The sequence below is a fragment of the Xenopus laevis genome, chromosome 1L (assembly GCF_017654675.1).
Source record: "Xenopus laevis strain J_2021 chromosome 1L, Xenopus_laevis_v10.1, whole genome shotgun sequence".
Lineage (NCBI taxonomy): Eukaryota > Metazoa > Chordata > Amphibia > Anura > Pipidae > Xenopus > Xenopus laevis.
Window position 1 is genome coordinate 166,630,494 of NC_054371.1, and position 288,358 is coordinate 166,918,851.

The following is a 288,358-nucleotide window of genomic DNA, read 5'->3' on the forward strand; positions in this document are numbered from 1 at the left end:
GTACACAGTGTTTTGAATCAAGTGCTATCAGTAAGAATTAGGGCAGTCAAAAAGCCCTTGACCTACTGTCATCATGTTGAACGGTGTTGCAATTTTGTTCCAATGCTAAGGCTCTTATGCCATTATAGATGCAATATAGTAACAAATACTTTCTATACTTTATGACTGCACATGCCTTCCCTTGGATGTGAGCTGCTGAAAAATGTGTTCTGCTCTTTGGACATGTATATACAACAAGCCCCATGTCAACTATGCCACTTTTGTCTGATTAGAGAAATGTACCAGACATTTAGGAAACCTCTGTGAGTGCTCCTTATATTGGACTTGTGTGTCATTCAAGGAACAGTTCAGTGTAAAAATAAAAACTGGGTAACTAGATAGGCTGTACAAAAAAAAAATGTTTCTAATATGGTTAGTTAGCCAAAAATGTAATGTATAAAGGCTGGAGTGAGCAGATGTGTCATGGGACACAACTGTTCAGTGAGTTTTCAATTGATCCTCAACATGCAGCTCAGATTCAAAAGCAACAGTTATGACCCATGTGGTCCCCCTCAAGTCACTGATTGGTTTCTGCCTGGTAACCAATCCGTTGAAACCAAGAGAGCTACAAAGCAGGAAGTAATGTTCTTGCTATTATGTTAAACATCCAGTCACTCCAGTCTTACATTACATAATGGCTATCTATATTGAAAACATTTTTCATTTTGCACAGCCTATTTACCCAGTTTTTTTTTACACTGAACAATTCCTTTCAGGCTGATATTACTTTTTGTGGGGGCAAATGTGCTGCCTTTAAGATTCTCTCTCCAAATTCTTGAATGGCTTTCAGAATGGCAGTTTAATCAGTAGCATTCCATGCACAGAACACAGGGGAGAGCTCATGGCTCAGCTAACAAGCTATGAAAGGCTTTCCGTTACATAATATTCTCAATCTGCACAATATTTAAAGTCATACATTATACAATAAAACTCCTGTACATAAAATGTTAAGGAAATCTGTAGCCTGGATAGGATATGGCACCACAAAAATATATTAAAAAAATAATAATAATTGGGTGGTTATTTTATAGTTTCTTAAACACCAAATGGTGAATGAAGCTGAACTGAAAGGGACCTGTTCAGTACAAATCAGCTGGATATCTGGGACATAGGAGGGTGTAACTTAGATGTAGGCCTTTTGCACACTGTAGACAAACACATGTACACATGTAAGACTGGGTTTGTTAAATGTTAGACTTATCAATGGTTCTTCAATACAAATGCATACATCTACATCTTCAAGGTACAGTGTAAATGATGTGCATGCTCCATTAGGGCAGAGACACCGGCAGATTCGGGGAGATTAGTCACCTGGTGACAAATCTCCTCTTCTTTGGGAAGACTAATCTCCCCGAATTGCCTTCCCTGCGGCTTATCAGATCATTTAGTTTTCCTGAAGTTTCACTTCGGGCGACTTCGGAAAACGAAGCACTCTGAATGCCATCACCCACCGATTTTCATTCTATCTGGCGGGAAGGCAGTTCGGGGAAATTAGTCACCACGAAGAAGAGGAGATTTGTCGCCAGGCAACTAATCTCCCCGAATCTGTATATGTGTCTTTGCCCTTACTGTGTAAAACTGACAGAAAAAAGAATTAGTATTCACATTTTCACATTTGCTATTTTTTCTGATGATACGGAATAGAGTTGGTCAGAGGAAATATCCTTGGAAGATTTGTTGGTCAGAGGAATTATCCAAGGCAGATTTGTACATTAAATGTTGTCCCTGCTGCCTACTATTACTTTTCTTTAGCTGGAAAAAGTTTTTCACTGGATAAACGATTGCACGGATTAGCATGCTGTTCAACTTGTACGTTATCATGGCATTGACATGTTTCCACAGAATGGACCTAATGACTCTGCAACTAGAACTTTAAAAAAATATATATAAAAAGTATGCTTTAAAAAAAAAAAAAAAAAAAAAAGATAGTTGTATATAATATATATGTATTTTTTAATGCACAAAACACATAGTATAACATCTACAGAAAAAAACATTTGGCACATGCTGGCTTGATGTAGAAAAAAAATAAGTTATTTTTAAAGGAAAACTATCGCTAAAATACAGATTGCTTTGAATGCTTTTCATATTACCAACAAATGTAGAGCACTAGTAATATCTGCATTATCATGCATTGTTTTTTCCCCAGCAAATAGGGAGAAGTGTTCCATTGCAATAGCCACCTCCTGAGCAGCTGCATATTGCTGGGGTACTTGTGTTTAAGAAGCAGAAAGCTTCACCCAGCAGATGAAAAGCAGCACATGAAATGTGCAAGCGGTTAGAAAGCACACATTTTTTTCTTTGTACAGATCAATGAGATAACAGTACTGTTAAATTGTAACAATTTCTGTCTTTACCAAGTAGTCACAGATTCCAGCTCAGTCTGCAAAAAAAAGTCAACAATCCCTCATAGCTATAGAGGAGTATGTTGTACTACAACCCTCCACAATTGTCTTCTCAGTATTCGGCTGAAAACGCAATTCTGTATCTGATTGGTTTATTATATATTAAGATATTTGAAATATATTGACATTGATGACAGATTTCTCTGTGACATATTTGTGCTATTTTTTTTTTTTCATTTTAGTAACTAACAGATTATTTATAGATGCATAGCTTTCCAATTGAATGTTAGCTTTAGTTTACCTTTAAACAGCAGAACAACAAATAAACCAGAAAAGACGGAGTAGAATTGTATGAATGATTCCACTGTATAGGTTATGGGGACAACAAAAGACCTGATCCAGGAAAATGTTGACCAAAAAAAAGTTTCCCCACTCATAGAGAGCAGAAATAGAAGAGCATGGGGATTCGGCATTCAATCTGGCAAAAGTTGAGTAACACTAACTGTAACTTAATTCAGTGTTTCTCTAGATAGGGCCTGGAATGCTCAATCAAGAGACTTGAAAAACTGCAGTCTGAGAAAATACATGAAATGTAGTGTACAATACTGCAGTGCAGTAAGGAGCTTGGATACAGCAACAGAGGCTACAGAAGACTAGGTTCATAGCTAAAGCTGAATGTCAAAATAGCACCCAGCTCTTTATATAGACATGAAACTCGAAAGAAACCATGGCAGATAACCCAGGTCTTGCCTGTCCATATGCACAGATACAAATGCCAAATAGTAGGAGACAAAATACATTTTTTTTCTCCAGTAAATCAGCTTGACTAATAAATCTGACATGATTACAGGAAACCCAACATGATTATTAATGTAAAATGTATCAGGACAAAAGATAAAAGGCATAAAAGGCACAAACCTTTTAAAAACATTCCGTACCATATTTTGTTGTACATAGTAGGGTATGATAACAAGAGTATAGATCTCTGCACTCATGTCAATGCTACTCTTTACAATAAATGTTATCTACACTCTTTTCTTGTCTCCATGCCTCAAACCCTTGCTTCTCTGGTTCTTAATATGGCCTTCCTTCTCAATGATATGGACACAATCAGGGATGCTTTTCTACTGGTGTCATAGGAATAAACAGAATTGGGTTTAAATTGACTGACTCAGGATGTAGCAGCAGTTTCAGTTTGCCATGACTGTTTTAAACTTTGGAATTTGGATACGTGAATAAAAGCAGTGGTCGAGAAGGGCATTAGTGTAGATACAGTGCTGCAACGCTTCATGAGCAGTAGTTTACAGTACAGAATGGTTGCTCCATTAACATATGGAATAATCTTGAAATTAGTGCTGCTAAATCAAGGCCATTCCCTTTTATACAAAAAAAACCCCCAAGGAAATAAAAACACTTTTCAAGATATTATGGTTGTGACTTGCTAAAAAGCTGCCGTTTTTGGATAATAGTCTGTAAGAGCAAATGTAATAAATAAAGGTGTCCAAGATGAACTGCAGTCAACTCAGGTTTAAGAGGGCTTCAAGGTTTAAACTAGGTGAAAGATCAGGGGATCCTTGGAGGCTACATGTTAAAGCCATAGCCAGGAGAGACAGAGGGTGGAGGAGGCTGGGTGAAGTTGGTGGGTGCAGCATATCCATAGGGGAAGTTAGGTTGAGGTGGCACCACACCATTAGGGCCTGCTGTAAGCATCAACTGCTGACCTGTGGAGAGGAACAGGGTAAAATTATACAGTGCTGTATGCATGTCTGCAAAATGAAGGTGAATGCATTACTTTTTTCTAATCTACTAGAAATTGCATTATAAACATAATATTACCCAGCCATGTCGTAATGATTCATTATTTAGGATGTTTGCCTGCTGCATGTTTTCTGTGAAGAAGTGTGTTACTAAATGTCATTAACCTGCATAAACAGTTCTACTGAAACTAAGGTATAGAAAGTGCAAACTTATTAGCTGCTGATTTATTACAGCTAAGTTATACAAGATAAATATTATATATCAGATATACAGTTGGGGGACAGACAGGGCCCCTCTGCCCCTGTGCTGCTCCGACTTGACGTATGTGTGCATGCGCCGGCACACCGCGTTTGTGTGTATGCCCAGCGCACCGTGTTTGTGTGCCTGCACCGGTGCGCTGTATGTGCACGCACATGCAATGGTGCGTGCGTTCCCGACTGTTTTTGCACAAATAAGAAGCCAATATGGGTGCGGATCTGGCTCAGCGGGGCCCACCGGGTTTTTTCCCGGTGTCTCGCCAGCCCAGTCCGACCCTATATACAATAGGACCAGAAAAAAATGTGTTAAATCCAGGAAAATGTAAAATCAGGGAAATGTATTATGCATAATATATAGGTGGGACCACAAAACAACAATGTAAAATGAGGGAAAACATAAAATCAGGGGATGTAAAATTGAGGTTTCACTGTATATTATATATTACAGGATGCCTGATAGGAAAAAAAACTCTTGGTGATAGCTGCATCTGAAAATTGGTCAGGTAAATTATGTCAGATTTTGCTACAGTATAATAGCTACATTGTAAAAACGGATTCCATTCTGTTTATTCAAAAACAGAAGAGTGATAAATCACTCCGTTTACATACCATTATTCCCAAAAGTGTAACATTACAAAGAATTTCCTCCTGCTGGGATTTTGTGTAATTTACTTGCAGCTTCACTTACTGTTGATCCCCATGGAAATAATAAGTAGTTATACTTGGGGTAATTTTAAGTGGACGTTTTAAGTGAAGTTTTAGTTCTTTAGTGTAAACCGACAATCACAGCTATATTTACAATTTCCTTATTTGATTTTGTTGAACTACAAATAGCTACATGTTTAGTCAAATGTAATTGATTAGCCATATAAATCATGCATCACGGCAGGATAATTCTGTTTTAGATGTTAATCTAAATCTTAATAGTTAAAGCCTAAACTAGCTAGTTATCTATACTTTATGGAAAATGCTGCTTGTATGGAAATTTAAAAAAAATTTAATTTTTGTTGTAAAGTATTCCATCAAGTAAACATGTTTTCTCAGTTTTCTATACTCACCAAAAACAATTGGGGTAGGTTCTGTAACCTGTTCTGCTTCCTGCCTCAGACTTTCTGCAGCATGCAGCTTGTCCACCTTGAATTAAAAAAAAAAAAGATCAAACAACCATTCTGTATCAGTTATACTGGTAACTGGTAAGTGTGTATATCATGGCTAAATGCCCTTACTTTAGTGAGATATTCTCTCATGACTTGGATGAAGTAAGGCATTGCAAAATCCATAATATGGTGTCTCCAGGCAAGCTCCAGCACAATATCTGCATGCAGCAAGTCATAACAAGTGAACAGAGTGGCAGCAAAACACTCGTGCTTCCCTTCTTCCAAAAACCACTGTAACAGCTTTTCAGCCAGTTCAGTATCCTTAGATTCCGCAGCATACTGCATGGCATCCTGTAAAAGTACACATCAGTGACAGGTAATTAAACAATCTCATAACAATAGTAGTTTATGCAACAATGACCACCAGTTCAGATAAACCTAGTGCAAAATCAGAATAATAATGATCATGGGTTTATTCCTACCCAAACAACATCATTTATGTGTATGAATTACACTCCCTCTGCTGGTTAGAGAGAGGTGGTGGCTGTAATATAAACAGACCTACCGTAACACAAATCTGTACCAGACCCTAATTTGGCACTAAGAAGGCTTCTACATCTAAACAATATTTTTTTTTTCAAAAAAATTCGATATTTGTGAATTGACCTTAGAGTGAATGACACTAAACTATGCAAATTCCCTTTCTACGGACTTCATTTAAAGGGGTAGTTCACTGTAAGTTAACTTTTAGTATGTTATAGTATGGCTTAATCTAAGCAACTGTTCAGTTGGTCTTGATTTTCTATAGTTTAATTATTTGTCTTCTTCTGATTATTTCCAGCTTTCAGGATGGGGTCACTGACCCCATCTAAAAACAAATGCTCTTTAAGGCTACAAATGTATTGTTATTGCTACTTGTTATCACGAAACTGTCTATTCGGGTCCTCGCATATTCCAGTCTCTTATTCAAATCAACGCATGGTTGCTAGCAACCAGGTTGGCAAAATTGCAATCTGGAGAGCTGCTGATTAAAAAAGTTAAATAACTCAAAAACCACAAATAATGAAAACCAATTTCAAATTGGAATATCCCTCTATACATCACACAAACAGTTAATTTAATGCTTAACAACCCCTTTAAATCTCCAGCATTTACCACAGTGTTTCTCAGAGGCTAAGGCATGCTTCCAAATCTGGTGGGGGAAGCAAAAACCTTGTAGCAACATAAATACAACATATAACTCTACATGTTAATTTAGGCAAGGCTCAAGGATCATTAGGGTATAGGTGTGACATCATGCACACTTTCATACCACACCATCATATAATACTGGCCATGTCTAGATGTGGTTTAATAGTTTTCTCAATTTCAGTCATACAACCAGACCATCTGGGTATGCATGCCAGTTTGGGCTATTTTGACAGACAGTCAAACATTTAGGGCATTCAAAACAATTCTTTATCTGTGTTCCGCAGTACTAAAGTTGGCCATACTCTAGAAGATCTACTGGTTTGCCAAACAAGTGAATCTGGGCCTGATTTGGCCACCCACCTGCCTATAGGGCTGATTCGATCATTGTTCGGTCATATGGAAAGGCTTATATTGGATAAGGACTGCATAAATGTTCTGATGCAGTCCTCGTTGGATAGCAAAATCAAACTTGCCAGATACCAATCTTGCAGACCAGTCAGTGGGCCCCATAAACAGACCTGGTAGGACTGAGTCAGCAGCTTATATTGGTCTGTGTATGGCCACCTTGAAAACATTTACAATATTTTTTATGGCTAAAATCTACCATGGCAAATAGGTGTTTTAATGTACTTTTGATATTACCTTATACAGCTGATCCTTTTTGCACAGTTCTACACTCTGCTTCCAACGGTTGTTCCCCTTGTACAGATAAGCGGCAATTCTGCGAAATTCAATCAGCTCATGTTTTTCCAGTCGTTGGGCCAGGCTGATATTATCGAAGTTATCATAGGCATCAATGGATGCTCTCAAACCCTAAAAGTAAGGAAAATACAAGCTACCTTTGTAAGTCAACAAACTGAAACGTGAATGCAATACGAACAGTTCATTTATTAATTAACTCCCAGTAAAGGTTTTGCTGTGTGGGAAAAAAGTTAAGGGTCCCAATACCAACACAGCCTAAATACACTTTGGGCCGATTCATCAAGCGTCGAATATCGAGGGTTAATTAACCCTCGATATTCGACTGGGAATTAAAATCCTTCGACTTCGAATATCGAAGTCGAAGGATTTTAGCGCAAATAGTTCGATTGTTTGATCAAAGGAATAATCCTTCGATCGAACGATTAAATCCTTCTAATCGAACGATTCGAAGGATTTTAATCCAACGATCGAAGGATTATCCTTCGACCAAAAAAAACTTAGGCAAGCCTATGGGGACCTTCCCCATAGGCTAACATTGAGTTTGGTAGCTTTTAGGTGGCGAACTAGGGGGTCGAAGTTTTTTCTTAAAGAGACAGTACTTCGACTATCGAATGGTCGAATAGTCGATGATTTTTAGTTCGAATCCTTCGATTCGAAGTCGTAGTCGAAGTAGCCCATTCGATGGTCGAAGTAGCCCAAAAAACACTTTGAAATTCGAAGTTTTTTTACTTCGAATCCTTCACTCGAAGTTAGTGAATTGGCCCCTTGTGTCTGCAGATAGTGACCGCAATGGCATCCAGTAACGTAACTATCCACATTCGAGCCAAGTTGCAGGATGTTCACACTCACATTTTTTCTCTGACAGGCCCCGAGGGGGAGTGGGTTCATGTGTGATCGCATCCCCTGCTCCCCCCTGTAATTACTCCACTGATGGCATCGGTCTGTCACTGCACATACGAAGAAGAGTGAGAGGCGGATGCCATTGTTGTCACTGTCTACAGACATGATTTGCCTGCATTGGGGTTTTCATTTTCTGCTTTTTTCTACCAGCCGAGAAAATGGTAAATGCAACTTTAGCCTTAAAGGAGTCTTAATCACTGGGGCGGGGGTCAAAAGTTAGGCACCTCCAGTGACTGTATTCTCTTAAGGATACCCTCATTGAGCACCAAGAGTGATGCTCTTCTTCTGCTGCTTTTTTCTTCGCTACTCTGAGGCCAATGCATTTGTGGTAGAGTAAAAAGGCGGCCTTTTTGTTCCGCTTTTCACTCCACTGTGCACGTGCACCAGCAAGAAGAAAGATGAATCAGGAAGAGGATTGCTCCGTGGTGCTGGGCCGGCGCAGTTTTCTGGCAATAGAAATACCGACCCAGGGTAAAAGGTAAGCAAATACAATAACTGGAGGGGTGCCTAACTCTAGGCACCCCCCGATGATTGTTGATGATTGATCTCCTTTACTGATGACTTATTCAGAAGCATCACACACAGCATATTCTCAAATATTACACTTGGTATAAGAAGACAGGAGTAGCCAACTCCCAATACATTACCAAGTGTAGGAAAATCAAGTAGGGATGCAATGAATCCACTATTTTGGATTCGGCCGAACCGAATCCTAATTTGCATATGCAAATTAGGGGTGGGAAGGGGAAAACATTTTTCATTTCATTGTTTTGTGACAAAAAGTCACGTGATTTCCCTCCCGCCCCTAATTTGCATATGCAAATTAGGATTTGGTTCGACTGGGCAGATGGATTCGGCCGAATCCTGCTGAAAAAGGCTGAATCCTGGCTGAATCCCAAACCGAATCCTGGATTCGGTGCATCCATAAAATCAAGGGCAGTAAGGCTTTTCTCAAAATTAAAAAAAAGACTATTTAAAGGAATTGTTCAGTATAAAAATAAAAACTAGGCTGTTCCAAATAAAACATTTTCTAATCTAGTTAGTTAGCCAAAAATTTAATCTATAAAGGTTGGAGAGCTGCAAAGCAACAAGTGTTCTGGCTATAATGTTATGCATTCAGTCACTCCAGCCTTTATACATTACATGTTTGGCTAACTAACTATATTAGAAATGTATTTTATTTTGCACATAAAATCTATTTACCCAGTTTTTATTTTTACACTGAACTCTTCCTTAAACACTATCACACAGTGCTTCTTCCTCACTGGCTTTAATGTGCCATAATCCTTGATGGAGTAGATCAAATAAACCATGACAATTTACCTGATAATCCTCCTCTTCAGTTAGGAGATTATTGAGAGCCTCATTTACAGACTTGTTGTTGTGGGTTTGCACTGAACGCAGGTATGGCTTAATCAGGGGCAGCTGATTGACCTGAGGAGAATTAGAAAAATTGTGCAAAGCGTTTAGATCAGGGTCATGTTATTTACAGCACTTAAACGCTATACATTTGCATGTAACAAAACCACTTAATATGACTGTGTAAATGTAAAAATGAACAGAACAAATGTGCAGTATGTTTCAAAAAGAACAGTGGAAGTTCAAATCTGAGGCATAAGGTCATTCTGCCAGGGCTCCCTGCATCTCCTTACCAAAGACCTCCCTAGTCATGTAAAATGGCTTCTTTACTAAATCTATTTTGACAGAGAAAGTGTACAATTCTTTTAATTTCTTTTAATTTCAGATGGAACATGCTTTCTATATACCCGTACCTCTAATTAATAACTTCAGTGCCACAATCACTCTCTCTGCACTGAGAAGTATGCACATCTAACCCCCATCAACCAATTCAGTATTTTTTCCAACCAGATGGACTACTGGTCAGTGTGTGGGCCATGGGAATTAATAGATTATCATTTAAAACTACTCATATGTGACTGTTAGAGTTTATTGCTCAAAACCAAATCGTATTAATTGTGGGCTTATGTTTCCCATTCATGTCAAGAAAAGGAATCTGCAAAGGGCAGCAGGTGTTTTGCCTCTATCAAAAAGCCCTGATTTCGATTGCTTTTAAAAGGAAATGGGTCCTTAAAGGAGAATTCAACCCTTTAAGAAATAATTGTACAATGATATTTTACAGCAGCTTAGGCTGCATTTTTTAAACCCCTGTCACATATAAGAAAGCTGCTTAGGAACTTTATAGGCATATTTACTATCCATAAACTTACTCTGCTATTAGCAAAAATAATTTAAAAAAAGGGGTGAATAAGCCCGTTGCTTCTTGTAGTTTATCTGGATATATAGAACCTTTGCAACATGGCAAGTAGTTTTTTTTGTTTCCTCTTGTTTTCACTTTTGCAATTTTCAATTATTTTCTATTTTATATATCTGCAGTTCAAGCAGCCCTTATGAACCAAGCATATTAAAATATGTGCTCAGAGAACAATGGAACTAAATATAACCTTGGATGGTTAACTTTCCCTTTAATGTACCGTGATTTAACTGAATGTGAAAATAAACAAAATTGAATAGGAGTCTATTAAGTTATCCACCTACAGAATAGGGCTCATTTACTTTGATCCAAAGTGCAAGTGTAAGCAGTGGTGTAACACTATCCTGCGCCCGGGCCCGGAATCATCTAGTTACATTACCGAGTGTAAGAGAAGTAAGGGACACAAAAGCATGACTCTTAGTGCTCATTCTGGCTGCAATTTGTACTTAGGTCTGAATTGGTATGTACAGGGTTCTGCTGCATATTAGCTAACAAGGTATTTATGCATTTCCTTATAATAGTTCACATGTGTGACATGTGACACGTTTAGTTAGAAGCTGTAGTAACTTTCAACTAAACCAATATAATATTAAAAGTGGTAAGAATAGTTTGTAAGTTGTATTTAACCTCAAAATTTGAGTTTTTGAAGGTATTTTTCAGTCAAATGTTAAAGTTAAAAAAAATATAAAAAAAATAATCTTGAATCCGAAAATACTCCAGCTAAATTCTGTAAAGGTCATGTAAAAGTCAATGGCCATTTGAAGATGTTTGTAGCATGATGTTCGGGTTTTTTTATGTGGGTTTTGCTTGAAAACTTGATTGATTCAAGTTTTTTTTTTCTGAAAAATCTCAGTTTTCAGGATGTTCACCCAAAATTCACTGATTCTAGTTTTTTCCATTTGAGTTTTTCTAAAATCGGAAAACATTGGAGTTGTGAGTTCATTCGAGTTATAAAAAAAATCAACTCACAAACCTCTAAAGATCAATCTTTAAATAAACCCCTAAATGTGGATAGGAATATTTTTGCTTCTACTGTATATGCTATGTATTGTTCAGTATATACCATTTATTAGTGGTACAACAGACACTGCCACATATTATTCTAATATGAAGACCAAATATTAAAGAACCACTATGCTTTCTTTTAGATTTATTTGATTTCTAAGCTATCAGGTATGATTTTACAATTATTTTCTTCACTGTTAGTGGCTTGTTAATGGCTTAGCTTGCAGCTTTAATCTAATAGACCACCACTGTTTTGTGGCTGGCCACAAGCAACAGGCATTTTGGGGTTATATTTATACATTGAAATAGATATCAACATTAGTTATATAGGTAACATACGTAGTTATAAATATACCTTGAAAAAAAAATTGACCGTCCGAGTATGGTCTAGACGTGGAGATAATACTATGAGGAGGTCATTGATTAAAAGAGGTTTGTATTCCATGTAAAACTGCAGGGCTTTGTAATACAGCTCAACATTGGCAACCTATAATGAGAATAACAGTTAGAAAGGGTGCAATGAAAGCAGTATAATGAAGGTATGCAGCATTTAACACAGCAAGTAAACAAATATAATTAAAATACCAGATATTATAACACGTTGCTTGTTTTCAAGAGGCCTGGGTTACAGATGGGTTTGAAAGGGCACCAATTGAGCCGGGCCTACATTTCACCTATTGTTTGGCCAAAGCACAGAAACTAACTGCTTCCCAGTATTCATTAAAGGCATTCTAAGATTCACAATCATTGCTGAGGGTGTAACAGAAAATTGCCCAAAGCAGATATTACCCATAGAAATAACAATTCCCATATAAGAGATTACTTGATTCCTTTAGTGACAATTTGCCTCACATTCTGTGTATTGTTACACCAGCATCCCCTACCTTGGTAACAATATCCTTAAATTGTCCCTCCTTCCATGCGCTGGTTGGATGGTTCATCATAGTGATAATGGCATTATCATATTCCTCATATTTATCATATAGGAAGACCAGTTCACCCCAAAGATCGGCCTGCTCAGCTGCTCGCAGTACCTATGAATAGAAGTAAGTGCATGTTAACCTTACACAGATGGAGTACAATGATATTATAATTTTATAAGCAAAGAAACCTGTAAATAATAGAGGTATGGAATTCCTTTTCCAAAAATTGGTTATCTAAAAAGCTCCACATTACAGGAAGGCCATCTTCTATATAGTCCATTTTAACCAAAAAAAATATGTTTTAAATATAAATTCCCTTTTCTCTCATAATAAAACAGTACTGTACTTTGAATGTGATCCTAACCTAGCTGTATAAATCCATATTGGTTGCAAAATGATCTTGTTGGGTTTATTAAATGTTTAAATGATTTTTAGCAGACTTGGTATGGTGATCCAATTTACAGAAAGATCCCTTATCTGGAAAAAATAACAGATCCCATACCTGTAATATGCATTTATTTTGTCTACATTGCAATATTTACAAACCTCCATAGCATTAACAAAGTAAATCACATTTTTTTTTACAAATTCTTCTATTTTTAGCTCAAGCAAGCATGACTCTCTTTCCTTCTACTATAAGTTAGCAGTTGTACCCAGTCTCTATGTTAGATATATACAGTACAATTTATTGTAACGCACTTCTATGTTTGTGTGTTTTAAATACTTATTATAAAAAAAAAACAAAAAAAAACAGTAATTTTAGCAATATAGTTTAACAATTTCATGTGATTTTCTGTGCACTCACCTTGGGAATGTTGACACGTGACCAGAAAAGTTCTAAATGCTCCCGCATCTTCTGAGGTTTAAACTTAGAGTACAGAATGGCCAGTTCAGTGAACATTCCCATGTGAGCTCGTTCCAAACCCAATGCTGCTTCTAATAGAGCAATGAGCTCTTCAAAATATCCACGGTCCTGTGGAAAAAAAAATAATTTACAGAAAAGGTGTGAATAAAATTGGTACCCAATACATATTTAGGGGTAATTACTGAATAAAAGCCTGATAAGTTACCTGGTAATAACTGATCAGCTCTTCTAGTTCATCTGCATGAATCACAATGTGCAGGCCACACATTTGAGCCAGGCGGAACTCTGTTCCATCCACACAAGCAAAACACACCTGAAAGAGAAATGGGAGAAAACATGTGAAACAGTCATGAAACTGGGAACATATCATGAACTCACAGAAAGAAAGACTTAGAAAGATCATGAGATGGGAATCCAAAGTTTTGTGCATTCCTCACTATATACATTACATGGCCAAAAATATCTGGACACCTTCCTGTCGAAAAATCTCATTCCCAAACAGGCCCGGACTGGCAATCTGTGGGTTCTGGCAAATGCCAGAGTGGCTGCTATAAGGTCCCATAGAAAGTCACTATTTAGTGGGCTGGTGGGGCTGTTTGGGCCTCTTTGTGGGTTGATTGGGCCTCTGTGTACCTGAAATGTGAGGGCCTATTTTAATTCTCAGTCCAGACCTGTTCCCAAAGGAAAGACTTTCCACTAGATGTTGGAATATTTATGTGGGATTTACTTCCATTCATTATGTAGGATTTGCTTCCATTCTGTCACAAGAGTATTAGTAAGGTTAGATAATGTTAGTAATCAGGCCCTTGCTTGTAGCAGTCTTTTAATTTCATCAAACAAGCATTGAGTTGGCTCTACATTGGTGAGTCAAGTTCTTACACAACCACCTTAACCAACCAATTCTGTAAAGACCATGATTTGTGCAGGAGGACATTATTGTGCTAAAAACTAGTAAGGTACTTCCCCAACTGTTGCCTCAATGTATAAAGAAATTGACAAGATTAACATTGTGCACTGTAGCTTTAAGGTTTGCTTTCATTAGAACCAGGGGCTCTAGCTAACATTATGCTTTAAGGCAGGCATTACCAGAAATGCCATTTATCACAACAGAAGATGTGTGTGCTTCAATTGAGGACATGCAATACTTTGGCCATACATAGTAGGAATCAGACACTAAATAGGTTGCCTTACCTCCTTCCAAGTGCGGGTGCTATTGGCTTTTCTTGCACTGTCCACAGCAGCCTGATATTCCCCAAGATGTACCAACGTAGATGCCAAACGAGCAAAATTAGATACATTATTATAGAGCAGCTTGGCCGCATCATACATGCCTTCTTCATAACAGCGGTCTCCCACCTACCATCACAAAAAGAATAGCGCATTAATGATATATCAGAGGTAAGGGGGAAATGGATTTGCATACAGTTAATACATTTTGCAGGGATACCAACATCAGAAAATAACCCTTTTTTCTATCATAACATTGTTTTAAAATGCTATTTTTCCATAAAAGTATTTGCCTGATGATTTTACATTACCTTTCTTAGTACCCTGTTCCTCTATGAGGGGGCTGCCATATTTGTGCAGCAGTAGTACGTTAGCATTGTAACCAACAGGTTAAGAATGGAAAGTCAGGTTGGCAAGCAGTCAGGTTTAGAAACTTCAAGTGATAATTACTAACAAAAGCAGAACTATCAACGAAAAACGATCAACATGACCTATACGTAACTTTTGAAGTAGATTAATATTTTGAAAAGAAATTTTTTAGTGTCAGTATCACTTTAAACACTGACTTGTAACTAGGTGTGTCCAGATGATAGACCTGTATTATTATTGCCCCCCTGGCTGATAACTAGATCATTATTAGCAGATTATGCACAGCAGAAGAATCTTTAGTAAGCTTTACTGGGCACGGTCCATTTTATATCCTGTATGTGTCTGTCTTTGTATGTTTGATATTTACACCCATATATTGTACAGCACTATGGAATAGGTTTGTGATATATAAACACAGATAATACAATTTACCTGCTGAATGTGGGCATTGTTAGGGCCACTGACAAACTCCTCAAGCTCAGACAGACGATTTGTTTTTGCCAATGCAAAAATAAGTTCAGTCTCTACGTAAGATTCTCTGGCCTTCTTTCTTGCCATCTGCAAAAATTTTACCAAGTCTTCCCAGTTACCTGTAGAACAAGCCAAAGAGAGAGAAAACAAAAATCAGAAAGAATTTCTTAAAGTACAGCATTGCATATTTAAGGAGAAAAACTATAATCACCAGGGGTGGTTCCAAAAAATTAGACACCCCCAGTGATTATAATGGCTTACCTGATAGCCCAGACTACTAGTCTAGTAGCACCATATTGCCATTTTCTATTTCAACACATACATATAACAGAAATGGTGATGTTTCTTCTTGCTATAAACTTTGCTTCATTCTCTCTAACACCAATCTGATTTTTGTTTTGCAAATCATAACTAAGATGTTACATTATTACCTATACGATTTTTGGAACATGTATGCTAGCAAACAAAACTTTGGTGGTTTGTCGATTGGACAGAACTTGAAGAAGAGCCTATTATAAGCTTTAATGGAAACCACTGGTCACCACCTGTGATAGGCCACTCAAGAGGATTTGATGCTTCTCCGCCAGCTGAAAACCTTGGAGGACAATATGAAGTCTGCCATGAGTCTTAGATCTTATTAGCCGTTCCTTGAAGCACCACATAAAATAGGTTTCCCTATACTCAAGCCTTATCAAATCAATACACTACTTTTGTTTTAACAGAGGTGTCATCTATAAATAAAGTAGTAAGAGAGGTAGCAGTAACATAATTCTAGAGCAAGCATGAAGATAAACGGCTATTCTACTTCCTAGCGTTAAATTCTGTTTAGAATAATGATAGAGCCACTTACTGTTCCTACTTGCAGCCTGTACAACTTCCATATAAGATGAAGGATCATTGGCTTTGATGTAAGAGTCTATAGCTTCCTTAACAAGGTCCTTCTGGAGCTGAGCTCGGCCTAACTGACTCCATACAGCCGACTCATTACACTTCTCAGCAAACTCATACGCTCGGTCCAGATTCCCTATGTGCTCAATCAAAACCTGAAGAAAATGGGAATGTACTTGTGATATTCTCAGTCTGAAAACATATGCTTTTCAATAACATAAGGAGGACTTATGTCTAATGCAATATAGAGCACTTAAAAGGCAATCGTTTTGAGTTTTATTTTTCTTATTTGAATGTTGTTCATGTGTTCCATATTATTTAATGATAGTCTATCTGATTTTCTGCAATCGCAAAGAAATTACAAAGAAGCACTAAGACACTATATATATAATACTGCAAACAAGTCACTTGTCAACCAGCATCCTTGTTTTGTCTTTTAAAGTATTTAATTGTTGCAAAGGAATCCAACTGCAACTTCAATAATATGTTAATATGTCTTAAGTTTGTAATACGCCAACTATGCTGAGTAGCAGTGTTTTTTTGAAGATAACTATACATGTGACTTTGAAGGGAGGAAAGTAAAAGGTGAGCACATTAAATATACAATAGAAAAAATTGCATAGGCACTATAAGATAAAGAGGTACATGTCTGTGTCTGTCGTGTAAGGGGTGTGTATGTGTACATCCCAGGACCACCCACTTTCTCAGTGTCTGCCAGCATAAAATTTACAAACATTAAAACAGCTCTCAACTGACGGCATTGGGTGTGGACTGGGGAAGGGGGTTATGGAGCCAGGTGCATTGTGGGTAAAATAAAACCATGAAGATTTGAACCAGTCTTTTGCACTTTGACCCACTTTTCTAAATGAGCCCTTACACAGTACTTTTAACAGCAATGGAAGAATCATGGAACATTTTTAAAAATAATAGTCACAGCATTAAAAAAGAAAAGATCTCTGTTCATAAGAACATAAGAATGTTTTAAGTGTTGTTTAAAGGATTTGCAGCAAAACGTATACACAGAATGTTCAAATGCAACACTCACTTGGATTGCAGATGTGTTCACATCGAATTTCCTGAATATGGCAAAAGCTTCCTCAAAAAGCTGGTTGCTGATGGCTATATTGGCAATGTCAGGGGCATCATAGTTATCTAAACGGTTGATGTATTCCATCACTCGAGTTCGGTCAGCTTTAACTGCTGTCAGAATTAGCAGATTTTGCAAGTTTCTACAGAGAAAAATCATACACGAGTCACAATCTGTTAAAAATCTGTTTTATTGGTACACTAATAAAACAGTTTTAATCCCCCCCCCCAATAGTGCCTTAAGACATATATCTGACCTGTGCTCACTAAAAACTGAATTATCCAGCACTATTTTCTCCAGAAGCTCAATAAGCTCATTGGGGAGATCAGCAGTCATGAATGCCTTCACAGTCACCGACACCTCTTCAGGGTCTTGTGTCTCAGACAGAGCAGTTTGCACCACCTGAGGACAGAAAAAGTATATCTATAAACTTCCCCCATTAACTGCACAGTCAACTCCAAAATATAATTTTTTAGTTGCTTCAGTGCCAGACCAAGCTGGCCAGGTATCCTAGGCAACCCAGCTGCCCACCTCATCCCACCCTGTGGTGCTGCGCTTGTTTGCTTGCATGTTCTAGTAATGTGTGCAAAAAAATTAGTTTGCAAGCAAACAAGCACACAAATGAACAAGTGCTTTTATAAGGGCTTGGACTAGGAGTAGGTAACAAAAGAGGTATATGCCAGCCACCCACCCACCGTGCTTGCTCTAGGCACATGCCTCTCCTGCGTACCACTAGTTGTGGCCCAAAGTCAATTTATGTTGGACTGTAAATCAACTCACCATAATTTATGTTGGACTGTAAATCAACTCACCATAACAAGATCACTGTAACAACTAACCTGATCAATCAATTGCCTCCTAAATGGATTGTTTTCTTCTAGGACACTTGCCCACAGTTCAGCATCTTTTCTACGTACAAGGTAACGGGCCTCACTTTTGAACAATGAGTTTTCATTGCAAACCTGGTAACCAGACAGAAGTTGTAAGAAATTATATTCTACAAACATAGAACCAATGCAATTCCAATCTTCTAAGGTATGTATTTCTTACCTTAATGAGCTCAAGGTCACACTGTCCTCTCTCATATGCCACACAGGCAAGGTGGGGGTCTCTTTTTTCACAGTACTTGCCCACAACGCAGCTGTCATAGTAGGGGTTCTCCCGAAGGAAGCGTTCTGGGTTGTTATTGCTATCAATATAGATTTTTGCTAGAGCATTATGTGTAGCTGGCTCCTCACATCCCTCATGGATTCGGGATTCTAGCCACGGAAGAAGTAATTTCAGCCTAATGAGAGAAGAGATTTTAGCTAAGCAATAATTTAAATAAATACCATATAACGCACTGCATCCTAAAAGCAGTATTTTAAAATAATAGTTTCACAAAATGAAAATTCAACATATGAATTTATATATAAAATTTACTATTTATTTATATCTACAAAGTTTACATGTTTTTGTGCAAAGGCTAACTTTGTGGGGCAGATGGGAAAAAAAGAATCAGAAGTATGCATTTACTATAGCATCTGTTGAAACTACCTTATGACACACCCTCCTCCATGAGACATTTGTTCACAACCCCTTATCTATATTTAAATGAATAACTAGCAATTCTTCATGCAGTATGAATAATGCTTTACTGCATTAAGTTAAAAAAAAACGTTTTTTCTTTTCAAATACAAATACCATAAATGATATCGCAGAAGTTTAATGAAGGCTGATTGTATAAAGATGAATCTACTGGTCTAATCACCAATAGCAATCAGTGAACAGTACCTATCACGTGTTTAATAGCAAGCACCTTAATGGTTGCTATTTATTTATAGCACTAGGAGAAACTCAGTGCCTTATTACATACAGTGGTATTGGGCTTAGAGTTTCATATTTAAGATCTTGCAAGTGCTGTAGTTCAGAGCTAGCACCAGATGAAACGGAGTATATCTACCTCAAAGTTAAAGGGGTGGTTCACCTTTAAGTTAACTTTTAGTATGTTACAGAATAGCCAATTCTTAGCAAATTTTTTAATTGGTCTTCATTATTTATTGTTTATAGTTATATAATTATTTGCCTTTTTCATCTGACTCTTTGCAGCCTTCAAATGGGTGTCGCTGACCCCTTCTAAAAACAATTACTCTGCAATACTACACATGTATTGTTATTGCTACACTTTATTCCCTATCTTTCTATTCAGGGCCTCTCCTATTCATTTTCCAGTCTCTTATTCAAATCAATGCATGGTTGCTAGGGTAATTTTGACCTTAGCAACCAGACTGCTGAAACGGCAAACTGGGGAGCTGCTGATTATAAAGCTAAATAACTCAAAACCACAAATAATAAAAAATGAATTGTCTCAGAACATCACACTCTACATCATACTAAAAGTTATCTAAGAGGTGAAAACTCTGTGTAAAGAAGGTGCAAATAGTCCATATATGCCAGTCTGGCCTCCCTTTCCTAGTGTCATTATATATATATATATATATATATATATATATATATATATATATATATATATATATATATATATATCTATATATCTATATATCTATATATCTATATATCTATATATCTATATATCTATATATCTATATATCTATATATCTATATATCTATATATCTATATATATATCTATATATATCTATATATATATATATATATATATATATATATATATATATATATATATATATATATATATATATATATATATCTATATATATATCTATATATATATATATCTATATATATATATATAAAAAATGAAGCATTCTGAAAGTCAACGTGTATCACCAGTTTGAATACAAAAATAATGATCTAGAACACAGAGTTCCATAATAGTTATTTCAGAGGACAGAACATTCAGTTTATGCAGTACTGCTCAATGTGGTAAAATATGAGTAGCCGTTTTAAACGACATCATGTCTGAATTACTTTACATTCAGACATTATTTTTAATGTCTGCATCACCTTTTGTCAGTCTGCTGTTATTACACAGACTTATACAATGTGTTCCAAGTCTTATGCAATGTGTTCCCACCTGTTTCTTTTCTCCACTTCTGCCACTAACTCATCAGTGGAGAACTGCCCATGTACCACCATTATCAGATTTTTTATGACATCTTCAGAACAGTCCACATCCAGCAGCCCTCCTACAACAGCGGGGATACGGCTAGGGTTTACCTGCAAGAACAAATAATTCTAACCACAGCAAATACATCGCAACAGTCGTAAGATCACATTTGCTGAATATATGTTCCATTTAACCAAAGCAATTAAATGAATAATGAACATTTTTGTTCAATTTAAAAATGTGTAGTTCCAAGTTGTACTAAGTACTCCTTTTCGATAAACAGTCTAACATTTTCCTATTTAGATTACAAAACAAAAAAAAAAAAACAATCACTACGAATAAACAAAAAAAAGCCCCAACAATAAAATGTCACGAATTAAAATAAAGGCCCTGCTTATGCCCAGCCCCACTCAAGGAAGCGTTTTAACTGTTTTGTGGATTAGGTATGATATACTTAGGCAAAGCAATTTAATTTTTTTTTAAATAGCAGCTGAATATTAGTTTGAGGTTTACATACCTCCCAACATTTTGGAAATAGGAAGAGGGAGAAAAAGATTTATTGCGAGTTAAAATTTTTTGACCATGCCCATTTTGTAAAATTGACATGGTAATTAGGGAATTACCATGTCAATTTTACAAAATTTGGCAGGTTATGCAAGTTTGAACACATTTCTTTGTTTTTTATGTATTATTACCGTTTTGCTAATGAAGGTGAATTGCCTTTAAAATGTGAGTCTCAGTTCTCCCAAGAGGCCTGCTTATCTTACATTGTTAAAAAAAGTATCTAAGTATCTATTCTGGGCTCTGCCAAAAGCCAATTAAATTAGAAACTTTGTATCTTTTTATGGCTGTTCAGTGCAGGAGATCACAGAGAAAGTCGGGACACTTCAGTAATAAACCCGGGACTGCAGGTTGAGCTGTCAAAATCTGGAAGGTCCCTCAAAAACCAGGACAGTTGGGAGGGATGCATTTAGCATTGCATGATGCCTTAATATAAACACTATAAAGAAATACTATATTCTTAAAGGAGAAGGAAAGGTTAAAACTAAGTAAGTCTTATCAGAAAGGTCCATCTAAATATACCAGTAAACCCCCAAAGTAATGTTGCTCTGAGTCCCCTGTCAAAATAAACACAGCATTTCTTTCCTTCTATTGTGTACACATGGGCTTCTGTATCAGACTTCCTGCCTTCAGCTTAAACCTCATTGCCCTGGGCAAGAGCATGCTCAGTTTGCTCCTCTTCCCCCCCCCCCCCCTTCTCTACTGTAATCTGAGCCCAGAGCAGGGAGAGACTCAGGCAGGAAGTGATGTCACACCACATTAATACTGCAGCTCCTATTCTAAACAAACAGAAAGTTTCTAGAGCTTTTTACTCAGGTATGGTAAAACATTCTACAGAATAAATATATCATTCTAGCTTGCACTATTGCAGCTAATCTATTGGCAATAAAATGCCTCCGTAGCTTTCCTTCTCCTTTAAGCATCACTGTGCTTAAAAACATTATGCAGGGGTGCTTAAGGCTAGCTCTGACAACTTGGTCATCCAGTCTTCTTGTGTGATATAAGTAGCTGCAACTACAATGTAGCCACTTTAGTGCAAAACCCCCACAAACCATGAATACCGCAGGCTCAGTTTCCACGTCACAACGGAGTGGGTGATTTACTAAAATCTGATTTTATCTAATTTTCATAATAAAAAAGGCTCAACCAAACTCCCATCCTCGGACTTGACATTAAATGCACTACAAACTTAAAAGGCTAATAGATAGTGTAGGAAGGCAATTATTCACAGGTATATGTTTGTTGGCTGAGGCTTAAAAGGTCCTTGCTATCCCACTTGAGCTAAGGGTGAGTGCACAATGGTCTTACTATTTATTCACATTGGTTGCTGGGGGACTTGATTTTAAATGCACTACAAACTTATAATGCTCACAAATAGTGTAGAACTCATGTAAAATGAGGGGCCTTGACGTGGCACGGTTACATATTTTGGACAAAGTATGGTACTAACACCTAATTTTTTGTAATAATTTTTTTTTTTTTTCCTCTCTTTTTTTTTCTCTCTTTGTGTACAAACATTGGCTTTTCATCGTTTACTGCAGCTGGTCAATGACACAGTGTGAGTTAGACCGAGCACTGACGTTTTCTTTCTGTATTTCTTCAAAGGGGAACTTGCACGAGAGTTTTCTCTTCCCAACACAGAGTGCTATATGAGGAACCTGAACATACTACACCATATTTTTTGTTTTCTCCATTGCCCTAGGCGTTGATCTGCTTTTTTTATTTGTGTGATTTTCGTATACAGCTGAGGGACTGGAAAAGGATCGGCAAGAGATAAACCTAAAGGACCAACTATTCTTATTATTTCTATATTTATTGGAATTTTAGCAGCTATCTAATTGCTAGGATCAAAGTTAGATAGTGGTTTGAATAAGACACTGGAAGATGAAGAACAATAACCACTTTTGAAAGCTGGAGAGAATGATAATTGAAAAACTAGAACAAAAAAAAATAAAAATAATAAAGAACTAGAAGAGTGGCTAAGAATAGGACATTCTTTAACATTCTAAAATGTAACTGAAAGGGATCCTGTCATCGGAAAACATGTTTTTTTCAAAACGCATCAGTTAATATTGCTACTCCAGCAGAATTCTGCATTGAAATCCATTTCTCAAAAGAGCAAACAGATTTTTTTTATATTCAATTTTGAAATCTGACATGGGGCTAGACATTTTGTCAATTTCCCAGCTGCCCCATATCATGTGACTTGTGACTGCACTTTAGGAGAGAAATGCTTTCTGGCAGGCTGCTGTTTTTCCTTCTCAATGTAACTGAATGTGTCTCAGTGGGACATGGGTTTTTACTATTGAGTGCTGTTCTTAGATCTACCAGGCAGCTGTTATCTTGTGTTAGGGAGCTATTATCTGGTTACCTTCCCATTGTTCTTTTGTTTAGCTGCTGGGGGGGAAAAGGGAGGGGGTGATATCAGTCCAACTTGCAGTACAGCAGTAAAGAGTGATTGAAGTTTATCAGAGCACAAGTCACATGACTGGGGGCAGCTGGGAAATTGACAATATGTCTAGCCCCATGTCAGAATTCAAAATTGAATACAGAAAAATCTGTTTGCTCTTTTGAGAAATGGATTTCAGTGCAGAATTCTGCTGGAGCAGCACTATTAACTGATTCATTTTGAATTTTTTTTTTTCCCATGACAGTATCCCTTTAAAGGTGAACTACACCTTTTAGGCACACAAGGCATTTCCTCATCAGTGGAAAAATGAGAGTGCTGTGTGTATAGTGACAGGAATGAATGAGATCTGCCTGTCACTTCAAACATGGGGCAGATTTTGGGCAGAAAATATTTGTGTGCGCATTTTATTCCCAAAATCTGCCCCATGTGTTTGTCACTATGTTTCTATTTGTTTGTTTGGAGAAAACATTGATTGTCTCATTTGAAATTCCTTTTGGGCATTTGAATAACTTCATTGATCCTGCCTAAGACGTCCTTTCACTTCTGCACTGGGATTGTGCATCTCTGAAAGGTCTGTCCCAGTAACGTACCCAAAGAGGGAGTGTTTGGCCAGCTGAAGAGGAACCCAAAGTTCATGTACAGAGGAGTATACAAGGGAGAGAGGAGGGGAACAGACTGGATTGCAACTATGTGCCTGAAGTTCACGGATCTCTTGTGAGTAGTTGAAGCAGGGGTATAAAGCCTGTGTGTATTATTTACTGCACTGTAATTAGTTTATTTTTTCCCAGGTAGACTGCATTGAGACGATATGTGGGCATTTCCAGACACAAATCATTGTTTGCTATAAGTACGTGAACTCTGAATTGCATTTTTTTGTGGACTTTTACTACATCATTTGCTAGGGGAGTTACTAACTGGCTGTGTATTATCACTCGATTTACGACTTGTTTTGTCTGTAGTGAGCTGCATTCATCGGGGAGGTGTAGTAGTACTTACACTGAAAAAAGCACCACTATTTTTTTATCTATCTATTGTGTTGGCTTTCTTTTCAATAAGAGAAGCTCACGGTTGTACAGTGTATTACTAAATTTTAAAAGTTCTCTTTACCTACCATTTAAACTTGAACAGATAGTGTCATCGCGTGTCATCGCGTTTTACCCTACTTTTTAACCACACTGTAAAGTGTGTTTCTTTTTAAAACATTTTTGAAAAGTCTTGACTTAGGTAAGTCACTGGAATAAACCCCATACAAATTCACTTTACATTTCAGGCGGTCAATTCGTTATATTCTTTAAGTACCAATGTCATATCCTTTAAGGGCTAATGTCAATTAATTGTTTATGGGATAACAATTAAATGAATAGTTCAGTGTGAAAATAAAAATTGTGAAAATGTTTCTAATATAGTTAGTTAGCCAAAAATCGAATATATAAAGGCGTCTAGTAAAACAGCCAGAATCCAACTTCCTGCTTTTCAGCCCTATAACTCTGAGTTAGTCAGCGACTTGAAGGGGGGCCACATGGTACATTTCTGTTCAGTGAGTTTGCAATTGATCCTCAGCATTCAGCTCAGATTCAAAAGCAACAGATATGACCCATGTGGCCCCCCTCAAGTCTCTGATTGGTTACTGCCTGGTAGCCAGGGTAACCAGTCAGTGTAAACCAAGAGAGCTGAAAAGCAGGAAGTAGTGTTCAGACTGACATGTTATACATCAAATCACTCCAGCCTTTATTCATTACATTTTTGGCTAACTAACTATATTAGAAACATTTTTTATTTTGCACAGCCCATCTATTTACCCAGTTTTTATTTTTACACTGAACAATTCCTTTAAATGGCAAGTCAACCCTAAAATAAAAATTTGCCTAATAAAAGAAAACATAATTCTAAGGAAATTTACAATATGCATTCATTAAAAATTCAGTACTTTAAAGTTACAGCATTTGTAAAAACATTTGCTGTCGAAAGCAGCATTTGTCTAACTCATATTTGTTACTTTGTTGCAAAAGTCTTCGTTTCCCAGCAAAGACAGGTCTGTTAATCAGCTGGTTTGTCTTACATTGTTTTAACAGTCTGAGCCACCAGGGCACAGTATAAAAGGGACAAACACTGCTTTCAGTAGCAATGCATATACAAATAACTTCAAAACATTCGCTCTTACCTTTTGAACATAAATTTCAATGTATTTCTGGAGGCTGTTACGGTAGAGATACAGGACCAAGTCATGGACAAAATCAAACCGGTCACAGACAATAATTAGTGGAAGCTGATCTGTGAGTTTAGCCTCCTAGAATTACCAAAGGGGAAAAAAAACAGTAAACCAATAATGTACAGATATATGGCAGACATATAGGAGATGAAAAAAAGATGTATGGATTGACTGTGTGTGATGGAATTGATAGCAGAACACACAACTGGAGTGAAAAATTGTGGCAGACCAGGTAGGCAACTGTAAAGTGCTTTAAAATGGGTGCTTAAAAAAGACCCAGGTTCAATGTAGATATATGAAGTTATGCCTTAAGAGTGGGAAAGGGGGAGATTTATCAAACATTCTCAATATTTCCTTTGGATTTTTGAGTGTTTCTCTATATTTTTTTATTTATTTTTTGGAATGTATTATTTGTCGCTTGAATGTTCTCAATATGTTTTTCCATTTTTAAATTATTTCGAATATCACTTCAATATTATTTGAAATGCTCCCAAACTGCCATTGTGTATTCCATGGCACTAAGCCAACCTCCTTAAAGGACAAAGAAAGGTTATCAACAAGTTAACTTCTGTTAAAAGACCTACCTATAGTGATGCCATCAGTCCTTGTCATTCCCTTTTGTAATAAGCAATAAGAAATGCGCATGCGTGCCTATAATTTTCCGGAATTGCGCATGAGCAAGAGTCTTGGTCTTGCCGAGATCAAGATGAATTATGAAACTTTTTCTAAATGTGGATAGTTTTAGTAACACTACCAAAACTTTGATAAAATGTTTGGACAACCATAGGACAGTTATAAAGAAGGCTATTGGCAAGTTATGGTTCATATGAATGCAATTCTACTCTGTGTTCTTCTGCTCCTTCATTCTTGCCTCTAATACAGGAACTTAAGTAGAAATCTAGCACAGAGGTATGGATTTTTAAAGGGTAAGGCTCTTAAAAATCAATGGTTCGGTTGCAATGTGGAGTGAGAACCCCCTGTCTGAAGCACCCATGAGAAGAGTCTGATATGCTGCACTTGCATAGCTTAGAACATTGGAGAAGCATGTGAATAATAAAACAATATTATAAGGGAAAAATGAAGCTTTATGGTTAAGGAATGAAAATGAATAAAAAAAATTTTATCTGTTGCCCAAAAAAATAACTGACCTTTAGAAAATTTTTGACAAGCTCTGGGTTGTAGCAGTTACTCTCCCTGCATATCCGTTCTACTTCTTTTATTTGCCCTGTTTTGCAGGCTGCCTGGATGTACTTAAAGTGGACATCAGGATCTTGGCTGAAATTGACAATCGATCCCAGAAAGTAGAAGAGACCTGAAAGAAGCACAAAAACCACAAGTAATCAGGAAGCAAGCTGCAATAATTTACTTTACAACAAAATCAAATAATAATGAACTGAATGGATACTTAACCCAGGGGATTAAATATGCAGAATAAAATGGAAAACCACAAAATTTAGATTCTATTAGTATTGTATCTCTGTAGATTGCAATTTTTCAAACTGCTTTGCTTATAAAATATTTGTATATCCATTCATTTGTTCAGTTCTTGAAAAAAATGACACAATCAGAGTGTAAGCTCTATGGGAAAGGGACCTCCATCCTTTTTTAAAACATATTACTTAATCTTTAATGTAACTTTACTTTGCATTTATTATTTTGTTCTATAAATTTATGGTTCTGCTGTACAAATACATTGATATTCTGATACTAGCTAGTATGAGTATTTTCTGTCTCCTAAAAATATATCTAGCTATAGTAATGGAATTCAGAAAAAGTATTTTCTGATAATCTGCAAAAAATGTAGGAAGCATTTGGCATTATTTATAATATTGTAACTACTGTACTCTGATTTTGAATTTATCCTTCATCTAGTAAGGAGTAAAGCAGAATAATTACTAGAATGCAGATAAATTAAGCTCTATACAATAACAATCCATATATAATGTTGCCAAGTAAAACAGTGGGACTGTTTCTAACAGAAGCTAAATTCAAAAGTAAAAATTTGATAAACCAAAGTGTTTTTACCACCTTTAAGGGTCTGGCCACACGGGCAGATTCGGGAAGATTAGTCGTCAGGTGACAAATCTCCTCTTCTTCACAGCGACTAATCTCCCCGATCTGCCTTCCGCCGGCTAAAGCGAAAATTGCCGAGGGGCAGGCACTCATTTTCCGAAGTCGACTGAAGTTTCCTCGTGAGGCAATTACTGGCGACTTGAAAAAAATTAAGCGCTCCGAGTGCCTGTCCCAGGTGATTTTCATTTTAGCCGGCGGAAGGCAGATCGGGAGATAGTCGCCATGAAGAAGAGGAAATTTGTCGCCTGGCAACTAATCTCCCCGTATGGGATTTTTAAAGGCATATTTATCAAAGGGTGAAAATTCCCCATTTGATAAATACACCTTTAAAAATCCCATAGAAATGACTGGAGAGAGGAGTTATTTCATTCTAGCGCACTGTTTGATCTCCAACTTTTAGTTCCAAAGCATTGCAAAACTTTTTAATCAAGTTTTATGTGTTTTTTTAATCTTATATTTTCTAGTGCCTTCAGATAACAAAAGGGGTCTGCTACTTTTGAGAGATGCCGTCAACATGCTTCCAACTAAGTTTCTCTGTCCCCGAAGTAGTGATGTGCGGGTTTCAGGAAAATATGACCCGCACCCACCTCCTCCCCTCAATTTATAGACTCACCCTACCTGTGATGTCACAAATGGGGTGGGGCAAGCACACACCTATAAAACAGGAAGCCGGCAGTGTAAGTTCGCCACCAGTCATCCAGTATTAAACTTCTGTCCCTGTCGCTCTCCCAGCCAAAGCCTAGCACACATTCCAATTCCATGCCATCATAAATAGAATATAAAAGAAGAACTACAGTTGTCTATTCAATAAGCAACAAGTGATATATAGATAAAGCAATGAAATAACGTAAAGAGGTACCTTCATAACTCTTGAATGACTCGAAAAGCTCAACCAATGACTCGGTCCCAAGTTGCTCATGGTACTTAGATGCCACTTGAACACAAAGTTGTAGATTCTGCCGAATGTTGGCAGACAGCATGGCTCGAATGCACTCAACAGAATCTTCCACCGACAAGGAGCCAAAAAAATTTACCAGCCACTAACAAAAGTATAATAAACATAAATCAAAGTTTTGGAGTACAAATCACATATCAAAAATAAGACTTTAAATCCACAGATATTTAGAAATACATCAACAAGAGTAATAGTTAAACAGATGTAGCTAAAGGCAAAGATAGCATACTAGTTAAGGACTGTAGTGATCCACTAATATACTTACTTCTGCATTTAGAAGGTGTGTGTGCACCACTGCCCGTTTGATGTCGTAAAGGTCTGTATAATGCTCTAGAGCTCTTTGAAGTAGTCCAGCTTTTTCACACAGCTGGGCAATGTGGGCCCGATCATAATGAGTAAACATCTGGTTCCCCAGGATTGCATCTGCTACCTAAAAGAACATTTAAAGCCTTTGTTTGGAACTGATAAACAACCCAACTACTTATTTATGTGTTGGCCTATTAACAGCCAAAAGATCAACTTTAATACTGAAGGTTAATTATGCAAAATAAATGTAGCTGCAGTACCTGTGGAGCATGGATCAAATTCATCTCTAGAAGCCGAGTCTGGAGGTGGCCTTCAGATGGCCTATTGTTTTTGAGAGCATCAAGCAGGAATGAAGTACACTGTTGGATCAGACTGTTCTCCATGAAAACATCCACAATCTAAGGACCAAGGATAGATGGTAAGAAAAGGGTGAAAACAAAACAAGATGCAACTGCATCTGTAATAATAGTCTTCCACTGTCATTACTTAATACAAACCATCCACTACAGTACAATTCAAAAAGGAATAAAGAAGAGGGCGTGGTCTGGCTGCTGATGTGAGCACACACTAGTACAGGAGCTCCGCCAGGACCCCCACTAATATCCTGATATTGAAGCGCCAAAATATACAGCACTGAGGCGGCTAACCTCACAAGCCATCCCTTACCCCAGAGGTAAATAATGGGGTACAGCAGGGCGCAAAAGAGAGCGTCGGAGGCCGCCTCTCGGCTAGAGAAGTATGCCGGGAAGATCCACAAGATGGCGGCAAGGCAGAAAAAGCCGTGAGCAGGCCCGACTCCCCCTGCGACCCGCCATGCGAACCCCAGCTACCCACTGTAGCCCAAGACTCCAAAGCTCCTCAAGAACAGGAGGAACCTACACTGCGAGATGTTATGGCTGAAATAAAATGTAATTCTCCTACCGCACACCTGTAGTTCACCAATCCTGCAGTTGGTGGTGCGTTCCTTCCGTTGACCCGGCCGGGTCCCTTAGCAACCAATGTGTATAAGAAACGGATCTGATGAAGGGTGGGTGTTCCCCCCCAAAACATTGATGTTTGGTGGCTGAATAAAAGGGGATATTCCCCGACTGCATTAATCAGTGTGTGTGCGGATCCGTTTCTTATACACAATGGCTGAAATAAAAGCTGCCAACTCCGCATGCACTGCATTACAATCCAAGACGGAGGAAATTAAGATAGACCTCTCGATTATCAAAGGGGACCTGCAAAGGTTGCGGGAGAGGACAACAGAAGTGGAGGCCCGGATAGCACCCTGGAAAACAACTGCCAAGACCTCTCAGAACAATACCGCACAATGCGCAAATTATTCACAGACTGCCAGCGCAAATCAAGAACCGGCTAATGAGAAACAACCTTCGATTCGTGGGGTTCCCTGAGCTCGCAGAGGGCAACGCTCCAGAATCGTTCCTAGAAGCCTGGCTAAGAGAGACTTTTGGCGCAGCCCATCTGTCAGACACCTTCGCCATAAAAGGAGCGCACAGGGTCCCCACGAGGCAGTCCCCTCCAGGAGCCCCACCTAGGCCGCTGATCGCCCGATTGCTGAACACCAAAGACCGGGACAAAGTGCTCACGCTGACGAGAACAAAAGGCTCACTACACCACCAAGCTCCCACATCTCAATATTCGCAGATTTCTCGATGGAAGTGCAACGGCAAAGAGCTGTTTTTCAAAGTGGCAAGAACAGACTACGGAAGGCTGGAATTACCTATGCAATGCTCTACCCTGCACACCTTCGGGTCCAAACGGGAGGATCATCGCATTTTTTCACATCCCTACAGGAGCGGAACGCCTGGCTGGATGACCTGATCAATAGCCTTCGCATCTATGGTTTCGTGAGTATTGGTTCGTGACTGCACCAACCACATCTTACACCCCTCAATAATCCCCTGTTCAGTTAAAGGGGCCACTGGAGGCCCTAAAGTTTAAGGCACAGTTCTAGCCAATAAGGAGCCACCAGTAGCCTTTAATCACAACGGCTTACTACAGTGGAATGACCCACCCCACATGTTGATTAACTCTCTTTTTGTTATGGGACAAATTCTGCCCCCTGTTGGGAAAATGGAGGAAGGGGAGGGGGGAAGGTTCAGGGACAGGGTTTACTTGTTTATGTTAATATATTATGCTTAAGAATGTATAATTGTACTGATAATCAAGACAATGGCAAATATATGGCACACTAACAACTTACTGGGAAAATGGCAGTATATCTAACTTGCTGGAATGTGAGGGGTCTCAACTGCCCAATTAAGCGCAGACTAGTCTTTGATTACTTAAAGAAACACTCCACAACCATAGGAGACTCACCTCACAGGTTCAAAAACCCTGTCGCTGAGGAGGCCGTGGGTCGGCTGGGCTTCCCATGCCACCTACTCCGTGCACTCCTGAGGTGTTTCCATTCTAATAGGAAAATCTGTGCCATTTCAGTTTAAAAACCTCAAAACTGACCCCAAGGGTAGATATATATTTCTGCACTGCTATTTTTTATGCATGTGAGGTATTGCTAGTCAATATATACATCCCACCACCATTTGAGCCAAAAGTGTTGCATATACTAGCGGACCAACTAACAAAATACCCGCACGCTCTTGTAGACATTGCTGGTGACTTCAACAAAGTACTATCCCCACAAATTGATAAAGCCTTGAGGCGCCAGGACAAGCCCCTGCCCAGCACCACTCAGCTGAATAGGCTCATGTCATCCCTGGCTCTCACAGACCCATGAAGCAAGCCAACCCTGACAACCGGCAGTATTCCTGCTTCACAACGTCCCACCTTGGTCTATATAGGATTGATATGGCTTTCATTAACCCCCCCCCCATGTTATCAGTGAAAAGAAGTGCCACCTACCTCCTAAGAGGTATATCAGATCATGCCACCTTGTAACTGCAGCTGAAATTCCCCTAAAAAACAACACGGCCCAGACCCTCCATAAACCCAGTCTGTCTTAATATACTTGACCGTATGTGGAGAGTCCAGACATTTTTCGTCCGACGGAGATCGGTGTGTGTATTGCCTATCATACGATTTTCAGAGCGAGACTGTCACTAGCTTTGTCGGACATAACTATCGTACGATTGCTGTCAGTGGCAGAACATTGGCTGATCTGTTCTTCAACTACTTTATTTGATCTGAATGGTAAGACTTTGATCTTAATGGTTAGTGGCAGGTCGGGAGATGGGAAAGTCCGATCGTACGTTGATTCGTACGATCGGATCTTTGCATCTGTGGCCAGCTTTACAAGCAGCATTTAACTCAAAAAGCACTGCGTAAGCAATATTTCTCCAAGATTAACAAATACGAGCACAGCGAAAACAGATGACTAGTGGGAGAGAGTGCAGGCCACACCACTGGTAGTTTCCATGTCCTTGAAACACAGCCTGCTTCAGCTATATCTAATACACAGGGCATACTACATGGTCCAGAGATTATATGGGATGAAAGTGCTCCAGTCCCCAATATACCCAAGATGTAACACAGTGGTAGCCACCCTAAAACACATGCTGTGGAGCTGTGTAAAACTTAAAGTGTACTGGAAGGGTATATGTGATCTAAAGCTGTCCCTGGGTGGAGTGACTGTAATGCCAGGTCATGCATCTGAATGTTAATCTGGACTACCATACGAAAGTCTTCATCACTAAGGCCCTGTTCCAAGCAGGAAGGGTGCTTACCCTGCACTGGAAGTATACTATCCCTCCTACTTTCCAGGAGTGGTACAGTGCAATGAAACATCTAGCATCTATAGAAAAAGCAATAATGGACAAAAAAAAGGGTGTCTGGACAAACACGCCCAAACCTGGCATTGTTGGACTGAACTCCACATGGATGAGGAGGAGGTGGATAACCACTAAATGTGAAGGGGAAAGGGTGGATTAAGGGATGCTAATTAGAAATGGTAACCAATTGATACCTGCTGCCTATCTGCTTTAACTTTTCAATACTGAATGTATATGTATTTGTGATATACCATACCATGCACGTTTATGTCATGTGTGTTAACCTTCAATAAAGAACACTCTTGAGAAAAAAAAAAAGGAATAAAGAAAGTTGAAGCACAGAACAAGTATGAGCTATGTAGATACAGGCAAACATATTTTGGTAGACTAAACAAACATCCATGCACTAAATGAACTTTTAAATACATTGTGTACCACAGATGACACATAATTGCTTTAAACACGATCCTGTAAACAAGAGAATTAATTACACCAAACTTTTCTAAATTAAGAACAGAATGAATAATCTTTAGAGGATACAGCTGCATACCAGGACTTCTCACATCTCTTACTACTGTTTTGAAATAGTTGAACACATTTGTTCTATTTATTTAATCATTAAGAATTAATAAAATGTACTGAGTAAATACAAATCTAGTTTTGCCACACACCCAATGGCTGTGGTAGCTTCCTAAATAATGGCAGACTTGGAAACTCACCTGTCATGAAGCAGGACAAGACACGACCGCGCAATTGTTTGTTTACTTTAAATTGGAAAGAGGTTTGCAGGGGTTCCTTCCTTTAGAGCGGTAAATAATTGGTGGAGAAGGAAGAGACAAACACAGGAACTCAACCCACCTATCACTGCAGACATGGGGAGAATTTTGGCCAGAAAACAATAAAGCTTTTTTTCTGGTCATAATCAGCACTTTCTTAGGCTTTTAGATAAGGAGTTGATTTTCAGGTCATTTTAATTGTTACTGTTGATCAACTAGCTTTTTTTCTTCCTAAAATTGCTATAAAAAACCAAGATGGCAAAGACTTTCAATTTCACCAATCAATGCAAGGAATAACAAAATTAATCAATATTAACACAACAGAAGGAATTACTGAATTTGTCAATAAAAGTTGCAGAGCAGCTAAAATATTAAACATCCCCTCCGCTCCAAATTCACCCTCCCCACTGATTTGCCCTACCTTGATAGTTAGTTGTGAGTGCAGATCAACTAACATAGGAAGGGAAAGAAGAGAGACATGAAGCTAGTCTAATAATGACCCCTTCAGAAAGTGGGCTAGTGTGCCAACACCACAGCAACACCATATGAAAGTCCATGGATACTGTAATGCCCTTTTTATTAAATGGGTTGTTCACCTTCAAATAACTAGTTGTTTACAGATAGATCACCAGAAATAATATGTTACCGTTTTTCTAATATTGAAGAGTAAAGTGTCATTTTTCACCTTCTGAAGCAGCTCTGGGGGGGGGGGGGGGGGGGGGGGTTGCAGACCCTGTAAACTGTTCTAAATCGATACATTTAGTTGATACATTTCTTATCTTTGTCCCTGCTGAGCAGAATCTCTGGGTTTCATTACAGGCAGCTGTTAGACTTGATACAATAGTTGCTAATACTCCAGAGAAGCTGCTGAGAAATGCATCAACTATGTTGAAAAAAAAATGTTGTAAAATTGTAACCGTTTAGAGTCTGCACCTGAATTACTGAGCTGTCACAGTGAAACACCAAAGACAGGGACATTAAACTTTAAACTTATATTTTGGAAAAACAGTAAAAAAAATTAATAATGAAAAGTAATTGAAAAAAGTCTTTATTTCTGGGGAACAATCTGAAAACAAAAAAAAGTGTTTGGAAGGTGAACAACCCCTTTAAGTTGTTGTTGCTAATAGTTAATAGTTAATTGGATTAGGCCACTGTAACAGTAATAAACCAAATCAACGTTTTCTGACATTGCATCCTTGTTTTTTCCTCAAAATGTCCTTGGTAGGGGCTTCTGCTTCCTAACCCTAGATCTTGCCTACATACAGATAGTAACTGAAGAAAACCAGCAGTACCAGTAACACATACAGTAGCTCACAATCTTGTTGATCCACAAACCTCATAATTAATTGTGTCACAAAACCAGTAAAAACTATGCAGACTGATTACTGCTGCAGTTCCCATAGGCCAGTTAGAACACAGCCAGAAGGATCTGCCTCGCTTCCAAATAAGTAGACCAGATGTCCTGAGTTCAGCACTATAGAAGTGCCTCAATAATGCTTTGTTTGCATAAAATCAATCATACTGTACAAAGAACAAAGAGTTTTAAATAGTTACATAATAGACAGACAATGTTCCCTCTTATTTTTTTGGGATGTGAACAGAAAATAAACCTTTGTGAGCAGTTTTAAAAACTATGTGGGCAGAGAAGCAGGTGAATCAAGTACAAAAATTATTTTCTTACAAAAAATTCTTTGTGCACACAGAGTGTTCCCTCTAAGCTGTCCAGTACAAATTACAGATAGTCATGGATAAGTAAAATATAAAGTGTTAACTTCTCACTTGGTTGATATTTGCCAGCGGCTCTTCATCCTGAACAAGCATCTGTGCAAATTGTAGTCCCTGGTCTGGACTTATTCGCATTACACTACGCAGAAGGAAAATCCAGTCTGGGGTGTACCCAACCTAGAATTAAAAAAAAAAAAAAAAATTGCAGAATTCTTAATAGCACTGCAGTGGATTCTAGAAAGATAGGTAAGTGTCCCCCAAGCCCAGAGTGGATGTTTTGATTCACACCACTAACCTAATAGTAATCCCGCCAGTAATCAGACAGGGATATATTTATATAAACAATTATAGCATTTCTGAAGCAAACACTAGTTTTACCAGCACACTGGTACATTATATAACAGTACATAATATTCATTACTGTAAAAGACTTTAATTGTTTGGTGTTACCTAGCCTTTAGTTGTCTTTAAATGTTCTCTGTGCAGTTCTCATTAATATGCCATGTCTGATATGTAACAGCAATAATAAACTCAGAGGAGACTGAGTAGGACAGGTTAGAAAATCCAAGGTACTAAAGGAATTATAACATTGTTCAAGCAGTGAATGAAAAGGCGAATTTCAAAAGGAGAAGGAAATGCATTTTTACTTGGGATGCCAAAAGTTAGGCACCCCCAAGTGATTGTATTTACTTACCTGACAACCTGGGCCAGTGCTCCTATCAGGAGAAAACTGCACCGGTCCGGAGATCTTTCCAGCGAGCACCACAGAGCGATTGGTTTCCTTCTTCTTCTGTCTTCATTTTCCCAGGGCAGACGCATGCGCAGTAGAACTAATTCGCTTGTTTTTCCGTTAAAGTTCGGCTTTTTGCTCTACTGCGTATGCGCACCCACGTGAAGAAAGAAGCAGGAAGAGGATCTCTCCTCAGGTAAGTAAAAGTAGTCACTTGGGGGTGCCTAACTTTTGGCACCAGCAAGTAAACATGCCTTTCCATCTCCTTTAACCAAAACCTATTAATTTCATCACACTGATAATACTTACAAAGTGAGAGCAGAGCATTGGTATATTTTTTTGTGAAAACATAATTCAATTAGTGATGGGCAAATGTAACCTGTTATGCTTCGTCAAAAATTCAATAAATGTCAAAATTTGCCGAAATGCGTCATTTATTTTCGTGGCGAAACTTGACGAAAAACTTCGCTCATCGCTAAATTTAATTACCTTTTTAGCATAAAGCACAATCTTCTGGAACTGCCCTGTTTCTGCAAAGCACTGTATCACTTTGCTTGGCACATTGGCACGCAGGTAAACACTTAGAGCAAGAGTTGGGTCTACTGCCTTCACCAAGTCTCCAAGCTCTTCAGAACACTCAAGCTGTACAAAAAAAAAACAAAAAAAAAAAACAGTAGGAAGCAGTGCATGAGAGTAACTTAAAGAAACCCAACTGGATTCAAAATACAACTTCATAAATGTATTAATGCATTAAAGGAGAAGGAAAACTACGGAGGCAATTTATTGCCAATAGATTAGCTGCAATAGTGCAAGCTAGAATGCTATATTTATTCTGTAGAATGTTTTACCATACCTGAGTAAAAAGCTCTAGAAACTCTGTTTGTTAGGATAGGAGCTGCAGTATTAACATGGTGTGACATCACTTCCTGCCTGAGTCTCTCCCTGCTCTGGACTCGGATTACAGCAGAGAAGGGTGGGGGGCGGGGAGAGGAGCAAACTGAGCATGCTCTTGCCCAGCGCAATGAGGTTTAAGCTGAAGGCAGGAAGTCTGATACAGAAGCCCACGTGTACACAATAGATGGAAAGAAATACAGTGTTTCTTTTGACAGGGGACTCAGAGCAGCACTAGTTTGGGGGTTTACTGGTATATTTAGATGGACCTTTTTGATAAGGCTTACTTAGTTTTAACCTTTCCTTCTCCTTTAAGATACCAAAAGTGACCATACAATGGCCAATGCTAACCAGTATTCAAACAATATTCAACAGTATTTAATGCCCTTGTGCATCGAAAGATGAAATTCTCCAACGTGTTCAACCATACACAACTAAATAGGATCACAGGATAATTATTGGAAACTGCCTTCCCATTCTGCCTACATATACAGATGATTTGGGAATGTTTTTGAAATTGACCAAACCTAGTTATGTATGGCCAGCTTACAGAAGAAAGATTTTTATTGCTTTATCAGTTGGCAAGAATTACAGTGCCGGCTTCTTCTTTTTTTTACTGGAAGCAGATGTTTTCAATTGGCTACTAAACTACACTATCAGACTGCTATTTGTGCTGCAAATATAAAAACTGATTAACTTTTTCCATGGAAGATCTCTGTTTACAATCAGCTCCACAACATAATTTTTTCTTTAAAAAATATCATCCCATCATTAAAAGTAAACTAGCGTTAAATGTGGAATTGATAAATCTAAACCAGAGTATAATAGTATAAAGCTGAAATTACGGTACAGAAACTTGATGACTTGCACACTGCATTTGTTCAGGTAGGAAGTGAAGTATTGTTTGGGCAGGAAGTAAGGAAAGAGGAAAAGGGATGCCGCTCCTCTTCAATTTAGAAAACGGTATTTATTCAAATTTTTTGAAGAAACAGGTAACTGTGATGGGTATATTAGGGGTTTCTGTGTTATGTGGGCCTCTTTATCAAATTTTGTTTGGAAGCTGGAGTTCCCCTTAAGATTTGATTGTTAAAATAGGACGCTGTAGGAAATGGAAATGCATTATTAGAGTGTTCTGGGTACTGGGTTTAATAAATCCAAAACATGTACTATTGTTGCCACCTATCAGTCAATCAATATTTCCATTTTTGGGATATTGTTTTTGTGTGACCTCTCTGATCTTACAATTTGGGGATACAGTCACAAAACAGACTTTTAGTGGCAAAATACACTTTTGGGGAAAGAGATATTAGGACATTAAAGGAACAGTTCAGTGTACGAACTAAAACTAGGTAAATAGATTGTATGTGCAAAATAATAAATGCTTCAAGTTAGTTAGCCAAAAATGTAATCTATAAAGGCTGAAGTTAATGGATGTCTAACTCAATAGCCAAAACCCAACTTCCTGCTTTTCAGATCTCCAACTCTGAGTTAGTCAGTGACTTGAAGGGGGCCACATAGGACATAACTGCTCAGTGAGTTTGCAATTGATCCTTAGCATGCAAGTCAGATTCAAAAGCAACAGTTATGACCCACGTGGTCCCCCTCAAGTCACTGATTGGTTACTGCCTGGTTACCAATCAGTGAAAACCAAGTGAGCTGCAAACCAGGAAGTAGTGTTCTGGCTATCCAGTCACTCCAGCCTTTATACATTACATTTTTGCCTAACTATATCAGAAACATTTATTTTGCACATACTATATATTTACCCAGTTTTTATTTTTACTCTGAACAATTCCTTTAAAAGGCACCAGAAGTAAGGAATCTCGTTTTCAGCAGCTTATTGGCATAAGTTAATTCATAGGTCGCTGAAATCACAGTTGATCTAAAAACTACAGTACTACTAATAACCTCTGGATAAACTAGAAGATAGGCAGGCTTACTTAGAAATCAAAGGTTGAACTTCATGGACGTGGGACTTTTTTTTTTAAACCTCATCTACCAAGTGTATAGAGATTGTCATTCATCCAGGTCATGATATACAGTATCTAAAGCAACGGGACTTTAACGTGTTCCTGAAAACATTTCTTCATTTCATCAGTGTGGTAGGGAATTCCATGGCATTTACTACTCTTAAAGGAGAATTCAACCCTTTAGGGTAAGGATACACGAGGAGATTCAGGGAGATTTTGTCGCCTGCCTACTAATCGCCTTGTCTTTTGAGCAACTATCTCCCTGAACTGCCTCAGCGTTTTTCCCCATAGGCTACTATGAAAAGTCGCCTGCGCTAATGCACACACGGTGATGCGTTTTCAATAGTTGCCCAAAGTTGCCTTAGGGCTGGGACACACTGGGCGATTTGGGGAGATTTAGTCGCCTGGCGACTAATCGCCGCGACTTTCCACGACCAATCTTCCCCGAAAGCTTCCCCTCTCTCTGCGCCTGGCTAAAATGAAAAATCGCCTGCGCTAATCACACACGGCGATTCGTTTTCCGAAGTCGCCCGAAGTTTCCTCGTGAGGCAACTTCGGGCGACTTCGGAAAACGAATCGCTGCGTGTGATTAGCGCAGGCGATTTTTCATTTTAGCCAGGCGCAGAGAGAGGGGAAGCATTCGGGGAGAAAAGTCGCTGCGATTAGTCGCCAGGCGACTAAATCTCCCCAAATCGCCCAGTGTGTCCCTACCCTCAGTGAGGCAATTTCAGGCAACTATTGAAAACGCATCGTCGTGTGTGCATTAGCGCAGGCGACTTTTCATTGTAGCCTATGGGGAAAAACGCTGAGGCAGTTCAGGGAGATAGTTGCTCAAAAGACAAGGCGATTAGTAGCCAGGCGACAAAATCTCCCTGAATCTCCTCGTGTGTCCTTACCCTTAACAAAAAACCCTTTTTAAGTGGGGTGGGGGGGTACTGGGTTTTTTGTTAAAGGGTTGAAATCTCCTTTAAGGGTAGTAAAGTCACAGGCAACCAATCACAATGGTTCCATTGAATTTATTCAATTGGTGTTGGCTGAAACTCACAGATGTGTGAAAGTGTAATCCAGTCACAATGGTACCATGATCCTCGTAGAGTCAGGTGTTAATTTTTCAATGTACATGACTGCACGTGTGAATTGTTGTGAGCAGCTCTATGACAACAATGATCCATTTCTAGAAAATTGCCCACAAGAGCTCTTCATCTTGAAGCTTTTTAGGCTGTCTTTGGACTGCAGTTGACAAGCTAAGCTTAGAGGTCATTGAAAATGATCAAGGTTACAGCTGTCATAGTGAATGATTCTACAGGGCAGACTATTAATCAGTTTGGATGCACATTGTCTTCTATGCTTCCATATCATGTAAATTATCAGTCAGTCATGTACTGCGAATTTTATATTGTGTATATACTGTATATTGTGCATCGCCCCCAGGCTCTGGTAACTGATAGTATCCATGAGTATCTGTTGGAAAAAAGCAGGAAAAAAAAATGGGGGCGCTACTGGGAGAGTTTTTAGAGGTGCAGATCTTCACTGCTAATGTTATGTAGTGACCTTGGGGAGATACAAAAGCCCAAAACGTAAGGTTAAGCATGTCTATGCTAATTTTCGAGCTTCAAAATGTGTTTTATGTCTCCTTAAAATTATACAATGTATGAATATGTTGACGCTTGCTTCTAACTAATAAATTCCCTTGAAGACAAGTATTGGATCAATGAACACTACCAAAATACTGACTATATGGTTTTTTAATCTAATGAATGAATAAATTAAGTAACAATGAGGAAAGCATGGCTTTCTACAGAACACATAGCTACAATTATGTTCTAGCATTCATTATGACTGTTTAACTATGTATAAATACATGTCCAGTGCAGCTATGCAGAACAAAATTTTAAATTGTCTGAAACTTCAGGCAACTTAGGAAAAACAAAGCAACAAATATGTTTTACCACTGTAGATTCATTATCTCCAGGGAAAGCATTTAGCCCATATAAATATGGGCCATGGCAGTTGGTATAGTGATGTTCGATCTTACCTTATCTTCTTTTAACCACTTTTCCAAGAGTTGCTTACGGCCCTGTTGCAAGACTGGCCTGCAGAGCTCTAATGATTCCAGTTTGTTCAGCTGCCCCTGATCAAGGAGAATCCCAAAATACTGTAGCAATGGAGAAGCCTGCCCAGGTTGAGCTGGCACTGCCTGGATCTTTCTGATAGTTTCAGCTGTACGCAGAATTCCCTAACAAAGAGAGATAATAAAAAACATAAGAAGTGATAAATAAAAATAAGGAAGAAAGGGAGGGTGATTCCTTGTAAACTACTACCTTTGGGGCAGAAGCTGCTACTTTAGCAGCCTCTGAGTAATTCCCTTGAGCAAACATGGTATTAAATTTTCTTGCGAATAATTCCTCAGCCCCTGGAAGGTTACTACGAACAGCCATGCGCAAACCCAGGTCTGGGTTTTGCAGGACACTGGTTGCATAATTCACAATATTTTCTTCTTCCACACAGACAGATAGGACCTAATAAAGGAAAACAAAACAAGATATCTGATGCTGAAATGGCATACAGTACATAAAAAAATATATAGAAAATGTACATAACCAATAAAATTGTAAGCTTTTATTGCCTTACAGTTTAAAATCTTAGTTATAGGAGCCTTCCACATTTTTTCCAACGCCTTAAGAGTGACATCAGTGGAGTTCACCTGGCTCTTTTCAGGTTGAAAACACTCTAGGCACCTTGAAACGTGCCAGAGATCCCATTTTATAGTTTATGTTAGACTTTATGGTTAAGGGAAAGGTGTTTTCAGGTGCTTTGCCCAATGTTTTAAAGCTCTAGGTAACCCTGGTAGTTCAATCCCTGGCAGTAAATAAATAGACCTTGCAAGGTATTTGCCAAGTTTTGTAGAGCCAATTGGTGCCCACCTGTCCTTTTTTATTGACTCCAAGGATTCCTGAGGTTGGTTCATAAGGAGATGTGACAAAGATGGTGTCAGCACTAATACGATTCATGTAGATACAGACTCCAGATTCCAGGTCATACATGTGGATGTAGCCATACTTTGTGATTAAATATATCACTCCATGCTTAGTACCAATCTGCGAAAAGCGAAGAACACAAAGAATTACACATAAAAATTAAACACAAACACAGTAGCAATTTTTCTAAAGAAGGGTAACGAAAAGTGATGTGTCAAAGCTTCTTATGCGACACTAGCTTTCTCTTATTACATATATATCTTTACTAGTCTGCTCAAAAATGACCAAAGAAGGTTTTTAAAAACAGTGGTTACTAAGGCAAGGTCAGTTTTTGGTAGTAAATGTTAGGATTCACAATAAGTTATTAGAATTTAGGTTTAAGAGAATGACTTATAAAGGATGAAAGGGAACTTACAAGGTCCTTTAAGAAAGTTCTAAACAAAATTACCTGCATTGCCACAGGAAAGTCAGTCTGGGCCTCAGGAGGAAAGAATACATCTACAGCTTTCTTAGTAAAAGGCTGGTTCCCATTGGCAGGTTGCCCAACTTCTATAATGTGCAACTGCAAAAAGATAATTCATCGATTAACTCAACCAACATGCATGTAGCCCACTTTTAGGTTTAAGCTTCACTTTAACTTAAGTAGCCATCTGTGGAGCATAGAAAAAATAAACAAAATACTGTATATAACTTTATAATTGACATTCTTATCTGAGAATAGAAATCATTTTGAAACTGGTGCTGGAAGGTTTTAATCATCGCTAACTGGTTCTGGGAACTGCAGCAAATTTCTCTGCACAATCCATAAAAAAAATATATGTGTATATACATATAAATAGAAATAACAATATGTCCTTTGGTTTAGAAGCACTTACGCACCAAGTTACTATTATGGTAGGGACCCTGGCATTAACTAGGTATCAGCTTCCATTTAATTCTAAAGAGCTCGAAACCAAATTAAATAACTGCTATAACATGCCACAATCTACATCACTCTGAACTCTGAATGTTCTAATGCTCTACTGGTGTAGGGTTGGCTATAGTCCCTGCCAATTTTGAAGTTACACAATGGCTACACAGTGCCTACCATATCATAACAATGGAATGCCCCAGAAAAAAAAAGGTACCTTGCCTCCTGCTTGCCCACGAACAGCAAAGCAGAAAAGTGTAGAAGGTTTGGAGTTTCTTTCAATCTTAAATTCAGCAAATGCAGCAGCATGGCCTTCTATCGGCTGCGAGACTTTCCTGTCTACAGAATAAAGCTGCATTGCACCCACCACTCTGTTTTGCTAAACAGAAAAAAAAGCAAAATAGACATATAAAACGTACTCATAACTTCCATTTCTTCTGTTAATGGGATTACATAGAGCTGAATATTTAAAGTGCAAAACATTTTTGCCTTGTCTATGAATATATGTTAGTAGAAACAAAAAAATTCCCTAACTCTACAAAGTTCTAAGGATACTGACAAACCAGGTACAGTCTCTACAAGTGAAATCTGTAACTACCTAGTGACTTAAATAGCAATAGACTGTTATCGCAGTTTATTATTGTTATTATTATTATTAATAACAAGTATTTTTAGAACACCAACATACTGGGTAGATTTTGACCCAAAACCACTGGTGTGTGCATTAAAATAAGCGGATCTTAACCCGATATGCCCACTAACAGCTGGGCGATTTTGGGTGAATCCGAACGTTCGGCCCTTGGGCACCGACAGGTCGCAGGACTACATCAACTAGCCGATGCGGTCCTGAATTGTGGAAAAAATCAGATAAGCTGCCTTTAGACTGTTTCGGCAGCTTATCTGCCCGTGTGTGGGGGTTCCTGACGAGTCCTCCCAATCGATATCAGGCCAAAAATCGGGCAGATATGAAACGGTCAAGTTTGATTTTTAATTTGCCCGTGTATAGCCACCTTTACAGACAGTCACCATTCAGGTACATGGCAGATTGCACAGTGACCAAGTGTAAGCCAATGCTTCAAATGCAATATGTCTATTGACAACATAGATTATAAAATTTCCTTCAAAAGGTTAGTTTACTGTTACATAACATTATATTCTAACAGCATAACATAAATAATAAATTAAGTTATATTAGATTTTGTTTTTGAAATTAGTTTTATTTTCCTTCCTCTCTGTAAACTAGGTAGCCAATCCTCTAAAACTGTTGAAATTTGATAAATTAGCCAATATTTTTTTTTCAGCTGCATCAGAGTACTTTGAGAAAGGGAAACAAACAAAAATCTAGCCATTGAAAAAAAAAAAAATCACTATTCGTTAAGTAGTGTTTGAAAATGATACGATTTATAATGATGAACTGCCTTTGTAAGTTCCTAGCATATGAAACTGCCTTTGGTCACAAAAAAAAAAAAAATCAATTGATAAAATAGCCTATATTAAAAAAATACATGTCCTAGCCTAAATTCTCTTTAAGACAGTAACCTATTATCATTCATATGTCATTACCTGAGCAGAGATTCCAATCAGGAGAAGCCATTTTTGTTGTTCATCAGTCCTATAGTTGATGATCTGGCAACCAGCAAGACTGGCATGGCGATCAAACATTTTCTGAGGCTGGGAGTCACCCTCCATGCTCCAGTGGTAAACTGCTGTCTCTGTCACCAGGGCAACAGTGTTGACCGATATCCACTTCCAAAAGATGACCTCTTCTGACATAGTATGAGCTTTCATTTTGCTCTTCATTTCTATGTTGAAAATCTGAAGAGTTTTCCCAGCTAAGATTTAAGAAAAATTTAAAATTTTCAGAATGTTTATGATTTAAAACTGAAAGTATAAGCGGTCAGTTTTATTTTTTCACCAATTATCCCTCAGAGAATTTTTGACAGATGCCCATGGTGAAAATGTTTCTATGTACACACAACACTTACCTCCAGCATAGGCTCCTCATCTGGGCCGCACACTAGACCAACTGGCTTGAACAAACTGCAAGCCAGTGTGCAAGCACATACTGGTCAGTGCCCATAGGCTGCACGTGAAGGTTGAAGGCTATTAAACCATAGTTAAAGGGGAACTATTGTGAAAAATGAAAATGTTATAAAATCTTCATCATACTGAAATAATAAACTAGTTCTAAATATAATCATTAAAATATTCCGTACAATTTTTTAAATAATCAAGTTACTTTCCCCTATCCATCTCTTAGTGAAGCTTCACACTAGACAAGAAACTAGCTAAATGAGCTGAAGTTGACCTACTTATAACTTGGAAACCAAATAAGACTCAATGGATGGAGAAAGGTATGTTACTCTGGGGGATGATTTGAGTAATTTTAGAGGATTTAAGAGTAAAAGGTTTACTTATCCTTTAAATTACCGATTCCAGAACAGACCAGATATAACTAAATAACTGACTTTGGCACAAATTCCGCATGTAAAGAGACAGGATTTCTAGTGATTTTAAAAGAGTTAGCTCTAACACACCTTCCAGGCAAATAGAGCTCCCCAAAGGCAGTACTAGACGGTAAATAAAAATCTGACATTTGTCTCCTGCATGAAGGCACGTTGGAATGAAGAGAATAGGTTGCTGAGAGGAGGATAGTGAAGAGTAGCGGGATTATTTCAGTAATGGTACAACATTTTTAAAATTACTGTATTTAGCAAATTTCAAAATTCAGTGAATTCCATGAAGATTGCATTAAAATTTTATTTTGACAATGGTTCCCCTTTAAATTGCTGCTTCATTGAAATGCAGCTTTATCTCCCCATGGCCAGTTGAGACTTTTGCCTTTCTATAGCCCTAGCGCTGTTAGAACATGTTACCCATTGCTAAGTCATACATTCAGGATGGACCCATGCAAAGGTTACCAGGCATAACAGGAGGATTATGGCACAAAGACAACCAAAGATTTTTTTAAAAAAAAGGGGGGGGAGGGTTGCAAAACTGGTGGTAGTTTTAATTACATGATTATAAAGATTAGGAAAATCTTGTGCAAAAGCAATATTACAATGTTATTTATCGTAATGAACATAATATTATTTCCCACATATTGTGCACGTCGTCCATGTTCAATTAGGTCACTATATCTAGTTTACAAACACTGTATTAGACACATACAAAACAATGTTAAAAGACAAAAGTCTACCAATGTGCGATGAGATGTGGGCACATTTATAACACTGAATGTGCCATGTTCAGCAACAAATACATTAGAATAACAACAACTGCTAGCTTTTATACAAATTTTATAGCTTTTATAGAAACCTAGCTTTCATCTCATTGCTTACTTTTCCTTAGTGGTTAGCAATTTGCCTGTTCTCCAAAGTTTGGTCTCTGGTAAACAAGTATCATTTATTTTAAAGGGGTTGGTCACCTTCAAATTAACTTTTAGTATAATGTAGAAAGTGATAGTCTGAGACAATTTGTAGTCTAACAGAGAATGTTTGTTAGATGGGGTAAGTGATCCCCATTTGAAAGATGGAAGAGTCAGAAGAAAATGGTAAATAATTAAAAACTATACAAAAAGGTTACATAGTTGAATTAGACATTCTATAACATACTTAAAGTTAACCACCCCATTAATTTACTTTTTAAGAAGTAGAATAGAATGCATAGAACACACTTGTATCGGTTACAAAACTATTGCCTATGGTAGGTCCACTGGAGGGTTATGTTACCCTTTAAAAAAACAGTTACAGTGTTGTATTTTAGAATTAAATTAACTCCTAGACAGTCAAAGCAAATAACGCATAGAATGGCATATAACAGATAAGGTATTAAATTGGATTAGCACAATGCTGATTTTTACATTCTTTACAGACTTTACTGTAAAGGGTTGCCACCAGTAACACAAAGTACAACAATATATATTAAATTCAACATGGTATTTGGCACCATGATGTGAAATCCAGGACGCAGAAAAATTTTATTCCACTGGCACTTCCCAACGGGAGTTCTTAACTTAAAAGCAATCTACCCTAAGGGGTTTTAGTGGAATTTGGCTTGATCCCAGCTAACAGTAGGTACAAAATCCTGAGATAGGAGAAATGTAATCAGAGCACCTCACCTGCTGAGTTAGACCCACAGAAAATGTCAGAACACAAAATAATTCAGCCCCATGCCTCAAGACTGCAGTCTACAAGCTGAAAAACAGCTCTTTATTATGCTGTAAAGCAAAAAAAACCAGTAGACTGAGTATAACATTATGGGATAAGTAAAAACATGGAGTCATGCATTGTGGTAATTAAAGAGTTAAATATTAGTCTATGGTTATACTGAATGAATGTTGATATCCACCCATACCCAGTGGAGCAGTTTCTTCTACAGAAATAATCATATGAGATTATTAGGACACTGTCCAACATTATTCACCATCAGCCGACACCCTAGTGCCTCTTCATCTCACTGGGCGAGTACCGGTACTAGATTATGAAGCAAATCATAAATTCAATATAGGAAGGGGCTAAATATATAAAATGGTAAAGTTTTGGTCTTTAGGTGTGCCACAAACCCATGTGATTGCAAGAGCGCTCTAGTAAAGCCACACTGAGGATTGAGAAGAATTGCTGAGGAAATGCTACTTTGAACATGTTTCTGTTCCACTATGGGCACATTGGCAAATTTTGGAAAAGAACATGGAGTCTCAAAACCATCTGTAGGATCGCACATGCTCTTGGTTTAATGATTGAGAAACAATCAGTGCAGATTTTATTTCAGCACTGCAGAATATATTAGAGCTGTATACAAAGACTTCTTAATAAAATTCCCCACAAATCAGATGTGAAATTAAAAGTAAAAAATACTTACCATGCCTAGACTGCTAGGTGGAGCAAGAAGCCTTTCTATAAACCACTATTTAGCAATCAACAAGACTATGAGCCAATGATAAGCATGCATACAGCGTGTACTGGAAAATATGAGATGCCAACAATTCATGTTCTTTAAAAAATGTAGCTAGCATGACTCAAACAGCACTCGGGAAAACACAAATTGGTAATGTTACAGAGCAGAATATCTGTTTACCAAGCCCCCTTCCAGAATAAGAAATAAAAGAATGTAAACTATTAAAACATAACAGTACAAAAAAAAAAAATCATACAAAAATGTATTACAGCAGATAGATGAAAAAACACATATGCTAGGGACAGAACAGATACGGTATTAATGAGTAATTGCAGTTTTGAGTAAATGAAGCATTCAAGGTACCAGCAGTCATTGCTTTTAGAAATTACTGTGGTGTACAGACACATTCAAATGTTTAATATTTAGTGCTCTGCAATTTATTACACAAGTTCTGGGAAGTGATCTGTTGGTGGGATATCAAAATACTGTATGTTAGCAGCACTGGAACAGACCCTTCCATTTAATTAAATCACTGTTTTTCCCCAGACCAGTGATCCAATTGCAAAAAAATATAATGCACTGCCCTGGGGACACCTCCAACACTATCACCTAACCTGGCTTTTCATCCCCAGCATCTTACCTGGCCTTATCAGTCATCCCTAGCAACTTACCAGGCCTTTCCAGTCATCCCTAGCATCTTACCTGGCCTTACCAATCATCCCTAGCATCTTACCTGGCCTTACCAATCATCCCTAGCATCATACCTGACCTTTCCAGTCATCCCTAGCAACTTACCTGGCCTTTCCAGTCATCCCTAGCAACTTACCTGGCGTCATCCCAGCATCTTTCCTGGCCTTACCAGTCATCCCTAGCATCTTACCTGGCCTTACCAGTCATCACAGCATAAACATATGTGGCACCTGTGCAGTAGAGTAAAATCTTCTGATTTTGTGCCAGTATATTCTACTAAAATATATGTTCTATACTCCATTAAGCCCCTAGTGGGAACACTTTTAAATAATACAGCTTTGCACTTTATTTGGGGAAAGCTATATTAAAACAGAAAAAGTTTTCAACTCAAAGATTTTGCAAAAATGTTTTCCAGTCAAAATAAATCCTGAAAATTCTTCAAAATAAAAATTATGCAAAGAAAGCAGCTTTATAGGAATTGAAAATGTAAGATGAAGACAATAAAATATACTAAAACAATTCCCAGTGTTACTAATCATGTTCCACACATGCACTGATGATGAATGACAGATAAGCAAAATACTTTTTCATTTACGCACCGACACATGAACAAACCTTCACATACCAGAGGCAAATTCTGTCAAGAATTAGCATTTTACTTGCTTTAAGCTAAAAATGCATTCAATTTCCATCCTATTTGCCACAGGAAAGCTCACAGCTATATATGTCATATTTTTCATAATTAAACAATGTAGCATGAAAAATCTAAATACAGTAATCTTCTAAAGTAACTGAAAACATTATATATTTATATATATATATATATATATATATATATATATATAAAAAAAAGTCCAAAAGTTTACACGCACACCGATGTTGATATAAATGTTACTTTATTAGGAAATCATTAATTATATTGCATCAACGTTTCGGTTCGGAATCTAGAACCTTTCTCAAGATGCATCTTGAGAAAGGTTCTAGATTCCGCACTGAAACGTTGATGCAATATAATTAATGATTTCCTAATAAAGTAACATTTATATCAACATCGGTCTGCGTGTAAACTTTTGGATTTTACGATCTACACACAGCACCCGAGTTCAGCTTTTAACGACGAGTGCGGACCTTAATGGTGGATATATATATATATATATATATATATATATATATATATATATATATATATATATATATTTTCAGTTGCCCTCACCCTTCCGAGTTATAGTCAGGTGATCCCACTGGTGGCTAATAAAAGGGCAACCAAGTTTGGGAGTTTTATTTTGAAAGCAGCAAGTAAGTTGCAGGTAAAACTTAGGGGCAAATTTACTAAAGGGTGAAGTGACTAATGCTGGCGAAAATTCACCAGCGTAACGTCATTTCGGTACTTTGCCGATTTACTAACGGTCGCTGGCGTAACTTTGCTAGCGAAGGCGATAGACTCTAGTGGTACTTCGCTCCCTAACGCCTGGCGAATTTGCACTCTGGCGAATGGACGTAACTACGCAAATTCACGAAGATGCGGATTTTACTGAACATTACCTCTTGCGCCAGACTTGCCTTCGCTACCTCAGACCAGGCAAAGAGCATTAGAGTAGATAGGACTTCCTCAAAATTTCGTAGAAACATTTTAAAAAAATTTGCTAAGTCCCTAAAAACGCTGGCATCTTTTCCTTTTTTCATGATAGGCTGCAAAAGAGCGTAAATTTTTTTTTTGGGTAACCCGCTTCCCCCCTACATTTCCTAACATATGGCACATAAACTATATACTGGGCTTGTATAACAACTCTATTTTTTTTTTATTAAGGTTTCCCAGGCTTGTGTAGTGTAATTTATTTCCTGCAACATATACGTCCATTGAACTTTAACTTCCCGCCATAGGCAAATTAGGCAACGCAAGCGCAACTTCGCGCCGAACGCTAGCGCAACTTCGCCAGCGTTTGGCACCCTGGACGCAACTTCAGATTTTAATGAATTAACGTTGTCCTGGCGAATCTACGCCTGCCGAAGTTTGTGCTGTGAGCGAAGCCGTCGCTGGCGAATTTTCTGAGGTTAGTAAATTTGCCCCTTAGTCCCTGTGTAAAATGTATAATGTGGGTTCCACAGTAGTGTTACTCTACTAGTTGTTTAATAGTACTAAGTATTACAAATCCATATATTGATTCGACAAGTTTCTATATAACATAACACCAATTTTTAAAAAAAAGAGGGGAATTTTTCCATTCTGTTCTATGAATTATTGGGTGCTCTCTTGGTCCATTTAATATGCTGCTAATTTCATTCCTTCAAAGCAAGTGTCCAGAGCAAAGGGCATTTAGAAATGTGAACAACAGAATACATTAGGTTTGGTTTACCAAATGAAAAAAGATGACAGTTGAAAAGGATGAAAAGGACAGGACTGTGTGAACTCACCGTCTGATTGAGAAGAAGAAAGCAGGAAGAAAAAAAAAACAGAAAGCATAAGTAAAAAAGGGAACACAAGCAAGAGAGGAACAGCACTACTGAAATAAGGTGGGTAAATTCAGCTACAAAAGAATATGCACACTAAAGTCATTTACATGGTTAAAGAATTAGCAATTTTTTTTAATTGAAGATGGTCAAAGAGATTTCTGCTGCGCGTGCCAAAATGATTTGCACTGGAGCAGAAGACACCTCTTTGACCAACTTCCCAGTCAGAGAGAAGGAGAGCTCAGAAAGCTCAAAGAAAGGGTGCTAGCTGAAATGAGCTGCAGTTAAGCTGTTTGTGATTTAGAAACCACATGAGACTGAATGCAGTGACAAAGGTGTGTTATGCTGAAGGATTTCTAGAGATTTTATAATAAAACAGTTTACATATCCTTTAAACTTTTCATTGCCAGAGAATGCTCAAAGTATTTCCTTCCATCAGTAAAACAACATATGCTGTCCATCTCATTCTACCACTAGTAAAAAAATTGAGAATAAACTTGCTTATAGGAACTCTTCATCAACAGGTTACATTTACTTAGAATACCAGTGAATAGCAGGGTGTATCCACAGCAAAATTACACAAGGGGGTCCTATATGAACAGCCACTTGTGTTATCATTTCTGCAACACGCATAACATTCCAAATGAAAGGTACACAGTAGTACCTCAGCGATGGGGGTGTGAAGAACTAAGGGCCTTTTCAGTTACTGTAAAACAGCAGTGCCTACGCCCATCCCACCCCTTAAATAATTAACCTTTAACAGATCCAAGCTGCATCTGCAAACCTTAAACAGGGCTGCAAAAGAATAAGATTCTAAGTAGAACAGATGGATAGAGCAAAACAGCCGCCACAGCTGTTGTGTGGGTCTCATAACAGTTTTAACATTTGGTAAGTTGGTAACATTTTTATGGACACCATCCTGGGTCAGAAGATTACAGATTTATGTAAAAGAAACATTCTGGGCGGTTATAATAGTATATTATAATATATTACAGGTATGAGACCCATTATCCAGAATGCTCGGGAACTGGAGTTTTCCTGATAAGGGGTCTCAAAATTTGGCACTCCATACTTTAAGTCTACTAAAAAGTCATGCAAACATTAAATAAACCCAAATAAGATTTTTTTGCTCCTATATGGAATAATTATATCTTAGGTGGGATCAATATTTTGTAATTATTGGAGTCTATGGGAGATAACCTTCCCATAATTCAGAGCTTTATGGATAACATGTATATATAACTGTATATATTGGCTGTTAAATATATTATAATATTAGGAGTTACATTCTGAGCCTTCCTCTAAAATCACTGCTACACTCCTCTCCCTCAGTTCTGCCCAGTGAAGTCAGATTTTTAGAAGTCAAATTTTCAACACTAGAATCTTTCGCAGCTCTGTTTAATAAACTATACTGCGCGTCATTGTGAATGGATTTACTACACATTCTATTTCCTGTTCTTCTGATTACAACAAAAACAGAACATATTACCAGTTAACTGAGAAGCATAATGAGCTGCTCTTTATCTAAAAGGGCTTTTATGTGCAGTGCTGATAATTTTTGACTATAAAGAAAGTGATTTTACTTTCAAATTCAGAATTTGTCCTATTTAGTGTAAGAAATAACAAAAGCAAACATGTTTCATAGTTTTAAAAACTGGCATAAATAATGTTCAGCATAATCCTTATTCATTGGACTAATGTTGAAAATAAGGGTATACTGCCCCTTCAGATACTTTACTCTTTTTTCAGTTTATTATTTATCAAAAATTACATTCAGGCCTGAAGATTACAGGGGTTGTTTATATCAAAGGTCAAGTTGTGTTTTTCCAGAAAAAATTAAGTTTTCAAGGTAGGGATGCACCGAATCCAGGATTCGGTTCAGTATGCGGGCATTTTCAGCAGGATTCGGCCGAATCCTTGTGCCTGGCGGAACCGAATCTGAATCCTTAAAATCATTTAACTTTTCGTCACAAAACAAGGAAGGTAATAAATTTTACGGCTCTCTTTTTCCCACCCCTCACTGATTTGCATATGTAAATTAGGGTTCGGATTCGATTTGGTATTTGGACGAATCTTTCACAAAGAATTCGGCGGGTCGGCTGATTTCAAAAAAGTGGATTCGGTGAATCCCTATTTCAAGGGTCGTTTCAGTAAAAACTACATTTTTCAAAATAAAAACAAAAACTCACATTTTTAAAAATTATGCCCCGAAGCTGCAAAAAGCTAGACTCCAAAAAGGTTACAGTTAAAACCTGCCACCGTCATCTAGAAGTCAATGGCGGGGTCCCTTGAACCATTTGAAGATGTTTAGCATTCATGAGTTTCGGGTGTTTTTATGTGGTTTCCCTCATTTGAGCAATTCAAGGGTTTTTTTTCACGATAACTCGATCAATTCACGTATTCTAATTTTTCCTAATGATTGCATTCATTCGTGAATTTTACATAAATAAACAAACATTCGAGTTGAAATTATTCGAGGTAGAAAAAACCTCACAAACTCGACCTTTAAAAAAGAACCCCCTACATTTTCAGCAATGTATAGATAAAACTTTTTACATAAACAATTTTATACTGCATTTATGATGTTGGATATATAAATTCCACCTTTGTGCCTACTATATCATCATCTTAAGACACATTTAGTGAGGTTCCACAGAGGCTGGAAAGTAAAGGAGGAGCAAGGAGAAATGCTAGATATAAGACCAATTCCTTACTGAAAGGCAGCTTTTAAATCTTATTATCTTGCATTGGCAATGCTTTAATATTTTTAAATTCAAACATCACATAGCATTCATTGGATACTTACCTTTCAGTGCAATGACTTTGGAGGCAGGGTTCATTATAGCACTTTCAGCTGAGATAGGGCGTCTCAGTGGGGTGTTGGGCTCAGCCATATCTATGATAACCACCTGTGCCTGTTCTCCAACCTTCTCCCGGATGCATATAAATTTATCCGATTCCATTGTAAGTGTGCTAAAACCAATGTTGGCTGGGTTGATCCCCAGATTCTGGAGCTAAACATAAAATAAATATATGTCAGGATAACCGTCACATGCTTCCTTTTAATCAGTTAAAAGGTTACCAAGAATACAGGAGTATTTAAATAACAGTATTAAAGACTTTAGTGCATGAGAAGAGTTACGCCTCATGCAATCCTGGGACAGTCTCAATGGTTCATGCCCACTGTGCAAATCCAGAAGACTGTTAGAAGAACAGCAGTAGCAAAACACAAGAATCAATTATCAACTCTACTGACATTCAAAGAAATGCAATGTTCCTAGGTCCTAATCTATTCCAATTTTATACTAGAAAGTGTGTTTTAAAACTCAATACAATAGGATTTGAAGAAAATGACATAATGCAACTGTTATTATTGTATTTGAATTGCATTTATTTATGCATGTAGCACCACAAATGTATGCAGTGCTTTATAAGGCGTAATCACAGGGGTACTGCAGTTAAAAAAATATACCATATGCTTAAGTGCATAGGTGTATCAATACACAATTGGGATGAGGTCCACGCCCTAAAGATCCTGCAATCTATTAGGAAAAGAAAACAAAAGTACGCTTAGATATATGTGCCTACAACACAAATTTTCTCCTGGCTTTATTCTCTGGGAAAATGTGTCAATGATTTTCCCCATACAACTGTAGTAGGCAAAGTATGCAAAGAAAGTGATGCAAAACTGGCTGCAGTAGTATTATGGAGGCAGGGGTCAGTGAGACCTATTTGAAAGCTTTAAAATGTCAGAAGATGACAAATTAATCAAAAATTATAAAAAAAAATAAAAATAAAGACCAATTAAAAAGAATTTCTCATTCTAGAACATATTAAAACTTCTGAACTACCCCTTTAAGTGCATAGTGAAATTATGCTTCTTATACTGAGAAATAGCAATATGCAACTACTGGCTAAAGAGTGTTAAACTCTTGTGCCAGAGCATATCCATTCTGACAGCAACCTCTGTGCAGCTTTTAAACCACACATCTTCCCAAAAGGCTGCACAAAGCAAATGATTTACAATCAGCAACATGGTTTCTCTTTCTGTAAGGTGATATTGCAGTTTGGGGATGTAAATGTCAATCATCAGACTAAGCCTGTACAGTCCAACACAAATCTGAATGGGGTTCTAACGTCACAATTGGGTTCTAACGAATGCAGAACATTTTTATACAAAAAAAAGATCACTTTTCATAAATACCAAATGAGCGTGGCTTTGATAAATGGCATGCGCTCATGCTATATGAAATAAACATGTCTAAAACCAACTAAAAACAATCTATTCATCACGAACAAGTTCTCATCATTATTATTTTTTTTAGAAAATACAAAGACAGCACAGATGCAGATTTTTTTCTTTGATCTTTGCATATTGGAAAACTTAAAGGGGAACTATTGCAAAAATGAAAGTTAATATAAGTTTCCTCATACAGAAGTAAGAAACTTTCTAAATACAATCAATTAAAAATTCTGCATAGTTTCTGAAATAATCAGGTGTATTATATTCACTGTTCACCTCTTCCTCTTGTGGGTCCAATATATCTTATGGGGGGGGGGGGGCTTCCTTTCCGAGCAGATGTATTAGAGCTCACTCAAATAACGGATTTCAGTACAAACAAAATCTAACAAAATAACTGCCTTTTGCACAAATCCTGCATGTAGAGAGACATGGGGGCAAATTCACTATGCGAAGAGAGAATGAGGATGCTAAGAGAGGGATAGTGAAGATAAACTTGATTATTTCAGAAACGGTACAGAATTTTTAATTGGTTGTATTTAGAAAGTTTCTTATTTCAGTATGCTGCAGCTAACATTAAATTTTCATTTTCGTGATTGTTCCCCCTTTAAGAGCTGAATGCATTATAATTGCTCCACAATCTTATCAAAAACAACAATGTGCCAGTGCTTAAAAGTATTTTAGATATAGAAGAAATGTGCCTTTAAAATTAGTGTTTCTGGTTACTATATTGAAAATGTCTGCAGAACCCCTACTAGTCCTGCCCATCTATTCCACTTTCTACAGTCTCCTTTCCCAGGCTGTGCAGGGGAGCTGGCAGCACTCAGCACTGTAGGATACAAACCAATCGGCAGCTAGGCTGACCTGATAGGGAACTGAAGCCCGTCTTTGCTTGTGTGACTGCAGGGCTGTGATTGGCTATCCCCCCTCCTACTGTGCTTCTGGCAGGGACAGTTAGGACATGCCCACTCCTCATTTGAAACAGGGAAAGGGACCAGAGAACATCTATGGGGAGCTTCAAAAGGAGCTAATTTTAATTTACACCCTAAAGTAAAACCAGCACCACATAGTATACATCATTGCCTACAAAATGAGGGGGTTTAATTTATCTTATGTCTCTTTAAAAATGCTGTCAAAGCCTGCAAAGAGAAAATTGAATGCACAAAGTGAGCTCTGGGATAAATTCCAAGATGAGTCAGATTAAGAATAAACTGCTACCCTGACGTTACTTTTACAGAGACAAACTTCTAGAGAAATACACAGACAGGTGATTCCCTTAAGAGAAAGTATGCAGCACTACCCTCAAGGCAAGTTCCCAACCCCTGTCTTCATACATACAGTGAGAGCAGATAAAGAATGAAAATGAGAAAAAAAAACAGCTGTTTTGATGATCTTTCTGTAATTTGGATAACCATAACTTAAGTATGCTTAAAAAATCATTTATTAAAATAAACCCACTAGGATTGTTTTGTCACCAATATGGATGTATGCAGCTTAGTTAGAATTAAGTACAAGGTACTGTTTTATTATTACAGAGAAAAAGGACATTTTTAAATCTGAGAATGATTTGGAGTCTATGGGAGATGGCCTTCCCTGTAATTCAAAGCTTTCTGGATAATGGGTTTTTGGAAAATACCGTTAGTAGTAAGAAATAAAAGAAAATAATGGTTGCAGTGAAGAGTGCTCAAAAATTAGAGAATCAAAACTTCCCGGCACTTATTTACTACATGAACAGAATGTGTGTTAATAAAAGTGCTTTTATCCGAAAAATGAGAAGCAACACTCTTATTTTGAGCTTTTGTTTCACTTAAGCTTTCCAGATATGAAAAATAAAAAAAAAAATAAAGAAATCATTTGCAATACTAAGCGCAATAGCAACATCTATCCAGGGAAGCCCAATAGAAATCCATAAAACAGCAGAGGGAGTAATGACTCACCTAATTACTGTGGGGAAAGAACAGAAGGCTTCAGCTAAATGATTTCACTGCCTTCTCAGCACTGATGCACGAAAACAGGTAACAAAAGAGCCGATGAAGCACATGATGCTCAAAGCTTCTTTAGCAAACATTTTTACTAAATATGTATAAACAAGCATATTGCCATGTCCTCACCAAACTGCTTGTTATGCTCTTCTAACAATCTGCTCCACAATAACTCACTCAGTATGCCTTATTTACAATTGCAACGTAATGTTCAATTTTTGGATTCAAATCACCATGTTTTTTCCCCAGAATTCCAGCACCATCGCAGGTGTCCCACAATTGCATGCAATGCAACAAAATTTACACTACTGTGTTAGGAACCCTGTGCAAACTGAGGGTAGAGTTAATGTATGTATGTATATTTTTATTTGTAAAGCGCTCCTTCTGGGCAAAGCACTGTACAACAAAACAATAAATTAGTAGTAACAAACAAGGGGTCATTGGAATAAAAAGTAACAATAAGTACATTATTAGAAATACAATTCACATAAATATAAAAAATATAATTACAATACAGATTAAGTGCTCATTGTCAAGGAAACAAAAGGCTAGAGGACCCTACCCTGTAGGGCTTACAGTCTAAATGGGAGAGTAACATACAGACACAATTCAGAGGGGTATTAAGGTGCTGTGGGTTACAGTTTGTTACACTGTTATATAAGTGCCAGTTCAGGCGTTATCCAGGTGCTCCCAGAGGTAGTTTTTGAGTTTTGTTTTAAAAACACTGAAGGAGGATTCTCTACTGAGAGATTCAGGAATGGCATTCCAAATATTAGGAGTCGCAAGAGAGAAGGGTTTGATACGCGAAACAGCAGTAGTAGTGGGGGGTACAACCAAGCGGTTGCTCTGAGAGGAGCAACCGCTTGGGGTAATTAACCTTTTAACTGTTTGATGTTACTAAATGATCAGTTCTTTGCAACATTTCAGTTGGTTTTTATATCAAGGTACTGTTTTATTATTACAGAGAAAAAGGACATTTTTAAATCTGAGAATGATTTGGAGTCTATGGGAGATGGCCTTCCCTGTAATTCAAAGCTTTCTGGATAATGGGTTTTTGGAAAATACCGTTAGTAGTAAGAAATAAAAGAAAATAATGGTTGCAGTGAAGAGTGCTCAAAAATTAGAGAATCAAAACTTCCCGGCACTTATTTACTACATGAACAGAATGTGTGTTAATAAAAGTGCTTTTATCCGAAAAATGAGAAGCAACACTCTTATTTTGAGCTTTTGTTTCACTTAAGCTTTCCAGATATGAAAAATAAAAAAAAAAATAAAGAAATCATTTGCAATACTAAGCGCAATAGCAACATCTATCCAGGGAAGCCCAATAGAAATCCATAAAACAGCAGAGGGAGTAATGACTCACCTAATTACTGTGGGGAAAGAACAGAAGGCTTCAGCTAAATGATTTCACTGCCTTCTCAGCACTGATGCACGAAAACAGGTAACAAAAGAGCCGATGAAGCACATGATGCTCAAAGCTTCTTTAGCAAACATTTTTACTAAATATGTATAAACAAGCATATTGCCATGTCCTCACCAAACTGCTTGTTATGCTCTTCTAACAATCTGCTCCACAATAACTCACTCAGTATGCCTTATTTACAATTGCAACGTAATGTTCAATTTTTGGATTCAAATCACCATGTTTTTTCCCCAGAATTCCAGCACCATCGCAGGTGTCCCACAATTGCATGCAATGCAACAAAATTTACACTACTGTGTTAGGAACCCTGTGCAAACTGAGGGTAGAGTTAATGTATGTATGTATATTTTTATTTGTAAAGCGCTCCTTCTGGGCAAAGCACTGTACAACAAAACAATAAATTAGTAGTAACAAACAAGGGGTCATTGGAATAAAAAGTAACAATAAGTACATTATTAGAAATACAATTCACATAAATATAAAAAATATAATTACAATACAGATTAAGTGCTCATTGTCAAGGAAACAAAAGGCTAGAGGACCCTACCCTGTAGGGCTTACAGTCTAAATGGGAGAGTAACATACAGACACAATTCAGAGGGGTATTAAGGTGCTGTGGGTTACAGTTTGTTACACTGTTATATAAGTGCCAGTTCAGGCGTTATCCAGGTGCTCCCAGAGGTAGTTTTTGAGTTTTGTTTTAAAAACACTGAAGGAGGATTCTCTACTGAGAGATTCAGGAATGGCATTCCAAATATTAGGAGTCGCAAGAGAGAAGGGTTTGATACGCGAAACAGCAGTAGTAGTGGGGGGTACAACCAAGCGGTTGCTCTGAGAGGAGCAACCGCTTGGGGTAATTAACCTTTTAACTGTTTGATGTTACTAAATGATCAGTTCTTTGCAACATTTCAGTTGGTTTTTATTTTTCAGTTTTTGAATTATGTCTTTTTCTGCTTCTTTCCAGTTTTCAAATGGGAATCACTGACCCTGGCACCCAAAAAAACATTGATCCATGAAGCTAAAATTGTATTATATACACTCTTTATTACTTGCCTTTCTATTCAGTCCCTCTCCTTTTTATATTCCATTCATTTGAATAACCCTGATGATGTCACTTCCAAAGTGCCAACACTACTCAGTGGCAATCAAGTCAATAGCAAACGGGTGGTGGCCCTCAAGCGCCTAAAAGGTAGTCCATGTTCTATTCTCCCTCAATCTCTTTGTTTCTAAACAATCTTTTAAAATACAGTTCTTTTGAAAAGCTCATCCTGATGTAGACTAGCATTCCTTCAGCATATACTGGGTTTGTTCACCTTCCAACACATTTTTTTCTGTTTGTGACTGTTTTTCTAATATTGAAGTTAAAAGTTGTATTTTTCACCTTCATATCTCTTTCTGAAGCAGCTGGGGGGGGTCACCAACTCGGTAAACTGTTCTAAATTGATACATTAGTTGATACATTTCTTATCTTTGGTCCTGCTAAGCAAATCCCTGAGTGTCAGCTGTTAGAATTGATACAATAGTTGTTAATAGTCCACAACTGCTTCTGAGAAATGTAGCAATAAATGTAGCAAATTGTAACAGTTCAGAATGTGCACCTGGATTAACAAATTGCCACACTGAAATGCCAGAATACAGAAATATTAATATTTAAAGGGCACCTGTTGGGTGAAAATATTTTCTCCAACCAAAGGCGAGGGGCTAATGGAGCCCACATTCCGGATGGGAGTAATAGTAGTTTTTTTTTTAATTGTCCCCCAGCCATCACTAAGGCATTCGTACCGAGGGGGAGCACCCAGTGCAAGCGGCCATGTTGTGTAGAGTGCATGTGCATAATGAGCTTCTGACGTCACACGCATGAGCATAATGAGCAAGTTGCAGCATTCGCTCATTATGTGCATGCGTGAACCCAAAAATGCCCGCTCGAACAGGGAGCTCCTTCCAGACACAAGAACTGCTGGTAAATGCACTAAATTTTAAGGTATACACAATATCAACATACCAATCCCATATGTAATTTACATTGTTTATAATGCGAACTGATCCATGATGTTTCTCAGAGTTTTTTTGCAAAGACTTTCACAGGTAAAGAGGAAAAATAAACAACTCACCACTCCTGAAATGAAAGTAAAGAAAAGCAATAATATATATGTAGCTCTTCTGTTAACTCCATTGTGACAGCACTCATTTTTCCAGTATTCATAAACAGTTTAAAATATCAGTGAAAACAGCTGAATGCTGCCACTGTGCCTATGACTATGCCCAGTCTGTGCAAATAAAACACATACACAGGGCAAAAAAAAAACCATAAGGGTGCTATACATTATCTAGCAAGAAAACAGTTATATATGCTATCTAATGGAAAAGATATGCCCAGAACCATGAAACTGAAGCAGTATCTGTCTGTGGAACGTATAAACGCCTACTGTAAAAAAATTAAAGGGCAAGTGAACCCCAAAATAAAAGCTTGCCTTATACACCTGAAAACAACTCAAAAGCAGAAAATATTTTAGGCACCTACCACCCCACTTGAGGTTGAGCCCTTCTAAAGTCACTTACTAATACTATAGCAAATTAACAATATGAGATACATATGGTTATGGCTGATTATGACAAAAACACAATTTACCTCCAGTAGAAAAGCTCTAACATGTCTATAGTATCATCCATCGCAGTAAATCTGTAATCAACCTGCAATCTTCTTACTTGCACTCTTAACACTCTTTTAGCTTGAAGATCAGAATTACTGTGCTCCATCTGATATTTCCCCCTACTACTAATGGTGTAAAGCAAAATCACTTTAAGATCGCCTTTGATTTTATTTTAATAACTACCATTACTTGTCCTATCATGTACATAGGCACTAGCCAATTAATCTTTGAGTGAATATGGGGGAAACCCACACAGAGAAGGGGGAAAAGATACAAACTCCATCTAAAAGAATTTAGATGCAAAGCATGATTTTAGTCTAGGAAATTTCTAATACACTAAGCTACAGTGCTTTAACCCTATAGTACTTTCGTGTGTAGAAGCATCCACTATGTGTTGAGCAGAGCCTGAGGATGGATGGCCTTGGGACAAGGACAACATAAGATACATGTGCTGCCCAAGGATTTAGGGCCTGCCCATGCATCATTAGGGCCCAGGTAAATAGTACACACCCACAAACTCAAACGTTTTACACACAAATACATCCACATACTTTTTTTTTTTTTTTTACAAATATACACAGATAGATACACTTAACACAACGGTTTTCATTTTCTTAAAGGGGTTGTTCACCTTCCAACACTTTTCAGTTCAGTTGTTTTCAGAAAGTTCACCAGAACCAGAATTTTTCACCTTCTTATGTCTTTCTGAAGCAGCTCTGGGAGGGTGGGTCACCGACTATTCTAAATTTATACATTAGTTGATACATTTCTTATCTTTGGTCCTGCTGAACCGAATCCCTGAGCAGAAACCCACGCTGCAATTCGGAAAGATTAGTCACCCAGCAACAAATCTCCTCTTCTTCGGGACGACTTATCTCCCCAAACTGCCTCCCCTGCCTTCCTGCCGGCTAGAATGAAAATCGCCAGCGGGATGGCACTCGGAGCTCTTCGTTCTCCAAAGTTGCCTCACAAGGAAACTTCGTGCGACTTTGGAAAACAAAGCGATCCCAATGCCATCCCGCCGGTGAATTTCATTCTAGCCAGCGGGAAGGCGGTTTGGGGAGATAAGTCGTCCCGAAGAACAGGAGACAAAATCGGATTCAGTTCGGTATTCAGCTGAATCTTTCATAAAGGATGCTGCTGAATCCCAAAAGAGTGGATTTGGGGCATGCCTTATAATTACTCTATTTTACCTTGTTTCTTTGCATTTTTAGTTCACTACTCACGACCACCACATTGCAATTCAAAAATTTTTTATATTGCTTTGTTTTATTGGATTTTTTTTTAAATGATTTTAATGCATACTGCATGGTTCTTTTTACTTGCACGCTGTGATTGATATTTTTTATCTTGGGGTCTCTCTATATGCCACATACATTGGTAATCCTATGCGTATTGGACAACAAACCATTAAGAAGATCACATTGTAGATAAGATGCTGTGAAAACATTGTAGTAGTTTTCAAAAATGTCATAAAACACTAAATTTAGAAAACCTTAATAGTTTGATAGTCTGGAGTTGAAACATATATTTCAGATTTTAACTTGAGCAAGGAAAAACAAATATAGGAAGAATTATTTTTATCTATATGAAAGTTGACACTAGTAACCTACACTCCATATGTTACTAAATATGTCACTAAATATTTCACTCTCCAGGATTATTAGCATCATAATCTTTGTTTTCACATTGATACCAATTATAAAAAAATAAAAAAAATAAAAAAAACCAACAACATAATAATGTAAGTAGGTGTGGGCATTTTGTCAAATGAAAGAAAATATAGGTGTAAGCAACATCCCAAAATATATTCATTCATTTATATAACAGTTATTTGTATAAAGAAGGAAAGGCTATAAACAGGTAATGAATGACCGCCTTCCCCTCTTCCCAAACGCTATGTGCATTCCTAAAATAAAACCGTTCCCTAATCAAATAATCAATCAACAAATTCAGAGCGCTGGTATGTGAAATGCGGCTGCCATCTTGGATGAGCTTGGTGACTACATCGCTCCCATGATCCTCGGCGACCATGCACAGTTAAGACTACATGCTGCCCCTGCTAAAAGCATGAATATATTTTAGGAATGCGCAAGCCTGACGGTATGTTATGTACATATGTTTGTGAGTGGCAGAGCGGACTTTCAATAGTGCAACTAACAACAATGGGAACAATTACAGTGGAGCTGAAGGAAAAGCTTTCGCACAGACAGACACTAAGTAGAAGGTACTGGAGTATTATTTTATGCCCTTTCTGCTGGCCAATGTTCATACTGGGGCTTTCCTTGTCCTTTAAAGCAATATTTGTCTATCCCTTTTTATACTCCTGGTTTTTAGACTTGAAACAAAGTCATCTCTTCCAGCAAAGACTCCATTTCCCACAATGTCATGCATGCCTTATCATGTCTATTAATTATTACACCACCAGTGCAGAGAATACCACACGACAAATAAACCAGCACCAAGGGTCTTTGCAAAAAAACTTGTATTATATCATAGTATGCACAACAGGTCCGCATTGGGACCTTGTTAAAGGTACACATACACACCAAATCTCCCACCGGTAGAATTTGTCACATCCCTTCTGGAATTCATTTTATATAGAAATTATTTTAAATTTGAAGATCAATTTTACTTGCAAACATTGGGAACCGAAATGGGCTCCAATGTAGCACCCACCTATACCAACATTAATGTGTACCAATATGAAATGGAATATATATTGAGTCATCTCAAATTTGTAAATTAGGGGGCTATAATAGACATCTGTTTTTTGTGTGGTTTGGTACATCAGGAGGACCTGACAGAGTTTATTAGTGAGTTAAATAAGCTGCCCACTCCGGTTAGGCTGACATTACATTATGACAAAGATGTAATTAATTATTTGGATGTCATAGAATAAGGACAAAACAAAAACATAAATTGCAAACCAAAATTTACCAAAAAGAACTGGACAGGAATACATTGCTTCATTATAGATGTAGTCACCCCAACACATGTATAAAAGATTTTATCACTATATTTATACACTCCAATAATTTGATGCATTTTATATGTATGTGAACACTAAAGGGTTAATTTTATTGGTGATGTCAATGGTACTTTTCAAACAATGTGGGTGGAGGCTATTTAAGTGGAGATTTGGTGTATGTGAATGTGCATACTATGATAAAATACAAGTTTTTTGCAAAGACCCTTGGTTCTGTTTTTTTTGTTTCATATACAGTTAGGTCCATAAATCTTTGGACAGAGACAACTTTTTTCTAATTTTGGTTCTGTACATTACCACAATGAATTTTAAATAAACCAACTCATATGCAGTTGAACTGCAGACTTTCAGCTTTAATTCTGTGGGTTGAACAAAATGATTGCATAAAAATGTGAGGAACTTAATTGACAGGCAGTAATCATACGAAAGTTATGTCCGACAAATAGTAGTGACAGTCCGCCAATGATATTGTCAGATAGGCAATACATGCAGAGATCTTATTGGTAGCTGATATAAATCTGTTAACCTGTCTGATCGACTGTACTACCAATTGCCATGGTACGCAAAATGTCAGGACACTCTACACAATCCGAAAATCAGACGACTGTTTCGTCCAGCTGTACCTTTGGGTCAATGGACCGTTTTAGTCATATTTTCAGTTTCCATTTCAAAAAGGCAATCTTAAAGGGATACTGTCATGGGAAAAAAAAATTTCCAAAACATCAGTTAGTAGAGCTGCTCCACATGACCAGAGGCAGCTGGGAAATTGACAAAATGTCTAGCCCCATGTCAGATTTCAAAATTGAATACAAAAAAAACTGTTTGCTCTTTTGAGAAATGGATTTCAGTGCAGAATTCTGCTGGAGCAGCACTATTAACTGATGTGTTTTGAAAAAAACATGTTTTCCGATGACAGGATCCCTTTAAGGTAATCTAATTTATTTAAGCATTTTACTTTACTAAAAACTCAGTATTTACCTGTGTCAACAGAACCTGTGGTCACAAGGCTATGAAACAGTATTAGGCACAAAATATTTAAGAAGTTTTAATTTTAAGCAAATTCTTTGACATAAGAATATCTGCTAAATAAAAATAAGGAGAAAATAAAGAATTTCAAAAAAGTTAAAAAAAACATTGCAGCTCAGAATGGTTTTTGTCTTGTATTTTAAATTACATTCCTCACAGAATAAGGTGTGATAAACTACAGTTACAGTACAGCAAGTCAAGAAATAACTTATGAACCCCCAAATGCAAAATCTGGTCTAGGAGTCTCTACTATATTAGCCCCAAATATTCTGATATTTACTCAAACTACTGGTATGGTCATGCTGCAGGGACGGTCCTGGGTAATACTAGTAATTTGCTCTGTACATGAAAAATTGAGCTGACAGCATTGATACAAAGGGTAGTGAAGCCTGTACCCAAATGCAAGGCAGTTTTGATAGATGTGACTGGGAGTTCATTCATATTCTTCAAATACAAAGAGAGGAGGTTAGGGGTCCATCAGGCTGTACAGACACTCCCAGCCCCTCTGATAGAGGGAAGGTGGGAGAGAGAGAGAGAGCTCAGTCAGCACTTCCTCCTCTCTATTCATTTTAAAACATTCCGTTAATTCCTGGGGTTAACGTCTTCAATGCTGGCATTGTAAGCAAATAGGACCACTGGGTTTGGAGCCTTGTGTTAACTCTATTCTATGTTATCCATGAATGTACTCCCCAGAACAGGTAAGCATAAAACCTCAAGTAGAAACATTTAGAATAAAACCATTGGGGATGATCGGCCTTTTTCCTCCATCTCACATTCCAACTGTTTGGCTTGGATACAGCTGGATTTATATCCCGATTGTCTGTACCAACATGAAGCAGAGCTACATAATCAAAAATGATCTGTCTCTTGCTAACAGTCAGGAAAAAAGGTAAGGGTATTGCCAACAACAGAACCCACCCACCCAGAAAATGAATGTTTAATAATCACTAATCTAGGGAAAGAGGAGGGGGGGGGGCAGGGATAACATCAGCATTTGAATCCAGCTGCACAGCCGACATACACAGAAATAAGGAGCATTGCAGCAAAAACAGGACACTGCAACACAGCAGCAGCATAACATATATGGAGAGAATCCCATCAGATGAGCTGCACCAATGCACAGAATGGGGGGGGGGGGGTTCTTATACAACTGCATTCTTCCCTACAACCCCCCTAAAGATAATATGAAGGGTGAGCTGGGCAGGGGCTGTCAGGGGAAAGAGTTAGTGAGAATGAATAAAGGCCATAGAGTTGGTGCACAGGAGTCAGACGTACAGGGCCACACTGTTCTGCTATGTCATACTACTGAAGGCCCCAACATGCCACAGCTTCACTAGAATCAAATCACAAAGGCGCGGCCCGAGGGCCACACCATAGATATGGTCATTTCCATAACCCGTTATTTTCACATTGAGACATAATATTTTACCCAATCCCCAAGGAAACGACCCGCTGGAAATTGGTCCCCCAGTTGTTGCAGAACTACCGCCGGCCTCCCTTGCTGCTGTGATGGCGGGGGATGATGGGAGTTGTAGTTCTGCCACAGCTGGGACTGTAACGGTTTCCTAATGATTTAGCTTCCCTAGGGCAATGCTTGCGCATTTCTGCTTCTCCTTTACTAATGAGATGCTGCCCGCCGCCCTATCTAATTGCATAAATTCCTTCTTCTCTCCACGATAGAACCAATAATTTACCAATTCCATGCAAAGACCCCCGATATTCTCTTCTGCACCCAGATGTAAATGGCTCCATTCCCCCTTCAGGTTTAAGAAAAACAACCCTTTACCTGCATGTGCTCCTGAAAACGGATAGGCAATATCTGCGCCATGTTGGCTGTCTGACTGTCCCGGGCCTCTCTCTCTCCAATCCAACCAAATCTGTGTCCTGAGGAGACTCCGCCAGCGGCGCCCGGGACACACGGTATGACTGAATCAGGATCAGCGCATGCGCAATGTTAAGCCGGCTGCGCAGGCTCACAGATGGGAAAAAGAGAGGCGGGGACGTTGCCCTGGTAATAATGAATTGATGCCATGGGTTTTCGTTCTACTTATGGCTCTTGCTCCCTCTGCTGGGTTCCTCGAGAGCGTGATTGTCATTTAGCAAGTTTTTTGTTTCTTGAGAGGTTGATTGGTCATTTTTCCCCATGTAATTTGAAAGACAGGATGATATCTAAACACTGCAGGGTTGATGAATACAGGTGGCAAAGAAATTTGCAGGGGGGCAAGAAAAAACATATTACACAAATGACTTGTACCCATATTTTGTTTTCCACACAAACCTAACAATAGCTTTTCTATAAATATATAAAGTAGTAACTGTTGCACATGTATAGCATTGCCATTCTATTAGTGACACAAACTCTTTGTTTGCCAGAACAGCACGTGATCTTTTCTACTTTCTTAGCACAAGACGTTCTACATTTGCAGAATGTTATTTCTTCTAGAGTTCTAGTTACAGCTTGATACATACTGTGAAGCTACCATTTTACATACCCTCATTTCAAGTTTTTTCATGTTATACCAGTGCTGTCCAACTTTTGTGGCCGGAATGTTTCTGGCCTAAATGATGGGAGCCAGTGTTGATCAATGATCATTCCCTGTTTTAAACCACACCCATGTTAGTTACCACAAGACTATGTCCACATTGATAGTGGTAGCACATCAAAAAACCAAATGGTTGGTGCTCACTGCAGGAATATCACTCATGTGAAAAAAGTCATATTAAGACATACCCTTAAACCCCTATGCCTCCTCCCCTGTGGATAACACAGCACCCCCAGCACATGATTAAACACATTAGGGCCCCTACCAATAATTTTCAAATGCTAACAAACCCCCAAAACAAATACCAGGCTTATGTTCCACAGGTAGAGCAGGGCACACACAGGCAGAGTATGGCACACAGGGGGCATAGGGCAGACAGAGTATGGCACACAGTGAGCATAGGGAAGGCACAGTATGGCACACACAGGGAGCATAGGCCAGGCAGAACAGAGCAGGAGACGGGGAAACCTATCAGGACCACTCTAAGATGTACTACATACAGTGACATAGTGCTGGTGCATCTTTGTCTGAAGTGTGAGCAGGTGACCAATGTGGGCAGTTTCAGCCTGGCTCTCAGGTGTGAACAGTACAGGGCTTTAAAGGAATTGTTCAGTGTAAAAATAAAAACTGGGTAAATAGATAGGCTGTGCAAAATAAAAAAATGTTTCTAATATAGTTAGTTAGGCAAACATGTAATGTATAAAGGCTGGAGTGACTGGATGTCTAACATAATATCCAGAACACTACTTCCTGCTTTGCAGCACTGTTGGTTTACACTGACTGGTTACCCTGGTTATCAGAGACTTAAGGGGGGGGGCACATGGGTCATACCTGTTGCTTTTGAATCTGAGCTGAATGCTGAGGATCAATTGCGAACTCACTGAACAGATAGGTCCCATGTGGCCCCCTTCAGTCGCTGACTAGTTACGGAGCTGAAAAACAAGAAGTAGTGTTCTGGCTATTATATTAGACACCTAGTCACTCCAGCCTTTATACATTACATTTTTGGCTAACTAACTATATTAGAAACATTTTTTATTTTGCACAGCCTATCTATTTACACAGTTTTTAATTTTACACTGAACTGTTCCTTTAAGGGTGTAAACAAAATAGAGGTGTCACAGATGTGAGCAATGCAAGGGGGATTACATGTGTGAACAATACAGGTGATTACAGTCTGAATTTGAGGTTTAAACAATGCAGGCGCCAGTTAATCTCTGTAGTGATACCTTTTAAAGTTTACAAATGGTTAGTAGACACAGCAGGCAGATTTTGATGTGGGGGGCCACACAAGGGGGATCGCAGGCCTCATGAGGCCCGCGGGCCGCCAGTTGGACAGCCCTGTGTTATACCATTTTTTATGGTCCTACCAATATATAATGCATAATACATTTCCCTGACTTTACACCATTTTTTCTGGTCCCCTGAAAAATGTAAAATGGGGGTTCTACTGTACAAGTAAAGTAACAACAACAGGGAAAGGTTGTGCACAACAAAATGTCATTAAAGAAAGTAAAAGTGGGATTTTATAGTTTTGCCTTTACATCCCCTTTAATTTATTCACCTCTCAGGCCTAGAACACTTTCCTAGGACACCCACTTTACTTCTAACACCAATGATAATAGAATGCGCCTTTCTATTCCCTATAAATCCTTCTCACCTTTACAATCAGAACCTCTTGACCTCTATGAAATATGATACCAAATTATCTTTTTGCTCCTCTAATCACCAAACTCTTCTGCTTTTATTCAAATTTCATCTTATGGTGTCAATGGTCTATTTTGGACTGTCGTCTTTTTTCAATTGACCTCCCTTTCATGGATTGTGATGTGGGGATTGGGGCAGAGTTGAGAAGTTTAGTCACACAAAATATTTGTTAATCATACACAAAATATATTCAGTATTTGGTCCCATGCAACAGGTTGCGCAAAAAGGTTTTTTTTTTTTAAAAGAGAGAGTTTTTTTTGCAAGCACAGCATTTAAAAAACTAGAAGGACCTTGAACTAAAAAATAGTTACAATATTTTATTGTCACCGTCTCATCTTGACCGACCGACCCCCCCCTCGCATGAGCAAATTTCTCTCATAGGTTTGTTGGTTTGTCCATGACAAAATGGGATCCAAGGGCCGAACTGCCTTCACGTGTCTTCCCATCCACTATAATGAAAAGTCGTCTGCGCTATAGCACACGCGGAGCTTCGTTTTCCGAAGTCGCCCGAAGTTTCCTCGTGAGGCAACTTCAGAAAATGAAGAGCCGCTTGTACTTTAACGCAGGCGACTTTTCATTATAGTGGATGGGAAGACAAGCAAAGGCAGTTTGGGGAGATTTTCGCCCAGAAGAAGAGGCGATTAGTCGCCAGGTGACTAAATCTCCCCGAATCTGCTCGTGAGGACTGACCCTAAAGGCCACTCAACAGGGATGTCTTGAGTATATTAAGCACCTATACATTTTGTAAGATATGAAAATCTTTTAGAGCTGTGAAACACATTGAAGCTGTGCACATTTTACTTTAGAGGGCCACTTTGAAAGCAACCAGTTTTAGAGCTGTTTTCGTGGTTCCCATGCAAATACAGGTATGGGACCTGTTATCCAGAATGCTCGGGACGTGGGGTTTTCCGGATAACGGATCTTTCCGTAATTTGGGTCTTCATGCCTTAAGTCTACTAGAAATTAATTTAAACATTTAATAAACCCAATAGGCTGGTTTTGCTTCCAATAAGGATTAATTATATCTTAGTTGGGATCAAGTACAAGCTACTGCTTTATTATTACAGAGAAAAAGGAAATCATTTTTAAACATTTGGATTATTTGGATAAAATGGAGTCTATGAGAGAGAGCCATTCTGTAATTCTGAGCTTTCTGGATATCGGATTTCCGGATAAGGGATCCTATACCTGTATATGGAAGCCTGCTAACTACTGGCAGTCTAGAATTAACAACATACGTGACAGATCTCATTTCTCTTCCTTAAAGTGGAAAGTATAAAAATCATTCTAAAATAAATACTGAATGATAGCAAACAGAATCTGTTCTGTTTCCAATTTATATTTTATATATGGATTATATACACAGAAACATGGGGAAATATGGGAATGGAAGAGGTTTACAGATGCTTTCAACAATTTTCTTTCATCTCTAGATAGGCTAGGTCTTTCGATTCCATGAATTCCTTCATGTTTCTGAAAGAATGTCTCCAATTTCCTTTCCTCAGGAAGCGCATGGATCAGGGTGTTTGAAGTGCAGCAGGACACTGCCTGCAACCAGCTGGGACAGCTGTTTTCATTGTTGCACTTATAGCAGCTGCACCAACGCACTTTGGGATTTAGTTATAAAAGTATGAGGGGTTTACTTTGATTGATTTGAATCATCTTAAGTAACTGAAGATGTATTTTTTCTTTCAACACAAACACTTTATCTTTTAATTAATTCTGTTAAATGCTTGGTTTCAAAAACTACCCAGAGTCACCTTTTCTTATGTTCTGCTTAAAGACAAGATAAACTCCACTCCCTCATTAATGAAAACAGGTCTTTAAGGCAATTAAAATTCATATTTTAACAGTTCATATTACAAAAAAATGATTTTATTTGTATTACGCTCATCCCTATAAATATCATGAAACCGTCAGCACTTACTGTTCCATAATTTGTTCATTTCCTCAATTAAAATACCATCAACATAGCAGACAATGTTATTTTTAAAATAGTTTTCGATTACAGCAAATTATCTTTATTGAAAGAACAGGCAGAATGAACCAGAACACTTTATTTTTTATGCTGTAACAGAAACTGAATATTTGAGACATATACAGGGATGTATTTATAGCATCTACTACCCAAAGGTAATTTGGTGGCAGTGTCTCTTTGCTTTTTGGAAATACAGCAGACTTTTTTTTTTTGCACCATCTTGCTACTCCCATTGCATGAATCTTAGAAGGGTGGTGGCCTTTAGAATAAATGGCTAAAAGAGTAAAGGAAAACATAACCCAAAGACAGTGTGGCAGACTATCTCACATGTTATAGTTATAAATGACATTATACCACTTCTTCAAAATGTTTTGATTAAATTTATCTGTTAATCATGGCTTTCATAAGACACCCTAGAGCAGTGATCCCCAACCAGAAGCTCGTGAGCAACATGTTGCTCTCCAACCCCTTGGATGTTGCCTCAAAGCAGGTGCTTATTTTTTAATAAGTTTTGTTGTATAAAAAACAGGTGTACTGCCAAACAGAGCCTCAGTGTAGGTTGACAATCCTCATAGGGGCTACCAAATGGCCAATCACAGCACTTATTTGGCACCCCAAGAACATTTTTCATGCTAGTGTTGCTCCCCAATTTCTTTTACTTCTGAATGTTGCTCACAGGTTCAAAATGTTGGGCATCCTTGCCCTAGAGAAATAGCGCAGAATCGATGGATTACAATTAAGAGGGAGAATGTGTAAACCAAACTACTGAGGTCTGAAATACAACATTACCCATCTGAGGTAAACATACTAAAAAAAGCAAACTGCACATCTGTGGGCACTGGGAGGTAAATAATATAAAGTGCCAGTGCAAATTAAGGATTCTTTGAGTAAACAAAAAAAAAGCCTTCTCTTACCCAAAATATACCTTAGCACCAAATATCTTAATCATGTTCTAAACAATACTTGTTTAATATAGCAAGAAATAATGTTGCTTGAACATTTTTTCAAGCACAGCCCTTTATTTGTTTACTTGAGTTAGACGATCAAGCCAGTAAAAGAGGACTGTCTTTGGGTCTGTCATACATTGGGAGTTATGTAGCAGTTGTGATTTCAATATAACTGGCACTTTTTTGTGAGATATATGATACATTTCCATAAATTGTAATAGTAGACTTAAAGGAACAGTAACACCAAAAAATGTAAGTGTTTTAAAGTAATGAAAATATCATGTACTGATGCCCTGCACTGGTAAAACTGATCTGTTTGCTTCAGAAACACTACTATAGTTCATATAAACAAGCTGCTGTGGAGCAATGGCGGAAATTAAAAAACGGCTATATGGCACAGGTTAACTAATGGATAACAGATAACACCATTAGACAGACAGAGCTTATTTGCTATCTGATGTGTAACCTGAGCCTTTCCTCATTTGAATGGCTGCCCCCATTGCTACACAGCAGCTTATTTATATAAACAATAGTAGTGTTTCTTAAAGGAAAACTATACCCCCAAAATGAATACTTAAGCTATCTGTGCTGCCTCAGAGATCACCTGACCAGAAATACTACAACACTCAGTGGCGTAACTAGATGTTGCTGGGCCCCACAGCAAATTAATTTTAGGGCCCCCAACATATCCATTGTTTATCCTGTTTTACCAATATATGTCCAAGTTGCTCATCAATGAGAGCCTCATGGGGCCCCCTGTCCCTCATGGGCCCCCCTGCAGCCGCAGGGTCTGCTTCCTCTGTAGTTACGCCCCTGACAACACTAACTGTAATAGGAAGAAGTGTTGAAGCAAAAGGCAGAACTCTGTCTGTTAATTGGCTCATGTGACCTTACATGTGTGCACAGTGAATCTTACGATCTCAGGGGGCGGCCCTTATTTTTTAAAATGGCAATTTTCTATTTATGATTACCCAATGGCACATACTACTAAAAAAGTATATTATTATGAAAATGGTTTATTTACATGAAGCAGGGTTTTACACATGAGCTGTTTTACTCAGTATCTTTTAATAGAGACCTACATTGTTTGGGGGGTATAGTTTTCCTTTAAGCAAACACAGCAGTTTTACCAGTGCAGGGCAATACTGCATTATATTTTCATTACTTTAAAACACTTTTATTTTTTGACATTACTGTTCCTTTAAACATTACCCTTCCTTGGCCCATACAGTGGAACTAAGTTGCCACCCCCTGCTTGAGACAATTTAGTGGCTATAAACTGTTAGTGTTCCTGATTTGGTGTAATATGTCTTAAATGCTGAAATTGTCTGTGTTCCCAGACAAGACAAGTAAATACCCCTAGGGTATTTAAAGTGAGAAATGACATCACTTCCAGTCTTTAACTGCTTGAGAAAGCCTTAGTGTGGGGAAACGCGTTGCAGTATCCAGGTGGGATCATTCCTTGGTGTGGACTTTAATTTTTTATGCTTTTAATCTATATCCCGAAAAAATCGTGAAAAGTTACAAGTTGTTGGTTCTTCGTGATCCGTCAGTTCGCGAAATCATGAAATCGGTGAAGCAGCAGGAGTTCGTGAAAAGAAATCGGAGGTTGCGTTCCGCTGTGGAGCGCACACACTGAAACAGACCGTGTGCCATCTTGGATCATCTTGAAAAGGACATCTGCAGAGAAATTCATGAAACAGGCTTAAGGCTGCTGAGAGTTCCAATCCGGCTGTGCCCTTGAGAATTTCCGGAACTGTGTATCTGGTGAGATTATTCCAACTTCTTTTTGGGGGGCCTGTGCAGCTGGCAAGGAGGGAGTGGGGGGTGCCCCAATATACCCCTTTGTATAATCTGCTCTCAAAATTCAGCCCTCTACCGGCCGGCCTGTTTGCTATATCTAATTAAATACTCTGCACACTCCACTGCTTCAAAATCCCAGCTCCAACTTCTGGGAAATAAATTTCTGTCTTATTGAACTACAACTCACAACCATCCTCTGCTGCTTCAAAAATTCCAGCTTTAACTTAAGGGAAAGAACTTTTCTATCTTGTTGAACTACAACTCACAACCATCCTTTTTTTTTTTTTTTTAAATTAGAAGCATATAACAACACCAAGGAGCAGTCAATTGATTTTTCTCCACAGGAAAAGTTATTGCCCACCTGGATTGTATTTATTAATGATTTTGGAATTATTTATTTACTGTGTTTTCTGGCCAGACAGTGTTTTTGTAATTATATAATAAATTGTACTTCTATAGATATGTAGCAAACAGTTTTCACCCGATTAACTTCAAATCCATTTTATACATCAGAACTACATAGTATTACTAAAGATTATTACAACCATTTTATTTTTATGATGCTTCTTTTTTGGTTAAAAGGCAGTAAAAGTAGTAAACTACAACACTTCTGTTGTCTGTCTGTCTACTAAAATTTAACTTTTATGCATCAAAATATTCTAAATAGTTATTCATTATTAAATTTTCACAAGTACACCCTTTAGTGGTATTTTGCAAATGCACTGAATGCACATGTGCAGCAGCAGTCTCCACTGAAACTGAATTATTTTGGCAACTGGTGCAACTGAATTATTTTGGCTTTATGGCAGACTTAAATGGAAGTTATAATCAGAACAAAAAGTAATAGCTTTTTCTTGAAAAAAAAAGTGATATTCTGTAGCATTGTTTCCGTTTTGCTGGAAATGCATTGGCTCATTTTATGCTTATATTGCAGAATTAATTTCCTAGTACTCATGTAGCTTTTTCTCCTCCCTTTATTGCTCACAACAAAAACCTCCTCACCTGTCTGAAAGTGCAACACCTAAGGCCTATTTTGAGGTTTTTTTCAGTTTGAGAATTTAATTCTGAAGCTCCACAGACTGCCTTTAGCCATTGCAGCCACAGCTTTAATGATATACGTTGATATCAATCACAGAATAAGCCTCCCAAGAGGTCTTAGTGATAAACCACACAAAAAATTATTGTCAAAAGTTTTCATAAAAGTCAAAATATAGGTTGAAGAACAGGTTATGTTTTATTTTATGCTGTCACAGTTACTTAAATAAACAAGTGCCAGTTCTGTCAAATGTTTATATTCATATGTTTATATTTACTACTTTAAAGCCATTACTGAGCAAACAGGCAGAGAACAAGTTGTTCGCCCATTTAATTATCAGTCTATTGAATAGGGTAGACTCAAATTCACCAGAAGGCAAATGCGCAAAATCGGAAAGCAGTTAAAATGTATTAAACAAGTTAATTAAATTTATAATGGCAAAGATTATTAGGGTTTTCTTAAATCAACAAGCAGATTGCTAAAATATTCACAGTATGGTCTAGAGGAGCATCACATGTATTTATAAATATATCTATACACAAGCTTTGAGAATGCTAGATTAAAATAAAGTTTCATTGACAAGGTAAATAGGGAAGGGGTGTCTGGCAGGACTCAAGAGAACCTTACAGTATGAGCATGTGTAAAATATTGACATTTCAATAAAGGCATGTGCATTTGTTTATCCAATTATATAGCAGTAAGGCAATAACCTACCAAACAAACTCAAATACTGACTTTAGATACAGAGCTATAATAAAGTGCCAAGCACTACATTTCCAACTACAATTCCAATATCAAGACTATCAATTGTTAAATCTAAATACGGGTCTATTTATTAATAATAATGCAAAACATCATTTAAATCGAACAAATTGAATGTATTGTTATACAGAACATATACGATTCCAAGAGGGATGTGTGGGCTTGGGTCACAGTATAGAAAAAAAGAAAGCTGCATAACATTATAAAAACCACAAGAATAAAACTGAAGGGAGGGGTCTTGATGTTGATGAAATTTGTCCCTTATAGCTCTTCACGGATCCGCTTATCTGTGGCCTTGATGTTTAAGTCCATCTTATCTACTTTGCCAGTCAGGCGCCCAAGAATATCATCCTGTTCATCGATTTCTGTCTGCAGTCCTAACGCAAGGTTTTTCAGTCGACCCAAACCTAAAGACATGTCATCTGGAAAAAGGAATAACACAACATCATGACTTGAATGGTTTTATCACCTCTACCGACAATTTTCCAAAAATATTGTTAAAAAGTGGGCCTGGCTATTTTTGTGTATGCCCTTTTTAAGAAAGATCAATTACATTTTTATAGACATTTTTTCCTCCAAAATTAAAATCTTGGGGAAAAAATACTATAGGTTAATTAGGTTTAAGTCTGCAAAGTCAATAGGGAAATCTATAGAAATAAGTCAAAACAACTGGACTTGCTGTGTCTTTTTCCTTGAAGACGGTTCACCAGTCATCCAACTGGCTTTCTCAATTCAGAATAACTCGTAAATCTTCCTTCGAGAATATATATCCTCTGTAATTTTGCTTTAATCAGCATAATCTGTTTATCATAATCCACAATGATGTCATTAATTTAGGTGTTGATTGTATTAGCAAGATTGGGGTTTTGATGTGTTATTAAACCTTCCAGGGAGAGGTGCCAAAATAGCATTGTATGTGTCAGACAATAGATGTCGCACCCCCCACCTCTATTCAGACTTGGTTTTTCTGTTTATACATATATGGCTTCTTTAACACCTCTTTTGAACCAGTTCCTCTCCCGGTCTAGAATCTGGATTTGGCAGTCTCCAAACGGCTGAGTTATGACCAGAGGAGCTGGCTCTTCTCTGCTGCGCCATACGCTGGTGTAACTGTTGTTTGGTTTCCCCAACATACAAATCAGAGCATTCCTCACTGCACTGCACACATAATGTTACTCTTCTTGTGCTTTGGGGTGGGTTCATTGGGTGAACTAGTTGCTGCCCCAGTGTGTTGCTGGGTTTAAAGCAGATAGGGATGTGGTGTTTATTAAAAATTCTTCTAAGTTTTTCCGACATCCCAGCTACATATGGGAGGACCAAGTTCTTTTCCATGTCCTGTTTTCCACCTTCACAAGTAGTCTTGGTGTTATTGGGGGCGCGACATCTATTGTCTGCCTCATACGATTCTATTTTCGCACCTCTTCCTGGAAGGTTTAATAACACATCAAAGCTCCAATCTTGCGAATACAATCAACAACTAATTTAATGACATCATTGTGGATTATAATAAACAGATTATGCTGATTGGAGCAACATGATTGGAGCAACATTCCAGAGGATATATATTCTCAAAGGAAGATTTACAAGTTATTCTGAATTGAGAAAGACAGCTGGATGACTGGTGAAACGTCTTCAAGGAAAAAAAACACAGCATGTCCAGTTGATTTGACTTATTTCTATAAATATACCATGACCTGGATGAATGAGAATCTTCATAAACATAAGTCAATAGGGAAAGTTGCAGGATGGCACAATACTGGACTAACAAGAGTGGTGCATTTAAAAAAAGGGTTTCATGCCAGAGGGACACTTAATCATTGAGCTTATGTTTAAGATAGCCTTTGGCACAAAACTGGTAAGGCTTTTTTTGTACGATGCTTTAAATGCGCTACTTTGTTAGTCCAGTATTGTGGCAACCCGCATAATTTCTCTATTGACATTTCAAAAACCTTTCTCTGGCTGAAGGCTTCAAGGTAAGTGCACCTGAACACTACAATATTTTTCAAGAATTTCTACCTGATTGACCTTATTTATCCACTTTTGGAATATTTTTCTTTCATCTGCACATTAAGACTATATAGCTCAATTTTTTTGGTGCACACAGGACATTTTCACAGCAGCACATTACATTTCCATGTATACAACACTTTTTAAAATTTGGTGGCATTATGACAAATCCATAAAACTATGAATATGTACTTACTGACACTTTTGTGGATTCCCCCCATAGTGATCTTTTTCATGGTCAACTTTATCCCCTATTGCTTCCTTGCACTGTCAGTGTTTTATTAATGTATTCAGATGGAGATGGATTACCAACAGCAACACAGGGACAGTTTGCTATACGATAAAAACAATTTCTGGATCTAACATAATGGATTTCTAAACCCCTGGGACCTATGCACCGATTAAGACTTTTTCTTCAGCCAGATGTATAGGTAGAACATACACTTTTTAAATTCAGTTTTCCTTTAAGGTGAAAACATTATTTTTACCCAAGTTATTGTCGACTTTCTGGTGATAATTTCTTAGCACCTGGTTCTTGTGTTGATATCCTGAGCTGGATGCTCCCATATCATTTCTTGACTCTACAAGATAAAAAAAATAAATAAATAAGATTACTACAAGTAGTTGTAGAATATGCCTTATTGTGAGAAATTAAAGTTAATTTGACATATCAGATGTACAACAAAAGTTATTAAGACAGTAACCCCCATATGTAATATAAGGTACTAAGTTTGCCCAGGAGCAGTAACCCATGACAACCAATAAGATTATTGCATTTAAACAAGTGACTAGTAAATGCTATATGCCGATTGGTTGCGATCTTTAAAATACATATAAAAATGTGGTTTTTACTCAACCATTTTTCTCTGTATACAAAGATGATGACAACTGCAGAAAAGTGCAAAAGAGTTGTTTTTTTGGTTTGAGCAAGTCCTAGTGAACACATTGCTAATGTTTTTTATGGGTTTTAAGTTGTAGTCTGCAGCTAATCCTTGTATGCAAACTGGTGGGAGATTGACAGCTACATGCAACCCCGCTGCAATTTTATAGCAAACATACACATAAACTTGACAGTAACAGGTGGTATGGAAGGGAGCATTTTTGTTCTCTTTTAAGTACAATTTGATGCTAATTAAATACTAGTGTTCTTCCTAAATTTATAACCATTTAATAGTGTCTAGCGAATTATTAATCATGGTCAAATTGTACCAACCACTAATGTGGTACAGTCATATGAAAAAGTTTAACCCCTCTCAGCCTGCATAATAATTTACTCCACTTTCAACAAAAAAGAGAACAGTGGTACGTCTTTCATTTTCCATGAGTACTGGGGTGTTTTCTGAACAAAGATTTTTAGTGAAGCAGTATTCAGTGTTATGAATATAAATCAAATGTGAAAAACTGGTTGTGCAAAAATGTGGATACCCTTGTAATTTTGCTAATTTGAATGCATGTAACTGCTCAATACTGATTACTGGCAACACCAAATTAGTTGACTTAGCTTGTTAAGCCTTGAACTTCATAGGCAGGTGTGTCCAATCATGAGAAACGGTATTGCAAGTTGTGCTTCTGTTTGACTCTCCTCTGAAGAGTGGCAGCATTGGATCCTCAAAACAACTCTCAAAAGATCTGAGATCTCAGAGGTTTAAACTGTCAGTTTTAACTGTAAGGAATGTAATCAGGAAATGGAAGGCCACCGGCACAGTTGCTGTAAAACCCAGGTCTGGCAGGCCAAGAATAATACAGGAGCAGCATATGTGGAGGATTGTGAGAATGGTTACAGACAACCCAAAGATCACCTCCAAAGTCCTGCAAGAACATCTTGCTGCAGATGGTGTATCTGTACATCTTTCTAAATTCAGTGCAATTTGAACAAAGAACATCTGTATGGCAGGGTGATGAGAAAGAAGCCCTTTCTGTACCCATGCCACAAACAGTCGCTTGTTGTATGCACAAGCTCATTTAGACAAGCCACAGTCATTTTGAAACAAAGTGCTTTGGACTGATGAGACAAAAATTTAGTTATTTGCATGGTGGAAGAAGAACACCAAATTTCAAGAAAAACACCTGCCATCTACTGTCAAATTTGGTAGAGGTTTCGTCATGCTGTGGGGCTGTGGGGCTAGTTCAGGGACTGGGGCCCTTGTCGAAATGAGGGTCGGATGAATTCAACCCAATATCAACAAATTGTTCAGGCTAATGTCCAAGCATCAGTCACAAAATTGAAGTTACACAGGGGTTGGATATTCCAACAAGACAATGATACTAAACACACTTCGAAATCTACAAAGGCATTTCTGCAGAGGGAGAAGTACAATATTCTGGAATGGCCGTCACAGTCCCCCGACTTGAATATCATGGAAAATCTATGGGATGATTTAAAGCACGCTGTCCATGCTCGGCAGCCATCAAATTTTAATACTTTGTATGGACGGATGGTAAAAAATACCGCCATCCAGAATCCAGACACTCATCAAAGGCTATAGGAGGTATCTAGAGGCTGTTACATTTGCAAAAGGAGGCTCAGCTACATGTTGATGTAATATCTCTGTTGGGGTGCCCAAATTTATGCACCTGTCTAATTTTGTCATAATGCATACTGCATATTTTCTGTTAATCCAATAAACTTTGTCACTGCTGAAGTACTACGGTTTCCATAAGGCATGTTATATTAAAAGGAAGTTGCTACTAAAGCTCAGCCAATGATAAACAAAACTCCAAAGAATTAAGAGGGGTTCCCAAACTTTTTCATACGACTGTACCCTCTATGCCAGGGGTGTCCTGGCATAGAGGATACAGCCCTCCCCTCCCCTTTAAACTATATTATTTGTCCATATCTGCAATATACTCAAGCTGACAATCTGTGTTGAAGTCATCCCTTGTCTGGCCAGTCCTACACATCCGATCAGTGGCGTAACTACTAGGGGTGCCCAGTAGGCTCTCACCCCCTTGGGCCCAAGGAGCTTGAAGGATTCTCCAGTGGCTAAATAAAACAACTCTAGCCACTATCTCAGTTTCTTGGGTCTATTTCCCATGTAGGAGTATACCTGCAGATCAGCATAATTCTAAGTTCACCAATAAACCTTTTTTGTGCTAATAGCTTTTTATTTCTCCATATAGGTCCGTGAGGAGGAATAAACAGTAAAGTCCAAAGATGCATTTGAAAGGTTGGAAAATTTAGAAGAATTGCACCAATTTAAATTACCTCTTTTGCCAACAGACTTTTGGTATCCAAACACAGTAGTAGGGTACAGGCCTTGTATTCACTCACGGTGCAGTAATAAAGTATGTGCTACTTGCTGGCAGTGACACGCTGCTCTCATACACAGCCATACTTCTTTAGGGCTGAAGGTGAATAGATGAACTGAAGTATTACTATTGAAGATTGTACCACTGGCCCTTGTGTAGTGACGCGCCGCAATTACACCATACTCCTTTACTGTATTACTGGCACGTCAGTGCATCTATTCACCTTCAGCCCTAAAGACCTATGATTGTGTTTGAGAGAGCGGCACGTCACTGCCAGGCGGTAGCACAGTCAATGTAACATGTTCTTGTATTTTTTTGGAATTTGCTGCGGGCCAATTAAAAATGGATCGCGGGCCACAGTTTGGACACCCCTGCTCTATGCATTTAGTCCATTGTCAAAAAGCTAGGTGGGTTTAAGTCAATTTGAAAGCTAAAAATCAAAAGCAATAGTCATTGACTTTAAGAAACAGGGTCACATTACATATTCAGTTTAATATCTGCAAAATTTTACAACTTCTCTGTGTGTTGGTTTATTCCAGGTGCTCTATTTTCATTTAAACTCCAAACACATACATAAAGGTTAAATGGCTGCCAATAAAGTTGACCATAGTGTGCCAGCATGTGCCAGAATCGTAGACTGTAAGCTGCTCTGGGCAGGACTGCATAATACGTTGGTGCTATATTGATAAAGGATAATAAATATCTCTGGCAACAATGCTAGAAACATAAAGGCAGATATTTATATTGCAGGAAAAACAGAGCAACAGCTGAAAATAAACCTACCTGTCTGGATCTAACTCATTTGTCTAAACAGATAACAGGGACCTCTCATTATAAGAGTCTAATTACAAGTTCATACAGGAGTTACTTTTTCCACAGCTGAACACCACTTAAAGAAGAGTTTCTTCTACAGCCCAAAAAAAGAACAACTAAAGTAAAGAATGGTGGAATATCAGTTCCCATACCCAGAGCTGAGAAAGTAGAATGGCCACAAAACAAACACCTGTCCACACTATACATAGCAACAGCGCTGCAGTCCATGTATATGAATAAGTAGATGCTGTCCTATGTTCCCGAAGTCACATCAGCCAGGACACATCGATATGGCACACACACAAATGCATACATTACACAAACACACAACCAAAATGAGGTCTTTGAATAAATGCATGTTGCTTTCAACTTTGAATTTCTATAATCTTTAAATATCTGTTTAGTACTCTCTTATGTATGTAGGCACTGTCATACCAACCTAAAGTTTCTCTCTTAACCAGGTTAGGATGTGCAGCTTGATAGTTCTCTTCCTGCACTTTGCTGCTTGACAAGGCTTCTGCTAGTCTAAAGGAAAATAAGTCATGAAAAAAAAATTCAAAGAATGATCAACACTATCACTACAGGAAAGTAGTTCATACATTTATTACAAGTTTATATATATAGCATTGATTAAAGATTCAAAATTGCATTTAGACATGCAACAGAAAAATCAGGACTTACTTTGTACTTGTTTTATATTCGGACGTTCCATTCTCAGGGGGTGTTTCAGCTGGTTTTGACCTAAAGTAGTTTGTGAAGCCACTAAACATACTCTTTATACTGTTAATGTGTTTCTGGCTTGTCTTCATGTCCTGTTCCATATTATCCACCATCTTCTCAGTCCGTTTCAAAGCCTCTCCCTGTCGGACAAGTTCCTGGAAGACAAACAGCCAGCAATAAGTACACTGTGCCCTGCATTGGTCAAGCAAGTCTTTCAAAGAAAAATATTATATATTGCAGCATAATTCTCGAGAAAGGGCAAGAGTATGAAACACTTAAAATATCATGAGAGGATGCAGTGATGTAAGATGCGGAGCAAACAAGGCAGCAGCTACGGGAAAACTTGAGTGGAATTTTTTTTTAAAAAAAAAAAAAAACATACCAATCCAGACTCTATCGCAACTTATTGGCCCCCCTATTCTTTACAGCAGAGGCGCGATGGCAAGAAAATATTCCTGATTTCCTGATTTCCTGAGACTATGTATAGCAGTCTAATAGAGTGTTTTGTGGACAAACTAACTAACTTAATTGATAATTAATGCAGCATAATTCACATCACAATTAAAAATTATCGTAAAGATATGCATTTTTAATGCATTTTAATGTTGCCTTCACTCAAAAATGTTGGTATTGCCAACTAATAGTTTTAAGTGAAATTTTTGGTCACTTACCTCTGCAGTGTCCACCCCAATCTTCTCAGAATTATAGACTAGTGACAAAGACCTATTACTGCTGTCAACCATGGACTGTGCCTTCTTCATGACCTCTTGCTGCAAAGACCTCTGCTTGTCAGCTGCTTCCCTGCGTCTTCTTTCTTCTGGGTCTTCATAAGGGTCAGCGTCATCGTTCCACTTCACCGGCTTAAAGTTATCATCCTCATCCTCATCAAAGGGATTGTAGCTTCTGGACATGGTGAGAATCTTATTCTATCCTTCTATGATATGCTACTACAAAAGATTGGAAAAGCAAAAAAAAAAAAAAAATACTAATAATTTTATATATATATAGACAATATATTTTTATATATTATACATATATATAGACAAATACAAGAGGTCCTCTGCACTGCAGAATGCTTTATAAAGGGGTTAACCACTAAACGTTGCATGCTGCAATAAAAATTTAAAGCAAGGGTTTCACCCTGCCAGCATTACTTAGTGTGCCAGTGAACTTTCTGCCAATCCATTGTAGAAAGAATGCCGTTACCTTGATTACTGAGCACCAGGGATTTGCTTCCTCTGGAGGGCCATGAGACATGTTGTGCCTTAAGCTACTAAAAATGCCTTACCCCTTAAACAAAAAGGGAATTGCTTGTCCATATATTGAAGTTTTGATTTTTTTTTGTAAAGGAAGATTTTTATTTGTTTCAAAACAACAAAATTGCATTAACAGAAAGACAAAATAGACAAAACATTAAACTCAAAATAATTATCAGTAAGGAGTATGTAATTTCTAAGTCACATATACAAGTAAGGAATTTGCCTGACACTGTATGTACCTTTTGTTTTGTGGAGTATCAAGTCACATGCCTGTTCTTCCCCATAGTGGGAAATGCTAATAGGGTGTTTCGCATTGGGAGTAGTTGTGCCCTATTTTAAATAATGATTCCGTATTTAATCTGGTTTCCATTCTCTCACTGCCCAACTCATCATGATCACACCAGGGTCCCCAGACCTTATCAAATTTAATGTGTGATCCTCTATTTTTATATGTTAGTTTGTACAGTGGAATTGCGTTGTTAATTAGTTGTTTTCAGGCTTTCAGAGTTGGGGGTGTAGTGCCCATTCAATGCATAGCTACCGTTTTTTTTTTGGTGTAGAAGAGTAGTAGTCTAAATAACAGTATATAATGTTTGAGATAAATTATGTCATCAAGGACCCCCAGTAGGCATGTTGCTGGTGCGACCACTTCGGGAAAGGCAAAGTTGTTTGCCATGTAGTCTATCACTTTGGTCCAGAATCTGTGGATTGTAATATATTTAAGCTGGTGGGCACAACTTTCCCTTGTTTGTTTGAAGCAACGTAGGTGGTTCTTCACAGTCAGGACAGTGAGGTTGTGGAATGCACTGCCGGGTGATGTTGTGATGGCTGATTCAGTTAATGCCTTTAAGAATGGTTTGGATGATTTTTTAGACAGACATAATATCAAAGGCTATTGTGATACTAAACTCTATAGTTATTAAAGATATGAGTATATGTAATTTATGTTAATATGTTAAATATTTTAATATGTTAAATATGTTAATAGTAAAAAAATTAAGCAGGAAGGGGAGGGACCCTTACTATCAGAGGGGGGTCAGCTGGTTGATGAAAACAAAATTCTGAACTCATATTTTTCATACGTCTACACAAATGAGGAACCAGTAAGTGAAGGTTTCCTTCTTAATAGTACCAATTCTAGTAATACAACTAATAATGCATGGTTCACACATGAAGAAATTCAAAAGATACTAGAACATGTTAAGATTAACAAAGGTCCGGTGCCAGATGGTATTCATCCCAGGGTAATTAGCGAACTTAGCTCTGTGATTGCCAAACCTCTTTACTTAATTTTCCAGGATTCATTGAGATCTGGCATAGTGCTGAGAGACTGGCGAATTGCTAATGTGGTGCCTCTATTCAAAAAAGGATCCCGTTCTCAGCCTCAAAACTATAGGCCAGTTAGTCTGACGTTGTGGTAGGAAAGCTTTTCGAAGGGTTAATAAAGGATAAGATACTGGACTTCATAGCAAATTATAATACTATGAGTTTGTGCCAGCATGGTTTTATGCGTGAAGGATCTTGCCAGACTAACTTAATTTCTTTTTATGAGAAGGTAAGTAGAGACCTCGATTCTGGGATGGCAGTGGATGTGATTTACTTAGACTTTGCTAAAGCATTTGATACAGTGCCACACAAAAGGTTACTGGTTAAATTAAGGAATGTTGGGCTGGAACATAGTATTTGTACCTGGATAGAGAACTGGTTAAAAGATAGACTACAAAGAGTGGTGGTAAATGGAACATTTTCTAATTGGACCAGTGTTGTTAGTGGAGTACCGCAGGGCTCTGTACTAGGTCCCTTGCTTTTCAACTTGTTTTTTAATGGGCATTGAAAGTACTGTTTCTATTTTTTCAGATGATACTAAATTGTGCAGAACTATAGGTTCCATGCAGGATGCTGCCACTTTGCAGAGTGATTTGTCTAAATTGGAAAACTGGACAGCAAACTGGAAAATGAGGTTCAATGTTGATAAATGCAAGGTTATGCACTTAATGGCAATGTGTTGGGAGTTTCCTTAAATGAGAAGGATCTAGGGGTCTTTGTAGATAACAAAAAAGTTGTCTAATTCTGGGCAGTGTCATTATGTGGCTACTAAAGCAAATAAAGTTCTGTCTTGCATAAAAAAGGACATTAACTCAAGGGATGAAAACATAATTATGCTTCTTTATTGGTCCCTGGTGAGGCCTCATCTGGAGTATGCAGTGCAGTTTTGGACTCCAGTCCTTAAGAGGGATATACATGAGCTGGAGAGAGTGCAGAGAAGTGCAACTAAATTGGTTAGAGGGATGGAAGACAAATTATGAGGGTAGACTGTCAAGGTTGGGGTTGTTTTCTCTGGAAAAAAGGCGCTTGCGAGGGGACATGATTACACTTTATAAGTACATTAGAGGACATTGTAGACAAATAGCAGGGGACCTTTTTACCCATAAAGTGGATCACCATACCAGAGGCCACCCCTTTAGACTAGAAGAAAATAACTTTCATTTGAAGCAACGTAGGGGGTTCTTCACAGTCAGGACAGTGAGGTTGTGGAATGCACTGCCGGGTGATGTTGTGATGGCTGATTCAGTTAATGCCTTTAAGAATGGCTTGGATGATTTTTTGGACAGACATAATATCAAAGGCTATTGTGATACTAAGCTCTATAGTTAGTATATAGAATTTAATTAAAAGTAGGGAGGGGTGTGTGTATGGATGCTGGGTTTTCATTTGGAGGGGTTGAACTTGATGGACTTTGTCTTTTCGTTTGGGCCCCTACTTGTGAGCCTTCCTCAAGAATATACACTGTAAAGAACTTACTCAAAGCAACAACCATTGAAAGAGAAGATGTGCAAAGGTCTCACTGTTTGAATCTCTCACAATAACAAATACAGATTATATATAAAAATGTTATCAGGTAACACTAAAGAAAATCTTCTTTCCTCCTTTTTCTGAAATATGGCTAACATGGTGCAATACTCTGCTAGTTGTCCCTTCAGCAATAAAGCAAGCAAACTGCAGGGGGCTAGCCACACAAATAGAAGATACGATCCTCACTGGAGGAAGAAGAATTTATTTGTGCCAGAAATCATGGGTTACAGAACAAAGAAAGACTTAGATAATGAAAGTCTTGAGATCCATAAGTGAAACAAATAGAATGAAAGAGGATCACTGAGCACATATATTTTTTCATTTGCCAGGCCGAGGGGTTTATAACTGGCTAGATATTGGTCAAATAAGCCTCACACTTGGGTCAGTAAACTGCTTACTTAGCATGATGTAAATCAAGAAACAGCTTATATTGGCAAATTTAAACCAAAACTGTTTCTTTGGCTACTCACTGTGGAAAGGACAGCTGAAAGAGAAAGAAAGAGAAAAACGCAGCCTAGACTGTTCCCATGATTAAAGGTGGCCATAGACAGAACAATTATGATCTTTCTTGGAAAAGATCTTTCCAGGAAAGACCGTTCGTCTTAATACACCCGTGAAGAGCTCATTCGTCAGATATATAGTTAGAAGCAATAGAATTCTACCTGTATCTGACGTTTCAGCATTAACAATGGGCGATGTTTGGGTGCCTTCAAAGGCACCCGATCAAAAGTTTTCGTCGACCAATATCGGTCAGCTCGTCTCACACAATACACAAAGCGATTATCGTACGAAAATTAATTTCATATGAAATCTGTGCGTCTATGGCCAAAAAACTACTCTTCAAAATATTAATGTGCAGTAAAAGTTACCTATGGGTCATGTTGATAATTTTTTGCTGATACCTGTAGTTCTGCTTTTGTAAGTAATTGTTACTTGAAGTTACTAAACCTGACTGTGTTTTGCCAACCAATTAATGTAGAAATAGCAGAGTAGTAGGGAATCAAGGGAATGTCTTTACCCACTGTTTCACAACATGCAACATCCACCGCGTGGTTGCAACATCCACCGCATGGTTGCAACTTTCAAATACAAATTTAGAAACAGATGAGGATAACGCAGTGCTTTAGTCTGCAATCACCAATTGCGTTTTCCACTGCGTTTTCCTCATTTGTTTATAAATTTGTATTTGAAAGTTGTGTTTTGCCAACCTGACTGTCCCTTCTCAATCTGTCAGTTATAGTTCCTAATGCTAACAGAATACTGCTGCACAAATGTGGCAGCCCCCTCATAGAGGAATATAGGTCATCAGATAGGTAATGTAAAAGCATTGGGCAAATACGTTTATTGCAAAATTAGACACAATTAAAGACAATAATATGCGATAAATGTAAAAAGAGATTCGTTTCTGGTGTCAGCATCTTTTTAATTTAGCAGAAAATATTTAAGAATATTATTGGATAAGACTATTATTGGATATTATCTAAGGCCCTCCCGTGTAGTCCTGGGAGTGCTGCTGTTTACATAGTGCATACAGCACTGCGATAAAACTAAATACCAAGGTGAATGGTTTGCCATACCCAGGTTAGCGACGTGGGACAATGTATTATGAAGCTACCGACTGGCATTTTGAGTCGGGTAAGAAATGTGTACCCAGCCCAGTGGCCCACTAATTGTGATCAATACGGATTTATTTAATCTCACCCACCCGGGAGTAAAGCATAAACATTAAACCCTTCCCTAGAACCTTCCCTGACTACTCACCTGACTTCTCTGTACGACTAAAGCAACTTCCGCCCTTCCTCTGACGTATTGAAGCAGCTTTGATTCTATTTCCGCATTCCTGGTATTATGTCATCCATGTTTAAAAAGTTATCGCCCTTTAGATATCAGCATATTTCCATTAACACAAACGTGTGAAAAGTATTTGAACTCTGCTGTTCTATTGGAGTTATAGATCACCGCACAGATAATTAAAACAGGACAGGACATTTGTTTCCAAAATTACAGATTGAGACTCCATATTGCGTATCGTCCCTTTTGTGTGTGTCACATGACAACTGTAGAAGTGTGACGTCGGCTGACGGCTCCAAGCGAAACATGGCGGCCAAGAGGGCTTGCAGTGGGTCTCGGGGATTTTATTTTAACACTGTGTTGTCGCTAGCTCGTTCCCTGTCTGTGCAGAGACCGGCTGCCTTTGAAAAGGTGAGCTTTCCCCATTCACATAGCTGAGTATATGACAAAGTGGGGCGGTTTCTAGTGACAAACAAGAAATTCAGACAGAATGACAGATGTGAAGTGACATTAGGATACACTGCTGCTGTGAGTTGTTTCCTGTCACTAACAATCGCTTGGCACAGCCTGGAAATGAGATACAGTAGCTGCAGAGCACTCTTATTATGTTTTTCAGGAAACTAGTGTACATTCTGGGCAAATGAAAGGGAAATGGGAAGTGATTTATATTTATTTGTGGGACCACAAGGAAATGTAAAATGTTAAATTGAGGTTTCACTTTATTTTTTTTAAACTCGAGTTTGAAGCCTGCAGCTCTTGTTTTGGGACCAGGGGTTTCTTGGATAAGGGTGCATTCTGGGCTCCCTTTAGGTTGCTAAAACATGTGAACAAAAAACACATAGAATGCTTCTGCAGTCATTTGCATTGAAAGAGTGGGATTAGGCTGTGTTTATATGGCTATCAATTTTGAGAAAACTCATTCTCAAGACTGTGGTGTTTGCTTAGAGTGGGTAAAGTGTGTTTTTTTTTTAATTATCATTTTAATACAGATAATGAGGCTTTTAAGTTGGCCATAGACGCAAAGATCTGATCGTACGAATCGAGGATTCGTACGATTTTCGGACCATGTGTGGAGAGTCCCGTCATTTTTCGTCCGGCGTTGATCGGTCGTTTGGTCAGTCGGACAGGTTAAAAGATTTCTGTCGGCTGCCGATAATATCTCTGCGTGCATTGCCGATCGTACGATTTTCAGAGGGAGACTATCACTAGATTTTGACGGACGTAACTTTCGTACGATTGCTGTCAGGGGCAGAACACCGGCTGATCTGTTCTTTTGTACTTTATTTGGTCGGAATGGTTTGTGGCAGGTCGGGAGATGGGGAAGTTCGATCGTACGATGATTCGTACGATTGGATCTTTGCGTCTATGGCCAGCTTTAGCGCCATTGCAGGTTGCGCCCACTGAGATAAACATACAGAGTACGAATACTGAATTCACCACAGGCCACCAGACATTTCACAGCTCAGCTTTTTAAAGGAACAGTAATGTCAAAAAATAAGTGTTTTAAAGTAATGAAAATATAATGCAGTGTTGCCCTGCACTGGTAAAACTGCTCTGCTTGCTTAAGAAACACCACTATTGTTTATATAAACAAGTTGCTGTGTAGCAATGGGGGCAGCCATTCAAAGGAGAAAAGGCTCAGGTTACACAGTAGATAGCAAATAAGCTCTGTCTGTCTGTTATCCATTAGTTAACCTGTGCCATATAGCTGTTTTTCAATTTCCGCCATTGCTCCACAGCAGCTTGTTTATATGAACTATAGTAGTGTTTCTGAAGCAAACAGATCAGTTTTACCAGAGCAGGGCAACACTACATGATATTTTCATTACTTTAAAACACTTTAATTTTTTGGTGTTACTGTTCCTTTAAGTAGCTTATTTATCAGGATAAAAATAGAGCAAACGCTCTTTTCACTTTTAATAAATATGCCCCAAAAATCCTATGCAGTCGAATATAACGTTACAAAGCCCCCTCTATGAATCTATTTGCAGTGCTTGGTACATTTGTCAAAATGTGGATATTATAATGACTTGATGTATTTGCAGAAGCAAGTGGCCAGCAAATGTATTTCGTAATCTCTTGTGGAATGCATGAAATTCTTTGCTATTCCTCTGGATTTTTCAGGCCTGTTTCATTTGATCTTATTTATGTTAAACAAGTTTATTCATATTCTGTGTAGTATTTATTTCCACTGTAAATTATTGATTTTCATATTATTGGATAACGTAGAATTAGTTATCGAGGACTGTTGGACCATGTCTGACTACTTGTAAACTGTGGGTTCTAACAAACCACATTTTGAGAGGGTTGTTCACCTTTCAAACACTTCATCTCAGTTGACATAAAGTCTTTTTTCAATTGTTTTCCATTTTTTATCTTTTATCAAAATTGAGGTTTAAAGTTTAATGCTCCTGTCTCCTGGTGTTTTAGTCTGACAGCTCAGTGATCCAGGTGCAGATTCTGAACTGTTATAATTTGCTACATTAGTTGATACATTTCTCAGTAGCATCTGTGGAATATGAGCATCAGCTGCCTTTAATGAAACTCATTTGTATCAACAAATGTATAAATTTAGAACAGATTATAGAGTTGGTGACTAGTGATGTGTGGGCTGGCACAGTTCCCGTTGGGTTGGTGGGTTCGGGCCGGCTCCTGCACAGATTCTTCAGGTTACGGATGGTGGGGGGGAGGGAACAATCTGGAACCAACTGAACTGAAGCGTTGGATGGTGAACAACCCCTTTAAATAGAATAAAATTAAACAGGGGGAAAAAAGTTCTCCAGAGGCCAAATATGGAGATACATGAAATACCGTTAAGTAAACCTACCGGTATGTACAAGTTAGGGCTTGTCCATTAAACATTTTCTATGGGCATTTTATTTTATTCACATGCAGAGCACTTACCTTATATAGCAGTGATGTCTTGTTCAAAGGAAGGGTGTTGCATAGCTTTTTCTAAAGTGAAATCATTTTCTGTGGATTTTATTATGTTTGTGGAATAGCTAAAATATTATTGTAAGAGGCAGGAACTAAATGTATGCCGATTTAGAAATTGCCTTTCAAAATATAGCAACCAGGTTGACTGTCAGTTAGGGAATGCTAGTACTGTAGAAAAACACACTAGTCCTTCTTAGGGAAAGAGAGGATCAGACTTTCTGATATCACATGCAACTAGAACAACCAGCCCTTTTATCATGTAAATGGTAATACACTGAGTAATTTCTTTATACAGTATTGCAATGTTTTTCTTAAAGCTGTTCAGAATCTGGATTATTTTGGGGAAAGCCTTATGACTCAACTAACAGCAGCAACAGGAGCAACAATATACGACAGTGCTTTTAAATGAGATGCATGTGTGTGCATTTTAATTGTTGTTTGTATATATAACTTGTTATGCTTGATGGATACATCTGTGCTTTCAGAAATGGGGGAAGCTACCAGACTAACCAATAAAATGCTGTTCTAGTCTTGCAGACTGGCCAGTGATCACATGCACTGACTGATGCAGTTAATGCTGGAAAATATTTTTCATTCTGTGTAATTAGAATCTGTCCAGTTGTGAATTGTTTTGTTTTTAACCAACATATAGATAATTTTTTTGCTAATATAGCTTGATATGGTCACATTGCCTGACAACATTGGCCCACTCTTCACGGTGGCTCTCACAAGTGTAATTTAGATGTCAACTGCTGCATTCAACATCAGAATATCTGACATCCTCATGTCCCAATATAAGGTTTTCAGTAGCAGAGGCTACAGAAAACAATGAATATTTTACTTTAAAGTACAACTAAACCCTAAAAATGAATGGCTAAAAATGCCATATTTTATATACTAAACTTATTTCACCAGTCTAATGTTTCAGCTTCTCAATAGCAGCAATTATCTAGGACTTTAAACTTGTCACAGGGAGTCACCATCTTAGAAAGTGTCTGTGACACTCGCATGCTCAGTGGGCTCTGAGCAGCTGTTGAGAAGATAGTCTGTGTATATACAGTGAAACCTAAATGTTATCCTGATTTTGAGTTTTACCTCATTATACGTCACTTTTTTTGTGGTCCAATCTATATATTATGCATAATACATTTTCCTGATATTAAATTTTCCTGGATTTTACACTATTTTTTCCGGACCCTGCAAAATGTAAAATAGTATGCTGTATACAGTAAAATATGCCCTTCTGGTGATGCCGAACACAGCAAAAAGTTGCTTTCACCAATAATCAATTTTAGACCATTAGGAGGGGGTGCAGTGAGAGTGTGGCCACAAAAATCACACAGACAAAGATAAGAGATTCTCTTCACTTACCCATTATTAATATATTAAGGCCATTAAGACATATTGTGCATACTGATACGAAAAATGACCTCCACAGAGGGCCTGAATACAGATTTGAGCATCTAGAGTTATAAAAATTACAATCCCAGAAAATATATATATATATATCTGAACATCTGAATTTCTGCTATTAATTTTAATGGAGCTATTAGATGAACCCGTCTCAACAATTTGAAAACAAGGAAATCAAGCATTCTAAGGTATGTGGGATTGTAAAAGGATGCAGGATTTCAAAACATGCTGTGTAATCCAGTTCAGACAATGGAGTATTCAAAATCTACTTTAAAGGGGTGGTTTGCCTTTAAGTTAACTTTAGTATATTATAGAATGGCTAATTCTAAGCAACTTTCAATTGGTCTTCATTTTTCTTTAGTTTTTGAATTATTCTTCTTCTGACTCTTTCCAGCTTTCAAATGGGGGTCACTGACCCAATCTACAAAACAAATGCGCTGTAAGGCTGCAAATGTATTGTTATTGCTACTTTTTATTCCTCATATTCCTGTTCATGCCCTCTCCTATTCATATTCCAGTCTCTTATTCAAATCTATACATGTTTGCTAGGGTAATTTGGACTCTACCAACCAGATTGCTGAAACTGCAAACTTGGTAGCTGTAATTGCAAACTGTTAATTTTAAAGTTAATTTAAAGGTGAACAACCCCTTTAAGATTCTCAAAGAAACTTTTAATTATGCCTAGAATACATATGTGTGTGTATGTATATATATATATAATATATATATATATATATATATATATATATATATATATATATATATATATATATATATATATATATATATATATATATATATATATATACACATACATGTTCTGGCTGTTGAAAATAATAGTTCCCTTACTTTAAATAAGTGTGTAGTAACTGCAGGATTTCCTGGTTTGTACTTTCTGTATTCCTTCTCTTTTTTTTGTTTCTCACAGATCTGTCGACGTCTTTGTTGTATCTAAACAAAAATCTCTTCTTTTCTTCTCCAAACAGGTGCAGAAACTACTATGCATGTGCCCTGTCGATTATCATGGGATTTTTCAGTTGGATGAGAGACGAAGAAATGCGCTAATTGCTTTAGGAATATTTGTGGTGGAATCAGATCTTCAGGTATGTACTGGCCCTATGCTAAGTAAAAAAATATTTCTCTGAGCTTCAGTGGTGTTAACTGGAGATAATGCACCAGGCAAAGAAGGAACTGTGGATCTTCCACTGCAGCGGAGGCAGGCACAGGGGGTTGCCATTACCCATTATTTTTTCAGCATTACCTAGCAGGCAGGCATGGTAATGGAGTTCCATGGTAGAAGGCAATTTAGAAGGGCCCTTATTTATCAAAATCCAACCAATGTCAGATACTTGACAGTGTGTGCTGCAAATGCCTTTTTTTCTGGTTGCAATGGCCCTTTATGTATATAAGGCTGTGCAGAGCTGCCACGTGTTCCTCAATACACTCTTTTACCAGATTTTACAAACTTGAGAACTTTGCAGAATCTGATACAAGCTTTGGCACGAAGGTACTGCAGGTGCTGTAATTTAGTTATTGGCATTGCTTTCTCCCTCCCTGGTGTTTGGGAACAGCTTTGGTATGTCCCCATGGTTTCTTTGTCCCACAGTGGATTTTGTGATACAGTAGTTACTGTTAAAGAATATGTAAACCTTTTTTTCCAATTTCTCAAATTACTCGAAACAGCCCCCAACTTAAGATACATGTTCTCTTTTTTAACCCCACTTAACTATGTAAATCTGTTTTGGGACAGAAATCTGTAAACAATAAGCCAAAAATAAAGAAACAAAAATGGAAAAGATTAGAGTTCAGAGTGCCTAAAAGGATTTTTGGAAGTGAGAAAATACTCATTTCCAAGCTATAAACCAGTTTTCACTTGCAGTGCCCAGTTTTCTATATGTTTTTTTCTGTTGCTATAGATTTTATTTATCGATACACATTATGTGTTATTTGTTCTTTGATATCTATGTCAAGTTTTTTTGATTTCAGCACAAAGAGAGTGTAGTTCCATACCTTCTGAGACTCTTGAGAGGCCTTCCAAAGGTACATTGGATAGAGGAAAGCAATTCTCGCAAGGAAAAAGGTAAGCACAGGCAGTGCACAATATGCTTATTATTGTGACACTTCTTCAGACATTTCAAGCTCTAGTCAGCTAGGAAATATAATCATTACAAACTGTCAATAGATTGCAAATGACCACATGTATTTGTGTTATTATTTAATTTACAAATAAACCACTCAACTCATCGAACTGCTAGCCTTACTGCTGTTACGAACTAAGTTAAGTTCCAAGCATACTGACATTTTTTATAATTCACAACAGATGGAGGGGCATATATGTGACATTCTTGTGTAGGGGAATATTATATTAGTGTTCAATGTAGCTTCCTTTAATATTGTAAATTGACTGTTTTGTATTGACAGTTTTCAAAGTGATTGTCATGTAGTTGAGGAATATAAATGTGATTTAGAGAAACACTTCTTTATATGTCTGATCCTTGAAATATTTTTTCCTGGCAGCGACTCTTCCAGTGGCTGAAACCTTTAGCTTTTGTCTAGTTACTCTACTGTCTGATGTTGCTCACAGGGATCAGGCCTTCAGAGGGCAGGTAAACTGATTCTCTTATGTTACATCTCCTATTTCGTTCTGCTGCTGTCTTTAGTGTAGTTTATATCGTTGCTACAGTTGGAACATTCATACTCCCTTATCATCAAGAAGTCAGGGTTTCCTCTTGTGGTTTGTTTGTTTTTTTTTGTTTTATGCCTACAAGTTATTTCATGAGTACATTTTTATATTTTGAACATTTTTTCCTTAGATCTTAGAGGCTGTATTGGATGTTATGCAGTGTTTACTAGGAATGTGTCAGTCACCTCAAATTCAAGATAAAGGTAAGTAAAACAGAAGTGCAGGAAAATTCTGCAATACCACAGCAAAAGGCTAGAAATGGTAGTCTTAAAGCCACAAATATGTTGTTAGCAGACATTTTGGATTTGCTACTTGTGTGGTAATATTGTATTTTAAAAAAATGTATTTGTAAACGTCTTTGTGACTGAACGTTAATAAAAAATGCAATGTTTTGGTTAAATTTTCTGTTTACAATTACACCCCATACTTGGTTAATGGGATCATCTTTCAGCCACTATAGCCCTAATAGGATCAGACCATTGGTTTGTAGCACTTCTTTTCCATTACTCTTTACTGTTAACTTTTCTGAAATGTTTTTTTTATTTATTTTTTATAAATTATGTACTTTAATTGTAGGCAAGTAAGCTATGTCATTTGTAAGTGCTCTTATCACATAGATATAAAATACACACCTACGTGTTTATAATTGAATTCTATTAACCAGCAGACTGTAGTTGAGTGAAAGTACCTCTAGGGTGCTAGCACACAAGGAGATATACAGCGGTTGACAAGCCTCCTTAAAATGCCTTCCCCGTGTGAAGCTTAGGATTGCTTATTACTGTATTACTCGATTTGAACACTGATCTCAGGGATCTTCATGAAGAGCTTGATTTAATTAGCCTACGCCACTTGCATCTGATGATATGTTGCAGTCCTTGGGAAGCATTTTGTAATAAAGACTTTGTTCCTTGTAACAAAGTAGACATGTTAATGCCATCATTCTAGCAAAAGCTTCACTGGCTTTCTATTACCTTCTATATTTTCAAGCAAAATAAAAGGATGACATTCATCCAGTGTAATTTTATTAAAAGTAAATGCTTTTCTCATTCCATGTTACTTGATGTCTCAAAAAGTAAAATGTACTTATATTCTTTCACTAAATTTTCAGAATACTTGTGTAAATATGCAGTGCCGTGCTTGATTGGAATCTCACGGGCCTTTGGACGATACAGCAACACTGAAGAGTCTCTTTTGTCCAAACTGTTCCCCAAAGTATCCGCACAGTCTCTAAAGGCCCCAGAGGAACTAGAAGGAATACGCAGGCGTTCCTTTAATGACTTTCGCTCCATCCTGCCAAGCTCACTACTGACTGTGTGCCAGGGGGATTCTCTAAAACGTAAAACAAGCAGTGTTTCCAGTGGCTCACAGGTACACTTATAGAATATTTGCAAAGAGCGTTTCTTTATTTTAATACTGGTGAAACAGTCTGTTAGGTGTTTCATGATTTAAAGGAAAACTATACCCCCAAAATGAATACTTAAGCAATAGATAGTTTATATCAAATTAAATGGCATATTAAAGAATTTTACCAAACTATATATATTATAGTTTGTTATATATAAGAAAATATATATGTTATATTTAAGAAAATATTGCCATTTTACGTCTCTTGCCTTGAACCAACCACCATTCACTGGTTGTCTCTGTGCTGTCTCAGAGATCACCTGACCAGAAATACTGCAGCTCTAACTGTAACTGGAAGAAGTGTGGAAGCAGAACTGTGTCTGTTAATTGCCTGATGTGACCTAACATGTATAGTTTGTTTGTGTGCACCGTGAATCACAGGATCCCAGGGGGCAGCCCTTATTTTTAAAAATGCAAAAAAGGCAATTTTCTATTTATGATTACCAAATGGCACATACTACTAAAAACTATATTATTATGAAAATGGTTTATTTATATGAAGCAGGGTTTTACATTTGAGCTGATATAGTAAGCCATCAACAAATAGACTCCAATCCTCTTTGTTTTTTTAAGGAAGCTCTGCCGTTACATACACCTCTTTCTTGTTTTGCAGGTTAGTCCCGATCGCATTGTCCCACCTCCAGGCTCTCCTGCAGGCTCTTCTATTCCTTACTTTGAAGGTACTTAAAAGAAAATGAAAACGCTGGGTAGAATGACTTGCTTGCTGTTTGGACAATAACATAAACTGTCAACTACACAGCCTTAGCTTGAGCTCCTTGAGAAGCAAGGCCTGCAATATTTCAGGGTAATAAGATAATACAGGCAGCCACTGGCAGAGTATTGTCACTACTCGATGGTTATGTAACACTTTTGAGAAATGTATTGTTATAGGTACCATAACATCAAAAAAGGAAAAACCCAAATATAGCATCCACTGATGAAAAGTGAATCATATAATGTTCTTTGGATCTTAGCTCCTCATTTTTATAACAAAGCTTCTTATTAGTGGGTGTATAGCAGGAACTTTTGTTCATAAACTTTGAAAATTCTGTCTCAAAGCAACACATCTTTATGTTAAAGGATATAAGTACGTTGTACAGTGGAAAAGTGTTTCATATTAATGTGTTATGTACTAAATGTAACAGATATCTTCTGTCACATAAAGTAAAGGAGTAGATCACCATTAAATTATAATTTTGTATGATGTAGATATTTATTTTCTGAGACAATTTGCAACTGGTCTTCATTTTGTATTTGTTATTGTTCTTTAGTTATGTAGCTCTTTGTTTGGTATTTCAGACACTATCTGGTTGCAACCATGAACAAAAGATGGGAATATGAATAGGAGAGGGCCTGCATCAAAAGATAAATTCAAAAAAAGTAATACCAATAACATTCTAGCCCTACAGAGCAATAGTTTTTAACTGACTGTGTCAATTACCCTTATTTGAAACCTAGAAAGATGCAGAAGTGGAAGGCAAATAATTGAAAATCTAAAAAAAGAAATAATGAAAACCAGTTGTGAATTTGTTAGAAATAATGCATTCTATAACATACTATAAAACTGGTCAGCCACTGTAGCGTTTGATTTCCCAGTATAGACTCACTAAGTGTTCAAAATGAAGTATTCTATGTTGTTCCCAGCTGCAAAGTCTGCCATCATAGGCACTGTGTATAATTCTTTATTTTTAATACTACAGACTGTAGTCTAAATGCACAGGTATTGATTTCAGTATTATGGCAATGGCAATGGGAATTGTGCTGTCTGCGTAGATTGTATTGGCTATAATGTACATAAATCTGTGTTTAAAAAATTAGAAAGAGCTGCATACAAGTGTTGTTGCACCAGTACAGGCAAACATATACATGTAAAACTGTATGAATATTTTTTCAAATATAGGGTCATATTTGCCAGATGGCAGCGCTGTGGATCCTGACTATTACCTGACCACCATCAGCTCTAGTTTTTCAGTCTCGCCTCTCTTCACTGGTGTCAACAACAAGGAGTTTGATATGCCCCAAGATACTCTGCATCAGCTTCTTCATATGGTACAGAAACGTTTTTAAGTTCTAAGCAATTACTTTCTAAGCTACTCTAATATTGTCAGGTGACAGACATTTCCAAACATTTTTAGAAATGTATTATTTACTAATTATTCAAAGTATTCTTCTTTATCTACTTATATTATTTAAACGTTGTAGTTTTATATTTTTTTTTACCCAACACCATCACATTTGCCAAAGCTTGGTGCAAGCTGGAAGGAATCAGATGGTTCAACAAGTTTAGACTTCTCCATAGATATTATCTGAGTCATTATTATCATTTTAATTTGCATACAACATTAAAACTGTACAATTCAGCTGACGGCTGTTTTTTTTATTTCCTGTGAAGGTGAAGCAAATTGTGGCAGACCCATTCCTCAGCTCTTTGGATATGCTCATCTCTGAAGTTACAGAAGTAAGTGCAGTAATGTTACTAACACTGTATGAACCATGGTGACAAATATTGGCAGGATCCTGGTACTCTAGTGCATGTTCTCCTTGTTTACAAGGCTAGATTGGCCTTCATTTTCCTTGTCAGTCGTGTATTTTTTTAATGTAACATTGTAACATGTGGTTATTTTACATTCTATATTACTGCTTGGAATAGTTCATATTTTTTACTCCTGATGTGCTTATTTCTGATTTTCCTAGGCCAATCCTAGTGTAGATTTATATTATAAAACATTCAGCGATCCCCTCTACGTGGCGATGTTTAAGATGCTCAGAGATACACTTTACAATGTTAAAGGTATGCTGATCTTTAATTGATGCCTTAGATTGGTCTGTGTCTCCACAGGTGAGACAAGCACACTGCATTTAAGTAAATATTCCATCATGCCTGGAGCTTGTCTCTTGCAGCAATATAGTATCATCTGTTTTTTCCCTCTGCTTTTTATACTTTTCTATATTTTAAGGTCTGACTGCCTACTTTTGTTTTCATTGTGATTTTATTTCCAAATTTCCTCATTTTCTTCACTTAAATTTCTAGTTCTTTCAGTTTCTGAATACATCTGAATGCACCCATTCTTTTGTGCACACTCACAGACCAGTAACACAATCAAGTATGTAATTTTTTGTAATTCCACAACATTTTAAAGGGTAATAAAAACCTGTTTTCTTGTTTTAGATCCCCATACTTCATTTGTGAAGGAGATTCATGACTTTGTGCTTGAACAGTTTAACATCAGCCAGGGTGAGCTGCAGAAAATTCTACATGATGTGGATAGACTGAATAATGAACTTAGCCCCTTGAAGTTGCGTTGTCAGGCAAATGCAGCATGTGTGGACCTTATGGTGTGGGCTGTTAAGGATGAACAAGGTAAAGGTTTGAGATTATTCTATGTTTTAAATACTGCAGTTCCATTCCATACCTTTATTTCACCAGTAAGCCAGTACAACAGCTGTAGATATCCTCTTTACAAGTTTTAATATTTTTCAATAAAGGTGCAGAAAATCTTTGCATCAAACTATCTGAAAAGCTGCAGTCCAAGACATCTAGCAAAGTGATCATTGCTCATATGCCTCTTCTAATATGCTGCTTACAGGTATGTGCGACTTGAAATAAAAGTGATGGCTTTCTTTCAGTAGTAGGATTCAATCATTCCGTTACTGCATTATTTTTATGCATTTTTTCATTGCTTTTTTTTAGTGCTCTAATCAAAACACCCTGAACCACCTGCTGCCTCTTTATGGTGTATACAAAGGACTCTGTTTTAGGCACATGCAGTATATAAAATAATACTAATTTGTCCCACAAAACTGTTCACCTACATACCTTATGGGCCAGATGTGACCATCTAAGGCTTTTTATGGCCCACAACTTGTGAATGGGCTCTATATATTTGTTTGTATGACAACATCCATTCACAATACTCAAGTATGTTATATCACATTGATTCACTATACAGTAAAGTTGGACAGTGCTGTTTTACCTGTAAACAAAGCATTAACCTTTAGTAGACTGCAGTAGTGAAAAAAGCTCCACGGGACATTGCTATAAATCTTGCAGTGTTATGAAAATAGCTTTAAGGTGACATGCTCAAATTCAGTCACATGGTATATTACAAAGATAAAAATCATAAAGCAAGGAGTTATATATTTTGAAAGTAAAGTAGTAGACATAGCCAGGTGTTACCCATCTTTGCTAGCCCAAAAGCTAATTCAGCAACTAATTTTTGCATCTACTATATATGATTTTCAGAATTCGAGTCAATATTACCTATGGTTACAGAAACAATCAAAGTTGCTTTATTTTAAAACCTTTTGAGTTTAACTGTGAGCCCTACTATGACTGAGGTTAGATGGTCCATATTTTTGTTGTTTTTATCAGGGGCTTGGACGTCTTTGTGAGCGGTTCCCTGTTGTAGTACATTCTGTGACTCCTTCGCTCCGAGATTTCCTTGTGATCCCATCTCCGGTTCTGGTGAAGCTGTATAAATACCATAGCCAATATCAGACAGGTATTACTTTATGAAAGATACATTTTTAATGAGGACACAGTCTACTGTTGACAAACGCTTTACAAAACCATTTTGTTCCGTTAGGTGCAAATGATATTAAGATCAGTGTAACCAATGAGCATTCCGAATCTACTATGAGCATTATGTCTGGCAAGAAAAGCCAGGCGTCTATGTATGAGCAGCTGCGGGATATTGCTATTGATAACATCTGCAGGTATTTTCAAACACTATAAAAGTATCTAACAAGATCCATAATTGGAATATTGAATTATAAACTGGATTTCAAATTTAAAAGTAACCATTATTTTAATTTTCTAAATTGAATTTACCTTATCATCTTCAGTTTTGGGCAAGTTCCCATTTGTTTTGCCTCATTGTTAGGATTACAGTTGACTGCCAATCTTCTGTGTGGGCGCATTCAATTGATCCTCATAGGGACAAAGGAGGGTGCAAATCGACTGAGAGCAATTATATGAATGCCTTCAGAGGTTTACAAGGAGATGCCATAAGTCTTTTATATCCATTATAAATATCTGAATTCTGCTATTTTTTCATTGTAGGTGTTTAAAAGCTGGTTTAACCATAGATCCTGTCATTGTAGAAGCTTTTCTTGCCAGTTTATCAAATCGCTTGTATATATCTCAGGAGAATGAAAAGTAAGTAACTATTACCATTATGTAATGCTAATAAAAAGGATACAAATACTTTTATTGTGAGTGTTCTGACATTTTAATGTATCCTCCCAAGACATAAACAGTAAGTTCTGTTGTTTGTAGCATTATTGTTTATGGTAACTCTGCACTAAAGACTGATAAAGTGTATGGTCCATTAACATATTCACTTCTCTTGTTGTTGTCAGCATATTACTTGATTCACTATGCTCTGGGGCATTTACAAAAACAAGGCTTATTCTTGCTTTAATAAAACAGTAGCTGTATTAGGCATTTAGGCCAAAACACTGGCCTGTAAAGTGCTCACACCTGCACTTCCACATGTTTCTTACTGATGCCAGCTGCAGGATGCAGTCACAGGCAATTTTTTAGCTCATTTCCTTTAATAAAGAGAAATGTCATGCCACAAAATGCAGTAGTAATTAAAATAAGGTGAATAATATTAAAACCAGTTCTTCAGTTATGAAGCTGTCTCCCAGACTTAACTTGAAAAAGAAAGAATGGTTGTGCAACTATTCCTTTTTTGTTTAAATGGATTTTGCTTTGGTAATATAGGACAAACTTGTCATACCAGTTACACTTCCATCTGGAAGGCAGAATTTATTTTCTGCCTTTAATAAATGCAAAATATTAAACCCCTACTGTACCAAACATGAGTTAAAGGGGATAATTCCATATGTCTTGTTAAGGTTCAGGATTGATTCAAGTCAAAAGCTTTTTTAGCTACTGTACATCCAAGAATCTGGTCAAACCAAATTAGAATCCTTAAAATCATGTGTTTTGGTTATTTTCCTCTGGACTGTGCTAATTTGCATAAACAGTTTGGTTTGGGATTCAGTCTAATCATTTGTGGAAAATTCTTTATTTAGCCGGATCCCAAAAAAAGTATACATATATATATATACTGTTCAAATGACCAGCAACTCCAGGGGTTTGTGAAAAAGTTTTGTATTTAGATAAGTGCAGTTACAGCCAACGTGACGTTTCGGTCCACTCAGGGATCTTTCTCAAGATCTTATATATTGTCTAGTACTTGAACTGATGAAGTGATCTGAAATATTTCTTTTGTTGTAGGGATGCTCACTTAATACCTGATCATACAATCCGTGCCTTGGGGCACATTGCTGTTGCTCTGAGGGACACCCCCAAAGTGATGCAGCCCATCCTGCAGATCCTTCAGCAGAAGTTCTGCCAGCCACCTTCACAGCTGGATGTGCTTATTATAGACCAACTGGGGTGCATGGTGATCACTGGCAATGTAAGCATCCTATGAAGTATTACAATTCTACACAAGAGGGTGGAGTCTGCTAAAAAAGTGTACAGTACATTCATTAATCTACCCATATACAGTTTGGCAGTAACATAACTATGCCCCCCCCCTCCAGACACAGTTTACGCACCAGATTGCTTGTGCGCCTGACACTCTAGTGGGGCCTGAAATATTCCTCTCCTGCAGAATGGATGTATACTATATTTCCAAAAGTATCCAGGCCCCTGTTTGTCCAGCATTGCATTTTAACTAGGTTAAAGCCAGGTCTCTGTGAAGACTATCAGGTCATTTTACTCCCATTTCAGAAAATTTTGTATTGGCCTTGCTTTGCGTATTGAGCCATTATAGTGAAGAAATTAAACAGGTACTTTCCCAAACTGTTGCTAGTTAAAATACATCAAATTATTGTATTGTCCTGGCATCTGCCAACTCAGACTTGCCCAGCATACTGGACATCTACCAGATGGTTCACCAGTCAGAACCTAATGTTGGTAACTTTTACACCATTCAAATAAGTAAAAAGAGATCTATCTTTTGGTATATAGATGAAATTGATCAAAAAGGGATCTGTTTTGTGTCAGTGTATTCGTAGTTAAAGCAAAAGAAAAGGAAAGCTATCCTTATTTATCAATTAAACCCAATTGCCATTCAAATTATGTAGTTCTTTATTGTTAAATATATTTTTTTTATATAAAAACCACGATTTCTATATACAAAACTGGATGTTTACAACTCTTATTCATCTGTGAAAAAATAGATACATTTGTCCTAAAAAGCCCTTGTTCCGATAATGTATGGACTAAATCATATAAATAATTATAAAGTGCTAGTGCAATAAATTAGTCCAATTCATTTATGCTCATTCATAACAGTTAAAGTGTCTTAGTGCTGATTCGAATTAAAAGTGACTTGTTACAAATTAACTAAGTAAAAAGATCTTTTACAACTTAAATAATGTTTCATTTTCTATCCTTGTTTGAATTATTCAAAAAAAAAATTCATATACTTGCTCAGATTGTACAAAATAGTAGGAAAAGGGAAATAGTAGTGGCTGGAGAAGTCCCATCAAGACTGTCTTATATTTTGGCTATCTTCGGGACCTCACAAAGTTGGAGAAGTCGGCTTCTGGGACTGTGGTTTCTGTGTTACCTTGTCTAACTTCAGTAAGTGGAGAAGTCCCGTCAAGACTGTCTTATATTTTGGCTATCTTCGGGACCTCACAAAGTTGGAGAAGTCGGCTTCTGGGACTGTGGTTTCTGTGTTACCTTGTCTAACTTCAGTAAGTGGAGAAGTCACGTCAAGACTGTCTTATATTTTGGCTATCTTCGGGACCTCACAAAGTTGGAGAAGTCGGCTTCTGGGACTGTGGTTTCTGTGTTACCTTGTCTAACTTCAGTAAGAGCTAGCTGTCCTGCAAAACCACAATTCCCAGAGCGCTTAGGAGAGAAAGCAGATTGCTTAGATAAAGAGTAGATTCTTGAGCAAGTAATAAAATAAACTGTTTCTAGGATTTATCTAAATTTATCTGAATTTTTAGTTACAATGGTATGAACCGTTTGCAAAATGCTGCCGACACGCGTTTTGCTTTAGCTTTTTCATAGGCAATGTGGGTTATCCAAGATTCCGACTATTTATGACTTCTCTTAGGGTGCATCATCACTGGTGTGCAGCCCTCCGGTGGAACGCGTTGAAGAAACTGCGCGGCGATCCAATAGACGCAGTGACCTCACTGATGTCCTCCTCAGGACCATGCTCCCCCGTATTCTCCTAGACAGTGTCTTAAGATCTCGTGAGAACTGCGAATTTAGTTTCTTTCTCAGGTTGACATATCTAGTACAATTATTTCCCTCAACATGTCTCACATTATTGTTTATGATCAAAAGGGGGAGATATAACCAATTTTTTATCAAATTTTTTATCAATCTATATATCCTATTACAGCTAAGATTTAAATAAAATATAATATTCTGAATATTATATTTTAATTAAATCTTAGCTGTAATAGGATATATAGATTGATAAAAAATTTGATAAAAAATTGGTAGATAGAAAATGAAACATTAATTATTTAAGTTGTAAAAGATCTTTTTACTTAATTCATTTGTAACAAGTCACTTTTAATTCGAATCAGCACTAAGACACTTTAACTGTTATGAATGAGCATAAATTAATTGGACTAATTTATTGCACTTGCACATTATAATTATTTGTATAATTTAGTCCATACACTATCCGAACAAGGGCTTTTTAGCAAAAATATATCTATTTTTTCACAGATCAATAAGAGTTGTAAACATCCAGTTTTGTATATAGAAACCGTGGTTTTTATATAAAAAAATATATTTAACAATAAAGAACTACATACCGTAATTTGAATGGTGATTGGGTTTAATTGATAAATAAGGGATATCTTTCCTTCTCTTTTGCTTTAACTTTTACACCATGGCAACTGACTCTTGGAATTGAGCATAGGGATTTTAGGCTTGTGATGGCTGCTCACCCTGCAGTGTCACAGCTGAGGATAGTTTTAGTGTGGTTACTTTTGGCCATGTAGCTTTATTTAATATGTTAGGAGCAGTTAAGGGCTGAATTTCTGTTGATTGTAGTTTGCGTGAATTCATTAAATCTGTCTTTTTGCAGCAATATATCTACCAAGAAGTATGGAACCTTTTCCAGCAGATTAGTGTGAAGGCCAGTTCAGTGGTTTACTCCACTAAAGACTATAAAGATCATGGCTACAGGTGAGTTCACTAATGTTTTGTGGATAGGTTATTTGAGCAGCAATTTCAAGGCAATTTTCAAAAGAAAGGCATCAATAGTTTAAGTGCATTTGCATATGAACCAGTTCCTCTAGCCCAACACACAATTACAATCCATGCTTTTGGATAGGTAAGCAATCCATATTAACATGGGGATCATACATGTTAATGCTTATTGCTATGTGTAGCCGAATACATTCATCTCATTTTCACTGAGAAAATGGGGTTGTTAAAACACCCCATGGAAAGCAAAACAAAAATTACTCACATGGCTGTGCAATGTAATAAATACTATGCTACATTGTCCTGCTTGAAGTACAGGTCAAAAGTGGCATATAATAATTTAATGCACATTTGATTAAGGATAATTTACTTGGGAGCAGAAGAGAATGTTGCTATAAAGGAGAAGGGTAACTTAATTTCATATGGACTACATTGGCCAGGATTAGTGTTTTGATTATGTATTGAGTTTTTGGTTTAAACTCTTTAACATTAAAATGTTTTGCTCATAGCCTTGAAAGACATAATTCCGTAAAACAGATCCCAGTCTTCTATATTATTGTCCCACTAAGGTGTCTATTTTTCATGCTGTTTAAAGAGTGAAGCATTATGGTGATGTTGCTCAAAGCAACCAATCAATCTTTGCTTTTGTTTTCTAACTGTTGAAATCTAATTGATGAATCTAATTTCTTTTGGAAACATCACCAGTAATGCTTCACTCCACTTTTTAAACAGCATGATAAATAGGCCCCTGAGTGTTCCATGTGGCTCTGTGTGCAGCGTTGTGCAAGTTCAAGCAACATTTATACGTTGTTACCTCAAATCTCACCAAAGTCCTAGAGCTGCAGAAGATGTCACAAAAAAAAAAAAAAATGAAAAAAAACTTGGTACACTGTACATTTTCTAAGCCTTTGTCTTTCTCTTACTTGCTCACCAGACACTGCTCCTTGGCTGTAATTAATGCCCTGGCAAATATTGCAGCCAACATCCAGGGAGAGCACCAGATAGATGATTTGCTGATGAATTTGCTGGAGCTATTTGTGCAGCTAGGACTAGAAGGAAAAAGAGCCAGTGAACGGGCTAGTGAAAAGGGGCCTGCATTGAAGGTAAGTGTTTTATAGAGCTAGATTTATAGTGTAATTGCGTCTTCGCACTGAGCTTATTTTTCAAATGTTTGAATTAATAGAACAAACTGTGATGAAAATGACTTTTACATTATCAATATTATGATCTGTTTCTTAAAGTAGGCTTTAATGCCCCACCTGACCGGGCAAAAAACACTAGCCCTGAAAAGACACTGGGTAGGCTATGCTTATCATTCCACCTACTCAACTTATTCTAGGGGAGTATCGATTTTAGCGAGGAGGTCTGTCCTGTTCAATCTAATTACCCTTATAACTGACTACTATGGTAGTTTTGTGATCCTTTACTACACAATAGCCAACTCTCCTCGTATTAGTGTAAGGCCACACAAGGAGATTCGGGGAGATTTTGTCGCCTGGTGACAAATAGACTATAGTGTCTATTTGTCAGTGTGCTTTAGCGCAGGCGACTTTTCATTATAACCTATGGGAAAACACGCTGAGGTAGTTCAGGGAGATAGTCGCTCAGAAGACGAGGCGATTAGTCGACAGGCGACAAAATCTCCCCGAATCTCCTCGTGTGGCCTTACCCTTATAGTCAACTTATACCCCCATTCAATATGAATCTGCTTAACACTATTGATAAGAAGGTAGCAGACCTTCTCAATGTTCCCACTTGCTATATGGGCAATTTTAATACTCCAATGGATCCTCAAATGGATAAACTAATGACATAGGCTAAGATACTAGGCCTTACAGATGTCTGGAGGTGGAAAAACCTCACCCAAAAAACCTTTTCTTGCCTCTCTATTTATCACTCACTGACAAGGATAGACCTGACATTGTAACACCTGATCTCCTGCCAAGGGTGGTAAAAATAGAATGCCTTCCCCGTGCCCTCTCTGATCACTCACCACTTGCTATCACACTAGCCATGGTAAACTCCCCTAAATCCAGTCTCTGCAGCCCAATTTGATTCAAAAGCAATACAGTGATGGAGATTGCTAGTATAGCAGTTAAAGACTACTGGGGAAACAAATTCGACATAGAACCTCACCTGGTCTCACAACACCAGCTACTTATCCAAGAAAGCCCAACAGCGCCTCTACTTCCTGCACAAGCTGAGGAAATCCCATCTCCCACTATCCATACTCAAAACCTTCTACAGGACTATCGAGAGCATCCTGAGCAGCTGTATCACTGTCTGGGCTGGGAACTGCACTGTCATGAAGCGCAAGACCCTACAGAGGATAGTGAAGGCAGCAGAGAAGACCATAGGTACACTCGCTGCATCCGTAAAGCCACCAGTATTGTGGCTGATCCAACACACCCCTCACACTCACTTTTCACACTCCTGCCATCTGGAAAAAGGTATAATAAACTCACTCTTGACTTGACTCTTGAATTCAGGGTCAGCCTCCCCACCTGTAATCTGGGACGCCTCAAAAGCATACATGAGAGGGCAACTAATCACGCAATTAATAGAGTTAGAACAGAATCAAAAGCCCAAGTAATTGAGGCAGAATAAGAACTAGAGGAGGCGGAATCCTACCTACTTTAACAACCCCTCTCCACTAATCTATAGTAGATTGGTAGATTCCCATAACTCACTAGCCAGGGAACAAACCCTACTTACACGCATGACACGGCTATACTCATACCAACGAACATTTGAAACTGGGGATAGAAGTAGTAGGACACTGGCCTATCTAGCCAAACTGCAATCCCACTCAATGGCCATTGCATCTGTAGCAGCCTCAGATGGTAACCTTAAGTCAATCAATGTCTTAGCTCCCGGTAAGACACCAGATCAGGATGGTATACTGGCAGATTTATATAAAAGTCTCCTTGATGAGCTAACCCCTCATTTGCTACAAAGCTTCACAATGGGGACTCTAAATCTCTCTCTTCCACCCTCCTTTTTAGAAGCTATTATTGAACCCCCAAAAAGATCCACAATCCTGTAATTCCTATAGACCAATATCATTACTCAATACCGGTGCAAAGATACTGGCCAAGATACTAGCCAGCAGGCTGGCCCAAGTCATGCCAGACCTCTTCTATCCAGACCAATCGGGATTCATGGCAGGTAAAACAACTGACATTAATTTAAGAAGACTTTTCTTTAACTTGCAAACTCCTCATAAACCCTTACCACATGCTAGAGGCATAAGACAGGGATGCCCCCTTTTAACTCTGCTGTTAGCCTTGGCCATTGAGCCTTTAGCAATTCTAATCCGACAAGCTCCCACTCTTGAGGGCTGGCGTCTGGGGCCAATAGAAGAAAGAGTCTCTCTTTATGCAGATGATCTACTGTATACTTAGCAGACGCAGGACCAGCACTAGACACTCTGGCTACTATTATAACACACTTTTGGAAATTTTTGGGACTCCAGGTCCATTGGGACAAATCAGCCTTGATACGCATAGACCCGACCCCCCTTTCCTGCCCTACCACAAGATACCCCCTTAATGACTGTAGAAGAATTTAAATATATTGGAATCAATATCCACCCAGATCTACATACCTACATATTCCACGTAACCTAGAACCAGTTGTATCCTCTTCTATACCCTTCTAGTATTGTCTAAACTCCCTCTAACACTGTGGTGAAAGATTAACATCTTTAAGATGGTGTATTTACCGTGATTTCTGTAAATGTTCCACAATTCACCAGTCCATATTCCAAAAAGCTTCTTTAAAGTAGTCAACCAGACTCTGGCATGATTTATAAGGGGTGGTAAGACACCTAGGGGCAAATTTACTTACCTTCAAAGTTTCACCAGCGTTGGCTTCGCGCACTTCGCCAGGGCTCTGCTAATTCACTAAAATCCGAAGTTGCGCTCAGGGAGGCGAAGGGTAGAGAAGTTATTCGTCAAGCAAAGCGAAGTTACGCTAGCGATGCCTAATTAGCATACGGCGCCAAGTACAGTGGACGTATATGTTGCAGCAAATACATTACACTACACAAGCCTGGGAAAGCTTCATAAAATAAGAGTTTTTATTTTGCCCTATACATGTGCCCACTGTATAGTTTATGTGCCGTATGTTAGGAAATGTAGGGGGGAAGGGGGGGAACCCCCAAAAAAATGTACGATCTTTTTCAGCCTATCACCCTTAAAAAAGTAAAAGACGCCAGACTTAGAAAATTTTTCAAATTTATTTGAAGTAAGCCCTATCTACTCTATTGCACTTCGCCTGGTCTGAGGTGGCGAAGGCAGATCTGGCGCAAGAGATAAAGTTCAGTAAAATTCGCCAGTTAGTGAATTAGTGTAGTTACGTCCCTTCGCCATAGCGCAACTTCGCCTGGCCTAAGGGTGCGAAGTAGCGCTAGAGTAGGTCCACTTCGCTAGCGAATTTACGCCAGCACCCGTTAGTAAACCGGCAAAGTAACAAAATTACATCACGCTGGCAAATTTTCGTTAGCCACTTCACCCTTTAGTGAATTTGCCCCCTAGACTGGCCTGACGTAAGCTAACTCCCAACTCTAAAGATGGGGGCTTGGGTTTACCAGACTTATTTCTCTACTACCTAGCTAGCCAACTACACTACATTAAAAGGTGGTTTGACTCAGACCCTTACAACCCAACTCCCCAGGCACTGGCTGTGGGGTCATTAGAAGCCCTTAGACATTTACTGTAAATGGCAGTCACTGTTCATGAAAAACTTCCATCCATTATGGCAACTCTGAGAAAGGCCTGGAACCTAGCACTCAAGCTATACCCACAACATTCATCTACCTTAACAACTAATATACCATTGTGGGTGAATTCCCGTTTTCCACACTTCTGCAAATTCCATGATTTTCTATACTGGCCCCAAAAGCAGGTCAGGCGGTTATAAGATGTACTAGATGGTCCCACATTTGGCTCATACGAGATCTAAAGAAAATCTTACAGAACCTTATCAATCGCATTTTGGATACTTCCAACTCATGCAAGTTTTCCAGGCACAATTTGGTGGTGTGGACAAACCTGTCAGCCCCAGTTCGAAACAACACTGTGGTCCCCTGCTTTGACTAAGCCAACATCAACACTATATAAAGTGTTATTGCAAACAACTCCCTCACCGTTTCAGACAGCATATCAAAAATGGTTAGCCGACATTCCAGACCTCACTGAAGAAGATTGGGATGAGATAAATTAGTCCAGTTTAAATGGCTCCACCAGTTCTATCTTACCCCTTAATGACTGAAATCCATGGGGCACAACCCCAGCGCAAGGTGTCATTGTTGCAGGCTGAAGGAACTAACTTTTTACACATGGCCTGGTCATGCCCACTGATAGCTACGTTCTGGAGAGAAGTGATGAATATTTTAGCGGACAAACTAGACTTTCCTAAGTTGTTAACACCACAGGTGCGCATACTGGGAGTCTTGGATGGACTCATAAATACTATTCATGCCACAACCAGATACTGAACACTCCTATATTATGCAAAGAAAACAATTGTGCTATCGTGGATTTGTCCCAAACCCCCCACAATACAGAATTGAATCACACTACTGGGTTACACGATGAAACTGCACCACTCCGTCATAGAATAAAAATGCCTTTATTGGAACCCTTTAGGACATTACAGCAAAGTTTCGGGTCACACCTGACTCTACCGCTCATTAAACTCTCGGTATTAGCCAGGGGCTCACTAAAAAGATTTTAAAGGAGAAGGAAAGCCAAAAGTTATGCACTTCCATTCTGAATAGCTCTCATACCGATGCCTTAGGTCGCTATAGTTTCAGGTCCCCTGTGTATATGCAAAAGTAGTAAACTGAGCGTCTTCTTTAGAGCTTTGCAGAACACAACCACCTTCTTGCTAAAGTGATGGAGACTTCTTTTTCCTCCTTATTGCTACTGCGCATATGCAAAAAACCCACTACCCCTGACCCCAGATGCATGTCTTAGATGACGTAGCGCTCAAGTGAAAACTCTCCCCGCTCGGCTTGCAGACTAAGCGCAATGAAGAATCCGTGACGTCACTGTAGTCCCGTACTAGCTTTCTCAGCAGTGCAAGTTTCCTACTGCCAGACACCAGGGTCAAAGGATTAACTTATATATTGTCCTGCCCTGGAAAAACTGGTGTGTTTGCTTCAGAAACACTTCTATAGTTTATACAAGCAAGCTGCTGTGTAGCCATGGGGGGCACAGCTAATTACACTGAAAAAGGAGCAAAGGCACAGGTTACACAGTAAGAACGAGTTAACCTGTACAGTATACAGAGGGTTTACAGAGGAAAATAAACTGATAAACAGGTCAAATGTTATTCATGACTCTACAGTACTATAGAATGAAAACCTTTCCCATATAAGAAAGGAATATTTTTGCCCATAAATTGTTTGTTTGCAGGCTCAGAATCAACAGTTAAAAATGTTAAATTTAAAAAAATGTCAAAAAAGTTTATATAGCAGTGTAGCAAAAGAAGTGTTAACAATGTGTGCATAGTAAACTTTATTAGTATGCATAGTAACCTTTAATAACATGTCATATTGTTTCCTCTCTTTTTAATAATGAACCCTCAATGTTGTATTTCACCTTAAATAACATTATAAGTATAAAGATATTTTAAAAAAAAGTTACATTGCTGACCGCACCTGGCCTTGCCCCACTTGAGGGCCACCAGAGCTATGATAAATGCTATCTTGGGCGTCAAGGCAGAGGGAATCTTTTAGGAATGCGTGCCAGAGCACAATTCAATGGGATGGGGGAGCAGGTGCACAACCAGCACCAGGGCCCCCCATTGTTGGTTCTGCCATTGATTTATATTTATTTTATCCATGGGATTTAATGTGTGGGAATCCAGCATAATATCCACAAATGTCCACAAAGTACCCGCACTCTTACTTCAAAGTTCATAAATAGGTGCTCGGCCAATGGTAATTGTATATTCTTGTGTCTCAAAGTTTTATTGATCCATCACTTTGTGCATCCAAAGTTTCGGCCCTCTTTGGGGCCATTATCAAGGGTAAAGTGCCAGTGATACAATAACAGTTTATATACCCAAATCCTTATTCAAAAAAGGCGCCACAATGACGTCATAACCTTAAACATAATGTGATTGGTGCTATTGTATCTGAAGAAATAATTTATGTGAAAACATGGTGATAGTTCCACCACTAGGTGCTTCATAGAGTCCATGTGTTGAGTCCATTCAGATACAAGTCCATAAAAAGAAGAAAAAAATTGTTTACTTTGTTTCCAGAACCGGCAGATACACATAAAAAGATAAAGAATAAAGATTTAAAGATGAATCGAATTTACTATATTGCAAAATTTGTTTCCATTTCTGATGAAACTACAATTTATAACTGTTACATTATCTCAACATCAATGTTCTGGCTGTTTAAATAAGGGGAAATTCACTTTAAGTCTAAAAACAGCTAAGTACCTGTTGTCCATTCAGCCCTTTCGGAGCCACACAGTCTAACTTATGTATCCAGAATGCCTCACTTTTCAACAAAATATTGTCATAATCACCCCCTCTTACTCAATCGGCATGCATCTAAACGGTGCTGGGCTGTGCTTGGCATCTGCCCAATGTTTAGCAACCAGTTGTTGCGAAATGTCTTGCTTTTTTTGCTTTTGACCTTTTCTATTCTCTCTGGATCTAATGCGGCTCTTATGCTAGATCTATGCATTGCCATCCTTTCTTTTAACTGTCTGGATGTTTTGCCACAATAGATGAGTCCACATGGGCATTTAATGATGTAAGCTACCATAGGGGTATCACACGACATTCTCTGCTTAATGGTGTATTTCTTACGAGTATATGGATGAGTGAAGTAAGAACCCTGTATTAAGGCCCCACATAATATACATCCCGTACATTTAAATACTCCTAGTCGTACATGTGTTTTTTGGTATTTATTAATTGGGTCAGAGGAAATTCTAAGTCCCTCTGACCCAGTTAATAAATACCAAAAAAATACATGTACACTTGATAAAGGCCCCAAAGAGGGCCGAAACGTTGGATGCACTAAGTGATGGATCAATAAAATTTTGAGACACAAGAATTTGGAGTGCGGGTCCTTCTATATGCAGTATATATATATATATATATATATATATATATATATATATATATATATATATATATATATATATATATATATATATGTGTATGTATATACAGTATATATATATATATATATATATAAATATGTGTGTATGTATATACAGTATATATATATATATATGTGTATATATATATATATATATATATATATATATATATATATATATATATATATATATATATATAGACAAATACAAGAGTCCTCTGCACCTATTATCAATACATTTAAGACAGAGACATTTTGTGCATACTGCTATACTGCTACCGAAAAATGCCCTACCCTTCAAACAAAACAGGGATTGTTTGTCCATATATTGCAATATATATACGTTAAGCTGGCCAACTACATCAAAATCATCCCATATCTGGCCAGTCCTATGCTCAATTTTCATCTGATTCATTAAGAATTCTATTGCTTCATTATACATTTTATAAAGGGACTACGTTGTACCTGCAACTTACTAGCTGCTTTCAAAGTAAAACTCCCAAACTTGGCTGCCCTTTTTTTAGACACCAGTGGGATCACCTGACTATCGTTGGAGAGGGTGGGAGCTACAACATGGAGCTGGTCACTGCTCCTGTATAACTATAACAAACAAGGGAAAGTTGTGCTCACCACTAATTTATATATATATATATATATATATATATATATATATATATATATATATATACAATTCCAACGTTTATGATGCACTAATCCCAATGTATATCAGAGTCAAGGGTGCTGATCCCAATAGCAGTGAGTAATTCCGCTTCTTAGTTATATTGGTCCAACCAGATCGCACTCCATATTTAAAACATAGCTTTTATTAGCTTGTTAAAATGTATCACAAAATGGCATTCTTCACAACATAGTAGCAGCGTCATTTGTATCAAGACACTTATCTGTTAAAAGTCCAGCATAAACGCTATATCCATCCACACTCACGGGACGTTTCGGGACACATCTGTTCCCTTTCTCAAGCGTATGTATCGTGTAGTAGCGTGTAGGACTCTATTGCACACACTTTCTGCTTCCTCGTTAGGCGGGGCATACGTGGTAAGTAACTGTGATGATGCTTCCTCACCTGGAGGCCGGATCTGCACGTCAGTCACCACATATCTCCACCCTCCCGTTACTATGCAAAGTCCATAGTTACCAAAGAAAAGAAATATATCAGTAACAGCAAATTACATGGGCATTTTTCACTATATCTGATGATTGTAGTTATTTGAGCAGATTATGTCAAAATGAAAAGCAAAAGTTAACAGATGAATGGCAAAAAAGAAAAAATTTTTTTTAAAAAATACAAAAATACTTATAAAGAAAAAATTCAAAAGATATACACAAAATAATATTAGTTGCCCGAAATATTACTACTCACCCTAAATGAGTACTTTACAGAAATAAATGCAAGTCAAAATCACGATTTAGATCCCTTGGACTGAGAGTCCCTAGCCTGTCAATCCATTTAACTTCTGCTCTTTTTAATGCTAGAACACGATCTCCTCCTCTTTTCAGAGGTGGGACGTGTTGGATAACTCTGAATTTCAGCTCCTCTGATGTATGTCCTTGTTCTAAACAATGTCTAGAGACTGGCAATGATCTATTGCCCACGTGTATAGTTGATCTATGTTGAGAAAACCTATCCTTCACCTTCTGGGTGGTTTCTCCAACATAGACCAACCCACATGGGCACACCAGCATGTATACAACAAAATTGGTATCACACGTATTATAACCCCTAATTTGATACTTCTGATCCCTATGTGGATGGTCAAAATCAGGACCTACCAATACAAATCGACACTGGGCACAACCCTTACATCTATACATGCCCTCTTTCTTGGGACCCCAAAACATTGCCTTATTAGGTGGTTTCCGTATGTCTGCATTCACTAATCTACTCCCTATGGTTGCTCCTCTGCGATAGGACATCATAGGGCCTTGTTGAAACTCTGGAATTGAAGGATATGCATCTTTTAATAAGTGCCAATGTTTATCTAATATGCATTTAAATTTGGAACTGGCAGAATTATACTGGGATACATAAGCTAATCTATTACCTGTAGTACGCCGATCTCTTGATGTACATCCAAGAATCCCTTCCTTAGCAGCCTGTTGATTTTTTTGTATTAGCTGATTCGGGTATCCCCTATCTGTAAGTTTCCTAGACATTATTTCTAAGTCTTGTTCCAGGACCACTGGATTATTTGTAATTCTACTCACTCTAGTAAACTGGCTGATAGGAATCGATCTCTTAACTGAGGGGGGATGGAAGCTGTCATAAGAAAGAAGTTGATTTCGATCCGTGGGTTTTGTATAGATCCGAGTATCAAACCCTGTCTCGGTTCGTGTAACCAATACATCTAAGAAAGTAACGATCAGCTGTCATCGTGAATTTAATGTCATTATGGGCCCCATTAATTGCCTCACGGAAGACGGCCAAGGAGTCCAGGTCACCCCGCCATAGGAGGAACACGTCATCGATGTACCTCCACCAGGCACAACAGTGCCTAGTGAAGAGTACATTTTGATAGACATGCTCCTCCTCAAACCAACTCATAAAGGAGTTGGCATATGACGGGGCGACCTTGGACCCCATGGCCGTCCCCCGCACCTGCAAGTAATATTTGTCCCGAAATTGAAAATAGTTTCTATGTAGTATGAAGCTCAACATCTCCATGAAGAATTCTATTTCTGCATCACTGTACAAACCTGATCGATTCAACAAAATTTTGGTTGCCTTTAAGCCATCCATATGAGGAATCGATGTATATAGACTTGCCACATCAAAGGTGGCAAGCCAACACACCCCCTCTATCATAGGTATTTGGGAAAGTTTTTCTAAGAAATCATTGGTGTCCCTTACAAAAGATCTAGTTGTTTGTACCAGGGGACCCAATATTTTATCCAAAGTCTCGGCTACATTACTCGTCAAGGAACCTATGCCTGCCACTATTGGCCTGCCTGGCGGATTTATTGGATCCTTATGGATTTTTGGTAAGACATATATGAGTGGAATAATAGGATAGTCCACCATCATATATGTCCTAGATTTCTCTGTGATTATCCCCAGCTGAGAAGCATTATGTAAAGCACCATCCAGTTCTTTTTTAAAGGAAGTGGTAGGGTCACCCTTTAATTCAATATACACTGTTTTATCTGAAAGTTGTCTATTGATTTCGGATATATATTTATCTGTGTCCAACACAACAATTGCCCCTCCTTTATCAGAAGGTTAAATTGTTATGTGTGACATAGAGGACAGTTGTGATAAAGCGTCTATTTCATCACGACTCATATTGTAATTACTCAAGCTGAGTGGCAATTTTAAAAATGATTCTACATCAGTTTTCACTTTGTTTATATATGTTTCCACAGTGGAATAAGATGTTGGGGGAACAAATTTACTTTTATTACGTAAACCCAGTCTGTTAGTATCAAACCCTGTAACAGGGACTGGGTTTACATTTATTGTTTCCTGATTCTGTGAAAAATGTACTTTTAGTCTAAGCAAACGAAAAAAACGATATAGGTCAAGTTTAGATGTTGGGCAGTAATTGAGTCCATATGATAGAACTTTCATCTGTATTGGTGTCAGCTCCACAGATGAAAGGTTGTATACTATTTGTTGCGTGCTTCTCTCCTTGGTTGTATTTTTCATTCCTTCTGTGTCCTCATATTTCTGTTTCCTCCTTTTTCCACCTCGTCTGGTCTTTAGTTTCCTGTGGATAAAAAATTAAATTCTCTTTCTCTAGCGCGTTCAGTGGAACGTGATTGCCCCTCTCTTAATTGTTGGAAAGCATTTCTACTTCCATCTCGTCCTCGATTAGATTGTGTCCAATTATACACATGACCTTTTTCATAGTCAAGCGTATCTCTATCGAATTTCTGCTTTTTACGTGTTATCACTTCAGACTTGTACTTCTCTATTAAGGTGTCCATTTTCAATCTAAACTCGGATAGTTCATCTGTACTCATGACATCAGAGATGGTGTCCTGCAATTCAGCAAGTTCTTGCTTAACATTCGTAAGTTCACGTTCAATGAATTCAATGTTAAGTGCCATTAAATCGCGTGAACATTTATTAATTATCCCAGCAAATTTTTGTTTAAACTCCTCATTTTGTGCGAAGAGTGTCGGTTGTAAATTAACCCGTAGGCCTCTGGGAATACGTTGGACATGCAAGTACTCTGTAAGGGTGAGTCCGTGTAATTGCAACTCCACCTGTTTTTTACTCAGAGATTCAAATTTGCGCCGGCACACGGTGGCTGATGGTGTAGCCAAGAATTCCCTTGAACCCCCAAAAATGCCAAATATGGCCATATCATTATCAGAATATGAAAAAGTCCCATGCATGCTGTCGCTAGTTTCCATTTTAGTGGATTGTGCTATCACTACTCAAATAAATACAATTCCAACGTTTATGATGCACTAATCCCAATGTATATCAGAGTCAAGGGTGCTGATCCCAATAGCAGTGAGTAATTCCGCTTCTTAGTTATATTGGTCCAACCAGATCGCACTCCATATTTAAAACATAGCTTTTATTAGCTTGTTAGAATGTATCACAAAATGGCATTCTTCACAACATAGTAGCAGCGTCATTTGTATCAAGACACTTATCTGTTAAAAGTCCAGCATAAACGCTATATCCATCCACACTCACGGGACGTTTCGGGACACATCTGTTCCCTTTCTCAAGCGTATGTATCGTGTAGTAGCGTGTAGGACTCTATTGCACACACTTTCTGCTTCCTCGTTAGGCGGGGCATACGTGGTAAGTAACTGTGATGATGCTTCCTCACCTGGAGGCCGGATATGCACGTCAGTCACCACATATCTCCACCCTCCCGTTACTATGCAAAGTCCATAGTTACCAAAGAAAAGAAATATATCAGTAACAGCAAATTACATGGGCATTTTTCACTATATCTGATGATTGTAGTTATTTGAGCAGATTATGTCAAAATGAAAAGCAAAAGTTAACAGATGAATGGCAAAAAAGAAAAAAAATTTTTTTAAAAAATACTTATAAAGAAAAAATTCAAAAGATATACACAAAATAATATTAGTTGCCCGAAATATTACTACTCACCCTAAATGAGTACTTTACAGAAATAAATGCAAGTCAAAATCACGATTTAGACCCCTTGGACTGAGAGTCCCTAGCCTGTCAATCCATTTAACTTCTGCTCTTTTTGATGCTAGAACACGATCTCCTCCTCTTTTCATGTTGGATATATATATATATATATATATATATATATATATATATATATATATAAAACAAACAAGGGAAAGTTGCGCTCACCACTATTTTTTAAAACCATTAGGCGGGGGTGCAATGAGGGTGTGATCACAAAATAGAAAGTAGATAATAGAGAGCACTCACCCACACTCGCTGTATGCCGACCTTGCCGTCTGTCCTGACACATGCACGCGTTTCCGGACGAACACGTAGAAACTGAATCCTCTGAGCAATAAAATCATGGAGCACCAGGCAGCATTTGGGGTCATATAAAAAGTCCAAATTTATTGAAAAATCATAAAATCATGGAGAGCAAACCAGTAAACATAGCCCCACGCTTAACGCGTTTCGTGGCCTCACGCCACTTCTTCAGAAGATCACAAAATACATATAGTCAACTACAAGAGGTCCTCTGCACTCAACTCATTATCAATATATTTAAGACAGAGACATTTTGTGCATACTGCTACTAAAAAATGCCTTACCCTTTAAACAACAAAGGGATTGTTTGTCCATATATTGCAATATATTTAAGCTGGCCAACTACGTCAAAGTCGATGACACATACATATATACATATATACATATATATATATACATATACATATATATATATATATATATATATATATATATATATATATATATATATATATATATATATATATATATATATATATATATATATATATATATATATATATATATATAAGTTCCTGTGGGGCCGCACTCCGCCAAACTGTTTCAAAGTCGGGTGCAAGGTAAAAAAGATTACATAGTACAAAAAAGACCAGCAACACCGATATATTTTATGCAAAAATTCAAGTGTATTGAAGATGCATGTACGTACAGCCTTGGCTGTACATGCATCTTCAATACACTTGAATTTTTGCACAAAATATATCGGTGTTGCTGGTCTTTTTTGTAATATATATATATATATATATATATATATATATATATATATATATATATATATATATATATATATATATATATATATATATATATATATATATATATATAGATATATATATATAGATATATATATATATAGATATAGATATATATATATAGATATATATATAGATATAGATATATATATATAGATATATAGATATATATATATAGATATATATATATAGATATATATATATATATATAGATATATATATATAGATATATATATATAGATTTGTTTGCAAAGACCCGCACACCAAAGTAGTTGGCCCACATTTGAGCCTTTTTCAAGGATGTGGGCGAAACGTCGGATTTATGTACTAAATAAAATTACTAATTTTGAAGAAAACTACTTTGGTGTGCGGGTCTTTGCAAATAACTCTCTATATGAATTTTTGGACCGAGCACCCACAAAGATTTTGCTAAGTCCGGTCTTCAGAGTGCGGTCGCTTGACACAGATATATATATATATATATATATATATATATATATATATATATATATATATATTGATATATAGATATAGATATTTATATATATATATTGATATATATTGATATATAGATATAGATATTTATATACTGTATATACATACAAGAATAAACATTTACCTGAGATTCACTATAATGTACATAATAATGACAAAATTATAGCTGTATATAATATTATGCAATGATTACTTAAAACCCATTCATCATATGTAAACCAATATTAGTATTATTTGAAAGTGCAGACTTTGTGTTCTGCAAATTTTGTATGTGGCAACTGTATCATCAAAGTAGAATGGCCAAAGGTCTTTGAGAATAGAATAGCTTTGTTCTGCACTGTTGGTATGTACATTGGTCAATGTCCTGTTTGCTTTTTTTGGTGCAGTTAAGAGAATAAAGAGCACTGAAATATTTACCAAAAGACGTCAAAGATCCGCTCAACCCTCGGAGTGGGTTCTTGTGCCTACCTAATAATCAAATTACTTAGAACAGCACACTAATGGGGGTGAGCGGATACTACCATAGAAGAATAAAAAAAAATACCACACAGTTTGACAAGTCTTAACATTACATTAAATATAGCAAAGATACAGTAACCACAACCAAAGCAATAAAATAGCAACCTAGAAAAAATCTATTGACAAAGTTAAAGTAGACATAATAATGTATCATTAAAATCAATCCTTTATTATGAAAAAACATGTGATCAATGAATAGTAATGACTATGTAGAGGTGCTAGTGTACCATTATGGCATACGTGTGCCTTGTTTCATGCTTTTCTGGGTGTAAGGCTTATAAATTACCTTTTGACACAGTACAGGAGTTGCTAAGTTCACTGTTCAAAATCTTAATACTGTTGGTGAGGTATCTGCTTGATGCATGGTAGACAGCAGCACTCACCCGGGGACACATTTCTGTGAATTCCAGCATTGATTTAGGCTACTGTCACATGTGGAGATAAAAATGGTACGTGCTGACTTCTACTTGTGTTACAGCTGCACTGGTGCAGCATCCGCTTGTCTGTGCACATATAAAATTCAACCCAAAAATGCACTGAAAAAGGAGAACAAAAAAAAAAGTTGTGCCAACGGACATTTTCTCCACTAGTGTAAGCATACCACATGTGATATTAGCCTTACTGCTATGCACAGATGCTTCATTCATATACCATTGTCAATGTGTGAGTCCAGTTTCACATCTTGAATGTAGAGCTCGGCTTGGAATTTGTCTTCCATCTGGGCCAGTCCCACAGTTGGGAACAACTGCTTTAAGGTTTGGATTTGGTTTTGGTATCCACCAAATCAAATCCTTTTAAAATAGCTGGAATTTGTTGTATACCTAGTTAAAAAGCACTACAATTACAGTGAAATCTACAGATCTTTAGTTACTTAACTCCAACTTTTATGTTATCTTGGCATTTTTATATTGTTTTTGCTGCTTGCAGAGCCATACATTTGCAGATATCATTTGGCCGGGATACCACTCAAAATGAGCAATTATCTTTTCAGCACCTTTTTCCTAACACTTTAAGCTCTCAGTCTTGGTGGTCAGGTTTACCTTCCAAATAGTAAAATAAAGATACAACATGTACATCACAACACCCAATACACAAAGAGGAGGGTTGTAGGAGCAATCCAGGACTAAATAAAATATATAAATACATTTGAACTGCAACTGATTTGGCCAAATTAAGTTCTTATTCATTCATGACTCCCTTTCCTAGCTTCTGGATGACATCTTTGTAATGTTCTAAATATGTTTTATCTTGACTTTTTATAGGCCTCCAGCAGTGCAGGAAATCTGGGAGTGCTAATACCTGTAATTGCTGTGGTGAGTATTGGTTTTAAGAAAAACTGACATAAGGTTAACCTATTCAACCTCATGCACATTAGAATTTAAACTTCCATTACACTAGAATGTTTATGCAATTCCGTTTTTTGATTAGATCTGATTGCATGACCCATGCCTAGACATTATGGTTAATACTGAGCTTTAAAGTGGACCTGTCACCTACACATAAAAAGCTGTATAACAAAAGTTGTTTGCAAATTAAACTTGGAACCCATACTGTTTTTTTTTTTTCATTAAAGCATCCATACCTGTTATAAAGGCGTTTAAATATCTGAGCTGTCAATCAAATATTACATGCCCCGCCTCTATGCCTGAGGCATAGAGGCGGGGCAGTCAATTACTTTCACTTTTCATTCAGCTCTTCCTAGATGTCACTGCTCTCCCCACATTCCCCCTCCCTCCTCACACTCTATAATTGTGTAAGGCAATGTGTATGGGCATTAGGTCCCCCATTTGGGTGCATACACAAGATTTTGGGGTGATACAGAACTTGTCTTAATAACAGTGTCCACAAAATGGCTCCTGCCTGCATGCTGTGATTGTGTAATTTAAATAAAAAATGTAGTGTAAGTAAGTTTTATTTTGCTCAACTAACATGATAAAAATCATTCGGAATATTTCTTAGGATGACAGGTCAACAGTTCAGTTAAACTGAGCTGAAATTTAGAAGGTTGTTTCCTGTATCTAGAAGTAAGACATCACTGTGGAATATGTTGGCTTTACGTTTTAATACAGGTGTAGGACCCGTTATCTGGAAATCCATTATCCAGAAATCTCCAAATTTACGAGAAGGACATCTCCCATAGACTCCATTTTAATTAAATAATTCTCATTATTAAAAATAATGTCCCGTTTCTCTCTAATACTAAAACATTTCCTTGTAATGGATCCAAAATAAGATATAATTAAGTCTTACTGGAATCAAACCAATGTTACTGGGTTTATTTATTTTAGTAGATCTAAAGTATGGAGATCCAAATTGCAGAAAGATCCCTTATCTGGAAAACCCCATGGTCTGGGGCATTTTGACTCACATGTACCATACTTGTAATAGTAATAGAAAATATCCACAAAGTAAATGCCAACAAATATCTGATTTCTTGAAAATATATGGTTTGTGAACATATTGCACATTACAACATATAAAATCAACCAGTTCATAGCAGCTAATAGACTGTTTTGCTTAAGTTAATGGATACATAAGCTGTGTAGGAGGACAAATATTTAGCAACCTTGCGCAACCCAGAAGACAAACTTGCTTGTTTTATTTCACCAGTGCACTGTACAGTTAGTGTTGTCCTGTTGAGCAAACGCTGTTGCAGTTTGAAAGTAAAATAGCTGTGTGTTTTAAAAACAAAAAATAATATATTAACTTCTAGATATTGGGCGGTGGATTAAATGCTTACATTTCCATGATCTTATTAAACTGTTGTAGCCATTCTACCCAGGCTGGCATCAGTAATGACAAAACTAAGAGGCTTTTTAAGTTTCAAAAATGAAGTAGTGTTTTTTGTACTGTTTTTTAATGGTGGACAGGATCAGGTTGAGCTTGATGTATTACCACCCTGACCCTCATTTCTGAATAGTATCAGTTTTGTTGTTGCAGTAAAAGGAAAAGTATACCCCCCAAACAATGTAGGTCTCTATAAAAAGATATTTCATAAAACAGCTCATATGTAAAACCCTGCTGCATGTAAATAAACCATTTTCATAAAAATATACTTTTCTAGTAGTATGTGCGATTGAGTAATCATAAATAGAAAATTGCCATTTTAAAATAAGGGCCACCCCTTGGGATCGTACGATTCAGTGTGCACACAAACACACCAAATAAACCATTCATGTTAGGTCACATGAGGCAATTAAAAGACAGAGTTCTGTCTTTTGCTTCCACATTTCTTCCTGTAACAGTTAGAGCTGCAGTATTTCTGTTCAGGTGATCTCTGAGGCAGCACAGAGAAAATCACAAAATGGTGGTTCAAGACAAGAGATGTAAAAGGCAGTTTTTACCTAAATATATATATATATACACGTTTGGTAAGATTCTTTCAGATGCCACTTAATTTGATATAAACTATCCTTAAGTATTCATTTTGGGGGTATCGTTTTCCTTTAAGTTTTACTAATTTCCTAGGGCAGGGGATGTTCAAAATGCTAAACTTTTTGCACTTTGCTCTTTGGCTCAGAGTAAGCACCGATCTTTGTACTGCTGGAATAGAGTTAAGAGTTGTGCCTTGCTCTGAATGCAGAGCTTGCTACATTGTGCAGCACTGTATTCATAATACATGGACAGAAATCCTGAACAGAAATTAGGTACAGAGCAGCTTTTTAACTGACAGAGCTGCTCTTTGTACAAAAATGCAGAGTGCAACCTGTATGAACTGTTGTCCAAGGTGTTCTGTGCCTTGCCCCCTTGGCTTAACTTTACCTCTCATTAGTTGTAGTAAGTTCAGTTTTGTAAGGATAATATGGCACAGATTCATATATATAATTTTGTATGTGTTTATTAAGCATTGTTCTTTAATTTTCTAAACACACATTTTAGTAAACTTATTTTTTTGGGTAGTGGGAATTCACTTTATGTACAAGAAGGTATGTCTACGTTTTTAAGTTTAAATTGCCTTACTGACTGATAATACATTATGGTGTTGGCAAATATGAACAATTAAAGAAAACAATACAGCAAATTCCATGTTACGTCACAATGCATATCACTTTTTTAGTTATTATATATGATAGAAAAGCTCTAGATGTAACATTGCCAGGGTACCTTATGCAAAGTCTACTTAACTATATTCGATAGACATCATATTTTTACAATGTTATGATTTTGTGGGGTTGGCTACTCTTCCCATAAAAACCAGGCAGTTTGTGCGATGCTCATAGATGAGGAAGAGGAAGGGTCGGTCAGCAACAAAACGAGCTTGTGTTGAAAGTGGCATAAAGCCCACCACTGTCACTGCCGCTGCCTCTGTTCCCTCCTCGTTGACCGTGATGGTGCCTTGGTGCTGGAACTGTATAATTATGCAGAAATGTCAGATCATGTATAACATTTATTTTATCTTTTCTTAGTTTGCTTTGTTCCCTTTGACCTGAGGACTGATGGGGCAACAAATTTAGAAGGACAACATTCACACATTTAGTGGTTCTTACACTTGTTAAATTGCAGTAGTAAACACTGCTTGGTAATTTTTAAAAAAATATGTTGGCTTCTTAGGCATAATACAAAATTGCACAGACTATAATTAGAGTGGGAGGATTTTCTTGCACCACCAATTGCAATCTCCATTCTGTTCTGTGTTCAGCAGAGCAAAGTTTTATAGACTCAGAAGAGTAACCCTGAACCCTACATAAATACCAAGTGCTTCTATCTGTATATGAAAGCGTCCAGGGTATGTTAGACCTTTTTTTTTTGGTTATCTTTGTAAGTAGAATTTATAAAATGCATTGTGCAATGGACTCGCTATACTTGGTATACAATTTTATCATACTACATCCCTGACCAATAATAACCAGCCTTTTGTTTAGTATTGCAAAAGAGCTGCAAACAAATCTTAACCGTCTATACTGTTTGTTTCCAGGGACGGTTCTTGGCAGGGCAGAGGGAGCTTTTAACATGGGACAAAGGCTAAAGGACTACTACTTAGCAAGCTATTAGCCTTGGATAATGTAAAAATAAGCAGTTATTACACTGTACAGGGATGGGATCTAATATCCGATGTGCACAGACTATATTTGTAACTCGGAACACAATGTGTTAAGTCTGTCTTATTACAAAGTAAATCAGTCAAACATAAATAGGACTGTATGGGAAATATGATGATTGTTTTTTTACAGCTTTGCTATTTGGATTTAAGTTTAGTGAATATATGGAGTAGGTACTTACCAAGCCAATATTTATATCCTTATCTGAAACTCCTGAGAAGTCTCCATGAGTGAATAGATCTGTCGCCCCCATATTGCTAAGAACTTTCTGTAAGTCGTAGCTTTTCTCCAGTTTGAAACGAGGTAGAAAGACCTCCCTTGTCCTGAAACAAAACATCCATTCAAAAATCAATTGAACTATAATGCTTTTTGAACTGAAAATGCTTCCCGCACTATAGCATTTTTATTGGCTTCACTTTGCATTTAATTTTCACTGACAACTTTTATAAAATGTTTTCCCCTATAGCTTGAATCCTGAGGTGGTATATAATAGCAGGTATAACGATTTTCCAGGTCTTGTAACCCATAACTACCAAATTTTTCTTGTTACATAGTATTTATTCTATTTAATTTAGATCTAATTCTTTTTCATTTCTATTCTAACAGGAAAAAACATTCTCGTAAAATCTATAGATATAAATTAATTTACATTACCCCTCAGTTTTAGCGGCATGCTATCCTACAGTTCACATATTTCATTCTTTCTGACTGCCTTTACACAATAGGCTGTCTCTGACCTGAAATATTGTCTTTCAGTCCAATTGTGGTAACTTTATACCTGTTTGTCATGATATTCTGCCACCGTTCTACCACCTGCGGACTGATCTGCTTTTCCAGAAGTTTCATGCCAGAGAGTTTATGAGGCAGTACAATTAGCATGCTGATGTTCCCCACATATGGTAACTGCAAAACCGCACAATCTAACTCGGGGTCAGCTGCAACCAAGAAGTTTCCCTTTGTCTTCATCATCGGTACTTTCACCAGCTCCTTTTCATTTAGCCGAAAATTCATGTTTTGCGTATACTCCACTGGAAACTTGTTCTCCCAAGTACCTGATAAGAGTAGAACAATTAAAAAAAACATATATTATATTTTATACTGCCCTTAGTCAAGGGTTTACTCATTCAGGTAAACATATATAAAAGTTTATATTTTTCTGCCTATCTTTGATCTGCCTATCTTTGGGTAATATCAGCCCCCCCCCCCATTGTTTTGTGCCCTTTTCTGCATTCCCTTTCTGCTGGCAAAGCAGCAGTGTAGCTAAGCTTTTCTAATTACTGAGGGTTCTTCTGCCAATGAAAGTAGGCTGCCAATAAAAGTAATGAATGAATTTTTATGTCGGCCATTTAATATCATATATCTCATTCCATCGCTAGAATCTGCAACCTTTGGCTGTCAGTCTGTTGCTAAACTACAGCACCCAGCACCCTAAGGTGTGAGGCTCCCTGTTATGCATGCCTATTCTGTGAGAGCAGGATACAGATCTATTAGTGTCATATTCTCACAAATCAATAACTTTTTTTGTAAGTATTGTTGTCTCTTGAACTAGTTAGTTACTAATTAGATAGAAAGCATTTACCTTTGAAGTAGATACAATTGACAAGCAACATGAGTAATGCTGGGTCCACATTTGTCAGTGCTTCTTTTATTAAGCCCTTAGTGAGCTGCTGGATACGTTTGTTGGCTTTAGTAAGAAAATCTTTGTTTCCAAAATCTACCGTCTGTGCCTCTGCAAAGTAGTAGTTTTTCAAGTTGTTCTTGAAAGGCTCTCGAATTAAAAAGTCCCTTTTCACATATATGTCATTGACTGATCTCAAGGTGTAGCCAAAATTTCTCCGAAAGAGCCTGTGAGTCAATTTCCGGAAGACATTGTGTAATGTTAATATCTCGTACTTTGAGCTAGCATTGAGAAAATCTTTAAAGCCCAGTGTTAAAAGTACTTGCTCCAAAGTCTGGCCTTTTGTACCTAATGATATTGTGGCCATTGCAGTGGAGATGCCAACAGGTGCAAGCAGAATGTTTTCAGATGCGTCTGTATTGTTTTTTATTGCACGGTAAAGGTTAAACCCAAAATTAGCATTGATTATATTGAGCCTTTGAACCCTTGTTTTCCCATGGAACAGTTCAAAAATGTTCCCTTGCTGGGTTTCAGAATTTTTAATTTCAGGGGCAGCATCGATTATATCAATATAATCTTCATCTTCTCCAAATATTTTATCAAAGTCCAGGTAGTCTTCTTCATCTTCTCCTTCAGTGCTCAAGTCATTGGTAACCGTATCATCCAGGAGGTTTTCTACAGCTTGGGTTTGACTTCCCCTGGGGTTTATACCAGTAGAAGTGTCCTCAAAGTGCTCCTGCAAGTCCTTAACTCCACCGAGTGTTGCGTGAATAAGAAGAAATATTGTAGCTAAGTGTAGAAGTTTCATTTTGGAAACCTAAGTCTAAGAGAAATGATTTTGTATTGAAACATCGAAGTTAATATTCAGAGCAACAATTCTATCAAATGTTAATGAGTTAAGTGAAATAAGATGTATCCAAGTGTTTACATTATGACGTTTTTATTTTCTTTTTGTTGCATTCTACATAAAAAATATTTTCTGCCTCTACAGCAAGTATGGTTTTAATTAACTCTGCTTTAGGCAGCTCCCTTGGCATCATTATGTTGTAGCTGGAAAATAAAGCATTTTGTTAATTCTCCGTCCTCCTTTTTAAAGTGGAAGTATGCATTTTGTATTTGTTTTAGGGTAGAAATAAGCAAATGTATGAGAACGTGAATCCCCTAAAAAGGATTAATGTACATTTCTTTTGATTCTGGGGGATGGGTTCAAAAGGTAGAAAGATATTTTGGCTGATAGTTTGGGATAAACCTATTATGCAGAAAGTTCCAAATTACAGAAAGGTCATCTCCCATACAGCACATTCTTAGCAAATAATTCTAGTAAAAAAAAACAAAACAAAAAAGGATTTCCTCTGTTATTAAAACAGCACCTTGTACTTGATTCTAACTACCGCTATAATGAAGAATCATCAGTACACTCCATATACTTCATTTACACATAATATATCATACATTGGGAAAAATTGAGAAAATAAAAGGTCTGTATTTGTTGTGCTAAAATGTTACCTAGTTTGTACCTTTGATAAATGTTATTGCAGGGAATCGCTGAGATGTTATTAGACTCTTGTTTTAGTTCACTATATTTGCAACAATCATTGATATGTGAAAAGAAGAAAATGTGTAATAGAGAATCATTCTTACCAAAGAGCTTGTTCCCAGTTCAGCAGAAAATAGATTCCTCTGGCCCAAAACAGCTTAAAAGTAACCTTTGCCACTAGCTTCTACATGTACCTCCCAGAGTAAACAGCCCCTAGATCAAACAGGGATAGAAATGCATTTGTCAGCCAAATCCCCCTCTCTTGTGTAGAGTCCCCCTAGATCCCTCCCTCCTTTTCCACCCCTTTCTTATTTCCTGTAGTACATTGCCAGACCTATGGTAATAAACCACACAGAGATCCAGTGAATGCCTTGAAACAGATTTTGCATGGAAATCTACTTAGCTTGCTGCAGTCTTTCTATATTCATTCTTATATCCATGCAGCACTTAAAATAAACATTTTGTTTAGCCAATGGATTAACTGGAAATTATGAGCTCAATTGCTTTTAATAATTCCATTTAAACTTTACTTATGCCTTTACAGTGTAGTGTTAATCTTCTGTCATACTAGCCGTTCAGGCTTCATATCTGGGCACTTTAAATGTTTAGACAGCAGTGTATAAAATGTAAATTATCTTTTAGACAAAGCTTATTTGTTCCTGCTTAGTTTCTTGTGAGATAAGAGCTCTGGAATGTAAGTACAGGTATCGGACCTGTTATCCAGAATGCTCGGGACCTGGAGTATTCCGGATAATGAATCTTTCTGTAATTTAGATCTTCATACCGTAAAGAGATACTGACACCAGAAATTAAACTCTTTTTTTACGTCTATCATAATATTGCCTTTGCAAGCTACTTATAACTTTGCCGTAAAGTATTTGCACAATGCTTTTACATTACCTGTGTGATGCCCCATGTTCCTGTATGAAGGGGCTGCCATATTTGTGCAGCAGGAGTCCGTTAGCATTGGAAACTTTAACTGACAGGCTGAGATGGGACAGTCAGGTTGGCAAAACAGGTTAAGAAACTTCAACTAACAATTACTTGGATGACCAAACCTCTCAGCAAAAAATGATCAACACGACCTATAGGTAACTTTTAATGTATATTCATAATTCAAGAAGTAGTTTTTTAATGTCAGTATTCCTTTAAGTCTACTAGAAAATCATGCAAACATTAAATAAATGCAAATGGCTGGTTTTGCCTCCAATAAAGATTAATTATATTTTAGTTTGGATCATGTACAGCTACTGTTTTATCATTACAGAGATAATGGAAATCATTTTTAAAAATGTAGATTATTTGGATAAAATAAGAGTCTATGGGGGGCAACCATTCCATAATTTGGAGCCTTCTGGATAATGGGTTTCCAGATAACGGATCCCATTCCGTATATATATAGAATCCCCGCCATAGAAAGACAGCAGAAAGTCATCACAGAGATCACTTCCCCATGTAAGCAGAAAAAGTAGCACTTTATATAATATTACACATTCTACTGTACAAATAAGTATGTAAGACCTGAATAGAAAGTCTAGTAATAAAAAGTAGTAATAACAATACATCTGTAGCCTTACAGAGCATGTGTTTTTTTTACATGGCTTTTGAAAGCTGGAAAGTAGGAAGAAGTAAAATAATTCAAAAATGATATAAAAAAAGAAATAAAATAAAGACCAGTTGAAAAGATGTTTAGAATGAACCATTCTATAACATGCTAAAAGTTAACTTAAAGTTAAAAGCAGTGCTTATTAGGACGTACAAAGAACATGTATCTAAATGTAGTAAGAGAAAAAGAGTTATGAACTAAGTAGTGTGGTGGTAACAGGGAAGTGGTTTAATATATATCTATTTATAAGGGTGGATGAGAGTTGCACTACATATTCGTTTTTTAAAACAAAGATATTAACTGTTTTGTTAAACATATTAAAATAGGTTCTGATATAAAGGAGAGGTAAGGTGTATTGCCTATGCAAAAGTTGTGGATAGGGAGGTATTTGTAGCATGTTAAGAATTATATGCAACATTTTATATCAAGATTCGCCCTTCATTAGGCATTGACTGAGTCTGGGCCTTCAACTCCTTGAAAGCTTGCATTTCTTTCTTAGCATACAATATATGGCAGGCATGTCCAAAGTGCCGCCTGGGGGCCAATTGCGGCCCTCTATCATGAAATAATAATGAGGCTCCCCAGCACAGTGCAATCAGGAATACCAAATTAAGGCACATTAGTGAAATGATCTGCCACTTGGTCTATACTGCTGCCTGTGTGCTGAAGGTGTTAGTAATAGACACGTACTGGCACTTAGAGACGCGCTGTTTTCGCATACTTCTTTAGGGCTAAAGGTGTCAATAGACATACTGACAGCCAGTACAGTAAACTAAAGAAGTATGGCGTCACTACGTTCCAGTACGTGTCTATTGCTAACACCTTCAGCACACAGGCAGCACTATAGACCAAGTGGCAGATCATTACACTAATGTTCCCAAATATTACTGCTACGATTACTCGATTCCTGTAATTTAATGTTAATGGTTCAAAGAATGTCGGGCTGAATGGTCGGCCCCCACACATTTTCACCTCACCAAATCTGGCCCTGGTTGCAAAAAGTTTGGGCACCCCTGATATATGGGATTCTATCCCATTCAGATCCTGTCATCCTATCCAGCTCTTTTAACTAAATGATGAGCCTCTTTGCACCATGTGGATTTATTAAGCCTGTAAATTTGCTAATTTGCTGTGCTTCATTACCAGCTCACTCGAAGGCTTCCACCAATAAAAGAGGCCAAACCTCGTCTTCAGAAACTCTTCAGAGATTTTTGGCTGTACTCTGTGCTCATGGGATTTGCAGTGGAAGGATCAGGTAAATAGGAGTTGGGAATACATAAGAAGTTGTATGTGATATGAGTGTTTGTTTTTTCCCTCACCATATCTCTCCTAAAATGATGATTTGGCGGAGATTACAGTGCAGTCTGCTCTTGTAGCACTGCTTTTTTGTGTTTTGTAGGGTTCTCTTTTACTCTTTGTCTTTGTTCTGCAGGTCTCTGGCCTGAGGAATGGTATGAAGGTGTCTGTGAAATCGCCACTAAATCTCCTCTACTGACGTTCCCAAGCAAAGAACCTCTGCGTTCTGTGTTGCAATACAACTCTGCCATGAAAAATGACACTGTAACACCGGTAAGGTATTTGTACTGATTTGGAAAATGTGATTTTGCTTGTCATCTAATATCTGAAAAGATTTGAGTAAAGAATAATTGAATCCCGATAAGGGGACCAAAGTCATACTGGGACAAACAGCAAAATCTTTTCAGTTCCCAATATCTTTGGAAAGTTGATTAAAAGCAGTGAAATAGTGTGCATTTCCCATGGTTTGTTCATCACTATTTCAATGGGGATACCAAAAAAAACTGTTGCAACATTATATGCTTTTGAGGCTGAGTATTTGGGAGTTGACAATCATTGTAGAGTTCTGCCTATCTTGTACCATTATGGGCATAGCCGTGTCAGTGATTTTACATCAAGGTGCATTGAGTTTAAAAACAACTTGAGTTCTAGGTTTTATTCCAGCCAGGACTCTATCTGCAAGATGTTTATATGTTCATCCTGTGCTTGCATGGGTTTCCTCTAGGTTTCTTCCCAAACTCTGTAAAAATACAGACAGGTTAATTTATCATAGTGTGTGAATGGGAAAAGGACCCAATACTGTAAGATCCAGCAGCACATATTTAATCTGCTTGTGGTTTTGTCTCAAAACAGAATTGTTGTTAGCATCCAGGTTACTAACATTCTGGAGAGAAATGAATATCTGTTGTTTTGGTCTTACAGTACAGTTCTACTTATTCAGTGGTTTGTTAGAACATTCTTTATAAATTTGTTACACATTTTTATGTCTCTTTGACCTCCTTGGGATAAATGAGTTTAACTGAAGTTTTCTGTAGGCAGAACTTAATGAGCTGAGAAGCACAATTATCAGCCTTCTTGATCCTGCTCCGGAAGTGTCTGCACTCATCAACAAGCTGGACTTTGCCATGTCTACCTACCTGCTCTCTGTGTACCGTCTGGAGCACATGAGGTAGGTATTCACATTCCATGCCTGAAATAATTATCTCTGCTGATCTGGCCATATGCATCTGATCATGTCATGTCTTAAGCATAGAGTAGTGTATTTGGAGAAAATGGATATATAACATAAGATAACGTATTCCTATATTTCATTATGTTTCCTAAAAGGGGAAAATTTGATTTTATTAATTCTGTTATTCATTTTTACAGTTTTTGAGATGTCTTGAGTAAATATTTGTATGCTTCCTCAAACTACAGCCAGTCCACTGCACTCTGAGGGCGTTCTTGGTGCTCTCAAGCATAATATAGATATTATTTCCTGCTAGGGGTAAAAACTAAAAATTCTCTTCTAAAAGTCAGTATTTGACACTGCATATATGTAGCCTTTAAAACTGCAGTAGTAGAACCAAGATAAATATTTTCCCATGATCTGCCATTTTCTATAACTTCAGAATTCATTATTTGCCTTTTCTAGGGTTCTGCATGCGACTGATAAGGATCAATTCCAAGTTATGTTCTTTTACTTTGAGGATAAAGCTATACAAAAGGATAAATCAGGTAAAATTTACACCCAGTTTATAAAATTTCACTTTTGTTTATTTTATCATTAGACTGCCTTAGCACAAATGAAGATCCCATATGCTTTATTTACTGGCCTATGAGTATGACACTATATATACATACCATTGTTTTTATTTTCACTAATTCCACACACTTGTGTGTGCTTCTTTAGATCGATATTGCTTGGCATCTGTCACTGCTATTGCGGCACATAACCTTAAAGGGATTCTACTACGTGAACATTTTTTTAATTAATAGTGCTGCTCCAGCGGACTTCTGCACTGAAATCCATTTTTCAAAAGAGCAAACTTTTATTATATTTAATTTTGAAATCTGACATGGGGCTAGACATGTCCGTTTCCCACGTGCCCCCGGTCTTGTGACTTGTTCTCCAATAAACTTCAATCTCTCTTTACTGCTGTACTGTACGTTGCCTATCAATAGAACAATGGTAAGGTAACCAGATAACTGCTCCCTGGTACATATGAGAATAGTACTCAATAGTAAAAATCCAAGTCCCACTGCGACTCCTTCAGTTATATTGAGTTGGAAAAACCATAGCTTATCTGAAAGCAGTTCCATCAAGTGCTGGCTCTTTCTGACAGCACAGAAACAAAATAACCTGGCAAAATGACCTGGGATGGTTGTCTCAACATCAATTTTACAACAATTACAACACTTGTTTGTTCAGGAATAAAATTTTATATGGTAGAGTGAATTATTTGCAGTGTGAGCAGTGTAATTTAGAAATAAAAACTACACCATAAAATCATGACAGTATCCCTTTAACCCATCTTTTTGCTTTCCTGTAGGAATGGTGCAGTGTGTTATTGCAGTAGCTGACAAAGTGTTTGAAGCTTTTCTGGCTCTGATGGCTGATAAGGTGAGGCCAAAGTGTGCCTTTAACAGTTTTTATTAATTTCTAAATGAGTGGTTAATGTAAAGAAGAAGCTCATCTTTGAGTTAACTTTTAATATGTTGCAGATGGAAGTGATCTAAACTTTGCATCTGGTTTCTTTTTTTTTTTAATTACTTTTCTTTCTGTTCTGACTCTTCAGAGTTAACCTTTGATTTCTATGTTTTCTTGGCCAGGTGGTAAATGTCACTTGAAACTAGATTACTAAATGCCCCTACCCTGATGGTTTTAACCCAACACAGGAAATACCATCTTGGTTTTCCTAGTGTGGTCCCGAAGGAAAGCATATTAATGTATTTGCCTTGGTCCCTGGGCCAGACAACTAGTGTGTGAAGTATTAAAAGTTAGTGTTTAGTTTTTAAGCCCAAAGAGAGAGCAATTACTACTACTTTTATCCTGCTAGTGTGTGTATGTATGTATGTGTGTATGTATGTATGTATGTATATATATATATATATATATATATATATATATATTTATGTATATATATTTATGTATATATATGTGTGTATATTCTTCCACACAGCCTAAAACTAAAGAAAACGAGGAAGAACTGGAGCGTCATGCACAATTCCTGCTGGTAAACTTCAATCACATCCATAAGCGTATTCGGCGGGTAGCTGACAAATACTTGTCAGGGCTAGTAGACAAGTGAGTATTCTTAATTTTCTCATTCATAATCCTTGCCCTAATGGAAGCTCCATTTTTGAGCTGTTGCTTGCTCGCACATTCCTCACCAGTTTCACTATAAATCACTGTACATTTTGCTTACTAATTGTACACAGAACTACAACTGTGCCATGTTATTACTTATGTTTGCTCTTACTATCTAACATTTTTGCTAAAAATATCAGGTTTAGGAATTAATGTTAGATAATGATATTCATTTCAGGTCTAAAAAAATGATTTCAGCATAAACAATTTGGAATGTCCAATTGCCTCACATCATGGGAAAATGTTTGGTTGTGGTGGCACACTAATGAACCACTTATGCAAAGTATAGAAAAATATAGTAAGCCTGTCTGCAAAACAGATTTATGAAACACCCCTATTGGTTTTCTTATACTATGACAGTTCTGCTTTAAATGTTAAGCTTAGAAAATGTCGTGAAGTTTGTGTGCCTTGTAGAATGACTCCTCTGATAATGAATGCAGGTGGTTATGTATATCACCAGAAGGGTATACTTATCTTAGTTTAAAAACATTCCCCAGTTTTCTTCCATTGTATGCTTTACCTTACAAATTTTGTTCTCAGCAATTGTGTAATTTTCAAAAAAATGGTTTGACAAATTTTTTAATGTGAGTTAACAAGAGTGCTTTGTTCAGACACAACTATCCAGGCTGGAACCCCCAAACTATATAACTGAAAATATAGTAATTTAATCTTGCTTGAATAGAGAACTATTGTATTGTATGCATTCTTATAACTAAGCCTTCTCCCAATTTCAGATTTCCCCACTTGCTGTGGAGTGGTACTGTGCTGAAAACCATGCTGGACATACTGCAGACTCTTTCCTTGTCTCTTAGTGCAGTAAGTCATAGTAGGGTATTCTGTTCTTGGAAAAATATTGTAGGATGTTTGTCACTGTTAAGTGCAATTTACCGTGAATGTGAATCTCTTTCAGGATATTCACAAAGACCAGCCATATTATGACATTCCAGATGCACCTTATAGAATAACTGTTCCCGATACCTACGAGGCCAGAGAGGTATGATATTACCTTGTATATTCTTTCACCTGTGCTCCTTTCTTTGGTTGCAGGGTAGTGAAAATTAGTAAGATGTGTGTATCTTGTATATTTCTCAGATGTTACAGATCTGCCAACTACAATTTTGGCTTTCTATTTAATTGCAGAGCATTGTCAAAGATTTTGCAGCTCGATGTGGTATGATTCTACAGGAAGCAATGAAATGGGCTCCTTCCGTGACCAAGTCCCACCTGCAGGTATTGCTTAACCAAATCAACAAACATTTCTATGCGACAGCTTACAGTGTGGATTTATTCATTTATTTTTCATTTCATATTGGTCTTGAGTTTAGGAAAATCATAAAAGTTTTAAGTGTAATGCTGTTCATTTTAATATCTTTTTAAATGTTGATGTGCAGTGGGAGCTTGAAGCATTAAAAAAAACTAAAGAACAAGTATTTATCACTGTATCTTTGAATCTTTTTTTGTCTTCCTGCATAAGCAGGTTTGTGAAAGTAGTGATCAATCCAACAAGTCAGTGGCAGGGAACAGATCTCACCTGACACTGGGTTTTTACATTTTAGGAATATCTGAACAAGCACCAGAACTGGATGTCTGGCCTTTCCCAGCACACTGGTCTTGCCATGGCTACTGAAAGCATATTGCATTTTGCTGGGTACAACAGGCAGAATACTACCCTGGGGGTGAGTAACTTATACTCTGTTGTTGTTGTTGTTGTTGTTATTATTTTATTGTATTATTACTATTTATGAAATTACTTTGCTACTTTAATCTGAGTTGGTATAATGGGAAACACTTTTAGACTGAGTGCCTTATTTGGACTACCGCTTAAGAACAATAAAAACGAAAGCAGGAAAACAAACCTGTCAATAAGCACTGCCAATATACATCTATATTCATACCCTAGTGGGGCTTTTACTGCAGTGCTATATGAGTTGTGAACTTCTCTTTTTATACGTGGGTTTATGTAACAGTTTTGATATATTTCTATCAATATCGTTGCAAATATTTTTGCATTTTGGCTGTATTTAAGATATGGTACACCAAACGGTTACAAGTATCCAGACACCTTCCTTGCACAGCACCTCACCCTGAACCATCAATGAAGTTATTACAGAGTTGATGCTTTAACAGCCTTTGTTCTTCTACACAGAATATCACATTATGGCCCAGATTCAATTCAATGAGAAAATGGCTTATCACGTGAAAAGTCATGGACGAGATTCAATTTGAATTGCAATTCAATTCAGAAAAACTCACTTATCACATGAAAACTCTGTTGAAGTCTATCGGAAAATACTGGAACTGAATTTGGAGAAAAGTTTTTTTTTCTCCTCAAATTGAATCTCGTCCACGTTTTAATGTGATAAACCATGAGATAACTTTTTCTCACTTAATTGAATCTGGCCCTAAATGTGTTATATCTTAAAATGTTCATATTAGTGCTATATCATGGGATATGCATTTGTTACTTGCTGCATGATTTCATTGACCCCCAAAGTAAAAGCTTTGCGAGCATAACTTTGTGTTATTTGTTCGGTCAAGCATCTGTCTTTTTCCAGTGTACATTCCTTAGGGTTCCCGTTATTTGCTGTGTGCATAATATTGATATTTACTTATTAAGACCTCTACCAATAGTATTTTGTAATGCTTTCACTGCATAACCTGTTTGGTGCTAAGTGTAACGCTAATTTGCTTACATACTGAGGCAGTTGCCGTGGATTTACAACAATCAATTTCCAACAAACCTTTGGCCTTTAGTTGGAATTCTAATCTACCATATAATTGCACCATATAATTAGTATTGTGCATCCCATGTTTCCTTCTGTGATATAACTCCTGCATGCATTGCCCTATAGTTTCTATATGTACATAGTGCAGTGTGTGCTTTATGTTCTTTAGAATGTGTTAATGTTGCCAAGGGATAACCATACAGGACGTTTGAGTGTGAACATTTAATGAATGTTAGTGTTAATGTTATTCATGTAAATGTGATTTGTGCCCTAAGGCATTTTAGCTTTACCATTTCATTAAATCCATAGTATGTTAAGCTGAGCTATGAGGGTTTGTTTGCTTTACTACACATTAGCATGGCTTCCCATATGTCCTTGGCATTGATGGTGTTTTGTTTTGTTTCTCAACCATGTGTTTACACAAGTTTAATACTATTGCTTTCTCTCCCTATCCCGTCCTGATGATGTGGTCTCATTACCCATGTGTTCCCGTTGCCCTTGCCCTCCATTGTTTGTTGCCCTTCCCTCCAGTCTCCAGCTTCCTCTGCCCAGGTTTGTTCTAACATGCACATCACCATTTGCTGCTCTGCCTGTCCTGCTCTCTGGGTGTGGTTAACTTACCAGTTTCTTCCAGCTATCTCTCTGTTGGAAAATTAACCTGGCGACTTGGAGTAATGAGAGTCCATTTCAGTTACAATATGTCTTCCGCTCCTTACCATCTGGAATTTCACTGTGTTTGCTCTATTAACATTATGCTCTGCTTACAGATCTGAAAAAGAGAATACGAGGGGACTACAGCTTTGCCAGAATAATTTTCTTTTACAATCAAATGTTCTAGGAGGGTAATAGTATATATAGCTACAGCTTCTATTATCCACAGTCAGCCAATTGGTTGGCAAGTTATGTGTGGCAACCAAAATTCTTTTTAATATATGTTCGTATCCATAAAATATTTGTTCAATTTAATGGTAATTAAATTTAGTCACATCATTTATAAATTTACTTTAAACTATTATCTGGCAATGTGTATTCCTCTTTCATACATCTCTCTTTAGTTTTCCACATTTAATCTGTAGCTCTGTCTGATTGGATTCACATTATATCAGAGACACAAAGCCAATATTTAGCCTTACTTGTCACTTTGTGTATTCTTTCAAGGTTACACAACTAACAGAAAGGCCAGCCTGTGTCAAGAAGGATTATTCAAACTTTATGGCATCTCTGAACCTGCGCAACCGCTATGCTGGAGAGGTAAAGGATTGGTAATACACTGTCTGCCTACTACCATGTGTGGTTTTAAGTGGCATCGACCATGTACCTGCAGGCACTGAAAATATCTCTGTTCAATTTGTATTTGTGTTCATGCAAAGTTAATGTGTGCTCCGTCTGTTACGTTTATGTCACAGGTTGCTGGCATGATTGAGTTCTCTGATGCAACTGGCAGAACTTCTGACTTAAATAAGCTCATGCTAAAGCTCCTCAGTGATGCTTTGGACTGCGGCCATCCAGAGGCTTATACACAGGTCATGTTCAAACTTACTGCCCTGCTCATTAGCAGCAAAGGTAAGAGGGTTGTACTTGTATACAGTTTTATACACTGACTTACAGCAGACTTAGGCAATGTCACAGTGTGGCTCTTGTAAAATCCCGGATGACAAAGTGCCCAAATATTCTCTTCCATCAAGGCATTCTGAAATTCTCGAAAGGGTGTCTGTAAAGCTCATAACAAAACAAAAAATGCCTACCAATGCATTACATGCTATTAATGACAGGCCTGCTGCTTTTTTAATGTGCTGTAATGAAGATGTTTTGTCACCAGATTCATTGCATAAACAAATGTGTGCTTTATTGTATTTGAGAGAATAAATTATTGTAATGTGCAGAACGGAATGGTGAAAATGTTTGGGATAGAATCTTGCCAATGATTCCAATTGCAAGGCCCTGTGTGATACTACAGTATAAGGAAATGGTCTGATGAAAAGATGTCCATTCTAAGCAACACATTATTACATCTTCACCGATTATAGTTTTATATTGTGTATGTATGTCTTTGGTTTGATCTTTTTTTGGAGGGGGGTGAGTATTCTAGTGTAGTCATTTATATAGTATGCTCATGAATCTATTTATTCTTTATTTAAATAAAAATACACTATATATATATATATATATATATATATATATATATATATATATATATATATATATATATATATATATATATATAAACTTTATTTCAGAGTGTAGAGCAATTTAAGTTTGTTTTCCCACAGCAATGTCATACTATTCAGGGAATGCAGCTGCAGTGGTATCTTGACTGGATAGCTTTACTAAAATTGGACCCTTCATTGTTAATGTCAGGGCATTTTTTCTTTAGATTCTGTACCTTAAATTGGCTATACACATGCAGATATTGTAACTGAATTTGAGATTTCATACTTTACATGATATTTGTGTGCAGGGAATAATCAGAACAGACATCCTTGTACCATGGATATTGGTTGTTTTGTCAAATTGGGCAGGTTTCATGTATAGTCAGTCTGACAATAATTACAGAACAATAGTTGCAAAAGACGATTCTGACTGGTTCCCGACTGATCTTCTCTTCCAACCGATCTTCACTACAGATGATCATACTTCCAAGATAACAGTCTTCTTCATTCTATTTATACCAAAGGAACGATCATGCTACTACGTATTGCCACCTATGCAGTCTGAATGAGACATCATATGATTTATATTAGCTTAGCAGAAAAAAAACAGTTTGTACACTTATATGCATGCCTTATCCGGTTAATAGATTATTCTATTTATGCCTTATGTTCCTCTTTACCCAACAGAGTGTGATGCTCAGCTTTTACACCACCTGTGCTGGGCACCCCTGCGGATGTTCACCGATCATGGCATGGAGACAGCTATAGCCTGCTGGGAGTGGTTGCTTGCAGCTAAGAATGGCATTGAAGTACCGGTATGACAAAACTTGGATGTGTTGGCTACTTACAGTAGAACTGGAAAACCTTAGAACATGTATTCCTCATACACACCCTTCTACGCTGTTGTTGGAAGGCGTTACAAAGTAATTTAGGATGTAAAAATGTATCCCTGACAAGAATTTTGTAGCAAAAACTACTTACTTTTTCTCCACTGGCGTGAAAACACAGACCCCCCCCCACCTCAAATTCTGTGTGCACTGACAGGTCTGTAATCTGCCTATCAATTTGCACAAGCGGTGGATTTTGATCACAAAATGCACACAGTCTTGTTTTCTGTCTGAAATCCAGTCTGTCTGACTGAAACTTTACTTCAATAGTAAGGGAAGAAACAACATTTAAACCTACAGGTTTTACTCAGTGCCGTGCTGAGCAGCACCAAGGCATTTTAGCTACAAGTTATTCAAGCTTTTCCAGGAAATGTAAACAGCTTTTGGGTCAATGTCGATCTGAAATGGTCAACCATGCAGCAAGAATAACAATGCTGAAATTTTCCCTTTCATTATTTTTTTTCTTTGTTTTTGGCAGTTTATGCGTGAAATGGCTGGTTCTTGGCAAATGACAGTAGAGCAAAAGATTGGACTTTTCTCAGCAGAAGAGAAGGAGGCTGATCCTCTTGCTGCATCTGAACAGAGCCAACCACGTCCATGCCCTCCACAAGTGAACCCACACTATATATGGATTGATGTGAGTAAACTTTGTATACAGTGTGCTATGTTGCACTCACATGGCCTGGTCTAGTTATTATATTATTGCTATACGATTAAAGATAGTTCCATTATATGGTTCAATAAGGTAGTAGTGGTACTTTCCCCAATAATTTTGCTGGTGCAGCCCTATGATACTCAGCTACATATTCTAGCATCTTTAAGTAGCTTGCAAAATGCCTGAAGTTGTAGTTAAACATATGAAATAGACACAGTTGATAATGAACATATGACCATTCAAGTAACAATATTTAGGACTACTCGTAATTTTTGTAAACGTGTCCAAGCCAGATGCTTTCATAGTGCATATCTGCAGGACATCTGTTGTAAATTCTACTTATTGTCTTTCATTTGAGCCTGTTATCTGGATAGGAAGAAATTACAGGTCCCGAGAATTCTGGAATGCTTGGGACCTGTAATAGTAACATCAAAAATTGAAAGTATTTTAAAGTAATACAAATATAATGCATTGTTTCCCTGCAGTGGTAAAACTGCTGTGTTTCCTTCCTAAACACTACTATTGTTTATATAAATAAGCTGCTGTTTAGCAATAGGTGCAGCCATTCAAAGGAGAAAAGGCTTGGGTTAAACAGCAGATAAGCTCTGTAGAACATAATGGTTTTAGCTGTTATCCACTATTTACCTGTGCCATATAGCATCTTTTCAATTTCCACCATTTCTACTCAGCAGCTTGTTTATTATTATTAACATGTATTTATATAGCGCCAACATATTGCGTAGCACTGTATGAACTATAGTAGTGTTTCTGAAGCAACCAGATCTGTTTTACCAGTGCAGGTCAATAGTACATTTTATATTTTCATTACTTTAAGGGTTAGGGCAGATTCAGGGAGATTAGATGCCCCCGCAACAAATCGCCTCTTCTTTGGGGCGACAATCTCCCCGAATTGCTTTCTGGCTGGCAATTTTTCATTATGGCTGGCAGGAAGGTAGGGGAAGGCAGTTTGGGGAGATTGTCGCCCTGAAGAAGAGGCAATTTGTCGCCGGGGCGACTAATCTCCCCGAATCTGCCTGTGTGCCATTACCCTAATTTTTTTGGTTACTGTTCCTTTAAGTCTACTAAAAAATCATGTAATCATTAAATAAACTCAATAGGCTGGTTTTGCTTCCAATAAGGATTACTTATATATTCGTTTGGATCAAATACAGGGTACTGTTTTATTATTACATAGAAAATGGAAATTATTTTTAAACATTTAGATTGTTTGGAAATAATAGTCTATGAGAGAAAGCCTCTCTGTAATTTGGAACTTTCTGGATAACAGGTTTTCGGATATTGGATCCCATACCTGTACTTCCCATCAGTACGGTTTTACAAAGTAACCTCTTCTGTTTGTAGATGTGTGCCCTCAGCTGGTTCATTACAGTGGGCCAGTTGTTTACTTTGATAACTGTTTGGAAGCCCAAAGGTCAGTTGAGCAGTCTAGGGGCCACAACAATGTCTCAGAGGTCCATATCTGGTGCACAGGCCTCTAGTCTGACAGCCCTACTGTGCATAAATGTCCTCATAAAACTGCATTTTATTACTTGGATATATAATTGTGAGTAGAATAAAAGAAATCCCCAGAAATCATCAGTGGTCAGTGCTTCTTTTTTTTAAATTTTTTTTCCAGCAATTTTATATTGACCCAGGTCTACTAAACTTTTCTTTTTCAGTTTCTCATGCAAAGGTTTGAGATTGCCAAGTACTGCAGCTCAGATCAGGTGGAAATCTTCTCCAGCCTTTTGCAGCGCTCCCTGTCCCTAAACATTGGAGATTGTAAAGGAAGTCAGAACCGACACGTTGCAGCTATTGGTGCTAGATTCAAGTAATACACTCGGCTGCCTTTTATTTCTCACTGGAAAATGTTGTCTTGACTTATAGAACAAGTGTGCAGTGTAAGCTAGTTATAGGGATAGTCTTTCATTCTTCTCTTTGTAGGTTGCTGACTCTCGGGCTGTCCCTGTTACATGCAGATGTGGTCCCAAATGCCACAATTCGTAATGTCCTTAGAGAAAAGATCTACTCTACAGCGTTTGACTATTTTAGGTTAGTGAAAATGGTAGCTAGTATTGTATTTTATGCCCAATAACTTCATTCATGCTTTGTATTTAACACCTATATCTTGAACTTTTAATTGTTGTAACATAGAATCCATAAGTCTCAAGTGAGCTAATGATAATTTGGTTTCAGGATCTGTCCTGCTATGCTTTTTCCCATTTCAATAAGGACAAAAGCTGGTCCCATCAGGGCTGATTTGGAACTGAATGCCACCCTGAGACATCCTAGTCAATGCTGGCCACCCCTCACCCAGATTTCTTGCGTCGCAACTGGTCGAGGTGGGGGTCACATTCTAGAAGAATAGTAAAAATTCTTATTTTAAAAAAGGAATTTAGGCTCTTGAAGTACTTAGATCTGAGCATTTATGCTAATCCACACGTGGTGCACAATTACGCCAATAATACATTTATATTGAAATTAATGGGTTGTCAAATGGCCAAAACATGCATTTCCGACGGGCATTAAAATGTCAATCAAAGCGTTTGTAAGGTGATAGGTGTATACACAAGCCGAGAAAAAGTTTTTTTAAATACCAATCATAATCCATTCTTAAACCTTTGGCCTATCTGACTCATGAATGAGAAACAGAACAAAAATAGAATACATTAGATTTAAAAAGGGGTTGGATGGCTTTTTAGCAAGTGAGGAAATACAGGGTTATTGAGAACTCATAGTACAAGTTGATCCAGGGACGAGTCCTATTGCCATTTTGGAGTCGGGAAGGAATTTTCCCCCTCTGAGGCAAATTCGAGAGGCTTCAGATGGGTTTTTTTTGCCTTCCTCGGGATCATCTAGCAGTTAGGCAGGTTAAAATAGAGTTCAAAGGTTGAACTTGATGGACGTGTGTCTTTTTTCAACCTAACTTACTTACTATGAGAATAAAGCTTCATACTCATGCCAAGTCTGACAATGTCTCCCTACATTCTAGATCCAAGGAATTTGTAGCACTCCAATTAGTAGTATAAAACCACCTTTATGGCACAACAACATTTCGGACCTTACTGGTCCATTTTCAAGCTGACAAAGTATCTTTGCTTGGTCAGTAATGTAAAATGGACATAGGTTATTTCTATAAACTCCATGTTAAAATGCTTTCTTGAAAACAGAAATATTGTGCTTTTGTTGTGGTATGTTTCCTGTCAGGCCTAGTGTGTGTCAACACCTATTAATTACTGTACTTAATTTAGATAAACCTAAAAATTGAAAATAGATAAAATAGATTAAAGAAATAGGCTAGAAAATAGGCTCTGAACTGGAACTAAAGGTATTTTTATTTAAAAATGATCAGTCTTTCTAGATACAGTGGAAAATGTTGATAGTAAACACAGACAAACTGGTAATAACTGTGAATTATATTTGGAAATTCCTTTTAACGTTTTTTTTTTTGTTGGTACCATGATAGTTGCCCTCCTAAATTCCCCACTCAGACACAGAAGCAGCTAAGGGAGGACATCAGCATCATGATCAAATTCTGGACAGCCATGTTTTCTGATAAAAAGTATCTCACTGCCAATCAACTTGTACCTCCTGGTGAGCATTTTTTAACTAAATGTAACCCAGTGTTACCATTCATTGAAACTTAACATTTCTCTATCAGAAATAAATAACAATATATATGTATGTATGTTTGAGATCTGATTGTGTATTGCCCCTGAATTAAATTTGCAGATAATCAAGACCCATCTGTAAACAGCTTGTCTGTGATGTCAGATGTGAACCGCAGCAATCTGGATGTGACAGTTGGCTCCCGCCAGCAGACCACACAGGGCTGGATCAATACATACCCTCTGTCCAGTGGCATGTCCACCATCTCCAAAAAATCTGGTCTGTATAAACCTGATGGCTAGAAAAGTTAACCAACACTATAACCAGTGTTAATATCTGGTTAAATAAAGATATTACCGCAAGTTTGTGATTTTGTTTTTCTTGTATGTTTACTTGTTTAGGTTTAACAAAGAAAACAAACCGTGGGACTCAGCTGCACAAATATTATATGAAAAGGCGGACTTTGTTGCTGTCACTATTGGTATTACGCCTAATGTATATTTCTGCTACAGGCCTTTGCAGTTTTGTCAATGTTGGGATTCCTCTCAACTGTATTGAAAAATCTGAATTATGATAGTTAAAGGTGTAAATTCAAGCAAAATGCGTGTTCTGCAATTGTTTTTGCCATTAAAAAAAGTTTTTCTTTCTAATGCAGGCCACTGAGATTGAACGCCTGACCACATGGTACAACCCCTTGTCCTCTCCTGAGTTAGAACTGGATCAGACAGGTGAAAACAGTGTGGCTAACTGGAGATCTAAGTACATCAGTTTGAGTGAGAAACAGTGGAAGGACAATGTAAATTTAGCATGGAGCATCTCCCCTCACTTGGCTTTGCAATTGCCCAACAGGTCAGCCCCTTAAAAAATAATCTCTATACCAAGCCACCAGAATGCTCCCCTCTCATAATTTCATTGAATCATAATTGTTTTTAGGTTTAAGAACACTGAGGCTATTGGGGGAGAAGTGACGCGACTGGTTAGACTGGACCCTGGAGCAGTGAGTGACACCCCAGAAGCAATAAAGGTAATGCCAGGGTTGCTTTCTTTTAGTCCCAGTAGGTGTTTGTTTGCATGTTCATTCTATACACAAGCTTAAAGTGATACTGACACTAAAAAAACTACTTTTTAAAATATGAATGTACATTAAAAGTTACCTATTGGTCATGTTGATCATTTTTTGTTGAGAGGTTTGTTTTTGTAAGTAATTATTAGTTAAAATTTCTAAACCTGACTGTTTTGCCAACCTGACTGTCCCATCTCAGCCAATGGGGCAGATTTGCGTGACGTCATTCAGGCACTTTGCCGATTTACTAATGGGTGCAGGCGTAACTTCGCTAGTGAAAGAGATAGGAGCTAGCGATCATTCGCACTCTATTGGCAGGCAAATTTTCGCTCTGGTGAATGGATGTAACTCCGCAAATTCACTAAGATGTTTATTTTAACGTTGTCTCTTTCATCAGACTTGCCTTCGCCAGCTCAGACCAGGCGAAGTGCAATGGAGTGCATAGGACTTCCTTAATTTTTAAGTCCCAAAAACTCTGGCGCCTGCAAAAGTCCGGAAAATTTTTTTTGGGTAACGAGTTCCCCCATACATTTTCTAACATATGGAACATAAACTATACAGTGGGCTCATGTGTAGGGCATTATAACAACCCTATTTTCTTTATTAAGGTTCCCTGGCCTTGTGTAATGTAATGTTTTTGCTGCAACATACGTTCATACAGCTTTATAATTTCCTGCCGTATGCAAATTAGCCAATGCTATTGCAACTTCGCTTTGATTGTCGAAGTAACGCTAGTGACACTTCGCCAGCATTCGGCGCTCTGGACGCAACTTCGCATTTTAGTGAATCAGTGTTGTCCTAGCGAATTTACACCTGGCGAAGTGTTGCGATCAGTGTGAAGCCATCGCTGGTGAATTTTCGCCAGTTACTGAATTTGCCCCTGTGAGTTAGTTTCTACTGCTAACGGACTTCTGCTGCACAAATATGGCAGCCCCCTCATACAGGAACACGGGGCATCAGACAGGTAATGTAAAAGCATTGTGCAAATAGTTTATGGCAAAGTTAGAAGTTGCTTTCAAAGCCAATATTATGATAGATGTAAAAAAGAGTTTAATTTCTGGTGTCGGTATCTCTTTAATGTCACACACACCTTTGAAATTGTTATTATGTGTTGAATGCTTTCTGGACTTAATACTATTTTCTAGCATTTGGTAACATGGCACACAATAGATGCCGATGCTCCTGAACTTAGTCACATCCTTTGCTGGGCACCAACTGACCCACCTACAGGACTCTCCTACTTCTCGAGCCTGTACCCTCCGCATCCACTTACTGCACAGTATGGCGTGAAAGTGTTGCGATCGTTCCCTCCGGTAAGAACTTGTTGGTTGCCATGTTCATTCATTTGGTTATTTTTTTTCTGTGCATTTAGAATAAATCATTGATATTTGTCCTGTAAATTATATTTTCAATTGTAAAATATTCTTCCATTTAGTAGACCTGTAGACAGAATCTGAAATTTTAGGAGACAGAGGCAAAATATAAAGTTAATCCAAATATAACTTTATGTAGGGGACTAAATGACACCCTCTACAAAGTATTTTGTTTCTGTTGCTTCTTTATTAGGTAAGAGGTTATTGATATATCGCCTGAGACATGTTTGTGCTTCATTACTCACTTTAATTACTACATGGAAGAGGAGTAGATGCAGGCAGAAAATTGCCCCAAGGAGTGATTACAGCTTGACACTTCTACCTTAATTTATTGACTTATAGTGTATTATTCTGTACGTAGCAGTCTAACATATTGCCCCTAGGTAAAAAAAATAAATAAACCATGAGTTCAAGCACAGCTCTGCTGTAATACACTGCATTCTGTATTCTTCCAGGATGCAATCTTATTCTACATTCCGCAAATCGTTCAAGCCTTGAGATATGATAAGGTAAGTAACTTTTATACCTTCCACTAAACTATAATAGATGTTAGGCTGATCTGGCCCCCAGGAAGCAAGCATTGTTTAATCAGTTTTTGAAAGATCAGTCCCACCTCCTTAAAAAATGTACTTTTTAACTTAAAATTATTTTTTGTTTGCACTGTTATCATCTCATAAAGTCAAATTGCCGAATTGTGAATGCCAACTACTTAATAGAAGTGGCTTGGGTTGAAAAGAGACTGGAATTTCTTGGTTCCAAATACAATTTAACATTTATTGCTCTTTTGACATGATCTCACATATATGATCACAAATTAACAACTTCAGTAGTTCTCCCACTGATCAATACAGAAGAGTGATAGACTGAATGATGAAATAGATCCAACCAAAACATTACAGCTGCATGGAAAAACTCAATATTATTTGCATTCAGCTGAGTTGGTGGGTTGCAATATTATTACATGAAAAATGAATAAACTGCACGTTTCAGTAAAATGACAAACAGAATATGTTGCAACTATAAAGTACAACACTCTAATATTCGGGGTTAGATGATCTACCAGAGGTCCTTGGTATCAGATTTTGACACAGTGGTGTAGTTCCACACAATCCTTTGTTGCTTATAACTTTTATTTAGGAGAGTGCATATCAGCACTGTTATTCAGTTTAATGCAGGAGCATGCAGCTTCAGAGAGAGATCTCACACATACACTCTAACGGGAACAAGGAACAGGAAACTAACAGATCAGAAAGCAACCCAGAACCAATAAGCAATCCCTTGAATCACACACACAGGAAATTACATTGTAGCATGTAACATATTCATTCTGGGAAATGTAGAATTCTGTATAACATAACTAACATATAGCATATCTAAAGATTCAACAGTATAGTGTGCGACACTCCTGTCTGGCACATTCAACTTCACATTGACTGTAAAGCTCTGCAAGGTAACCTATGCCCCAAGTAATGCTTTCAGTGTCTGCATTAGATGAATGCAGGTTGGCAACAGCCATAAAGAACTGTAGTTTGCTTGTCACTTTGTTAGACTTTTTCAGATGACCCAAGATAAAGGTTGTTTCTCCAATCCCAAGTAGTATTGTATCCCAAACATGAGACATTGTGTGTTTCAACAGATGGGTTATGTTCGAGAATACATTCTATGGGCAGCTGCCAAATCACAGCTTTTGGCACATCAGTTTATTTGGAACATGAAGACAAATATTTTCCTTGATGAAGAAGGGCACCAAAAAGACCGTGAGTAAAAGTCTGCACAGCAGAATAACAATACTATATTATCTCGCTATAAATAAAGGTTCCCATCCAGTTGGGCCATGTGGGGTCTGTATGTACCATTTTAAATGTGAATTGGAATAAAAATAAATTAAATTTTAAATACTAATTGAGCCCCGGGACATATATCTTTGATATATATTTTCTAAATTGTGGCTGCCTTTAGAACCGGGGCAAGTCCCTCTGGCTCAGCTTGGATTCAGTTATACAGAGTCCCCATTAGGAATAGAGAATAATTTTCGAGTTTAGACCTTGCTTAGCCCACACATACACTGTCCTATAACAAAGCTTCCAGATTATAAGAATTGCTACATAAATTGCAGATCCCATCTTGCTGTGCCCCTCAAGAGGAGAGCATATGTTTTGGTAACCTCCCTGCATGTTATTTTCTTTACTGCATACTGAAGACCTACTAAACCTTATTTGCAGTGAAGCTCTCATGTTTTATTAAGCGGCTTGCATTCATTGTCTTTTTTCAGAATATATCATATTGCATGTAGTAACATATGAAATAAACATTTTGGTAGTAGCTGTCTTGCACATGTAAAAAATTAGAGTAAAAAAATAGGATTTTCAAGAGGGGATAAGAGCTTTGCTGCATGTGTCCCAATGAACTGTGATCTGAAGTGGCAACGCTGTTGCTTTTAATGCCTTTCTCCATTTAATGCTACACTGATTGCCTTTTGTGGGATCAGTCCTAATGCTTTTTTCAAATTCCTTTGATGTTGGCTGCACTTGAGTATAAATTGCCTACATGGGTTTCAGGACATAATTTTCTTGATGAATAAATGAATAAATAAAACCTGCTTTTAAATAATGGCCATCGCCAATCTCTGTTGTTTTTATTGTTTTTGTTTTTTAAAGGAGAAATCATTGTTTTGTAAGTGCTATGTTTTCTATTATATAAACAGAATGGAAGTAGACATCACTGCGTGCACTGTATATGCCTTCTTTGCATTTGTGGGTACTACCATAATACTTGCCATTGGAGACCTCATTTAAGCACTGTACCCTGTCTTTGACAAAAAGATGCAGACATGGTTACAGGGGATGTTAACCTTTAAAACACTTTCTTGAATAACCACATTTTATTATGTTAAACATTTTCATGATTAAGCACATTTCTCTCACAGAGATATGTGGGACACAGGGACAGTGGGGTATAGCATCCACCACCAGGAGGCAGGACACTGAAGAAGTAGAAGACTCCTCCCCTGGGGCTATACCCCTCTACCTTGTGCTACTAACTTCAGTTTTTTCAGTGTCCTCAAGGAGACAGGATCTTCTTCATCCTTCAAAGGATTTATTGACACAACAGCCAATTCTGGCACTAGGGGTTGACCCACACGCGGTACTATGGGGACCGCGCGCCTTCAGGGCGGAACTCATCGGTCACTTCTTATTCGCGCTTCTAGCGCTGATGTCACTTCACGCCTATGTTCAGTGGCGCGCATCAGCTTCGCACCATTCCCGCTCTCCATCCTGAAGCAGAGGCGCATTGTTATCTCTCTCGTCATCCGGAGCACAAGTCATCTCCCGCAAGGAGCATTCCTGTTGCACAGGTACCACAGGGAACAGCTTCTTCCTCAGGAGGCACACGCTGAGGTAGTAGGTAAGGCAAGGGATCCCATGCTACCTTAAAGTAGCCAACCTGTCCCTAACTCTTGAGTCTTAAGACGCATTATACGATGTCTGAAGACAATCAAGAGTGTCCCTTTACCAGAGGGGCACATGCTCAGTCCAAAATAAGATATTTGGCGTGTGCTAAATGCTGTAAACGCCTCCCATCTGGACACAAGGAGCCATTATGCACAGCTTGTTCTAAGCCCTCTGCTGAATCTCAAGATGCATTGCAGTCTAACCCCGGGTCCCAGGCTATCCCTTCACCAGGCCCAATAGCCCAGGCCCCTCCACCTTCAGCCAGGATCCTCCAACCTGGGCTGTCAATTTGTCCACAGGCATTCCCAAACTGGCAGCCTGCCTTGACAAATTATTAGACAAACTTGACCATGGGGCCATAGAATCCAGAGCTAGGCCCTCTAAGCGACCAGCCCCTTCATCCTCTGATGAGGGCAGTGTACCTACTTCCCCTAGAGTTTCCCCCTCCTGGGATAACCAATCTTTAAGTGAAGGGGAACTATCTAAAGATGAGACAGAGGAAGGCGAGGATGCTCTCCATTCCTCTCCAGACCACATTGACTCCCTTATTTCGGGGGTATTAACTTGTCTAGTACAGACACAGATGCTAACAATTCACAAGCACTGTTCAAGCGACATAAGAAGAGTTCCACTTTTCCGTCCCACACTCAATTGGAAAATATTATCCAATCCGAGTGAGATCATCCCGAACCGTCGATTCAAAGTCTTTGTCCTTTCTCACCGGAAACTCTTGAGAAATGGACGACTCCTCCGGCAGTAGATGTGCACTTCCAGTTCCTTCTCAACCTGACTGTACAGATTAAGGAAGCAAACGACTACATCTCAGAGGCCTCCCTAGATGCAGCACAGGTGATGAGTCGCACTTCTGCACTATTGGTGGCAGCATGCCGATCCCTTTGGCTTAAACAGTGGACAGCTGATCTATGTTCCAAGAAATCCTTTACTATGATCCCCTTCAAGGGCAAGTTTCTATTTGGACCTGATTTAGATAAAATCATCAGCCAAGCTACCGGGGGCAAGAGTACTCTGCTTCCTCAAACCAAATCCCACACAAATCCCCCAAAAATCGCTTCCAACACCGAGCTAGACCTAATTGGCAAGGAAAGCACCCCCAAACCAAGACTTCTGACAAATCTCCCAGTGCATGACTGTTCCCAGCCAGTAGGGGGAAGATTGCATAACTTTCAGGAAGCGTGGGTGAGCCTCACCCAAGATCCCTGGGTACACAATCTAATATCCTCAGACTATCGCATAGATTTCATCAGCACTCCACCTCCAGAACCAAGAAAACAAGCAGCCTTCCTTTCGGTGGTTCAAAATCTGCTTCAAGAGCAAGTTATCATACCCGTTCCCAGAGGAGAACGGTTTTGAGGCTTCTACTCCAACCTTTTCATCGTCCCAAAAAAAAAGACCTATCGTACAAACCAGTCCTGGATCTGAAACATCTCAATGCATTTATCCGATTCTCACATTTCATAATGGAGTCTCTACGCTCAGTCATCGTGGCAATGAACCTAGGGGATCTTCTCACGGCACTGGACATCAAGGATGCCTACCTCCACATCCCCATTTTCCCTCCTCATCATAAGTTCTTGCGTTTTGCCATCAAGAACAAACACTTCTAATTCACGGCCCTCCCTTTCGGCCTCATCTCGGCTCCACAAATTTTTACCAGGGTGATAGCTGCAGCCGCACTACGTCTCCAGGGAATCTCCATCACACCATATCTGGACGACCTCCTTTTCAAGGGTCCCTCCATTCCAGAAGCCCAACGCCAACTCTCACTGGCAATCCAGACTCTAACCACGCTGGGTTGGAAGATCAACCTGGCAAAGTAGCATCTGATGCCAAGCCAACAAATGCCAATCCTCGGCATGGTGTTCAACACCAAGACTCAGCGGATCTTCCTTCCACAAGACAAGGTTGTGAAAATTCAGTCACAGATTCGACAGTTCCTTCAAGATCAACAACCTTCAGTCCAATTTGCAATGAAGTCCTGGGCTCCATGGTGGCCTCCATCGAGGCAGTTCCCTATGCCCAATTTCACCTCAGGAAACTACAGTGAAATATACTATCCCTGTGGAAGCGTGTCAACCTCACACAAAGCATAGTTCTGTCCCCTTCTACAAGAAGATCAATAACCTGGTGGCTTCACCACCAGAACCTAGCACAAGGAAAACCGATGCAGGGACCACAATGGCAACTCATAACCGCATGCCAGCCTATTAGGATGGGGAGCAGTCTTTCTCTCACAGACGGCTCTGGGCAAATGGACGCAAAGCGAGGCCAAACTGACGATCAACATCCTAGAGCTGAGAGCAGTTCGACTTGCCCTTTTACACTGGCAACCACAGCTGAAAGGGAAAGTGATAAAGATTCAGTCCGACAATGCCACCATGGTGGCATACATCAACCATCAAGGGGGAAACAAGAGCCGAGCAGCTCTGATTCTGACGGCCATTTACATCCCCAGCCTCGAAAACTGGCAGGCAGATTATCTAAGTCGCCAACAACTCGATCCAGGAGAATGGTCTCTCAAACAGGACGTATTTCAAGCCATAGTCCACAAGTGGGGGCTCCCAGAAGTGGATCTCATGGCATCTCAGGTCAACTGCCAAGTTCCTCAATATATGGCTCGATGCCGAAACCTGCTGGCTCTAGCGGCAGACGCAGTGACGGCACCTTGGGATTTTCGGCTAGCCTACCTTTTCCCTCCTCTTCCACTCATTCCAAGAGTGCTCAAAAGAATAAAAAGGGAACGCTGCACAAGCATCCTGATCGCTCCCCGCTGGCCTGGTTCTCAGACCTAGTGACGCTCAGCATAGACGAGCCATGGCCACTTCCTCAAATCCCAGATCCTCTGGCCCAAGGACCAATTCTGCACCCCAAAATGTTGCGTTTGACGTCATGGCTCTTGAGCTCCTTACCCTACAGCACAAAGGGTTCTCCGAATTGGTCGCTCGAACTATGGAGGATGCCAGAAAAGCTATTTCTTCCAAAGCATATTATAGGGTGTGGAATTGTTATAGGGATTGTTTTGCTTGCCATTACGTCCCCTTCCACAAATGTTCCATTCCTAATATATTGCAATTTCTACAAGATGGCCTGGAGAAAGGGCTATCTCTGGGATCTCTTCAGTCCCAACTTTTCCTTACTCAAAGACGTCTGGCCCTCATTCCAGATATCCGTACCTTCATCCAAGGGGTGGCACACTTAGTTCCCCCCTATCGGGAACCTCTGCCACCTTGGGACCTCAACTTGGTCCTCTCAGCACTCCAGAAGCCTCCATTTGAACCTCTATTCTGCTCATATGGCTGACATGGAAATTGACTTTCCTTCTCGCCATCTCCTCAGCACGACAGGTCTCCGAACTCAGTGCACTTTCTTGTCAGGCGCCGTTCCTGATTTTTCACTCAGACAGGGCAGTACTACACTCTACTCCTTCCTTCCTTCCGAAGGTAGTGTCGGAGTTTCACATAATCAGGAGATCACCATTCCTACATTCTGTCCACAGCCAAAACATCCTAAGGAAGTAGCACTTCATGCGCTAGATCCGGTAAGAGCTCTTAAGTTCTATCTGGACCGCACTAAGGAGATTCGATCAACCTCTACACTGCTGGTCTTACCCTCCGGAAATAAGAAAGGGTCACCAGCGTCGAAAGCCAAAATCTCTAGGTGGATCAAGGAAACCATTCGTAGAGCATATGTGGCACAAGGTAAGTCGTCCCCCCGCTCCAAATTAAGGCTCACGCCACTAGGGGACTGAGTACATCTTGGGCGTTCAGGAACCATGCTTCTGCAGACCAGGTTTGCAGAGCCGCAACATGGTCATCCTTGCATTCCTTCACAAAATGTTACCACTTTGAGGTCTTTGCAGAATCTGACACACACTTCGGCAGGAAGGTACTGCAGGCCGCAGTTTCTACATAGGCCTCGCTTCCTCCCTCCCGTAGAATAGGGGACAGCTTTGGTATGTCCCCAGGGTCCCTGTGTCCCACAGATCTCTGTGAGAGGAAAGGTGATTTTGTGATACTCACTATTAATCCTTTTCTCTTCAGATGTCTGTGGGACACAGGGCCTCTATTTCCTGGAAGCGGACCCTCTGTTGCCTGTAGTCAAGGTATAATAGTCTGTTACTTTATATAGTTAATAGTTATCTCTTTTAAACAAAACTGAAGTTAGTAGCACAGGGTAGAGGGGTATAGCCCCAGGGGAGGAGTCTTATACATCTTCAGTGACCTGCCTCCTGGTGGTGGATGGTATACCCCATGGTCCCTGTGTCCCACAGATATCTGAAGAGAAAAGGATTTAACGGTGAGTATCACAAAATCACCTATTTCCCATTTTCATATCTCACCGGTTTTATTTAATGTGGCTTGACTTCCTTGCAGCTGATATTGGAGAACTATTGGAGCAGCTGGTTGAAGAAATTACAGGATCTCTGTCTGGGCCAGCCAAAGATTTCTACCAGCGAGAGTTTGACTTCTTCAATAAGATCACAAATGTCTCTGCCATCATTAAGTAGGTTTTTCTTTTTTTTTTTCAACTTTCAGTCATGCTCAGCACTTATAAAATCTTGATATGGATGGAAATAAGTTGCTAAAACAACCACATATTATTACACATTTTTTTCTTTTTACCATATTTGTAGTTTGCTTTTGTGTTTGTCATGTATCAGCAGCAGTGCAGGCAATACTGAGATGTAGAAAGGGTCCATTAACAGCAAGCATATATGTATATTTTTACTTGTACAACACTACTTAAGTACACAACAGTGTACAGTAGAACAGCAAATTAATAAAGCAAAAGGGTCATTACAATAATAAATTCAAAGTACAGTTTCATTAAAGATTAAGAGCTAAGTATTACAATCAAGTATACAGAAAGGAGAGAAACATTTATTACACATTATTTCAAGCAGCTAATTACCGTTATAACAATTTTGTCCACGAGATATTAAAAATCACAATTAAATAACATTAATATACTAACTCTTCCACTCCTCCAGCATGTAATAGTGCAGGATGGCCGGGACTTATACTAGTAATTACCTTGAACAGACAATGAATTTTTTATAGTATGTTGTAAGCATTGTTGGTGGACTTTTTTTCTATTTATATGTAAGAGCTTGGGCACTGGTGTTGGGGGATCATCACCTGGGAGTCAGTTGGGTTGAAGTCAGGGGTCTGTGCAAGCCAATCCAGTTTCTACACTCCAGTATATTTATATAAATTATAAGTATAACACAGTCAAAAGCTTAACAAAAGCTCATGAAGTGTGAAGTGTCATCTAGGTGCACCAGCCCCAGACCCAGGTACAAAAAAATGGTATAGACACTCAAGGAACCACATAGGTCGCAAAACAACTAAAAACAAGAAACTTTATTGCAACATCCTAATCATCTTAATTAGCCTGTTTAGCCTATGACTAATTGCTCCAGGAGAATGTCTTAAGTCAGTGATCCCCAACCAGTAGCTCGTGAGCAACATGTTGCTCTCCAACCCCTTGAATGTTGCTCTCCATGTCCTCAAACCAGGTGCTTATTTTTGAATTCCAGGCTTGAAGGCACGTTTTGGTTGTATAAAAACCAGATGTACTGCCAAATAGAGCCTCAATGTATGTTGATAATCCACATAGGGGCTACTAAATGGCCAATCACATCCCTTATTTGGCATCCCAGGAACATTTTTCATGCTAGTGTTGCTCCGCAACTCCTTTTACTTCTGAATATTGCTCACGGGTACTAAAGGTTGGAGATCCCTGTCTTAAATAGTCAATTTCAGTTATCAGAAGGGTTATCCACATACTTATGGGCATATTGTATTATCCAAATGAATTTCATGAACTGGGTGTGCGGTGGGGGTCACATTGATACAACTTTACTCTAGAGCTGTTGTCCATGGCAGGTTATCAGGCACTCGCTATCCTTAGTCTACAAAACCATTGTTCAATCAAAGCTAGTTGCTGCTTGGTTGCTATCAGCTATTCCACTGGTGCAAAACTAGTAGATTTCCCCCTTGGTGATCTATTCAGCAAATATATTATACAATGTTACCATGTTTCTAAACTGTGTAGCTGTCATTGTGCACAGAATATTCCTCTTTGACATGTTTTCATCTATACAGAACAGAAGACAACTTCTGTAATCTTTCCTTAAGCTTGTGTTGGATAAATGAAATCAAAGCAAGAAGGAATTTTCTATACACACAGGCATTGTGTGTATAGTTAGGCATTGTGACCTTATTGATTATAAGTCAAAATGGAAATCAAAGTTTCTCCAATTTCCCCAATATTTTTTTTTATGAAATGAACCATGATGGCACATGTAGAAAACTTATTGTACAATAAAACATAGAAAAATGTAAAAGACTATTTTGCAAGGACCATATAAATCACTCATTAAATCACATCCGAGAACAGCTGACCCTACTTATGCAAAAACTACTTATGCAAAAGACTGATTACTACTGCCTATTATTTGTTGTCACAAGCCTGCATTTGCCTCCTAGCACAGAATGAACCTTGGGAAACAGCACTATATTATATTCATAATAAAAGAGTGGCTATAGTTCTTTAACATCAGAAAATGAAAGTGTTTTAAAGTAATAAAAACATAATGCAGTGTTGCCCTGCACTGGTAAAACAGCTTTGTTTGCTTCAGAAACACTACTATTGTTTATATAAATATGCAACTGTGTAGCAATGGGGGCAGCCATTCAAATGAGAAAAGGCTCAGGTTACTCGATAGGCTCTGTAGAACATAATGGTGTTATCTGTTATCCACTATCCATATAGCCTTTTTCAATTTCTGCATTGCTGCACAGCAGCTTGTTTATATAAACTATAATAGTGTTTCTGAAGCAAACAGATCATGTTTACCAGTGCAGGGCAACAGTGCATGATATTTTCATTACTTTAAAACACTTTCATTTTTTGGTGTTACTGTTCCTTTAAGTAAAAGGTCCCTTTAAAATTTTTCATTAAAAAGCTTCAAGACTCCGTTTTCTGGTTTGTTTTTCATCAAAATGTCCTATTTTCTGCATTGCAGCAGCCTGAAATAGCTGGCTTGGTACTGGATTATAAAGTACCCAATGGATTTTTTTTAAAAAAATGAACATCCCCTTAAGCATATCCAGGCAAACAGCTGCTTTTCTTGGACAAGGCTTCATGTATAATACATTTTGCATATCGTTCAGAACCAACAATTTAATATATACGGATGTTTCCATTTATTTATAATTATGCCAGTCAGAGACAGCAGCTTATCTTCTATACATTTGAACCAGTGGCTTTATAATAGGAAAACACTACCGTGCAGTGGGGCCATTGATTTTTTTTTTGTCTTATGTCTGCCATTCAATTCCAGGCCATTTCCAAAAGGAGAAGAACGGAAGAAGGCCTGTCTACACTCGCTAGCAGAAGTGAAAGTGCAGCCAGGTAAGGGAATTGTACTCACCACTTATTTTTAAAAATATCAAGCAGGGGTGCAATGAGGTTGTGACCACAAAATTCACATAGACAAATACAAGAGTCCTCTGCACTCAACCCATTATCAATATATTAAGGGCATTGAAACATTTTGTGCCTTAAAGTGATACTGACACTAAAAAAATATTATTCAAAATATTAATGTACATCAAAAGTTACCTATAGCTCACATTGATCATTTTTCACTGATAGGGCTGCTTTTGTAAGTAATTGTTACTTGAAGTTCCTAAACCTGACTGCCTAATGCTAACAGACTGTTGAAGCTCAAATATGGCAGCCCCCTCATAAAGGAACATGGGGGATCAGATGGGTAATGTAAAAGCATCAGGCAAATACTATCTTCACACAGAGCCGCACTCCAATGTTGAATGAATAAAGTCAAATTTATTGCATGAATACGTGTGTCCAACGTTTCGGCCCACCTTAGGGCCTTTATCAAGGCCCTAAGGTGGGTTTATCCTTGATAAAGGCCCTAAGGTGGGCCAAAACGTTGGACACACGTATTCATGCAATAAATTTGACTTTATTCATTCAACATTGGAGTGCAGCTCTGTGTAAAGATTTACATACTGTATACTATTTGAGCAAGCACCCACATACATTTTATATATATATATATATATATATATATATATATATATATATATATATACACAAAAGACATGAATATCTTGTAAATTATATTCGTTATAAACAGTGAGTTCTGATGTCATCAGTTATAAACTGTGAGTTCTGATGTCATTTCTGTCTGAACCGTGTGTATTATAATAAATAAAGTACCCCCCCTTCGGCCTTGTGTTTTTATATGGTCATGAAAATCCTTGGTAACTTATAATATCCTTATATTTTAAGAGGGGGTACTTATTCACTATATAAATTCACAAGCCCCTCAAGCATTTTCCCCAAACTCGCCCACTTTTTACACTAGCCAGTAGACATGCCAACTTTGTGGAATTGCACAGTAAAGTGTTCTCAGATGTGGTTGGGTCAGAATTCGAGACAGCAGCAGAGTTGGTGGCTTATTAAAATACCAGGTAATGTACCAGCTAAAAGGGGCTGGGGTATGTGTGTATGCTTTTAACATTCTGGCTGTCAGTCTGTCTTTTTGCCAATATCTACCATAATGATTGCATGTATGGTATATTTATTAGTCTTTTTATTGCAGGTGATGTGTTTGATGTATATGGCACAATAGTTTGAACCTTTATACCACTGTGAAAAACCCCCAGTGCAAAACTAGTTTGTCAAGTGATCAGTTTGCATGTGTATGGGGTCATCAACTAACTTGGATCATGATAGAGTTGCTCTTCTTTAATGATACTAGTTGGTTGAATGTTTGGCCGCCTAGATATGTTTTCAACAAATCAACAATCCAATGAGAAGCTCTTTGTATAGACAAACTCAGCAGGTACAGCTCAGAGGAGTAGATGCCAGACAAGACCAGGTTTTCCACAAAGCACGTAACTTAATGTGACCAGTTCCATGTCATGGGCAGGAAGTTTTCTAGCTTCTATGTTGGCCTCCCAGCATCTGGATGTTGCCCCATTTTTTTAAGTGTTGGGGCAAGTTGCCTAAATGTAATTTGAGCCTTTAAAATATTGAATATGTTACTGACCTTACTAATAGTGTCAGCAATTACATCCTTACGACACTCTGGGAAAGACTTATATACTAGATTGGCTAGAGTCTGGCTTTAGAATTGATACTGTACCACCTTGTGGGGAACCAAGAACAGTAGGGTATAGACAATACCACTAGGAGGCAGGATACAACAAGAAACCAAACTCCTCCTCTGCTGTTATACCCCTTATCAGGCAGAGCCAGGATCTGTTTTAGTTGTGACCTAAGCAGTTTGTCTCTGTGCTTTAGCCTTTACATTTTACACCCAGTATTTGGGGAACTAGTGAAGAGGAAATGAAATCAGACTAGACTAGCAAAATATTTAACAGTTGGTACAAAAAATGTGTTTCATTCAGTAGTGTAATGTAAGTTTAATGTGTCCACTTGCATCTCTCTGTATTTGTCACATGTTCCCATCCTGTCACTTCAACAGGTTGTTACCTGCCCAGCAATCCAGAAGCCATTGTGTTAGACATTGATTACACATCGGGAACCCCTTTGCAGAGGTAAGGATCCAAGCAATGCAATTTCTTCTGTTCTTTAGCTGTGGTTATATTTACCAAAGACTAGTAGTAAGTGATATAGATTGCAGAAGCTGCAAGGCAGAATCACTCTCTGGGGTCCAAGGTTAGGAAAACACAGCTGTACCAGCCCTTCAGCCTTAGTTACAAGAATTTTTACAGAGACAAAATAGTGATCACTGAGAATTTCATGATCATGAACCCTCAAGCTTGGCTCCCTAGTGATCCAGGGGCCAGCTTGACACTTTGTGAACCCCTGCATTTGTTTGGGAAATCTTAAAGGGGAAGTTTACCCTAAATCTGTTTTGTATAGGGAATGTAAACCTTCTATTATACATTATTTACAAATTGCCAATGGTTTTAAAGATGGTTAAATGTAATTGCTATTGAAAGCAGTAATTGTTTTCCCCTTTTCGTTATCTGATTGCTAGGATCCAAATTACCCTAGCAGCCATGTATTGATTTAAATAAGAGACTGGAATTTGAATATGAGAGGGCCTAAATAGAAAGATGAGTAAAAATAAATGAGCGATAACAATACATTTGTAGCAGAGCATTTGTTTTTAGATGGTGTCCGTGACCCCTATTTGAAAGCCAAAAAGACTAAAAGAAGTCAAATAATTAAACTCTAAAAAAAGATAAATAATGAAGACCAATTGAAAAGTTGTAGAATTGGCCGTTCTATAACATTGTAAAAGTTAACTTCATGGTGAACCACCCCTTTAATTAGTCATGTGACGTATGTACTTGTGTATCACTGAGCACTTATTATATTTGTTGACATCAATAAGCACTATTTAATATATGTATTTTTGTACACTTTATGCTGTATATATCCTCTGACTTTGTTTTTGAATGTGTGTCCTAGTGCTGCGAAAGCGCCTTATCTGGCCAAGTTTAAGGTGAAGCGCTGTGGAGTGAGTGAACTGGAAAAGGAAGGTAAGTGTCTCTAAACCCAGATAAGAAATGGGATATTTTGTGCAGCAGAAGCAGGAGTGAGTGGTTACTGTTATAGCATGCATGACTTTTGACTTTTATAAAAGACCAGCAATTGCTGCTAACCCATCTGCTAATGGGAATTGCTGGCCTTTAGACATGGGCACAACTATAATCTTAAAATGTCAGAATGGAGGAGAGGGAAGAGATTCTGAAAAACAGAAACTCTTGGAGATAAAACACCACATCCGACAATGACCTTTGGAGCCCTGCTTTTCCTCTCTTCATGTGTTTATTTTTTCCTGTGCAAATATTGCAGATCTGTGTGCTTTTTCTAACCTTGCTTTATTCCCAGTAATTCTGCTAAAATGTCCTATGCTGTACTTGAAACTGTTTCAGTGCCAGTTACTTTCCCTTTATATCTTCGTTATGAATCTCTATGTATTGAACCCATTGATGGCCTCTCTAAGTAGTTCTTTTTTCCCATCTCTTCATTTCTCTGTTAGGTCTCAGCTGTCGATCAGATTCTATTGATGAGAGTGAGGAGGAAGGTGGCGATGGGAAGGTTTGCTGGCAGGCAGCTATATTTAAGGTCGGAGATGACTGCAGACAGGTAAGCAGAACATCTTTTCTCTTTTACTCTACGTGAATGTGAAATATATATAGATTTTTGGCCAAAGGAAGATGGAACCTAAATAGTTAAATCCGTAGTATCAGTTAGGAACCCTGTAACACGTTGGTGGAATGTGCCTGACTATACTACTTTATGCTTTATAATAATATAAGCTTGTGTCAAAAAGGGGGGATAATTTTCCATTTAACTTAGTTGTACTATTTGTACAGGGTCCCTAAGGGCCAAATGGGTTTCCAATGGTAACCCTGTAAACAGGAAGAAATGCAATTCTGGATTTCATCATCCACTCACACTGTGTACATTTGCTGTTATAGGATATGTTGGCGCTGCAGATCATTGGTCTCTTTAAGAACATTTTCCAACTGGTGGGACTTGATCTCTTTGTTTTCCCATACAGAGTGGTAGCAACAGCTCCAGGGGTAAGTATTTTTGGAAGTGAGAAATAAAACATTTATGTTTGATTACAACGATCCTCCCATATATGAATAATGTACTCCTCCCACTATATAAATACTGTGCTGCGAGTTTATAATATTACCAGTCATTTAATAATTATGCAGAGATTTGTATCAATATAGATATCTTCAGACCCTGTAACAGAGAGCCTCTTAGATCACAGAAAAGTTATTATGTTGTTTAAGGTCATTTTTATCTGGTCAGTATAATATCAACTATAAATGAATAAATAACCACTTATATAGGCAACATTCTGTGCTATCTCCTCTTAACTACCCATTGCTCTGCGTGAGTCAGTCTTCCCACATCACAATGCTAAATAAATAAGTCACAGCTTAAAATAAATAAGGCACATTTATTTTAAGCTGAGATTCGTTTATGTAGCATTGTCCACTGCTTTCAAACATGCTTTTACCAGAACAATAAAATCATGTACTTGTCCTCTCTGTTCCACTATCAACATACCTGTAAGCTCTATGGTTTGCAGCCCACAGTTCATTACTTTATATGCTGTTTGTTCTTCAATTCACTGCCATAACTAGAGCTAATGGGCCCAGAACCAAATGTCATTAACTCCCAAACAATAGGAAGGTGACAAATAGGCCCCTACTGTATCCTCAACACTAAGGGTAGGGACACACTGGGCGATTTGGGGAGATTTAGTCGCCTGGCGACTAATCGCCGCGACTTTTCTCCCCGAATGCCTCCCCTCGCTCTGCGCCTGGCTAAAATGAAAAATCGCCTGCGCTAATCACACGCGGCGATTCGTTTTCCGAAATCGCCCGAAGTTGCCTCACGAGGAAACTTCGGGCGACTTCGGAAAACGAATCGCCGCGTGTGATTAGCGCAGGCGATTTTTCATTTTAGCCAGGCGCAGAGCGAGGGGAGGCATTCGGGGAAGATTGGTCGTGGAAAGTCGCAGCGATTAGTCGCCAGGCGACTAAATCTCCCCAAATCGCCCAGTGTGTCCCTACCCTTAGGGTACAAGCAAATTGCTTGTACAAGTATCATGGTTTCCTGTGGAACCAAGTATGTTTGCATATTAAAAAAATAACTTATATCTGTATGTGTTCAGATAGTGTTTATGTGCCTTTTCTTTATAAACCCAGCTGAATGAGCTCATTTCATGAAGGGGTGGTATATGTTCTCTTTAATTAGCTTGTCTTACTCCCACTTTATGGTCAGTCCATTAGGTTTGTTTTCAGTGGACTGGGAGGTCAAGGATCCTTCACACAACTTTGGTAAAGATTCAGTGGTTTGCCTTTAGTCGCCATTTAGCTCTGCACTGTTTTATCCACCCTGTATTGTCCCTGTAACTTCTACTATGTTTGTCATTGACAAGCAGCCAATTGTCATGTATACATTTTAACTGAAGCACCAACACATTATTCTAACAATGTGTTGTTTTGGTTTCTTTTATTCCATATCAAAACAATAAAGCATTACCCATAAAAAAAACTAAGGTCTGAAGTTACAGCTATGTACATGAAAGAAGCTCAACCCAGGGGGCAGTTATTACACAGTGGGGTTTAAAAAATATACTGAAAAGAATGAAGAATCAGCCCAGTTTGGCTAGTTTTAGTCTTCAGTATACAACCCACATAAACATATTGTATGATCTGTGTATTCTGAATGGAAAAGCTGTGAAAATGGGGATTGGCTGCATAGGAATAACCAAACTATACAGGTCCAAGTCCAACTCCCGGTCAGGCAGTGACCCTCTAAACACACCAATCAACTGCTGACTGTATTTTGATTGATCCCACACACACACAGTGTTGTCTAAGAAAGAACATTTTGTTGGATCTTTGATTAATGTTCTGTTGCTCAAGAAGACAAATCGTACATGTATGTAGTTTTGGCAGGTTGTACAGAAGCAGAATATTTAGGAAGCATTCTTACTATGTTCATTACAGTGTGGAGTTATTGAATGTATACCAGACTGCACCTCGCGGGACCAGCTTGGTCGTCAAACAGATTTTGGCATGTATGATTATTTCACTCGGCAGTATGGGGACGAGTCCGCTCTCGCATTCCAAAAGGTACATTGTTTCAGCTCCTGTTTAGTCTCAGAGTTCATAATTTGCATTTCTTAGAAATTGCATTTAACACCCTCACTTTTTTTCCTCAGGCTCGATATAACTTTATCCGAAGTATGGCAGCCTACAGCCTCCTGCTGTTTCTGCTCCAGATTAAAGATCGACATAATGGAAATATCATGTTGGATAAAAAGGGGCATATTATACACATTGGTTAGTTCTACACTATCTACATGTCATGTTCTGCACTAATAAGAACAATTCCAACCGATTTTCCCCTTATAATTAGCATCTTTCTTTCTTATTACATGTCCCTATCTCTTGCCAGTAGGGTTGCCACCTGGCTGGTATTTTACCGGCCTGGTCGGTAAAAATGATGGTTGCTCCCAATGTTATTAATAGGGAAAAAAGATAAATAAATAGGAAAGCCGGTATTTTTTTCCAGAAAAGGTGGCAAACCTACTTGCCAGTCTCTCATTATCAGTACCAAGTTTTCCTTCTCTTCTGTGCCACCCTTCTGACAGTATAGTGTATTTTCTTCCTACAGATTTTGGCTTCATGTTTGAGAGCTCCCCGGGGGGCAACCTGGGATGGGAGCCAGATATAAAGCTGACTGATGAGATGGTAATGATTATGGGAGGCAAGATGGAAGCCACACCTTTCAAATGGTTCATGGAGATGTGCGTGCGTGGCTACTTAGCTGTAAGGTATGATAGAAGCATGAGCCGCTGGGTCTAAGCCAGTTTATCACAGTCTCCTACTTGTTAGTAGTTGGTTATGATAATACAGAACAGAATGAACTAACAATGCAGGTAATAAAACAACCTGAACTTGAAATCAACCTGAAATATTCAGAAAGAAATTAGGAAAATGACACACATTCATAATAGTTTTAGTGATTGGTGACAGGATTCCTTCTAACTGTGAGATCAACCCTGGAAATTATTTCCATGTTCTTTGTAACAATAAAACAGAATCTTGTACTTTTTTTCAAACTAAGATATAATTAATCCTTACTGGAAGCAAACCAGCCTATTGAGTTTATGTAATGCTTAAAAGATTTTCTAGTAGACTGAAGATATGAAGATCCCAATCACAGAAAGATCCGTTATCAGGAAAGGCCCCAGGTCCCAAGCATTCTGGATAACGTGTCCTATACCTGTACTGAGATCCCACTGGATTGTATTTTGTCTGAATCCCCAATCTACTAATGGATCTTATGAGCTTATTTATGAGCCACTGGCAAATGTACAATAGACCGGGACAGAGCTTCCACAACATTTCCATTCAGACCATTGCTATTGTGTACGGCACTCCATTGAATAACCCCCAGCGATGCATCACTGCCTGTAGTAGGACAGTGGGAGATGGAGAATTTTGACAGGGAAAATGAAAAAAATTAATACATAGCATTTAAATAAATTAGGAGTAAGGTCGGTTTCCTTCTTCTGTCGTCTCAGATGGGGGAAAATCTCTGGCATGCCATTAGTGTGGGGGAGTAATTTGAATGTTTCCACCCTTTAGTATCTTGCCTAAAATGAAAAGCAAATATAACCCTCTTTTATGTGAACTGTTTGTGTAAAAAAGGAAGATTTATAACTGCCACCTTTGGATACACAAGGATCACAGCTGGCCCGTAGCTCAGGGGTCCTTATGCAGATGTCCTTTTGAGTCAGAAGACTTCTGAATTGGAAAGACCTCTGTCCTAATGATCTGACAGGAGCATGGTACTTGCAAAGAACAATTTTTTGCAAGTACCATTTGGATGTCAGATTTATTTATTTTTTTGTAACAGCATGTGACACAAGGCATTTATTTTAAGTAGGATTTTACTGTACTTGTATGCTCTGAGTTTTAGTCCCACACAGCAGAGAAGATGCAAATTTGTCCCTCTACAGGCGCTTGTGCTCGGTCACTTGCAGGGGTGGGGTATTTTCAGGCTGAAGATCATCCTATGTTAACTGACAGGTTAGGCTGGAATTCTTTGGCAGCATTTTTTTAGTGGTAGTGGGAAAAAAACATGACCATAGAAAGAACAGTATTCCATGAAAAGGGAAATTGCTGGAGCAAAACTTGGTTTCCTTGGCAGGAAAGCTGTGTATTCCACTATGAGAGAAACAATATGTTTGGTAAAGAGGAAGCTGTAAATTTAAAGGGGAACTATCGCAAAATGAAAATTTAATATAAGCTTCCCCATGCTGAAGTAATTTTCTAAATACAATCATTTAAAAAATCGGCATTCCTTTTGAAATAATGTCACATACAGTGGTGTGAAAAACTATTTGCCCCCTTCCTGATTTCTTATTCTTTTGCATGTTTGTCACACAAAATGTTTCTGATCATCAAACACATTTAACTATTAGTCAAAGATAACACAAGTAAACACAAAATGCAGTTTTTAAATGAGGGTTTTTATTATTTGGGGAGAAAAGAAATCCAAACCTGTGTGAAAAAGTAATTGCCCCCTAAACCTAATAACTGGTTGGGCCACCCTTAGCAGCAATAACTGCAATCAAGCGTTTGCGATAACTTGCAACGAGTCTTTTACAGCGCTCTGGAGGAATTTTGGCCCACTCATCTTTGCAGAATTGTTGTAATTCAGCTTTATTTGAGGGTTTTCTAGCATGAACCGCCTTTTTAAGGTCATGCCACAACATCTCAATAGGATTCAGGTCAGGACTTTGACTAGGCCACTCCAAAGTCTTCATTTTGTTTTTCTTCAGCCATTCAGAGGTGGATTTGCTGGTGTGTTTTGGGTCATTGTCCTGCTGCAGCACCCAAGATCGCTTCAGCTTGAATTGACGAACAGATGTCCGGACATTCTCCTTCAGGATTTTTTGGTAGACAGTAGAATTCATGGTTCCATCTATCACAGCAAGTCTTCCAGGTCCTGAAGCAGCAAAACAACCCCAGACCATCACACCACCACCATATTTTACTGTTGGTATGATGTTCTTTTTCTGAAATGCTGTGTTACTTTTACGCCGGATGTAACGGGACGCGCACCTTCCAAAAAGTTCAACTTTTGTCTCGTCGGTCCACAAGGTATTTTCCCAAAAGTCTTGGCAATCATTGAGATGTTTTTTAGCAAAATTGAGACGAGCCTTAATGTTCTTTTTGCTTAAAAGTGGTTTGCACCTTGGAAATCTGCCATGCAGGCCGTTTTTGCCCAGTCTCTTTCTTATGGTGGAGTCGTGAACACTGACCTTAATTGAGGCAAGTGAGGCCTGCAGTTCTTTAGATGTTGTCCTGGGGTCTTTTGTGGCCTCTCGGATGAGTTGTCTCTGCGCTCTTGGGGTAATTTTGGTCGGCCGGCCACTCCTGGGAAGGTTCACCACTGTTCCATGTTTTTGCCATTTGTGGATAATGGCTCTCACTGTGGTTCGCTGGAGTCCCAAAGCTTTAGAAATGGCTTTATAACCTTTGAAATTGAACTCAGATGTGATAAACCACAGTTAAGTTATTTTTTAACAAGGGGGGCAATCACTTTTTCACACAGGCCCATGTAGATTTGGAGTTTTTTTTCTCCCTTAATAACGTAAACCTTCATTAAAAAACTGCATTTTGTGTTCAATTATGTTATCTTTGACTAATAGTTAACGGTTTTTGATGAGCAGAAACATTTTGTGTGACAAACATGCAAAAGAATAAGAAATCAGCAAGGGGGCAAATAGTTTTTCACACCACTGTATAATGGGTTTGCACACTCTGAATAATATACAAACAGAAGATGTACAAACCCATTATATGTAACATTGAGTTTTGGGTTACTTGTTGGTATCCCTGGGTTATCAGCACCTCCTACATTTGAGATTTTATTACTATAAAAAATGTTTTTTGCTACTTGGAGTGCCCTCCTTTGATTTGTGTTTCTTTCTGAAATAGTCAAGTTTATAATCACTATTCCTCTCTCAGAATCTGTTTCTCTTCATTCTGTCTTCTTGCAGCAGTTGGGTGTCAGATGAATGATCCAATATATATTTTAGGGGGGCTCCCTTTCCTAGCAGATAAATTAGAGCTCACTTAAACAACTTAATCCAGTGCAAACAAATCCTGCATGTAGAAAGATATGATGTTTAGTGTTTTAAATAGAGTGAGCTCTAATACATCTTCTAGGCAAATATAACCCCCTATAAGATAAATTGGATGTAACTGTCTGTCACCCAACTCCTGCATGAAGACAGAATGAGGAGAAACAGATGCTGAGAAATAGTGAAGATAAACTTGATTATTTCAGAAATGGTACAGAATTTTTAATTGATTGTATTTAGAAATTTTCGTATTTCAGTATGCTGAAGCTTATATTAAATTTTCATTTTCACTATAGTTCCCCTTTAATGTAGAAAAAAGATCTAAATCCCAGTAACCAGACTGCCTTCTCTACTTTGTGCTGCAGGCCATACATGGATGCCGTGGTGTCCCTAGTCACTCTTATGTTAGACACAGGACTGCCCTGTTTCCGTGGACAGACCATTAAACTACTGAAGTAAGTCCGCTTTTGTCTGCAATCTTTGTGTGTTTGTATCTTTTTCTTATCTATTACTGACAAACCCATGTGTCTGATCAACAGGCAAAGGTTCAGCCCCAACTCCACAGAGAGGGAAGCGGCCAATTTCATCTTGAAGGTCATTCAGAATTGCTTCCTCAGCAACAGGTCTGCCATTTTCATTACCGCTTATTTCCCTGCCTATTCTATTTCTGCTTTGCCTCTTACTTTTCCTATCTTAATTTTAACTCCTTACATTTAAGGCAATGGGCTACATGCCTTTCTTTGATGGGATGCTCAAATTGCCTGTTATCCACTGTGAATTGCTTTCTGTTGACATTGGTGAGAAGTGCCCCATGTGACCTTGCCTGGTGATTGCTGGAAGAAAATATGCCAATGCACATTTTAGGCCAATAGCAAGCAATGTGCCATGGGTAAATGGTGTTTTGAGTGCTCCTCCAAATAATGGCACTAAAAATACAGCACAGGACAAAAACACTTAGTAGAATTCAACCCTTTACCAAAAAAACCCTACCCCCACCCCACATAGAACCCCTCCCTCCTCCCTTCAACCCTTTACCATAAAAAAACCCTACCCCCCACCCCACATAGAACCCCTCCCTCCTCCCCGCAGCCTAACTGCCCCATACTTTTTACTTACCCCTCTGTGCAGATTCAGGCATCGGAGTTCACCACAGCCATCTATCAGGCCTTCGGTAAGTGGAGACGGAGACTGGTGAATCAGCGCATGGGCAGTTGGAGCAATTTACCGGTTTGCGACAACTGTACATGCGACAAAATGGACTGAAATTGCCGAAGTGCCAGAAGAAGACACAAAGACCCGGCAGATGGCTGCGGTGAACTCCGATGCCTGAATCTGTACCGAGGGATAAGTAAAAAGTTAGGGGCATATCTTGGTGGGGGCAGCTAGGCTGGGGGGGGTCTACGTGGCGTGGGGGGTAGGGGTTTTTTTTAGGTAAAGAGTGGAATTCTCCTTTAAAGGAATTGTTCAGTGTAAAAATAAAAACTGGGAAAATAGATAGACTGTGTAAAATAAAACATGTTTTCAATATAGTAAATAAGCCAAAAATGTAATGTATAAAGGATGGAGTGACTAATAGAACCAAACACTACTTTGCTTTGCAACTCTCTAACTCTGAGTTAGCGACTTTTGGATTCAAGTCAATGGTGCAGGGGCACTGAGCAGATCTGCTTCTCTCAGCCTGCAAAAATACACAGGCTGGCAACAGCTGAAGCCTTCGGCCTGTATGCTATCTACTTACCCAGTTTCTATACAGAACTGCTCCTTTAATGGAACTATAATCTACAGGGTGTATGATAATTGTTACACATGCACAGTCTAACCCAGGGGTCCCCAATCTTTTGTATCCGTGAGCCATATTCAAATCTAAAAAGTGTTGGGGAGCAACACAAGCATGAAAAAAGTTCCCTGGGTGCCCAATAAAGGCTTTGATTGGCTACCTGGTAGCACCTATGTGAGCTGGAACATTACAGGAGACTGTGTTTGGCAGTAAAATTGGTTTTAGTGCAACCAAAACTCGCCTTCAAGTCTGCAATTCAAAAACAAGCACCTGCTTTGAGGCCACTGGGAGCAACATCCAAGGGGTTGAGGAGCAACATGTTACTCATTAGCCAATGGTTGGGGATCACTGGTGTAACCAGTCAGCAGCTCTTTGTACAGGGCAGAGGTACATACCCTTTGGAATAGGCTATTAGCTCCCATTGCACTCAAGAATTCCACATACAGTATACGCAATAATAAAAAAACAATATTTCTTAGTTACAGTATTTTTGTTTTTGCAAATTAAATCAGCAATAACCTATAGCAACCACTAAGCAATTATCTATGATTTGATCTTATGCTGTTAAAGTATGAAATGAAATGCCTCTTTGGTTGCTATGGGTTACTGCTTTGCAAATCTGTGCCATATTAGTGCACATGCCTATTCATGCACTCATTGTGTTTTACATGTAAAATATATCTGTTTATTGTATATTACTAACTACTGCTGAATTTATTTTCCTTTATTTATTAGGAGCCGAACCTACGATATGATCCAGTATTATCAGAATGACATCCCATACTGATCCATAATGGTAATGTGTGACCCTCTGTCTTCTGTTGTGATCTGTAGTTCTTCAGTTTTTCAGTGCACACGTGTAAGTCTCCTTCAGTCTGCTATAAAGAAAAGCTGCGATTATAGAAGCAATGAAAGGCAGGTTTGGTGTGGTCAGCTGCCTCATTTCTACTAGAGAACTTTTTAAATATATTTCTGCAAAAGAAAAAACATGTAACTATATGAAGAAGCTGAACAATGTAGAGAGTCTGTGTTACGGACTTAAGTGCAATTAATTGTTGGGTAGCAATACAAGACTTGTATTTGTTCTGGGAATCTGATAGGAAACTGTGTATTATTTATGAAAACCTGTTCGCTCTATATGATGTGCTTAACTGTAACTGTGAGAGTTCTATACTGCACCTTATTCCTGAATGTGACATTGTCTCAGAGGGGTGCAAAGATGGTGAAAGATTCCCTTCATTTTCCTTTTGGGGGAACCCTGTAGAGCAAGAATTCCCAACCTTTAGAACCCATGAGCAACATTCAGAAGTAAAAGGAGTTGGGGAGCAACACAAGCATGAAAACTGTTCTTGGGGTGCCAAATAAGTGCTGTGATTGGCCATTTAGTAGCCCCTTTTTGGATTGTCATCCTACATTGAGACTCTGTTTGACAGTACACTGGTTTTTATCAACCAATACAAGCCTGGAATTCAAAAATAAGCACCTTCTTTGAAGCAACTGGGAGCAACATCCAAGGGGTTGGAGAGCAACATGTTGCTCACGAGCTACTGGTTGGGGATCACTGATATAGAGTGTGACAATATGCACCATTCCCAGACACGAGGGACTTGCTTCATGCCGGATATATATGAAGAAAGCCTATTTTCACTGTGTGTATGTAAAAATTCTCCTAAGATTGTATTTAATTTGTGAACTGTAATTAAACAAACTTGTTTCATGTATCTGTGACAGTTCTTTCTGTACGTGTAATGGCAGAGGGTTTTGTGGAATGGTTTCCATAGATCTGCTGTGGCATAAACCACTAGGAATCGTCCCCGAGCTTATGGCAAAAGTAAGCGGATTATATATAATGCTACATATGATAAATCGATTTCTATTCTAGTACTGAGGCAAAACAGGAGACTTGAATAGAATTAACAGTATTTTTAGAAAGTAAATCAGATCATCTAGAGAAAACCCATAACACTGGTGTAAGTGTTGTAAATGTACCCAGAAGTAATCAACTCTGATTGGTCACTGCAACAAGACTAGCAGAAATCCAATTTGTTGCTGTTAGTTACTAATAGATATAGTGTTAGCAATATACACTTAGAGCTGAGCTGATTTGGTGATGTTTAGAGCTTTGACCATCTTGGTGCTTAGGAAATCAGGCTGATTGTTCACACAAGGGCCCATGCAGACCTGTCAGGAGAGGATCATATCTATGTCTTGATGCTTTGGCCCAATACCCCAGGCCAGTAAACTGCTGACTCTCACTATCTCACTCCAATGCTGGCCTGTGCTTTGCCAGATTATTATTCCCAGAGATGCACAGAGATAGACAACAGGGCTTGTTTATAAAAACTGGGCACATTTGCTCCTGGGCAGTAACCCATAGCAACCAATCAGTGATTGCTTTCAGTTTTCAACCTGCAGCTGGCTGAAAAATGCTAATCACTGATTGTCCACTAAAGGAGGCCATAGATGGGCATATTAAAGCTGCCGATATCGATCTTTTAGACTGATTCAGCAGTTTATCTGCCCATGTATGGGTGTTCCAAAGGGTCTTCCCGATCAATATCAGCCCAAAAATCGGCCCGATATCTATCAGGTGGGTATGATTTTTTTTGGCAATCGAGGAATGCTTTGGCTAGTTGATGCTGTCCTCATTTCCTTTGTTGTAATCCGATCGTTTGGCCCTAGGGCTGAACAATTGGATTAACCCGATATCACCCTGTTTTTCGTGGGCATATCGGGTTAAGATCTGCTCATTTAGTGACCTTGCCAAACAAGCGGATCTTATCGTGTATGGCCACTTTGTCTAGGAAAGAAATGTCACACAAACATTTTCTCTTGGGCCCTTCCATAGTGGAGGAAGGTTTAACCACACTGAATTCACACATACAACTTTATCTCTAAAGTAACAACTTTATCTCTAAAGTAACTTGGGTGCCAGTGGTTCTTACAAGACAATGCTAACCCTTCAATCACTGAGGTGCACAATCTCTGGGCTGCTACTCAGACCCGAATTTGTGGCAAGGCCACAAAGACCTGGGCCTAGGGCGGCGAAATTTTAGGGGCGGCATGCCGTCCAGCTGTATTAGGAATGCAGCGTTCCTGCGCCTTGGGGCGCCGCAGATGCAAATCCGGTCTCGCTGGTATTGCTTAGATGGTACAAATATCGATCATTTCATAAACACTTCAGATTCTTTTATTCCTCAGGTAGTGTTCTTATTCAATCACATGCATAGTGTTGTTGGTACAGATTTGTAAGCTAGACCCCAGCACAAGGCAACTCTCACAGTGGTCCCTTACTTTTTTTTTTCCTGAGCCTGATTGTCTGACTGACAGGTGACAGTGCTGGGTGATAACTCTTCCTGGTCTCCTCGTTGGAGCCTCTGGCTGCTCTACTAACTACCCTGATCCTGCCTCTCACTTCTATAGTAAACTATTGCAAAACTTTCTAGCACAAACTTCACCAACTGAGGCCTACCTCCACCTCAGGCACTTCAGCACACCATCTCCAAATAAGTCCAAGGAGACCGAAGATGCGGTGGCTTCCCCTTTTAAAGACAAGGGAACCGTAGCCAGTGACTGAATGGCAGGGAACTGCTTTAACCCAGGAATACGACACCACTCCCCTCCCCAACTGTAAATCACAACCAGCTCTTAACTGGCCAAATCCATCTAGAGGACTACCTGAAAAGCTTGGCTGAACCTTTCCCCTCCTTCAGCTCCAATTTTTTTGTTCACAATTGTATCAGACTATATAAAACTACTGGTGTGCAACTAGTAACTCGTTTCTACACAACTTCCAGTCTTTCTGCGTGTATCAGTGGAATCTTTTTGTATCTCCATGGAAGCGAAATCCTTTCTAATACAGTGGCTACTGTAACGACTGCTTTCTGGGATTCTACTGAATTATTATCTGTTTGGATTTATTGTATGTGGTGCTGGTCTTATTCCACCCTTTACAAATACATTTTGTGAAAACTGAAATGAAAGCAATAAACTGTAGTGAACCCTTGTCCATTCTGAAACAATGTATTGCAGTTTGTTGCATCTAAATAAATGGAATAAATCGCCTACATCGTTGGGCATGAGCTTGCATGTTAACAGGCGTGTGCTCGGGGCAGTTCATATTGTGTAAGATCAGCAATGTACTATACAATCAGTAGCAACTTTGACCAGTTCATGAGCAGGAACTTGCACATCACGAGTCGGAACAGGCTATACCTGTATGAGCGATGTACCTTTGTAACGTGTATATGGGCAGGTACTTATATGTCATGAGTCAGCACAGAGTATCTCTATACAAGCAGTGTCACTTTGTACCTTTACATGTCCCAGGGTCACAAAGGTTATTTATGGTGCATGAGGCTCCTCCATTCATACACTGTATCTGCCTGTACCACAATGTGTGTCCAATAACTGTTTATACTGCTGTCCAAATGATAAACTACAACTCCCAGCATTCCCTGGCATCGCTCCACATACATTTTCTGCCTTATGGGATCAAGTTGCCCTATTTGACCCCTCTTGTAAGAGTTCTGAAAAGATGACAACTTGCTATTCATACGTTTTTATTAAGTTGCTGTCCGTGAAGCGGTGAATAGATCACTGAGCCAGTTTTGCTTGTTGGAGGAGAGATGTGGCTGTGCTGTTTGGAAAAGAACAGATAGGAAAACAAGAGTGAGGCCAGGCTTGAATTCTTGTGTGAGGCCCGAAAAAGAGAGATCTCCCTCCAATACTGGATTTTTGGCAGAAAGATATTCTTGAGAAGAAGAAATTCTATTAAAGGAGACATTTTGTGTAAAAAAAATAAGAACGTACCAGTGCATTATGCTTATTTAGATGTAGAAGAATTGTGCTTAAAAAGTAGTGTTTTAAGCTGATTTATTGAATATTTCTGCAAAAACCCTAATAATCCCTCCCTTCTCTTCCACTTCCTGCTCCCTGAATTCCCAGGCTGTGCAGGGGAGCCGGCGGCTCTCAGCTCACTGCACTGTAGGACAGGAACCAATCAGCAGCTAGCAGGACCTGATAGGGAACTGAAGCCTGGGACCAGTGAACATGTAAAAGCAACACCATACAAAATTAGGGTTTTTTCCATTTGTCCTATATGTCCCCTTTAATAAAGTGAATCCACAGTGGGGTGATGGACTAAATCCTGATGAACCAACGCAATTGCTTCAGAGGCAAGTTTAACCAGTTATAAGCTGGGACAGCTAGATATGGTCATTATCCTTGATTCCACTGAAACATGGAAGAAGCAATTCCAAGAAATGACCACAAGAGGTCACTCTCCCATTACATGTTAATGAGAAAAGCTTTGAAAACTGTATGTGGAGGTGAGATTTTCCTAGAACGTAAAGGCTTAATTCAGTCGTGATGATATTATTGTGCAAGGGACTGTTCTTTTAACAGAACAAGCCTGATGTGGGGGCTTTAGGGGTGCTGAAGTCTTATTTTTAAAAACGACTCATTTTGGGAGGGGGAATTCATTTAATTCTCCCTGATATTTGTGTAGGTTTCATTTCAGGAGCTCCATTTTCCACCAACAGTCCACCAACATGCTGGCAGGTTTACTGGCAATACTGGAATTTCTGTTTGTGTAAAGCTGCCATATGTGCTAATGCTCTGCTCCTATTTGGCATTCTGGGTGACCAATGAGCGGATCACATTATGAGCATATTCAGAGCCACTGGGAGAGAATTATGGTCATGGCTTGATGTGCCACTTGCCAGATAGGATTTACCAGCCGACCCAGTCCTGAGGAAGCCAACCCAATCTTGCTCCACCTCATCCCCCCACACTTACCTTTTTGCACTGCTGGATTTGCCTCAAAAACTCCTTTTTGTAGAATGTATGTTGTATGAAAAGAAATGAACATTTACAAAGACTTGGTCAGAATTCTCTTTAAATGTTGGCCATATAAAGTAATGTAGCCTACTTGTGAGAGTAAAAACAGACACGCATGCACACCTTATTTTAGGGTCAGGTATGAGACCTGTTATCCAGAATTCTTGGGACCTGGGGTTTTCCAGATAAAGGATCTTTCTGTAATTTGGATCTTCATACCTTAAGTCTACTATAAAATCATGTAAACATAACCAATAAGCTGGTTTTGCTTCCAAAAAGGCTTTGTTATTTCATTTGCATTAGAGAAGGTGGTGGATTAGGAATACATAATGGGCAAGATTTACAAATGTCTTAAACATTTACATAGGGAATTTCTCATCAGTTTTCATCCCTACAGTGAAAACGCTTTGAAATAAAGATCTCCCCTGAATTCTCAGGCAGAGGTTTTTGCATTAAGGTGAATAGTCTCATGTAAAAGCTGGCAAACAATCTGACTGTCAACTGTTCTGTCTAGTCAAGAAGTCCGTTGGAATGTTGCTTCCATCATGTATGAGTCCAATGTCCAACAGGGAGTGGCAAAGGTCTCGTCTGCAGTTTATTTCCATGTAACCGTGTCATGTGATTGGCCAGAGCCACACTAGAGACTTTAGCCATTCAATATATTGTATATATTGATGCAGTACAGTTTATAAACCTTTGCAGCCTCTGCTAAAACTTTTTATAGCAAATAAAATGTAACGTGTGAGATCCTTTAAAGCCTGATGTCTAAAAGGTAGAGCTTTTTGGGGAAAAAATGCAGGGTCGGCAAATACCTCTCTGTCTTTCAAGCCATTAATGGTCAAGTGTCCAGGATATACAGGTCTGGCCAGAAGAACAAGTCAAAGGTTTGGGCACGACCTGCTGAATAACAAGTGGGGGCAGTTCTCGTTCTTACATAATAGACATGACTTGTTTTGTCTGGATTTCAGAGATAATGGAGCAAGCTGATATGCACGGGCCGAGCCACTCTAGCAGAAGAGGCGGAGATGAAGACTGAATGCAATAGATACAGAGATGATAATGCTGCTCATAGAAACTGGCAGGGCTCCTGCAGGCTTGTTTTGCTTTAAACAGCTGAGCAATTATTGCTATTGGCTGGTTACTGGAACTGAAGTCAATGTATCACCTGTTTCATATACGCTCCCTGAAGTGAAGACTATGGGTAGCACTACAAGGACGTTTTCGGCATGATCCTACGCGCTGCAACAAAACGCCATGGTCAAATCGCATGCAACGGAAATAAGGTAAGAGATAGAAATGTTGGATAAAGGCGCAGTGTTGATCTGACGCGGCATGACTGATGCTGCGTGTTGCGTTAGATCAACTCTGCGACTTCATCCAACATTTCTATCTCTCACCTTATTTCCGACGCATGCGATTTGACGATGGCGTTTTGTCACAGCACGTCGGATTGCGCCGAAAATGTCAGTGAAGTCCTACCCTAAATCTTTCAGTAAGATGATGTCTCTGGTGCGGCATCTAGTTCAGAAGAAGATTCCTTCTCTGACCCCCAGGGTGTGGAAAACGTTGGGTATTTTAGGACAGCACTACCATTTATATAAAGGTATGGGATCTGTTATCTGGAAACTCATTATCCAGAAAGCTCTGACTTATGGAAAAGTCATCTCCCACAGACTCCATTTTCCCCAAATAAACCAAATTTTTAAAATAAAACAAAAAAATGTCTGTAATAATAAAACTGTACCTTGTACTTGATCCCAACTAATATATAATCAATCCTTTTTGGAAGCAAAACCAGCCTATTGGGTTTATTTAATGTTTACTTGATTTACTAGTAGACTGAAGTAGTATGAAGATCCAAATTACAGAAAGATCCATTATCCAGAAAACTCCAGGTTCCAAGCATTCTTGATAACAGGTCCCATACCTGTATTCTATTTAAAGGAGAAGGAACGCTACGGAGGTATTTTATTGCCAATAGATTAGCTGCAATAATGCAAGCTAGATTGCTATATTTATTCTGTAGAATGTTTTACCATACCTGAGTAAAAAGCTCTAGAAACTCTCTGTTTGTTTAGGATAGGAGCTGCAGTATTAATGTGGTGTGACATCACTTCCTGCCTGAGTCTCTCCCTGCTCTGGGCTCAGATTACAGTAGAGAAGGGAGGGGTGGGGGGAGAGGAGCAAACTGAGCATGCTCACGCCCAGGGCAATGAGGTTTAAGCTGAATGCAGGAAGTCTGATACAGAAGCCCATGTGTACACAATAGAAGGAAAGAAATGCAGTGTTTCTTTTGACAGGGGACTCAGAGCAGCATTACTTTTGGGGTTTACTGGTATATTTAGATGGACCTTTCTGATAAGGCTTACTTAGTTTTAACCTTTCCTTCTCCTTTAACTTGCTAAAATCAGGCTTAGTGATAGAGACACTAAAGATTTTCTTTTCAAAATATTAATCTACATGAAAAGTTACCTATAGGTCACGTTGATCATTTTTTGCTGATAGTTCTTGAAGTTCCTAAACCTGACAGTTTTACCAACCTGACTGTCCCTTCTCAATCTGTCGGTTAGAGTTTCTAATGCTAACTGCACAAATATGGCAGCCCCCTCATACAGGAACATGGGGGTAAGAAAGGTAATGTAAAAGCATCAGGCAAATACTTTTATGGCAAAATTATAAATAGAATTCAACGATAATGTTATAATAGATATAAAAAAGGTTATTTTCTGGTGTCAGCATCTCTTTTACATTCATACATTTACAGGAGAGTGTTGAGAGTTAGCGCATGAAACTCTTTGAAACTGTCTTTTGAATGTTTTAATGCCCCACCCAATACTAAAGCAGATGATCACACCCACTAACAGACCTAGAAATAGTTGTTTAGTTTGTCAGATGAGCTATAAATAGAGCCATTTAAAAAATAAAAAGTAGCTATTACAGTAGGTAATTACAGACCTGTGAGGCTGACACTGAGAACAAGTGCCGCTTTTCTTAAGAACAAAAACTCCACAACACAAAACAGAAAGCATGCATTGCCTTCCTTTTGGATGACTAATATTCATTATGACAAACTGACCAGATGGAACATGGAAGATTTATTACAAATGATTTGCATCCGAAATAATGTGCAAAAAAAAGAAATTAAACTGATGATCTTAAAGTTCACAAATAGAATTGCATCTGTTCACAAATAGAATTGCATCTGTTGCGCTTTGCTTGAGCATGTGATCCTCCTCAGACAGGCAACTGAAAGACAGTTCTGACATACACATCCACAGCTTAAAGGAGAACTAAAGCTTAACCAAAGGAGTAGGCTAGAAATGTTGTATGTTTTGGGCTTCTGTACCAACCACAGCCCTTTAGCAGTAAAGATCTGTGTCTCCAAAGATGCCCAAGTAGCTCCCCATATTCTTTTATGCTGATTCACTGCACATGCTTCAGTAAATAAAATATGGCATTTTTAGCCATATTCATTTTTAGGGTTTAGTTCTCCTTTTTAACTGATGATGGGAGGTTTTTGCCAGGAAACCATAATCAGTTGAACAGTGAGTGTAGATATGAATGGCTGCATGTTATACATTGTCCACTAGATGTCTCTATGTTATTACTACAGCATGTCTTGCATATTCCCTATACCCACTCCACATGCCTTCCATATGCAACTCTAAATCATTTCCATACGTCTCCCACATGTTACCTACAAGCTTCTGAACTCGCACATTGAAGATTTCATGATCTAAAAATGTACTAGTGAGAGATATTGCAGCCAAGGAAATCAAGTGTGGGATTTGGCAGCTCCTCTTTTCTCAATCTAAAGGGTCTGTCTGAAAAGAAACAAACTAAAGGTTATTGGGTGTCACAAGGTCCCTCCAGAGCTGGTGCTGCCAGACAAGCTTGTGAGATAGAAATCACAGACAATATCCCAACTGAGCTTCTCAAAGCAGCCTTTACCATACTTTTACTTGTGGCCAAAATTTCACACTGACATATCAGAATGAATCTGTGTTAACTTGAGTCTCCAGGTGTTGCTTGACTACAGCTCCCAGACATAGTTATTTAAGTTGGGTTGAAAAAAGACCATTGTCACTTAAACCTTGGTTTAATATTTGTTGTATGATAGAAGAAGTGCTCCGAGTCCTTGTTACAAAACAAGAACTATTCTTGCTGAATTCCCCGGGAAGTTTCTCAGCTGACACTGCCATTAGACTTACAGGCGATTATACCACGTCACAGCCATTCATTCCTGGGAGACTAATGGTGCCACTGAGCCCTTCTCTGGTGAGTTCCAGATATGGAGAATTCGAATGGAAAACGTGGGTGCAAATATCAGCCATTCAGCAGTTAACTGCCTGACCTGATGAAACACATAGCAAGCCACTCACTGGAAACCATATATAGGTATGGAATCTGTTACCCAGAATGCTTGGGATCCGGGGGTTTTCTCAATAAGGGGCATTTCCGTAATTTGGATCTCACTAAAAACCATTTAAACATCAATTAAACTCCACATGATCTGACCTCAGCCATTCTATCTCCTCCTATTCAGACAAGCCCACAGGAACCCCCTTAGGGCTCTTACACACGGGCGGTTTTTCCTGCGCTCCCTTGCGTTGCACTTTTTTTCAGTTCAGCCGCAGGGAAGTGCAGGAGTAGACGCACTCAATTATTGTGAAAGGGCTGTACTCACAGAGATGCATGTATGCACCGACCGCAGGTGAAATGCAACATGCTGTGTCCCAACCTGCGCTTGGCGCTTACATGCGTCTCTGTGAGTACAGCCCCTTCACAATAATTGAGTGCGTCTACTCCTGCACTTCCCTGCGGCCGAAAGGAAGAAAGAGCAACACGCAGGAAAAACCGCCCGTGTGTAAGAGCCCTTATTCTACTGTGTTTTCTAGGGAGGGGACCCAGCACACCCTCTGAAAGGACAGGTCTGCCTACAATAAGCAACTACTCAGCTGGTGATGCCAGAAACCAAACAGTTTGCCATAATGTAATTGTGTTTATTGCTGCTTCCAAAATAAACAACCATTCTACCTTACTACCTATGTATATTATATATATTCTATGTATATAATTAATGTGATTTAGTTGTATAATAACATTTACTTTACAGTGCTATGCAATATGTTGGCGCTATATAAATACATGTTAATAATAATAATAATAATTCTGTGACTGTGCAAGAATCTGAATATCAGAAAGGCATATTCAGCAAGTCTGTCTGCTACGGGGGTCAGATCAATGTCTTTTCATGGTCAGCCAGCTGACAAAAATGAGACTGAATGTATTGAACAGGGCAAATAAGAATTGTGCTGGAAATATAAGACAATCTGTTCTCTTTAATCAGTGGCGTAACTAGATGTTGCTGGGCCACACAGCAAATTAATTTTAGGGCCCCCAACACATTCAGTGTTTGTCCTGTTTTAACAATATATGTTGAAATTGCTCAACAATGAGAGCCTAATGGGGCCCCCTGTATCTCCTGGGCCCCCCTGCAGCCACAGGGTCTGCTTCCTCTGTAGTTACGCCCCTGTCTTTAATTTAAACTTTATCTAGCTGCTAAGGATCCTAATGACCAAGACACGGTATATATGACACTGGGAGATGAAAAGAATGTAAAGAATATAAAAGAAATAGTAGTAGTAAACACGTTGCCTCACAATTAGTCCGCTTTCTGGTTGCTGGATACTGACCATAGAGAGAAGAATAGCACATTAACCTCCTGCTTTGCCATACCCCATACTTCCCCTTTAAAAAAATGAAGCCAACCTGCAGCCTCCTGATATGTGTAGAACTATAGAAGAGCTGCTTCAGAACAACAGCACAGCGCCCTTTGTGTTATTCCATAGGGGATGCCTGGCGTGAGCTAAATGCATATAATGGACTTGCTGAAAGATCAAAAAAAATGGGTTCAGTTTACACAGGCTCCTGTTCTATTATACTTGGAGCATTTGTTTGTGCATTTCAGGAAAAAAACAGACCCCCCCCCCTTTATCTACTTTCATCTGCTCCTTTCTTCTGGTCATGTAAACATGGGAGCTGGGTGGGTGAGGGATCAGAGATGGGTAGACAAGTCTTGGCCTGTGGGGATAGAGAAGCTTCCTCTTTTTTTCCCTTTGTGCCCTGAAGGAAGCGCACATAAAACACAGGCTTGCTGAAACCCCATAATACATTAACTTGAATGCTTGGGTCACCAGTGGCAGGCAACAGGCTAATTAACTAATTAGCTCCCCCCCAGCTCACCATCACCACTTATCCCCTGGCAACTGCTACAATATCGCCAGGCAAGCTGGCACCCCTCAGGCTGAATTGGGAGTGTCCTCACTGACACTATCTTTCTGAATGGGCCATTCCCCAAGGTGCTTGCGCTTAATTAAATTGGGAGCGGAGGAGGGAGAGTCAAATGAATACAAGTTTCAGAGACTGGGGGACGCTGCTGGCCTTTGTAGTGGGAAGCCAGCTTGAAAGTCATTAGCAATCTGAAAAAGAAAACAACAATGAAAGGGCAGAGAGTGGTGCACAAACTGTATAACTGTGTGCAAGTGCATTGTGCCAGGCGTTTTAATGGTGATCAGACTACTCGTCTATCTTCTGTGGCCTCTGATCAATGGTTACCCATTCACAGGGAAATCTGTGCCACTAACTTGATAGGATTCCCAGGGTGTCCCAGGGCAGCCCAATGAAAGGCAGCAGCAGTACATTAACATCTGTTGATCAGATAAACACGTGCCACGCGCAGCCTGACACCTCTCTTCCCCTGCACATGTCAGCACAGAGCCAGGCTCCCTGCCAGCAAAAGCTTTATCCAGGGCCTCCCTACCTGGCAGGGTGCCCACAATCTAACACATAGACGAGTATGTGATCATAAAGCCTCATGCGGGGAACAGGCAGCTGAAAGCACTGCAGGGGAGCGTGCCACCCTCTCTACTAACACTCAGCCTGTATGCTGACCCCCATTCACACACACACTGCACCTCCCAGCCTGGGAGCCCACCCCCCACTTACCCCCCCCCCCACCTTACACACACACAAACCACCACCTTCCTCTCCACATTGCAGATGCATCCCTTCTGCTTTGCAGCTATTTATATAATGACTTTGCATTCACAAATATCAAAGCAATTCAATGTGTAAATATCAAGCCGGCAACAGGGTACTTACACTTCTCATTGCCATTGTGACTTATTTCTCTCATACCAGGGGCGGAATATTTTTATGTATCCGCTTTCTAAATATGCAAAGAATCAAAGGGAACACTCATATGAGTTTGACAGGCACTAGTTCAGTGTGAAAATAAAAACTGTGTAAATAGATAGGCTGTGCAAAATAAAAAATGTTTCTTATATAATTAGTTAGCCAAAAATGTAATGTATAAAGGCTGGAGTGAACAGATGTCTAATAAAACAGCCAGAATCCAACTTCCTGCTTTTCAGCTCTATAACTCTGAGTAAGTCAGCGACTTGAAGGGGGGCCACATGGTACATTTCTGTTCAGTGAGTTTGTAATTGATCCTCAGCATTCAGCTCAGATTCAAAAGCAACAGATATGACCCATGTGGCCCCCCCTCAAGTCTCTGATTGGTTACTGCCTGGTAACCAGGGTAACCAGTCACTGTAAACCAAGAGAGCTGAAAAGCAGGAAGTAGTGTCCTGACTGACTTATACATCAAATCACTCCAGCCTTTATACATTGCATTTTTGGCTAACTAACTATATTAGAAACATTTTTTATTTTGCACAGCCTATCTATTTACCCAGTTTTTATTTTTACACTGAACAATTCTTTTAAGGTCAGGAAAATGTGCCTGATGGTTTCCTCCACTCCTTCCCCGTTTAAATGGATAGGAAATGTTCTGCCTATGGTAAATGCTGACAGGGAATATGTGGGACCTCAAAGTCAGTGTATATAATAAATCCCTGTCTGACCAAGCAGGATTTATCCCCAAGCAGAGCATATTCCTTTCATGTAGATGAGAAGTGGCTGAAGGTCTGCACCTAGCCTGCTAAAGTGGCCCAAACACATCATGAGCATTTAGCTGTTGTCGTAAGCATGCCCTATTGGGTGTCCCCCTGGCCCCCCAGCTGTTACTTCTATAATTCCGCCCCTGCTCCTATACATTCTGAATTCCTAAGCACATGTGACACACAGTACACAGTGATTCTTATGGTCTGCAACGTACGGACAAAATTCAGTGCATTTAAAAGGAAAGGCTGTATTGACTTGAGGGTGCCAAAAGTTAGGCACCCCAAGAGATTGTATTTACTTACCTCACACCACGGGCCTGTGCTCTTATCAGCAAGAACTGTACTGGTCCGGGGGGTCTTCCAGCGAGCACCACTGAGTGATCCTCTTCCTGCTCCTTCTGTCATCGCGCATGTGCAGTATCGTGAAAAGCCAAACTTTAACGAAGAAGTTGGCTATTTCGTTCTACTATGCACGCGTCTGCCCCTGGAAATTTGAATAAAGAAGAAGGAAGCCGATCACTCCGCGGTGCTCGCTGGAAGAACTTTGGGCCAGTGTAGTTTTCTGCTGATAGGAGCACCGGCCCTGGGGTGTGAGGTAAGTATATATAATCACTTGGAGATGCCTAACTTTTTGCACTCCTAAGTAAATAGGCCTTTCCTTTAATATTCCACAAAGCAGACACATCAGCTGGAGCTCTACTGTACAGCTCTACTGTATTAGTCCTTGCTTTGTTCCTGTGAGGAGATGGACACTATAAATGTATCTGTATGAATAGACCGGATATTATCAGCTTCTGCTGCCTAAAACAATATGCAGGGCTGGACTGGCATTCTCGTTCTGCCAGCAAAGCCCCAGATGAAGCACCACAAGCTGCTCCTCACAATATGCTGGGAACACCTCACAGAGTTATTCATACCTCCCTACATACCTATCGGCCATTCCACCCAAATAGAGCGGCAAAATGACTTTGGCATCACTCCCAAACTCCTCTGATTGGAACAGATGGGATTTCATCTAATTAATATTTAGCCTTTAAGTTAATTGATTTACCTACATTATTACAGAAAATAAAAGCAATTAGTCGTTAGAACTATCCAGCTTGTTATGTGGCTGGGCTGAGCTGGGGGAGAAATCTCTAACGGCATCCCATGTCCATTCTCAGCTCCCAGTTTGCAGCGAATCCCCCTGACTGCTATTTGCTCACACTAAAAGAAGCACCAGAGCTTTGGACTCCCCTCCCCCATTTCCTACAGCCTCTGCCCGTGCCCCACACATGCTGCTGCTGGGTGGATGGTCCACTCGTGTCATAGGAGGAGGCGGAGCCACTTACTATATTTTGTTATTCATGCTTGTGCCTCTCTCTCATCTTGCATTCTGCGCCCGCATCAACGCGAAGCTGCGTCTCCACAGCAACCAGGCAGCTGGGACCGCAAGATGGGGGGGGCGGGGGTGTGTGAGAGAGCTCATGGCTTCACCCCTTCATTGCCAGCACATGGGGAGATGGCACTGGGAATTCTTCATGCAGTACAGAGCCTTGTACTGTTAGAGTTATTATTTTATTCCTAAATCACAGATTAGTGCAATAATACTGGAATATGTAGGATGGGCACATCCTATAGTATAATATGATAAAACAATGGAATAAGTAGGATGGGCACATCCTATAGTATAATATGGTACAACAATGGAATAAGTAGGATACGCTCACCATATAGTATAATATAGTATAACAATGGAATAAGTAGAATGGGCACATCCTATAGTATAATATGATATAACAACGGAATAAGTAGGATGCGCTCACCATATAGTATAATATAGTATAACAATGGAATATGTAGGATGGGCACATCCTATAGTATAATATGATGGAATAAGTAGGATGGGCACATCCTATAGTATAATATGGTATAACAATGGAATAAGTAGGATGCACTCACCATATAGTATAATATAGAATAACAATGGAATAAGTAGGATGGGCACATCCTATAGTATAATATGATATAACAATGGAATAAGTAGGATACGCTGACCATATAGTATAATATAGCATAACAATGAAATAAGTAGGATGGGCACATCCTATAGTATAATATGATATAACAACAGAATAAGTAGGATACACTCATCATATAGTATAATATAGTATAAGTAGGATGCGCTCACCATATAGTATAACAATGGAATAAGTATGATGGGCACATCCTATAATATATATATAATATAGTATAACAATGGAATAAGTAGGATGGGCACATCCTATAGTATAATATGATATACCAACGGAATAAGTAGGATACGCTCACCATATAGTATAATATAGCATAAGTAGGATACGCTCATGGAATAAGTAGGATACACTTACCATATAGTATAATATGATATAACAACGGAATAAGTAGGATGCGCTCACCATATAGTATAATATAGTATAACAATGGAATAAGTAGGATGGGCACATCCTATAGTATAATATGGTATAACAATGGAATAAGTAGGATGGGCACATCCTATAGTATAATATGGTATAACAATGGAATAAGTAGGATGGGCACATCCTATAGTATAATATAGTATAACATATAATATGTAGGATGCACTCACCATATAGTATAATATTGTATAACAATGGAATATGTAGGATGCGCTCACCATATTGTATAATATAGTATAACAATGGAATAAGTAAGATGTGCTCACCATATTGTATAATATAGTATAACAATGGAATAAGTAGGATGTGCTCACCCTATAGTATACAAAGATATAACAATGGAATATGTAGGATGGGCACATCCTATAGTATAATATAGTATAACAATGGAATAAATAGGATGCGCTCACCATATTGTATAATATAGTATAACAATGGAATAAGTAGGATGAGCTCACCCTATAGTATAATATGGTATAACAATGGAATATGTAGGATGGGTACATCCTATAGTATAATATAGCAAAATACAGTATAACAATGGAATTAGTAGGATGCACTCACCCTATAGTATAATATGGTATAACAATGAAATATGTAAAATGGGCACATAATATAGTATTATATGGTATAATAATGGAATATGTAGGATGGGCACATAATATAGTATTATATGGTATAATAATGGAATATGTAGGATGGGCTAATCATATAGCATAATATAATCAGGGCTTGTTTAGGGTGGCAACTATAAGGGGGTGGCCCTCAGATGTTTATATACTAGAATAGGTTTTTAAAATCAAAAAACTCTCCCCAGCCACTGCTGGAGTCTTGCGTTTTATATCTTGTGGTGGAGCTGGGGGGTGAGGGGGTATAGTGCACATCATGGTGCAGCAACTGAGGAAGTGGTGTCATGCATAACCGGAAATTACGTCACACACAGTCACTTCCCCAACTTGGGCCGCCCTAAGTTTGGCTAGGAAGACACTGGACTTATATACAGCGCTGAATATAGTAGAACAATGGAAAAAATAGGAAGGGATTATCATATTGTAGAATCATCATATAGTATCTAATATAACAATGGAATATGTTATATTGTATAACAATGGAATAAATAGTATGGGCGCAAAATACAAGAATTGTTACATGAGTTCCATGTAAGAATGAGGGATGTCCAGCCTGTGGCTCTCCTGCTGTTACTGATCAGCATCCCACTGATAGCCCTGGGCTTATGACACACTAGATTTGTCAGCTTTTAGCGGTTGTGACTGTTTTGTGGCAAAGTACTGAGCACAAGGTGTGGAATTGTCTCTGATCACCTCTCCATTTGGCCGACTGTTACAGCCTCTGGCAGCATGGCATACCTATTGCCTGAAACCATACATTTTAGCATTTCCAAGTAACAAATACAACCGGGGTGATTCCATTTGTCAGCACTGGCAAGGGAGCACATAATTGCTGTGAGGAAAATGTGCATCTACTAAAAGTAGTATTGAATGAACACAATGAATTTAGCTGCGGTTAGTATTGGTTGAGGGAAGGGCCACATGTCAGGAGAGCACCAAGTCTTAGCAACATGCTGAACAGGGCAATTTTTTAAAGATCATTTATTATGGAGATGTAACAAAGCTAGATAGTATAGTTGTAAGGCCCAGTAGTTGGCTTTAACATAACGATTGATGGAGGGAGAGGGCAGGGCAGGCACATTTACATTTGGCCCATTTCATGAAAGAACTGAATTTGGAATGATCAGCCTTAGGGCAGCAGCAGCAGCAGTAGTAACAGCAGGCCTCCCCTACATCTGGTCATTCCCCCTCCCCACTTGTGTCTCCTCAGTATGGGCACACTGGTGACTCACTGTGTATCATGCCGCTGACATCTTACAGCAGGTCACAAGTTCAACACACTCTTGGGAGGGGACATGGATCCAGAGCTTGTGGCAATGGGCAAGGCATGAGCAGATACATGCAGGAAAGATAATCATCATTTTACCTACCACGCCCCCACAAACCTGTGCTTTATTGGATCCTCATCTGACTGAATGTGAAAAGCCGGGGAGCTGTGTCAGCCTGAGGAGCAGCCCGACTAATACACAGGATCAGTGTGAATGTGCTGCATATATAATACAGTGCAGAAAATCCAGCACATATTAAATGACCTTATAAATCCACTGTTCTCAACTGCATGCACGTGTGAGCAAAGATCACAGCTTTTTGTTCTGAGCTACTTTTAGGTGCCTGGCATGAGGGAAAGACAGCGGCACCACTCTGTGAATACACTGCAATCTTGTCTGAACATACGCTTTTAGAAGTCACTGAAACGGAGCTTAAAAACCAGTGCAACCAGTTGGGCTGAAGCAGCAATGGCACAAACAAGGACAACCGACCTCCCCCTTCAGGCTGGATCCTCATTACTCTAGATATGTGCCAATGTCTATGCCAGCCTGTCCTCCGAATGTGTTCACTCTGCTGTCGTAATGTCAGTCAAGCTCAAAGAAATCCCCCCCAAGTGCAGTCAGGCCCTGGCCTTGCCCCTGTCATGTGCTTTTGTGCATCCATCACTTGCTACTAAAACTGGCAGTGTGAGAAGATGAAAATACCACAAAAGCTGCCTACCTTTGGCCCCTCAGTAAACAACTGTCCCCTGCCCTGTGAGGAAGAAAGTCAAGTTGTCCTGTTTTAGGCCAAGGATAGACAAGGTCCAGTTAGGCTAGAACGTACTGGCCCGTCCTGTAAACATGATATACAGTTTATTATTATTAATAGAAAGGGAAGATAATTGAGACAGAACAGATTGTATTTACTTCTAGATCTCCTGGCAACTAAATGACAAGGTCAACTAAATGAAAGTCAAAGGAATTTGTAGTTCTGCAATGACAACCTGACTATTATTTAAGGTACCTACCTGCACATGAACATTTTGAGTCTGCATTACGCTGCCTGTATAGCAGAACTTTTGGTTCTGTTGCTTCCAAACTGTGAACTTTAATTGGGGGTCCCCAGCATTGTTTACCTTTGAGCCACATTCAAATGTAAAACGAGGAGCATGAAAAATTATCCTGCAAAATAGGTGCGATGCTTGGCTATTTGGTAGTAGCTCCTATGTGGACTAGCAGACTAACAGAGGGCCTGTTTGGCAAGACACCTACTTTTTATGCAACTAGATCATGCAACCAAGTCAGGAATTCAAAAATAAGCACCTGCTTGGAGGCCACTAGGAGCAACATCCAAGGGTTTGAGCCACTGGTTTAGGGGTCACTGCCCTAGATCACTGGTTTCACTTACATTGGCCTCATCAACAAAACGGCAGACTCAAGAAGATTAATATTATTTCCATCTTTTAAACCGGAGGCTGATGAGAGTTGTAGTTCACATCACTTGTATGCCTTAAAGGGGTTGTTTGCCTTTAAATTAACTTTTAGTATGATATAGAGAGTGATATTCTGATGCAATTTGCCATTTGTTTTCATATTTTACGATTTGTGGTTTTTGAGTTATTTAGCTTTTTATTCAGCAGCTCTCCAGTTTGCAATGTCAGCAATATGGTTGCTAGGGTCCAAATTACGTTGGCAACCATGCATTAATTTGAATGAGAATAAGGAATATTAGGGGAGGGCCAGAACAGAAAGATGAGTAATAAAAAGTAGCAAGAACAATACATTTGTAGCGTTACAGATAATTTGTTTTTAGATGGGGTCAGTGACCCCCTTTTGAAAGCTAGGAGTCAGGAGAAGGCAAATAATCCCCAAACTATAAAAAATAAACAATGAAGACCAATTGCAATTGCAACGTAGGCCATTCTATAACATATTTAAAGTTAACCTGAAGGTGAACCACCGCTTTAATAATCACCATTGCCTCAACTTCCTTCAGTAACATTTGATCATTCTTGCTAAATGAAGAAAACAAGTCAGATTGCTTTGTAAACTGGCCAAAAGAAAACTGCTTCTTTCAACATCTGTGCCTTTATGGAGGAGCAGCTGTCAAGGTCTCTTAAAGGGGGTTTCACCTTTAAATAAACTATTAGTATGATGTAGAGAGTGATATTTTGATAATTTGACATTGGTTTTCATTTTTTATTACTTGTGGTTATTAAAGCTTTTTATTCAGCAGCTCTCCAGTTTGAAATTTCAGCTTCCAAATTACCCTGGCAACCATGTTTAAATAAGAGACTGGAATATGAATAGCAGAGGTTCCGAATAGACGGATTAGTAATAAAAAGAAGCAATAACAAATGTGTAGCATTAAAGAGCATCTGTTTTTAGATGGGGTCAGTGACCCCATTTAAAAACTGGAATAAGCCAGAAGGCGGAGGCAAATAATTAAAAAACGTTGAAATTAATTAAAAAAAAGGCTAATTGAAAAGTTGAGTAGAACTAGCCACCCTATACCAATTAACAAACGTGAACCACTCCTTAATGCAAACGGATGAGCAAACTGTGAACCCCTGATACCGGTGCCGGGCTGCAGGGGGGATGCTGGGAGTGGTAGTCAACTACATCCGGAGGGTCACGTATTGCCTATCCCATATATAGCCTCTCCCGATTGCCTGCCAACGCAATGATGTCACATGCCTCAGTTGGCTTTGTGTAACCTCAATGTAACGCAGTCACGCAAGGAGCACCTGTGGTCTTGTAAACACACAACAAGCCTAGCCACATTTCACAGAAGGCAATAGTTTCTTCTTCCATGAAACAAAAACCCCTTCCCCCACAGCACTGTACTCAAGACTGAGCAGCCAACCTAACCAGTAGCCAAAAATGGGTACTGGGTGAAAGGAAAAACTGGATGGGGCTTCACACCACAAAAGCGGTTTTTAAGCAGAAAACAGATTTTTTTTTTTTAAGAAATAGCAGCCCTCATTAATAAACTACAACTCCCAGCATTCTCAGACAGGTAGGGAATATGATGTTTAGCAACTGGAGGGGGGAGTATCTGGACATTCCTGTTTGCAGGTAGTGCCCCCATCAGTATATACAACAAGCAGTGTATACAAATAATCTGCAGGATAGACAAAATCAGGTAAGCAACATGGAAGTAGCTAAGTGCAGCTAAAAGCTCACTACACAGTCTCTCTGTTATTTTTGCCCTGCCTTATTATGAAAGTGAATAATGGCTAATGCGGTCAGTTGCATGTCACTTTTTGTGGTCTAGGTTTCTTCATTGATGCACGAGTTTCATATAAATTATGTGCACAGTGTATAGTGGCTGGGGTGCAGAAGATTTATTCTGCTGAGCTTATTTTCTCTATATTTATGGCAATGAAGGAGTTTTGTCAATGGGTGGAATTCCAAGAAGTTACTGGCCACCATAATGCCAAACAGATCACCTTTGTCCTACACAGATATTGAAACTGCACATATTTTAGGGCCCCCTCTATTGTGACAGCCAATAATCACAGACACACTTCAAACACTCAAATATTTTTTTAGATATCAATATCAACCTAAGAATGTTAGTATATGTACGGATAGGTTTTAAAACTGCTTTCCAATGTGTCAATGGTGGCCACAGTAGGTGTTTTTTTGTTTTGCAAAGTGGAAATGTATCCTTAGGGTAGGACTACACGGACATTTTCGGCCCGATCCGACGCGCTGCGACAAATCGCATGCAACGGAAATAAGGCAAGAGATAGAAATGTTGGATGAAGTCGCAGCGTTGATCCGACGCGACTGTTGGATGCAGACCCAGCGACTTCATCCGACACTTCTACCTCTTACCTTATTTCCATTGCATGCGATTTGTCGCAGCGCGTTGGATCGTGCCGAAAAAGTCAGTGTAGTCCAACCCTTAGGTAGGGCCTAGTTGCTGCCTCAGAATCATAGATTTTCTTCCTTCAAAATAACGGCTGCCTGTAGCATGCCTCTGCTCTCATTTCCTATATTAAGTGGCAAATTTATCAAAGGTCGAATTGAAAATTCAAGTTTTCACATTTATTTATGGTTAAAACTGTCAAATTCGACTATGGAGTTATGCAAATGAGATTTTCTAAAAAAAATGTAATCAAATTTTTGAGATTTGTCATACTCTGGCCCTTTAAGAACTCGAATGTGACTATTCGCCACCTAAAACCTGCCGAAATGCTGTTTAAGTCAATGGGAGACTTACAGTGACCAATTTGGAGTTGTTTGCAGCCTTTGGGTTTATTTAAATTCTAATCTAATTCGATTAGAGTTTTCAGGGTTATTTAATTCATCCAAATTTGAAAAATGTGATTGTTTTTTAATTACAATGTCGAATTTCAAATTTATGGGAGTTTTTAAAAATATGTAGTACGACCTTTGATAAATGTGCCTCCCCGTGTATGCCATTTTGTTACAAGAAAGAGTTCTACAGGACTTGCTTCACACTTCAAGCTGCCAAACTAATGGCAGTCATAGTCCTTGAACTGCAGCTAAGTACTTGGATAACTGCAGAACTCAAATTGCTCTTAAACACATATCAATGCTTTCCATATAAACTGGTGGATACCTGCAGGTAGGTGGGCAATACCATTTGCCAAAATCTCACCTGGTTTAACAGGCCTTTACTTGAAAAAGACCCATCTAGCCTGAAGTTCACAATGTACAAACCAATGCATATCGCTATGAAGCCACTGCTAAACTGGAGCTAGAGATATATCTATCCCTTGAAAAGCCTCCCAAACCTGTACAGCCCTGGATGATGGGTTACCCCTATATAAAAGTAGCAGCGTAGGATAACCAGTCTCCCCTCTTGCTGTTTGAAATAGAAATTCAAGCCAAATTAGAGCAAAAAACAAAGCATCTGTTTTATGGAACAACAATGTCTTGCAATAAATACAAATACAGGTTTTCAATCAAGCTTTTTAATGAAAAGATCATAAAATAACAGTTTTTCATCACTGTACATTAAGACTGAAAGTTTTTCGAATGTTCAGATCGCCAGAATCTTCTGTATCTTCTTTAATATGACACTTAATCTGCTCAAAAGAGCAGCCTGACCTGAATATAAAGTCCATGAGGAGATCTCTACAGCACCACAAAGCAGGAGGGTAGGACCGGGACAGAAATAAAGAGGCCAACAGACAATTTTCCAGTTTGCTGTAATCCTGAGATATGCCACCCCCTAATCTTAGTTGATATATTAAGCCAAGGATGGAGAGAGGAAGAAGCACAGCTCAAAAGCATGCCGATACCCCACGACCATAAACTGATGTAAATAATTCAGACCAATTATTGTGGTACAATACAATGAATTCTGGCACTCTGCAAGTTGAGAGGCAACCTTGCTGCTACAGGTTAAACCCATTCACTATTTTATTTATGGATAATTAACCCTATTTAAACTGTCTTTATTAAACACACTCTACTCTGGCAAGTGATTCATTATGTGTAAACAGTGTGAACTATTACACAAGAGGGTGCCTCCTTGGCAAGATTCCTGGAAGCCAGACAGGTGTAACCCTCCTTTTCTTTCCAAGAATCACGTACACATAGCAGTCATGCGTTGCGCTGGTGCCCTGCATTGTAGAAAGAAGCCTCTAACTCAGCTACCATTGTCTATAAAGATTCTCTTTTTTTTGGGGGGGGGGGGGTCAGAACCAGTTTTGGTGCACAGCATACAGAATCAAGCCTCATTTTTTTTTTGCAGACGAAGGCCTTTTAAGTCACCAAGTCTGGTTGCTCATGTACAAGACTGAAAAAGTTATTACATGCCCTATTAAGTATATTTGTAGATAATCAGATATAAAGTCTGGCTCCCACTATGAGTATATCATGGGGAGGGGGGGCATCACATATTTTCATGTGGTTGCTTAAGACTACAGACATGAAGGTGAAGACGGACTAGCGCTTCGTAACAACCCTGTGATCACTCTGTGAGGCATGGTATATAAAAATAAAGAGGAGTGGTTCTAGCTCTGTCCATCCATTGTACAACTGCATCCCTCACTGCTCACTTTCTCCAGTCCCACCTTCCGCTTCCCAAATGCTGAGGAAACTATCAAACATCCTGCATATGCAGAACAGGGTGGTCATATGGAGGGGGAAAGAGGGTGACATCTTGGAGGGAAAAAAAAAATACATACATATATATATATATTTATATCAAATGAAGTCAATGACAATGTAACATTAAATATAACAACAAAAGAATTGCAGAAGATCTCCAGTATGAAACAGAAGAGCTACAGAACGTCCTGTTTGTGGATTTATGGCTATTTGAAAGTCTTGAGGATACTCCGGTTTTTTTTTTTTTGTTTGTTTTTTTCTTCTTCACTTTTTATTACTTTTGAAACTGAAATCTTGTTGTGTGAAACTCTTACACATTCACAGGAACCTTGCTGAGTACTTGCAGGCCCGGTGATAGGAAAGAATTTTTAACCCTGTGTGCACCCCACCTTTAAGTCTAAGCCTTTCACTGCAAGAAAGAGGTATTGCTGAGACCTTCATGCAGAAAAGGAGTTCAGCTTTTGACAGTCATTTAAACCCACCGTAATAACCAAATCACCAGCACACAGGTGTCATGAAATAAATACATTCGGAAATGCACATACAAAGTGAAACACTAAGAACACTGCAAAAATCTGCACCATCTTTTGTTTAGTTTTTTGAAGACCAGGCAAAATTAATGGCATATTTTCCAGGGGTCAGACAAAAACACCACTAACACAGAATGACAGACCGACAACATTTCATCAAATTCTGAATATTTTATCCCTTCCTCAGCGAATGCATCAAATCTAGCTTCACTGAAAAGAGGGGACTGAAGTACAACTGCAAATGGGGTATCCATAATAGCAGAAGCCTCATTTAAATGGCTACAACACATGTTTCATGAAAAAGGATACAGGCACCTTTACAACCCCTTTAAGTAAAGGCACATTCACTTGATGGAAAACTCTGGTTCTGGGTTGCATACAATCACATGGCTCACAACTGGGCTCATTTACTAACAATAGGTGTTAAAACCAGTGTTCGGTTTGCTACAAGTTAAGATATGTAGTTCAAAGAGCTCATAGGTTGCTGTGGGCGACTTAAGTCGGTGCGTTTTATTACCCACGTTAGTAAATGAGACGCAATGTGTTTTAGGCCTCATGCACAACTTTATAACACAAGTGTTATCAGGGCATAAGAATGCATGCATGTTCACTAGCACAATGGTGCCAATGTTGCAGCATATTTTGGGAATGAATGCAGTTGTGCAGATCGATACCTCTCTAACTTCAATGGAAGTCAAAGGATCCAACCAGTTTCTCTGGGCAAAATGACTTTGGAAACAAATGTGTGCAAGCCTGTAGGGTCCTTGAGTACTAGCCATCCCTCTAGGACAGGTCTGATAGCCAACTATCTTCGCTATTGAAAGGAGCAGTCACATTATTACAGGATCCTTCTTACCCCCCTTGCTACCAACACTGCATCTCCAATAAAACATTGCTGTACACTCAAAAGTGAATGTCCTTACTTACCAAGACAACAAAAATGCAAACAGACAGACAACACACAAAATGTTACATTTATAATGTTTGGACAGAATGTAGTTGCCCCTCACACAGCCATAATTCAATTATTTATACAACTTTGCTTGCACATTTAGTACAACATTGCTTTGGTAAAGCCTTTTAATGAACTGCAAATAACTTGGGTATGACGTTTCCCCCATTCGAACTAAAGCCACAGCACTGAATAAAAAAATATTTTCATTTCGTCATTGATTTTCTTGCCCACACCCCCCCAAAAAAAAAACAATACAAATTATCAGTGCCCTAGACAAAAAATATTCCAATTTTTGATACATCATCACATTTAGCCATCATTCACTGAACCAAGCCATGAAAATAAAATATAACTATAAACACAAGAAAGAAGTAGAATATCATTGACCCTGGAAAATGGCACGTTAATTTTGACTGGCCTGATGCTGAGGTCTGAAACTGCAAAGGTTTATGTAAACAATGTGATAAATATAAATAGTCCATTAGTTATTTTCTGATCCCACTTGGTTTCTTCAAAATGTGCTTTGGTTTAAAAAATAGTTTATGGATTTGGGTATAAGCTTTTTTTTATTTTTTCACTTTTTCTGTTTTTTTTCCTTCTTCAGGTTTATAATACATTGTTTTTACATTTCTTAAAAAGGTTTATTTTTTCCTGTTATTCCGAAGAAAAAAAAAAAAAAAAATTCAGGAACTAAACAAGCGGTTAATTGCCTGCCCTTTTACATTTAGAAATTGGTGCGTTTCTCCTTTTACAGCAGGATCCACGTACATAGAATACCATCCCACATCCCTTGAACCCTACACCCAGGTCCCAAGACTCTTTTTTTTTTGTTTTTATTATGAAACTAGTGTTTTGCTTTTCTCATAAAATACAGAAAAAATGTTTGATACAATACTATGTCATAGAAATGTGGCTGAAGGTTTGGTGCCCAGAGGTAGCCAGTCCCTGAAGTTTGAGAAATATTATTCACGTTGTCACAGTTTGGAAATGTATTTTCCTTTCAAATCACGCTATATAACACAATCCTACACAGCGAGCTTTATAATAAAATAAAAAAAAAATGAAAGAAAGAAAGAAAATTGTACAATACTCAACTATACACAGACTTTGTGTCGATATTAAGTGCTGAGAAAAAAAAATATATTAAAAAAAAAAGTTGCAAAAGCATAGTATACAGGGGGGTCAATGTTTATAATGTATACATGCAAATGTGCAGTTCTCCTTTGTTGGAAGGGTGCCATTGGCTATGTTGCAGCTGTAAATTAACCAAAGCTCACTGCATGTAAATCAAGAAATTACTTTTTGGTTCATTTGGGAAGGACTATGGAAAAGGAAAAGAAAAACCTGGCTTATATTTTACCAGTTTTGCTCCCCAAAGAAAATCTAATATTTGTCATCTGTAATGGTTTCAAGTTAAATAAGATTAGCAAGTTACCTGAGAAAGATGGCCAGGCTACATTTTGACACGAAAAAAAAAATAATCTGGAAACAATGGAAAAAACCAATGATCTCACAATTACGTTAACAACTATAAAAATTCCCTTAAACTTTTTCAATGGGCAGTCAAAAAAAACCCAAAAATGCCCCATGTACCAATAGCCTTGATTATAACAGCTATAAAAATGCAAGTAATATTATGGACTCTGCAAGCACACCCTATACACAAAACACTGGGCAGATGAGAAAAACAGGTTTATACTTTCTGTTCTGAGGTTGGAATAGAAACAGATTTCCTTACAAATTATGGATTTAACAAAGTCTGGTGGAAAAGGCTTTGGGAGCTGAATGGTTAAAGATGCAAACCAGGCAAATGTGACAATTTTGCCCCATTTGGAACTGTTCATGGATTGCAGATATGGTTTTCAAATGATTACTCATTAAGCATGCTCAGCTCATTATCTGGTGACAAAAAGGTGTAGATAAAAGGGGCTGAGATTTAAAAGAAATGCAACCCAACACTACAATTTTGTTTTAAGCAATTGCCTTGAACCTGATTTTTGTGTGTAATACTATTACAGCATTTTTCTAGCCCCTGCATTTAAAAGTACAGAAATGTCCTGCAAGAATTTAAAGTGCTGAAAGAAACATATAAACCGTGGACATGGTTTGCCACAAATGTACTGCAGGTGACTCAAGAGTTGGAGTATTTTTAAGAATAAACAACCCTTGTGTGGGATTTGCCTTCAATTTTGTAAGTGGCAGCAAAAAAAAAAAAAAAAAAAAGGCTACTAAATCCACCTATTCTACTACTTTGTTATTTAATTTTTGGTCAAGAAAAAAAAAGCATTTATATTTTTAGAAAATTAAATGTAAACTTTTGTTTTTCTACTGGATGAATTTTAAATTGTGTAAACCACCGACCCACATGTGGCCTGCACAGATAATGGAGTGGGAAGAATGAGGTGTGAGATACATGATAGGGTTAGGATGATATGGATAACTGTTCCTGATTCTGGTGCCTTTGCACAGGCCATGGGGTACTTTGGTTAAATTCAGATTTAAAGAAAAAAAAAAAATCAATATCTGACATTTCCTAGTTGTTTGCTGTAAACTAATGCAACGCCTTCTACACTTTTAGATAATCCACTCCCTCTCTGTTATAGGTAACAGTTTATCCTGGTTGAGATTTAGTTCTTACTAAAAGGGTTTAAAGGCTATGGCACACAAATCATTGCAAACCACTGCAAGCCAAATCAGGTTTATAGCAATGGCAAGTGCTGCAATTACTGCCCCAAAAGAGGCAGCAATGGATTTTCAGCTTATGATCATACATAGCTGCTCTTGGAACTTCCCAGTTTGTACCACCAATAGGAAGTGACCCCACATTTTGTGGTGATTACATTAAGCATGCCACTGCCCTTGAAAAAGCCCATCCCCTTAAATGTAAACATAGTTTCCACTGCCAGTAATGCAAATTCTTAACATAAACAGCATACCGCCACTAATTAAATTTGTTGCACATTTTTACTCTTTAGTTAAATTTATAGGATAATGCCGTCTTTAATTTCTCCCAACCTGCTTTTCACTTAACACAACGCTTTGTTGCATCAAAATTATATTACATATGGTGGCTATGATTCTGGTGTGTATTTGCCATGAGCCTAATAGCATATACATTTACCCTTTAGTTGTTTCTACTCTGGCATAAAGTAGTAATGGTGTGGTACTGCTGCTACAACCCTGCTAAATCATCCAGATCATATTCAAAAAATCTAATTAGATAAAACCTTGGATCCAGCTTCGGATGGCAGGTAAAGTACAAGTTCTACCATTTGCTCTTTGGATTACCTTACTTAACTCCATTATGATCACCTAAAACATTTGGTAAAAATGTGCTCATGTAGGGACATACAGCATGCAGCAGTTTAAAGGGGGGTAAAAGCAGCTGTGATGGCCAAAAGGTAGGGGAGAGTGTTTTCCTGATTTTTTTTTTTTTTATCCTTGAAATTGAATTTAAAATGTCCTAGATTTATACAAGTACTCACAAAAAGAAGAAAGAAAAAAAAACTTACATCAAGATCTGCTTGAAAGAGTCTTGAAAAAGTTAAATTTACCAAGGATTCAAGAGGTAGCAAAAATAACCAGTCTACTGTACAGTTCTCTCTGAGTCGGGCTGACATGAGCACGAACACACGCCTAGAGTACCTTCTAGGGCCATTGAGAAGTAATTAAGCACTTAGATTTTGGGTGGCAGCAAAATAACAGGGCAAAAAAAAAAAAAAAAAAAGAGTAATAAATGTAAACCTGCTTTTTTGCCGTTACACCCCAAATCGCAAGACTTCACAAGTTAAAGGAACACATATATTAATAGCCTCTACAAGAGAGAATATAATCATTTGTTGAGATTCCTAAGCACCACTGCTTTTGAAAAGCCTGGAGAGAAATGAAAAAGAAAAAACTGGACCCTAATCAAAATTTGGGGGAAAAAAAAAAATCTTCCAGTTGAAAAATAAAAAAAAAATTCACAGATTCAATAATATTTACCTCCTCTCACCCAGAACACACAGAAACAAGTACCTATTAGTGAGTGGAAAGTAAAACATGAGAGAAGGATAAACCAAACTCCCCTGTGGCTGTAAATTTTCAGTTAACGTGGTGAACAGTTGTACGAAGGAGGCGTACCAAAAAGAGCATGCAAAAGATTCACAGCCAGTAGATACCAAGAGAGCCCTGCAGAAATGCCGCCAGACACTTGTCTTTTCCTCATCAGACAGAAACTGGCATGCATCAATCCAGATTCTCTCTCTCTGTGGTAACCAGGAAAGGGATTTTGTGAGGTTTCTTGGTTTTCATTCACGGATTAAAGTAGGAGGCCAGCACCTCTTAAGGCCGGACTAATGTAGGCAACGACAGGGCAAGGAAGAGATAAAATGCAGGTTACTGGAATACGTGCAACAGGCCTAATGCATTCAGCCTGCCCAATCATCCCTCCAATCTCCACTAAAAGCCCGACTACAAAATGTACTGTATGAGTGCTCCCAGTTTCAAATAAGAGCAAACTAATTTGTTATGCCTCACACTGGCACGGTGTAGTAATTTCTTAGGTAGATGATTTTTTTTTTTTTTGTCGTTTGTAGGTGCCAAGCTAATTAATGGGCTAAACTGGAGGGTGATTGAGATTTCGTGCCAAAAATCATTTGCTCTTCATGGATGGAAGCCATGGTGCAGCACATATCATTGGCTTCTTCAGTACCATAAGATGAAATGCCATGGTCGTTTGTTACAAGTTAAAGCTTTGGGGAGATGTGAAACCACTCCACTTCTCATACGACCTAACTGGAAAACAGAGTACCCTTAAAGCAGCAAGTCATAAGGAAGGTAAATTGGTTTGTGTGTGCACGCATGAGAGAAGCACATTCTTAGGATGTCACGTGAGTCTTTGGTTTATGATGGGGAAGTGTGCATACGCAGATGACTGATCAGATTGCGCTGCTGGGTGAATTTTCCTCCGCAGAGCTGACATTCGTAGGGCTTTTCCCCTGAGTGGACACGCATGTGCTCTGTCAGTCGATACTGCCTGGTAAAGCGCATTCCGCACTCTTCACAAGCAAAGGGCTTCAGGCCAAGGTGGCTCCTCATGTGGCGGGTCATAGTGCCCCTCTGAGTGAACATCTTGCCACATATGTTACAGGGAAAGGGACGGGTCAGCCAATGAGTTTTTTCATGCTGTCGCAAAGTTGCTGGATCCTTATAGCTTCTCTCACATACGGAGCACTTAAAGGGGCGTGGCTCATTTGAAAAGGTGGTGTTAGGAGTGGACAGGTCCTCTGCTTCCTCTTTACTATAGGAATCCTCCTCTTTGATATATAGCTCCTCTTCGGTGTGTGTTTCAACATGTGCATTTAGCTGCTCTGAGTTAGGAAAACCTTTTCCACAAGGGATGCAGACATATAGGTTGTCACCAAATGGCACAGTCTCGAACCCTTCCTGCCGATAAACATAGTTGGCATTCTGACTGCACTCACTCTCACTGTGTCCACTCTCCTCACTGTTATCTTTGCCATTTTCAATCTCATCTTTGCACTGGAAATTCTGTTCTGAACTATAAATTCCACTCAGTCTCTTTTCCTTTGACAATGGCCCAACAATAACACCATTTGGCATCGTCTCTCCCCCATCTTCTGCAGACTTGTCCCCTTCAATTTTCACCCATTCCTTTTTACGTGAAGCATGGCGGTGGAGTTTCTTTGGCCCTATGTCAGAGTTGTTCTCATCCACTCCCTCCAACTCCATTGGCTCACAGTTATTTTTTTGGAGGTCCAAATCTTCATAAGAGGCACTGTTGGCTACAGATGCGGAGACAGACTGAGGAGAACCTGCACGGCTGTCTGCTTGCAAAGTATCATCTTGCGCAGGAAGGGATGGGCTTTTTTTAGAAAGATCAAGGCCAAGTTCCTGGTCACTACCATTGGTGCTATTATTGAGGCTGCTGTTGCTACTTGGATGGCAGTTTTCCTGTTTGGAGGTAGCAAAGACTTCATCTTCTGGTCCTGTGACTTTAGAAAGCTCTTTTGATTGGGAGAGTTTGGTGCCATCTGGAGATCCTGAAAAGCGCATGTGGCCAAGTGGGGCAGAGAGTCTATGACTTCTCCCAACCCGACCTATACTAGGAACCCCAAGTTTTCCAATAAATGGCTTCCCAGTGCGCTTCAGTTTCTTCCGGCAAAGAGCTGCCAAGTCATGCAATTGGAGGTAGCTTGCTGCAGTGAGAAGAGTACTGAAGTTCTGCTCTCCTGGCTGGTCGGACGTTAATAGTTTACCGGTGTAAATAAAGTCCAAGATCTGCCGGAAAACTGCTGGATTAACCATGTCTGTATCCAGGTTAATCAGGTTATCATGAAGAACAAGGGATTTGAAATACATGCTGCTGGCAGCCAGTATATTTTTATGGGCTCGGAACAGGGCATTTTCCACTACGATGATGACGTCGCAGAGAAAACCTTTGGCTCGTTGCTGGTTCAGCTGAAGCAGCAATTGTTTGGCATGGTTTGGCAGATCCATTTCCACCGTTTCCTTTGATGTACCCCACCTAAAAAAAGAATAAGAGAATTGTCCATGAAGATTTTTTTTTTTTTTTAACAGAACCATGTATCATTATTCAAAATAGCATTAAACTCTTACATTTGGGTGTTACACACAAATACTACGGTCGCTTAAAATATTTCTGAAAAGAACTGAATGAGCTATTCTTGTGTTCCAAAATACAAAACAGATCATAATGTGCAAGTAAATTTTACTATATAATCATGTATGGCTAGTTAAACATAGTTTAAACAATGCACTAATAACTAATTTATAAATCAAACTATATGCAGTACTGTACAACAAAGGGGTGTATATAAACATACACAAACAAATCAATACAGGACTTGTATAGGGCCCTATTTAAACAGCATTACGTATGGGTGCCTCCATGACAAGTATTTAACATTTACATGAACCTTTGCACATAAACAAGTCTGTATCCATGTGAGTATTTTGTCATACATAACAAGTATAATGCATTAATCAGTATGCTCAGACCCCCTACCACATCTGTATATACAAAGCTCATCTGTATATCACTTGTATTCTTAACCGACCTAAACATAAGAACTCGGTCATATCATTAAATACCGTATTATAAAACAAAATGGGAGGCAAGAGACTAGAGAGGAATGCCGCTTAGAATACAGCACAAAACTATCCAGAGTCAAGCAAAGTTCAGATGACAACGTTTTCAGTCAATTTAAACCATATGCAAAGGCTTGCCTGCAGGGCAGAGTGAGAGGGAGGCAGGGGTGCAGTGTAGTTAGGAAAGTAGGGCTCAGAGGAGAAGAGGTGTGCCCAAAATGTGATGTTCAGAACAGACAGCAAAACTAGACAGATCGTACAAGAAATCATTTTTTTTTTGTTATATTACCAGATAAATGCTCACTTCCCCAGTAACAATATTTCAGGATATCAAAAGTAAAAGACAAAATATTACAGATCTCCTTTCTTATCCATCACTGTACTAGCCTGTCCTGTTTTTGTATCATTACAGAACAGGAAAGTCCAGTATGCAGGCCTTGCCATATGCTCTATTGTTACAATATTTGTATTCAAGATCAGGCCTGTATTTTTTTTTTTTTTTGATAGGGCACAGAGGCAAGACCACCCCCTCCTTTACTCACCCCTTAGTCTCACCCACTCAACAGATTCTTTTTTTGAGACAGGAGAATCTATTTCAACATGAAGGGAGCTTATTCGAAAAAGGGAATTAAAGGACGGGGGGGGGGGGAGGAGAGTTTTACTGACACCTGAAGGGGTTCTCCCCCACCCAACCAGCAGCTGGCACTGGCGGGCATTTGCAAAGCTGAAAAAAAGATTTAACAAAAAAAATAAATAACCCTGGACAAAAGAGAGACCACACAGGCACTACAAAATGTGTGTGTGCTTAAGTGCATGCAGGCTGCCAGGCTCAGCAGGAGATTGAGGACTGATCCTATAACTAGCAGGGAAGTGGGAGAGTTGAGGTACCACAATACATTACAGTTTTTTTTAATAAAAAAAAAACAAAAAAAAAAAAAACACAACTATCTGTTTCATTTTCTTTTAAACATTGTCACCACAAGGTTAGGTGTTCTCTCTCTCTTCACATACACACCAAGTGGAAAAAGAAGTGCAACTAATCAGCGGATGATTTCTGCATTATCAGAGCAATAAGGGTCACATCTTATACAATGTGGCCTCAAATAGGAACGCCAGACTTGTGAAACAGAACAAGCAGCTCTTGAGGGAAGCAGGAGGGATATAACTCTTCTGTAGTTTCCAGATTAAAGACACCCCTGCTCATACTGATGGGTGGTACCAGCAGACCACATTTTCAACTCGGAGAGACTAATTTGATAGGATTGCAGGCCAGCTGCCTCAAACTGCCTCCCAAGGGGCCAATACATGTTGTAAAATAAACACAATAAGACTGATGGGCCCACGCATGTAACTACACTTTGTTTCCTTTATCCTCAAATTTAGCTGCACAACATTTCTTAGTACATCTAAAGCAAGTTGTATTTGTAGCCCCATTCAGCATTTAGCTATAAGACCCCTTATGCTATTAGGCCAGAAACAGTAACACCAAAAAATAAAGTGTTTTAAAGAAATGACAATAATGCTCTGTTGCCCTGCACTGGTACAACTGGTGTGTTTGATTCAGAGTATACTTATAGTTTATATCATCAACAAGCGGAATTCCCCTTAATAAAGGCTTTTCGCCGATACGTCGGGCGATTCTCATTTCTGGCAAGGGTGTTTGCTCACTTGTTTGACTTGGTATTCGCATTACGAATTGGTGGTATGTAAATGCTCAAAAAAATTCTCTCTCTTCTCATTAATATGTAAATACTCTTGATTCAAATTGATTGTAAGTAATTTTATGGATGCATTTATATTACATAAACAAAGCTTTTTAAGAATACCACTGTGTGAATATGGTAATGATTACTTTTTGAGTGTGCACGCCCTATATATCTACAAAAGTATATCTGTGTCCACTTTTTGGGAGTGGTCTGGGGCTATGTTGCACCGCTCTCAAAAAAAAAAAAAAAAAATTCTAATTGGTGTGCCCTCCACCCATTATTATTTATACATGCCAAACTCGAATACCTTGTTAAAGAAACAGTAACACCAAAATGAAGAAATGACAATATAATGCTCTGTTGCCCTGCACTGGTACAACTGGTTTGTTTGATTTAGATTATACTATAGTTTATAATATTAACAAGCTGCTGTGTAGCCACGGGGGCAGCCATTCAAGCACAGGATACAGTAGATAGACAAAATCTGAAAAATTCCATTGTATACTACTGAGCTTATCTGTTATCTGCTGTGCGTCCTGTGCCTTTTCTCCTTTTTCAGCTTTGCATGGCTGCCCCCCATGGCTACAGCTTGTTTATATTAAGTATAGTTGTGTTTCTGAAGCAAAGACTAGTTTTACCAGTGCAGCAGTATATTATATTTTCATTACTTTAAGACACTCATTTTTTGGTGTTACAGTTCCTTTAACATATCATAAAGGGTTGTAGGAAGTGCTGTGCTCAGTTAACCTGAAAGACAATGGAAACCTAGACTAGGGTTAATTGCAAGATGCTCCAGTAACTTCAAACCTAATGGCTTTTAGGTAAATAGACAGAAGAGGAGATTATACATAATTTTTTTGTTTGTAAGACTAGGCACTCAAGGTCATGATCTCCTTTAATATTGTGAGATATATCCATCCAATACACAATAGAAATTCTAAGTTTCTTCATCCCTGCAGGTCAGCAGCCAACAAAACTTGTGTGCTGATGGCTTAAAGACACAAAACAGGGGAAAGACCAAAAAAAAAAAAAAAAAAAAAAAATACAAGTCCAAAAATGTAGGATTCATATAACAATAAATAAAAAGGAATAAGAGTGACTGGGCAATACAGGTTATGCCACTGTGAATTGCATAGGATTGCAGGCAAGCTGGCTCAAACGGCCTCCTCAAGGGGTCTACATACTGTACATTAAACAAGACAAAATGAACTGGGCAAGTACTACTTAAAGGGACACTATCTTCAAATGTTCCTACAGAACACTTTTTAATGTAGGAAAACAAGTGTCATTATAGGCTTAAGAAAATGATGGTCACTAAATGACAAAATATCCAAAATGCAGCATCATTGCCCACAGTTTAAATCAACGCTAATAAGTTATGCAAACTTAGTGTCAATCAAAAATAAAAAATTTACCCTATGACAGCATTTAGGGGTCTGGGGGGGGGGGGAGAAGAACAGTAAGTTATTAGTGATACCCAGTCAGTGGCTCATGAGCAACACATTCCTTATCAACCCCTTGGATGTGGCTCCCAGTGGCCTATTCCAGGCTTGGAGACAGACAAATTGTGGTTTGTGATGTCCACATATGGGCTACCAAATAGCCAGGCACAGCCCTTATTTGGCACAACCAAGGAAACTTTTTCATGCTTGTGTTACTCCCAAACTCTTTTTACATTTGTATGAATAGGTATAAAAGGTTGAGAACCCCTGTTCCAAGGCATTATTGCAGCTAGTGATACATGAGCCCTTGAAACAGCATGTTTATGGGCCCACAACAGACGAGCTGAACTCCCCAAATATGGTTAATGTGGCTTGCTAACATGAACTACTCAAATAAACTTCGGTGTGGTGCGGTCATGGTTTCCGGTGTGTTAAATTGCTCTTCATAATGACACAGGGTTAAAGGAGAAGGAAAGTAATTTATACTTGGGGGGTGCCAAAAGTTAGGTACCCTAAGTGGTTGTATTTACTTACCCGACACTCCGGGCCAGTGCTCCCATCAGCAGAAAACACCACGGAGTGATCATCTTTTTCACTTTTCAAATTTCCCGGGGGCAGAAGCATGCGCAGTAGAACTAAATAGTCGGCTTTTCGCTCTACTGATACTCACGGAAAGAACCCTGGGCTGGTGCAGTTTTTGCTGATAGGAGCACCGGCCTGGAGTACCAAGTAAGTAAATCACTTGGGGTGCATAAAAGCACTTTCTTTCTCCTTTAAGAAAGCTAGCCAATTATAAATTTGGTACCCTCAAAACAGTTGCTTATCAGACATCTGAACACGCGGCCAAAGCTCCTATAAGGTAGAATCTGCCTCTAGCTTCCAGTATGGTCACACTTTATAAATATCATACAGACACAATCTTCAAGTTATAAATCATGGTTCAAAGCCATTTAAAATGGCCTATTCCAGGGTACTTAAGAGCCCTTTTTAAAGCCAAACATTCTTCGTACCAGAGAAGTGCTGCTTATTTATGAGGTAATCTACAAAACACAGCAACATATAATACAGCGATACACTTCAGGACTAAAAACGTTAAGCAAAATGTCAGCTGGCAGGATGAATTGTAAAAAGCACAATTTGAAATGCTATGAAAGCTTTACATTTCAAGTGAGTCTTTTCCAAAATACTTTCCCCTCATAAGCAGTGCCTTGTATCTCTCACATAAAATGGTGGCCAGGTGGGTACCTAGGCACATGGCTATGCATTTGAAAACCCATCACCCATCCCCCCAGCACCACCTCTCACCCTCTAACTTGCCCAGCAGGCGTCTCAGGCTTTCTGGAATGCAGACCAGCCCCAGGCACCAGCTCAGAACCTTCCCAGAAAATCTGTTTGCCAGGTCTGTGTGCCTTTTAAACAGAGCAACTGCAAATACGAAGAACACGGGGGTGGGTAGGTTAGAAGGAAGAGGTGCAGCAGAGGCAAAGAATATCTATTCAGAATCTGTCTTGCAATGCCAAAGCATTAGCAAAAAACAGTTCTTTCATTAATTTAGTAAAAACAAGGCAAGGCATGTAACACGCAAATCGGCTTACATATATGGCTACACCTTTCAGATCCACCACGTGAAAAGGAGCCCTTCCTCTGACAATGTTAACATACATATACACATACATATTATATACACACACCACAAAGCTGAACCTCTCTCAAAATCACAGGTTCAGTAATACCTGTGCTATCATTTCTGTGATTCTGCCAAGAAAATGTGCAAACTACTACTTACAGAGCTTATACGAGAGGGAGGAAAATGAACAAATTTTTTTTTTCTTTTTAAGAACACATTTCATTAGAAGGAAAACAAAATGTACAAATGCTGAAATTAGAAAACAAATTAAAAATATATTTATGGTATAATATGTTAAAATTCCTAAGAGTGTTAAAAATGGATCGTTCTAGTGCAGAAAAGGCTTTAGTAATCGGATACAGGTATGGGACCTGTTATCCAGAATGCTTGGGACCTGTGGTTTTCCAGATAAAGGGTCTTTCCATATTTTGGATCTTCATACCTCAAGTCTACTAGAAAATCATTTAGACATTAAATAAACCCGACAGGCTGGTTTTGCCCAAATAAGGGTTAATTATACTTTAGTTGGGATAAAATACAAGTTATTGTATTATTCCAGAGAAAAGGGAAATCATTTTTAAAAATTTGGAATAGTTGGATAATAAAAGAGTCTATGGTAGATGGCCTTTCGGTAATTCGTAGCTTTCTGGATAACGAGTTTTCAGATAACGGATGCCATACCTGTAGTATTGATATACTGATGCATAATAATTCTGCCCCTGGGTGACTGAGTGCTCGTGACTTGGTGATTCCCGGATAATGGATCTTTCTGTAATTTGGATCTTCATACCTTAAGTTTACTAGAGAATTATGTAAACAGTAAATAAACCCAATAGGCCAGTTTAGCTTCCAACAAAGATTAATTATATCTTAGTTTAGATCAAATACAAGATACTGTTTTATTATTACAGGGAAAAAAAAATTCTAAATTTGGATTATTTATATAAAATGGAGTCTATGAAACATTGTCCGTAATTCAGGAGCTTGATAACGGATAACATACCTGTAAAAGAAATGTATTTCTTTACAGGGCATGACGAGGTTAAAAATATTACTATGGATAACCGAATGCTCATCATAACAGTTTCCTCAATCATTTATCAATAACTCTTACAAGATGAATAATATAGTAGAAGTGGGATATTAAATCGGAAAGTGGACGTACTATGGTTAATTAGACTAAAAAGGCAGTGATATGATCCTGGCTCTATAGTACGTCACATGGCTTACAGATCCCCCTTAATAAGGTATTAATTATTTAAAGAGTTGCTATATTTTAGCTGACCCTAGGCATTCACCCCATTATCCCAGGTTGCATGACTGGAAGAAAAAGAAAAGGATGAAATTCAATTACGAGAATTAACAGGAATCACTTTTGTGTTCACCTACAACAGATTTAAATGATCAGGGCAAGCCCCACCCACTCTTACGATCCATATGTGTAATTCATACAGACTGGAACGAGATTACGACTTTACAAGAGAAACAGTATACAGTATAAATATTATATAACTGGGCCTATTCGCAACCAATGTTGTTTAACTAGGCTTTAAGAGTAGTTGATAACACTGGCCTTTTTTTAGGCACCAGTTTTGCTACATTTCCCTATGTGTTACACAGCTCTCTACATGAATCTGGAACATATTTGCATTCTCAGAATAATCTCATTACAAATTGAAATGGCATATTGCCACAGGAAAAAAATGCCTAAGGGAGTACAGCAATGTCGGTGGGTCAATGATTGAAGGGCACTGAGAAAACACGGATCACAACAGAAGGGGTATTATACTACAGGTATGGGATCAGTTATATGGAAAATCGTTATCCAGAAAGCTCTGAATTATGGAAAGGCTTTGGCCCATAGACTTTATCCAAATAATCCAAATTTAAAAAAAAAAAAAAAATGTATCTTTTCCTAAAAAAAAAAAAAAATAATAATAATAATAATAATAATAATAATAATAATAATAATAATAATAATAGTACTGTGTACTTGATCCTAACTATGATATCATTAATCCTTATTGGAAGCAAAACTAGCTTATTGGTTTATTTTTTTTAATGTTTTACATGATTTACTAGTAGTCTTAAGGAATGAAGATCCAAATTATGGAAAGACCCATTATCTGGAAAACGCCAGCCCCAAGCATTCTGGATAACTGGTCCCATACCTGTACAATAAAAAAAGGTGGGCAGAGACAGGCAGGTTAGATTTATACATAATTATATTATGTATATTTTAAATGTATATATTGAATTATTGTTATATAGTCAAGTAAGCTTTGTGAAAACGGCTCACCCCATTGCTGGCAACAGAACTGTATGACACCACCAACTTTTTGGTCATACAAACTATTCAAACAATTCAAATACAAAAATATGCCAGGATCATAGCTATAATCTATTTTATTTAATAGTACTTAATATAGTAATTATAATGAATATTCATCTATATGTTTACAGGTATAACACCTGTAACTTACTCATCATCTTAGATTGCAAGCTCTACGGGACAGGGACCTCCTTCTTCCTGTTTCTCTCTCTTAGCAATTGTAGTAACACTATTTAAATAAAGATATGCGTACATACACATGGGAGCATTCACATTATTTGTATGCTGTACTAGGTTTCTGCTGTAACTTATAGCATTAGAAGTTTAAGGTTTTTCTTTGGTACATTTATAGTTAATGTTAGATCGTACTCCTTAGAGAAGTATATAAAGATACAATGTATGTATTTGTTGGAAAAACACAATAAAGAGAAAACACAAAAAACAAACTTAAGTTACTATTGCTGAGGCAAGAAATGAAGGAACAAAGTAACAAACTCCCTTCACATCATACATCTGACAACCCTTTATTTACTGGGTATATTCATACGGGTCAACTATTTATTTTTTTTAAATGGTGAAGGGTCAGGAAAAATGAAATAAATTTCTGAGATACAATAATATTTTCTTTAATATAAATTATCTTCTTGCCTCTTTCTTACACGGCTTAGAAGCTTGAGGTATCTCCATGCAGCAAAGACCATTATCTAGAACATGGAGGAAATGAAAAAAACTAAATTAAAGAAATATACTGCGGTTAAACGGTTGTCAAAATCAAATGCCTCATAAGAAGTTAATGGGTTAACACAAAACTGAGCTGGAAGCTAATAAATAAATACACCCATCAAGGAACGCTGCCAGTTTGCCAACACAAGCATGTTTTGCTTTCAGTGAGTGAATGACCTGGAGCGGAGGAAATGCATTTTCCAGGAATTTCTGACACTCATTACCATTCACGCTATGTAGGCTGGCATCTGCCCATGTAACCCAAGATCCCAGGCAGAGAGCACTGACAATGGATGCTGTGCTCAACATCCAGCTGCCTAATCAGTGACTCACATCGATAGATAGATAGATAGATAGATAGATAGATAGATAGATAGATAGATAGATAGATAGATAGATAGATAGATAGATAGATAGATAGATAGATAGATAGATAGATAGATAGATAGATAGATAGATAGATAGGGCAGGTTATTAAAGTTTGAACAAATTTCTGTGTTTTTTTAGTTAAGTTTTGCTAATGAAGGGGAATTGCCCTTAAGCTGCAAGTCAGTTTTCCCAAGAGACCTGCTTATCTTAAATTGTTACAAAAGTATACAAGGGCTTCTGGTGGCTGTTTTGGGCTCTCTGCCAAAAGCCAATTAAAGGGGAACTCCGGCTTCCAAATTTGATAAAGAGGCATACATAACACAGAAACCCCTAATATACCCATCACAGTTGCCCGTTTCTTCAAAAAGTATAAATAAATACCATTTTCTATGCTGAAATACAGCTGTTTAACAGTTCTTTTTCTGCATCATTTGAAATCCTGGCAGGGAAGGAGGGACTAAACACTGATGCTACAAATTGCAACAACTTCTTTACAGCTTACAGACAGCATGCAGGAACTACATAGCCCACAATGCATTGCACTGTTATGTTGTGTTCTTTATTGAAATCACATGTGCAGGGATTTATGGGGTTTGGAGGTTGCAGGCTGATGGTTGCTGATACAATAGTATCAGTAGTCAGCCAGCTCAACAAAGTAGTCAGACAGATCAGCAGGAGAGCAGGGGGCTAGGCTTAGGGAACTGTTCCAAACCATTAAAAATCATGAAAAGTCTGCATATTTGTAATTGATGTATATTGCAAAGTTGCTTGAAATTATGTTTGCTTTTCATTAAATTAAGTTATGTTTTCGTGGAGTTCCCCTTTAAGTTAGAAACTTTGATCTCCTGTACTGAATAGCCAGAAAAAGATACAAAGATAAAGTTGGGACATTTCAGTAACAAGCCAGGACTGCAGGTTGAGCTGTCAAAATTGTGACTGTCCCGCGAAAAAGGGACAGTTGGGAGGTATGCATTTAAAGGAAAACAAGCAGATAAGTGACTGGCTACTGATTTGTTACATAGTTAGTTACATAGTTAAATTGGGTTGAAAAAAGACAAAGTCCATCAAGTTCAACCCCTCCAAATGAAAACCCAGCATCCATACACACACCCCTCCCTACTTTTAATTAAAATTCTATATACCCATATCTATACTAACTATAGAGTTTAGTATCACAATAGCCTTTGATATTATTTCTGTCCAAAAAATCATCCAAGCCATTCTTAAAGGCATTAACTGAATCAGCCATCACAACATCACCCGGCAGTGCATTCCACAACCTCACTGTCCTGACTGTGAAGAACCCTCTACGTTGCTTCAAATGAAAGTTCTTTTCTTCTAGTCTAAAGGGGTGGCCTCTGGTACGGTGATCCACTTTATGGGTAAAAAGGTCCCCTGCTATTTGTCTATAATGTCCTCTAATGTACTTGTAAAGTGTAATCATGTCCCCTCGCAAGCGCCTTTTTTCCAGAGAAAACAACCCCAACCTTGACAGTCTACCCTCATAATTTAAGTCTTCCGTCCCTCTAACCAATTTAGTTGCACGTCTCTGCACTCTCTCCAGCTCATTTATATCCCTCTTAAGGACTGGAGTCCAAAACTGAACTGCATACTCCAGATGAGGCCTTACCAGGGACCTATAAAGAGGCATAATTATGTTTTCATCCCTTGAGTTAATGCCCTTTTTTATGCAAGACAGAACTTTATTTGCTTTAGTAGCCACAGAATGACACTGCCCAGAATTAGACAACGTGTTATCTACAAAGACCCCTAGATCCTTTTCATTTAAGGAAACTCCCAACACATTGCCATTTAGTGTATAACATGCATTTATATTATTTTTGCCAAAGTGCATAACCTTGCATTTATCAACATTGAACCTCATTTTCCAGTTTGCTGCCCAGTTTTCCAGTTTAGACAAATCACTTTACAAAGTGGCAGCATCCTGCATGGAACCTATAGTTCTGCACAATTGTGCATCACTCAAGGTGGCTAAACGCCAGTCAATCCTTTACGGTATGGTTGTACAAGTATCCGTTATCCGGAAACACATTACCCAGAAAGCTCCAAATTACAGAAAGGATGTCTCCCATAGACTCCATTTTATCTAAATAATCACAATTTTAAAAATTATTTCCTTTTTCTATGTAGTAATAAAACAGTACATTGTACTTGATCCCAACGAAGATATAATTAATCCTTATTGAAAGCAAAATCAGCCTATTTTATTTAATGTTAACATGATTTTCTAGTAGACTTAAGGTATGAAGATCCAAAGTATGGAAAGATCCATTATCTGGAAAACCCCAGGTCCCAAGCATTCTGGTAAACAGGTCCCATAACTACACTTTTTTTCCACGCAGTGGACATACTACAATACTAGATGTCGATTTGGGAAAAAAAAAAAAAAACTTTATTTAGGGATTTAAAAGCAAGAAGGTCCCCACTCCTCGCCTAGTCAGGCAGTATGATCGAAACTCATGCTACACAAAATCTGGCAATGTAAATGTAACAATCTCATCTAAAACAAATTACTGACAATTACCGAACTAAAAAATGCAGGCAAATCATTGGTCAGAGTAAATCTGTAAAATTTTTGAGAAGTATGTCTAAATCAAACCAGCGCACATGGAATAGGTGAGTACAAGTTATATTTATGGGCAAACTTAAAGAATTTGGCAAGTAGAGATGAAACAAAAATCAAACAATCTTATTTTAGATCTGTCCAAAAATTTGTCAATAGGTTGACAGTGTGATCCTCCTCTCTGCTCCCATACCGGAACCAATCCATAAACCAGGCCCCCTGGGTCCCTACAAAATAGATATGTAAAGGCGGCTGGACACACTTAGCCGAGTGTTTCCGCTGCCTGATACATTTTAGGAGGAAGAAAAAGCCCCTGAGTAATGAATAAGCTTTCAACGAGATGGAGAATAGCTCATGATCTGTATTACAGGATGGCAAAAAGGGCCAGGAACAAACATGCTGATGCATTATTTAAAGTGGACTTTAGTCTAACAGGGCTGAATCAACTTACAGGGCAAAGGAAAGGTGCTTTATAGTATATACAGCTCTTTGACATTTGCAAAGGACTGCTGTTTTGCCAGCAGAAACAATAACACACAGACTTACTGTAAGGATATCATTTTTACAATGAGTAGTAGTCTTAGTTGCACTGATGGGTTATAAAGGTTTTTTTAATGACTGCTTGAGTGTTTTGACATAGAGGTGTTCCAGTCACAGCTCCAATGGCATTCAATAGGACACAATAGGATAGAAAAGGACAGGTTAGGAAATTAACATAAGAGAAAAGGAAGCACAAGGAGTAATACGGCCTGTTGGTTTGACTGGGACCAGTTCCAGGAGCAGTCACACCTCACACTTACTGCAGAACAGGTAAGGCAGAAGCAAAGCCTTTTATCTGTGCTGCTTTTGCATTTATCTTGGAAAAGGATCAAACCCTTGCTTCATTGCTATGACTTATTACTGAGTGGAGTCTTTTCAGGAATTGCTCACAACACAATTAACCCTTTTTAACCCTGAAAGAAGCCAGACTAGCTAATAAAGAGCAATGAAAGTAGACAGTACAGCCCCCATTTTACAATTTTCAAGGGACCGAAAAATATGGTGTAATATCTGGGAAAATGTAAAATCAGGGAAATGCATTATGAATTATAAATTGGTGGGACCACAAAAAAACTGCAAAATTAGGGGAAACCTTAAGTCAGGGAATGTAAAATTGAGGTTTTACTGTAATACAAGTATTACATTTGTCTGGTGCACATGGTGGTGCAAAGTCTTGCGTTCATACAGGTATTGGAGCGGTTATCCAGAGTGCTTGGGACCCGGGGCTTTCCAGATAATGGGGCTTTCAGTAATTTGGATCTTCATAATTAAGTCTAGAAAATCATGGCAACTTTAAATAAACCAAATGGACTGGTTTTGCTTCCAATAAGGATTAATTATATATTAGTCTGGATCAAGCACAAGGTACAGTTTTATTATAACAGAGAAAAAGGAAAAAACTTTTACAAATTAGGATTATTTGCATAAAATTAAATCTATTGGAGACATTTATTCGGTAATTCTGAGCTTTCCCGGATAACGGATCCCATACCTGTATACGTGTCAATAAACACTGTATTCAAAATGTGTATGGCTGAAATAAATTGTGACTGTTTGTATAAAACAACTACTACCACTATCACCACCACCACTACAATAGGTAGCGACTGTCCAAATGCCATGTAGTAAATCCCATGATAAGCTTTCAAGATACCCGAGCAGTCAAATTATAATCGTTTATGTGCATTCCTTTGCTGCCTGAATGAGAGGGCATCCAAAAATACCCTTTATAGAAGGAAAGTCAATCATTATGGGTGCCCACGAGTGATTGTAATCACTTACCAGATACCATGGGTTGGGGGACCTGTTAGCAGAAAACTGACCAAGCCAGGGGTCCTTCTCAGCGAGCACCACAGAGCGATTCTCTTCTTCCACTTCTCTCTTTAAAACCCTGGGGCCGACACTTGCACAGTAGAGTCAAAAGGGCATTTTTTTGTTAAAGTTCATCTTTTAATTCCACGGCACATGCACACCCACATGAAGAAATAAGAAGCAGGAAGAGGATTGCTTAGTGTGCTCTCTGGAAGAACCCTGGTCCGGGGAAATTTTCTGCTGATAGGGCTCCAGCCAATCATTACAATTACTGCCGGGTGGTGTTGTCTTCCCTTTTACTTTAATAGAGAAGAATACAACTTCTACTGTGGGAGACCAAGTGTTATTTGCACTTATTGAACATAATTAGCTGGCTTCCATAAGCTCTGTCTGATGCCGTGGATATATTTGTGGTCTACACATCGGGGGTGGCAGAGAAAGCCCTTCCTACTTTTCCAGCCACCCCCCCAACCATTTCCCAAACAAAACAATGCCAGAGGCGGGGATAGGGTTGGGTAGTGCTCCATTATTATTGCCTTTCACCATTTCATTTACAAACCTGTTTGAACTGCAATACTCCCAGTGTCAGGCCATGCTATTGGGCCACAAGCAAATTTCTTCTTACATGATTTATGTATAGGGAAGTAAAAGGCTTTCCCACCCCCCCTATTATGACATTTTTCCGAATGGAAAGCTTAAAAACTGAATATGTTCGTTTTATGTTTGATTTAGCGTAACCAAGCTTCTATTTTATTTGCTCGACCAGCATTTTTAATCTTGCTTAAAAAGAGTTACTGTCCCACTGGCAGGATGGCCATAAGCTCCAGAAGTGTCCCCATTTATAATCCCATTAAAAAAAAAAAAATTAATTCATAAACGACAGATACACTTCCTGGTTGCTCTGATAACCTGTATGGAAATAGTATGGATAGAAACCAATATACAAGCAATTCTGCTAGAAAATCTGAGGTTACAGTAACCCTCATCATCATAACTGGAGGGCTAAGGGCATAATAAATATGGCTGTGCTTATACATGGTGAAAACATACAAACTTAAAACACTCATGTTAAAAAATTTCAGTTAGATGGGAAATATGAAGATAAAGTGTGCCCTTTATTTAAGCACTTCTCTCCTAAAACCATCTAATTTTGCACAAATTGTTGTATAGGGTTCATCACAATGTATTTATGGCAGTATATGCCGACACAATATTATATCTTTGTGTATGCGGGGGGGGGGAGTAACGAGTAATATGTAAGTGGAAGTGTGCAGGGGTGGGAGTGGGGAAGGAAAACATGGTAACTTTGGAATTTTGTCTTGTGTATGTTATGTATGCAGAAGAGATGACAATAATCCTTTTCTTGTAATTAATAACAAATATATAATTTCTATATTAGTGAAACCAACCAGCTGGGTTGTCAAGTTTGTCTGTAAGTCTCTGCAGCACTAAAAATTGACTGAATCTTATTTTTTTTTTTTCTCATTGCGAGGAATCCATGTAAATGCATAATGTTCATTTCTCTGCTAAAAGTTCTTCCACAGAAGCATGAATATGAATTTGAACAGAAAAGCAGGTGGTCTAATAGCTACAATGCCCCTCCACCTTTCCCAAGTCTTTAAATATTATAAGCTTATTCAATAACCCATTCAATAACTAAAACTTGCAATACCCGTTGAAAGCAGGGCAGGCAGCTGTTCAAGCAAGGTAGCTGGAGGGAGCAACATGACCCTGTACTAACAGAGCCCTTTTTTTTTTGTACATGCAACTCATACATGGGATGAGCTAGAGGGTACAGATAGCCAACAGCATTAGCCATTTAGAAGGTACTAGTTAACTAAAAGTCTCACAATACAGCAATGGTGTAAAGCAATGCTGTCACTCATGCAGCAATCAATATTATTCAACATGCCATATGTTCTGGATTACAGCAAAGTTATATCAAATAAATACATTTATAGAGCACTTAAGCAGAATGGAGACCACACAAGCGAATAGCAAGACTACATACAACCCAGTACAGTCCATGTATTTTTATACACAGAATGAAATGTCATTCCTGTTTGGTATACATGCTATACATTGTCAAAGATGGATCTTCAACGGGAATATGCATGCATGTGAACATGAAATGGTGAATTTAAAAAAAAAATGTGTACACATACCAAAAGTACATTTTTGGTTATAAATATTTAACAATCAATAGGAAAAAAAAAACACATATGCCCAATTTTTACTGCACAACTGTCGCAGCAAGGATCTACCTCTGAATAATAAAAGGCCAGTTTGTGCTGACCCACAGGGGTCAAACTGATTTAAATAATTAAACCTGAAACTGTCAGCCATGCCCTGTAAATAATAGCCCTAAAGCCATCAAGATCAGTTTGCTACAGAAAAGCTGGCCACTTGAAGGGGCTGCAATTTATCTCAGTTTTCTCTTGTCCTTTGTCCTGTGAGGCATAAGGAAATGTGCCATCTGATGAGGTCTTCCCCCAAAACACACTCTGGCTAACAGAACAATACTGAGTGACTGGGGGGGGGGGTAAGAAAAAATAAAACCCAGCCAACTGTGCTTTATTTATATACTAGAACAGTATGTACATGGTATCTTCATACATGTGCGCATATTTTAATATATTTACATGTGGTTATCTGGCCATTCTCATTATTAATAAATAAGAATTCAATTGCTTTGTTGGGCAAAATGGGTACTGGATAAAATAACTCATTTATAGATACAATAAAATTACTATTTTGATTGCCCCGTAATTACCCCCTATTGGGAGGAGGTGCGGGAGCTTCTCAGTAAGGTCCTTCAGGTGACTGTGGAGAAGGACCCCTGGACATTTCTCCTAGGGAAACCCGATACTACCTTTGTTAAGCCAGTTAGGAGGTTGATGAATCACATTCTGTCTGCAGCTAGGAGATTGCTCTGTCAGAAATGGAAACAACCCAACAAACCCACAATAGGGGAGTTACAGAATAAGATTGTGGAAATAAAACGTATGGAATACCTCTCGGCACTCAGTAATATTTCGATGCCCACCTATACCGAGACATGGAGTTCCTGGGTCGCCTGCTTCCCTGTAAATTGACACAATTTGTAACTGCCCGGCCGGTTCCTGCCTGCCCTTCCTCTTAGATATGATACTGGAATAATGTCCTAAGCCTGAATTTATGATTTTATTTATGGTTTTATTTTTGTTTTTATTTTTGTCTCTTTTTCTGCTTTTTCTTTTTTGTGTTTCTCTCTCTGTTATATCAGTATGTATGCATTATCCAACGTAGTTATGACTGCAATGTGTGCAGTACTCTCATGCCTATTCCGTGGGACTTTTATGGATTGTCATTTTATCCCTGAGAAATGCTGTCACGGATACTTACTGATATTTGTTGTTCAAAATATTGAAAATAAAGTGTTTCAAAAAATTACTATTTTGTGTAGCCAAAAATAATTATATTCTATCTATACAGTGTGTGTAGAATGTTCAGCCACAGTGAATACCTTCTACACACAAATTAGTTTTAGAGACACTGGGAGTTTAAATGAAATTATAGCCTGAAAATGAATTGGACTAGAAATTCTGTATACTACACATATACAGTAGTACTGGCCCAGAGGTTAAGCAGCTCTGTAACAGTAACACAGGTTCTTTGTTTTACCCTGGCACCTACCCACCAAGCCCTGACCCGTTTCCCCAGTAGTGGGCCCAGTCTGACCTGGTACAAAACCAAAGGATCAAAACCTTCATAGTTGCCAACAAAGTTGACCTTATTCAGCTATCTTTTGAGAGTCTATGGCACTGCACATGCTCAGTATGCACTAACCAGCTGTTGAACAGCTGTTCAGGGGTCATCAAGTGTAAAATAGGGTTGCATATCATAGAAGGGGATTCTACAGCACCAATTCTTAAACTTTTGTAAAACAGTGACTTTTATATCACGATACATGGTACATTGTCGATCCCTAAGCTCAACCAACAGCCCAAAGGATGTGCAGCAGAATGAAATGCATTTTGGAGGGACATATATCCTTGCTGCTTTAGGGCTTTGGTCACCTTGGGCTAGTATAAAACCCCACAACATATACAACATATAATGTAGCATTTTTATTATATTTAAAGGACTTGCTCAAGCCTAAAAGAAGTTGCAAACAAAGATCATGTAATATAAAATGTGGGTTTGTGAAAGCTATTTTAACCACTCCTTATGGATGCTTGCACAGAAATGCCAAAACAAGATTAAAAGTGACTTTTTTTCATGCAATTAAAGAAATACAGCACTAGGGAAAAATGCCAACACCGCAAATAAACCCTTAGTTCAGACACGCATCTGCCTTGTAGCAGAGCTAGGGGGCACGGAGTATGACAACTACCTGCATGTTACATTCCAGGTGCATGGCTTAGCCAGTCATGTTTCAATTTATCACATTAAACCAGAATTTGCACTGCAAGTTGTTTTAACTGGAGACCCTAAGCTTGCCTATATACAAAAGACTGCAGTTTACACCCCTATTCATGCTATTTTTTTTCTCCTCAATGCCAGGGACTTTAATGTATTACACCAGTTACAAGGTGGTGTAAAATAACGGTGTACATTTTTGGAGTAAATCAAAAAATACACAGCTTTATAAACATTACTTTGCCTACCAATTTCATATTATGATGGATAAAATCAAGAGTAATAAAAATATGCAGCTTTATAAATATCACTTTTATACTTTACATTTTTTTTTTACATGTAACATAATTTACACATCTCTATATACCCTAAAGTATACTGTACAGTGGCCAGCTTTTTTTTTTGTTAACAACAACACAATTATGTGAAAAAGAGCAAAGCATCAACCAAGCACCTCTAACAATTTTGTGGGCCTACAGCTTATGTCCTCCGACAGGCCTGCCAGACAGAGATCTGGTGGACAATTGACCAGGTGTTGATCGGGCAGGTTTAAAAATCCTGTCAAGGCGTGGACCACAGCACTTGTTAATAAGGCCCTAATATTGAAGGCCTGCATTTACATTCAATGATCTGATCATTTACCGTCAAATGATATGTGCCACTATAAGGTGGGCATATTGGATAAAGATCCACCTGTTTGGTGACCTCTTAAAATGTATATCCCCCTATTGAACTAAAACTTCAAGGATTCCCTGGATTATTAAAAGAACCAATATATACCTTTGTTTTACATCAGCAGAATAAGAAGGGCTTGTGTTGAAAATGCATTGTCTAAAGATTTTTTTTTAGGACAACTATAGCATCCAAAAGGTAATCATATTTCCACGCCCATTTAGACCACCTGCATAAATGAACTCTCTATCTGTAAAGCGGACACACACAAGCAGCATTTGGGGGAAAGGAGAGGTTTATTACAGAGTTCTCTCCTGGGGAAGGATCAGGTCCAACAGCCCTATGACCATTAAGACAGAACCCCTAAACTGCTTAACCTACCCTCCTAACTACACATACCTAGCAATGCTGCCCTTTATATCCAGGGCACACTATGTGCTCAACACATCACATCAATGTGCCAGAGATCATTATTAGGCAAAGAAGATAGCTTAATGGTTATACTAAAGTAAGAGGGCAAAACAACTTACCATTTAGTATAATTTGGCCATCCACATACATGGTCATACTGTATACCACATGGCACTAACGATAACTTTTCCCATAAATAAGCCAGGGTGTGTGGTTAGCTTTACAAATAACAGTAGGAGTTGCTGCAAAATAGGTTTATAAGCCACATCTGTTTAACCCTCCTTGGTGATTATTCTTAATATGGATCATTAGTTAAGATATAGACAAACAAAATCTAGCTATATTGTATCTCTCAATGCAAGTGCAATGCATAACATTTCTATGCAAGCAAATACCACCAGTATCTTATGCCAAGGACTTCAAAGTCATCCGCCTCTCACTGTACACACAGGCTATTTTCAAAACAACCTACAAGCACTGCCAACATTTTTAAAATTATTTTATCATCAATCTTATCCAAATCATATTTTATGTGAAGTTCAGACAGTTGTAGAATAAGGCCAAAAAATATGCACATAACATAGCTAACACTGCATGAGTAAGACCAACAGATGAGCCCCCAAAACATCTGATCTGGCGGTCCATACATGACTACATCTGATCTGGCACTTGGCCTGACTTGCTGACCAGCTGTCCAGGAATGTATTGTACATCAAAGAAAAGGGGTGAACAAGCCATCCAGCAACCCAATATAAATTGTACTTGAAATTAAAATTTTTACCACCAAATGCCCCTAAACCCTAAAATGACTAAAGCTGGCCATATACTACAAGATCCTCTCATTTGGCGATAGTGAATCTTTCCCAGATATGCCAACGGCAGGGCTATATCGGGGTAATCCGAACATTCTGCTTTAGGGCCGAACGATCAGATTACAACGAGGAGCAATGGGCTCCGACATGTCGGTCGCCGGAAAAATTAAATCTTCCAGTTTGATATCGTGGCCACACATCAATCGGGAAGACCCGTCGGAAGCCCCAATACACACGCAGATAAGCTGCCGAATTGGTCTAAAGGACCAATATCAGCAGCTTTATCATGTATGGCCACCTTAAGAGTTGGCAGATGCAGAATTGCAAGGACCATCCAATATCTGACCAATCAGCCCATGGTACAACCACTTAGATAACTAACAAATATAGCTCATGTTAAAATTATTCAGGAGGACATTGTAGCTTGGTGGCCAAGGGAAGACTTAACTGCTGTATTAACTCTGGCTCATTTACCAAATCTACTCCAATATGCACCATGTTGGCAGTAATCTACTGCAGCCAATCACATTTATGCTTTTAAAGATCTGCCTGCAGCTGAACAAAGCTAATTACCCATTGGTTGTTAATGAAAATAACTGGTTGTTATGGGTTACTGCCCATGCAAATTTACCCAGGGTTGGTAAGTGAGCCCAAAATGGTCTCCAACAGTGCGTGCCCCGCAGTGTTGCTCATTAGCATCTGCGGACTGCAAATTCTGGGAACATTAGAGGCATTGTTTCCTAAAGAGAGACTCTTACGGCCAGTGCTAGACATCAAAAATGCTATTCTTGAGCACACATCTGTATCCTGTAGTGCAACCAAACTCAGAAAACTCTGAAACACGGAAGCTCACACCTCCTGCTCATCATAGAAACTTGTATAACCATAGATGTGATTATTGATGTAAAATATAAAAACCATATTGATCAGCCCCACCACTGAGCTGTAAAACTCTAATGTAAACTGTTCCATAGACAGTAATGAAACGTATTCACTTTCATGTCTAGAAGTCAATATGAATACAGCTTACACCCCAGAGGAGTCTCCTATGGATCATCCATATGAACGTCATAGAGATGGAATAAAATGTCTAACATAACTGGCTTCAGAAACGACACTGCGGTACAACCCATGGCTATGCATAGGGCAAGATAAGAAAAAAAAAATGGAGCATCATACTTCCTCTCCCTTACAGTGCAATAAATATTGATCTCAACTGCAAAAAAAATGTTGCAAATCCACAAAATAAGAGCAACAGATTATACATCGTAGTGAAAATGTGGCACTTGCTTGCTTATTTTCCTGTGTATCTAAGAAGGTTCAGCACAAACACGCCCCTTGCAGCCTCCCATAGCCAACTGCTAAAAAAGAATATGCCTGTAGCAGATATTCTTATTTACCTTAATACCATAGCAGAGCAGGTTCCCATCCCTAGAACACACACATGCGTGAGAAGCATGAAGATCACATACGTAGCGAGCCAACGTTATAAGAAATTAACTCTTTCCAGGCTTCAAAGAGCTCAAAGTTAGTACCAGAGCACGGGCAAACACGGATTACAGTCCCTATGTTATTGCAAACACATTACATGCATTTTAGGTAGATTACCTTGTAGGTGCAGTAAGGGAGTGGATTAAATATGTTAATCTGTACAACTGGCATGCGTTAACAGCTAGTAAACTGGCCAACATTCTTTCTAATGATAAAAAAAGGCAAAGCAACAACACTCGTGGGTTTATTTAGCAAACGGGTGTATAATATTTTATTTTTAAGCAGTAAGAAGTTACAATTTTACAAAGTGAAAAAAAAAGTTATCCTGTTTGTGTAAATTTAGAGTGTAACCTCTACAGGACAGGGACCTTTTTCCTCCAGTGTTTCTTAACATGTGCCACTTCAGCATTGCCAATGTGCATATTTATTCTTATTTCCCTCTCCCCGCATTTATAAAAACTGCTATGTATTATATACACGGCAGCGGTTTGATGATAGGATATATATATATATATAACTGCAGCAGAAAAAGCTGGGTAACAAAAATGCCAGTTGTAATTGATGAAGGCTTCGCTGTACGATGTATTAAGAAAACCCATTTTCACCACATTGACTTTGCCTTTAGGGTCTCTCCTTACATAATGTATGAGAGGCACATACAGTATTGATAACAAAGTGTCGCACATACGTTTGCACAAATAGCATTAATCTCTCTCAAGCTGTCATGCGACAAAGGGGTTAAACTTGGGGAGGGCAATTGCCACTATGCTTGGGGGTAAATATATTCCTTGAGGACTAAAGGCATCCCCTCCCCCTGAGCCACCCACTTAGTGCCAGTGGTGAGGTGAGGGGGGGGAGAAGAGAAGGGGGCCAGCTGGCAGCAGCAAGTGATTAGGATAAGATCAGCTCCACACCCACCCCACACACACCTACTGTCCACACAATGTACCAACCCCCTCCTCCTCCGAATTGCATGAGAAATACTTTATCAATTAAGGTGGCCATAGACGCACAGATAATATCGTACGAAACGAATTTTCGTCCGATATTCGTTGCGTGTATGGTGGAAAAAGAGCCGACCGATATCGGCAGAAGACTTCGATATCGGTCGGCTCGTCGATCGGGCTGGACGGAAAATTTTGATCGGGTGCCTTTGAAGGGACCCAAACATCACCCATTGTTAGTGCTGAATCGTCAGATACAGGTAGAATTCTATTGTTTCTTCCCGTATATCTACTTGTATATCTGACGATTTAGCTCTACACGTGTGTATTGAAACGAACGATCTTTCTTGGAAAGATCTTTTCCAAGAAAGATCGTAATTGTTACGTCTATGGCCACCTTAACACTACCCCCCCCCCCCCCATACACTCAAAGCCCTCTGCATGTGCCCACTGGAACTCCCCCTGTGCCACACACACACACGACTCAATGCATGTTAGCTCTCCCCATGGCTGCACACATGGATGTTTCCATACAGCCCCGGCCACGCACAAAGCAAACACACCCATTGTCACTATGTGTAGGGCACAGTCAGGGCACAAGGGGAGCCCCTATAAATACATCCCTTTCACGTGCACGATGCACAGCCTCAAGCCTCACACCAGTCAGGGAACTAGCGCCCTACACGTGACACCGCACGCCAAATCCCGCTGCTGCCGGGCAACGTAGCCCCTCACTATATAACCCCACGACTCCCCTTTACCACTTGCACCCCTCACCCCCCATAAGCAACAACTGAACAAAAGTGCCCGCCGCCCAGCACCGAACGACCAAAGCCCAAAAGCCCACTTCAATGGCCACCCTGTCCCCCATTTACCTTACTGCATGTGAGGGGCTCTGTCAGCAGCACTACCCGAGCTCCTCATCTCACAACCGCCCGGCCGCCATCTTCTAGCGTGACGTGGGGACTCACCCCTGACCTGCAATATGAATAGGAGCCAGGGAGTAAGGGGGAGAGGGAGGGTGGAGTGTGCGAGAGGGAGGGACACGGAAGGCACAGGGGAGCGGAGCATACGGGAGGGAAGAGGTAGTGAGATTCTTGGCACGGAGAAGAGAACAGCACACGAGATAGGAGGGCACTGGAGTAAGAAGGGAGAGAGGGCGGGCACGTGAGAGGAGGGCACCCAGTGGGCGGGGACAAGGAGAGGAGTAAGAAGAGGGCACGGGTGGGGGAGGAAAGACCTAGGGCAAGAGGGTAAAATAATAGGTGTAATAAGAACAGGGAAGACAACACAGAATGGAAAGGTGGGGGTGCAAAGGTACTGGAGATATAAAAATATACATACATACAGATATATACATTCATGAGCACACACACACATATATATATATATATATATATATATATATATATATATATATGTTGCCTATATACACAATTATAAAGAAAATATTTAAAAAAAAAATAGAGAGAGTGACGATAATGAACATCATATATATGTTTTATGTGTGTGGTTTTTTTATTATTATTATTTGAATGACCATAAATGAGTCATTTGTATAAGCATCTGAATTTTCCTAAGACTATATATATATATATAATGTATGTGTGCATGCACATAACATTCACTCCAGGAAGCATGGTCCCTTGGGTCATTCAGCTGTAATGCATCATTCCTCATCACCCACTTCCTATACATTCTGCTCATACAAATGCTTTTCTTTTTTCTTTACATGCAGCAGCTGAGGCCCCTTCAGATTACCATTTGCATATGGGGTATATACATTTTGTGACTAGTAGTAGGGTGGGGGCAGTGTGTCCTTGTATATGGAGATGGTCTGGCATTCGTGCATAATAAGGTAGGAATGATGGGCCACTACAAAGGCCTCACCCACCCCCCCCTTATGGGCAAGTCTGTGCGCCTCCTGCACTGGAGATCAGATGTCAGCTGTATACCAGGCTCTTAGATACACATAAGTACCTTGATGGCAATTTTTTTAAACCCTTTCATTTTTAGAATCAGTTCACCAGCTCTGATAAGTTTAGCACTAACAACTATCAATCTATATCCTATGTGTTTATCTTATATAGTCAGGCCTTGCTTTAACATGTACATTAATCCTTAATAAACAGGTAAGGTAAAACATCTTAATATGCCATTTCTGTGCAGAGGGAAAACGCTAGTCTCAAATTCTGTAAATAAGGGCTGAACTCCATGGTGCGGCTTGTTACCGATCCGGCACGATGAGAGGAAGCGGATGAGTCAAATATAATGTAAGTAATAAGAATGTTGGACCTACAAGCTGTGTGCATCCAACACGACTGTCAGATGCAAACGTCTTCATCCGACAGTCATATTGTGCCAGATGCACGCAGCTTGTAGGTCCGACATTCCTATTACTTAAGGTGGCCATAGACGTAACAATTACAATCTTTCTTGGAAAAGATCTTTCCAAGAAAGATCGTTCGTTTCAATACACACGTGTAGAGCTGAATCGTCAGATATACATATAGAAACAATAGAATTCTACCTGTATCTGACGATTCAGCACTAACAATGGCCTATGTTTGGGCGCCTTCAACAGCACCCTATCAAAATTTTGCGTCCAGCCCGATCGACGAGCCGACCGAAATCCAAGTCTTATGCCAATATCAGCTCATTTCCCACCATACATGCACAGAATATTGTATGAAAAATTTGTTTCGTACAATATTATCGGTGCATCTATGGCCACCTTTGCATTATATTAGGCGCATCCGCTTCCTCTCATCTCGTCGGATCAGAACAAGCCGCATTGTGGAGTCCAGCCCTATGTCCTTTTAAGAATAGATCAGTTACTACTTTCTACCCCATTAGGGAGGCTTCTTGTTGGGACCTTTCTGGCAAAGAAAGGGTTAATGTGTAGTGTGCCAGCCTGCAGGTTTTGTTGCATTTATTTAAATTAAGGTTTTCTTGCTCTGTAAGCTACTTCTGAGCGCAACTCTTGTTAAAGAAAAAAGGGGAGTGTTTCCCCAGTCTGACCTACACCCAACCCTAACTCGCAATGGTCTCCCAAAATTCAATCTGAACCTGCCCTTCTGGCAGTAAACTCCCAGGTCCCCATGGGTTTAGGGTCAACAATAATGTGTAGTCAATATACATATCCAGAAAAATATTCCCCTTTCAGTAGTGCAGGTATAGGATCTACTATCCAGAATGCTTTGGACCTGGGGTTTTCCAGAAAGGGATCTTTCTCTAATTTGAATCACCCATTTAAGTTTGCTCAAAATCATTTAAACCTTAAATAAACCCAATAGGATTGTTGCGCCACCAATATAATTTCACACAGTAAGTATAGTGTATTATTACAGAAAAAAAAGGAAATCATTTTTAAACAATTATTTGTTTAACATGGACTTAATGGAAGTAGGCCTTCTCGTAATTCTGAGCTTTCTGGATAAGGGGCTTCTGGATAAGGGATACCATACCTGTATCGTCTTGTAGTCTAAACAACAATGCTGGGCATGTAGATGTGTGTGTGTGTGCATTCAGTATTAAGTGCCAAGTCTCTTTTCCATAGAGCTTACAATCTAAGTTTGTGGGTAACTTACAGACACAAACAGGAGGGTTATAAGAGCTGCAATTTACAGAGTGCATATGTTGTTATGCAAATTGCTATCCAATTTATCTACTAGAATCTTAGATGCTGTCAAGATAGTAAAAAAACACATCTGCTTTTGTACATGACAACAAATCAGTAAGAATCCATCTTTGTGCCAGTCATTCAGAAAATACACTATAAGGGCTCTTACAGACGAGCGTTTGAAGCTGCGCTCCACTGCATTCCGTTTTTATGCATTCAGACACAGGGGAGCGCAGGAGTAGACGCATTCAGTATTTTTCAACTCACTTGTACTCACTCAGGCGCATGTAGGCGCCGAACGCAGGTTGAGACGCAACATGCTGAATTTTTCCTGCGTTCACGCCTACATGCTCCTGTGTGAGTACAGCCCCATTGAAAAAGACTGAATGCGTCTACTCCTGCGCTCCCCTGCGGCTGAACGCATAAAAAACGGAATGCAGGAGAGCGCAGCTTCAAACGCTCGTCTTTAAGAGCCCTTAGACAAAGTTGGTAACCTGACTTGCATTGCTTGTCACTGCTGCTGGCAATATAAGGGTTAATAAATGTAAGTAGGTCATGTTGGTATCAGAGAATCCAGCAGGTACAACCGGAGCAGAAACACACAAAGGTATTGCTTCTCATCATACAAACCAGTGTGGTAACTTTAACGGAGGGAATAAAATAATTATAATATAAATTACTTCCTCATGCACAGGCTGTGGCTTTAATTCTTAGAAAGGCTGTTGGCAAAAGAGTTAAAGGTTCAGTGTTCCATGCAAGCCAGCCTTTCTGACTCAGCATCAAAATATCCTGCAATGATCTAATACTAAGTCACTGAGGAACCTGTTTGTTTTTTTTTTTCTTCTTTGTTTTCAAAGCCAAATGGGCTTGGTTAGTAAGATTGCTCATATTTGGTATATATCGTGTCTTCTATACCCTTTATAAAACACTCATTTGCCTTGTAAATTGTCTTAGCATTTTCTTAAAGGCACAGTAGTACCCATTCTGCCAGAATGCTTACCAAAAAGCAAGCCCCAATTTTTATTCAGACAAGAAAAGAAAGGTTTGATGCACTCTCATTGTTTTTACATTTTAGATCTCACAGTACTGGAGTTGAGTTATATACAACTTGGTTAAAACACATGTAAATGAGTTGGTAATATCATAGGGCATTGTGGTCAGTTTCAGGCCAGCATGTTTAAATGTTAGACTTTTGTTCAGTCTGATCAGATGTTAGTTGATTTCTATAGACTGAAAGAAAGGAGTCTGCCTTCTTGTATTTGTTAGGGGTACTACAGGTCTAGAAGTTATACCCTGCTAATAATCAATGCAAGATTTGGTTCACGTGAAGCAGCCAGACACCTGGGAAAGGTAGTTTGGGGATTTCAAGGGGTAAAGGAAAGAGCTTATTAGCTCTATTGGCAACATGAGATTTAGTCAAATTTTAGATAACTATGAGATGATCATGGATTTTAGCTAACAGACCACAGAGAATGATAAAGAAGCATATAGCCAAGTGCATTAGGGAGGAAAGAAAGGAAATGGCATTCAGTTCATGAAGCAAACTGCTGAGAAGCTTCCATCAATTTAGGATCTCTACAGAAGATGGCAATTGCCTATTCAATACTGTGTTGTTTCCTATAAAATACATGTACTCAGTACTTCTTTGAAACCTTAAGGCGGCCACACGCGTCTCATTGTTATGCATGCAGTTATTGGATCACATGATGGTCCATGCAGAGTTTCTCCTCGAAACGTATATTTTAAATTTGGGAGCACGTGAGATGAAAATGTGTCAATTTAATACAGAATCATGAATTCCTATTTTTACATTTTGTGGTTAGTACTCTCATGCAGCAAGAAATGAGTTTCTAAAACCACATCAAATAGCTTTGAATTCCAAATGTTAGGGCAGGACTCCACGGACGATTCTGGCGTGATCCAATGCGCTGTGCAAAAACGCAGGCGTCACGTCGGATGCGACGGAAATAAGGTAAGTAATTCTATTGTCGGATCATGTCGCATTGTTGATGCGACGCGACTGTCAGATGCAGACGCTACTAACCTTATTTCTGTCGCATCCGACGTAACGCCTGCATTTTTGCGCAGCTCTTTGGATCGCCCCCGGAATCATGGAGTCCTGCCCTAACACTTGATTGCTGTGTTCAAGCAAGGCATAAAATAGCATGAACTAAATGTTGCTCGTTGCAGTGGAATGCAACCAGGAAGTCAGTGGCGTAACTAGATGTTGCTGGGCCCCACAGCAAATTAATTTTAGGGCCCCCAACATATCCAGTGTTTGTCCTGTTTTACCAATATATGTTCAAATTGCTCATCAATGAGAGCCTCATGGGGCCCCCTGTACCTCCTGGGCCCCCCTGCAGCCGCAGGGTCTGCTTCCTCTGTAGTTACGCCCCTGCAGGAAGTCTGTATTATTGCCAATGACACTTTTTTAATAATAGGGATGCACCGAATCCATATTTTTGGGATTCAGACAAATCCTTCACACAGGATTTGACAGAATCAGAATTGTACTTTGAATATTTATGTAATTTTTTATGTTACAAAGAAAACATAATTATCTAAAAAAAATTAGAATTGTTGCTTAAAACGGGCTCTATGGGAGATGGCTAGTCTGTAATTCAGAACTTTCTGATAACAGGTTTCTGGATAAGAGATCTCTTTCCTGTATTCATTTAAATATTTGCAGAAATAAATAAAATATTCCAAATGACTGATTCAACAATGCTAGGAAAGATGCCAGGGTGTGAGCAAATGGTATGGGTATAGGATCCGTTATCCAAAAGCCCGTTATCCAGAAAGCTCTGAATTACTGGAAGGTTATCTCCTGTAGACTCCATAATAATTAAAATGTTTAAACATGATTTCCTTTTTCTCTCTAATAATAAAACAGTACCTTGTACTTGATTCAAACTAAGATATAATTAAAGGGGTTGTTCACCTTTAAACACTTTTTTCCAGTTCAGATGTTTTTAGATAGTTCACCAGAAATAATGACTTTTTCCAATTACTTTCTATTTTCTATGTGTGACAGTTTTTTTTTTTTGTAAAATATTATTTTTCACCTTCTAAAGCAACCCTGGGAGGGGGGGTCGCTCCTCCTAAAAATGATTTAAATTGATACATTTAGTTGATACATTTCTTATCTTTGTCCCTGCTGAGCAGAATCTCTGGGTTTCATTACAGGCAACTGTTAGAATTAATACAATAGTTGCTAATACTCAAGAGATGCTGCTGAGAAATGTATCAAATAAATGTCGCAAAATTGTAACAGTTTAGGGCTAGTCCACACGGGGAGATAGCGACGCGTTTGCGGTCGCGGCGACAAAGCGCCGCGACCGGCACAGGCGACAGTTTTGTATGGGCGCCTATGTAAAAACGACTGTGCTAACCACACGAGGCGATGCGCTTTTCAACAGTCGCCTGAAAATGCCTCGCCAGGCTTTTTCAGGCGACTGTTGAAAAGCGCATCGCCTCGTGTGGTTAGCACAGGCGTTTTTACATAGGCGCCCATACAAAACTGTCGCCTGCGCCGGTCGCGGCGACTGTCGCGGCGCTTTGTCGCCGCGACCGCAAACGCGTCGCTATCTCCCCGTGTGGAATAGCCCTTAGAGTCTGCACCTGAATCACTGAGCTGCCAGACCGAAACACCCGAGACAGGGACATTAAACTTTAAATAAAAAGGTTAAAAATAAATAAAAAGGAAAGTAATTGAAAAAAGTCTTTTTTTTCTGGGGAACAATCTGAAAACAATTGAACTGAAAAAAGTTTTTCGAAGGTGAACAACTCCTTTAATCCCTATTGGAGCCAAAACAATTGTATTGGGTTTATTTAATATTGAAATGATTTTTAGTTGACTTAAATTGTAAATAGCCAAGTTATGGAAAGATCCATTATCCGGAAAACCCCAGGTCGCGAACATTATATTGATCTCTAGACTGTTTTAATTGCCCTCTTTTCATCTATTTTGACAAACACTTTGGAGGAGCAATTGAATTAATTATTAACACCCATTGTAAAACATAGCTAAAGCAGTTGGAAAGCCAAGGCTATATGGAACAATAAAGGCTGCAGGGTGTAGCCATAAGTGAATACAGTGACAAAGAATGCCTGGTTTGGTTAGAAAAGTATAGCAGCTTTCTATGGAATGCATGTTTCCATGGTATAAAGCAATCTGGTGACTCATACAACAGGATGCTGAAGTAAATCTCATTGGTGAATGCCAGAGGATATACAGGTCTCTTACATGACGAGGATAAACAAATGTATCATGGTGCAATGCCATAAATAAATATATCTACATATATAATGTAGCACACTGAAGAAAAAATGCCAGCTCATTTATAAGCAAGGTTTACATTCATTTTATGTTCCTAGATATGTTTTAGAGCCTTCTGCTCATAATATATGCCCAGATTTGGTTGTGCACTTTGAAAAAACACTGCTCAATTGTCGGGGTATGTAAGCCAGGTCAGGGGTAGATCGAATTGCATATGATCTGTCCAGTTTAACATTTTTATCTGCCAGTGTTGGCAGGAGTGTGGTGGCACATGAGGAAGTGTGGATGCGCTGCAGCGTTTGTCATGTTCACAGAACAATGCTCCATGTGCCATAGTCCCGTAAATGCATAAATGATTATGTTAATTAATGTCATTTAAAGTTGCATATTAAGAGGAGAGAAACCTGTATTGAGGCAAAGACGAAAAAGTAACCAGAAGCTAAAGCCTTTAAACAAGTTATGAGTACAGGATCAAGGAGTTCATGTATTTATTTAGACAGAGGATAGTGCAAACTAAGGGGTTATTTACTAAAATCCTATCTCATATTGTATTAAAAAAAACCACAACCAAACTCCCATGCCTGATTTTAGCTTATTTAATATTAAAAAAAACTAGATTTAATTGGATCACAGAACAACTCTATAAAATAGAGCGAAAACCCGAATTGCTCTAATTTTTCGGGCTTTTTTCCTGAATCTCTCAATTTTTTGCCCAAAAAAGTCGCATTTTAGGGCTAGACCAAGACAACTTCAAATTGATAGGCGCCTCTTCCACTGGCTTATACAGGACCCCGACAGGTAAAGCATCGGGGTATAATAAATCTCGAAAAAGTTTTCTAGTGAAAAAAACTCATATTTTTCCAAATTTTAACATTTGCATTTTAATAAATACCCCTCCCCCTCAGTATTTAACAGGATAGTAAGGAGTTTGTGAAGAAATATGGCTGGGCAGCTAGATTTGCTAAAAAGAAAAAGACTGTTGTCCTAGAAAAGCTACCTGTGGAATGCAATACAACCCGTATTTCTATAAAAAAGGCTAAATCAAATTTGGAATCTTATTCCGATATGCTTGAAAACCTTTTGTGATATTACACATGGGGAATATTCTCTGCTAAGAATTTTTAGACAGCAGCAAAATGCACAAACATCTGTCATTCACTTGAATGGAATCGGCGAAACACTACTGGTGACAGATTTCAGGTGGAAAAAACAAATGTCACGCAGATTCCATTCAAGTAAATCACTGGCATTTGACAATTTCTGCTGCAGAGCTTCATTTGCATGGGAATAGGACCACTTTTAAATGACCCCACTAACCCAAGGCATTGATTCCATAGAGCCAACATCCCAAAACAAAATTGTTCAAATACTGTTCTCATCCTATCTGTCACCCACATTTTTGTAATGCTAATGCTGACAGAGTTGTACTGTATATATAAGGCATGTCTGCCAGACATATACTGTATATGTGTGATAATAAAAATAACCTAAATAAATGATCTAATTACTACTGTTTAACTACTTTCCTTTGTGAAAGAAAAAATAAAATAATTAATAAAAAAGTAGAGTTAAACTAAACCTTATTATTAAAAAAAAGTAATTCCACTTTTGCCATCTCATTTGTGCATTTTCTAACATTAAGAATTAAAGATGGCCGTATACCAAAAGATTGCCTTATTTGGCCAGGTCACCAAATGAACTGATCTTTTCCTCATTTGATAATTTGGCACCTGGGCCAAATCACCTGAACTGAAAAACTCAGTTTAACTGATACACATGTCTCTGTGAATTACTATTCTCTCCCTTTGATGCTCATCTGCTCCCTCCTCTGATTGTACCCCTAGTTCAGTTGCACCCAAGGCTCATGTCTCTGCTGCCAACCCCAAGTACCTGCCCTGCCTCTGACTTTGCAAGGATGGATTGTGCTGTATTGTAATTAAAGAAACTGTACAGAGGTATGGAGAGATAAAGTCTGCCACAGGCTTGTATGGCAACTTTATTCTGTAGCTCCTACATTGTGGTAACCTCCTTAACTCAAATTGATAAGCAGAACCTCAAAACCCACTTCTCCACGAGACACTACAACAAAAACAAAAATAAAGAAAGATTAAATAAGAGGTAAAGATCACCTTCACAAAACATGACACTGATTATGTGGAAAAAAAACCCACTGCATTATGGGTAAAAAATGACAACTTGCACCTGATTTTGCACTTTTCATAGTGCATTTGTGATTGTAAATTATCCCTATAGTTTCTCTTATTATTGACTACAAACCTATTTCTGAATCCAATATAAACTTAACCAGAGATTGGATAAATTGGTAGCTTTTTTTCAAGAATTGTAAAAGCCAATAGGTCATATACAAAATTAGGGCAATGTTCAAAAATGGGCCCATAACAATCCTGCAGTTAATAAGGTCTAAACCTTTATACTTTTTGTAACGTTTATACAATTAAAGACAAAAGGCCCATTGCACTCAACCCATAATCAACATTTAGACATTTTGTGCTTTAAGCTGCTAAAAATGCCTTACCCTTTAAACAAAACAGGGATTGTTTGTCCATATATTGCAATATATTCAAGTTGGCCAACCATGTCAAAGTCATCCCTGGTTTGGCCAGTTCTACACAGATGTTAACTTGATTTATTAAGAATTCTACTGCTTTGTTATGTATTATGCACAGTTTTTTCTCCTTGTGAAGTTATGATGACCAATGTTGCATAGCACTGACATAGAGATATGTTAAAGGGACAATATACCCCCCTTGTTCATCATGAGTGTAATGAATAGGGTTGGTGCTGAACATACTTTCTGCCTATAGTGTAAATCACAAAAAAATCTATGGTTTGTATTGCAGTGGAATCTAATTTTTACAATTTAAGCATCCCTTATTTTACAATGTTTTTTTGTGGTCCCACAAAATATAATGCATAATGCATAATCCCAGATTTTAAACCATTTATTTCTGGTCAACTACTGTACTTGAGCTTAACAGGGCAAACAAGCAAAATTAAGATACTCCATGTTTGGTCCTTTCGAGATATATAATTGGATTACCAGTATACAACCCCTCTCCCTCCCCCCTTTGTTGTGACTGTTTTGTTAGCAGAAGTCCATTATGCAGGAGGGATTATCTGTGCACTGGGAATGTTCAGCACAAGCCTTATTTATTAAAATCATGTTGAACAAGGGGTATATTGCTACTTAAATAAAAGAATCTGAGCAGCCCCCAATTTTATAATTACAACCTCACCACATCAATACTGGAATACAAAACCTGGAATCTGTTGTCACTCTTATCAATGGCATACCATTTTGTATTACAGTATACAGTAGGAACTGATTGTCAAATGACCTGGTCATATTTTTCCTGAAAATATATAAATAGTAAGTAAATTCTGCATGCCTAATTAGGAGCTCTGTTCAGTGCAGGTACATACTGTGCATGTAAAGTAAGTGTACGTGTGGATATTATGTGTGTCCAGTTTTAAAGGGGTTGTCGACCTTTGCATTAACTTTTAGTATAATGAAGAAAGTGATATTCAGAGACAATTTACAACTGGTTTTTATTTTTCCTTATATGTGGCTTTTGAGCTATTTAGCTTTTTTATTCAGCAGCTCTCCAGTTTGTAATTTCAGCAATCTAGTTGCTAGGTTCCAAAGTACCATAGCAACCATGCATTGATTTGAATAAGAGACTGGGAAATGAATAGGAGAAAGATGAGTAATAAAAAGTTGCAGTAACATTACAATTGTAGCCTTACAGTGCATTAGTTTTTAGATGGGGTCAGTGACCTCTATTTGAAAGCTGAAAAAAGACAAAGAAGAAGAAAAAGGCAAATAATTACAAAAGAACAAAATTAAATAAATTATGAAGATAAATTGAAAAGTCGCTTAGAATTGGCTATGCATAACATACTAAAAGTTAACTTAAAGGTAAACCAACCCTTTAAAGAGGCAACTCTAGTTGCACTGTACAAAACAGTTTTCTAGCTTTGTAGCAAGCTTAGACACACCCAAAGAAAGAGACAGGCTAGACCAAGAGCCAATGCAGTGCAGGAACAGAAAGGCTTGGGTGGCTTGATGTACGTTTCTGTAACATAATGTGTGTCTGTATATATCAGTGGGAGGCGCAGCACTAAATTTCGGCAGGCAAATCAATTTGATGCATTCCAAGCATTTTTTGCTAGAGCTGCCAGTATATTTGCCACCAAGTTATGCCTTGAAATGTGACAGTTAATGCTGCTTACCCAAGAGCAGTTCACAAAATTAGTGTTTTCTGGCCACAGTTAAAGTACAGGGGCTACTAAATACATTGCATAGCAGTGTAAATGGTTTTCCTGCACTAGGTGTAGAAGAACATGGTCTCAATTTCTTTTCTGTCTAGTCAGGCCCGGATTTGTGGAGAGGTCACCAAGGCCCGGCCCTAGGTCGGCACAATTTTAGGGGGCTGCATGCTGCCCAACCACACCCACATTGGTTCAGAAACACTGGGGATTAGCAGGAGATACAATAGATTTTTAAATCTCATGTGCACCAATCCCCATTGCTCCAGTCCCAATGATGAAAATTTGAGCGAATAAAAGTTAGGGATGGGGGTGACGAACGACAGCGTGCCTAGGGGTGCCCTATGTGTAAATCCGGCCCTGTGTCTAGTGTTGTAGTTATACTGGATAAAACTACACCAAGGGGCAGATTTCTCAAGGGTCAAATTGAAATCCTTCAAATTCGAATATCGAATTCAAGGGTTTAGCGCTAAAATAGCATTTGATCGATCGAATAAAAATTGAACGATTCGAACGATTTTTAGCGATCGATCGAAGGATTTTTATTCAAACTCTTTACAAAATGCACTGGACGGTCCCCATAGGCTAATATAGCAATTCGGTAGCTTTAATTTGGCGAAGAATTGAAATCAAAGGATTTTTAACAAGACATTACTTTGACTATCAAATTGTCGAATATTCAAACGATTTTTACTTCGAATGGAAGTAAATTTGAAGTTGTCGTATCCTATTTGATGGTCGAAGTATCCAAAAAATTCCTTCGAAATTTGAACTTTTTGGACTTCGAAAATTCACTCGAGCTTAGTAAATCTGCCCCCAAGTGTCCAGAAAACTGCTTGTGGGTAAGCACCTTGAGAAGCAGCACAGATAGCATCTCTCCTACAATCCAGTTTTTCAAGGGACAGTCCTGTTTTACTGAAATGCATTAAGAACATATAATGGGTATACGGTGGCTAGGAGTGTGACCAAGGTGGATTAGTTGCAGGGACGCAACTAGGGGTAAGCAGTGGAGACGTGCTTTATTTGCAGCACAATTGGAGGGGGGCAGTGCATACAATTCAAATGGTCTGGACGTATAGTAAGATAGCAGTCAATAGAGGGAACAGATGGGTGAGTAGGTAGGCGGTTGCCAAGCCAAGCAGTATTGCCTTAGGATCCAATACTTCCCTGTCCAACTCTGATTAGGATAATGGCCTAGATTATTCAAATTTTGTAACCACATTTATTACATAGTTTGACATGCAAAGTGCAAAAAGCACCTGCACAGCCATTTGTGCCCCTAGAATGTTTTGCCTCATCTGAAATGCATTTCTCCCTGTGCTTGGGGAGGTAGGTGGGTGGCAGGTTCTAGAAACACTTGCAGGAGCACAGTTGACACCACCAATCACAGGAGCACAATAGATTTTGCTTATTTTAGGCCTCCAGGGTCTGTGTTGTTGCTATATGTGTTTTACAGCATTAAAAAAAGAGATGGAACAGGGAATCCCCACACCTATACAGTATTGGCACATTGTTCATTCATCACCACAATTAAATATACAGCAAAGACTCTTGTAGGGTTATTTTACTAAAAAGCAAATCATCACAATGAAAAAAAGGCTGGTGACAAGTAGCTGGTATTCTGACCAGATAACCCCATTCAACTGCACTGTGCTAAACAGCATGACCTGAATAAATTTCAATACATTTCCTGAAAGTGACAAATGCTGAACATGGAATAAAATTGGAAAAGACCATATTTGCTGTAAGGGGGTCATTCATCTCTGTCTTCATGACATAGGGATCAAAGTGTCCTATTTTCAATGTGGTGCTGACCAACTGATAGCAGTTTAATTAACCATATGGCAGCCCAATTGTTGCAATGGTCAAAATACCTGCTTGAATGGGAAGCTATCAGTTACAGCCCTAAACTTGCACTGCTTAGGATTTTGTATTTTTATAATCAACTGTCAACATACCAATTAAACAATACTGCATATTCTACAATGTATTACAATACTTGTTAGAGAACCTTGCACCTATGGAATTATTCGTTTAGTGATTTGTCTCAGACACAACAGCCCTACTTAAATGAACCTTTCAAGTTTTCAAACTGTCATTGACTCCATTTTGTCTATGGAGCAGTCACACAAAATGGTAGCAGGCCTCAGGCTGTTAGACAACACATTCAGAAAATGCCCACACGAACTGCAGATGTGGATCATGTGACCAGGCTTGGTGAAATAGGAATGCTGGGGGCCCTTCAGTTATATAGAGCAAAATGGAGAATTTCTCACATCGTACCCTTTATAGTTAAAAAATATATTTTAGTAATATCAGCATTCACTGCCGTAGGGAATTAACTGTTTCACTGCCTTAGAGTAAATCACTGTCTTCCATCTGTTTTATATTCACAGAGTATAATCAAGTGCTTCCCCCAAGATTCAGGTTTGGTTAAATTCTGTAACATTTCTAAAATTGCAGCGATGGTAATGTATGCATTAGTTACCCCCCCCCCCTATGGCACTAGAGAAATACAGACTTGCTGTTAAATGTGCAGTGTGACAATGCCAGTGCTGTTATAGTTGTACAACACCACCTTTCAACTTACACTGTCCCCTGTGAAGTTGGCAAAGTAGCAGTGTTTAAATACTTTTTTTTTAAGGGACATGTGCATTTGTGGTTTTTGAACACCCAAGATGGCAAGTTGTAGTTTTCCCATTTCAGCAGGTTGTGGGACATGCTGACAGTGATGTTGATATGAATAAATGATGTGTTTGGCTGGGAAACCTGAGTGGTTTAACCCACTCTGGGTCCTCGTGCATATGTTTGTTTTCAATGCAGCGAGCTGATGCCATCTATTGGTGGGCATTAGTAAGTGTTTAGATTTTTTTTTATTTAATAATGTTTAGTATAGGGCGAAGAAAAGTTAATAATTCTGCATGAAGGCAAATGCTAATGCTGCTTTATGCATGCTGAAAAAATTGTTGTCTGGGCCCCAACCTGACAGAGCCCACTTGTGCAGAAATTGGCTTTGGGGAAATGATAAATTACACATTATCAAAATTAAATTCTTGAATTGAGCAACAATTCAGCAGGACCAAAATAATATCTCCACAACCACAAGGGTACACCAAACCAAAACATATTTACAAAAAGGTATTTATACTCTTTGATTAAATTACACATTATATAACAAATTGTTTGAGTTAGTAATCACTCCAAGCATGTCCAACCTATGACCTTGCTGTATACAGTCCTCAGTAACCAACAAAATACTGACAGCTGCAGGGGATTTGGAGAGTTTTAGTTCAGCAATAGCTGGTACATCCAATGATTATATGTATGTATCTTCTTTTGGTGCCCAATACTTCTTAGTGCCCTCTCATCTCAAACTCTGGCCCTGTGCAAATGCACAATGCTAATGGGCTATCTGCGTATTCAATATAAATGCATACTTGTCACGAACTGATCCTGATTTCATCCACTTCAAATTCATGCTCTCCTGCTATAACCGAGCTCTATCATTAGCCAAAGAACAATACTTCTCTTATCTAATATCTACTATGTCCTCCAAACCACAGCAGCTGTTTGCCACATTTAACTCACTCCTATGCCCCCCTCCACCTCCTCCACCTATTAATGTTACTGCCCAAGACCTTGCTCATTTCTTTAATGAAAAAATCGATCTCATTAGGCTGAGCATACCGTCCGACAACAATCTCAGACCAACGTGCAGTCCACTCACATCTACTTTGCACTCCTTCACCCCTGCAACTCTAGATGAAGTCAGCAAACTTCTAGCCAGCTCAAAACCCACCACCTGCTCCCTTGACCCCATACCCTCTCGCCTTCTCCACCCAATCTCTGATACACTCTCTCCTGCACTTACCCACCTATTCAATCTTTCACTCTCTACTGGTACCTTTCCATCATTATACAAACAAGCACTAATCACTCCTATCCTCAAAAAACCTTCCCTTGATCCCAGCTCTCCCACTAACTATCGACCGGTCTCCCTTCTTCCATTCGCATCCAAATTACTAGAAAGGCTTGTTTACAAACGCCTGATCCAGCATCTCACTCACAACTCCCTCCTCGACCCCTTGCAATCTGGCTTCCGCCCATCACACTCGACTGAAACTGCCCTCACCAAAGTAACCAATGATCTTCTATTGGCAAAGTCTAAAGGTCATTATTCCACTCTAATCCTTCTAGATCTCTCTGCAGCCTTTGACACAGTTGACCACACACTCCTCCTTGACATTCTATACTCAGCTGGCATTCGGGACACTGCTCTTTCATGGTTTACATCTTATCTGTCTGACCGTTCCTTTAAAGTTTCCTTCTCTAACTCTACTTCTACTACTTTCCCACTCTCTGTTGGAGTTCCTCAAGGCTCTGTTCTTGGCCCCCTGCTGTTCTCGCTCTATACAACTTCACTAGGAAAACTCATCCAGTCATTTGGACTTCAGTATCACCTTTATGCTGATGACACCCAACTCTACTTGTCTACTCCTGATCTTTCTAATTCTGTCCTTTCCCAAGTCACAGACTGTCTCTCTGCTGTCTCCTCCTGGATGTCACAGCGCCACCTGAAACTGAACCTTTCTAAAACAGAACTCATTATATTTCCTCCAAGATCTTCCCCTGTCCCTCAGATATCACTCACCGTAAACAACACCACCTTTCATTCCACCACGCAGGCACGTTGCCTAGGAGTTATCTTAGACTCTCATCTGTCTTTTTCACCACACATTCAAACACTTGCAAAATCTTGCAGTATTCAACTGCGCAACATTGCTCGAATACGACCCTATCTCAGTTCAGAATCAACTAAAACACTGATTCAGTCTCTCATCATCTCCCGCCTTGATTACTGCAACTTACTCCTCACAGGTATTCCAACAAGTCACCTTTCACAACTCCAATCTGTTCTAAACGCGGCCGCTAGACTCATTCATCTAGCTCGCCGCTCAACATCAGCTGCTCCCATATGTATGTCCCTTCACTGGCTCCCAATCTCTTCTAGAATCAAATTCAAATTACTTACACTCACATTCAAGGCCCTTAATAATGAAACCCCTCCCTATATTTCATCTCTAATCTCCAAATACTCTCCTTCACGAAACCTACGCTCTGCTTCTGATCTTCGCCTCACTTCTCCTCTGGTCACTTCTGCCCATTCTCGTCTACAAGACTTCTCTCGGGCTTCTGCTTTTCTCTGGAACTCTCTGCCACAAGCTGTCAGACTTTCTCCTTCCTTCCAAACTTTCAAGCGCTCCTTAAAGACCCATCTGTTTAAAGAGGCCTATTCGATGTACCTTAATTAATCATTGCTGTATCAAAAATGACAGTGTTTATATAATCCTAATGTCTCAATTGTACCCTAACCTTTTAGTTTGTAAACCCTATTGTACTCTGTAATCCTTGTCTGTTATCCACCATTTATTCCCTGTTTGCTATAACTGCAGTAAAGCACTGCGTATCTTGACAGCGCTATATAAATAAATGATGATGATGATGATGATGATACTTGTAATTCTTTGTAGTGCCTTTAAAGGAACAGTAACATCAAAAAATGAAAGTGTTTTAAAGTAATAAAGATATAATGCAGTGTTGCCCTGCGCTAGTAAAACGGATGTGTTTGCTTCAGAAACACTACTATTGTTTATATAATTAAGCTGCTGTATAGCAATGGGGGCAGCCATTCGAAGGAGAAAAGGCTCAGGTTACACAGTAGATAGCAGACAAGCTCTGTAGAACATAATGGTGTTATCCACTATTTAACCTGTGCCATATAGCCTTTTTCAATTTCCACCATTGCTACACAGCAGCTTGTTTATATGAACTATAGTACTGCTTCTAAAGCAAACAGCTTCATTTTACCAGTGCAGGGCAACAGTACATTATATTTTCATTACTTTAAAACTCTTTAATTTTTTGGTTCCTTTAATAAAATAATCTCTTCTTGGCCCAGTGGTCTTTGAACCTGTGTGCTTACCCTACTCTCATAGTAGTTGCATAATTCCAGCATATATATATATATATATATATATATATATATATATATATATATATATATATATATATATATATATAGTGAGTAAAGTACCCCCTCTTGTAAAATATAAGGATATTATAAGTTACCGAGGAGTTTCATGACCATATAAAAACACGAGGCCGAAGGCCGAGTGTTTTTATACGGGTCATGGAACTCCGAGGTAACTTCTAATATCCTCATATTTTACAACTGGGGGTACTTTATTTATTATAATACACAATTTTCAGTGAGTCATGTGACAGAAATGACATCAGAACTCACCGTTTATAACTGATGACATCAGAACTCACCGTTTATAAGGATATAATTTACAGGATATTCATGGCTTTTGTGTATTATATATATATATATATATATATATATATATATATATATATATATAGACACTGGTTGCTGAGAGTAAATCAGAAGCAGGTTATGCCCTCATTCTCACTACAATCATCTGTGATTCACTTCGGTCAGACTTCTGGAGTACATGCATCGCACGGCAACATTTGTGCATTAGTCTAACAAAATGCTTTTGTTAGAGTAGCAAGGGAATTACACTCAATGTGATTTAGCATTGGTTAGTGCATTTTCTTTGCATGTGCAAAGCAACCTGATATCCTAAGTGCTCCTTAGTAAGTTGAGACAGAAATTATGGACAGCTCTTCTAACAGAGGTGTATAAAAATGTCCCTACAAGCCCCCCTTTAACTTTCTGTGCTCATTTGAAAACATTTCAGGATTCTGACTTATTTTTAGGAAGCTATTCTTTAGACCAACAGTTATTACGCTTCTGGATTCATGCTGATCTTTACTAGCCAACAATGTGTCAGGCCTAATTTAACTTAAAACAAGGTTGAAAAAATATGAAAATCTTGTCGCTATAGTAACCCTGCTTTTGTTCCAGAAATATCTAACATGGCAAATACGCCATAAATTCCAAATATCAGCGGGTTTGTTCAAACACCTTCACCTGTGCTATATGGCACAGGTTAAATAGTGGATAACACCATTATGTTCTACAGAGCTTGTCTGCTATCTACTGTGTAACCTGAGCCTTTTCTCCTTCGAATGGCTGCCCCCATTGCTATACAGCAGCTTAATTATATAAACAATAGTAGTGTTTCTGAAGCAAACACTTCCGTTTTACTAGCGCAGGGCAACACTGCATTATATCTTTATTACTTTAAAACACTTTCATTTTTTGATGTTACTGTTCCTTTAAAGGCACTACAAAGAATTACAAGTATGCATTTATATTGAATACGCAGATAGCCCATTAGCATTGTGCATTTGCACAGGGCCAGAGTTTGAGATGAGAGGGCACTAAGAAGTATTGGGCACCAAAAGAAGATACATACATATATGTGGCAGAGACAGCGTTTGATGTGCTCCATCCATACCTTTGTTTATTGAAATTCCAAATATCAGTCTAAGAGAAAGGTACTGAAAACATGGAACAGTCTTGTAAGCGTCTGATCAAAAATACAGATCTCTTCTGTCACAGAGTTGAAAACAGTGAGCAGTGGAATATGGAAGATTTTAATGCATATGCAGCATGATTACAGAGAGATGTGAGTAGGTTACGTGTGTATCTATATGGTTATGCCTGAAAGCTTGCCTATAGATGATGACATGTTTGGTGTGGGTGTGGTGACAGCTAGAGTTGTAAATGTAACTGAATTTTTCCAGTAGTAGCCTTCAGATTATAAACATATGTTTAATAGCAGAAACGTAAATACTTGTGTGTTTTACAATTTTTTTTACAGTTTTGGAATTTGTTAAAAAAAAGTCTCCAGGTCAAGCTCGGGTTTCAGGTTTTATAGACCAGCACATTTGATATTTTCCCATGTGCACCAGACCCTTTTTTACAACTAATGTAGAAAAACTCCAGGCTTTTTTTGTATGTTTTCCATGGTCTAATGTACATGCACCCTCAGAGCAATACCTTGCTTGGAAGCATAAATACACAAGTTTAATGTACCTGGTTTACTTGCAGTTGTAGTTTTGAGTTTTTATAAGGCCTATTTTATGAGTTTTGCAAGAAAATAGTCATATACAAAAAGATATGATATCGCTCAGCTCCAATTTATGAGTTATAAATTACAAATTATGTGAAGCGCTGAAAATATTCACTTAATTTTTAGGCGGGCAGCAAAAAAACTCTCTTCTTGAGAAGTATAAATTCTTTTTCAAATGTACATATACATATTATACACGCTTACCCTGCTTTTACAATGACCTGGGTGTATATACCCCAGGTCTTGCGCTTCTGGATAACCAAATGTTAACAATCATGGATTAAATGAGGGAGGTGCTGCACTCACTGAGTTGAACGAGTGGTCTGGGTGCATCGCCCCGAACCAGTAGCTTAGGGAAAGACCTTGTGGTGCAGAAAAAATTGGCAAGCACTCCTTGCAAATGCTTGCCTATTTTTTCTGCATTGCATTACATTACTTTTTTTCCATTCTCCCCTCTAGCATAAGGATCACTAACCCTTTCCATACTTTCTTTCTTCTTTATGAGGTCAAAACTGTTTTCTGACAACCAAAAGGAGGGTGAGGTCCAGAAAATGCCAGAGGGCAGCTCTATGGTATACTGTCAGAGTTTCAGACCTGAAGAACAACTCTTTAGTAGGAAAGTGGGGGTGGAGCGTGATTCACAATTTTTGTGTGCACTGCTGCCACAGCTTGTGTGTACATACTAGTGCAGAGCTTAGAGCAGTAGTTGTTGAGCAGTTTCTGTTCAAGCCACATATGAAGAACCAACCCCGTCAAATCATCACAAAGTTACACATAGGAACTCATTGGTGTATCAGTCATTCAATCTTTTTTCGAAGAATGTCTTGGACAGTTAATAGATTCACCCCAAATGTCATCCAAATACACATACATATACAATCTTTTCATAAACGTCATCCTAAATTGCCCTTCTGCAACTGCTCAACCCCAGAGGCATAATTTGGGAACCAGCAGCTTAGAGGGAATCAAACTCAGTTCATTTTTTATATGGCATGGTCACTTCTAATTACCTATGCACAGGCATAGAGGGACAATCTGTAGATTCTGGCATATGCCAGAGGATCTGCTGTAAAATTCCACAGATAGTTACAATTTATTGGGCCTGTGTTGGGCTGTTTGAGCCTTTGTTTACTTGAAAAAGAGAATTTCACTTACCTTCATATCGTAAATTACATTTCTTCTAGTCCTGACATCATCATCATTTATTTATATAGCGCCAACAAGTTACGCAGTGTTTTACATTAGATAATGAACAGGGAACAAACAGTAAATAACAAACAAGGGAGTAAAGGTGGCCATAGACACACAGATCCTATCGTACGAATCGAGGATTCGTACGATTTTCGGATCGTGTGTGACATCTTTCGTCCGGCAGAGATCGGTCGTTTGGTCGATCGGTCAGGTTTGATTTTGACCCGACCGATCCCGCCTGAGCCCACGGCACATCGTAATCGGATCGTTCACCCATACGGAGGAACAATCAGATTATCCCCGATATAGCCATGTTTGTTAATGGCATAAAGGGGAAAGATCTGCTCATTTGGCGATGTGGCCAAACGAGCGGATCTTTGCATCTATGGCCACCTTAAGACAGAATTATAAGGGGCCCTACTTTACAAACTAAACGGTTTGGGTTCCACCGAGACACAAGCATTTTAGAAACAAATTTGGATTACAATACATTTATGACTGATAAATTAAGATACATTGAATACACTTCCCTGAACAGATGGGTCTTTAAGGAGCGTTAAAAAGTATGGTAGAAAGGAGAAAGTCTCACAGCTCGAGGCACAAAGTTCCAGAGAAAATCAGAAGCCTAAGAGAAGTCACATAGACGAGAATGAGCTGAAGTGATGAGAGGAGAATAGAGGGGAAGGTCTGAAGCAGAACGAAGGTTGCTTGAAGGAGTGTATTTTGAGACCAGAGATGAAATACTATATAGGGAGGGGCTTCATTGTTAAGGACCTTGAATGGGTGTGTTAGTAGTTTGAATTTGATTCTAAGGAGATGGGAGCCATGCATAAGGGAGCAGCTGATATTAAGTTGTAAAAAATTTTTTTTTAAAAAAAAAAACATTCGTGCAACAACCCCCATAAAAGTTTTTAAAAAACATTGGTGGCTATGGACCCCCTTAAATTAAAAAAACATTGGTGGTCAAGGGCCCTATAGAATATTGAAAAAAATTTTTTGCCTAGGGGCCTACTGTATATAGTAATAAAATAATACATTGGTTGCAGGGGCACTCTACCAATGAGGGAGTTGGCCCCCCTGCTTGCCGCTCTTGGTAACTTTAAGAGACGAATTTCCAGTTTTCAACCGGGAAATTCGGCTCATCTAGTGCAGAGAGCACAATTGCGATGTGGACCCCCCGACCCCTGTCTGGAGATGAAAAGGTTAGTGCCGTGGGGACGGCAAAACGAAGGCCGCCTGGGGCAGCAAAATGGGCAGGATTGCCCCTGATTGGTTGCCAAGGGTCTATTAATAATAATAAAATATATATTGGCATTCAGTGGAACTTGAGGCATCTTTTGTGGCTCTGGGTCTTTGTGCGGCTTTGGATCAGTTTGCGACTTCGGGTCTTTTCATGACTTCAGCTCCGTTCGTGGTGTTGGGATCTTCGGGACTTCGGATCTTCGGCAGTTCAACGCTGTCAAGGGGGCCCATCTAATTCCAAAAGTGCAGCACAGCCCCCGTTTAGGTCCAGTACAAATGTACCCCCTGAGCCCCCCTGATGGTGGCCCTGAATGTGTTGCAGGGAGTTGTGAGTGAGATGCTGGACCATTCACATTTGAAACAAGCCTTTCCAGCAATTCAAATGTGAATGGAAGAATTGAAACTGGACGGTAGTTGGTTGGAGAGCTGGAATCACTGGAAGGTTTTTTGAGGATAGAAGTAATTAAGTAAACAAGTGCTTGTTTGTATAAAGATGGAAAAGTACCAATACAAAGGGAAAGGTTAAATAGGTGGGTACAGGCCCGGACTGGCAATCTGTGGGTTCGGGCAAATGCCAGATGGGCCGCTTGCTTTACAATGTAAAATAGTACAATAGTTGTGATAGAAACTAGGGTGAGATATTTGTTGCAAGGGCCAGTTCCAGCACATAGGGTGTATTATATTGCTGGGGATTGTATGGTAGTGGACTCTTAAAATTTCTATAAATGAACACTAGTTCTAGTTAACCTTGGGGTTGGAAATATATATCATGCTTTGCAGGCGCGTGAATACACGGGCTACTTTGGTACTTTTGCCAGGGCTGCTTTTTCTTCCCAGTCCGGCCCTGGGTGGGTAAGCGCAGGAGAGAGTGTAGTCAGTACAAAAGGAAGTATTGCCCCTCCCAGACTGGACATACCATAACATAGGCAATCACAATGAATCAAGACCTATAAGACCACCTGACTTCTTTCTCACCACTGCTAAACATTTGTCATAGCAGTACAGTAACCATTTCCTAAATTTCTTTGGGACTAGAAGAAATTGAATTTTAATTCAATTTAATGGGCCCTCCGGGCCAGTCCCCTCTCCCGATGGCCAAAAGAAAAAAAATTTTTAGGCGCCGCGCCATCTGCGCATGCATGGCACCTATTCATTCAGGAGTGCCGAGTGGCGGCTTCACACAGGCACTCCGAGCACGCGCTCGTCGCGTCATAGTAGGGGGGCGGGGGGTCGGAGGGGGCCCTGGACATTAGTCCCAGTGGGCCCCGGGCCTCCCAGTCCGACCCTGCAGGTGCGATCTACCAAAGCCATTCCCACAATAAGGGGTGGGAATAAAACAACCTACAATAAAACAAGCAGGTGCTAAAAAGGCCATGACTAACAAGGCAAGCATCATAGACATGAAACAGGAAAGCTGATTTAACAGCCAACAAACACATGTACCAAGGGCCATGGAAAAGGCCAGAAGTCACATCCACCAAGGGCCATTAAAAAAGACCATAACAAGGGACAGTGGGCATGAAAGCCAAGGGCCATTATAAGCTATCATGCAAATCAAAAGCCGTAACAAGGGCCTGAACTAAAAAATAAATAAAGACAAAAAATCTTTCAAATCACAGTAATGAAGGCAGAGTGTTAAGTTCATCATCTTTATTTCTCACACACACAAAGAGACTTGCTTCCCATTCTCCTCCCACCATTTCCCAAGGTTTCCCAGGATAACATCCTTCATAAGCATATAACTTTATAAAACATAACACAGCTCATGCAAATGCATAAAACCCCCCAAAAAAACCCAAACTGTGTTTCACTTCTATCAAGATTCATCAAAAGGGAGAGGAAAATCCTACCTCCCTGTCCAGCAGGACAACATAAATAACAATGGTCATATAGGTAAGGTGGTCTTATATGTCATGGTCTTATAGACTTAATTATTTTCAGTTTCAATCAAGATTTTCAGAAGTGCCAGGTACAGCAAAGGGATGTCCCATTTGGTCAAACAGCTTTTATATTTTTGTCATTTCATAGAAAATACTATGATAATTTGGCAGGGAGAAAAATCAATTGCAATTTAACTTGAATAAATTAGACAGTCCAGTAACATTTACAGAGAAAACAAACCCACATGAGGCACTCTCTGCATGCTCTCAGTACAAGATACTGATAGAAATGCTCTCATTAGATTTCAATAGAATGAACAAAAATACCGTAGTCTCAGTTCCAAGGAAAAGTTAACAACTGGTCGCGATGACACAATATTTCCTACTAACGCATACTCTCACCATATGCTTGAAATGTAACTATGTATAGATCAGTTAAGCAAGAGAAAATTGAGTGCAATATGAGATCACACCATAAAGTGATAAATAATGTGTTATTTTGCATTTGGATTGGACTCACTTCCCCAGATGGCGTATAAGTGGGAGTCAAGCATTCATCAACTTCCTTGTTTGTAAGTAAAAGGAAGCACTCCATCCATAAATGCTAGGGGAGTATCATCAAGTAAATTGAAGCCAGAAATGCTGTACAACTTGTCTTTTTGCTTGGGGTTAGCAGAGACAGATGATGCAAACATATAATTATGCCATTGAATTAGCTCTAAATGCAGAATGTATCCACATAATGATGCCAAAGGCTAATAATGGCAAACAGGCTCTTTCAGGAGCTATAAACACAATGTTTTCAAGTAGCCAAAAACTATTAAATACAATTGATTGCTTTACCAAAAAAATTAATATAACTCAACTCTGTTTCCTTGTTGGGCATATTCTGATATCATTGCAGCACATGAACAGACTATAGAACATTCAGCAGGCGCACTATCCAAATTTTGTGGAGGTGGTACACTCTACATATAAAAAAAATCTAAGTTTTATTAAGCCAAAATTACATGATAAAATTATTTGCCCTATGCGTTTCGACCGTACCTCGGTCTTCATCAGGGGCACAAAGTACAAAAAAACTACTGAGGTATGGTATTGCCTTTTTCATTGTATTTTTTTGTATATTTTGCCCCAGATGAAGACCGAGAACGGTATTACCTTTTCCGTTGTAATATTTTGTATTTTGTGCCCCTGATGAAGAAACGTTATACTATAAATATTAACCCAGTCAGTCCTTATATGCTGCTGTTCTGCAAGTTTGAAATAATGTAATGTATAAGGAGTATAAGGTAAAGAGTCTGATTACAGGAGACAATAGAGAAATGTATACTTCAGTCTCTTACAAGCAAACCAGTTCGGTCAGCAGCCTCGCAAATGTGAAAGTAATTATTTGAAGTGTAACTTTTATTTAGATCTACCAATAAAAATGCTCATATCAAAACACACCCACTGCCTGCCTTCACTGCTGGCAGTGCTGGACCGTGTACAAAACTAAACATACAAAACTAAAAACTGCAAATGGTGGACATGTTGTGTCAAAGTGCAGATTTCTTAAATCTGCCCGTGGCTATTAGTAATAGTAGTAAACCATCGTTTGAGTGATGTGCAACACCTTCGTCCGCTCCCACCCTTCCAACAATTACCTCAGAACAATTCTGCCTGTCTACGTAGGGACTATGTGGGAGCTAAGTATCCCACAGTCCACCTATGCCAGCCTGACGCGTTTCGCCATGTCAACGGCTTCCTCAGGGGCCTGATGAAGAAACGGTTGAAACGCAAAGGGCAAATAATTTTATCATGTCATTTTGGCTTAATAAAACTTAGATTTTTTTTATATATAGAGTGTGCTTTCCAATTTTTTATTTTTGAGTTCTCACATAATGGAGACTTGTATGGGTAGCCTCCTATGGAATTAACACCTCCACAGCATTTGGAATGTGCGCCTGCTGAATGTTCTATAGTCTGTTCAAAGGCGTAGGGCAAATAAGATCATGTAATTTTGGCTTAATAAAACTTTGACTTTCTATATATAGAATGTGCTTTCAACTTTTTCATTTTTCAGTTCAGCACATCTATAGTGCTGAATATCTTGTCAATGGTGCTACAGGCCTTTAAGGCCACAGCACAATACACAGCCAGTGGTTGAAAAACAAATTGCAGCCTTGGACTCAACGTATGTGTTGTAAACAAACATTTGTAAAAGGCATCTGTTTTTATGGGCTGACTTATCCGGGCAACTATAGCTACATAACTGCAAAAGAGACACAAAAAGTATAGGAGGAGATACAGAGATACAAAAAAGTGAATATAGAAGGTAAAGGAAGTCAGGAAAAATGTACCAAGAGCAACTTATATGTTGCACATTTTATAGTTTTTAGTTTTGTAGTGTATGTGGAAGTTATTTTACAATAAAAACTTTCTAATTATTGAATAATTCTTACTGAAATGGCGAGTTACTATACAAATTCAATTTACAAGGTCAGGGATGATTTAACTCTTCCTGCACAAGGGGGATGAATAATAGCCCCATTCACATAGTAAAACCAAAGTATTCAAAGCCTGTGGTCTGTTTGTGTACGTTTAAACTTGACAGAAGCATAATATAATAGTCATGCACAATGTATACATGCTCTGGGCGGTTTCTGAAAGGAATGTTATGGCTGTTTGTATACCTAGCTGCTCAGAGTGATGCAGGCATTGGGTACATTACTGAAATGGAATTATAGGCCAGTTTGCCAAGGAACTATACACACAGAGAGAGCTCGGAAAATGCACAAAGTACACAATTCACTTTTTGTCTGAGAAAAAAAAGCCAAAGCAACTGTACTTAATGCATAGACTGACTCGTGGAGCAGAATATCTGAAAGTCTTGACCTCTTTAGTGCCAAGGCAGATACATAACATATCCCTTCTTATGTGGCTTTATGTGCCCCTAGAGAAGCCTGGTATTTCCTGGATATTTTACAGTTTTTTGTAGTGCTAATCCAATCTCTCCTTCCCCCATAACAACCCACACCACCCAAAATTTAAAAATGGACTCTTTCTCCTATCTTATTTTATGGCAGAGTACAAAGAGATACACTATATTTTTTTTTTTAAAATAGCATTTTTTATTCGAGCAATATTTCACAGATCAGTCGTCCATTACTACATACATACTGTCCTGCACAGAAATCATGTACAATTTTACAGTAGAGGTATAACAATGACTGCCTAACATTCACAGAGATTACCAACAGGTAAAACTTATACATGTCATGCCTCGGTCAGTCCAGGTTGGTTCTGTGTGGAAATACACTATATTAAAGATCGTATGAATGGCTGCCAATACATAAAAAAATAATTCACTTAAAGCACATAGCTAATGGGTTTCACGTTTTTTTAAAATGTTCTATTAGTGAGTTCAGTTATCTTAACAATTGTTTTCTCCTGCATAAAATTGGGTTTATTTATTAGCACTTGGCAAATTTGCACATGGGCAGTAACCCATATCAACCAATCAGAAATTAGCATTTTCCAGAAGAAAAAAAATTGATTAGTTGCCATGGGTGACTGCCCAGTGTTGTTTATTGTGCCCCACTAATGCTTTGAGCCCTAGATTCTATCAAGCCATGCATGGCTACTGTACTTCTATTGTCAACAGATTATCTAATAAACCAAAAACATTTCTTTAACTTCTTTATTTCTCAATAAATTGATGAGTTGCTGACTTGAATTGAAAAGTATGTAATAAAAAATGACATTTCTTCGCATCATACTGCATGCCTCCACCTTCCTGATTAAAATGGTAGTTCACAGCCTTTAAATAAGGGAATGTAAATTTAATGAGAGTGCTATTCCAAGCACTTACATTCATTATTCCTTAATTCTAAGATATTAAGGTAAACATGTACTGTTTATATAAATTTTGTTACAACAGCACCACCTGCTGGCCATTTTCCCAACCATTCTTCCCGGGTCCATGACGCTGATTTTCAGGCTGAAAAGAGGCAGAAGAGGATGGCAAATAATTACATAACTATAAAAATAAATAAAAAACATGACCCATTAAAAAGATGCCAAGAATATGTCATCTTGTAACATACTTTTTACCTGTTTCCTCCTTATATAACATGCTTTTCGCTATAGCTGTATAAAATTTGGGCAAAACCAGGCTATCTGTCTCCTTTGTCCACAGCCATGGAAATAGCGTTTTAAACAGAAAAAAATCATAATTAAATAGCTGTCAGTGCAAAATAGATCACATTTTTTACATGTGGCAAAATAGATCACGTCAACTTTTGCTGTAGAGACGTGCAATGCATGTTTGCTAGGCAGTAAGCCTCACAAGGTGATGAAATGTCCCAAAAATACATAACTATTTTACATAGATATCCACTATCATACTTCTTATTTAGGTTTCCTTCTCCCCTTTATCACTACAAAACCACTTCATTTCAAAAGGGTAAAACATTTTTTTGGCATTCTAGGCAGGGGCGTAACTACAGAGGAAGCAGACCCTGTGGCTGGGGGGCCCAGGGGGTATAGGGAGCCCTATGAGACCTAAATAATGAGCATTGTCAACATATATTGGTAAAACAGGACAATCTCTGGACATGTTGGGGGCCCTAAAATTTAATTACTGTGGGGACCAGTAATATCTAGTTATGCCACGGATTCTAGGCTTTGTGTTTGATGAATTAGAGCACCTATAATGTATATCAATTTGGCTAAACAGAGACATTGCAGTGTGTGTTACGGACATGTAAATGAATTGAGAGTACAGTGTGGTGTACAGTATGCCACTAGGAGGAGTAGCACTGTGTGTCCATTTATGATTTACTATGGAAAAAACACAAAATTCAGCAGTTAAATGTAGATGTTTTACCCACCATCATCAAAATCTTTACATACTTTCTGTAATATGGCAATGGCAGGGCCGGCCAAGTTTCTAATGTGCCACTAGGCAAGTTGAAGATCATTCCCCCCCCCCTCCACCTTACTCAGATGACTAGCAAAGAAGGATGGGGCCCGCAAGCAACGTTCCTTCTAATTTTTTCTTAGTTGTGTGCACGCAAAACAGTAAAACAACTATATGTTCTCACACAACATGCACATGCACGAGCGCACAGCTTAGAGGGAACATTGGCGGCAAGTCCCACTGATCATTATCACACACGCACAAGCTGGCACTAACTCAGCTGCACCTAATACCGCTTTTCCCTCACCCAGTGCCTGAACTTGGGATAGGCAGACAGAAGTGGTGTGTGGTGGTATAATTATTTATACATGGGTGTGCCGGTTCATTGATATACTAATTTAAAGGATACATATAGGATAAGTAAAAAAAAAATGTGATCTTAAAGGAAATATTGGGTAATATATGGTGGTGGTTCTGCTTATTAAAATTATCTTTAAAAATGTCCCCTTTATTGAAGCACCCTATAGATCTGCTATAGTCCCTGTCTGTGTTTCAAATGAAGAGTGGGTGTGTCCTAACGGTCCCTGCCAGAAGTACAGTAGAAGGGGGCAGCCAATCACAGTCCTGCAGTCACACAGGCAAAGACAGGCTTCAGTTCCCTATCAGGTCAGCCTAGCTGCTGACTGGTTCCTATCCTACAGTACAGTGTGCTGGGTGCCTCTGGCTCCCCTGCACAGCCTGGGAAAGGAGGCAATAGGAAGTGGAACAGATGGGCAAGACTAGTAGGGTTTTTGCAGAAATTTTCAATAAATTGGCCTGAAACACTAAAGCACATTCCTTCTATACTTAGAAGAGTATAATGCACTGGCACATTCTTGTTTTTCAAATTTTTCACAGTACGTCTTTAAACCACTTCCTACTAAAACCTCCCTGCTTGCCTCCATTATCTTATTGTACTGAGCCAGCACCCTATCTGGGTTCATGGCTCTGTAAATGCTCAAAGAGGCAGTCAGCAGCAGGAGTATCCTGTAGTATGAGTGAGTACCAGAGGAACAAGCTGCTCACACAGGGGATCCAGGGAAGGTGCGTTCTGAAACAGAACAGCAGAGTTTTTAGGATTTACACAGAAACCCTATTCAGTGCCTCAAACAAATCTTTCACCATGCTTTGGTGGCTGTTTAACACGAATGTAGAAAAGGCAACACAGGCAGAACTAGAGCAGGGGCCACTATTATTAAAATAACTAACATTTTTAGTTAACAACATTTCACATACAGCCCCATATATTTATGGAAGGGCATAAGAACAGAGCGTTCATAGAAGGGCTCAAATGCTTTCCATTCATGAGTATTTTTATGTATGTGCCAAGTAATGAATGGAAGGCATTTAAAAAATGTGCATTCTGTCAGGTCACCCTACGGCTCAACTTTACACTTATGCTACTTTTTTTTTCTTTCAGGTGGGTGTGGGGCTGGATGATGAAGAAAAAATTGCTGGAAAATGTAAAAATATTTATTATAGTATAAAGAGCAAAACGTAATACTTTTTTATTTTTTATCTGCCACACTCCAGCCTTATTTATTCTTAAGAAATTCACAGAGGTGGGGATCTTTTATTTTTACAGAAAGCGTGGGGTAGAAGGCAAGAAAGCAGTACTTGGGTTTGCACACCCATTGTCGAAGGGTCAATAAGGGCCCTAGTGCTTCATTCATAAAATCATTAAAAAAAAACATCCTAACAAATGCCTAACAAGAATAAAACAAATTGCTGCAGTGACATCAGATACCAGCTTACAACAGTGGTAAATGGATGACTTGGGGCAGGTTTGTATTTACTGGAAATTAAGATAAGTAACTAAATGCTAGGACTGTTGCATTAAATAAAGCCAATAAAATATGCATCAGTAAGCTTATACTGTAACCCTGCATTGGTAAAAACATTGTGCTTGCTTCAGAAGCAGTACTACAGCACTTCTGCAGTTTATATAAACAATCTTCCGTGGGGGCAGCCATGCAAGCTGAAATTGAAGTATGGGGCATGTGCATCACATCCAGTACCTCCCAACATTTAAAAAATAGAAAGAGGGCAGAAAGATCTGCCATGAATAGCAATGTGAAAATATGTTGACCATGCTTTTTCCATTGTTGGAATGACATGGAAGCATCTCCAGTGAATAGCTCAATGCCAAGTAGTTGGGAGTTTAGTTTCAAAATAAATTGCCATTGCTTTGGAACTGGAACCTTAATTTGCAAAATGTAAGTAAGTAAAAATACCAGCAGGTTATGGAAAGTTTGAAGACATTTCTGAGGGTCTTGGGATCATGCTTTACAGTCATATGAAAAAGTTTGGGAACCCCTCTTAATTCTTTAGAGCTTTGTTTAACATTGGCTGAGCTTTCAAAGTAGCAACTTTATTTTAATATATAACATTCCTTATGGAAAAAGTATTATTTCAGCAGTGACATAAAGTTTATTGGATTAATGGAAAATATGCAATATGCATCATAACAAAATTAGACAGGTGCATAAATGTGGGCACCCCAACAGAAATATTACAACAATACTTAGTTGAGCCTCCTTTTGCAAATGTAACAGCCGCTAGACGCCTCCTATAGCCTTTGATGAGTGTCTGGATTCTGGATGCTGGTATTTTTGACCATTCTTCCATACAAAATCTCTCCAGTTCAGTTACATTTGATGGCTGCCGAGCATGGACAGCCTGCTTCAAATCATCCCAATAGATTTTAAATGATATTCAAGTCAAGGGACTGTGATGGCCATTCCAGAATATTGTACTTCTCCCTCTGCATAAATGCCTTTGTAGATTTCGAAGTGTGTTTAGAGTCATTGTCTTTTTGGAATATCCAACCCCTACGTAATTCAACTTTGTGACTGATGCTTGAACATTATCCTGAAGAATTTGTTGATATTGGGTTGAATTCATCTGATCCTCGACTTTAACAATAGCCCCAGTCCCTGAACTAGCCACACAGCCCCACAGCATGATGGAACCTTCACCAAATTTGACAGTAGGTAGCAGGTATTTTTTTTGGAATGCAGTGTTCTTCTTCCACCATGCAAAGTGCTTTTTGTTATGACCAAATAACTAAATTTTTGTCTCATCAGTCCAAAGCACTTTCTTCCAAAATTACTGTGGCTTGTTTAAATCAGCTTTGAAATGGCTTCTTTCTTATCACCCTGCCATACAGATGTTATTTGTGCAAATTTTGCTGAATTGTGGAACGATGTACATATACACCATCTGCAGCAAGATGTTATTGCAGGTCTTTGGAGGTGACCTTTGGGTTGTCGGTAACCATTCTCACAATCCTCTGCATATGCCATTCCTGTATTTTTCTTGGCCTGCCAGACCTGGGTTTTACAGCAACTGTGCCTGTGGCCTTCCATTTCCTGTTTACATTCCTTACTGTTGAAACTGACAGTTTAAACCTCTGAGATAGCTTTTTCAGATCTTTTGAGATTTGCTTTGAGGATCTCATGCTGCCACTCTTCAGAGGAGAGTCAAACAGAAGCACAACTTGCAATTGGCCACCTTAAAGGAAAACTGTACCCCCCAAACAATGTAAGTCTCTATAAAAAGATATAGCATGAAACAGCATGAAAAAATTTTCATACTAATATACTATTCTAGTAGTATGTGCCATAAGGTAATTATAAATAGAAAATTGCCTAAAAAATAAGGGCCACCCCCTGGGATTGTACGATTCACTGTGCACACAAACATACCAACAAAACCATACTTGTTAGGTCACATGAGCCAATTAACAGACAGAGTTCTGTCTTTTTCTTCAACACTTCTTACTGTTACAGTCTGAGCTGTAGTATTTCTGGTCAGGTGATCTCCGAGGTAGCGACAAATTGCCTCTTTTAGGGTGAGTAATCTCCCTGAAATGCCTTCCCGCCTGCTAGAATGTAAATGGCCTGCAGGATGGCACTCAGAGCGCTTTGTTTTCCAAAGTCGCCAGAAGTTGCCTCACAAGGAAACTTTGGGTGACAAATTAAAGAATGAGGAGAGCACTTCTCAATAGCAAAAAACGCTGTGGTTGTGTTTATTTAGGGCTACTACACGACCCACACTTGAGAAAGGGTATGTAATGACCCGAAACATGTCGTGTAGTAGCCCTAAATAAACACAACCACAGCGTTTTTTGCGATTGAGAAGTGCTCTCCTCATTCTTTTATTTGTTGCCGGATGTTGGGATAGCGGTGTACCCAAGTGAGGATTTGATACATTTTTTGACAAACTGAAAGGGCACTGCGGAGAACGTCTTTTGCTTATTTTGCAGAAACTTTGTGTGACTTTGGAAAGCCGAAGCGATCCTAGTGCCACCCCACTGGTGATTCGGGGAGATTTAGTCGCCCATCGATAAATCGCCTCTTCTTCGGGTGACTAATCTCCCTGAAAAGCCTTCCTGCCAGCTAGAATCTAAATCACTGGTTGGTGCTTCGTTTTCCGAAGTCGCCCGAAGATTCTAGCCAGCGGGAAGGCATTTAGGGGAGATTAGTCGCTCAAAGAAGAGGCGATTTGTCGCTGAGCGACTAATCTCCCCTAGTAGCTTCACCCCACTAAGGGTAACAGCACACGCTAAGATTCTAAGATTGTCTCCCGGTGACAAATCGTCTCTTCTTCAGGCAACTAATCTCCTCGAAAAGCCTTCCTGCCGGCTAGAATCTTCGGGTAGAGAGGAGATATGAAATATCAATATGGGATATTTGATCAAGGATCCAGGACTCCTGCATATGCTGTCCATATTGGTTCTGGGACAATTAGGAGGCATGGCACTATTTGGTTATGTACAATTGCATGATGCACAAGTTGCATTAGATGCTAATTAGTCATGCTCCCACAATAACGTGTCAATTTTGGAAATAGTTGATGTATTGTGAGTAAAAAAACTTGATGATTCATGTTCATTGTAGGATTTGTGTCTATTGCACTTTTTACAGACATGTCTTGTGGGCCAGTTGGGCTGATCCCAAGTGTATTTTCAATATCCCTGCCAAAAAGCAAGGTGTAGAGCTTGTTATAGGTGCGAGAAAATTAACAAACACGCGATGGCAAGTGCATGTCTGAAGAAGGGGTCCACACTCGAAACGTTACATCATTGACATGAATTAAACACACAGGGGGTTAGCCCCGCTGCACTTCCCATCATGTGTTTGGTAATTTTCTTGCATCTATGTATTGTGGAAAGGTGCCGACCTCTTTTCCAAACACCGGGCTGAAGATTTGGAGAGGCTGGGGGGAAAGGAATTGTTTTTGCATGAGCTTGCCAAGTTGCCATATAGGAATTTGTCACACATGTATGGACTCCTCCATGTCAGCATAAGCATAAGGAATTTGTCCCACACAGCACCTCTAGTGTACACACAGTGTGCATAAAAAGCTCAAATGTGCATTTTCTGGGTAAAATCCACTACGTGTGCACGGTGACAGGGGAATGTCATTCCGTTACTGCCTAAACACACAGGGGTGGATTAGCAGACCATCTTTTTCTCAGTTGTCGTTTTTCCACAGGTTAAAAAAAATGCTGTATGTGACATAAGCCTAAGGGCTTGGGGTGTTTTCTCTTCTAGAATATTTCAGTCTGTGGGGAAGCACCTGTAAACACTTCTACTTGTCTGTATTTGACTTCACTGAAAACCAATTGACACTGCTAAAATAGTCCAATACTGAAAACGCTTATATGCATTTTTGGGCCCTTGCCATTGGAGTACACATTCCATATGCCATTAGACTAAAAAAAAATTGACCAATACAATTTTCATTAGTAAAGTAAAAAATGTATTCAAAAAGGTAAATAATTTGTTATTTGGAATTCTTAGGACCTGGGGTTTTCCTGACAAGGTATCTTTCCATTAAATAAAAGGTACTGTTTTATTATTACAGAGTAAAAGGAAAACAAAAATACATTATATTTGGGAGATAGCCTTCCTGTAATTTAGAGCTTTATGGATATGGGGTTTTCTGGATAAAGAATCCTGTACCTATATTATTAATAATAATATAAAAAAGCATTAACATATTCAGCAGTGTTGTACAGGATAAGGGTGTGTATATATAGCAAACAGACATGCAAATACTGGCCAATAAAAGAGGTATAGAAGGCCTAAAATGTTGACACGTGAAAGCAAACTCAGCTGTACAGCGCTGCATGCATAAGTAGTGCTATATAAATAATATAAATATGTTATTCTGAACTCAGCATCATATCAAATCAAATTTTCTCTCATTCTAGCACCATCTAGTGTATGGCAGTGATCATGTTGCATGGAAAAGCATTTGTTTCAAATATTGTTATATATAAATATAGAATAACTGCTAAAAATTATAAATATATAATATATAATAATGAGAATGTATATTAAACATAGGGTTACTTGCACCACGGTTTTATTTACAGTGCAGCCCAACTTCTGCGGTACAGAGGGCCAGAATTTTTCCGGCGGGGGGTGTCCGTGCCGTCAGTGGGAGTATCTGTGACGTCAGTGGGCGGACCCGTGACATCAGTGGGTGGGGCTATGCCAGTAGGCGGGCCTGTGACGTCAGTGGGCGGGGCTATGAAGCGGCAATCAGCAATTGCCCAATTGCCGTGTCAATCAAGGGAATCCCGCCCGGTTTTTCTTATTTGGAAAACCAGGCAGGAAGTATAGACCCGGGCAGCCCCTCAAAATACCGGGCTGTCCGGGTCAAAACCGGACAGGTGGCAACCCTAAGCACACCAAAAAACCAAATGGTTGATGCTCACTGCAGGGATATCACGCATATGTGAAAAAAGTTGTCATATTAAGACATACCCTTAAATCCATATGCCTCCTCCTCCCCTGTGGATAACACAGCACCCCAGCACATGATTAAACACTTAAGGGGCCCCTAACAATAATTTTCGAATGCTAACAAACCCCCAGAACACATACCAGGCTTATGTTCCATAGGCAGAGCACACCCAAGGAGCATAGGGCAGGCATAGTATGACACACATAGTATGACACACACAGGCAGCATAAGGAAGGCAGCAGACACAGCAGGCAGACTTTCATGTGGGGGGCTACACAGGGGGGCCGCAAGTTGGACAGCCCTGATTTACTTTATTGTTTACCCATGAGGCCAGTGTGATATCCCTATCAATCAAGGAGGCATATCATGAGAACCTTTCTGATAAACCTGTGGCAAATCATTTACTACTCTAGAAACATTCTCTTTTCTCATTTAAAAGACAAGAAAAGAAAAACATTTATTTCTGATTATGTAGGACACCATCTACAAAGTTGATTTTGATTGCACAAATCTCTTAAGCTTGGAATTCCCCCCTAAACTTCTGCTGCAGCTGTATCTTTGCAAGATGGGTTCAGTGAAAGCCTGCAGTACTGGATTTTGCATGGGAATCCCCCCATATATACAGTTCAATGCAAAGTTCTGGCACCCTACCCAAAATTACATAGATAATTTTGTAAGTACTCATGTATGTATTTATTTATATAGCACCACAAATGTACAAAGTGCTTTACAAGGCAGACACACAAACAGGAGTTCAGTTATAAATTATACAGGAAAAATAAATAAATCTTAGGTACTTAGGTGTCAGTACACAGTACAAAAATATTACATAGTTACATGGTTAAATCGGGTTGAAAAAAGACAAAGTCCATCAAGTCCAACCCCTCCAAATTAAAACCCAGCATCCATACACACACCCCTCCCTTCTTTCACACAAATTATATATACCCATATCTATACTAACTATAGAGTTTAGTATCACAATAGCCTTTGATATTATGTCTGTCCAAGAAATCATCCAAGCCATTCTTAAAGGCATTAACTGGATCAGCCATCACAACATCACCCGGCAGTGCATTCCACAACCTCACTGTCCTGACTGTGAAGAACCCCCTACGTTGCTTCAAATGAAAGTTCTTTTCTTCTAGTCTGAAGGGGTGGCCTCTGGTACGGTGATCCACTTTATGGGTAAAAAGGTCATTTGTCTATAATGTCCTCTAATGTACTTGTAAAGTGTAATCATGTCCCCTCGCAAGCACCTTTTTTCCAGACAAAACAACCCCAACCTTGACAGTCTACCCTCATAATTTCCCTCTAACCAGTTTAGTTGCATGTCTCTGCACTCTCTCAAGCTCATTTATATCCCTCTTAAGGACTGGAGACCAAAACTGCACTGCATACTCCAGATGAGGCCTTACCAGGGACCTATAAAGAGGCATAATTATTTTTTCACCCCTCTGAGTTAATGCCCTTTTTTATGCAAGACAGAACTTTATTTGCTTTCGTAGCCACAGAATGACACTGCCCAGAATTAGACAACTTGTTATCTAGAAAATAAACCTAGATCCTTCTCATTTAAGGAAACTCCCACCACACTGCCATTTAGTGTATAACTTCCATTTATATTATTTTTGCCAAAGTGCATAACCTTGCATTTATCAACATTGAACCTCATTTTCCAGTTTGCTGCCCAGTTTTCCAACTTACACAAATCACTCTGTAAAGTGGCAGCATCCTGCATGGAACCTATAGTTCTGCACAATTTAGTATCATCTGCAAAAATAGAAACAGTACTTTCAATGCCCACCTCCAGGTCATTCATAAACAAGTTGAAAAGCAAGGGACCTAGTACAGAGCCCTGTGATACTCCACTAACAACACTGGTCCAATTAGAAAATGTTTTATTTACCACCACTCTTTGTAGTCTATCTTTTAGCCAGTTCTCTATCCAGGTACAAATAGTGCTGTCATTGTAAACCGGAAGTGACATCATTGACAGTAGATGCGATCAGAAAAAAAGATGTAAAACAGGAAGTGCCGTCATTGTAAACCAGAAGTGACATCATTGGAAGTAGATAAGATAAGTAGATAAAAAAAAAGCAGTAAATATTGCTTTTGAGAAGACCTGCGGCCCAACCTGCAAACCCAATCTATACCCACACCCGGAAATTCTACCGCAACCTGCAGGGTTTTGTGGGTAACCCGCGGGTACCCGACCCGCTGCAGGACTCTAATGTGTGCCACCATCTTTAGTATACAAAGGAATAGGGGAAAGGGGGGATTAGAACCAGGTTAGAAGATAATTTTTATTCAGAGATGTCATTGTTTTATCTCAGTGATCCCCAGCCAGTAGCTCGCGAGAAACATGTTGCTCACCAACCCCTTGGATGTTGCTCCCAGTGGCATTAAAGTAGGTGCTTATTTTTGCATTCCTGGCATTTGTGGTTGTATAAAAGACATGTGTACTGCCAAACAGCCAATAACAGCCATTATTTGACATACCCATGGACTTTTCATGCTTGTGTTGCTCTCCAACTCATTTTTACATTTAAATGTGGCTCACAAGTAAAAAAGGTTGGGGACCAGTAACGTAACTAGATGGGGGCAGGCCCTGGCGCGGGACATGCAGCTGAGCCCCCGCCCCCTCTGTACGCCCAGAAACGGGCGGAATTACTGAAGAAGTCCGTGTCGCGCGAGCTGCCGGGGGGCCATGCGGGGGGTGCGGGCCCTGGCCTAATCGTACCCCTCCTCCCCCGGTAGTTACGCCACTGTTGGAGACCCCTGTTTTATCTAGTAGGAGATAGCTATGAGAGATCCAAGTATCAATTTCAATGTTAGTAAAGGAGTTGATAAATATATTTGTAAATTATCAGCATACAGATGATTTTTAAAGCCTATTAGAAAGGAGGTCCATTTTGGACAGAGTATTGGGAGAATAACAATGAGTCAAGTACAGCACTGCGGGGCATGTTATGCTTTAAAGGACTTGTTCACCTTTAACTTTTGGTATGATGTAGAGAGTGATATTCTGATACAATTTGCAATTGGTTTTCATTTATTATTATTTGTGTTTTTTTAGTTATTTAGCTTTTTATTCAGCAGCATTCCAGTTTGCAATGTCAGCAATCTGGTTGCTAAGGTCCAAATTACCCTAGCAACCCTGCATTGATTTAAATGAGATTATGGAATATTAATAGGGGAGGGTCGGAACAGAAAGATGAGCAATAAAAAGTATCATAACAATAAATTTGTAACTTTACAGAGCATTTGTTTTTAGATGGGTCCAGTGACCCCCTTTTGAAAGCTACAAAGAGTCAGGAGAAGAAGGCAAATAATTTCTAAACTATAAAAAATAATGAAGACCAATTTAAAAGTTTCTAAGAATTGACCATTCTATAACATACTAAGGGGCAAATTCACTAAAGCGTGAATCGGCTAACACTAGCGCAAATTCGCCAGTGTGACGTCATTTCGTTACTTCGCCCATTTACTAACGGGTGCTGGCGTAAATTTGCTAGAGAAGTGGACCTATTCTAGTGCTACTTTGCACCCTTATGCCAGGCGAAGTTGCGCTATGGTGAAGGGACTTAACTACGCTAACTTGCGCATTTTACTAAACGTTACCTCTTGCGCCAGACTTGCCTTCGCCACCTCAGACGAGGCGAAGTGCAATAGAGTAGATAGGGCTTGCTTCAAAAAAAGATGCTGGTGTCTTTTACTTTTTTAAGGGTGATAGGCTAAAAAAGATCGTAAATTTTTTTGGAAGTACCCTCCTTCCCCCCTACATTTCCTAACATATGGCACCTAAACTATACAGTGGGCACATGTATAGGGCAAAATAACAACTCTATTTTATTTTATAAAGCTTTCCCAGGCTTGTGTAGTGTAATGTATTTGCTGCTACATATACGTCCATTCTACTTTAACTTGGCGCCGTATGCAAATTAGGCATCGCTAGCGTAACTTCGCTTTGCTTGACGAATTAACGCTAGCGCAACTTCGCAACCTTACGCTTGCCCTGAGCGCAACTTCGGATTTTAGTGAATTAGCTGCGCCCTGGCGATACTACGCCTGGCGAAGTGCGGCAAAGGCATCACTAGCGTATTTTCGGCGCTTAGTGAATTTGTCCCTAAACGTTAACCTCAAGGTGAACCATCCCTTTAAGACCTGTAAATTAGACTCAATAGATCCCTAGTCAGCTGTCTCTTTATCTAAATATTGTTCTGTATGTTGTAACTGGCCTGCACACTTCTGTTCACTATGTGATTCAATTATAAATGCCTGGTAATTATAAAACTTGAACAATTTATTACACACATCGCCTGAAATTTTGCACACTTCACCAACATTGTAAACACTTTCATAAAGAGTAGAGTTTAGCTTTCGAACAATATGTGGGATTTTGAATCAAATGTGACGACTACAAAGCACTTTCTGTTAAAATAAAATAGGGATGCACCGAATCCTTCTACCCGACCGAACCGAATCCTAATTTGCATATGGAAGTAAAAATGTTTTCCCCTTCCCACCCCTAATTTCGCAAAGGATTTGGGGGTTCGGCTGAATCCAAAGTAGTGGATTTGGTGCATCCCTAAAATAAAACGAGGGTATATTTTATTGCAGCTACGGTAAACTCGCAATCAGATATCCCACTAGCCTTCCTCACTCGTTTCAGGTATTACACAAATTCACAGATAACTGAAGGTGAAAGAATGGGCCACGACTTGGGAGTATCAATACTGTATATAGATAACTGGTTGCCTTTTGCGTGCCTTCTGCCCTGTCTTTGTCCATAAAAGGCAAATATATTAGTATAAGCGAAATAGAGCCAGGCACTTGCAGATTTATTGTAAAAAGTTTTATTTCACGACTTGTCTGTGTCGGGCAAAGCCCTTTATCAATAGACCCATTCCCTCCCGCGGTTACCCGGTGACCCGTCCCAGGCGCACCAGGAAGTGCCGGCCCTTTAGCCGTGATGCATTGTGGGAGCTTTCCTCAGATCCAAGATGGCGGCCAGCAGGAGGCTGATGAAGGTAATGGGGGAAATAGGGTGTCTCTTTCATTCGTTTGATTGTGTTAAGGCAACTTATATCGAAGTCCTGTCACGGGCCAAGCCAGTACCAAGTTCTGACATCATATAGAAAGATGCGCACACCTGCTAAAGCTGGGCTACAAGTTCCCGGCCTCACCCTGCGCCGTCGCCGGTCCGGCACTCCTTGGTCCCATGTCACAGGAAGAGGGTGTGTAAGGACGGGTGGGTGTGATCAGCTTTAGTTAACTCAGAAAATGCTGAGCTATCCCCGAGCAGTTCCTGGTTCGGTCCCCTTATATCTAATCCACTGACCTGTGCTGAGTGGGGAAGTCTGACAGCAGAGATGTGGCAGCGGAGCCCCCGAAGCGTCTAACAGCGGCGTATTATTCCTGATAATCGGTCAGACGCGCATTAATCACCTTTAGATACAGATTCAAATAGGGCGTCATATGGGCGCCGGGCAGCGCTTCCACAGTTCTTGTCTGTATTGGGCGCACGCTTGTGGTTTAAGGAGGTGGGCCCCGTGCGATGATTTAAGCCTTGGGCTGGGAAAATGACTCGAAAGTTGTCGAAACGTGTATTATTTCAACCACCATTTTGATGTACTGCTTATCGGTTAAAAAGGGAAATTATTTTATTAGCATCGTTTACTTTCACTTTCTCAAATTGATCAGTTTATTCAGCTCTGACAGGCGTTTCTTTATTAGCACTTCATAAATACTACTTGAAACTCCCATGCTGCTTGCCCAAATGAAACCTGTGTAAACTGGAATGGAAACCCCCGTGTGAGCAGCTTTATAGTAGGGAATAGCAAGTGTTCAACATACAGCCTCTCTCTCAGATAAGGAAGTTGGAATCCAAGAAAACTTTTACACAACACTTTACAGGCTCCACACATGGTTCATCCAATGTGCCTATAACATTCATGTTCTTGCCATGTTGTAGATGTAGTACCCAGACCTCCTTATACACTTATTCACAAACACTGTGCAGTATACCAAGGTTGAGCAAGCAGTGGCTTTCACAGTCACCAGTTGTTGGATACTAGCAGCTCGTGGGCAACCCATATGTATATAGATATTGAACATCAAGCTCCGTTAATAACAACAAATATTTATTTCACTTAGTGATGATGGCCCTATAATTGATACTAACGTGTACACAATTTATTTGAATCTAATCTAAATGCTCCCTTAAGGCAGGTCCCCAGCTCAGCTTTGCTTACAGGTCCGTACACTCCAATCTGACTCCGCATAGAGAGCCATTCTGTGACAGTCTCTCTGTACTGGGGACATTGTGGTCCTTCTATATTCTGGAGTATGAAAATAAACGGTACTCTAACCTATTAAAGTATCTTGATGTCCCCAGCCCGATGTGACTAACAGAACCTACTTGCAGTGAAGCCATGGAAAGTGTTGGGGCTTGTAAGTAATTATTGACTGTAGGGTGGGTTAGCAAAATATTTAAAAAAATCATTTGTAGCTTCCAGTGCTTTGAGAACTGGGCAGGTGGTCCTGTTCCTTGACAACTGCACTGGCCTGTGGTACGTTTACGTTTGGCTTTCCTTTATACTGAGCATGTGCCCCCCGACTGGGCCGTGCAGAAGATCCAGGAAGAAGAAAAACATTTGGGGGCAGTTCACTTTCTCTCTCTCTCTCTCTTCCCTCCCTGTTACTGCAGCTGATATTCTCTTGCATTTGTTACATTGGGTGCCAGAAATCAAAGTGCTCCTATCAGAGGAACTAATGACAACATAGTTTGCGGCAAAATACATTGCATTAAGCAAGTTAATTTAGCTGCAGAGATGATGAATAGTGTGTAACGGCTAATGTCCAAGCTGTTTTTGTGAAACCGGAACTCCATATATCTCAGGATTTTGTTAAGCCAGAATGTATGGATATTTCTGCTTTTTTTTATTATTATTAAAATGTGTTTATAAAGCTCCACCATATTCCGCAGTGCTGTACAATAAATGGGTTTATAGACTGAACATACACAATTACATAAAAAGCAATCAATACCTATCCTATTTGTATCTAAATTAAGGCAGCTTATAGAGCCCTATTTGGGGATTTTGAAAAGAACACTCATCATATATACACAACTTTTCTTGTGTATTACAGTTCGGGGTCTTTAATGTCCCAGCATTCTGTAACTGCTACTGGAGTTGTTTACCTGTACTATTGTACTTCTGTACTATTGTAGTTTACCTATGAAGCATTGGTTGAATAATGACTACCATAGTTCTATGCAGATGTTGAGAGTAACCTTTACGCAGTTGCTTTAGAGAATATATGCTGAAAATTAGGATGTTAATAGGGTATCCTTGGAAAAGGAAACTGGCTAAAGCACTTATTGCTGTTCGTATCTGACAGTAGAAATCTCTAGTCGCCCATTGTAGCTCCCAGTATTTACCACTGCAGCCACCATTGACAAGGCAGCAAAAAGTTGTGCCAGCTGTGTGTTCATATTGGTATATTTACATGTAGCATATACAGAAACACAATTTGGTACTGTTGCGGTTTAATGTCAGACTGGGGAAGGCAATTTACATACCTATTTGCTTTGTCATAGGCTAGTAAAAGCATAGTTTATGTGTAACTATTGCCTTCTGCTTGCTAAAATTTACTCAAATCCAGGTTCTATTTGTTGAGAGACACCAGGCAGTGTTTATTACATGCATTCAAAGGAGCTCTCCATGCAGGAGAAACAAGCCATCCTTAAGCTGAAAAAACAGAAAAAACGCATCCGAGAAATTGCTACAATATTACAGTTTGGTACATACTTAGAAAGAAAGAAAACACTGGTGAACTCAGCAACACAAAAAGACCTGGATTTCCACCAAAGACAACAGTGGTGGACAATTTCAGAATCATTTCCATGGTGAAGAGAAACCCCTTCACAACAACCAAACAAGTGAACAACACTCTCCAGGAGGCAGGCATATCAATATCCAAGTCTACCATAAAGAGAAGACTGCATGAAAGGAAATACAGAGGATGCACTGCAAGGAGCAAGCCACTCATAAGCTTTAAAAATAGAAAGGCTAGATTGGACTTTGCTAAAAAACATCTACAAAGCCCAGCACAGTTCTGGAAAAACATTCTTTGGACAGATGAAACCAATATCAACCTCTACCAGAATGATGGCAAGAAAAAAGTATGGAGAAGGTGTGGAACAGTTCATTATCCAAAGCATGTCACATCTCTATAATACACAGAGTCTTGGGCATGCATGGCTGCCAGTGGCACTGGGACACTAGTGTTTATCCATGATGTGACACAGGACAGAAGCAGCCGAATGAATTCTGAGGTGTTCACAGACATACTATCTGATCAAATCAGCTAAATGCAGTCAAATTAATTGGGAGGCGTTTCATAATACAGATGGACAATGAGCCAAAACATACAGCCAAAGCAACCCAGGAGTTTATTAAAGCAAAGAAGTGGAATATTCTTGAATGGCCAAGTCAGTCACCTGATCTGAAACCAATTGAGCATGCATTTCACTTGTTGAAGACTAAACTTTGGACAGAAAGACCCACAAACAAACAACAACCGAAAGCCGCTGCAGTAAAGGCCTGGCAGAGCATTAAAAAGGAGGAAACCCAGAATCTGGTGATGTCCATGAGTTCAAGACTTCAGGCTGTCATTGCCAGCAAAGGGTTTTCAACCAAGTATTGGAAATTAACATTTTATTTTCAGTTTTTTAATTTGTCCAATTGCTTTTGAGCACCTGAAATGAAGTGATTGTGTTAAAAAAGGCTTTAGTTCCTCACATTGTTATGCAATCTTTTTAGTTATTTTAACCCACTGAATTAAAGCTGAAAGTCTGCAGTTCAACTGCATCTGAGTTGTTTAATTTAAAATTCATTGTGGTTATGTACAGAACCAAAATTAGAAAAAAAGTTCTCTGTCCAAAGATTTATGGACCTAACTGTATGTCCCTCGTGTCCATAATTCTGGCCTTGTTTCCCCCTCTCCTAAATGATACTGTCATTATTGATGCAAGCATTATATGGGTCATTTTAAGGTGCTGTGTCTTAACATTTGTAATGACACCATTAATTCCCAGTAGGACAGTTGTTGCTGCCATAATGTCTCTTGCAAATGAAGCTTGGTGACGTTTGAACTGTAACACCCATTGAATCTTTATCTGATTGAATCTTTCAATCATAGTCCCATGAATCACATAAGTTTGCACCCTAAAACTCACCCTAATAGACTTTCAAGCTGGGCTTTCAGATGTAAGTAGCTCAGTAAATGGATATTCTCCCTAAATCTCAACCTAACTGGCCTTCAGGGCGAGCCCCTTTACCCACTGCTCCCATCACCTCCTATTACCCCCCTCACCCTCTACTGGGCCAATCCTATAATTTAAGAGCTACTGCTATATAAGGTTGCAGATTGCCCATATGTAGAATGTAGCCCACTGTAGGGATATGATAAATGACTTCCTTGTGAGGATAATGGAAATGGACCCAAAGCCTTTGGCAGTTTGGGGCTCTGTTAAATGTTATGTTCACTGGTTTCCTCTGCCTGTTATATCGTTAGAACAGGGCTAGGCTCAAAAGTAAGTAAGTAAAGCAGCACCAGACCAAAATGTCTAATGTGTAAATTAATTCACTTTCCCTTTTTATAGCTGAATATTTGACTGTTTTAGTAGCCGCTGTACTGAAGGAGCTTTGTGCTAGATAAAAGGGCATCATGCAAATGGAGGTACAGATGGTGCGTCAGAGTGAAGCCTGCAGTACTAGTACAGTATATGGGTTTAGTGAGTTTAGCATGCTAACATATATTTATGCACGGATACCTTTTGACATTTAAAACTAGAGTTGGGCCGTACGTGGCAGAGATATTATGTAGTAAGGCTGTTGCTGTTCTGTAATGTGATGAGATCATGTTATTTGTCACAACTTGCACAACAACTGAAAAGGTTTCGCAAAGTAAATGTTACTTAAAATAACTGATTCCTCTTTCCTCTAAACACTGCGTCGAAAGGCCGTCTTGGCTTGGATTACTATTCCTTGTTGCAAATGCTGCTTTACAAAGATTCTCAAAGTACCGATTGCTTACCCTCAAACTAGAGCACACGGTGAAAATTTGACAAGCAGTGGGAAATAGCATAAGCAACTGTTTTGGATCTCCACTTTTTGCCAGGATGAGGCTGCCTGAATATTTTCAGGAGACTGCAGACTATGTGAAGTATGGAAAGTAAAATGCTTGAGCTGCCAGTAAAAAAGTGAGCAGGGAAAAACATATAAGGGTGCTGAAGAAATTGTAAACAGAATGAAATGTAGCAAGAAAAAATATAACTTGAAAGGAGACAACAGAATGTAAAAGGGAAAAAATAAAAATCGTAATGTGTGGAAAGTGAGATGGGGGAAGCAAAAGCATGAGATGAGCATAAAAAGGAATTAAATGGATACTGTCATTGGAAAAAATGTTTTTTTTTTTTGTTTTTTTCAATGAAAAAAAAGTTAATAGTGCTGCTCCAGCAGAATTCTAAACTGACATTTGTCTCTCAAAAGAGCAAACATTTTTTTTTTATATATTTAACTTGAAATCTGGCTAGGCATGGGGCTAGACATATTGTCAGTTTCCCAGCTGCCCCCAGTCATGTGCTCTGATAAACTTCAATCACTCTTTACTGCTGTACTGCAAGTTGAAGTGATATCACCCCCCCCCCGGCAGCCTAACAACAGAACAATGGGAATGTAACCATAAATCCGCTCCCTAACACAAGATAACAGCTCCCTGGTAGAACCAAGAACGTCGCTCAATAGCAGAATCCAGGTCCTACTGAGACACATTCAGTTACATTGAGTAGTAGAAACAACAGCTTGCCAGAAAGCAGTTCCATCCTAAAGTCCTTTCTCTGTCTGAAAGCACATGACGAGGCAAAATGACCTGAGATGGCTGCCTACACATCAATATTACAACTAAAAAAAAATACACTTGCTGGTTCAGGAATTAAATATTATATCGTAGAGTGAATTATTTGCAGTGTAAACTAGAAATAAAAACATAAAAATCATGACAGAATCCGGATTAAGAATGTGAGATCAGAAGAGGACAGTAGAGTAAGAAGTGAAGGACACAAAGTTGAGGATATAATGAAAATGGGCCAAAGAAATAAAGAGAACTGCAGTAGAAAAGCATATGTAAGGGAGGTGAATAGAGAAAGCAGAAGGTGCTAGTGGGAAAACAATTTAGAGGGTGTTCTGCCAAACACTATTGTGTGTGTAGCTACAGCAAAGGCCTTGTACACTTATATGGGGCCTAAATAAATGTAGGGTTGAGGTGACTAGAAAATGGGGTGTGGTTTGTGTCCCAACACTAGCTTGTCACCTGCACTCCTCTAAACTGGCTGGTAGGTCTGGCAGGTACATGTCAGATGCTGAAACACTGGGGGAAATCACTAGGTAAATAGTGATAGGGTATTATAGTAGTAAGAGCCATGCAGAGTAAAATAGAAAAGGCTAGTTCTTACACTTGGTTGTGCTGTGTGCTCTACTCTTTTGCTGCGCTAAGTATAATTATTAGACTAGGATAAACTAAGGGGCCCATTTATTAAACCTCAATTTTTTTTCTGGTCGAGGTTTTTAGGGGGGAAACAGAGACAAAAAAGTCAAAAAAGTAAGACTGTATACTGGCTTACAAGAAGGATTTATATAAAGAGTATGGTTACACTGTGGACTTTTGCAATGTAATCTGTGATTCCTTCCCTGTTTTTACATATCCAAGCCTCTGGTTTGGCATCTCTGCTACTAGCACGATTACTTGGTGGCCACTCTCCACAGCTAATTGAGCTGGAAGTGGTCCACATAGGATCAGTCATATCTGAATTTGGCTCCAAACTCTTCAGACCAAGGAACTTTGATGCATATATCACACAGTGAATGAGTCCCTAGTGCCTCATCTGCCAGCCTGACAGGGTTTATTGAAAGCTGCAAGGGTCACTACGCTGTGGTTACAGCACACCACCAGGGTAAAAAAAAAAAAATACAGCCTAATGTACATAATAAATTCTTTGTTGCTAGCTGTGAGGGATTGGGCTGCTAATGCCGTAGAATTTGTTTTCCTTCTTACTTCTTGATCTTTGCTGTGCCTTGGGTTGCCACCTTTTCTGGAAAAAAATACCGGCCTTCCTATATATTTCTTTTTTTCCTATTAATAACATTGCGATCAACCATCATTTTCACCGGCTAGGCCGGTAAAATACCGGTCAGGTGGCAACCCTAGCTGTGCCTCATGTTGTCTTTAAACCCAAATCAAGATCAAAGTGTCCTAATTGTTGGCCATCGGAGAGTTTATCTGAGAAATGTACAGCCTGTTTGCTTTTTTTTTTTTAATATACATATGTTTTGCAAACTGGAAAATGTTTTTCTTGTACAGCAAGACAACCTGATGGCTATGGTGTCAATAGGTGAAGTGAAAGTAATACAGGTATGGGATCCATTATCCCATATTCCAGAGAGTACTGGATTACAGAAACGTCCTCTCCCATAGACTCCATTTAATCCAATAATCCAAATTTTTTTAAAAAAATGCTTTCCTTTTTCTATCTAAAAATAACAGTACCTTGTACTTGATCCCAACTAATTTATTATCAATCCTTATTGGAAGCAAAACCAGCCTTATTGGGTTTATGAAGTGTTTACATGATTTTCTTGTAGACTTGTATGAAGATCCAAATTACGGAAAAATCAGTTATCCAGAAAACCTTCAGTCCCCAGAATTCTGGATAACCGGTCCCATACCTGTAACTGCAAACTCTTTATAAAATCAGTGCTGCGTTTCAGTCTATCTCTGCAAATTGTGTGACATGTCCATTTCTGTTCTCAGGAGCTTGAAGAGATCCGCAAATCTGGGATGAAAAATTTCCGTAACATACAGGTGGACGAAGCTAATTTACTGACCTGGCAGGGACTTATCGTTCCAGTGAGTATGGTACAACTGAAGATTCTTGGGTCAGAGCACAAGTAAACTTCTTTTGCCTTAAAGTCGACCCGTCTCCCATGGGCCCCCTTTATCACATTAGTCAAGCAAAATGAATTTTAATTACACAATATAAATTATTTGAATCTTGTTTCCATCAGTCTGGGAATTAATAATTATAGCAAGCAGACAGAAGCCATTTTGTGGACACTGTTATTAAGGCAAGCCTTGTATCATCTCTGAATCTTGTTTGTGCACCAGAATGGGGGACCTGATATCCATTCCCATGCCCTGGCTACACAATTAAACAGTGGAGAGAACGGGGAAATGTGTGGAGAGCAGAGACCACTAGGAAGTGCTGAATGGAAAGTGAAAGTAATTGTCTGCCCCGCCTCTATGCAGACAATATTTGATTGACAGCTGAGATTTTTAAATGATCTTACAACAGCTATGAATGCTTTAATAAAATATAAATCGGATTTCATGTTTAATTCATATAGGACTTTAATTATAGTGTCTGTGTGACAGGTCCACTTTAAGTTCATTGCTGCGTCATCTGAAACTAACTGCACGTGTTCCTGTGAACTATTTTACTTTTTAGAATTGGTAATTTTCATCTGTATGAAAATTTCATGGAACTTGTAGTCCAAATTTGGTGCTTGTGACACAATAAAAGAGCCACTATACACATTTTCTAGGAGAAAAACGCATTATCTAGCAGTATGTTAGAATACTGATGCTGGCTATTGGGTGGCTAGGGCAGGTTTCAGTTGGCACTACATGAAGATCAACTTGCCCCAAATCATTTCATGCCGTATCACCCTGTCTCGATTCTTGGTTGACTTCAGAACACTTGACTAATTCCCCTTCAATCTTTACCATACATATTGTCTTCTAAGCAACATATGTACAGGTATGGGATTTGTTATCCAGAAAGCTCCAAATTACAGAATAGCTGTCTCCCATAAACTTCATTTTATCCAAATTTTTAAAAATGATTTTCTTTTTCTGTGTAATAATAAAACAGTAACTTGTACTTGATCCAAACTAAGATATAATGAATCATTATTGAAAGCAAACCCAGCCTATTGGTTTATTGTTTACATGATTTTCTAGTAGACTTTTGAAGATCCAAATTACACATCCATTATCCTGAAAACCCCAGCTCCCGAGCATTATGAATAACGGGTCCCATACCTGATGCAGCTTTTTCCGTCTTAATGCTGTCAAAGGCTAGTTTAAACTGTTTGTTCCCATTTAAATTAACCTTTACTATGGTGTGGAGATATTCTGAGACAATTTGCAATTGATTTGCATGTTTTTATTTGTGTTTTTTTTTAGTTATTTAGCTTTTTATTCAGCAGCTCTCCAGTTTTCTATATTAGCATATTGTGTGTGTTTATTTTTTAGGCAGGCACTCTATTGCTGTGGGTGACTTCAGCATAGAATTGAATCCAAGGATTTCTCTGCCATATAATTTCATTTGGTTTTGCATTTTTCTAAAACGTAATTGTCCTTGGCTGAGTCCTGCAAAATACAAACACGTCATACACGTTATTGTTTCTGGTTAATAGTGCACAGAACAGCAGAAAGTTTAGGATGGACAGGCCACCATACACATACCGTTATTCACACAACACATTTTACAATACCAGTATGTGTATGGCCATCTTTAGTGGCTTTTACCTTGATATCTTAGGGCTGTTTGGGAAATGTACCTACAACAATATGTTGGATAACATCCAAGGGTCCTGATTGCAATCTGTGGGATCTCATCCACAATTCTACTAGTCAGTAGTGAATATGAAATGAGTGCTTTAATGTTTTTTTTTTATGTTTTTTTTTTTTTTTTAATCAAACATCTCTATTCATTTGACCCCATACTACCTTACTGTGTGGCTGCTATAATTTTATAGCTGTACGAGAACATTGTACTTCATCTCAAACACTGCACTTATGTCACACTAGGACAATCCTCCATATGACAAGGGAGCTTTTCGGATTGAAATCAACTTCCCAGCAGAATACCCATTTAAACCCCCCAAGATAACATTTAAAACCAAAATATATCATCCGAACATCGATGAGAAGGGCCAGGTATGTCTGCCGGTGATCAGCGCTGAAAACTGGAAACCAGCAACCAAAACTGACCAAGGTGAGTCGCAGTATGGTCTAACAAGGATACTGAGAAATATCATGACCATGTATTAGGGCAATCGAAGACTAAATCTGCAAGCACTTTATATGCCACTCATTGCATAAAAAGACTTTATTTTAGTAGTTTAAAAGCAATTCCTGATATGTTTCGTCAGATACCTAGTCATAGGCATGTATTAGGGCAAGGATGGGAAACCTGTAGTGCTTTAGATCAGGGGTGTCCAACCCGCGGCCCGCGGGCCGCATGCGGCCCGGAATGGAGATCCGTGCGGCCCAGCAGGAAGCAATCTGTTTGCCATGTTGCGCGTCAGAGCAAAGGCACGCCTCCTCTCCCCACAGCTTTGCTGGACTGGCTGCAGCCTCTCTACTGTGCGCGCGGTGCGTGTGACATCACCGCCGGCGCTCTGCGTGTGACGTCAGCGCCGGCGCTCTGCGTATGACGTCACCGCCTGTGTTCTCCGCACCAGTCTCCCCAACGGCTGCTAGCTGCTGTTAGCTAGCAGCTACTGTTTGGCGCCAATTTCCTGGCTTTGCTGGGCCCTGCCCCCTCTTGTCTGGCAGCGTGATAAAGGCACACAGAGAGAGCAACTCCCAAAACTATGTGGCTCATCTCCTGCCTAATGAAAGGCTAGCTTCAGCCTGCAGCTTACTGGCAAGTCTGGCACTCTTGCACTCCACAGCAACCAATTATGATTACCTCAGCTCCCCTGGTTCAGCACAATACACCTGCACAGTATTTTTACAGGTACAGAATTTTTTACTCTTTTAGTCTGTCTTAGTGCTTTGCATTTGATATGATAAATTTGGAAGTAGGGATTTGTGTAATAACACCCCTGGGCCATATACCTATTCCATAATTTTCTGGAATTATTATTTTTACTAAATTCACTGTGTGTAGGTCTGTAGGATAAGGCATTAATTCACTATTAAATCTATTTGACAACCAATTTGTTCACTCAACTTATTTATTCAATCATGTTAATTAAAGAGCAGTGCAATAAATTAGAATTAATACAAAAATGAATTAAAAAGAAATGAATTCCCAAGCCCCCTGTGATTCCCAATAATCAATTGATTTGTTTTTTAAGATAATTAATTATGAGGTAAATGTACTTAATAGCTTATAAGTGCATTGCAATGAATAATCACTTCTTAATTAAATTCACAGTTCATAGTATCAAAAATAGAGTATAAATTTTGTAACTGAAAAATGAATTATAAATAAATTGTTCATTCAACTTCAAAAGTAGCCCAAACATAGCACAATATGTGCAGTGAAATAAAAAAAAATTTATGAAAATACGCCAGTTACAAATTGGGCCTCTTTTAGTTACGCCCCTGGTGATGGTCAAGTCTGTACCTACCATTTTGCTTTGTTGGAAAATTAGCAAAAGAGTGAAAATTTTAAAAAGGCATATTTTCACATACATTCATTTATTTTTAAGACTTTTTTTACTGCAAATATTGAACTATTTTTGGGCTACCTTTGAAGTGCCACTTGGCTAGTTTTGGGCTGATTTTGAAAATTAGACCTGGCAACCCTGAGAAGGTTGCTCTATATTTGTCCCATATTCCAGTGTATAGCTCAATCTGGTTATCTAGCTGGTATTGTAGTTAATTTCTGTGTATTTCCTTTATTTTTATAAATCAAAAGTGTTGTGTATTTCATGTGCGGCCCCAGAAAATTTTTCTTCTTCAAATGTGGCCCAGGGAAGCCAAAAGGTTGGACACCCCTGCTTTAGATGTTCCCTGGCTACCAAATCCAGACTTTAGCTGAAGCTTTCACAGCCCTGTGTTCAATTACCTTGGATCATAATGTAAGCTATAGTTTTTATCAAAAATCAAAACAAATAAGTCCATACATTATCCTGTGTGTCATTCCACTTTATTACACATAATCTGTGGATTTATTTGCTTTGATTTCTTTGTATGTGTGGATTACTTGGGTTGTTACTGACATCTGGTGTAAATGTCATGTCAATAGCCCCATTACTGAGAAAAACATTGACGTGTTCAATACTTCTTTTCCCTGCTGTATGTATACACCATTTGTAATGTTAATTAATAGCTTTGTGGCTGATGCACTCAGAGGGGTGACACATGGACCTGTCTGCTACCTTCATGCTCTTAACGAATTCCTTGTATCCCCTGTATATGAAGCCACCCCATGCTGTAAAATAAGTGCCTTGGAAATACCAATACGTTATGAAAATAAATGTACAGTATATAAATACACAATAAGCTCAGAATAGATGCCCATTGACAGTGATAACAAGTTTAGGGGTTTTCATCAAACAAGCAGCTTTTCTCTGTGAGATAATTTAAATGTAAGGTATCGGCTTGCATTTGTAATTTTTTTATGCAAAAGTTCAGTGAAAGAGTTAATACATGATATAATGATCCCTGGCGTTGCAGGAGAGCTAAATCTTAAAAACGAATGTCTATGAATGCCATGTTTTATATAATGAACCTATTGCACCAGTGTAAAGTTTCAGTTTCTCAATAGCAGCAATGATCCAGGACTTCAAACTTGTCACAGGGGGTCTCCATCTTGGAAAGTGTCTACGACACTCACATGCTCAGTGGGCTCTGAGCAGCTGTTGAGAAGCTAAGCTTAAGGGTTGTAACAAATTATCAAGCAGAAAATGAGGTTGGTCTGTAATATAAGATGATGCTACAGGGCTGATTATTAAATGCTGATGTTAATTGCACTGGTTTCTGTGCTGCCATGTAGTTAATATCCATATGAATTACTAATCAGCCTTACATTGTGACGTTTATATTCTATGCGTACCGTACATTTTGTGTCGGTCGCTAAGCTCAGTAAGTGACAGCAGCACAGAGCATGTGCAGTGAATCAGCAGAAAAGAAGATGGGGAGATACTGGGGCATCTTTGGAGACACAGACTTTACTGCTAAAGGGCTGTGGTTGCCTTGGGCTGGTACAGAAGCACAAAACATAATGTACAACATTTCTAGCCTACTCCTTTAGTTAAAGGAACAGTAACACTAAAAAATTGTATGTGACAAATCTAAACTGCTTCAATAACAGCTCTATTATGCATAAAGTTTATTATATTCAATGCTTTGTCCAAAAAACATATTAAATCTCTGCTTCCGGATGTACACTGTAGAATGGCGAAAGGGCGACTCTGCAAAATCCGAAGTGCGGTGCTCCACATCTCTGACTAGACTGCTGAACTGAAAGCTAGTTCTTGCTGCTGTACTGAGGATTTTACAGACCTCTGCAGGAGTTACTTCTGTGCTGCAAGCAGGGAAGGAATGCCCGCAGCAGTAATTTACTTCTGTGAGTGCTGCAAGTGGAAAAGGAATGTCCGCAGCGTAATTTACTGGGTCCTGTGTGTTAGATTTATGGCTGATCTGCGTGCTACCTTTACCGTTCGCAGCACTGAACGAGCTAAAGCAAGTTTAGGAATAACCGCTGCGGGCATTCCTCGCAGCACTCACAGAATCGCCCTTTTGCCATTCTACAGTGTACATCTGGAAGCAGAGATTTAATGTTTTTTGGACAAAACATTGAATATAATTAGTGTGTTTAAAAAAAAAGAAATTATTAAAAACACTTATCAATAGTTAGCAGTAGGCTGGCTCCAGACTGGGGTTAACCATTTTGCTTACATCCTGCCTTTACTTAACATTTGTTTCTCTTGCATCCAGTCATCCAGTCTCTCATTGCCCTGGTCAACGACCCTCAACCAGAGCACCCACTGCGTGCGGACCTAGCCGAAGAATACTCAAAGGACCGTAAAAAATTCTGTAAGAATGCCGAAGAGTTTACAAAGAAATATGGAGAGAAGCGACCAGTGGACTAGAAACTTGGGGCTGAGCACCAGTGGAAAACACCCACACTCTCTCTCACACAAAAATACAAAAAAAGCGCAACTGAAGAATTGGAGTCAGTGAGTTCAGAATCCCCTCCCTCGTCCAGCCACCCCTGAAAATGCACACGAGACAGGACTCCAATGGAACAGAGGCTCGGCACCAGCCAGCAGCTTAGCTGCCAGTACAGCAGTCATCTTGTAAAGAGGTGGATTAAAACGGAACATGTAAATACAGTTCTGCTCTCTGTGTTTAAAAAAAAAAAGCACTGTAACAGAATCCACTACTTAACCATGAGTAGGCACACAATGTTTCTACATTGCTTTTTCTTTTCCAAATTTACATAAAGCCCCTTATCTGTTATGTCAGGATTTTCACAATTTCCCTTGTCTCACGGTCTCCACTTTTTACACTGTCATTGTTCCTTTATGTATGATTTTAGTCTATCAGCCTCCTTACCCTTCGGTGTCAGAGAGACCTGTTGCGCAAATCTCTAGCACCGAAGGCATAACGTCACTTTGGCCCAATCAAGGGAGGGTATAGTTGAACATTCGGCTCTAAGTTTTCCTTTCTTTCAATGTTGCACTGTGCTTTGTGGGACTCGGTAAGTTCTCCTTCAGTTTGTAACATAAAAACAAAATTAAAAAAAAAATGGAAAAAAAATCAAACTGTTGGAAATGAGCCCATTCTTCTGTAAATCTGGCAGATATTGCGATTATGTTTATTAAAGGGGGAAAAACAAATTGCCTGATTGTTACTGAATCTCTGAAATATTTGCTAATTATGTAAGATGGACTAGATATTGATAACCATAAAGTCAATCTTTTTATGACGAGATGCAGTTTTCCAGCAGAGAGAAACTGCCACTTTCTGTTCTAGAATTCATATAGGACTGTAAGTTAAAAATCCAGTTGTAACTGCATTTTGAGTTTATTTGAGTTGGGGGAGACAAAAGACGGTAGCATTTACTGTATCCACTGACGTTTTAACTTGCACTTTGACAAACAATTCTGTGCTTTGGCGTGTGCAGAAGAGTGGAGGGACCCATTCTCCTGGAATTCTTGGATTTAAAGGAGAAGGAAAGGTTAAAACTAAGTTAGCCTTATCAGAAAGGTCCATCTAAATATACCAGTAAACCCCCAAAGTAATGTTGCTCTGAGTCCCCTGCCAAAAGAAACACTGCATTTCTTTCCTTCTATTGTGTACACATGGGCTTCTGTATCAGACTTCCTGCCTTCAGCTTAAACCTCATTGCCCTGGGCAAGAGCATGCTCAGTTTGCTCCTCTCCCCCCGCCCCTCCCTTCTCTACTGTAATCTGAGCCCAGAGCAGGGAGAGACTAAGGGGCATGTTTACTAAGATTGGAGATAAATATCTGGAGAAATTTCTGGAGATGTTGCCCATGGCAACCAATCAGCAATTAGATTTAAACAGCCACAGCCAAGTTAGAAAACAAAAGCAAAGATCTGATTGGTTGCTATGGGCAACATCTCCAGAAATCTCACCAGATATTTATCTCCAATGTTAGAAAACATGCCCCTAAGGCAGGAAGTGATGTCACACCACATTAATACTGCAGCTCCTATACTAAACAAACAGAGAGTTTCTAGAGCTTTTTACTCAGGTATGGTAAAACATTCTACAGAATAAATATAGCATTCTAGTTTGCACTATTGCAGCTAATCTATTGGAAATAAAATGCCTCAGTAGCTTTCCTTCTCCTTTAAGGGTACTTGGCTCATATTTGTACACTTGTGGTACAGACTGGGAAAGAACGCTGCCATATAGGGGACCTGTGCAGAAAAGCATAATGTTTCTGAGATGGACCTGGAGTGTGTCTTGTGAGTATGTAAGTGAAATCCCATAATCTCACTAAATTACGCATTATGCTTTTCAGGCAATTAAATGATTTGCCTAAAGCTGGTCATACATAGAGATCGACCAGTTTGGTGAGGTCCCCAAGCAAGCAAATCTTTCCCTTGAGGCGGGCTGATATGATTGGTTTACAACATGGAGAATATGGGCAGTCGTTTAATGACCACATCAACAAACCATAGTAGTCCTCGATTGACAGGATTTTTAAACCGGGAAAGCCCGTCAGAGGGCCCCATACACTGCCCAATAAATCTATTGACAGCTGCCTGTGTTTGGGGACCTTAACTAACCTGGAGAGATTTACATGTCCCACAATGGAAAGGATTTTTAGCTTTTTATCCAGTACTGTGTAACAGTGTATAAATTCTGTTTTTGCAAATTTTGGTTTCCGCGAATAACTGACATGTTCAAGCTGAAAACGCACAAAGGCTGGGACACACATCCACCCAGTTGAACTCTGAAGTTATTCTTACTTTTAACTGATCCAGAGATAGGCAACAAAAGCTCTTAAGATTCATCCTCTAGCATGCACCAGATGGGTACAATATACAAAATAATATCTCCTTAGTTTAATATGGCATTCTGACCAGTTCTTACTAAAGGTAGGACTACCAATATCTTTGTATTTGTTAACTATCTGTATATTCCATGGTATGCCCAAAACAATAAGTAATCGTTTGCTGTGTGCTTTTCCTAGGGCTTTCAACTTGCCTCTTTAATTGCTCACAAGGAAATAAATGCAACCTGTAGTTTTGTGCTAATCATTTGTAAATTTACTAACTGCCTGTGCTTTTTTTTTTTTTTTTGCAACTCCCAAATCTAATTTGCTGGTAAAAGAAAGTGGAACATAAATAGTCAAGCCATTCAAATTGCTAAGAACCATCCAGAACATAAATAGTTATGAAACACAAGGGGGGCTATTTATCAAAGGTTGAGGACAGAAATTCAGTTTAACAAGAATGCAGCTAATTGATTTTCCAGTGATTTATGACTAAGTTGCTGATCAATGCGGTACATCCCATCTTTCATCTCTCCAGCTCACATCTGCCCAAATACTACTGAGATAAAATGAAATTGGATATTTTATATACCCAACCATGAAGGTTGTCTGAAAATCACTATTCACAAGCGGCACACCTGGGTCAGGGCACACTGGGACCTATTATCCAGAATGCTCAGGACCTGGGGCTTTCCGGATAACTATTTCCGTAATTTGGATCTTTATACCATAAATCTACTAGAAAAATCATGTAAACGTTAATTAAACCCAATAGGCTGGTTTTGCTTCCAATGAGGATTAATTATATCTTAGTTTGGATCAAGTACAAGCTACAGTTTTATCATTACAAAGGAAAAGGAAATTATTTTTAAAAATTTAGGATTATTTGATTATAATTTAGTCTATGGGAGACAGCCTTTCCATAGGTCTGAACTTTCTGGATAACGGGTTTCCGGATAAAGGATCCCCATACCTGTATTCTATATTTCTATAGCTTATAGTACTGTTATTACAATATATGTATTTTCTTTACCTTCTCTTTCTACCACCACATATGTATAGTGGCCTCCATCAAAACGAGTTAAACTCAGCTATAGATTTCTCCAATCCAATAGTGTTTAGTGCATGAAACATGCTATGCTTATCCATGCTGTACTTATTATTGGCAGCTGCCATACCCTTTGTACATGGCAGGATTTTTTTTTTTTGTTAGAGATAACAGCAAAGGCAATAATTATTAAGCACTGGTGATTGTGGTTTTAGTGTAATCTATATGTGTCATTTATAGGTTCCTGTGCAGCACTTTGCTATATATTCTCTTCAGCTGAAATGTGCCTGCTTGGAAACCATTTAGAATCTAGGTGTTGTCAGGCACTGAAATGGTTATCCAAAACTACTCACATAGAACAGTGTGCTAATGAACTAATTGTGAAATCATCGTCTTCTGTGACCTAGTTACAAAGGAGGACCAAATAATAGGCTTCCTGTCGCTGGCTAATTTGTGTTGTAGTAACCTGTTCTATACATGGTCTGTGGTTACCAAGAAATAATGAAGATATACAAAGCAAGCCTTGATCTCCTTGAATAGCACATGGTTTCTAAATATCTGAAGCAGAGGGTTAATAAGATCTGTTCAATATGCTGGTGACTAGAGCCTGTAGGTTATATTGTCCCAGCCAGTGGAATGTGTTAAAGCTTTATAAACAAACCAAGAAATTATGACTGCTCCTCCTTATATTCATGTTCAAAGCATATCTTGCTATTCCAGTTTATAATGCAGTCTGACTTTGTTTCATGGTTCATATAAGACAATGACCCTGAAATTAGGGCAAATTCAACATATAGCCATGCAAGGAGCAAGTGTCTGACGAGAAATGTTCCTGTTAACTTCGCAAGCAATTCCCATTAAATGTCGCTGCTTTCAAGGACGGCCAGGCTGAAGGCCCTCAAGCCTCATAAATGACACAATAAACGGACTCACTGTTATTCACAGCACAACAACCAATATTTAAGAGCATACACAAGATTTCAGTACTGATGTCACAGGGCTTCTCTCTCAAAGAAGTAACGTCACTCAACAGGGTTATATATTACCCTTGTAAGAATAGACTTAAAAAGAAAATGTATCATTTGGACTAGATACCAGTAGTCAGTTGGCTTCTGTGGTGAGGCTGATTTAGCTCCAGTATCTGCTCTGTGTAGCTCTACACAGTCAAATTCTGAGGCTGTCAATCGAGCTACAGTGGTGAGCGCATATGAAATACAGCACTCAAACAGGACATTATTGAATGGGCATCTAAGCTGGTAAAAGGTATGGAAAATCTTAGCTATGAAGAAAGACTGGCTATGTTGGGGTTGTTCATGCTGGAGAAAAGGTGCTTATATAAATATATAAGGGGATCATATCTCTCTAATGCTTTATTTACCGGTAGGTCTTTGCAGCTGAGACAAGGTCACCCATTCTGAGTAGAAGAAAAGAGGTTCCGCCTAAATATTTGGAAGGGTTTTTTTTTTTTTTTTTACAGTGAGAGCTGCGAGATATGGAATTCTCTTCCTGAATCAGTTGTATACAGGCTGATACATTAGATAGCTTTAAGAAAAGGGTTGGATGGATTTTTAGTAAGTGAGGGAATACAGGGTTATGGAAGATAGCTTATAGTACAAGCTGATTCAGGGACTGGTCCGTTTGCCATCTTAGAGTCAAATTGGAGAGGCTTTAACCCTTTGCCTGCCAAGCACGTACGCTGTACGTTCTGGCAGGCAAGGGCTCAGACTGCCAAACACGTACCTTGTACGTTGTTTGGTATTTCCTGCTTTCTAATGTGATCTGCGGCTCGCAGGGGAAGGAAACAGCCGCAGATCACTTTGCAACCCCCTAGACAGCGCGCACCCGGTCCTCGATCCCCTGCTGGCCCCACCGATCGACCCTCCACCCGACCCCAAGATCCGCCGACTACCCAAACACTAACCGTGTCTGATTTCAAGGCACTTTTCTTTTCTTCTGTGATCTGCGGCTCGCGCTGCTGGGAAAAGCCGCAGATCACTTGCCAGCCCCTTAGGCAACGAGCTCCGGGTCCTCAGTCGCCTGCTGGCCCCACGATCATTCCCCCACGTGACCCCCAAGCAGCGACAACGTCAGCTGACACGTGGCTGCTTCTGGGGTAAAAAATCCTGCCTCTCAGCACCGCCCCCCTTCTTCTCTGCTGGTGCTGATCTGCCTGGGAGCCTTCCTGCTGCGGACCTCCAGTTGTGTTCAAGAGGGGGAGACTTTGCCTATCCCCAGGTACAAAATTTACTTTATTACACTTTGTTTTTATCAAACTTGTTTTTTTTACTTTTATCAATTTCTCACTTCTTTCCCCCACTATATTTGTATATTTGTACACCCATATACCCACACCAATACTCACATATATACACACACCTTTGCAAGAGTATACACCTGCATAATTATATTTATTTGCTGTCATTTTATCATTTTCGCTTTTTCTGTGATTTTTTTTATTGAATATTCTGTTCTGTTTTGCATATGTATCTTTAGTATAGTTTTGCTGTTTGGTGCTTTGGTATAGAAAGATATATTTTACTTTGTTTGATCCGTCAGAATATGTACTTTCCAAAAATATATGGTTTTCTAGCTTTTTTTTACAGTTTGGGGCTCATAACGCACAGTTGGGGCTCTCTTTTCAGCAGCTGAGTTGGCCGGCGTGAAAATTCAAATGCTCATTTTTCATTTTGGGTCCGTACACACCACATACTTTGGTAAAGCTATGCATATTGGCCATCAAACTATTCAGTAGACCTCTGATGTCCATATTTAGGGTGATTTTTCTTTGTACGTAAAACATTGTGTGAGATAAATGCGGAAAACTGCAACATTTTTAGGCGATTTTCAGAAATGTTGTAAAAACCTCTATGTTTAGAAAAGCTTTGCAGTTTGGTAGTTTGGTGTAGAAAGACGTCTTTATCTTTGTTGGATTCGTCAGAATGTGAACTTTCCAAAAATATATGGTTTTGGGGGTCTTTGCTTTTAGGAGGGTCTTGAGGCACATAATATGAAGTCAAGGGTCTATGTTCACAGAAGGCGAATCGGCAGCGGAGAAAACTCATATGCACTATTTTCATTTAGGGTCCGCACATGCCAGCTGCCTTGGTATATCAATGCATATTGGGCATCAAACTGTTCAGTAGACCCTTGGCATCAGTATTTATGGTGTTTTACAATTGTATGTAAGAAATTGGGTGAGATAAATGCGTCCAATTGCAATATATTTAGGCAATTTTCAGAAATGTAAAAACTGTTGCTTTTATCGCCAAATTTAGGAAAGGCTTGCGACTTGGTACTTTGGAGTACAAAGACATGCATACCCAATTTGGATTCGTGGGAATGTGTAATTTCCAAAAATATATGGTTTTCTGGGGTGAATGTACTCTTTTCTGCCTATGCTCCCCCCCAAAACTATGTATGTTATGATTTTTCAGTACCTGAAATGACAGACCATATGGGGGTCTTAATTTTGGGGCCCCTATATGCCACGTGCTTGGGTACACCTATACATATTGGGCATCAAACTGTTCAGAGGACCATAGGCTTTCATATTTGGGGTGATTTCTCTTGATACCTAAAAGTATGTGGGAAATACGATGCTGCATGGTGGAAATTTTGAGGTGATTTTTGGAAATGTCACCAAAATCACCAAACTTAGGAATGGTTTGCAGCTTGGTGCTTTGGAGTAGAAAGACGTACATACCCAATTTAGATTCGTGGGAATGTGTACTTTCCGAAAATATATGGTTTTCTGGGGTGAACTTACTTTTTTCTACATTTGCTCCCCTCAAAACGATGTAAATGTGTTGATTTTGCAGTATCTGAAATGACAGACCATATGGGGGTCTTCCTTTTAGGGCCCCTATATGCCACATGCTTGGGTACACCTATACATAATGGGCATCAAACTGTTCAGAGGACCCTAGGCTTTCATATTTGGGGTGATTTCTTTTGATACCTCAAAGTATGTGGGTAATACGATGCTGCAGGGTAGAAATTTTGAGGTGATTTTTAGAAATGTCACCAAAATCACCAAGTTTAGGAATGGTTTGCAGCTTGGTACTTTGGAGTACAAAGACATGCATACCCAATTTAGATTTGTGGCAATGTGTACTTTCCGAAAATATATGGTTTTCTAGGGTGAACTTACTTTTTTCTACATTTGCCCCC

The 288,358-nt window shown here is 38.7% G+C and overlaps 6 protein-coding genes across 14 annotated transcripts; 2 read left to right on the forward strand and 4 right to left on the reverse strand.

Annotated features, from left to right (window-relative positions):
* Positions 1-1,975: 1,975 nt before the first annotated feature.
* cltcl1.L (clathrin heavy chain like 1 L homeolog) lies at positions 1,976-67,044 on the reverse strand. Of its 2 annotated transcripts, XM_018262031.2 has the most exons (33): positions 66,827-67,044; positions 53,533-53,740; positions 50,691-50,693; positions 44,256-44,524; positions 42,910-43,071; positions 42,231-42,344; positions 41,729-41,902; positions 41,126-41,323; positions 40,840-41,040; positions 36,433-36,585; positions 35,268-35,390; positions 29,239-29,376; positions 28,938-29,102; positions 28,577-28,757; positions 26,793-26,956; positions 25,597-25,722; positions 20,432-20,574; positions 18,447-18,681; positions 18,236-18,358; positions 17,653-17,798; positions 17,355-17,538; positions 16,272-16,464; positions 15,383-15,540; positions 14,546-14,710; positions 13,560-13,667; positions 13,295-13,462; positions 12,451-12,600; positions 11,922-12,053; positions 9,613-9,723; positions 7,330-7,500; positions 5,626-5,847; positions 5,458-5,533; positions 1,976-4,105 (listed from the first exon to the last, which is right to left on the reverse strand). In XM_018262031.2, exons 1-33 carry the CDS (start codon positions 66,866-66,868, stop codon positions 3,966-3,968), a joined length of 5,046 nt encoding a protein of 1,681 aa, XP_018117520.1. In that variant the 5' UTR covers positions 66,869-67,044; the 3' UTR covers positions 1,976-3,965. The 2 variants fall into 2 exon arrangements, with proteins under 2 accessions (XP_018117520.1, XP_018117522.1); XM_018262033.2 differs by lacking the exon at positions 50,691-50,693.
* Positions 67,045-75,229: 8,185 nt separating this feature from the next.
* Positions 75,230-88,616, reverse strand: snap29.L (synaptosome associated protein 29kDa L homeolog). Of its 2 annotated transcripts, none has more exons than XM_018266372.2 (6): positions 88,479-88,616; positions 83,277-83,549; positions 82,567-82,760; positions 82,325-82,410; positions 78,312-78,404; positions 75,230-76,238 (listed from the first exon to the last, which is right to left on the reverse strand). In XM_018266372.2, the coding sequence occupies exons 2-6, from the start codon at positions 83,514-83,516 to the stop codon at positions 76,078-76,080; spliced, it is 774 nt and encodes a 257-aa protein (XP_018121861.1). In that variant the 5' UTR covers positions 83,517-83,549; positions 88,479-88,616; the 3' UTR covers positions 75,230-76,077. The 2 variants fall into 2 exon arrangements, with proteins under 2 accessions (XP_018121861.1, NP_001080076.1); NM_001086607.1 differs by having other exon boundaries at positions 75,234-76,238; positions 83,277-83,552; positions 88,479-88,503.
* Positions 88,617-88,788: 172 nt separating this feature from the next.
* Positions 88,789-173,085, forward strand: pi4ka.L (phosphatidylinositol 4-kinase, catalytic, alpha L homeolog). 3 transcript variants are annotated; one of them, XR_005962038.1, is made up of 57 exons: positions 88,789-88,919; positions 93,845-93,961; positions 94,845-94,938; positions 95,376-95,464; positions 95,672-95,744; positions 96,650-96,909; positions 97,559-97,625; positions 98,846-98,994; positions 99,338-99,403; positions 99,640-99,736; positions 100,115-100,306; positions 100,432-100,532; positions 101,318-101,447; positions 101,532-101,661; positions 102,008-102,103; positions 103,193-103,376; positions 106,029-106,129; positions 107,085-107,253; positions 122,765-122,815; positions 132,449-132,557; positions 132,735-132,871; positions 133,633-133,766; positions 134,232-134,314; positions 135,130-135,200; positions 135,760-135,884; positions 136,682-136,763; positions 136,858-136,941; positions 137,088-137,177; positions 137,504-137,623; positions 139,205-139,225; positions 139,832-139,924; positions 140,080-140,236; positions 141,511-141,638; positions 142,189-142,347; positions 144,045-144,196; positions 144,310-144,417; positions 145,832-145,959; positions 146,098-146,253; positions 146,376-146,455; positions 146,630-146,823; positions 146,908-146,998; positions 148,183-148,350; positions 148,866-148,919; positions 150,047-150,167; positions 156,254-156,383; positions 159,229-159,299; positions 161,404-161,476; positions 162,360-162,430; positions 162,934-163,040; positions 163,376-163,480; positions 165,434-165,559; positions 165,649-165,769; positions 166,104-166,263; positions 169,953-170,042; positions 170,127-170,210; positions 172,100-172,624; positions 172,933-173,085. XR_005962038.1 is itself a non-coding variant. In XM_018262039.2 (56 exons), exons 1-56 carry the CDS (start codon positions 88,815-88,817, stop codon positions 172,149-172,151), a joined length of 6,306 nt encoding a protein of 2,101 aa, XP_018117528.1. In that variant the 5' UTR covers positions 88,789-88,814; the 3' UTR covers positions 172,152-173,085. The 3 variants fall into 3 exon arrangements, 2 of the variants coding, with proteins under 2 accessions (XP_018117528.1, XP_018117531.1); XM_018262039.2 differs by having other exon boundaries at positions 172,100-173,085; XM_018262042.2 differs by lacking the exon at positions 139,205-139,225 and having other exon boundaries at positions 172,100-173,085.
* Positions 125,323-129,814, reverse strand: serpind1.L (serpin peptidase inhibitor, clade D (heparin cofactor), member 1 L homeolog). Its single transcript, NM_001087348.1, is given in 5 exon segments — positions 125,323-125,850; positions 126,723-126,864; positions 127,320-127,593; positions 128,121-128,982; positions 129,801-129,814. Coding segments are annotated over 4 exon segments (1,455 nt in total). The 5' UTR covers positions 128,968-128,982; positions 129,801-129,814; the 3' UTR covers positions 125,323-125,658.
* Positions 173,086-194,422: 21,337 nt separating the features above from the next.
* On the reverse strand, positions 194,423-226,689 carry hic2.L (hypermethylated in cancer 2 L homeolog). 5 transcript variants are annotated; one of them, XM_041583279.1, is made up of 3 exons: positions 226,421-226,689; positions 211,947-211,991; positions 194,423-203,596 (listed from the first exon to the last, which is right to left on the reverse strand). In XM_041583279.1, the coding sequence occupies exon 3, from the start codon at positions 203,566-203,568 to the stop codon at positions 201,952-201,954; it is 1,617 nt and encodes a 538-aa protein (XP_041439213.1). In that variant the 5' UTR covers positions 203,569-203,596; positions 211,947-211,991; positions 226,421-226,689; the 3' UTR covers positions 194,423-201,951.
* Positions 226,690-266,677: 39,988 nt separating this feature from the next.
* On the forward strand, positions 266,678-281,510 carry ube2l3.L (ubiquitin conjugating enzyme E2 L3 L homeolog). The gene is made up of 4 exons (XM_018262049.2): positions 266,678-266,831; positions 274,678-274,773; positions 276,739-276,925; positions 280,606-281,510. Exons 1-4 carry the CDS (start codon positions 266,805-266,807, stop codon positions 280,758-280,760), a joined length of 465 nt encoding a protein of 154 aa, XP_018117538.1. The 5' UTR covers positions 266,678-266,804; the 3' UTR covers positions 280,761-281,510.
* The last annotated feature ends 6,848 nt before the right edge of the window (positions 281,511-288,358 follow it).

Coding starts and splice junctions, on each gene's coding strand:
- ube2l3.L (XM_018262049.2), top strand. CDS start 266,805: ATGGCGGCCAGCAGGAGGCTGATGAAG. Junction 266,832..274,677: donor CCAGCAGGAGGCTGATGAAG/GTAATGGGGGAA, acceptor TTCTGTTCTCAG/GAGCTTGAAGAGATCCGCAA. Junction 274,774..276,738: donor GGCAGGGACTTATCGTTCCA/GTGAGTATGGTA, acceptor ATGTCACACTAG/GACAATCCTCCATATGACAA.
- cltcl1.L (XM_018262031.2), bottom strand. CDS start 66,868: ATGGCGCAGATATTGCCTATCCGTTTTCAGGAGCACATGCAG. Junction 36,586..40,839: donor AGTGGTTAAAAGAAGATAAG/GTAAGATCGAAC, acceptor TTTTTTGTACAG/CTTGAGTGTTCTGAAGAGCT. Junction 12,601..13,294: donor CACGTGTCAACATTCCCAAG/GTGAGTGCACAG, acceptor TTCTATTCATAG/GTACTGCGAGCAGCTGAGCA.
- pi4ka.L (XM_018262039.2), top strand. CDS start 88,815: ATGGCGGCCAAGAGGGCTTGCAGTGGGTCTCGGGGATTTTATTTTAAC. Junction 94,939..95,375: donor CAATTCTCGCAAGGAAAAAG/GTAAGCACAGGC, acceptor TTTTCCTGGCAG/CGACTCTTCCAGTGGCTGAA. Junction 137,624..139,204: donor GGCAGAATACTACCCTGGGG/GTGAGTAACTTA, acceptor CCTTCCCTCCAG/TCTCCAGCTTCCTCTGCCCA.
- hic2.L (XM_018251064.2), bottom strand. CDS start 209,743: ATGAAGATCCAAATTACAGAAAGATCCATTATCCGGGAATCACCAAGT. Junction 203,597..209,636: donor TCAGTATATCAATACTACAG/GTATGGCATCCG, acceptor TTCTTTTTTTAG/GTGGGGTACATCAAAGGAAA.
- snap29.L (XM_018266372.2), bottom strand. CDS start 83,516: ATGTCCAGAAGCTACAATCCCTTTGATGAGGATGAGGATGATAACTTT. Junction 82,761..83,276: donor TTGGGGTGGACACTGCAGAG/GTAAGTGACCAA, acceptor TTTGTCTTCCAG/GAACTTGTCCGACAGGGAGA. Junction 82,411..82,566: donor GAATATAAAACAAGTACAAA/GTAAGTCCTGAT, acceptor ATTTTCCTTTAG/ACTAGCAGAAGCCTTGTCAA.